This window comes from Leucoraja erinacea, chromosome 26, assembly GCF_028641065.1.
Source record: "Leucoraja erinacea ecotype New England chromosome 26, Leri_hhj_1, whole genome shotgun sequence".
Taxonomy (NCBI): domain Eukaryota; kingdom Metazoa; phylum Chordata; class Chondrichthyes; order Rajiformes; family Rajidae; genus Leucoraja; species Leucoraja erinaceus.
In genome coordinates, this window is record NC_073402.1 from 25,812,113 (window position 1) to 26,100,470 (window position 288,358).

Consider the following 288,358-nt stretch of genomic DNA (forward strand, 5'->3'; position numbering starts at 1 on the left):
ATCTACAGTTCCTCCCCACACATCTTGTCCCTCCTCCCAATGCCTGTTTGGTGCGCGCTTCACATTCCTCAATGCAAATGTTCCACATCTCCTCACCAACGCTCTCAGTGTAGGGAGGAAAACATCTCAGAACAAACTCTGTTTTATATAACAAGATTCGGATCACCTACAAAATCCTGATCCTCACCTACAAAGCCCTCCACCATCAGGCCCCCCCATATCTCACTGACCTCCTCTCCCCCTACCAACCCTCACGGTCCCTCAGATCCACATCAGCCGGTCTCCTCTCCATCCACAAATCCAACCTCCGCAGTTTTGGGGACAGAGCCTTCTCCAGGGCAGCTCCCAGGCTCTGGAACTCCCTCCCCCAACTGATCCGCAATTCTGAGTCCCTCACCATCTTCCAGTCCCGCCTCAAGACCCATCTCTTCACCTCTGCCTATCCTTAGCCCCACGTCCCCCTCCCTTTTCATCTGTGCTTGAATTGTTGCTCATTTTTTGGTTTGTTTTGTTTTGTTTTTGTTTTTGTTTTTGTTTTTTTGCCTTGCCTTGTAAAGCGACTTTGAGTCCCTGAAAAGCGCTATATAAATTCAATTTATTATTATTATTATTCTTCAATGATTTCCAGTCAAAACTGAAGCCCAGAAGACCTGAAAGAACCACAAAGATGCTTCCATTTCCAAAGGGATGACATTAGCAACTGGCATCTCTGGAGTTAAAATATGTACACATGATCACTAAAACACTGAATGCAACAATCACACATGTATGCAAGCAGCAGAGAGTTAACTTACACTGAATGAAACAGGTACAGGGTGATCACAGTGGGACCCATTTTCAAGGGCTAAAAAATTCGGCCCCAATCAAGGAATAGTCCCTGTAATCTTCAGTCCTTCAGAAGCCGGTGTTAGAAAGTTAAGAGAGAGGACTCTTAAAAGTAAAGAGCTGGACCTTTTAAAAAATGCACAGGAGGAGACGTGAATTTAAAGGAGGGTTCAGATCTATGGTTCAAAGGAAAGGACACTTGAAACAGAAATGCCAGTCAATGCAGGCACTTGAGAGATGTCACAAAGATGAACTCAAAAGCATTCAAAGCAAGATGAGTCTCTTCATGACTTTCTCTGTTCTCTGTACAAAGCACAGTAACTGCAATCATCTGAGAGTTTGTCTCGGGAATGCTAGTAGGTTTAACTCAATCATTTTGAACTGCTAAATAGACTTTAATTAAATACTAAAATACTTTAAACAGTTTAGCTGGAAGAATGCTAGTTAGTCCATTGGCATTAATTCTTAACATATATATTTATTTATGCTATATAATAAAATATATGCCCATATGCATTTCTTGGCAGTAAAACTTTACTTCCTGTTTAGTTTAGTTTGGTTTGGAGATACAGCATGGAAACAGGCCCTTCGGCCCACCGTATCCATGCCGACCAGCAATCCCCCGTTCACTAGCACTATTAACCTACGTGCTGTAATATCTCTACCAAATATTTGTCTCAAATTGGAAGTTGGTCTAAAATAGGGCAAAAGTTTAATAGCACAAAGTAAGATAAAGAAGAAGTTCTGTCTCCTTTTTATTGTTAAAATAAAAATTAAGAAGAAGCTGTACATTAATTGTAACATGCCAATATATACTAGGTACCTATGGTACCATGTTATTGTACTTACTTTGAATAAAAATATTAATAAATAAATAAATAAATAAATAAATAAATAAATAAATAGATAGATAGATAGATAAATAAATAGATAAAAGAAGAAGGTCCATAATACATCTGAAAAATAAATAGTTATATTTCTGGCTAGACCTAAACCAGATAAAACATGTAAATAAATTGCATGCGCAGATGTAATGTCCCAAATAAAGAAAAAGAAGTCCAGTGTTTTGACCTTTTGCTACATCCCGGTGTGGAAAAATAAATTGAGTTCATATTTCTGGCTGGAGACCTTTTACCAGACAGAACATGTACAGAAATTGCGTGCGCAGATGTAATGTCCCACTGTGAATTTCTCATTATAATTGGATCTTCTTTTTCGGAATTCTGTATGGCGTGCACAGCCTAAAGTTGGAAGACAACTTGTTCTGCTTGCTCTTCTGTTTGCGCACGCTAGGTTGATTGCATTCATTGAAACAAGGTGGACCACGTGAAGGTTACAATCTCCCACCCCAATTACAATTGAATATGTCTATGTAAACATGACACTGTGGCCATACACTTGCCCCCGTAGTGGCTTAGAACAACTCCAACTGTTTGTTTCTGTTCAGTGCTTGGCAGAAATGTTCCTCTGCTCCAATTCATTCTCCCTCTTAAATATAGCCAATGAACTGGCCTCAACTACCTTCTGTGGCAGAGAATTCCAGAGATTCACCACTCTCTGTGTAAAAAATGTTTTTCTCATATCGGTCCTAAAAGACTTCGCCCTTATCCTTAAAACTGTGGCCCCTTGTTCTGGACTTCCGTAACATCGGGAATAATCTTCCTGCATCTAGCCTGTCCAACCCCTTAAGAATTTGGTACGTTTCTATAAGATCCCCCCTAAATCTTCTAAATTCTAGCGAGTACAAGCCGAGTCTATCCAGTCTTTCTTCATATGAAAGTCCTGCCATCCCAGGAATCAGTCTGGTGAACCTTCTCTGTACTCCCTCTATGGCAACTTGTCTATTTCCCAAATCCCATGCTTCGTTATATGACTGATGTAAGATTAAAATATGAATATATATCAATATATATATATATATATATATCAATATATTGATATAATTCCATGCATTTTTTACCCAAATATTATCTGATTCCATTTTTGAAAAGAGAGAACCTTCGGGTTTGAACATCTGTCTGTGAGATACAGGATCCAGCTGTTGTGGCTGTCAATGTTTCAAGTTGAGAAGATGTAGTGTATTATAGTGTCATAGAGTCATACAGCATGGAAACGAGCCCTTCAGCTCAACTTGCCCATGCAGATCCAGATGTCCCATCAACACGAGTCCCATCTGCCCACATTTGGTCGATATCCCTTTAAACATTTCCTATCCGGGTACCTGTCCAAATGCCTTTTAAACATAGTTATAGTATCTGCCTCAACTACTGTCCCTCTTCTGCCAGTTTGTTCCATATATCCAACACCCTCTGTGTGAAAAAAGTACCCTTCAGGCTCCTATTGAATCTTTCCGCTCTCACTTTAAACATATGTCCCCTGGTTCTTGATTCCCCTACTCTGGGTAAAAGACTCTGTGCATTATCACTATCTATCTCATGATTGTATATACCTCTATAAGATCACCCCTCATCCTCCTGCATTCCAAGGAATAATGTACTGGCCTGCCTAACTCTCCCCATAGTTCAGGCCCTCAAGTCTTGGTGACATCCTCATGGATCTTCTCTACAATAGGGTGACAAAAACTGAACACAATACCCCAAATGCAGCCTCACCAGCACCATCTTGAACTGTAACATAAAATGTTCTGAAGTTTAATCCAACACATCTTTCAGCATCATACCAGCATTTATCCAGAATAAAGATTAAATCAATATTTAATTACAGGGTAAATCAATCTATAGGTTTTTTTAAGGGGGTTGTTATCTTATAGCTATTAAATAATGCTTTAAAGAGAGAAACACAAACTGCAGATGCCAGAATCTTGAGCATAGAACAAACTGTTGGAGGAACTCAGTGGGCCAAGCAGCATCTGTGGAGGAAATTGACAGAAGACATTTCAGGTCGCAACCGTTCATCAAATTGAACTGCCTGGAGAGTGGTCCCGACCTGAAACATGGTCTGTCCATTCTCTCCACAGATGCTGCCTGACCCACTGAGCACTTTGTCTTTTACCAAATACTTGAACCATGTGAAATCGTGCCCCAACCAGCAGACCAATCATTCAGCAGGCATTAAAATGTGATCACAATAATGCCATATTGTAACGATAAAAAACAGAGCCTGGACTTTGAATCAAAATAAGATCTACGGCATTTGGAAACAACTTGACACATGAGAGGCCGGCAAAGAGAAATGGTAAGAACTGTTCAAAATTTCCACCCATCAATTGAAATAGAGAAGGAGGACAGTGAGTATATGGAATGTGCTGCCAGAGGGGGTAGTTAGTACACACTATAACAACATTTAAAAGACATTTGGACAGAAACATTGATGGAAAAGATTTAGAGGGATGTGGGCCAAAAGCAGACAGGTGGGATAAATGCAGATGGGGCACCTTGGTCAGCATGGGCAAGCTGTGCCGAAGGGCCTGTTGCTGAGCAGTACGACTATGACTAAAGATTGAAACCACTTTTTCCTGACTAGCATATCTTCTCCAACCAACCCTGGAGATCAATTACTATTGGCTGATTTGATCCATGTCTGGTTTGTACAGTTGTACACCTGATCCATAATCCAGTTTGGGTTTTCCACTACATCATCTAGTGTGCCAGTTCGGCTATTCTCCAGCTTCATCTAGGAGCTTGGACTTACAACAGTTGTGTGTATTCACCCTATGTGTTCTGCTAATAAAGAACTTGTATACAAAGCTGAACGAGTCAGTGTTTATACATCTTTGTACAAACCCCTCCCTTGGTAATCAGCCCCCTCCCTGCAAAATTGCATCTGTTTCTGTTTCCAAACCATGAACATATATTTGCCATATATAATCTCATGAGGAAGTGCGCTGGAAACCTCGTTACCCATAGAATGGTTCAGCCATAGAATTGAATCTCACAGGGAGTTACTGAGGCAGATAGCATAAATACATTTAAGGGGAAGTGAAGCAAATAAGATATTATCTGCTTTAACAGAGTTATATGCAGCTCCACACAGTCTTCCCGTTGTCACAGCCACTGAGATTGGAGCCTCTGAACTTGTCTCACTGCCAACACAATTTTTTGTCTTCTGCTCAAAAAGAGGCATTGTTTCTCCTCCTGGCCATCCTGTCATCCTGACTCCAATCTTTCTGCCCACAATTGTCTTCCTTCCTAAGACAGGGCTGGTTTTGCTGCTAGAAATGAGGGAGCTCACCCAAAAAGTCAGAACAAAACACTCAAGAGAAACCTATGGGCATGTGCCTCAAAATTCTGAGTCGGGATTTGCTCGGCGTTTCAGAATTGGACATCAAGTCTTCACCAGTGGCCACTTCCAGGTCAACGCTGCACACCGAAGTTCAACCCATCCTTGTCCCACCTCACGTGACAGTGATGTCCGTGGAGCTGGAGATTACATCAGGATGTTGGAGTCAGGCCACACGCAAACTGGAGGAACAGCACTTCATATTGTGCTTGGGGAGCTCACAACCCAAACTGCAGGAACAGCACTTCATCACAATGATGTTCAACTCACCCTCGTCCCATCTAACGTCATTTTGATTTCCATGCCCCCCCCCCCCCCCCACAGTGCATACCCCCTTCTTCCCCTAGCTTTCCCCCCTCACACTCCCTTTCCTTTTCCACCACAATCCCTCCCTCAGGCTTTACATTTCACTCCCTTTTGTAGCACCGAACCAGGTCATTCGGGCCAACTGGTCACTGCCAGTCTTAATGCTCCATGCGTCACTTCTCCCAGTAAACTTTACTCCACTCCATCAGAAAAGCAAAGCTTCCGTTCGCATAGGGTCAAGAAAGTCCCATAACACTCCCACAAGCAAAGGGACCCGTTTGCAGTGCGGTCACTCCTGTACTACAGAGGGTGTATAGCTAACTTGAGCACAGCAAGTTCCTATATCAGGACACCTTCTATCCCTTTGCCCTGAAGCACCAAGATAAGATTGCATCAATATTATCTACCCGAGTTCAGTTTTAGACAATGCAAAACCAGGCCCTTCGGCCCACCATCCACGCCGACCCAACGAGGGGGGGGGGGGAGGAGAGGAGGGGGAGGGGGGGGGGGGGAGGGGGAGGAGGGGGGGGGGGGAAATAGAGGGGGGGGGGGGGGGAGGGAGGGGGGGGGGGGGGGGGGGGGAGGAGGGGGGGGGGGGGGGGGGGGGGGGGGGGGGGGAGGGGGGGGGGGGGGGGGAGAGGAGGGAGGGGGGTGGGAAGAGAGAGAGTGCCTTTTTACTTCAACCCAAACCCACACAACTATTTGCAGGCAGTGCTTTTTTACCTCTAACCATATTTTCATTTTCAAACCAAATTAAGGGTACTCACAGTGCTGTAGACATTTGTCAGTGTCATTCAAAGCTCTGATTGAGGCACACCACATGCAGAGACTGATTGAGGCACACCACTTCCTGGTTTTATAGTCCCTCCCCCTCCCTCCAGCAGGGGCAGCAGAGAGAATGGGGAATGTTGTAAAAAGATTAATATCTCTGTCAATTTTCATCGACGGGAAAAATCCTCGGCACACACGCGGCGGAGGGGGGCTCTGAGCGAGGTGGCCAAAAATGACGGCCGTAGGTGGCGGCGTACTCTCGGAAACCGCAGCACAGAAAGCCAAAACCGGTCAAGAACAGTTTTAGTAATATATAGATTTTGTTTATTGCATATTGTCTGTACATTCCGCATTTGCAGATCAGTTATGCTGCTGCGAGTGAGAATTTTCACTGTTCCATTGTTGGTACACGGGACAATTAACCACTCTTGACACTTTCCATTCATTTGCTGCCCCTTACCCTCCTTGGAGGTGGAGGTTGAGAGTTAGGTAAATGTTGTCGGGGCAAACAGAACACAAAGTGCTTCACTTATCAGCCAGTCAGTCAGTGGAAAAGACAAAGAAACAATGGCAGGGAAACGGAATATAAAAGCAGCAAAATCACAGAATGACTTCTTGATCTGTGTGAGATTTGAAAGCTCTATTGATTCTAAGTGCTTTAGATTACAAACACTTTTAAATACATGTATTCAGTAACGGTTTTCAGTTAAAAGTGTAGGATGCAATTAACTTTCAGAGCCATAAATTGTAACTGTTTTGCAATAATCCATTAACCGATAACCCTGCTTTGTTGCCATGGATTGGAGGTGGTCTCCAATACAGCAGCTGCCTGCAAAGCAGGGCTTCAGTAATAAAGGACATAGTGCTGAAGTAACTCAGCGGGTCAGACAGCATCTCTGGAGAACATAGATGGGTGACGTTTGGGGTCGAGACCCTTCTTTAGACTCAGAAGTGTCTCAACCCAAATCGTCACCTAGACATGAGAAGGGTCTCGACCTGAAACGTCACCTATCCATGTTCTCCAGAGAGGCTGCCTGACATGCTCTGTTACTGCAGCACTTTATATCCTTTTGTGTCTTAACCAGCATCTGCAGTTCCCTCTTTCTGCCATACCAAATGATCAATAGTGAAATCTTGGATAGACACAAAAAACTGGAGTAACTCAGCGGGTCAGACAGCATCTCTGGAGAAAAGGGATAGGTAGGTGACTCTGCAGGTCGAGACCCTTCTTCAGGCTGAGAGTCAGGGGAGAGGGAAACAAGAGATACAGATGGAGATATGTTTCAGTGAAATCTTTCTGTATATAAAATATGTACAAATAACAAACAGTTTGATCTCCAGTATATTACTGAATGAATGTTACTTGAATAGAGAAGTCATTAGATTAGTTTAGAGATACAGCATGGAAACAGGCCATTCGGCCCACTGAGTCCAAGCCAGCCATCGATCACATTAGTTCATTTATCCAACTTTCTACGCACTATGGGCAATTTACAGAGGCCAAATTAACCTACAAACCTGCACATCTTTGAAATGTGGAAGTGTGTCTGAGCTGCATATAAAATACCTACATTTCATTTCAAAGGAATTTAAGTGGCTTGCCTTGGACGGTTTTAACCTTTCAAAAAACATCAGTGAAAAAAAACAAATTATCAGTTCAGTCATAATGCTACTTGCCAGGTTTTAATGTGCTTCAAAATCATGTTTGCTTAGAAACCATTTCCAGCCTGTAATACTGAACATTTTGTGTGGTAACAGGGAATAACGTGCAGAGACAGAGTATAGACACCAACATAGTGATGGAGCACATTATGCAATTCCAGGGATGGGTTTCTAGAATAATAACATTTCCAATATTGTAGCAAAGACCATTCTTCTGAAACACATCATTTATTTAAAAAAATCTAAATAAGTTTATTCAGAATAAAAAATATATGATACAAGAAGACATGATAAAAGGAGAAATTCTGTTAGTCAGAGGGTGGTGAATCTGTGGAATGCTTTGCCACAGTTGGCTGCGGAGGACGTCAGTAGATATTTTTAAGGCAGAGATAGATAGATTCTTCTGCAGACTACTTCTACTACTTCGTCTGATGAAAGGTCTCGACCCGAAACATCACCCATTCCTTCTCTCCAGAGCTGCCTGTCCCGCTGAGTTACTCCACCATTTTGTGTCTACCTTCGACTTAAACCAGCATTTGCAGTTCTTTCCTACACTAGATAGATTCTTGATTAGTACAGGTGTCAGAGGTCATGGCGAGAAGGCAGGAGAATGGGGTTAGGAAGGAGAAACAGATCAGCCATGATTGAAAGGTGGAGTAGACTTCATGGGTTGAATGGCCTAATTCTACTATTCCTAATGACCTGTCCTTGTTTGAGGGGTGTCTCCACCATACCCTCCCCCCCCCCCCCCCCCCCCCCCCCCCCCCCCCCCACCCCCCCCCCCCCCCCCCCCCCCACGGTGTTGGCTGCACCATTACATGTAAAGCACTTGAACATGTACTGAGGCTGTGAATGTTGCCACATAGAGTAACTCTTCCTCTTAAACCTTTACAAAGTCTAGATAATTGCAATAAAAGAGGATGCTAGATGCAAGAGTAGTTAGATAACCTAAACACTAATTGCTTCTGTGACGGCGTGACTTTTTAAAAGATTGCTGCCCAGAAGCTGCAGCTTAGACAAAAGGAATGGTCCACAGACAAGAGCTCCCAGGAGACATCTCTTCATCTGTGCAGTGCCAATTGTGGGACATACCTCAGAAATGCAACAGATTCCGTGTCAGAGATGTACTCCACATGAAATGTGTTGTCTCAGAGTGAGGCCCAAAGCAAATTGGAGGAACAGCATTTCATAACTCGCTTGGGCAGCTTACAAACCAGCGGTATAAATCTAGACTTCTCCAACATTCAAGTAATCCTTGCTTTCCCTCTCTCACCATCCCTCCCCCACCCTACTGTTCCCGCTAGTTTGATTGTCCTTCTGATTAAATTTTACCTTGTATGCCTCGTTGCCAGCTTTCCCGGGCTAACAATGATCTATTCTACATTTTCCTTGAGCTTTGTCCCCTTTGATGTCTCTTTTTCACACTTCACCCTTCCATATCTCTCTGTTCCCTCCTCCCTGACTCTCGGTCTGAAGAAGGGTCTCAACCCGAAACGTCACCCAATCCTTCTCTCCAGAGATGCTGCCTGTCCTGTTTAGTTACTCCAGCATTTTGTGTCTATTAACACACATGAAAGTCCCACTTCCTTGTTATGTGACTCCATAATTCTGAAAGTACTTATGCGTTTCAAAGTAATTTGTCATTAGTCAATTCACTTTATCACTGCTGTTATCTCCAATTCTCCCTTTATCACATAGCACCACACTATTGATTGTTTATCAAGCTTGTTCATCGAGCTATTGTGGACATCATATTGCCGCGTAAACTCCCAGCTCTGCTCAGTATGCCTCTGCTAACAGTTTTCTTCCAGTGTAAAGTACAAATCATTTGTCAGCCACTGCCAAAAATATACCGATTAAAATATTGGTAGTGCTGGAAAGATTGCAGAATTAGCTAAAAGCACACAAAAAATCCCAATAGGTTGTTAGGCTAAACGGAGGAGCAAGGGGTGAGGTCACAGAAGGAATGAAAAACACGAGTGTTAATTTTAAAACGTGTAGTCGCTGCTATGTTTCGTGCCAGTGTAGGTCATTGAGGCAGAAACAACAGGCACACAAAAGACTCCTCATGAAAAAATTTTTTTCTAGAACTCTTCCTAAAAAGTTACCCTTTCTTTTACCTTTCAGACACCAGTGTGACTCTGATGCTCTCAATAACATTAACCTATACTGTACATTTCTGCCTCAATTTCAAAGGAACCAATGGCTACATCACTCTCTGACAATCGAGGAATCGAGACGGCACCTTACAAGTGGGGTGGCAACAGCCTGCGTTGATCCTCAGTATCATGTGGTGACGCAAACTCAGCAAGGAGATCTAATGATGCAAAGATTAGGACATATAGCACCCATTGTGGAATTGAAGAATCATCACCACAGCCGACTGTGGAGGCCAAGTCAATGGATATTTTTCAGGCAGAGATAGATAGATTCTTGATTAGTATGTATGTCAGGGGATATGAGGAGAAGGCAGGAAAATGGGGTTAAGAGGGAAAGATAGATCAGCCATGATTGAATGGCAGAGTTGACATGATGGGTCAAATGGCCTAATTCTGCTCCTAGAATATAAACCTATGAACATTGTTTTACTAAATGAGTACTGACATCCACATCATGAATTCCTCAAGTGGCTCCACACAACACCAGCAGCACAGGCTATCTTTTTGGCAAATCTTAATTCACGAAATGACTGATGTTACTGCCACTGTAGTAGCAGGGAACATCTCTTCTTAAGCAAAGTACCTGACCTCAAATAATAGATCTCTTCTTATCAAGCAAAGTTAAGCAAGTAGTGCTATGATACCACAAGCACGTGGCATCCAGCTCCTTGTCCATTCTTCCCAGATGAGGTCCTTAACGGTAATCGGGATGTGAAAACAGCCAGGCTGGGATAAGGATTTGCAAAGGAGGTTGAGCCATTTTTGAAAACCTTCTCAGAATCCATTTTTAATGTCCATCTCCCCTGTCTTGGCTTGGTATCCAATCCTTACATCTGCAAAGCATCTTAAAGCTTTAAGAGCTGTGTGCAAATTCAATGAGTTATTTGCAAAAGGATTCATAATATCACTGAATTACAAAAGAGTGAAAATGAGAATAGAAGAAGGGTCTCGACCCAAAACGTCACCCGTTCCTTCTCTCCAGAGATGCTGCCTGAGTTCCTCCAGTATTTTGTGTCCACATTTGATTTAAACCAGCATCCGCAGTTCGTTCCTACACAAAAGTAGGATCTTCCTGGGTACTACACAAGCTAAAGACACGATGACTGATAATTATTAATTGACGACTGCAAATTACCCCTAGTGTGTGTGTGTAGGTGGTCGAAATATTGGGGTGAACTTGAAGGGCATGTGAAGTAACAGAGGAGATGAGATTACTACAAGAGCTAGCATAGACTCGTCAGCTGAATGGCCCCATGCTATGTGGTAAGAAAGATGAGAAACAATACTGCTTATCGATAGAAACTTGGACTTAAGCAACTGATAATTTGAAATGTTTATTTAAGATCAATTGCAACTAAAATGTAATTAAATGTTTATTTAAGATCAATTGGAACTAAACTGGAGATGAAATAATAATTCAGTTATTTGGATTAGCAAAAGGCAAACTAAACAAACCATTCATAAATCGTAAGATCATAAGTGATAGGAGCAGAATTAGGCCATTCAGCCCATCTACCATTAAATCATAGCTGCTCAATCTCTCACTTCTCACCCCATCCTTCTCCCCATAACCACTGACCCCCATACTAATCAATAATCTATCTATCTCCACCTTAAATATATCCACTGACTTGGAGTCCACAACCTACTGGGGCAAAGAATTCCACAGATTCACCACCCTCTGACTAAAGAAATTCCTCCTTATCTCCTTCCTAAAAGAACACCCTTTTATTCTGAGGCTGTGACCTCTAGTCCTAGACTCTCCCACAAGTGGAAACATCCTCTCCACATCCACTCTATCCAAGCATTCATCCCAGTTTCACCTAAGGTGCATATCAGTGTTAATACCAACTTGATTTTGACTCATCTGATTACGTCTGAAGAAACTCGTACCCATGGGCAGGGTTCTCACAGTATAAATGAAACAGATTTTTTGAATAATTTGCAATTTTGCAAAAGGCCTCAGTGCATCGAAGTCTGAACACTGCAATTTGTTTTCAATTTAATTTAAGAAACATTTTTTTTTCCACGAGGGGCATGTGAAATGTAAGACACTTCCAACCAGTTTTGAATGCAGTTTAATATTCACGGACCAAGGCAAAACAAAATTGAATAGTTCTGTGAGTGGAATGGAAATCTAGCAATAATCTTCAGAACGTGATTAGAATCAGCCGTAACAATCTCTAAGAATTTGATTTGAGTGATTAATTGAATGATGCAGCATGGAAGCAGCCACTGAACCATGCCGACTATTGATCACTGGTGGAAACACTGTTATCCCACTTTCATATCCACTCCATTCACACTACAGGCAATTTACAGAGGCCAATATCTCTGGAATTCTCTGCCACAGAAGGTAGTTGAGGCCAGTTCATTGGCTATATTTAAGAGGGAGTTAGATGTGGCCCTTGTGGCTAAAGGAATCAGGGGGTATGGAGAGAAGGCAGGTACGGGATACTGAGTTGGATGATCAGCCATGATCATATTGAATGGCGGTGCAGGCTCGAAGGGCCGAATGGCCTCTACTCCTGCACCTATTTTCTATGTTTCTAATTAACAGACAAACTCGCACAGCTTTGGGTTGTGTGAGGAGACCAAAGCACTCAGAGGAAATCCACAGAGACGATGTGCTTGCTCCATCCAGACAGCGGCAGAGGTCAGGATTGAACACAAGTCTCCGGTGCTGTGAGACAGCCGAGTCATAGTCATACAGCGTGGAAACAGGCCTTTTGGGCCAATTTGCCAATGCACGACCAACATGGCCCATCTACCCTGCTTTACATCACCCTAGACCCGGGTTCTGTCCTGACTGCGGGTGATGCCTATACGGAGTTTTGTACGTTCTCCTCGTGGGTTTTCTCCGGGCACTCCGATTTCCTCCCACAAGGTTAATTGGCTTGGTAACATTGGACATTGGCCCTGGTGCGTGTAGGATTCATGTGTGTAGTATTGCGGGGAGCGTTTTGTAGTAAATGCCAGCGAAGAAAGCAGGTCCTGTACAGGGACCGAAGGGCCACTGTTTGAACTTGCGCATGTACCTGTCTAAATGTTTCTTAAACAAGCGAAGTACTTGCCCAACACCCTTGGTTACAGAAATGGTGAAATGGAAGGTGATGTTATCTGACAATTGTGAAGGTCTAAATGATTCACGGCTGCTCTAAAGAAATAAACCAGTCAATGGTAGACCAACTTGGTCGGCTCTTCACGGACCCCAAAGTGATCCAGTAAGTTATTTATTCATTTAAGAAGGAACTGCAGATGCTGGAAAATCAAAGGTACACAAAAATGATTGAAGCAGCACATGTTCGAAGGAAATTTCTTCAGTTTAGTTTGAACAAAAGATCTCAGCCCAAAACAGGCCCTTTTCGGTTGCCCATCGAGTCCGCGCCGACCAGCGATCACCCCGTACACCAACACACTAGGGACAATTTACAGTTTTATCGAGAAAAATCCTACACACCTGGACGTCTTTTGTGTGTGGGGGGAAAACCGTAGCACCCGGAGAAAACCCACGCGGTCACGGGGAGAATGGACAAACACCGTACAGACAGCACCCGTAGTCAGCATCGTGCCCGGGTCTCTGGCGCTGTGAGGCAGCAACTAAACACGGTTTGTATGTTGGCGCAGCTGCTCCCCTAGACCCCGGTTCTGTCCTGACTGCCGCGCTGTCTAATTGGCTTGGTAGCATTGGACATTGGCCCTGGTGCGTGTAGGATCGTGTTAGTGTGCGGGGAGCGTTGGCCGGCGAAACTTGCTTCAATATAGGAAGCTAAAACAACCCGTTTGGAAAAACAATATAGACCATTCTAACTGAGAAACTCTCCACCCCTCTCCCTCCCTGCGCCCCTGGATCAGTTCTACAATACATGAGCCGACTACCCTGTTCGGGCTTGGCAAACGGCCCATGAATTTCCAACACCAACTACAAGCAAATGTGGAAAATAAAGTTTTCATTTGTACAGTGTAACTCTGATGCCCCTTACTGGAAACCATATAGAAACCAACGCGAGTATCTCGGTGTGTGTGTGTGTGTGTGTGTGTGTGTGTGTGACACCAACTACAGCAAATGTGGAAAATAGATTTGTACAGTGAGAGAGAGAGAGATAGAAACCAACGCGAGTATCTCGGTGTGTGTGTGTGTGTGGAGTGAGTGTGAGGGAGAGGGAGAGAGAGGGAGAGGGAGAGGAGGGGAGAGGGAGAGGGAGAGGGAGAGGGAGAGGGAGAGGGGGGGGAGGGGGAGGGGGGAGGGAGAGGGAGGGAGGAGGGGAGGAGGGAGAGGGAGAGGGAGAAAAAGAGGAGAGAGAGAGAGAGAGAGGAGGGAGAAAAATCTTTGTGTGGCTTTGAATGATGGAACGATGTTGATTCACTTTCCCCAATCTACCTGGAAAGCAAATTTCTGGATAGACGAGTAATATTGCAAGTTACATATCATTAAAAAATAATGTGAATGAAAATAACTTGAATAAATCTCTGTGGAAAATTGTAATCGCGTTCAGTTTCCTTTGTAGCCCTTGCACCGGCTTGACCAAAGATCTCTGGGCTTGACTGTGTCGGTGTGAACCCTTCTGACTGAGCTCGAGAGCGTTGATCGGGAGAGTCCGCACCTCTGGTGTAAAGTGAGCGTCGGGTGACAATTCCCTCTGTAGGTTCGGTCAGCGTCCACCCGGGGGTGTACAAGACAATACTCGAATTCGCCCCTTCTATAGCATGGTGCGATCTATAGGCTTTGTAGATCTGGTCTCATTTATAGAATTTATAGTTGACGCTATTTAGATGACATTTTCCAAAAGTTTTGAGACTTGGATCCTAGGATTTAAACTTGTTTTAAAAACTTTCTAGGTAGGAGAGAGGGGGGGGGGGGGGGGGGGGGGGGGTGCTTAAAGTATATTTGCATTTATATATAGATCTCTTCACAATCACAAGGTGTCCTATAGTCTTCGACAGCGGTGAAATAGTTTCCGAGAAATGTATTCATGTTGGAAACACCGCGGCCAGCGCAAACACAGCAACCCCCCAGAGACAACAATGAACAGGTCTCAATGTTATGTCGTCAACTAGGGAAAGTTAAGATGGACGAGGACACTAGGGATAACTTCTCTGCATTTCTTCAAAGACCAGAGACCAAACGTTGTGTGTAGGAAGGAACTGCAGATGCTGGTTTACACCGAAAATAGACACAAAAATGCTGGAGTAACTCAGCGGGACAGGCAGCATCTCCGGAGAGAAGGAATGGGTGACGTTTCGGGTCGAGATCCCTCTAATCTTTGACTAACGCTTCATCTGCTGGACGACACCGCCAAGCAGAGCGACAACCCTGCAGGTTTTCACTGGAATCAGTCCGAATTCTTCTCCCTGAAGTGAGACTCGAGCCACCTCAGAGACGAGAATAAAGTCTGCAACCGCTGAAGCTAACATGTTGAAAATATTTGTCTGTACAAAGTGTCCTTAATAAACCAGGAATACTGGTTCGTTCTTGGGACCGGTCTTTTAAGAGTTAAACCGCCATTTGAGGACAACATTATGCCATTCATTATTTATGTCCAGTGCACAACTATTTAGGAAGTGATAAATTAAATCCACTTAAATCCTCCATCTCTTTATTTTTTTGGATAGGATTATACTTGCATCCTCTAATTCCGCAGCTAGACACAAAATGCTGGAGTAACTCAGCGGGACAGGCAGCATCTCCGGAGAGAACCTTTTCTCCAGAGATGCTGCCTGTCCCGCTGAGTTACTCCAGCATTTTGTGTCCATCCTCGACATAAACCAGCATCTGCTGGTTCCTCCCTACAATTCCGCCCTGGTCTAACATTTCGGATCATGCCGCATTTCAGAGACTTTATGCTGACTCTTTCTAGACAATGAATTTGGAGCCACAGAGAGAATGGTGTATTTTTGATTGCAATTTAGCGGACTGTAAAGAGTTGGTTAATTTTTGCATCCTTGATTGACAACCGGGTCTTGGCTAGCACGTGGGCTTGACGTCGATGGAGGTGTTACATTTTATAAGAAATCATCAGAGCTGCGAATCCCTGATCTCGATCCCAACGCCACGAAGCCACTTCGCCTTATTCCACTGCAATCATCGGGGTGCATCGCTGGTGAAACGGCCGGGGTAGCAGAAATCAGAAACCGCAGGCGCAAAGTGCGGGGTCCCGTTATCCAAGGGGCAAAACGACCACTCTGAGCTTGGTCGCTCGGCAGCAAGAAGCGATGGAGCTGTCCACGGTACCTAACACGGAGCGGGAGCTGTTCACAGACTATAGTGCTGAAGTCTACTGGGGTCTGGCGCTCAACGCGACCTGGGAGGGTTTGCAGAACGGCTTTGGAAACAATACCAGCGTGGATAACAGCACAAGTTTGAACCCAACCAAGGGATCCGCTACCTCGGTCTACGCTATCGCCATCACGGCACTTTATTCGGTGGTGTGTGTGGTTGGGCTGGTTGGCAATTTCCTGGTCATGTATGTCATTGTCAGGTAAGGATCCATTCCGTTGTGTGAAAGTAAGGGGTCGGTTATTTTCTGCTGTTTAACCGGTTGATTTCCCCCTCAACCTCACAACACGGCGGCGAAGGTTGTGACCGAGTTACAGAGGAAGATCCCATCGCGGCTGTACCAAGGAGCCCCTGGAAATGCAACATAAAAATTAAAAAAAATCTACACTGCTGGAAATCCGAAAGTTGAGGAAGTATCAATGGTCCAAGGCTGGAATGTATAGTTCTAGGGTGAGAGGGGTAACGTTTAAAGGACATGTGCAGGGGAAGTCTTTTTTTTTAAAAATCAGGTTTTATTAGCTTGAAACCCATTGCCAGAGGTGGGGGTGGCGGTGGAGGCAGGCGTGCAGGCACCATAATGGCATTTTAAGATGCTTTTAAATGGACACATGGGTGTGCAGGTAATGGAGTGATATGGGTCATGTGCAGGTAGAGGAGAATATTGTAACCTGGCTTCATGTTCTGCACGGACGTTGTGGGCCGAAGGGCCTGTTCCTGTGCTGTACTGTTCTCTGTTCTTATGTTCTAACTGAGTTTCTCTCTCCGCTGATGCCACTAGACGCTCAGAACCTCCTACGCTGTCGATTTTATTTCAATTAAAAGAAAGCCCTCTAATTAAAGGAAACGGGGTGTACTGAGTGTGGACAAAGCAAGAGGGGTGGGCATAAGTCCCGCCGGAGAGTAGAGGCATGTCCTGAACATCAATTGTCAGTTCATTCAACAAGTAAATCGAAATCGCCCCAAAAAACTGCAGGTGCTGAAAATCTAAAATAAGATCGGAAAAAGCTGGGAAACCCAGCTGGGTCGGCAGCATCTGTGAAGAGGGAGGCAGACCAAATGTTTTTAGCTTGAAGGGTTAACTTTGTCCTGATTCACACGGGTGCAGCCAGCATGTACTGATGTCCATGCACTGAGTTCCAGCATGTACTCGTTTTATGGCAGATTTCCAGAATTTACAGGGTTAATTTGTTTAGGGAGGAACTGCAGATAGATGCTGGTTTACACAGAAGATAGACACAAAAAGCTGGAGTAATGTCAGCATCCCTGGAGAAAATGAATATGTGATGGTGGAAGGGTCTCGACCCGAAACATCTCCTATTCCTTTTTTTCTCCAGTGATGTTGCCTGACCCGCTGAGTTACTCCAGCTTCCTGTAAGTTTATTTCGCAGCCGTCTGGCTAATCTCCCATTTCACGCACCGTTCCTCCCTCCCAGCCACCCTGTATCGCCCACCCCTACACTCCCCCAGCCCCACTTCTACCACTTTATGCGGTCCCTGGAAACGCGGACTGCTGAGTGCAGGAGTTCTTGTGTGTTCAAGGCAATTCATTTGAACTAACGCGACAAATTCTCGATGTTCAGAGAACAATAGGCTGGAGAAACACAGCGGGTCACTCGGCATCTGTGGAGGGAACAGTCTCTGACTCGCCGAGTTCATGCAGCCTTTTGTATTTAGCTCGAGGTTCCAGTACAGAATTTGTGGCATCTTCTGTCCCCAATTCTCCCCGTTGCCCGAGGTGCTCGCGGTCTGTCATTGAAGTTGAAACAAACTGTCCTGAACCAGGAAATTAAAAAAATGTGCACATTTTGTAAATTGTTTGATAATGAACGCGCGCGGGAATTAACACCATTCTGGGGGGAAAACAGAGTTTATTAAAGAAAGGAATTTCAAACAATTGCCCTTCAAATGCAGATCATGTCCGCAATTCTACACAAGATCAAGGAGCCACCTTCTAACTTACTTCATACAGGGAGTCCGCTAACAATGTAACGTAGGTACACTAAAATGCTGGAGAAACTCAGCGGGTGCAGCAGCATCTATGGAGCGAAGGAAATAGGCGACGTTTCGGGCCGAAACCCTTCTTCAGTCCTGCCTGGCCCGCTGAGTTACTCCAGCATTTTTGTGTACCTTCGCTCTTCCAGCATCTGCAGTTCCTTCTTGAACACAACAATGTAACGTTCTCCGTTTCTTTGATCACCGTCCTCTTTGACGTGTTTTCACACCTTTCCCTTCCATATCTCTATATCTCCCACTCCCCCTGACCCTCAGTCTGAAGAAGGGTCTCGACCCGAAGGGGCACCCATTCCTTTTCTCCAGAGATGCTGCCTGTCCCGCTGAGTTACTCTAGCATTTTGTGCCTCTCTTCGGTGTAAAACCAGCATCTGCAGTTCCTTCCCGCCCACAAACCTACTCAATGGAATGGTCACAAATGCCGATTCAAATGTTACGGGAAAGCGTGCATTATTATTGAAGTGCCTTCATTTCAGCAGTTTACCGGTCCCTTTAACACCAGCACGATATTGGGTCCAGGTGTTTAGTTGCTGTCTCGCTGCAAATCTGGTCCGGACATTTAGGTGTAGAATAATGCCCACGCTGAGAGAGTCTGGTCACAGCAAATGCCAGTGTTGTCAAACAAGGGCCACCGGCGTAACGCCCACCATCACAACACAGCTAAAAGCCCAGCGTGTTTACAGAGTTAATAGCCTGTAATACATCCTAGGTGAACACATTGAAATCGGTTCTGGTCCCGACCCGAAATATCACCCATCCATGTTCATCCATGCTGCCCGACAGTTACTCCAGCACTTTGTGTCTTTTTTTTTATAAACCAGCATCAGCAGTTCCTTGCGCCCCCCTATAACTGAGACTCTTTTTTTTTTTTTACGATAGCCCCCCACCCCCCCTTAACATAAATAATCCAAGGCCAGATATTTTACGAATAAGAAATTGTTTCAGAATATAGAAATAACATGACATGGGGCAAGTTAACATTTGAAATCAGACCATGAATATAATCGTAAATATCTACTAATCTTGGGGGCGAAACAAGAAGCGGCCGGGTACACAATGCGCCTACACCCTGACCCCTCCGCCCAGGCAATCTCACCCACCCACACCAAGTCTCTCTCTCTCACACACACACACACACACACACACGCGTACATATAATCACCACCGCAGCCATTCGATGCGTAAAACATTCAGGCAAATGTACCTGCACAAGGACAAACACAAACACACGCACATAACCATGCCCTCGGGAAGGCAATCACACACACACACCTACACGCACACACAGCGATCGCACCCACACACACACACACTCATAATCACACACAGTCACAACAGGAGACAGACGCTGACGCCCACACAATACACCCAGACCAACATCATTACACTCACATAACTATAACCCGCACAAGCGGACCTGCAACAAACACACACACGCGCACTATAGGCTTTCGCACAGAACCACAAATGATCACATTAACACGACATACAGAACATACCATAAATATAAAACTTGTAAACCGAGTCGCCTGCACAAGTCATGTCTCTACAAACAAAATACATGCAATAATAAATAACAAGGCATGTTGGAAGGAACTGCAGATGCTGGCTTACACCGAAGAGAGACACAAAATGCTGGAGTAACTCAGCGGGCCAGGTAACATCCCTGGAGAACATGGACAGGTGACGTTTCGGATCGGGACCCTTCTTCAGACTTATTGTGGGGGGAGGGGGGGGGGGGGGGATAAGCCTCTTTCCAGGAATACTGAAATCATTGCAAGACAATATTTTGATATTTCACTTTGGGTATTATGAAATATTAGTTTGTGCAAAACAGTCTCTAATGTATCTTTACCCGGGATAAGCACATCAACTTCGCGTCGAAGTCAGACCGATTTGTTTGATGGATGTCGGGTTTACAAGTGTTGTAATGATCCACCACAGTCTAGACATCAGCATGTCGCTGCCCGCCCACGTGTCATTTGAATCGATCAGGATCGGACAGGATCAGCAGTAAGTCTAAATCGGAATCGCCATTTCTAACATCGACAAGAATGTCGGGCTTTGCAATACACCTCGCAATAAATATCATGACAGCTCCGCGTTTTATCTTTATTAAATGTGCAGGAACTTTGCAAATGGAGGGAATGTGCAGACGTGGAAATGGCACCGTCTAGCGCTCAGAGCAGCAACTGCAAACAGGAATCCCTCTCACTGTCGATACGATACACAATGCTGGAGCAACTCGGCGGGCGGGACAGGTAGCATCTCTCGATAGAAAGAATGGGCGAGGTTTCGGGTCGAGGGTCAGGGTAGGGGCACGCACAGAGATAAGGAAGTGTAAGGTGTGAAAACGAGACATCAAAAGAGATGGGGTCCAAGGAAAACGTATCATTGTTAGCTTGGGGGATGTGACAACGGAGCAAACAGGGATACAAATTTAATCAGGGGGGGCAGTCAGACTGGTCGGAGAACTACGAAGGGGGAGCGATGGAGAGAGACGGGAAAGCAAGGTTTACTTGAAGTTAGAGAAGTAAACGTCACCTATTACCGCTGAGTTACTCCAGCATTTTGCATCTATCTTCGGTGTAAACCAGCATCTGCAGTTCCTTCTTGCACAATGAGATACTACTATTCTTAGTGATAAACATTGAGAGAGAAAAACAACAACATTGAGAGAAACAAAAGGAATATCATTTATTTAGTGAGTCTCTTGCTGAAACTAAGATCCATCAGAACTTCTCAATAGCTTTGGAAATTATTCCATTGTACTGGGCAGGGAGGTGACTTTATAGCCCTGCTTTCCAGCCAATTGCATCACCGTGCTTTCCTTTGTGTTGTGACCGAGTCTGATCAAGATTTGAGCACTGACCTTGGATAGACACAAAAAGCTGGAGTAACTCAGCGGGACAGGCAGCATCTCTGGAGAGAAGGAATGGGTGACGTTTCGGGTTGAGACCCTTCTTCAGACTGAAAGGCATGGGAAAGGGCAACGAGAGATATAGAACAATGAATGAAAGATATGCAAAAAAAGTAATGATGATCAAGGAAACAGGCTGTTAGCTGTTTGTTGGGCGAAAACGAGAAGCTGGTGCAACGTGGGTGGGGGAGGAATAGAGAAAGAGGGAATACCAGGGTTACTTGAAGTTAGAGAAATCAATATTCATACCACTGGGTTATAAGCTGCCGAAGAGAAACATGAGATGCTGTTCCTCCAGTTTGTGTTTAGCCTCACAATGGAATGAGGCTAAAGGATATAGCTAGGACAGGGTAAATAGCCTAGGACAGAAAGGTCAGTGTAGGAATGGGAAGGGGTGTTAAAGTGTTTGGCAACCAGGAGATCAAGTGGGTCCTGGCAGACGGAGCGAAGGTGTGCAGTGAAACGATCGGCCAATCTACGTTTGGTCTCGTTGATGTATAAGAGTCCACGTCGTGAACAATGGATACAGTAGATGAGGTCGGAGGAGGAGCCACATCTTGAACAATGGATACAGTAGATTGATGGGTTTTGGCCTTTGTTAATTGAGTCATTCAAATCAAACACAGCATTTTGTTATAAAAGATAACAGGCCAGCTGAACATCAAGTTCCCATCTTCCACAAATGAGTCCAATGACCGTCATAGATAATAAAAACACTAAAATTGTTGGAAATATTCAGCTGATTCAGATTCAGATTCAATTTTAATTGTCATTGTCAGTGTACAGTACAGAGACAACGAAATGCATTTCGTGTAGGTGTCAGGTAGTCGTGTCGTTGTCAGGTAGCACCCATAAAGAGCGAAACTGATTTAATATTGTACGTTGCCCATTCATTAAAACAATTCTGAAGAAAGGTCTTTAACCAGAAACATGAATTCTATTTTCATAAAGATGTTGCTGCACCCAGCGAGTTCTCCCAGCATTTTCTGATTTCATTGCCAGCCTCTTCAGCATTTAGTTTTTACATCGACTACCAACTTATTGATTTTCGGCAGTGCTGATCGAGGAAGAAATATGGACCCAGATTCCATTAAAACCTCTTTACTTTCTGTCTTGTGCCATGGCATTTATTTTTTAAGTCATCAGGAAAAATAAATCAGAGCTTTCATTCAATATCTCACTCACTTGAGTTATAGAGAGAGGTTTGGATGGGCTGAGCGTTCCTTTAGTTGGAGCTCAGGAGGTTGAGATGATCTAATTGAGGTGTACAAGGTCACGAGGAGCATGGAAAAAGCGAATGCTCACAACCTTTTCCCCCAGGGTAGAAGATTTTAAAACTACAGGCCCTAGACTTAAGGTGAGAGGGGGTAGATTTAAGACAAACCTCTTCATTCAGAGGGTCATCCACATCTGGAATGGGTTGCCAGAAGACATTATGGAAGATGATATAATTGTGACTTTTGTAAGATATTTTTACAGGTACAGGTATATGGATAGGAAGGTTTTAATGGACAATGGGCCAAATGCAAGCCAATGAGACTAATCCAATATGCCAATTTGGTCAACATGAACAAGATGGCCAAAGGGCCCGTTTCCCTGCTGTACAACTCAATGACTCTTTGAATGACAGTGCATCACCCCCTTAACAATCCAATAAAATGTAAACTCCTGGAATGTGGTGAAGCTGATCTGGATCAGATAACCACTGCATGTGCAAAACAAGAATCTGCCAGACCAACTCAGTGGGTCGGGCAATGTCTGAAGAGGGAACTGGACAGTTGCCATTTTAGGCCAGAACCCTTCTTGAAGACTCCCGACCTGAGAGGTGTTTCATTTCATTTACTCCCTCGTGAAAAAGAACACTGAATGACGAAAATAGCCATGAGCTTAAACCTTTGCTATTTCAGTAGAATGATCCATGGTGATACAAGGATGGACCATAATACATGCAAGTAGGATCAATAAATATTTGACCCTAATCAATTACACAGCAAAGAGGTGACAAGTGTTCAAGATGAAATGGACATTAAAATCGTCTGGCATCATCTGAGCTGGTCAAAGTGGTTAACCGTGCAGGAAGGAGCTGCAGATGGTGGTTTACACTGAAGATAGACACTCAACAGCTCAGGCAACATCGCCCGAGAAAGAAATAGGTGACGTTTCGGGTCGAGACCCTTCTTCAGACTGAGAGACTGAAACGTCATCTATTCCTTTTCTCCAGAGATGCTGCCTGACCCGCTGAGTAACTCCAGCATTTTGTGTCTGCAACTGACCCTAACTCTGTCCTGATCTGACCTCTGCCTTTCTGCCCTTGAAAAGTGCAGTCAATGGGACACAACCACGACAGCTTTAGCCCAGGGGGGGGCTACTGACACGGTGCTGAAGAAACAGCAGACTAACCCAGAGACAGCCAGGTGTCAGTTTGGTTAAAAAAAAACACCCTGGAAGATTCACTGTTAAACCGGGCATTATATTCCCTCAAAGATAAACACAAAATGCTGGAGTAACTCAGCGGTATAGGCAGCATCTCTAGATAGAAGGAAAGGGTGACATTTCAGGTCAAGATCCTTCTTCAGACTGAGAATCAGGAGAGAGGGAAATGAGTGATACAACCCAGCGGTATGAATATTGACTAACTTCTAGAAACCCTTGCTTTCCCTCTCTCTCCCCATCCCTCCCCCATCCTAGTGCTCCGACCAGTCTGACTGTCTTTCTGATTACATTTTACATTGAATGCCTCCTTGTCACCTTCCCTTGAGCCAGCAATGATCTAATCCAGTGGTTCCCAACCTATTTTAGCTTATGGCCCCCTTGGGCTCTTTAATGTTTCTGTGGCCCCCTCTGACATTATTAGCGGAAAAAAAGGTGGCCCCCTTCATTGAACCTGTGGCCCCCTAAATCCCCAACATTTTCTGTGGCCCCCCTGAGATTTGCCATGGCCCCAGGTTGGGAATCCACAATTTTTCCTTGAGCATTTTCCCCTTTGATCTCTCATTTTCACACCTTACCCTTCCATATCTCTCATTTCCCTCCCCCCCGACTCTCAGTCTGAAGAAGGGTCTGGACCCGAAACATCACCCTTTCCGTCTCTCCAGAGGTGCCGCCTGTCCCGCTGATTTCCCCTGGCAATTTGTGTCTATCTTCACAGCGAAAGGAAAATCGAGCTGGAGTGGTTTAGTTCTGTTTGTTTTGTCCGTGTCATTGTGCATTCAGGCAAACAGCAACAGCCCATCATAAATGAGTCTGCTGGGAAAAAAAAGTAATAGAAGCAATTCAGGCAGCTTCTCCACTGCAGCAAGAAATATTTACATAACACCTTTTTATAATCCAAGCACATCTCAAAGCAATTTGACGTACAGGGCACTCAGCGAGTAGAACTCGGAAGGTGTGATGTCGAACCAGTGAGGTGAAATGCAATAAAAGCAGCTTTCATCTACTGCAATTGAAACATCAAAGAAACTCAGACAAAATAAATAATTGATTCAGGACAAAAGGAAGAGGTAATCATGCACCGTAGAACCTGAACTTTCTAAACGACTTTTCATCCACTCCTCTGCTTTTGCTATTAACAGATGTACATATTGATGAGGTGATTGGGATTAGACTCACGAGGCACGACAGGGTAACAACTGTCCAGTTTTTGCCATCGCAGTGGATAACAGCACTGATCCATCTGTATTTAATCAGCTGCTGCAAAAGCAATCTGTCTACACCAATTATTCCAGGAAATATTGGCTTAACCCAGTCTTGTTTACAATCACCTGTTTAAAATTTGAATCGTATTCCTCATCCAGTCAACACTTCAATAACCAGAAAGCCAAGGGGCAAGATAAACAAATTCCCTTAGAAGATAAGGTGAAAGCAAATCTGAAATAAATCCAGAATGGTGCCGGAACTAGGGTGCATTAGTTAAAGGGGGAGGTTGGACAGGCTTGCATTGGTTCCTCCAGAATGTTACGGTGAGACTTGATCGAAGAATATATATAATTATGAGAGGCATAGATAGGGTAGACAGTCAGAATTTTTTTCACAGGGTGGAAAAAATATTAGAGGGCATGACTTTAAGGTGAGAGGGGCAAAGTTTAAAGGAGTTGTGCAGGGCAAGTTTTTATTTTTAACACAGAGAGTGGTGCTGGTAGGCGTTGCCAGGGGTGGTGGTTGAAGCAGATATGTTAGTGCATTTACAATACTTTTGGGTAGGTATATGGATATGCAGGGAATGGAAGCATATGGTTAAAAAAACACACAAAAGGGCACAAAGTAACTCAGCAGGTCAGGCAGGATCTCTAGAGCACATGGATAGGTGACATTTCAGATCAAGATACTTCTTCAGAATTATGTGCAGGTAGATAAACGATGGTCTTGGCAACATGTTCGACAGGACATTGAGGGCCGAGTGGCCTTTTCTTGTGCTGTACTGTTTTAGGATCGATGTAAAAGCAAAGGGGGAAGAGTGGTGGTGCAGCTGCGGAGTTGCTGCCTTACAGCGCCAGAGACCCAGGTTCGATCCTGACTCCGGCTGCTGTCTGTACGGAGTTTGTACGTTCTCCTCATGACTGCGTGTGTTTTCTCCGGGTGCTCTAGTTTCCTCCCACATTGCAAAGGCAAAACTTCAATTAAGGTCCAGTGGAACTCGATTCACAATACAGTCATACTAAAAAAAAAAGCAGGGATGACCACCGCATGAGATGCACAAAGTGAAATGTGAATGGATGCACAAACGAACAAGTTCATGAGTCAGAGGAGCAGAATTGGGCCATTCAGCCCATCGAGTCTGCTCCGCCATTCAATCATGACTGATCGATCTTGAGAATTTTCAACTTTCAAAATGTTCTGTGCCACGAAACAACGAGTGTTAATAGGTCAGGTCAAGGAGACGGGAGGAGAGTTTCTCAAATGAAAGCAGAAAATGTTAAGAGGCATTTGTGGGGGAAAGAAATAGGGGTCAATGTTTCAGATGGATGGTTTCTGATCGAGCCTTTCAATCTGGACATCAAGCTGAAACAGTAAATTAGTTTCTCCCTTCTGTGGATGTTGCCAAACCTTCTGAGTGTTTGCAGCATCTGCTGCTTTCAGTTTAGATTTCCACCATCTGCAATATTTTGCTCTCGTGGCATAATGACTGATAGTGCACTTGCTCACAGAAGAGTATATGAGCTGCTCCTTCAAATGGAGAATTCCAGAGAGGTTTTATCATCGACATTAGTGGTAAACTTTGCTTCAGAGACAAGTGTTTACAGTAAAAAGCATAGATGTGCACACAAGGGGATAAAGCTTTAAAAGTGCAGGAAGGAACTGCAGATGCTGGTTTAAACCCAAGGTAGACACAAAAAGCTGGAGTAACTCAGTGGGTCAGGCAGCATCTCTGGAGGAAAGGAATAGGTGACATTTTGGGTCGAGACTCTTCTCCAGCTTTTTTGAGTCATCTTCATTTTATTTTAATTTGGTGCCCCAGATAACACTCCGATCAAAAGCAGGAACTGGGCTGATCTAAAATGTGAAGCTATACTGAGCCATGGTACAGATGTTGAAGACAGGCACAAAATGCTGGGAGAACTCAGCGGGTCAGGCAGCATCTCTGGGGGAAAGAAATAGGTGACGTTTCGGGTCGAGACCCTCGAGTTCCATCCTACTAAAATAAAATGTTCTCCAAAGCAAAATATATTCTACTTGTGAGAGGAGGAGGAGGAGGGAGGGAAGTTTACTGAACTATTTGCACTGACACTGTTTTAATGAAAACAATCGAGATAATTATATTGAACCGTCTGTCGCGAGAATTGTGCTAACCTCAGATGCAGCATGAGGAAGTTATAAGATTGATTGTGTAGGACATCTAAATCTTGCTTCATTGCGCACTCTTTGAAGCACGACATATTAATTAATCTATCTCTGGAATCGGAATTGCAGCATTTTCTAGGACAACTTTTTCGACTGAAAATTAACCTTTTCAGGACCGTGATACGATGGGCACTAAACCGTTGCAATTATCCCACCAACGCAATTTACAACACCTTTTACAACCCATTTACAACACCTTTTACAACACCATCTGTTCATATACTCAAAATTCATACCACCCCCCCCCCCCCCCCACCAAAGTATGATTACAAGGCAGTTTCACCAGACATTGAGAGGAAGGACACAAAATACTGGAGTACCTCGGCGGGACAGGCAGCATCTCCGGAGAAAAGAAATAGGTGACGTTTCGGGTCGAGACCCTTCTTCGGACTGAGAGTCAAGAGATTTAGACGGTGATGTAGAGAGATATAGAACAAATGAATGAAAGATATGCAAAAAAGTAACGCTGTTAAAGGAAACCGGCCATTGTTAGCTGTGGGTCTAGGTGAAAATGAGTTACAGACAATGAGACTCAACAAGACGACTTTCCAACTAATACAACGGTTTAAACCAGCATCTGCAGTTCCTTCGTACACATTGAGAGGAAGGATACCTATTTTTAAGGGAGACAATGGGAGAGAGAATGGATAGGCAATGTTGCAGGTCGGGACCCTTCTTCAGTCTGAGGAAGTGTCCCGAACCGAAATATCACCTAGCCATGTTCTCCAGAGATGATGCCTGATCGGTCGAGTTACTCCAGCATTTTATGGTCTCTTTTACATGGAAGAGGCCAAACATAGATTGGATTCAGTTTGCAGTGGAATCCAGTCTGCGGTTGGCTTCTCTCCACTGTACCTTGATACACCGTCGTGGCAATAAACTAAACTGAACCAGAAGAGACTGCATTGACTGAGCTTCATTTGGCTGTATCTCTGCTTGTGCATCCCACTCCTGCACTGACCTATCAGTCTGTAAGGACCAGCACCATGGCAATGATGCCCAATGCAAGTCGGAGGAAGAGCAACCAGCCACATTGTAACCTTCTGGATTCAAGATCAAATTCGGCAATCGTATACAAGTCACTTTCTCTGTTTGTATCAGAATCGGCCACTCCTCCAATAATGGTAGTTAATCCCACTCCAGTTCAGTTTAGTTTATTGTACGGTGACTTTAAACGAAGATGGGCTATTCATCGTCCACCATCGGCTCTGACCTTCCTTCCATCGAGGGGATTTATCGCAGTCGCTGCCTCAAAAAGGCTGGCAGTATCATCAAAGACCCACACCATCCTGGCCACACACTCATCTCCCTGCTACCTTCAGGTAGAAGGTACAGGAGCCTGAAGACTGCAACAACCAGGTTCAGGAATAGCTACTTCCCCACAGCCATCAGGCTATTAAACCTGGCTCGGACAAAACTCTGATTATCAATAACCAATTATCTGTTATTTGCACTTTATCATTTTATTTATTCATGTGTGCATATATTTATATTATAGTATATGGACACACTGATCTGTTTTGTAGTCAATGCCTACTATGTTCTGTTGTGCTGAAGCAAAGCAAGAATTTCATTGTCCTATCAGGGACACATGACAATAAATCCACTTGAACTTGAACACTCTAATTGTTCAGATGTGCTGGGTCAGAGTCAGAGTCAATTTAATTGTCATTTGGACCCCTGGAGGTCCAAACGAAATGCCGTTTCTGCAGCCATACATTACACACAAATAGACCCCAGACACAACATAATTACATTTTACATAAACATCCATCACATAGCTGTGATGGAAGGCCAAAAAAAACTTATCTCTCCACTGCACTCTCCCCCCCCCGATGTCAAAGTCAAAGCCCCCAGCTGGCGATGGCGATTGTCCCGCGGCCATTGAAGCCACGCCGGGTGGTGCGAGGTCGCACATCGGGTCTTGGTGTTAGAGCCCCCGGTGTGCGCTCGTAAAGTCCCGCGGCCATTCCAGCCGCGCGGGGCGGTGTAGTGAGGCCCCGCTCCAGGAGCTCTTCGACCCCGCAACTCGTGCGGGAGAATTCGCCGTTGCAGGAGCCCCGAAAAGCGGTCTCCCTCCAGGGAGCCGCGGGCTCCCGGTGCCGTCGTCCGCAGACCCGCAGCAGCAGCCTCCGACTCAGCAGCGGCATCGGTAGCAGCAGCAGCAGCGCTCCTCCACCGCTCCGGACTCGGCCAGCCCCACGACGGCGACGGTGAGTAGCACCAGAGTCCCCGGCTTCTTCCTGTTGGAGGCCGCTCCTCGTTGCGGCCCCAACGACAACGGAAACCCGACGAGAAAAGGTCGGGTCTCCAGTGCAGGGAGAGATTTAAAAAGTTTCCCCCCCCCTCCCACCCCCCCCCCACCCCCCCACACACACACACCCAAACAAAAAATAACAAAAAACTACATTAAAACACAGACAGAAAATAATAAAAACGCGGACAGACTGCAGAGGCCGCTGCTGGCCAGAGCCGCGCCGCCTACCGGATAAATGAATAGATGAACAGTGGAGCGATAAGCAGAGGACACAGATTTTAAATCGATTGCCAAAAGATCTAAAAGAGAAATGAGAATATTTTCCGATCAGAGTGGGATCTGGAGCACTATTCAGGAAAATATGTTAATTCAATAAGCACTCTCAAACCCCGAGTAGAACATTCATGATTATAGATATAAATATGAGCCCCATTCAAATTGGATTGAAAATCCTCACCCAAAGATGAGATGAAAGATCAGAGCCCTGTTTCAGCAACACTTATTTGGAAATCTAATGTAGCATCATTTTTTTGGGGGAAATTAAATTTAATTTGGTTTGTTTTTAAGTGTAATTAGCACATTGTTTACTGCAAAGGTGGTACATAAAACTAACTAGAATTTGGCATTTTCATTGTTCTGCTGCAGTTCTATATGCAAATTGTGCTGAAGTAATCTAACCGAGGTATTTAAAACCTTTAACAGTTTTGCCTTAGATTGGATTGCAAAGTAAGAGATACGCATTCAAAATTAATCTAGACTGCTCAGGAATTAAACAAGAAACACCTTTATTCCCTCGCATAGTGGAGGTTTGCAATCCTCTTCCATAAAAGCATTGATATTGGGGTGAATTGATTTATTCGTTGTCTGACCTCATTAAATGTTACTTTGTATGCCTCGTCGTCCAATTCCATTTGCTAACAATGATCTATTTTACATTTTCCTTGAACATCGTTTCCTTTGATCTCTCCTTTTCACACTTTACCCTTCCATATCTCTCGTATCCCTCACCCTTGACTCCCAGTCTGAAGAAGGGTCTCGACCCGAAACGTCACCCATCCCTTCTGTCCAGAGATGCTGCCTACGCCCACCGAGTTACTCCAACATTTAGTGTCTGTCTTTGGAGTGAATTGATACATGTTTTAATATTGACAGATGCTGGGGGAATATTGAGGTAGGAATATTGAGCAAGGTGGGTCAGAGGTGAGTCAAGTAAATTGAAATTATGATCAAGTACAATCTGATAGACTGGCAGAACAAGTTCAAGACCTTATCTAGTCCCTTTATCATTATGATTCTTAGTGCTTTTTATACTCAGGATAAAAGATAGATGATATTCAACTGTTGGAGCAACATAGTCTAGTTTCAATCCACAATTGCACAGACCAGATCAATCAGAGTGCTGTTCAACATGGGAGAATGTTTTCTATATTCTCCATTTAGTTTAGTTTAGTTTAGAGATACAGCGCGGAAACAGGCCCTTCGGCCCATCTAGCACGCCGACCAGCGATCCCCGCACACTTACACTATGCTGTACACACTAGGGATAATTTACAATTATACCAAGCGAATTAAAGGGCCTGTCTGGGCGTCATTTGCTCGCCACGCACGTCACTACCTAAGCCACCACGTCTCACCACGCGCCATGTGCACGTAATGTACGCCTTGCGTAAATGTTGTCGCGTAAATGACGCGCAAATAACGCCCAAGTGGGACAGGCCCTTAACCTACAAACCTGTACAACTTTAGAGTGTGGGAGGAAACCAGAAATCCCAGAGAAAGCCCACACAGGTAACAGAAAGAACGTACAAACTCCGTACAGACAATACCCGTAGTCAGGATCGAACCAAGGTCTCTGGTGCTGTAAGGCAGCAACTCCACCACTGTGCCACATTGCTGCCTTTCTTCTCCAAAAGACATCATAAGGCCATAAGACATAAGACTAGAATTAGGTCATTAAGCCCGTCCAGTCTACTCTGTCATCAGTCATGGCTGATATATCTTTCCCCTCTCAACATCAGAAGAGATTCTGCTCTGCCATGGAACAATGCCAGCACAGTCCTCTGCTGGACTTTGTGAGTGAAATGGGAATCATTTTCATTCCATTAACAATTCACAGAAAAAAAAATGTGGAATCTTGGGCTGACTTTAGAACACAGCGCAGTGCAGCATAGGTTGAGGCCCTTCAGCCCACAATGTCTGTGCCAGCCTGTACTGACTTTGACCCCAAAACCTAGAAATAAACGGCCAGCATTAAAATCCTGCCATCATCTATTGTGTGGTGTTAATTATGCATTGTTAGTGACTTGTGGAATCTGATTTTACAAAGGCAGAAGAAGTAAGCCGACTACTTTAGTTTAGTCACAGTTTAGAGTCACAGCATTAAAATTATGATGTCCTTATTCACTGGAATTTATAAGGATGCGAGAGTATCTTATAGAAACATATAACATTTTTAAGAGATTGGACAGGCTAGATGCAGGAAAAATGTTCCCCATGCTGGGGGAGTCCAGAACCAGGAGTCACAGTTTAATAATAAGGGGTAGGCCATTTAACACTGAGATGAGGAAAAACGTTTTCACCCAGAGAGTTGTGAATCTGTGGAATTCTCAGCCAAAGAAGGCAGTGGATGTTTTCAAGATAGCATTAGATACAGCTCTTAGGGCTAACGGAATCAAGGGATATGGGGAACATACACTCATAGTTGCCATTCTCCAACGCTGCACGTTATTGTTTGAATTGCAAACTGTTGGCTAGTTTTCAAGAGAGTTAGATTTAGCTCTTGGGGCTAAAGTACGTCTTTGGAGTGTGGGGAGGATATCGAAGCAATGGAGCAAACCTAAGCAGGTCACTGGGAAAACGTGCAAACTCCATACCGACAGCACCTGGAGTCAGGATCGAACATGTAATTTTCTGTACTGCTGGATGACTTGGGCATGCATGAGTTGAGATGCATATTATTTGTAGATTTAGCTCTTAGGGCTGAAGGAATCAAGGGATATGGGGAAAAAGCAAGAATGGGGTACTGATTTTAGATGATCAGCCATGATCATATTGATACAAAGGGCTGAATGGCCTACTCCTGCACCTATTTTTCTATATTTCTATGAAGTGTTTGTTTTTGTGCTGTATACAGTAGCTCTTCCCAACTGTCCCTTGGTTCCCCGCAGTAGTTTATCACTACTGTTTCAAGTTGCATTTTCCAGATATCCACTTCATTTTCCATTGACATTCTCCTTTCTAGCTCATGCTGTTGGTCACCAACTCATCAATCTTGCAGCGTCTAAGGCTTTGAATGGTGTTTTGCATGCATTAGTGCTAATGGCCCTTCACCTTGAGGGGATTGAGTGGGGTGGTATGGGAGGTGAATGATTGAATATATATTAGCAGCAAACAAGCTTGGAAATCTGTCAGCAGTGGTATGTTTGAGGAAGATTGGACCCTGTTAACCTCCCTTCACTGCCAAGAAACGATTTGAAAATTGCATTACAGTTTATCTCTGTCAATAAGAGCAGTAAATATAGTCAAAGTGTGGAAACAGGCCCTTCGTGCCAACTTGCGCAATACTGCCAACATGCCCATCTACACTAGTCCCAGCTACATGCGTTTGGCCCATATCCATCTAAACCTGTCATATCCATGTACCTGTCTAAATGTTTCTGATATTACCTGCCTCAACTACCTCCTCTGGCATCTTGTTCCATACACCCACCACCATTTGCTTGAATTTAATTTTTTTTTTAAATTGTTACTCTTTTTCGCCTTATGTGCTAAAAAAACCTCTTGGTATTATCCTTGGTATTATCCTTAATGCTATCTGCCAGAGCTATCTCCTATCCCCTTTTTGCCCTTTGACATCCTTTTCTCCCTTGCTCCTTAGTTCCTGAAACTCGATACACTTGGGTAGAAAGAGGACGGGGGTGGTTGTTTGAGGTTAACCTAAGATTGGATACCATTGTGTCCTTTTGCATAAACCGGCATCTTTAGACTTCACTTTAGAGATAGGGCCCAGAAACAGGCCCTTCGGCCCACCGAGTCCATGCCGACTAGCCCATACACTAGCACTATCCTACACACTGGGGACAATTTAGTATTTTACCAAAGCCAATTAACCTACAAACCTGTACGTCCTTGGAGTGTGGGAGCAAACCGGAGCATCCAGAGAAAATCCATGCAGTCATGGGGAGAACGTACAGCTCTGTACAAAGAGTCAGATCCAACCCGTGTCTCTGGCGCTGTAATACTACTGCTGCGCCACCGTGCCGCATTCAATTCATTGTTTCTACTTAACTTAATGAGGTTTTTTTTACATATCACTATTGCATGGCAGAAACATGGCAGCTAATGTTTACGCAGTAAGTTTCCATGTACACCTATGTGATGATTACCAGAGTATCTATTCTATTGGACACTGAGGAGAACTCCACTGTTGTCCTTCAAATAGCGCAATGGAAAGTTTTACATTCACGAATGTTCAGATGGGGTTTCAAATTTGACATCTTCGGAAAACTAAGACTCCAACATGGCAGCAGTCTCTTAATATGGTGTGGAGATGCCTCCTTGGATATTTGGATCTCTGAAGTAGGTATTAGCAGGGGCGGAAAACACGGGGGGGGGGGGGGGCCCCCAGAGGGGACACGTTCCCCCCCCATGTTTTGAGAGGTGGGCGACATCCCCGCCAGGTTAACCTGCCTGGACTTGCAGGAAATATGGCCAGCGCGGAGAAGCAGCGCTAGTATCCCGTCAGTCCAGACAGGGCTGTTAGTTAACCCGGTGAGACAGGCAGTTGAGCTGCATTTAGCGCTGGATTGAGCCTCCGAAGCTTCGCGCGCGTGTGTGAGTGTGCGCATTAGCACGCGGCCGCCAAAAAATGGTGTCTCGTCCCCTCCATGTTTTGATAGTGAGTTCCGTTCTTGGGTATTAGAACCTGCTGATTTCAGGCTCAGAGCTGAGCAAGTGGGACACTGATCCACACTGATTTGAATCGGTTGTTTTGTCTTGTTTGGAGACATACTCTGCGATCACACAAATAATTGTCAGTAACGCTGTTGGAAAGACGTACAGGGGCAGCACACGATAGCACCAGTGACCAGGGTTTGATTCTAACAATGGGTGCTGTCTGTACGAAGTTTGCACGTTTTCCCCGTGGTCGCATGGGTTTCCTCCGGGTGCTCCGGTTTCCTGCTACACTCCAAAGGTGTGCAGGGTTGTAGGTTCATTGGCTCCTGTAAATTGTCGCTAGGATAGAACTAGTGTATCTTGTTCTGTGATCGCCAATCGGTGCGGGCTCAGTAAACCACAGGGCCTATTTCCATAGAAACAGAAAAAATAGGTGCAGGAGTAGACTATTCGACCCTTTGAGCGTGCACCGCCATTCAATATGTTTAGAGATACAGCACAGAAACAGGCCCTTCGGCCCACCAAATCCACACCGACCAACGATCCCCGCACAATAACGCTATCCTACACACAGTACGGACCATTTACACTCATATCAAGCCAATTAACCTACAAACCTGGACGTCTTTGGAGTGTTGGAGGAAACCGAAGATCTCGGAGGAAACCCACGCGGTCACCGGGAGAACATTCAAACTCCAGACGGACCGAGTCGGGATTGAACCCGGGTCTCCAGCGCTGAAAGGCAACGACTCTACCACTGCGCCACTGTGCCACGCCATCATTACAACGCAAACATGAAAATATGCACTGTTAATCCACGCAAGCTGCTTATAACTGGCTAATTGCTATACTTGTTTCTACAGTTGGTTTAACATTTTTATTACTGTAATTTGACAAAGGAAAGATAATTTTAAAACTGTTCCATACATGCCAGGTTAACAGAGCTAGTTTACAGATACAGCGTTGAAACAGGACCTTTGGTCCACCAGGTCTACGCCGACTATCGATCATCCATTCATACTAGCTTTTTTATCCCACTTCCCCCATCTCCTCCCTACACACTAGGGCATGTCTTTGGAATGTGGGAGGAATCCGGAGCATCTGGAAACCCACATGGACACAGAGGGAACGTGCAAATTTCACAGAGACACCACCCGAGTTCAGGATCAAACCTAGGTCTCTGGAGCCGTGAGGCAGCAGCTCTACCACTGTACAACCTCAATGCTTTGCCTGGAGATGAAATATCTACGCAGCATAAATTATTTCAGTTGTACAGGGTCTTGGTGAGACCACACCTGGAGTATTGCGTACAGTTTTGGTCTCCCAATCCGAGGAAAGACATTCTTGCCATAGAGGGAGTACAGAGAAGGTTCACCAGACTGATTCCTGGGATGGCAGGACTTTCATATGAAGAAAGACTGGATAGACTCGGCTTGTACTCGCTAGAATTCAGATGATTGAGGGGGGATCTTATAGAAACTTACAAAATTCTTAAGGGGTTGGACAGGCTAGATGCAGGAAGATTATTCCCGATGTTGGGGAAGTCCAGAACAAGGGGTCACAGTTTAAGGATAAGAGGGAAGTCTTTTAGGTCCAAGATGAGCAAATCATTTTTTACACAGAGAGTGGTGAATCTGTGGAATTCTCTGCCACAGAAGGTAGTTGAGGCCACAGTTCATTGGCTATATTTAAGAGGGAGTTAGATGTAGCCCTTGTGGCTAAAGGGATCAGGGGGTATGGAGAGAAGGCAGGGATGGGATACTGAGTTGGATGATCAGCCATGATCATATCGAATGGTGGTGCAGGCTCGAAGGGCCGAATGGCCTACTGCTGCACCTATTTTCTAAGACATCATAGAGATTCCATTCTCGTCACATGTAACCTACAACCTCACTGTTATCACAGTAGATAACATTCTTGTCACATTTAATAAGTCTCTAATTAATAATATATATTGACACAGAGTTTTTTTAGTTTAGTTTAGAGATATAACGTGGAACACCAAGTCCACACCGACCAGCGATCCCTGCACATTAACGCTGTCCTACACACACTAGGGACAATTTACAATTATACCAAGCCAATTAACCTACAAACCTGTACGTCTTTGGAGTTTGGGAGGAAACTGAAGATCTCGGAGAAAACCCACGCGGTCTCAGGGAGAACGTACAAACTCCGTACAGACAGCACCCGTTGTCAGGATCGAACCCGGTTCTCTGGCGCTGTAAGGCAGCAACTCTACCGCTGCATCACCGTGCTGCTTAGTCAAGATCCACGTTTCAATACATTGCAGGATGAGATCATTCTTCCCATCGAATCAATGCCAGGTGACAGAACAATCCCACTCCCCCACTGACCTTCCCTGCAACTCATTCTCTCCAGATTCCCATCATTGCCACCCTCCACCTGCTCTAGGCAGCCAATTAATCTCGCAACCTACACAGGTTTTTAAGGTGAAGGGGGAGAGATTTTATAGGAATCCGAGGGATAGCTTTTTCACACAAAGGGTGGAGGGTGTATGGAAGGAGCTGCTGGAGGGGGGTAGTTGAGTTAAGGAGCAATTAGACAGGAGAGGCTGAGAAGGATATGTGCCAAAAGCAGGCAGGTGTGACTCGTGTAGATGGGACATGTTGGTCGGAGTGGGCAAGTTGGGCCAAAGGGCCTGATCCCATTCGGTATGATTCCATGACTTTTGGGATGTGCAGGAGGGCAGCAGAGTGCCCAGAGGAAAAAAGAAGAACATGCAAACTCCACACAAACAGTACCGGTGTCAGGGTTAAACCCAGGCAGCTGGAGCTGTGAGGCAGCAGCTCTGCCATCTGTGCAGTGCAGCACCTACCTGCCAACTTGTAAATTACATTTGTGTGGGGGTTCCCCCCACACACACAATTACCGCATCGTGCCATTTCTCTCATGACCAGGATGTTGCAAATTGCTTTTGAACCAACAAAGTACTTTTTGTGAAAGGTACTCACTGTTGTATTGCAGTAGTTCCAGCAGTTAGTTCACACATTAACTCCCACACACAGCTAATTGATAATGATTAGGTCACCACTGATTTTATTGATGCTGATTAAGCCATACATATCTCCCAGGATACACAAAAAAGCTGGAGAAACTCAGCGGGTGCAGCAGCATCTATGGAGCGAAGGAAATAGGCCACAATGAGAATTGGCCCTTTGGAAGTAATTCAGTTAAACTTCTATGGGTCAGATATCAAGGTGAGGGAATGAACAGGTTTAAGGTGAAGGGTTGATGATTTAATAGGAATCTGAGGGGTAACGTTTTCACACAAAGAGTGGTGGGTGTATGGAGGAGGTGGTTGAGGCAGGGACTATCCCAACATTTACGAAACAGTTAGACAGGTGCATGGATAGGACAGCTTTGGAGGGATATGGACCAAATGCAGGCAGGTGGGAATAGTGTAGCTGGGACATTTGCACTGGTTTGAGCAAGTTGGGCCGAAGGGCCTGTTTCCACACTGTATCACTTTATGACTCAATCAATGAGTAATAGAGACTTGCTCTAAACTGTGGTTTGAATTGGGTTAACTCATCTCAGCCCGTGTGTCATCACCGTATGATTGTATTTTGACCTTGAGGGCGAGAGGGAAGGAAAATGTGTGGCCAGTTTTCTTGTAGGAACAAGAAACTGCAGATGCTGGTTAATACACAAAAGAACACAAAGTGTGGGGGTGACTCAGCAGTCAGGCAGCATCTCTGGAGAAAGGGAAGGGATGATGCATCCCTTTGCCGAATTCCACAGGTGACTTCCACAGATGCGGGAGGAGTCTTGACCCGCTAAATTACTCCAGCATTTTGTGTCTATCCGCAGAGGCACACATTTTAGTCTCTGCGGGGACAGGATGCAATTATTCCACCAAAGATCGCAACTGTAATCATTGATTTTGTCACTTTCTCTTTTTCGCAGGTACACGAAAATGAAAACGGCCACCAATATTTACATCTTCAACCTTGCTCTGGCTGATGCCTTAGCCACGAGCACGCTGCCGTTCCAGAGCGCTAAATACCTGATGCATACCTGGCCCTTTGGGGAGGTGTTGTGCAAGATCATTATATCAATTGATTACTACAATATGTTCACCAGCATCTTCACCCTGACTATGATGAGCGTCGACCGCTACATCGCCGTCTGCCACCCCGTGAAGGCGTTGGATTTCCGCACGCCCACCAACGCCAAGATCGTCAACGTCTGCATGTGGCTGCTGTCGTCAGCCATCGGGGTGCCAGTCATGGTCATGGCTATCACCAGGCCTGATGGCAAGGGTAAGTGCAACCACACACCAGAACATGGTGGTCAGCTCAGCACCCAGATGGTGAAGAGGAGGTTTCATCTATCAAAATCATATAGGCTTTTGATAGATCAAGTAAGGAAAAAATATCTCCACTGGAAGGGGAGGCGCTAAACTTAGAAACGTAGAAAATAGGTGCAGGAGTAGGCCATTCGGCCCTTCGAGCCAGCACCGTTATTGAACATGATCATGGCTGATCATCCAATATCAGTACCCCATTCCTCCTGTCACCCCATATCCCTTGATTCCGTTAGCCTTAAGAGCTATATCTAACTCTCTCTAGAACAAAGCCACATAGATTTAACGGTCCACTATTACAAAGTAGGTACAGTGAAAAGCTTTTGTTGTGTGCTAACCAGTCAGCGGAAAGACAATACATGATTACAATCAGGTCATTCGGGGTGTACAGATACATGAAAAAGGGAATAACGTTTAGTGCTGGATAGAGCCAGTAACGATCAAAGATAATCCGATGGTCTCCAAAGAGGGGTAGATAGTAGTTCGGGACTGCTCTCTGGTTGTTGGTAGGATGGTTCAGTTGCCTTATAACAGCTGGGAAGAAGCTGTCCCTGAATCTGGAGGTGTGCGTTTTCACACTTCTGTGCCTTTTGCGCGAAGGGAGAGGGGGGAAGAGGGAGTGACGAGGGTGCATGTAGTCCTTCACCAGAAGAACAAATCAATTCAACAAGGCTGTTTGTCATTAGCTTCTCCAGGGTAATTAGGGATGGCCAATAAACATTTGTATTGTCAGCACCACACTGATTCCAGTTAATGAATAAATTAAAAAAAAGAATTGTAAAGAAAAGTTGAAGAAGCCCCTTGACAAGGAGAGTCCATTTCCAAGAATCAACCCTGTTCCGTGCATTTTCATGCTCTCAGCTGCCCTGGTCCCTGCACACTTGTCATTTAAAGTGTTTTGATAGGGAAAATTAGAACACAACACCTTCACTGCAACAATGCGATCAATGGCAAAACTAGCAGTCAGATTATTTACCATCTTTGTAATGGTCTCACCATTCCCATATTGGTCAAGGTCTTTTGTACGATAGATTCATAGTTATACAGCACAGAAACAGGCCCTTCAGCCTATTTCATCCATGCCGCCCCAAGATGCCCATGGCTGAAGCTTTCCCTGTTTCAAGTGGGAGATTGCTTTTAAGATACATAGGAAATAGGTGCAGGAGTAGGCCATTCAGCCCTTCGAGCAAGCACCGCCATTCAATATGATCATGGCTGATCACCCCAAATCAGCACCCCGTTCCTGCTTTTCCCCCCATATCCCTTGATTCCGTTAGCCCTAACTCCCTCTTGAAATACACATTGAGGTATTACATTTTACCTCTTTCCTTCACCAGTCTAACATTTTATTCATGGGTTGTAAATGCCATTGCTATATCTTGGGCTCATTAAAAGGTAATCTAAATCTAAATCTATCCCCATTCCATTTTGAATATCCTTAACTTTTAATAAAAGTCCTCTGGGAAAACCTTCACAACATGATCTGCAATGGTTTCAAGAAATAAGAAGCCCATATCATATTCCCAAGGGCATTGAAGAATAAGCAATATTCTTTAGGTATTCTTTAGAAATTCTTCGATTTTCCAGCATCTGCAGTTCCTTCTTAAACAAAAGCAATATTCTTTGCCTGTAATACCACATTCTCATGGAGTGAGTGCATTGAATAACATTTTTTCATGTGCATTTATCTTTCTTCACTTCTAGGCAGTGTGATGTGTCTCGTTCAATTCCCAGAGCCCAAAACCTACTGGGAAAACGTGACCAAAATTTGCGTCTTCATATTTGCCTTTGTCATACCGGTGTTGGTGATCACCATCTGCTACAGCCTGATGATTCTACGTCTGAGAAGCGTCCGCCTCCTCTCGGGCTCCAAAGAGAAGGACAGGAACCTGCGGAGGATCACCCGGATGGTCCTCATCGTGGTGGCCATCTTCATCATCTGCTGGACGCCCATTCACATCTTTGTCATGGTCAAGGCCCTGGTGAAAGTCAGCGATAGTCCCCTGATGTCCGTCAGCTGGCACTTCTGCATTGCTCTCGGCTACACCAACAGCTGCCTCAACCCCGTGCTCTACGCCTTCCTGGACGAGAACTTCAAGCGCTACTTCCGTGACTTCTGCCTGCCCCTGCGGGCCAGGTTGGAGGAGAACAGCTTCACTCGAGCCAGGAAGACCACCAGGGAATCGGTTTGTGCCTGCACTCCTTCTGACATCGCCAACAAGCCGGTATGACTAGGCGTGAGCAAGCCCGCAAAGGGCTTGTACTCTCGGAGACAACAGGACCTGAATTCCGAAGTCACGCAAATTACAACTGAGTTTTAATTATTAATATTTCAAATAAAGTCTGATTGATTGTAATTTAAATCTTTATGATAGAAAACAAAAAGCATTGACTTATTTTCCTCAGTTTACCAGGGAGTTTAGATCACACTGTAATCTTGTTAAATTTTCATTTAAACAGTTTAAGTGATTGCTTGTAACAAGGAAAAATAACAGCAATTATTTTTACATAGGAAGCTTATATGTATATATATATATATATAAACACTATACATATAGCCTTTGGCACAAAGGTATACTTTTTTGAAGAAGTTGCCTTGTTTCAATGTGTCGGGGTTGTTGACTTGATGTTAAAGTTTTCTAACTTTTGTTGGAAAAATGGAATGAAACATCATTTACTTGCAATTATTACAATTACACAAGTTACGTTAGACTTCTCATTAAAAGTTGATTAAATGTATCTCCCTGCATTGAATTATGTATATGTTTTCATGCAGTCTCTGCAGAGATTCGATTATCTTCTTAAAGGAATGTCGGCAGATCTGATATCTCTATTGCTGCTGAGGACCCTTTTATGAAACAATGGCCTTGTTTCCTTGGAACCATTCCCAAACATAAAAGGACAGGAAAGTGCATCACTGTACGGCAAAGACTAAAAATGAGTTGCTATCTATCTCTCTGTAGTAATATTTTGATGCAACCATGGGACATTGAAATTCAGCAGCTGGACTGATGTCAAGGAGAAATTTATTTGTTAATATTTTATAATGCTATAAATGTGGCTGAAGTTATTGCTGTAAAAAACGAGTTGAGATATGTATCTTATTTCTGGCATTGTAAACACATTGATTAAAGAGTTGATCACATTCTCTCCTGCCAAGTTTTATTCCTCTCCAGTAACACATCATCCTGGCCTGTGATGTTCGGCCATAGGTCCCACGCTACAACAGTGTGCTTTGATTATGGACATGAGTTCTTTGCTTAGCGCTATCTTGCAGAGTGCTGTTGTGCAGCTCTTGTCCATATAACCATATAACCATATAACAATTACAGCACGGAAACAGGCCATCTCGGCCCTACAAGTCCGTGCCGAACAAATTTTTTTTCCCCTTAGTCCCACCTGCCTGCACTCATACCATAACCCTCCATTCCCTTCTCATCCATATGCCTATCCAATTATTTTTAAATGATACCAATGAACCTGCCTCCACCACTTCCACTGGAAGCTCATTCCACACCGCTACCACTCTCCCATGGGAAAAATATTTGAAAACAAAAGCACGAGTTTCCAGATGACAAGATTTAGTATAGAGATACAGCGTGGAAATGGGCTCTTCGGCCCATCGAATCCACGCCCACCATCAATCACTCATATACTAGTTCTAAGTCATCACACTTTTGGATCCTACGCACTAGGGGCAATTTATAGAAGTCAATCAACCTACAAGCCTGTACGTCTTTGGAATGTGGGATGGAAACTGGAGCACCCGGAGAAAACCCACGCAGTCACATGGAGAACGTATAAACTCCGCACAGGCAGCACCAGTAGTCAGGGTCGTTCCCTGGTCTCTGGTGCTGTGAGGCAGCAGCAAGACTGTCCCTGCAAATGTAAGCAAGGTTGTCAAACGTAAACATGCTGTTTACATGTGTTTGACGAATGAGAATCAATGTCAATGCTAGTGCTCGGTCAATGAGAACACAGTGTATTATGCAGTCTGAAGAAATCTCACCCACCTTTCCCTCCAGAGATGCTGCCTGTCCCGCTGAGTTACTCCAGCGCTTTGTGTCTATCTTCGGTGTACACCAGCACCTGCAGTTCCCTTCTACATACGATGGCCACGTTTGGAGCTGAACCCGGTCTGTGCTCTGATTCCCGGACAGTGAAACATATTCCAGGATCTCTCATGTTTATTTTAACAAAATAAATTTGATACCAAAGAAAGGCAATCAAATATTTGGTCATTAAAATACATTGTAAGCAGCATCATCAAAGCCAGCAGCCAAGTCAGACAGTGGTACAAACATCAACAGACCGCAGATGCCAAAAATCTGAAATAAAATCAGAACAATGCTGGAAATAGCCAACAGTCCGGGCAGCATCTGAGGAAAAGGAGACTGTTTATGCCTCAATGGGACTCTTTGTTAGAACTAGCAGAGAAAAAGGGCGGCATGGTGGTGCAGCGGTAGAGTTGCTGCCTTACAGCGCTCACAGTGCCAGAGACCCGGGTTAGGTCCAGGCTATGGGTGCTGTCTGTAAGGAGTTTGTACCTTCTCCCTGTGACTGCGTGGGTTTTCTTAGAGATCTTCGGATTCGCCTCTCACTCCAAAAGACGTACAGGGGTTCGTAGGTTAATTGGCTTGGTATAAATGTAAATATATTGTCCCTCGTGTGTGTATAGGATAGTGTTAATGTGCGGGGATGGCTGGTCGGTACAGACTCAGTGGGCCGAAGGGCCTGTTTCCAAAAATAATTTAGTTTTCAGAAGAGGAGAAGATGGTGGGGGGTTGAATATAACAGAAGGGAACAACTCTGATAGAGTGAGTCCCAATGGGGTTATGACAGCATTAGAAGTGGGAGTTAGAAGTATATGACATTATTATTGTGTGCCTGTGAATTATTGTAATAGTGAGGCTCTGGGACATGCCCAATCAGGAGAAATAAAAGCCGAGCCAAAATGAAGACAGCTGATGCACACAGAGCTGTCTAAAGTTGAAGAGTTCAACCCAGAGTCCAGAAGGTTACATCGTACCCTGACGGAAGATGCCCTTCGTTGTATCTGCATTGGAGACAACCGACATGTTAGAGTGGAGTGGATGGTGAAATGTAGAGGGGGGGGGACATAGTTATACGCATTAAACTTCAATCTCACTCAGTTAAAGCAAACTTTGACAAGGGAATTACACAGTCACCTCAATTCTGCCTGGCTAGTGTTACTAGGTACAGCTTTTTTTGAAATGTGGTCACTTCCATTGAAAGAAGCATTAGAGTCATATAGTTATACAGCATAGAAACAGGCCCTTCGGCAAACTTGCCCATGCCGACCGAGATGCCCCATCCACAGTAGTCCCACTGCCCACATTTGGCCCACATCCCTTTAAACCTTTTCCTTTCCATGTTCCTGTCCAAAAGTCTTTTAAATATTGTTATAGTACCTGCCTCAACCACTTCCTCTGGCAGCTTGTTCCATATGCCCACCACCCTCTGTGACAAAAATGTGACCCGTAGATTCTTGTTAAATCTTTCCCCTCTCACCATAAACCGATGTCCTCTGGTGCTTGAAAAGTGTTTCCTCGTCTCCGTTCTAAATGGCTTGCCTCTTATTCTTAAACTGTGGCCCCTACTTCTGGCCCCTGTCATTAATTCATTATTAAGGATGTCAATTCTGGGATAAGTAGTTGCCAGTGGCCTGGGGAGTGATCCCGTGCAATTCTTCCTTGTGCATTATTTAATCATACAACATTGCAGCTGGAACTGTTGTTCGTCCAGAGACCTCCCCGTGCATGGCTAGAACGTAGCAAACGCAATGGCCTAAGTTTGAAACTGAGTGCCCCGAGGATCTGTGTCCCGGTTAGAATGTGACGGTGAGGGGTGAACCAACCTCAGGAGCCAAAAGGTAATTGAAGGGGTGTGTTGGCTGCCGTGATCAGTGATTGTCCCCAACTGGAGATATGTTTCTTGAAAGAATGAGGCGACCGTCCCTGTCATCATTTGGGGCGGTTCAGTGGCCCAGCGGTGGAGTAGCTGCCTCGCAGCGGCAGATGCTGACTGCGGGTGCCGTCTGTGCGCAGCTTGTTCGTTCTCCCCAGGACCACGTGGGATATCCCCGGGTTTCAAGGCAGAGTTAGATACAGCTCTGAGGGCTAACGGAATCAAGGGATATGGGGAGAAAGCAGGAACGGGGTACTGATTTTGGATGATCAGCCATGATCTTATTGAATGGCGGTATTGTCTCGAAGGGCCGAATGGCCTACTACTGCACCTATTTTCTATTTTAATAAAATATGAAAACTGATAGTATCTCTGAAGCACACAGATCCCCGAAGCTGAATCAAGCTGCTATATTTTACCCACCAGGCAGGAGCAGCAAAACCATAATGAGTATGCTGTTGAGCTCCTAAGCCTTCACTAAGCTGCTAAACTCACTAGCATTATTCTTCAGATGAGGAGCAATGTGGCTGTTATATGGATCTTTTCAGCACATTGGTTCTGGATTCAAGTTTCATTCCACAGAAAATAACTTAATCTAGGCTGACACGTACATTACTGAAGGAGCGCTGAACCATCACAGTTAATAACTTATGAATGATACATTAAATGGTGGTGTGTTAGCTCTCTCAGGCAAATGCGAGGGCTCTCATGACACAATTCCAAAGATCAGTCAAGTTTTCCTGTATTATATCTATGCCTCAACCAACGCTAAGAACAGTCATTACTGCTTCTGTGAGCGTGCACTGTGCAACAGACAGCGACCTTTCCTACACTCAGCGATGATTTTAAGGCCAATATAGATAGATTCTTGATTAGACAATAGGTGCAGGAGTAGGCCATTCGGCCCTTCGAGCCAGCACCGCCATTCAATGTGATTAGTACGGGGGTTAAGGGTTATGGGGAGAAGGCAGGAGAATGGGGTTCGGAGGGAAAGATATATCAACCATGATTGAATGGCGGAGTAGACTTGACGGACCGAATGGCCTAATTCTGCTCCTAACACTTATGAACCAAACCTGTACTTAAAAATGTTTTTAATTCCCCCCAATGCACCTTAACCATGATGAGACCGAGAAAACCATCTATAAATGTAAGCTACCATCGTTACTTCAATGGAACTTTCCTGTTTTTGTACATCTTCACACGGAGTGACCAAAATGATCAGATACCATGGTCATAGAGTGGAAACAGGCCTTTGGCCCAACATGTCCCAGCTACACTCGTCCCACCTGCCAGCATTTGGTCCATATTCCTCCAAACCATTCCTTTCCATGTATGAGATCAATCATGATCTCTCTATTATCAATCTGCCTTATGCAGCATTAGGTATATTGGCTAAAGAAATTCGTGAACTGTCAAATGAGGTCAAGGAAAGACCTCATTTGTTCACGTTGCGGCCCTGTGTCCACTAATCTTTCCACCACCACGCACAAGAAGCGCAAGACAGACACCATTGTATGCAGATGCCGAGAAGTGTGTTCAACTCTGGCTGAACAACATCGAATCTTGAGTGTGGACTCAAGAAGAATTGACAAATGCCAGAGTCTCGCTATTCATTGAATGAGTCACTGTGCTGTGCATTTATGAATCAAATGTAGTGCACAAGTTGGGAAAGGATTGATGGAGAGATAACTCCTCCTCGACAATAAGCCAATTACAACCCTAGGGCAGTTCTAACTCAGGAGTTAGACAGATTGCACTAAATGCAGTTTAGTAATTGTTGCTTAGCCTGACCTCAAAACTAATGGGAGAAATACAGGGAGGTTATTTTGCACCTGTGCCTCCTGCCAATGTAGGGGTCCGCATTGTTGAGTGGTACTGAGCCATATAGGCTGTGCCGCTTACAAGGAACAAGCCAAGTAACTACCAGCAGGGCTTGAATTCTTGCATTCCCCTTCAACTCTACAACACTACACTCATGTTGATCAACCTGAACGGATATTCTCTAACTACAGTATGTACCGGCGACACTCTTACACCCACCCATGTATAAAGCAATTCCTACGTAGGAAATGACCAAATCAGATGGGATTGTTGTCCAGTTACAGATGCCTTTGCTGCTGCAAGTAAGAAATTAATGGTTTCATTTTCAGCGCATATGACAACAAAACATCAATGATTCTTGATGCTGGAATCTTCGGCAAGAAACTCAGCAGGTCAGACAGCATACGTGAAGGGAACAGACAATGTTTCAGGTTGGGGCCCTTCTTCAGAGTCCTGCTGAAAACATACTGTCCATGCATTACCTATGGAGAGTGAAAGTGTTGATATTTAAGCTTGATGGTGACAAAAGTCTCCTGGTGCAATATCATCACCCCGAGGCATTTAATTTATTTTCTTGCTACTTATACAGCTTGACGGCTTTTACGGCATTTTGTTTTCTTTAAAAATTACCAACTGTTTCTTGATTCTGAACAGACATTATATGTGCTCCTGCCTGTATTAATTCTGACAGCAGATGGCAATATTTAGGTTATTATAAAGATTTATTTCAAAACTGATGCAGGATCACCATCTCCTGGTGGTAGATGGTAGTGTAGCAACAATGTAGAAAACCTGGACAAGCCAATTTCAAGTCAAGAGTGTTTAATTGTCATATGATCCGGCAACAGAACAATGAAATTCTTATTTGCCGCAGGTTTGCAAGCCCATCAATGAAATATAATAATCAAGAATACAATGAATAAGTAATTAATGGTGTTTTAGAAGGAACTGCAGATGCTGGAGAATCGAAGGTACACAAAAAAGCTGGAGAAACTCAGCAGGTGCAGCAGCATCTATGGAGCGAAGGAAGTAGGCAACGTTTTGGCCCGAAACGTTGCCTATTTCCTTCGCTCCATAGATGCTGCTGCACCCGCTGAGTTTCTCCAGCTTTTTTGTGTACCAAGTAATTAATGGTACTGGGTAACCAGACCATAAGTGATAAACCGAAGTACATAGTGCAATCAAAGTCCATGGTAGATCTTTGCTGAGGCAGGGCTGTGCAGTGTGGTTCAAAAGCTTGTGCATTGCAAGGAAGCATCTGTTCTTGAACCTGGATGTCATGGTTCTCTGGCTCTGGTGCCTTCTTCCTGGAGGTAGCAGCAAGATGATAGCGTCGCCAGGGTTGTGTGGGTCTTTGATATTAACCCCTCCGGTAAATCCCTTTGAAGGCTGGAAGGTCAATACTCATCACGGACCAGGTAATGCCTGCTGCTTCCTGGAGCCTCTTCATTCTTGGGCATTCGAGGAAGTGAACCAGGTGATGACGCAACCACTCAGTAGGCTCTCTACTCTACGCCAGATATTTGGCGATGTGCCAAATCTCCTCAATCATTCCAAGGAAGGAGAGATATCGATGAGCCATCTTTGTGAGTGCATCAATATGCTGGGCCCAGGACAGATCTTCAGAGATATGCACATCCAGGAAGTTGAGCTTAAAGCTGTAGGCTCTCTCCATCGTCGTTCCGCTGAAGAAACATTCACGGATCCTCAGATTTCCCTTCCTGAAGAATTTCAATTTAGTTTAGAGATACAGCGCAGAAACAGGCCCTTTTGGCCCACACCGACCAGCGATTCCCACACATTAACTGCACACACTAGGGACAATTTTACATTTATATCAAGCCAATTAACATACAAACCTGTACGTCTTTGGAGTTTGGGAGAAAATCGAAGATCTCAGAAAACTCACGCAGGTCACAGGGAGAACATACAAACTCCGTCCACACAAGCACCCATAGTCTGGTTCGAGCCCAGGTCTCTGGCCCTGTAAAGCAGTAGCTCCACCGCTACTGTACCACCCACAATCTTGCTCCCAATAGTTTGCTAATACTGCGAGCCAGATATTTGTTGACAGCAAAATTGACATTGTTGTCAATCTCCCTCCGGTACTCTGACTCATCATTACCTGTTATTAGTCCAACGGTGTGATTGTCAACAAATTTAAAGATGGCTTTGGGTATAGAGTGAGTGGAGCAAAGGACTGAGCGCACAGCGTTGAGGTGTGCCTGTGCTGATGGTCATTGCAGAAAAAGTGCTGTTGCCAATTCATACTGATTGAGGTTTGAAGGATATCTCAGCACTCGGGTATGGGAATGGGAATTAAATGGTTAGCAACAGGGAGCCTCTGGCTGGCCCTGGCAGACAGGGCACAATTGTTCAGCAAAGCAATTGCCTTGTCTACTCTGAGTAGGAAGCCACATCAAGTCAGCGCCTGAAAGCAATTTATTTGCGAAGTAGCGAAACTTTGACAATCCACCATGCAAATGTTCAAGATTACCGATGGCTCAGCATTTGGCTCATAGGCTGCTGCTTCACGTGCTTCCTTCAATAGAGGCCCTAGTTCCAATAGGTCTTTTAAGCACAATGGGTTCATTCTTACCATTGCATAACAGCCAGAAAAAAATAAATTAAATGCGTGTTAAATGTCTTAATTGGAAAAACATCTAATATGCTAGAGAATCCCCCACATCAGCACCTCCCAAAGCGTGCCAGATTAATGAGGTTTACCGGTAATGGGAGAAACGGTCGTTTTTTTCCCAGAGATACAGCGTGGAAACAGGCCCTTCAGCCCACTGGGTCCGCGCCGACCAGTGATCCCCGCACATCAGCACTATCCCGCACCGTATAGTAGAGACGATAGCAACACAACCTCCTCTGGTTATTTCCCTCTTCATTTCACACTAACATGCTCACATCGGGCAAAACTACTTCACATAAACTGTGGGATCTGGGCATTAATGAGTATCCTGCAGATTCTCCTCCTCGTATTTTATAGATTGAATGATACTTTATTATGGACAATCGTTATGTGGACAAGCTTTTCCCTTTGAGAATAGGGAAGATTCAAACAAGAGGACATGACTTCAGAATTAAGGGACAGAAGTTTAGGGGTAACATGAGGGGGAACTTCTTTACTCAGAGAGTGGTAGCGGTGTGGAATGAGCTTCCAGTGGAAGTGGTGGCGGCAGGTTCGTTGGTATCAGTTAAAAATAAATTGGATAGGCATATGGATGAGAAGAGAATGGAGGGTTATGGTATGAGTGCAGGCAGGTGGGACTAAGGGAAAAAAGTTGTTCGGCACGGACTTGTAGGGCCGAGATGGCCTGTTTCCGTGCTGTAATTGTTATATGGTTATTATCAGTGAAATTTTTGGTTTGCACACCATACACAAAGTGTGCGAAGAGTCACCATGTACAGGGCCCCAAAGTTACAAGGCAGTGCACAATGGGCCCGCAGCTTCCCCTCACCAGGTCCCCCTTTGTTCTCTCGGGGGCTGCCCTACGTCAGGTCACGCGACGGCGCGTCCTCAACCGACCTCCGGCACCTCCATCCTCAGACGGCGTGTCTTCTGTTGAATGACTCCGCGACGCTCGCCCTGGAGCATCCGACGGCCCACCTTGCCCTGCTCACTCTTGCTACCTGTTGATGTCCATGGTGGGCTCGCTGGACATACTGAAGGCCGTGGCCCCAGAACAATCTCAGCCGCACTGCTCACTGCAAATGTGACACCAGGAAAGATAGAACATCTGGAATCCACATACTATCTCAGCCATGGAGGCAATTCTGTCGCTAGTTCATTTCTGTTTTCACTGCCGCTGCATTACAATCACTAACTTTTCATCCAGTTTCTGTTTGAACGTTATAACTAAATCTGCTTGTGCGTTTTATATGTTCTTTCATACAACCAGCCTCTTTTGGATAGGATCTAAAATGTGCCCTTTCTGGTTTGACCCCTGCTACTGGAAAATTCATCTTACTACCAACTGAGCACCTTGAGCAAAGCTGCGACAAATGAGAACACAATTGTGGCATCCTAACTAAAGGGGCCACACGCGATGCACCGCACACATTCAAACCACCAACATTTGTCAGATTACAAAAGGATCAGAAATACAAAAATCTTATAGAAAACTATCACAAAAAGATTTATTAGATTTTAAAAGAATATTTTTCTTTCCTTTTCTACTTGCCTGCCCAGCCATTCCCACCCAAAAACCTATAGAGATTTAACATAAAATAATGGCTCTCACATAATGAAATCCAATTCATATCAAAGCGAACACTTCTTGTTCTTGCTTCAATAAAAAAACAGGAACAATACAATAAAATGACACAGCAGAGTACACAGGTTCCAGGTCTGGATGAGACGTGTACTCCGTGGGGGTTATAGAAAACAAACAAATGAACAAGATAAAATCAATTCCTGTAATAACAAAACATTGCATTCAGGGTTGTGGGGAAAGTGCAGGGCTCAGTCTTTACAAAGGTCGAGGTTTGTTTCAGCAGTAGGTTTTAGTGTGGAGCGGCCGGCCGAATGCATCAACTCTCTCCATTGTCTGCTGCAAGTAACGCAGTGTGCTGGCCTCCACTGGAGGCGGAGAGGACTGTTCTGTTCTCCAGCTGCTGACCCGTCATCTGGAAGGGGCTCCACACATCCTCCTCGTTGCCTGTGCTCAGCTGAAAATTTGTCCCCATGCCCCAGGCGAAGGCTCGACCTAGAACCGGGAAAAGCCAAAATGCATCAGGGCCAAAGGTGAACTCAATTCTAGCATTTGTGCAGCAAGTTTCATGAACGGAGGATGCTCATGCATTTCACGGTTAATGAAGCAGACACTGTATGTAATATTAAAAGAATTTCCGCAGCCATACTTAAATATTGCAGCAAAAGACAATGTGCAGGAGGAACTCATTGGGTCAGGCAGCATCTGTGGAGGAAAGTGATCCCCAATTTCCTACCCTGATTCTGCCTGACCCACTCAGTTCCTACAGCTACATGTTTTTGCTTAACATTCCTGCAGCTGCAAGTCTCTTGTGTCTCTATATATAATGTAGGTTGAATTAAAGTCAGGAAACTCTCATTGGGTTATAAATTGTCAACCAGCGTTGACACAATTGATGTTAAGCCTGCACCGACCAGCAACCCCCACACATTAACACTATTCTACACTAGGGACAATTTACTTTTATAAAATATTTTTTTGGATCCATTTTTTTGCCGACGTACGTCTTTGGAGTGAGGGAGGAAACTGAAGTTCCCGGAGAAAACCCATGCAGGTCATGGGGAGAAAGTACAAACTCCATACAGACAAGTATTAACAAAAACCGGACCACTCTAACCGTGATGGTACTCTGGCCAAATGGTTCACAGTCAGATCTCAAAATCTGTTCTTGTGCATCTTAATTCATCTGCAAGTCATCTGTTAATTCCAATTTGATTCATTACATTAAAGTGGGGAGAAAACATGACAATTAAGAGGAAAGATAAACACTTACCATCCTTGCTGATGGCATAGCTAACAGAAGCTCCACAAGCCACTTCAGCGATAGCAGGGAGTCCTTGAATGGCAGTAGGCGTACTCTTCTCTGTGGCACGTTCTCCCAGCCCTAGGCGTCCATACTCCGCACGGCCCAAGCTGTATACTTTGCCTTTAACATAAAAAAAGGCAAGTTAGAAATTAAAGATGACAAGAGGGAAAACACCACATGTACAACTCAGTATAATAAAAGCCAGGGTCCAAGGAGCAATTGTGAAACTTCGCCACCCATGCCAACTATTGGAAAGGTTTCGAGAAAGGACAGTACAAAGTTGCTGCCTCACAGCGCCAGAGACTTTGGTTCAATCCCGACTACAGGTGCTGAATGTAGAGGGTGCACATTCTAACTGTGACCACGTGGGTTTTCTGTGGGTGCTCCGGTTTCCTCCCATGTCCCAAAGACGTGCAGGTTAACTGGCTTCTGTAAATTCCCCCTATTGTGCAGGTTGCAAAACTGGGATAACATACATCTAGTGCATGGGTGATCGATGGTGGACACTGACTCAGTGGGCTGAAGGCCGTTATCATCACACTCTATCTAAAAACTAAACTGAAATGGAAACCGATGCCCATTGCAAGCCCTCTTTCCCCCTCTGCTGTGATACCTACCATCAGAGTCCAAGCACAAGGTATGATGTTGTCCGCCAGAGAATTTGGTCCAAGACTTGCCCGAGTTCTTGAATGCGCTCAGTTTATGTGCCGAGTAACAGGAGGATGTGCCTGGTGTTCCTGTGGTAGAAACAAGACAGCACAGCTTACATATACCTTCCATTCTCTCTACATCTCGCAAAATTCCCTCTGTATGTACTAGTGGCCTATCTCCCCTGAAAGCAGACACTCCTGGATGGTTCGATCCACCAATTTCCGGAATATCATCCAATCTGCCATTCTAGAAATATAGCCTTAATAATGAGCATCAACAAAACCATTCAACAACTACAATTAGCTCTTGTGAGCCGAGTTTATGCTTGACTTGTTGACCACACACAAATACCTTCCGAAGGCAGGTCTATTTACCTTGCTGAAATACAGTAACAACACTGGTAAAGATGTTGGAATATTAAACATGATGCCCTTGCATATTCAACTTTCAATAATCACAACAGTTTAAATCAGAATATTGTATCTAATTCTGGTCATATTTTGGAAAGGACATTAAGATCTTCAGTGTACAAAGGAGGAATGATACTATGGGTGACATTTCGGTCACGGGAAGAAGCTGGGATCATTTTCCTTACGGTAGACAAAACGATTTGTTACATGACAGAGTTCATTTATTTATTTAAATCCCGTACCATTTACGAGAAACTGCTCCCTCGCACGGAAGGCCCATCAACCAGTTCAAGGATTCAAAGTGATCCAGACAAAGAACCATTAGTACCATGGAGGAAGCACCCTTGCATACAGCGAATTATTTGGATGCAAGATACAATTCTGAGAGTTGCAACAGCATTTTTCGGCAGAGGACAAACAGTACAAACTGGAAAAGGCACGATCTGCTGGACTAATGTGGAAGAGCAGGAGAATGGAGAGCTCTTTCAAAGTGGCTTCCTGTGGAAAGGTTTACACTAAAGGAGACCATTTAGCTCAATATAAACACAGGAGCAGTAAGAGCTGTAGAGATTAACCCCACTTCACAGTTCTTTTCCTGAAGTTAGGGGTAATTGTACATCAAACACCTTCCAGGTCACCAAGTACAAAGAGCAATTTGATCCGCTTCAGACGAGCACATGGATTTCACTGCTCTTACGGGACCTTGCACTGTGTACATAGTAAATACAGGCACCGTTGTACCTACATAAAGGAGGAGTGCAAGATCAGCAGCACGGTCACGTAGGAAAAGAGCTGCTGAATACCACGACAAATGCTGAGACATGTCTACGGAGAAACCATCGCTGATTAAACTGTCCAAGGTTGGGTGAGTGGACAGATGCATGGCAGATGCAGTTTAATGTGAGGTTATCCACTTTGGTGGCAAGAAAAGGCAGATTATTATCTGAATGGTGTCAAGTTGGGAAATAGGGGAAGTCTAAGATCTGAAAGTAAGCATAGAAGGACAGCAGGCAGTGAAGAAGGCAAATGGCTTGTTGGCTTTCATAGCAAGAGGCGTTGAGTATAGGAGCAGAGGTCCTTCTGCAGTTGTACAGGACCCTAGTGAGACCACACCTGGAATATTGTGTGCAGTTTTGGTCTCCAAATTTGAGGAAGGACATTCTTGCTATTGAGGGAGTGCAGCGTAGGTTCACAAGGTTAATTCCCGGAAAGACGGGACTGTCATATGTCAATAGTACGGAGCGGCTGGGTATGTATACTCTGAAATTGAGAAGGATGGATTGAAACATATAAGATTATTAAGGATTTGGACACGCTAGAGGCTGGAAAAATATTCCCGACGTTGGGGGAGTTCAGAACTAGGGGCCACAGTAAGGGGTAAGCCATTTAGAACGGAGATGAGGAAAATCTTTTTCATACAGAGGGTTGTGAATCTGTGGAATTATCTGCCTCACAAGGCAGTGGTGGCCAATTCTCTGGATGCTTTCAAGAGAGAGTTCTCAGAATTCATACTCAGCAGGGCAAGTGGACATGTGGTGAATGACAACTTGGGCTTTTCACGAGTGAATCATGAACTTTCCCACCATTTCACGTTCACCCATTATTGTTTTGTTCACTGACCAATGTTGCCCCCCTGCCCTTTTAAAATTTTTTTTTTTATTTTATACAAAGTCCACATCCCTGCAACCTCCAATAGACATCCAAATCACTTCAACCCTCCAATCCCACCTCTTATGAATTCTTGATTTTAAAAATCACTCCACTGCAGGCAGCCGAGTCTTCCAGGACAAGGTCTTAAACTCAAACTTCCTCCTCAGTCACCTCTGCCTCTCCTTAAAACGACCTCATCCCCAAGCCTTTAGTCACCTTTTCCACTTTACTGTGCCGCAAAGTTATTTTTGGATGACAATTCTCCTGTGAAACTCCTGCCGACATTTTACTCTATTAAAGTTTTGACAAGCCTTTGATGCCAAAGGCAGAGTTCTTCCCCTGCCTGGAATGTCAAGAATAAGGACTCACATTCTCAAAATAAACAGTCTGCTACTTAGGAGAGCAACGAGAAGATATTTCTTCAGCCAGTGGGTATAGAACCGTTGACATTATTCAAGAGGTTTGTGGAGGCCAGGTTACAGATTGTATTCAAGGGAGAGATAGAAAGGATTTTAGATTTTAAAAGAAATACTGACCAAAAAAACAAAAACATCGTTGGTTGAATTTAGTTGTAGAGCTGACACAGGAACCAGATTCTAAGACACTACATAAATGCTAATTCCTAGTGATATTTAGGCAGAAAGGATAACAATGTTCTGGTTTGCGTTGGTGCACATCTAAATAATGAGTGGTAAATGCTTTTCAATTCCACTCACCTAGCTGATGGTAGTTGGAGAGTCCAAAACCATAGATGTGGCCTTCCTTCGAAATTGCAAATGTGCAATAGGCACCACTGAAAACATCAGTAAATTTCACCTTCCCACTCCCTTTGGATCGGAGGCGAACGTTCTTGGGAATCAGCAGTCGTTCTGAACAAAATGAAGCAAAAATAGATGTTGTAAAATACTATGGCACACGAGACAGCTATTTGGGCCATCATGACACGTCGGTCACAACAGGTTAATCCTTATTTTCCACCTGCACCTCCACTGCCCACAAGTTGCAGCTTGTTGACCGTTCACCCAGGTATTTTGTAAATGAGTGTCTTCACCACTCTTTCACACAGTGAGCTCCAGACTCTCACCACTTATGGTAGAAAACACCGTCTCTGCTCTTCATATTCTAGCAATTAACTTTATGCCTCCTTGTTACTGGCCTCTTGGCCTGTTTATCCTGTCTGGTGTCTTCTTACACCTTAATTTAATCTTCCCTGTCTCCCTCCCCCCCCCCCCTTTTAACCATAACAATTTCAACAATTAACCTTAAAAGGGGGACTACCAAATAATTTGGTTACAGATTATGTACTGTTAACAATCAAATGTGTTCCAATATCCAAGAATACACATGACCTCTTTCTGACATATCCCTATTGTAACTTAGAATTTGTATTTACCTAGACCTCGCCGTCCTCCTCGGTTTGTGAAACATTCTGCCAGTCTTCCTAGTTGTCCCTGCTCACCACAGCCAGAAGTGAAAATCTCACCGTCAAGAGACAGCATTGCCAAGTGATCATTCCCTAAAAGGAACAAAAATATATTTTTCATTCACCAAGATGAGCAAAGGGCTCGCTTTGAGCAAGTATTCATGTGGACATTTCTAGACTTTCACAACCCTAATACAGTTGCCTCATTCAAAGGTTCAAAGGTTATTTTAGTGGTCACATACACCTAGGTGTAGTGAAATGCTTCTTGCCAATGCAGCACATAAAGAAAGAATACAAACGTAACAGTAATAAAGAAATGTAAACATAAAAACATCCCCCCACAATGGTTCCCATTATGAGGGAAGGCACAAAGTCCAGTCCCCATCCCATGTCCACCCATAGTCGGGCCTATTGAGGCCTCATTAGAGAGGTGTGCATTCATATAACACCTTAGACATCCCAAAACCTGCTGACCCAATATAGTTAATGTTGCAATTTAGTATATGGCAGGCTCTAAACGTAGCTAAAGCCCAGAAGATGTGTCATCGTTTAATTTTGTTGGTTGATATTTATACACTGACAGTACCTAAAAAACTTGTTTGTTTTTTTAATGCGTGCTATTAGATCTATTGGATTTACCCCACAGGATATATGGCATATCAGATAGTGGGGTACATCTTCAAAAGTGAACTGGAGTGTTGGCTGTTAAGTTTTTAGACAGGGAGTACAACTCTCAGGCTTCCCATTTATAATTTGGCTGGAAAGTAGTTGCTGAGACTTGATTCGTGCAGTAAGGCAACTGAGATCTGTCATGTGGTAGGTTTAGTTATCAAGAGCACTATTTATTTGCTAAGGGAGAGATTCTAATGTTAACATGCTACTGGGTCTGTGCATTTTGCTGCTGCCAACAGGTTATTCTGGGCAGTGACTTCAAATGCATCAATGCAGATGGATGACCCATAGACAGCAGCACACATAATACCACGTTCAAACTCCTTATTGGGACAAAAAAAATGCAATGCAGTGTGATGCATTTAGCAACCCTGCAGATGTAGCCCCACTAGAAATACCCGAGCTAAAACAAATTGGCCAATCCAGTTCAAAAGAGATTTATTTAATATCCAAGGAACTGTTCAATGCAGCATTTATGACTATTACCTCCTTCTAACTAGATGCAACTAGTAGCGTGGATAGGGGAGAACCAGAGGATGTGGTGTATCTAGACTTCCAGAAGGCTTTCGACAAGGTCCCACATAAGAGATTAGTATACAAACTTAAAGCACACAGCATTGGGGGTTCAGTATTGATGTGGATAGAGAACTGGCTGGCAAACAGGAAGCAAAGAGTTAGAGTAAACGGGTCCTTTTCACAATGGCGGGCAGTGACTAGTAGGGTACCGCAAAGCTCAGTGCTGGGATCCCAGCTATTTACAATATATATTAATGATCTGGATGAGGGATTTGAAGGCAATATCTCCAAGTTTGCGGATGACGCTAAGCTGGGGGGCAGTGTTAGCTGTGAGGAGGATGCTAGGAGACTGCAAGGCGACTTGGATAGGCTGGGTGAGTGGGCAAATGTTTGGCAGATGCAGTATAATGTGGATAAATGTGAGGTTATCCATTTTGGTGGCAAAACCAGGAAAGCAGACTTATATCTAAATGGTGGCCGATTAGGAAAAGGGGAGATGCAGCGAGACCTGGGTGTCATGGTACACCAGTCATTGAAAGTAGGCAGTGAAGAAAGCGAATGGTATGTTAGCTTTCATAGTAAAAGGATTTTAGTATAGGAGCAGGGAGGTTCTACTGCAGTTGTACAGGGTCTTGGTGAGACCACACCTGGAGTATTGCGTACAGTTTTGGTCTCCAAATCTGAGGAAGGACATTATTGCCATAGAGGGAGTGCAGAGAAGGTTCACCAGACTGATTACTGGGATGTCAGGACTGTCTTATGAAGAAAGACTGGATAGACTTGGTTTATACTCTCTAGAATTTAGGAGATTGAGAGGGGATCTTATAGAAACTTACAAAATTCTTAAGGGTTTAAGAGGGAACTGCAGATGCTGGAGAATCGAAGGTTACACAAAAAAAAGCTGGAGAAACTCAGCGGGTGCAGCAGCATCTATGGAGCGAAGGAAATAGGCAACGTTTCGAGCCGAAACCTTCTTCAGACTGATCGGAGGCGGGGGTGGGTAGGGACAAGAAAGGGAAAAGGAGGAGTAGCCAGAAGGCTGGGGGATGGGAGGAGACAGCAGGGGGGCTGAGGAAGGGGAGGAGACAGCAAGGACTAACAAAATTGGGAGAATTCGATGTTCATGCCCCCGGGGTGCAGACTCCCCAAACGGAATATGAGGTGCTGTTCCTCCAATTTCCGGTGCTGCTCGCTGTGGCCATGGAGGAGACCCAGGACAGAGAGGTCGGAGACGGAGTGGGAGGGGGAGCACTTCAACTCCCCCTCCCACTCCGTCTCCGACCTCTCTGTCCTGGGTCTCCTCCATGGCCACAGCGAGCAGCACCGGAAATTGGAGGAACAGCACCTCATATTCCGTTTGGGGAGTCTGCACCCCGGGGGCATGAACATCGAATTCTCCCAATTTTGTTAGTCCTTGCTGTCTCCTCCCCTTCCTCAGCCCCCCTGCTGTCTCCTCCCATCCCCCAGCCTTCTGGCTACTCCTCCTTTTCCCTTTCTTGTCCCCACCCACCCCCGCCCCCGATCAGTCTGAAGAAGGGTTTCGGCCCGAAATGTTGCCTATTTCCTTCGCTCCATAGATGCTGCTGCACCCGCTGAGTTTCTCCAGCTTTTTTGTGTAACCCAAAATTCTTAAGGGGTTGGACAGGCTAGACGCAGGAAGATTGCTCCCGATGTTGGGGAAGTCCAGGACAAGGGGTCACAGCTTAAGGATAAGGGGGAAATCCTTTAAAACCGAGATGAGAAAAACTTTTTTCACACAGTGGTGAATCTCTCGAACTCTCTGCCACAGAGGGTAGTTGAGGCCAGTTCATTGGCTATATTTAAGTGGGAGTTAGATGGGGCCCTTGCGGCTAGGGGGATCAGAGGGTATGGAGAGAAGGCAGGTACGGGATACTGAGTTGGATGATCAGCCATGATCATATTTAATTGCGGTGCAGGCTCGAATGGCCGAATGGCCTACTCCTGCACCCAATTTCTATGTTTCTTGGTGACTAATTTCCAGAAAGACTTGAGGGTTGCCAGTGGGATAGGGAAAGTTGTGCTCATTATATCAGAAACAGAAGGGTCATGTGGACCTGAATTAACTAGACTCTCTCTCTCTCTCACCTGAGACAATTTTAACAATTGGATCATCAATGGGCACCCGCTGTGGTGTAAGGCTGGTCTTCATGGGTTCTAATAGTCCAATAACTCCATTGTTATCCTGCAAAATTTCAAATTTAAACACATCAAGTACACTCAAAATCATGCAAGTTGTTGTAAATGTACAGGGCCTCAAGGAGAGAATACTTTCAAGGAAGGATGAAAAATTACAATTAGGAGGAAAGGTTTAAATAAAGAATAAATAATGAAGAATAAAAGAATGTCAATTTTGGCTCGGTCTACAGCATTTTCATCCAAATACGAGAGGGTTCAACCTTATCTTAGAGGCTGGGGCACATCTGCCTTGCATAGCACTAAAGTAGTGCAAAACATTTGAGGTGCCATCTTCCCAATGAAAAGCCTCACAGGCAGACCATAAATACTCGGTGGCAATATGCTGAGAGGAAACAGGGGAACCCTGCAAGTAACAACATTTCTGGCTAATAAATGGTCGTGTTGTTTCCTCCAGTTTACTGCGTGGAAATCTACTGATTAAAACCATCACTATATTTGAAAAGTACTTAATTTTCAGCAGTCTTTACCAACAGCCTGATGTTATGAAAAGGACTGTATTTAAGTATTCATTTATTTCTAAGACAGTGAATCCCAGGTAGTTTGGACAGAGTACACATTCCAATTGACAACACACCCCTAGGGTTAACAATGAGTCTGACCGGTGTGACATACCAGGCAGCAATTGGATGGCATTTGTATTCATTGCTTCTGGTTCTCAAGCCCGATCTCATCATTCAGTTTGATTATAGTTACAACTTAACTTTTATTTGTCGAGTAAGGAAAGCAAGGTAAAAGAGAGAACTAAGTCTTGAAAGTTGTTACTGATCCACAGAGTGTCAAAAGGGAGCTGAAGGATTTGAGAGAATAAATTGAAGGGCTATAGGGGATTAAGTAAACAAGATTGCTGTTTTAGGAGACAGACTGAGGGCTTTCTGCAGCATAAAAGTTAAGCACATGGCCACAGTACTTTTCTTGTTTGGGGAAAGAGGGAGGGTGAAGCAAGAGTAAGCAGGTGTAAAAGAAATGAACATTTCCGCGTTGTACTGTCCTTTGTGTGAACAAAACATTCAGTGACTCAATCTGAACAAATGTGCGAAGCAGCTGGCTGTCACCCTTCCAATAACCGCTCCTTAAGATTGACAGGCACTGGTGCCTAACATAAGACTCAATGCCTGTGTACTCAATGCCTAAAAGTGAACTAGAATATCAAAGCACAGAAGTAAGTAAGCCATTCAGCCCATAGAATCTAGGATTGATTTTTGAAAAACATTGTTAAAAGTAGAAAATTGAAGAAATATTCTGGTCAGGCATCAACTACGGAGAGTAAAATAATCAGTATGTCAAATCATCGCCTGAGACTATGAGGTGGATGGAAATACAAAACTTTTAAATGACAAAGAACTTCAGAAATGTCACAGATGTGAAGAAAATGAACCAAGACGAGAACTAGAGTCCAGATAGGAAGAACTGAATTCTGGAGATCAAAACCTCAGGCAGGTGGATCTAGTGTAGATGGAGCATGCTGGTCAGCATGGGCAAGTTGGACCGAACTCTAACAGACGGAGACAATATGTCTAACAAAATGATCCTACAATGTCAACAGGTGCTGGCTGACCCATTGACAGTTGCACTCAGAAGAGATATACAATTATTCCCAGGGTTTTGTAAATTATGCAAAATGTATTTATACAACTTGCATTTGAAAATGACTAAAAGATTCAATGTATAAGTTTCCCTATTTTGGAAGTTTCAATGCGAATAAAACATCCTGAGTTTAAAATATATTTGGCTTTTCCAGTGTGCTCTTCAGGCCAACATAACTTTAAAAAGATCAATTCAAATTTTCAAACCTATCTGCTTCCATTGATAATGTGTTGCTATGCGTTACAATTTCACTATTTTCATTATAAACATCAATAAGCAATATCTTGTGAAATAAACAGCATTCTATCAAGCCCAATTTTATTGGACAAATAGTTCTTTGGAAACTGTTCACATTGTTCTGATCCTAATGACTGCTTATATATTTTCTAAAGTACCCAACACTGGCTATTCATCGTGCCTAAACTTATATATTTTGGTTACAAACCTACCTTTTCAGCAGTCTCAAAATTGAACAAAATTTTAGATTACTTCAACAAATGTTTGGGCGGCACAGTGGCGCAGCATTAGAGTTGCTGCCTTACAGTGCCAGAGACCCGGGTTCGATCCCGACTACAGGCGCTGTCTGTACGGAGTTTGTGTGTTTTCTCCGAGATCTTCGGTTTTCTCCCACACTCCAAAGACGTATGGGTTTGTTGGTCAATTGGCTTGGTATTAGTGTAAATTGTCCCCAGTGTGTGTAGGATAGTGTTAATGTGCGAGGTCAGCGCGGACTCAGTGAGCCTGTTTCCACGCTGTATCTCTAAACTAAACAAAACTATATCTCCCATTTACTCTTCCCACAACTCACCCTGAAGGAGCCCCATATGAAGACTTGGCCTCTTTCAGTCAGAGCCGCAGTGTGGCTGTCACCAGCAGAAACCTGGACCACGTGTTCATCAAGCTGAACCTGGACAGGAACCATGTCGGACCCATCCTGCACCGTGTCGCGCCCTAGCGCACCCTCATCATTGCAGCCAAACGTGTAAACCTGGAGATTAAAAAAAAGGTCAGTCGAGTCATTCCAGTCTGCTAGAGCTGTAGTTATGGATAATATTTAGCACTTATTTGGCCAACTATTTCTCCACTGTTTGTGGAAGTTGAACAGTGAATATCCAATGTTACATCAGGAACAGTTTGGATAAAGATTATTGAGCTGCATTATTAACTGTTTCACTCTCCACAAATGCTGCCCAGGTACTTCCAGAATTTTAAGCCTTTAATTAAGATTTTCAGTAATTGAGGCGTGTTGCATTTGTTTCTCAAAAGAACTTCATTGATTATTAAGGTACTTCAACACATCCTGTGATGGTAAAAAAAAGGCACAAAGTCATCTGACACAGAACAAAACACTTTGTTCAATCCTGACAAATCACACAGCTTTTCAAACAAGCCCTTCGGCCCTATTTGTCCACGCCAACCAACATGCCCCATCTAAACTAACCCCATCCTTTGAAGTTCATGCTTGTTCAACTCTTCTCTAATCCTTTTACCAGTCAATAATATTAAGCTAAATATAATTATCTCTGTTCAGGGCAAAAAGTTCTCCCCATTCACCATGTCTAAGCCAATCAAAATTTTAATGTAACTCAATTAAATCTCGTCTTAGCCTCACCTACGCCAAATGAAATTTATCAGCTTTCCCATCTCAGCTCAAACAAAATTCTCTGGCTCAACAACATCCAATAGTTTTCCTCTGCTCCCTATACTAGTGCTCTCTCAATCTTCCAAGTTGTGTATTGACAAGAACTGTGCACATTTCTACAATCGTACAAGACCCCCACCTCTTGTATACTGATATGGGTGCAGGAGTGTCAGTTAGCAAATCTGCTGCAGTATAACAATGGGTAACACAGGTGATGAGATGTATGCCATTGTATAATGCTCAAGCAAAATAACAGTAGCACAGTACCATTCCACTATATGGCAACAGAGTAATTTACTGGTGTATGTTGGTGTCTCACTAGCATCAACTGCAATTTCAAAGAGCGCCGTTAAAGAGCTGATATTGGCACAAGGGGCTGCAAGTTCCCCGTCCAGTCTGACCATTCTCTCCTGTAGATTTGAATTTTATTAAAGAGATGTACATGTACACAAGTCCCAGAGAAATTAGATACTGCAAATCACAGAGATTAATTTTTGAGTGTAGGCAGAAAGGAAATGTGCCTTGGGGGTAGTGGTTAAGGAGAGAAAGGAGTACCCAGCTAGCTTTTATATATAGCTTGTGTTGCCTTTAGAGCTTAGCTCTGAATAGAGAGTTTCTCACCTCAAGGACTCCACGAGGACCCAGTGTGTGTTGGGCGACTTTGTATTAGTTCATTCAAATAAAACAAATATTCCTCCTCACAAGTCAGAAGGGGCTTAAAGAAAGAGCCTGAGAAATGTTGAAAATAAAATACTGATGTTCCATGGATGAGACAACAAATATGAAGAGAGAAATATTTTTGCTAAGATCCGTAGCCAAAATGTTTAATTTGTTTTTCACTCCACGAATGCAGCCTTTTGTTGTTGGTATTTCAAGAATTGTTCCTTGTATCAGAGATATATAACACTTGAAGATGTAAACTTAGGGTAAGGAGCAAGATATTTAGATGGGATATCAGGACGACCATCGTTCATGCAGAGAATTGCTAGATGTTGAAAATGGCCCATTTATCCCAATTTTCTCATTTATGTTACGGACCTGCACTCTATCCACTCCAATATATTACCACTGACGCACCAGTCCTTCAATGTAACCTTTTACTGTGTGGGCTATTCCTCTAGTGCCTGTTGTTCACTTATACTTTAGACTACAAATGCATAACATTAATCAAGAAAGCCAGAATTACATTTCAAACTGTTTCTAGGGAGCACTTTTGAGAAACATGTTTTATTTTAACTGGCTAAATCTAGGTATCAATCACCATTCAGTTCGCCAAGCTGTGCAGACCAGTGGGCACCCACCTGTATGAATCCCACAATGCAGTACCTGCCCCATAGCCCCAAGAACGAGTCGCACTCCGGCCACTGCCTCTTCTCCCCTCTCCCATCGGGGAAAACGCACACCGCCAGATTCAGGGACAGTTTTTTCCCAGCTGCTATCAGGCAACTGAACCACCCTACCAACAACTAGTGAGCAGTTCTGAGCTGTTATCTACCTCATTGGAAACCCTCAGACTATGTTTGATTGGACTTTATCTTGCACTAAATGTTATTCGTGTTATTCCCTTTTATCATGCATCTGTACACTGTGGATGGCTCGATATGATGGGGAAAGAATAGTGTCTATTCAGGGTGTTAATTTCAAATATCATCGAATGATTACTAATTCAATCTGAAGAAGGCTCTCAACCCGAAACATCACCTATTCCTTCTCTCCATAGATGCTGCCATACCCGCTGAGTTTCTCCAGCAGGCTACACAAAAAAGCTGGAGAAACTCAGCGGGTGCAGCAGCATCTATGGAGCGAAGGAAATAGGCAATGTTTCGGGCCGAAACCCTTCTTCGAGTTTCTCCAGCACTTTTGTCTACCTACAGTAAATGATTCACTCAGATTCCCAATGGTGTTCCTTTCAAATAATGCATTTAAAAAAAAACTAAACTGATACAATTTCACACATATCGCTGCTCTGAAATTTCTCACCAACTCAAGTCAACAGTAAATTTAAATCAGTATTGTCCAACTGAACTGGATTTAAATACTTCTATTGCATTTGAAAGAAAGTAATTAACAGCTGTTATGAAGTAGAACTGTTACATATTAACAAGCCTAACTCATTATGTGGAAGTTTTAACAACAAAAGCCACTTTTCAGACACCAATGAGTTGCTTCTAAAGTCACTGATTTGTATTCCCTCAAACTTCACATTGAGAAAATTACGACGCTTGCATCCACCTCACCAGGTACTGAGGTTACATGAACATGGTTTCAAAAGGTTTGGGCTTCAGGTATCCCAAATTGATTGTGTAAAGAAGCTATTTATCTGGCACTAGACACCACAGCAAAGGGGACACAATTGTTAACACTGAATCTTTAGGAGTGTAATCAGAAAAAATAAATTCCACAGCCGAAACTGAGATGTTCCCTCTTGAACCTGTCAGCACTGGTCCAAGAAACAGTGTTACAGATATATGTGGGAAGGGAATGGACCAAAGAAAGAATGGAGTCATGCCAGAATGGAGATATCCAGTTGGGTAATAACAGGGTGAAATAATGAGTGTGCATAGACAGTCCTGATTATGGACCTTGTGCAAAAGGTATCAGTAAGCTGTATGAGGCTGGGCATGACTAGGCTGGTAATTGTGAAAGGGAGATCGCTTGAGGAAACAAGGCCTGTGATGTGCGGAGATATCAGCCTGATGTTCGATAATGGAGTCATGGTCCAGAAGGAGGTTCAATGGTGTGACGAAACAGAGCAGTGCAGCACGGGAACAGCCTACTCGGCCCACAATGCCCATGTCAAACAAGAAGCATCACCCATGGAGTTGACATATAAATGCAAGCCCTTGCTTCCTGTACTTACATTTCCTGACAGTGCAAGGCACACAGTGTGCATTCCACCAGCCTCCACCTGCACAATCTTCTCTGGTAGTCCCTTGACCAAAGCAGGTTTCTTCCTCTCCATGATGTTTTCACCAAGACCAAGTTGGCCAACATCACCCTGACCCAGCGTCAGGACGATTCCAGGGGTTGCCCCGTGGGAAGAATGAGAAACTATGGAGAAAGAAAGGCAGATTAGGCTTCCAGCAGAACCCTTAGGCTAAGCTTGTTTTGGTCGAGCATAGAAGGGAGGTTTATTCAAGAGATTTGCAGACTAAAATGTAAATTTTCAAGACCAACACTACCTATTTAACAAAGTATATTAAGCTGCAGTCTTTCATATAAAATGCAAAGCTATAGCTTCAACACTCTTCTGAACTGAATATTAAAGATCCCACAGCTGTAGTTTCATCAGGAACTCTAGAACAGGAGTTTTCTCTGAAGTCCTCAGTGACATTTGCCCTTAGCTAAAAGGTAGACAAAAATGTTGGAGAAACTCAGTGGGTGAGGCAGCATCTATGGAGCGAAGGAATAGGTAACGTTTCAGGTAGAGACCCTTCTTCAGACTCATGTGGGGGGTTGGGGGGACAGGAAGAAAGGAAGAGGCAGAGACAGTGGGCTGTGGGAGAGCTGGAAAGGGAGAAAGCAAGGACTACCTGAAATTGGAGAAGTCAATGTTCATACTGCTGGGGTGTAAACTACCCAAGCAAAATATGAGGTGCTGCTCCTCCAATTTACGGTGGGACTCGCTCTGACCATGGAGGAGGCCCAGGACAGAAAGGTCGGATTCGGAATGGGAGAAGGAGTTGAAGTGCTGAGCCACCAGGAGATCAGGTTGGTTATTGCAAACTAAGTGGAGTGTTGGGCGAAGCGATCGCCAAGCCTGCACTTGGTCTCACCGATGTAGAGCAGTTGACACCTAAATCAGCGGATGCAATAGATAAGGTTGGAGGAGGTGCAGGTGAACCTCTGCCTCACCTGGAAAGACTGCTTAGGTCCTTGGATGGAGTCAAGGGGGGAGGTAAAGCAACAAGTGTAGCATTTCCTGTGGTTGCAAGGGAAAGTACCAGGGGAGGGGGTGGTTTGGGTGGGAACGGACAAATTGACCAGAGTTACAGAGGGAGCGGTCTCTGTGAAAAGCCGAAAGGGGAAGAGACTTGAAGATGTGGCCAGTGGTGGGATCCCGTTGGAGGTGGCAAAAATGTCGGAGGATTATCTGTTGTATGTGACGGCTGGTAGGATGGAAGGTGAGGACTAGGGGGACTCTGCCCTTGTTACGAGTGGGGGGAGATGGGAAGTGAGAGCAGAGCTATGGGATATAGCAGAGACCCTGGTGAAAACCTCATCTATAGTCGCGAGGAGAACCTTCATTCCCTAAAGAATGAGGACAGGACATCTCTGATACCCTGGTTTGGAACACCTCATCCTGGGTGCAGATGCGGCGTAGACGGAGGGATTGGTAGGGAGTAGATTCCTAACAGGAAGCAGGGTGGGAAGAAGTGTAGTCCAGATAGCCATGGGAGTCAGTGGGTTTGTAGTACTTTCGATTTTTCCAGCATCTGCAGTTCTTTCTTAAACTTTACCCTTAACTAATGTCACACAACTTACAAAAACACTAATTACAATGATGTGGCGGCTCCAAACTTTACATCCAAACTTTTTCTAATTCGTGAAACTTGAGGAAATATTGCATTTCCAAATATCGAACTTGCAAATGACAGCAAGATAAACATACACAGCAGCACATCATGGAGCCATTTACAGTGCCCTCCATAATACTGCCACAGGTTTCTTTAGAGATAGGTGTGTGATATTTTGGCCAGGCACAATTAAAATCCATTAAAAACCATTATCAGCCATGATCATATTAAATCGCGATGCTGGCTCGAAGGGCCGAATGGCCTACTCCTGCACCTATTTTCTACATTTCTTTGTTATCCAGCTCTTTCTGCACAAGATGTCTGGAGAAAGGACTTATGCCTTAGATTGAAATGTATTTCCTCCAAATGTAATGTAAAGTGAAATGTAAGACCTCTAAAGCACTCTAAAGGGCCCTGAAGCTTAATTAACTTAATTCAAAACTTATGATTTATATGTTGTGGAACTGGGGGGCCTTTACTCACTTTGATGCTAAATTTGTTTTATTACTTACTCTTCTGAGATTTGTACTCTTTGACAAAGATGCAGTTACTTCCCAGTTCATGGCGCCAACAGATACAACAAGGTGCAAGTACAACATGAAACAATCTTTCAAGCCCTCGGGGCCACCACTTAAAACTGAGATTTTTACTCAAGTGCGTGTAACCCAAGGACATAGGGAGGCCTCCACAACAGGACAAGACACAGAAATGATTCCCATTGGCAGTCAGCACGCAACAGACAATATCATCTGCCAGCAAGACTGACACCAAGGGAAAATAGCTGTGATGTCACAACTACCGTTAAAAGAGAAAAAAAAGGATCAAAGTACCGCACCACCTCTCGAGCCCCGCATATGTTCACAACACAATAATGCAGGAGCACAATCACTTAGTGTGATGCATAGAGACAGGAAACATTTACAAAACAAAAACAGTAGACCTCATCAATCGAGTCTGCAGACATCATAAAGCCAGATAGTGATGTGGAGTCAGTTTAAACAGCCTTCAACAAATGCCTTTATTTTTACTTGCAGTTAGCAGAGGCGTCATGGAAGTTTCTCAGTATCAACTTCTTTGGCACCCTTTTCTCGGTGGAATGATCCCTGCCATCTAAGGAACTGATGCACAATTGATTGTCTAGTGCAATGTAAAAGTGTCCAAGGAGCTATTAAATTATATCAATTGTCAATTAACCATGAGGAATTGCAAGCAGTTTACTATCCTCACATTCTGTTATCCAGCAAACAAATGCAATTGTACCAGCAGCTGTCAGTGAAATTTTTGCCAATTTTTATAGTTAAGTACAGCCCAGCCAACTTTGAAAAGCAGTAGATCAAACCTAGAAAAGAGAAGCGAAATACACAACCGACAGACCACTGACATAGAACAGTCAGGGCCAGTTAATTCACCACTACTGCTACTCTGGGCCAGAAGTACTGGTATCAGAAAGATTTGAGGGCAAGGATGTCTGTTTCTTTCAAAGCAAAATGACCCATTCTCCAAGTTTGACAAATTTGCAAGAAACCAATTCCCTCCTCAAATTGCACCTTAAAACCTGTATTTTGTTGATAGCGGAGGGTTGCCTACAATACAATGTTGATGATACAAGCACTGAATATAATTGGAGTTTAAGTAAGAATGTAAGAACAAATAGACAGCTTATAACTTCTCCAGCCTGTCCTAATGCTTCATTAGGATCAAGGTTGACCCTTTGGCTCAGGATCACCTTCAAAAAGAGATTTCAGTTTGCTTTGGTATCTGGTATCTTATGCAAATGTACAGTCCAAGAGGCTCAGTATAACATTGTACTCTGAGCAATGATTCAGAGCTAGATTCTACCTTACTTTGAACTTCCTAGTCTGTCATATTTACAAACTTTCACACATTTACAACTGAAAAAAACTGTTTAGATTCCTGACCTATTCTTTAGTTGATTGCCATATAGTCGCTAAATGGATAAATCCATTTAACCAAACCTTGGAAGCCAAGGTGCATGCCATCAAGAATCAAGATCCAATAAACATCAGAGACATACAGGGAACTACTGAAGGGCTACTAACCAAACGTCAGCTAACCCAGTAACTTCCCTGACCCTTGATTACTCAGAGGCGCACGTCTATTGAAACATTGCCGTTTATATATCAGATAAGGATATCGCTGGCATATAACTATCACTAAACGGAGAAGGCAGTTAAAAATTAGCCAGACCAGGCGAGGATTGTAGAGTGACAAGAAACATTGGAGTAACAAAGCGAGGCAGGCAGCATCTCCGGAGAGTAGAAATGGGTGACGTCTCAGGTCGAGAAGAGTCTCGGCCCAAAACGTCACCCATACCTTCTCTCAAGATGCTGCCTGTCCCGTTGAGTTACTCCAGTATTTTGTGTCTATCCTCATTTTAAACTTGTATTCACAGTTCCTTCCTGCACAAGGATTGTAGACTTCCTCCCCTTAACTTTAATAAACCAAATTGATTTTTAGAACAATCTAATTGCTTGTTGATCATCATAATAGATTTTTACAAAATATATTCAGATCTAGTTTTAGTAAGATTATTTTTTCCAAATTTAATTACTTGAACTTGAACAAGTCGGGGTTCAAAACCATGTCTTTCAGCAATAGTCCTGTTCTTTATTAACTATCCTGGTAACGGTACCTCTCCACACCAGTGTTCTCAAACCATGAATAGAAAATAAATCCCATTTCCCAGAACCTGGTTCCAACATCCCATTAATCCATGAGCTGCCAAATATGCCATACAAACTTCATGCTGGCTGTCTACTTACATTGATCTATGTGGTTCTGGTATAAAGCAGAACTGCTCCTGCAGATAGGATAGTTTGGCTCTGAATGTGTAACACCAGGCCTCTAACAACAAGCCACAAAAAGTCATACTTAACACAACTTAATTCAAGAATCCAAGCTCTTACCAAGCAAGATGGAGACACGAGGAACTGCAGTTGCGGGTTTCCAAAAAAAGACAAGTTCAGGGTTAACTGAGCAAGTCACGCAGCATCTCTGAAGACCATGGATAAGTGACTTTTTGCCTCTGAAGACCCCTGACCTCAAACTTCACCAATCCATGTTCTCTAGAGATGCTGTCTGACCCGCTCAGTTACTCCAGCACTTTATGTCCTTGTTTCTCCAACAAGCACTGACAACACTGGTAGATTATCAATTGACATACATTTGATAATCAAGCACAACAAAGAAAGGAAAATAAATGATGAATATTTTACAGGTTACAGTGCGACAATAATTAAAATATATTAACAAAATATAATTATGGCATTTTACAATTAGTAATTGACAGGCTGAATAAATATACTCACTCTTTATCTTTTTACTTTCTTCAGCTCGCTTTTTCTCAACATCATCTTTTGATAATGAAGACCTCTTCACTGGTTTTTTTTTTTCCTGCCATTGTATTCTGAATTTCCTGATAAGCAATATTAAGCAGTTTAAGTGACTAAATAGAGACAATAATACATATGCATGACTTGATAGCATAAGACTTATCTGCATCAGTATCAGAGATTCTTCAGTTTAAAATATCCCATCTTGCCTGAAGGGTTCCAACCCCAAACATCACCTATCCATTCCCTCCACAGATGCTGCCTAACCCGCTGAATTTCTCCAGCATTTTATACTTTGCTCCCATCTTTAGAAACCCTTTGTGAAATAAACCATTTATTTATGAGTAGAAACAATGAACTGCAGTCTGGTTTATAAAAAATAGAATTTTCTGAAGAAGGTTCCTGACCCGAAACATCACCTATCTGTGCTCTCCAGGGATGCTGTCTGACCCACTGAGTTACTCCAACACTTTGTGTCATCTATTTATGATAACTGTTGCTTTTATTGCGAACGCTGAATAGGCCCAGATTTGAACGCTGAATAGGTCCATATTAATGACAGATTCATTCTAAGCTGACTTCTTGATTAAAATCCGCTATTGCACTAAATCATTAGAACAATTTCTCATTAAGACACTGACTGCAAACACAGCAGGCTATAGGGGGGTTGCACGAAAGGTCACTGGGTCAGAGGGCTCGACGCACGGAGCCGCTAAATCCATCTGGAGGACATCCGTCACTTCCAGTATATGTTATTAATGCTAAAAACATGTACTTTCCTACCTGTTAAAAACCCCCAAAATGTTGAATTTTTGTGCTGAAAAAAATTGTGGTAGTCGGGGTAAGTGTGAGAGACATGTACCCAACTTTAGAATTCCAAAAGTGAAGTGAAATTAAGGTAAAGAGAAGCAAGAACTGAAGGGACAACAGCAGCTAAAGTGCTTGATAAACATTGGCTGTGCAGATATCGGAATTGAAAATACTGGGGATTATCGCGTTAGTTCACTGCATTTCATCAAGTAAGACATTATTTGTGTTTTTTCTTGATTCCTTTGGTATCTAAAAATTCTCAGAATTGATAAATCTGGCTGTAAATATTCTTCAGATGCGTTTTCATTTTGTATGTAAAAACCCACGGGAACTATGGGCGATTTAAAAAAAATTACAGCCAGATTTATCACTTCTGAAACTTTTTAGATGCCAAAGGAATCAAGAAAAAACACCTTAGTTGATGAAATGCAGTGAGCAAACGGCCAATGTTCGCTAAGCACTCTGTCTGTTGTTGTCCCTTCAGCTTTCGCTTCTATCTGCCGTCATTTCTCCTCACTTTTGGAATTATGAAGTAGGCTAAATGTCTCACACGCTTATCCCGATTTCCATAATTATTTACAGCGCAAAAATTGACAATTTCAGCGGGTTTTAACGGGCCCGCTACGCTGGAAACAATGGTAAGTGCCTACCTGCAGTACATCGCGTGAAATCCATTTGGAGTAGCGTAGCAACAGTACGGGTCATGGGTCGTGACCCGACTGCCGTGAAACCTCCCTAAATTTTAAAACACGTCTAGACTTTAGTAACATTGGGCTGACTTTTGGCCATCGTGCCAATGCAGCTCTTTCATAACAATTCATTCCCTCAATTCTCTTTTCCCCATAATCTCGATTTATTTACTTCCCCTCAAGATTACTTTCAAATCCATTTTCAAAGCGAAAGAACACAATTCCAATGAATTGAAAAACACATCGTTTCCTCGGCAAAGATTAAAAAAAATAAACCAACTGGCCACAATTTTCAATTACGTCCCTTATCAATTTTGCCACAAACACTCGATATCCAAATGACACTCCACCGGAGGGAAACTAAAGTTCTAAGAAAGCTCAAATGTTTGCTGTCATCTCCACGCACTCGCCCACACTGCGTAACTCTGATTCTTATATGAAAACTACTTCTAAAATGTGGAGATCGCTGACAATTAGGCTAGACCGTCACCGATACTGCGCTCCAAGGCACAGACACAGGAAGGAGAGGGGACCGAGCCCGGCCAGTGAGGAGGGAGGAAGGGACAGAGACCGGGGCTTGGAGCTCAGGCCCACCTCTTTTAAACTTCCCGCCTGCCACAAATGCGGCCGCCTGTTCGAGCAAAGAAAAACTTCCATAACAGGCGAGCGATGAGCTGCCCGGGGCGAGGGAGGAGGGAGACATGCGGAAGGGAGATGCATATGGGGAAGGCACGGGAGTGAGTGAAGGGCACATGAAGGGTGTGGGGGGACACATGGGGTGGGTGGGGGAGAGTGACACATGAGGGGGGGGAGAGAGGACACATGAGGGGGTGGGGGGGGGAGAGGGGGGAGAGAGGGACACAGAGGGGGGGAGAGAGGGACACATGAGGGGGGGGAGAGAGGGACACATGAGGGGGGGGAGGGAGGGACACAGGGGGGGGGAGGGAGGGGGGAGAGGGGGGGGGGGAGAGAGGGACACATGGGGGGGGGGGAGAGGGACACATGAGGGGGGGGGGGAAGAGGGACACATGAGGGGGGGGGGGAGAGAGGGGACACATGAGGGGGGGGGGACATGAGGGGGGGGAGAGGGACACATGTGGGGGGGGGAGAGGGAGGGACACATGGGGGGGGGGGGGACAGGGACCATGAGGGGGGAGGAGAGGGACACATGAGGGGGAGGGGGACAGGGGGACAGGGGGGGGGGGGTCAGGCGCGAGAGAGAGGGAGGGAGACACCGGGAGAGTGGGACACGCGGGAGGGAAGGAGAGAGGGAGACATGGGGGAAGGAAGGGAGATGAGAGAAGGGGGACACAGATTATGGAAGGGGAGAAGGTGACGGGTGAAGGAAGGGAATGGGGAGGTGGGACAGCGGGAGCGTGCAGGCTCTGGGCCGGTAGAGGGAGGGGGTGGAGATCGAGGCCGCAGCGAGCGGGAGGTCAACAGCTGCTTCTGCCGCCCGGGCTCTAATCCAGGCCGGGCCCTGACGGGGAGAGATGGGGATGGGGGGGGACGGGACACCCCCGGCAGCAGCGACGGGAGGTTATATTTTACCCGCTCTCTTGTCTCGTCTTCACTTCACTTCACTTCACTTCTCTCAACGATCCGCCCGCTTGCCGCAGACCGGTCTCTTTCTGCCTGCCAATCGCGCACGCGCACACCACACGGACCCTGGCCGACCCGCCGCGCGTGCGCACAGCGAGGGTGGAGGGTGGGGGCGCGAGGACGCGCACACGATGACGGTCCCGCCGCGCGTGCGCACTGCGGTGGAGTGGATGGGGTCGAGAACGCGCAATTGCTGCCGCTGCTGCTGCTGCTGCCGCGCGTGCGCACTGCGAGGAAGGGGCGAGAACGCGCGCACTGCTTCTGGCCGCCTGCTTGCGCGTGCGCACTGCGGGTGTGTGTAGAATGAAAGAACGAGCGAGCGCACGCCCCCCCCCCTGGTCCGACCCGCCGCGCGTGCGCACCGCCGGGAGATGGAAGAGAGCGCACCCTTTGGAATGGACCAGCGGACGCGGCAGAAGCTAGCTCCGACTATCGACACAAAATGCTGGAGTAACTCAGCGGGATAGGCAACATCAAAGATCTTTGGGCAACATCTCTGGAGAGAAGGAATTGATGACTTTCGGGTCGAGACGCAGTCGGGGAGGGAGAGACTAGAGATACGTGTGGGTAACGTGTGAAAACGACAGATCAAAGTGGAAGGTACACAAAAATGCTGGAGAAACTCAGCGGGTGCAGCAGCATCTATGGAGCGAAGGGAATAGGCAACGTTTCGGGCCGAAACCCTTCTTCAAAGTGGACGCTGTAAGGAATTGTAGTGGTTCATTGTACACAGATGACACAAAGCTGGGTGGCAGTGTGAACTGCGAGGATGCTTTGAGAATGCAGGGTGACTTGGACAGGTTGGGAGAGTGGGCAGATGAAGTTTAATGCGGATAAATGAGAGGTTATCCACTTTGGTAGCAAAAACGAAGGCAGATTACTATCTAAATGGCGTCAAGTTGGGAAAAGGGGAAGTACAACAGGATCTGGGGGTCCTTGTACATCAGTCTATAAAAGTAAGCATGCAGGTACGGCAGTGAAGAAAGCGAATGGCATGTTGGCCTTTATAACAAAATGAATCAAATATAGGAGCAAAGAGGTCCTTCTGCAGTTGTACAGAGCCCTAGTGGGACCACACCTGGAGAATTGTGTGCAGTTTTGGTCCACTAATTTGAGGAAGGACATTCTTGCTATTGAGGGAGTGCAGAGGTTTACAAGGTTAATTCCCGGGATGGCGGGACTGTCATATGCTGAGAGAATGGAGCAGCTGGGCTTGTAGGATGAGAGGGATTCTCATTGAAAAATATAAGATTGTCAAGGGCTTGGACACGCTAGAGGCAGGAAACATGTTCCCAATGTTGGGGGAGTCCAGAACCAGGGGCCACAGTTTAAGAATAAGGAGCAAGCCATTTAAAACAGAGACGAGGAAACACTTTTTGTCAGAGTGGCGAGTCTGTGGAATTCTCTGCCTTAATGGAGACAGGTTCTCTGGATGCTTTCAAGAGCTAGATAGGGCTCTTAAAAACAGCAGTCAGGGACTATGGGGAGAAGGCAGGAATGGGGTATTGATTGGGGATGATCAGCCATGATCACATGGAATGGTGGTGCTGGCTCGAGGGTCCAAATGGCCTACTCCTGCACCTATTGTCTATTGTCATTGTTAGCGGAGGTGATATCAGTAAAATTAATCTGAGAGCTAGGATGAGGGAAATCAATAAAAGTCAGCTCCGGTTTTATCTCGTCTCATCTTGCCCTTTCTTCATGGTTACCTACCACCAGGTGGCACCGTCAGTGATGGCACCCTCACCAACGGTCTGCCTTTTTAGTGTTTTAAAAATGTTAACGTTCTCTGGTTTGTTTTACATGAGAGGTTGAAGAGGGCCACGGGAATTTTTATTTTCAATCTCTTGCCTTGCCAGAGATGCGATTGTTTTCCGGATCGTATCTCCGGTCGCTCTGTGGCCTATCATCATGGAGCTGGCTGCCTTGCTCGAGATGTGAGCCCCACCACGGGGCCGTGGACTTGCCATCGCAGCTGATCCTTTGGCTGCGATTTCACCATCGAGGAGCTCGCAGTCTCGGGCAGAGACTGATGTCAGGAAGATCCAGTCGCAAAAGGTTCGACCAGCCCCGATCTTGGGTAAATCGCCCGGCAAAGGGCAGCTGACATCCTCCCAATCACCTGAGCTCGATCACTGACCGCTGGCTGCAGGAGCCAAGATCCTCCCGACAACTTATTAAAACTAAAATAGTACAACTCCTTCAAATCAGATATGGTGAAGGCGATTGATGTTATTTAGCCAAATCAGTAAATCCTCTTATCTCAGTACTCTTCCACCCTCAATAAACATTTAAAAACTACTCAATCAGTCCAGGATTATGCAAAACCGTTTCTAAACAAATGAGCAATGCTCATCTCCATTTTGTGTTCACATTCCCTTGGGCCAATCTACACAAAAACTGAGATATAGCATTGCTGGGGAAAGTACCTGGGGAGGGGGTTGTTTAGGTAGGAAGGGATGAGTTAACCAGGGAGTTGCAATGGGAACGGCCTGCAGAAGGCGTGGAGATGTGAAAATGTGGCTAGTGGTGGGATTCTGTTGAAGGTGATGGAAATTTCAGAGGATTGGGTGTTGTGATTTAAGAGTAATGTGGAGCCAGGAGCAAACCCAAGAATGGCATCAAATTGAAGGCAAAAATATTGCTAAGATCAGAACCTAGGACAGGATACCAGAGAAACATGCCAAACTAAACTGCATATGACCCTTATACCATCAACCCCTGCATTTTGCAGCGCCTTGCAAAAATCGTCATAAATGGCACTAGCATTTAACTTACTGCCACCACCTCCCCAGCAGCAGATTCCAGGCACCTTTCACTGCCCGCTGCAAAATATCTGTTCCACATCTCATTTAAACTTTGCTTTGGTACATGTGACAATAATAAACTAAAGGCATTAGGAAAATGCTTGAATATAGTTAAATAATTTTGAAAAAACAAGTACACTTTTAAAATAAGAAATGGGATTTAGCCATATTGAACACTTACAAGATGCAGTAAGGAACCAATAGTTGCATTGTAATGAACTTGTGAAAAGGGTGTGTGAAAATGCAACACGCTCGCTGCACAAGCATCAGATTGGCCTTTAATACAATGCACATGGGAGTATAAGATTTCTGATAATTACCCATGGTCATCCAAGTTTATAAAGCCAGTCCTGTCCCTTTAAGGCATTGTTAAGATGCATTTGCAAAATGATTTTATCTGCACTTTAACACAAACTTTTATTGAAGGTGCAATACAAAAAGAAAAACAAGTACATATCAAATTAAAAATTTCAAAACAATTGTGTCCCTCCTCTTGAAACCAAATGTTGGCAGTTCCAGGGGATAAAGGGCATTAAAACCCAATGGGATTCCATCTGTCGATCAAGTGAAACATCTGAAGGGTTTCGGTCCGAAACGTTGCCCATCTCCTTCCCTCCATAGATGCTGCTGCACCCGCGGAGTTTCTCCAGCATTTTTGTGTACCTTCGATTTTCCAGCATCTGCAGTTCCTTCTTGATCAGTCAGGATCCACCCTAGGTTTGAGTTTATGCAAGGTTTAGGCCATTGGGCTCTTTCGTCTGTAGCACTTCAAACCATCGCCTCTCTGCTCTCTTCCGTCTCCCTATTGTCCAATTTATGTTTGTTTCCAGGCCCATGATCTCTAGGGACTGGATCCCATGTTGCTGGAAGTGTCTGCTAATGGGTATGGATTGGTCCCCCCTTGTGATGTTGCTGAGGTGTCCTGTCAGTCTGACTCTGATGCTGTTACCAGTTTCGCCTATGTACAGTAAGTTGCACTCTTTACAACTAATTGCATACACCACATTCTTTTGCTCACAGGTTATCCTCTGCGCTGTCTGGCCTCTCTTCCCTGTTACACTGTTCTGTATATTTTTTCTATTACTAAGTGGGTGCAGGCTCCACACCATCTCTGCCCACAGTCTGTGGCTGTGTGTAGACTTGTACTGACCAGGATGTCCTTCAGATTTTTGTATGCTGACATTACCTTGTACCCCTTTAGTGTGGCAAATCCCCTTTGGAATTGTTCAAACCGGCCCTTGACTATTTTGTGAGCCTGGACAGCCATGTTGCCATATCTTGTTATTAGTGGCAAGTTCAATGTCGTCCCCAGCCTAGGTCTGGGCGCTTGTTTGCTTTTTAGAAAATCTGACTTAATGTGTCTTAATTTACGTTTGCAGTAACCCCTCTGTCTGAGGGCGGTGAAAAGGGTGCTTGTGGCCTGGTTGAAATCCTCCTCCCTAGTACATATACGGTGGAACGTCTTGTTGGCCTTCTTGCTGGTGTACCAGGGAACCTGAAATAAACCAGAATCGTTGCAATTGGCAAATAAGCATAGTTCTTAACTATTATTAGAAATATCAAAATCTCTCCCAATATACATTGGGATGCAGAGGAAATCATAGAGCACCCAGAGAAAACCCACACGGTCAGAGAGAACATACAATCTCCGTACAGACAGCACCTGTAGTTGGTATCGAACCGGTTCTCTGGTGCTGTAAGGCAGCAACTCTACCATTGCACCACTGGTTTAATACAGAGCTGCCAAGTTGTCAAGAGCATTTCAGCATTCTAATACCTGAAAATCAGTATTTTCCAGTATTTTGGAAATTAGTGTTTTTACACGGTGCCATTTTGCCGGAAAAGAATTGGGTTTTTTTAAAATGTGCGATCATACCCATGTGCGATCATACTACACACCTTACTTGACTGTGCATTCATTGCCATCACGTTGTATACTGCCGTTTGAATGGCTGCTTCCTGCTTTCAGCACCAGATTATGCTATTTTGGAAGGCTCCCTCCCTCCCCTTGAGCCCACCACTCTGTAAAATCAAGGCCAATCCCAATATCCCACTGGTAACCAGCATTCTACCATTCCCTGAAAAATAATCAAAGGCTCAACCTCCAGAGAAAGAGAATGCCAAAGGCTCATTGTTATACGATAATTTTCCTGAACAGTCTGTGACCCATAGCGCTGTGGCCTTAGCGCCATGTTTAAAGCCCATAGCACTGCAGCCGACAGTTTGTTTAAATTTCCACGCGTTAAACCGACAGCGCTATTTAAACCTGGAGCTGGACAGGCAGCGACTCTGGAGAGAAGGAATGGGTGACGTTTCTTGTCAAGACCCTTCTGATTTAACTGAACTGTATTTAAAATCCGTATTTACCAACACAAAATCGCACATCAGTATTCTTATCGCATTTCCGTACAAAATACCGAAAATCCATACTACTTGGCAGCTCTGATAGTATTGAGGGCAGCTTGATGCCCAGGGAAATTGCAAGCGCAAGTCTAACACTGCCCAATTTGTTGCGTGATCTCAATCAATGGTTTGATAGTTTCTGGTTTGCAAGGTTATTGTACCGCGCATGGTTTATCTTCCCAACCACTGTAGACTGAGAAGGTCTAGGAATATACACGATGCAGTCCTCATCAGCTTAAAAGCTGGGGGACGCTTGCTCTCCAACGTCATGGAATGGGACTGTACGTCACAGACCAAAGGTCTACGCTCCCACATGCCACACGGACAGAGCCAGACAAGAATAAACTTGCTGGATGTCCACGTTGGGTTTCTTTAGTTTAGAGATACTCTTATACTAAGGAATAAACATTTCAACAAATAATCACCTCTTTGCACTGCATCGCCCTGCATTCCTGGCTTTCAGCCGATTCCCCAGTTGAAGATGGACACATCTTTGGTACTGTGCAACACTAAAGCAAAGCAGATCAACAAAGTCACCAATCAACCAAAATCAATACCATTCACTCATCTGTATTCCAGACTCAAGGAAGCAATTGTATCCTGCATGGTTTATCTCCTCAGACACTGCAAAGACTGAGAAGGTCTAGGAATATACAGGGTGCTGCCCTCACCAGCCCAGTGACTGGGGACATGCTTTCTCTCCAATGTCATGGAACAGGACTATACATCATAGACTACAAGTCTATGCTCCTACACGCCATACAGACAGAGCCAGGCAAGAGTAACCTCGCTGGATGCCCACATTGGAACATTAATGGAGGTGCCAAATCCACTACTGGCCATATTTGCAAGACCATGGCTTTACAAAGAGTAGTTTGCAAATTGGCACAGCATACAATTACAAATATAATTGGGACCATGTACAAATAAATGTGTAATATTCTACTTGGATCTTAAATTTGGTGCAGCAACTAATACTCACCATAAGATCTCGGCTACCTTTGCCAAATTTTCCCTCCTGCAAACAAAAGGCATAATTTAATTTGGCGTTCTCCACATCACTCTTACTGAAAAAGCTACAAGCAAAACCACGTTTAACTTATTGGCCTGGTTTCTTCAATTATATTCAACTCAACCTTAAATTCTTGTATTCAAAGACCATAAAGATTTCATGCTCATCAATATTGAATGAGAATCCCAAAGAAACTAGTAGAAAATTTAGTTTAATAGTAATTAGCCATGAAATTAGTTGACGTTATTTTTGATGACCGTACCCAATGATGCACATTATGGGATACTTTTGAGAGGGCTAAAGCCCCAAAATGCAGTGGATAATCTCAAAATTCTTCCATCCAACCAGTAAAACAAGACACTATTTTTACTTCCACAAAAGTCACCACGGCATCAATAAAGTGACAATAATAAAGCTTTTTTTTTCAACTGCCCACTCAATAATACAGGTTCACATTAGCCAAAGTAATGGTATGCTTGGTTTCGAAATCTGATATCATGACACGCACACACACACACATAGGAGAACAGCACCTGGTCATCACAGCAGTAAACATTAGATGTTAAAAATTGAACCTCATCAACATCATTTAACCAAGCCACTTGTTGACAATCACATCAAAACAGGTAAGAACCAATAATGTTAGTTCAAAGGGCATGACCTGAAACATCACCTATTCATGTGTAGGAAAGAATTGCAGATGTCCGAAGAAGGGTTTTGACCCGAAACATTGCCATTTCCTTCGCTCCATAAATGCTGCCTCACTCGCTGAGTTTCTCCAGCATTTTTGTCTACCTTCAATTTTCCAGCATCTGCAGTTTCTTCTTAAACAAAGAACTGCAGATGCTGGCTTAAATAAAAGATAGACACAAAATGTTGGAGTAACTCAGCAGGAGAGAAAGCATCTAAGGAGAGAAGAAATGGGCGAGGTTTTGGGTCGAGACCCTTCTTCAGACATCACCTATTTATGTTCTCCACAGATGCTGCCAGATCAGTTACTTCAGCACTATCTTTTCACCCCCCCCCATCGATATCTGTTCAAGAGCAGTCTCTTTTAAGATACATATACAATTGTAGAAAACTACAACATAATCCATCAAGATCTTTGAAAAGAGATTGCCCATTGTTGACCATGCTGATTTGAAATGAAATGAAATGATTCAATTTATTGTCATTGTCAGTGTACAGTACAGAGACAACGAAATGCATTTTTAGCATCTCCCTTGAAAGGGAGACACAGGGCGTCGCGGTGTGCCCGCGCCTGCCCTGTGATTTAATCACTACCCAATGTTTGAGACTAACAAAATATGTAACACTACAGTTGCAAAAGTAGGATCTGAAAGCAAAAAGCTGCAGATGCTAAAAATCAAAACAGAAAATGCCCAAAGCACTTGACATCCTGATCAAAGGTCATCAGGCTAAAATGCCAAATGATTCATCAGATGTTATAGGCATGTACCCTGTATGGTTTATCTTCCCAGTCACAGCAGACAGGGGAGGTCTAGGAATATACAGGATGCAGTCCTCACCAGCTCAAAGCCAGGGACATGGTTGCTCTCCAACGACATGGAACGGGACTGTACGTCATAGACCAAAGTCTACGCTCCCATACACCACACGGACAGTGCCAAACAGGGGCTGCTGGATGTCCACGTTGGGGGGGGGGGGGGGGCTTCATTATTTATTTATTTTTTTAAATAAAGAGATTCGTCAGCTTACCTCACCTGAAATATGTCTGTTCTCAGTCGCGACTTGCAATCTTCATCCACATTGGACATGTATAGAATTCAGTCTCCCTGGAGAAGAAACGCATTAAAACAAATCAGAATAAGCCATCAACCTTCCTGGAGTATTAGCATTTTCCACCCCATCCTCAATCTCACCCACAAATTTTCAATCATTTCCCCCAATCAAGTAGACCACAGAAGGTTCACCTTCTTGGTCACTGCAGATACTATGGTGCCTCAGGAATATCTAGGGTGCTACCCATACCAGTCGAAGTCAACTCTCATTTCCCAAAGCATACACAGATGATGCAAGGTACACAAAAATGCTGGAGAAACTCATCAGGTGCAGCAGCATCTATGGAGCGAAGGAGATGGGCTTTCTGCCCGAAAACGTTGCCCATCTCCTTCGCTCCATAGATGCTGCTGCATCTGATGAGTTTCTCCAGCATTTTTGTGTATCTTCGATTTTCCAGCATCTGCAGTTCCTTCTTAAAACACAGATGATGTAACTTCATTTCACAGAAAACTGACGCAGTTCATGTTGCAAGGACACAACAACACAGGGGTCACCTGTACTAAGCTTGTCTTGCACAAAGTAAAGAAAATAGTGCAGGCACTTCACAACAAAGACTGCTAGAATGTGCACAGTTACTTTTATAAATAACTAAGTGTTCACTTTTCTTAATTCACATCAAATATCAGAACCAATTACCTTAAGACATTCAGCGACATTTATCCAGTTATTCATGTAGCCCCATCTGATATGTATCCAATGGATAGTTATGAACATCATGGAACTTTCACCTGTTAATGAAAATCTATACATAAATCAAATAAATTTGTTACGTTGAAAAAGCATTAAATTGATAAAAATTAAACATTTACCTCCATAAGTACTGCAGCTCGTCTCAGGAATCGATTCCCATGACCACTAGATGATGCCATTGTACTGTGGAAAGTAACAAGTGCAGTTGAATAATTTACAATATTACCATTTCGCCATCAGCCCCAGTATGTTTTAATTTAAACAGTCTCAAACACAGCATTTTAGCCAATGCAAAAACTTAATATTTACTGCATCAGAAAGACCATTGCACATGTCCACAGGTCACATCATAACTCTTAACCCAAGTATCTTTTGATTATGCACCGCATCTCATTCTGTATCTACTCCTTGCATGTACAACTACCTGAACAGATCCCAAGCCATATTCGAAAACTAATAAGGCTATCCAAAATATTAATATAGTCCCACTTGCAGACTTAACCTCCATTATGATCCAAATTAAATTTGCCTCTTTAATGACACATGCAGTGGTTCCTCTCAGGAAAAGAAAAGCAAGATGTGCTATAGATAATATACATTATATCTCAAAGTTCATGATGCAATAAATGCAGGGAATACATCCTGGTCCCATTGATGATGGGAAAGGACATAAAACAAGCATTAGAAATACGAGTTAAAAGGCAGCCATTCAGGCTGGAAAACAAGGATTGGAAACGCGTGGTCAGGAGCTAGATGGAAACAAATAACTTAAATCACAGGAAACAAATTGCCAGGGTCCATATTTTAGTCGTGATCATATAATGAGAGGCAAGACCTTTGTACACCAGACCATGCTCTCCATTAAACACGTTTACACTAATTGCCTGTATCCCCATCCTCTCCCACATCCCCCGCTCTTCACACACGTGGAGTGATTTACGACGACAAATTACAGGTCAGTGTGGGGGTTTGCTCAGTGAGTTGTTCGTATCAGAGGCCGGATGAAGCCGCACACTGACCTCCCGGGGAGACGGTCCCTAGAGCCCCACGGCAACCGGTAAACCCCACCCCGCCGGACCCTACCCGCAACGCTGGCGCTCGTAACCCGAGGGAGAGCCATAATCTGTCGGCCGGGCACGGGAGAAAGAAACTCCCCCAATCACAAGAATAATAACTCCAAACCCGAGATCTATTACTTCATCCACTCACTTTAGAACCAGGGACAATTTACGGTCAATTAGCGTAAACAAATCCGCTGTTCCTCATGCAAAATTAACGTCTTTTGCAGTGTGGGATGGAACGGGAGAAATCCAACAGGTCACGGGGAGAACGTACAAACTCCGGACAGACAGTACCCGTGGTCGGGATCGAACCCGGGTCCCTGGCGCTGAGAATTCCACAAATTCACAATGAAAACGTTTTTCCTCATCTCAGTTCTGAATGGGCTACACGGTATTCCTAATCCCGTAATAATTGTATATGTTTCTATTAGATCCCCTCTTATCCGTTAAAATTCCAGTGAATAGAAGTTCATCCACACACCGCTGCTCCCGGGGCCTACACACACACACGCCCGCCTACACACACACACACCGCTGCTCCCGGGCCTCCACACACACGCCGCTACTCCCGGGGCCTCCACACACACCGCCGCTCACACCGCTGCTCCCGGGGCCTACACACACACCGCCGCTCCCACACACCGCCGCTCACGGGGCCTACACACACACACGCCGCTGCTCCCGGGGCCTCCACACACACACACCACCGCCGCTCCCGGGGCCTACACACACACCGCTACTCCCGGGGCCTACACACACACACCGCCTACTCCCGGGGCCTACACACACACACCGCCGCTCCCCGGGGGCCTACACACACCCCTCCGCTCCGGGGGCTCCACACACACCGCCGGTCCCGGGGCCTACACGCACGCCCCGCTCCCCGGGGCCTACACACACACACACACCGCCGCTCCCGGGGCCTCCACACACACCGCCGCTACCCGGGGCCTCCACACACACCGGGGCCTCCACACACACACACGACCGCTACTACCCCGGGGCCTCACACACACCGCCGCCGGTCCCGGGGCCTACACACACGCCGCTACTCCGGGGGGCCTCCACACACACGCCACTACTCTCGGGGCCTCCACACACGCCGCCGCTACTCCCCGGGGCCTACACACACACACCCCGCTACTCCCGGGGCCCTCCACACACACCGCCGCTCCCGGGGCCTACACACACACACACACCGCTGCTCCCGGGGCCTACACACACGCCGCTGCTCCCGGGGCCTCCACACACACCTCCGCTCTCCGGGGCCTACACACACACCTCTGCTCCCGGGGCCTACACACACACGCCGCCGCTCCCGGGCCTACACACACGCCGCTGCTCCCCGGGGCCTACACACACGCCGCTGCTCCCGGGGCCTACACACACGCCGCTGCTCCCGGGGCCTACACACACACACACACCGCCGCTCCCGGGGCCTACACACACGCGCCGCCGCTCCCGGGCCCTCCACACACACACACCGCCGCTCCCGGGGCCTACACACACACACGCCGCCGCTCCCGGGGCCTACACACACACACACCGCCGCTTGCGGGGCCCACACACACATCGCTACTCCCCGGGGCCTACACACACATCGCTACTCCCGGGGCCTACACACACGCCGCTGCTCCCGGGGCCTACACACACACACACACGCCGCCGCAGGGGCCTACACACACACCGCCGCTCCCGGGGCCTCCACACACATCGCTACTACCGGGGCCCCACACACCGCCGCTGCTCCCGGGGCCTACACACACACACACACCGCCGCTCCCGGGGCCTACACACACGCCGCCGCCTCCCGGGGCCTACACACACGCCGCTACTCCCGGGGCCTACACACACACGCTACTCCCGGGGCCTACACACACACACACACGCCGCCGCTCCCGGGGCCTACACACACGCCGCCGCTCCCGGGGCCTCCCACACACACACACCGCCGCTCCCGGGGCCTACACACACACACACACCGCCGCTCCCGGGGCCGACACACACACCGCCGCTCCCGGGGCCTACACACACAGGCCTCCACACACGCCGCTGCTCCCGGGGCCTGCACACACACACCGCCGCTCCCGGGGCCTACACACACACACCGCCGCCGGGGCCTACACACACACACCGCTACTCCCGGGGCCTACACACACACACACCGCCGCTGCCCGGGGCCTACACACACACCGCCGCTCCCGGAGCCTACACACACGCCGCTACTCCCCGGGGCCTACACACACGCCACTGCTCCCAGGCCGCGTTGAGGGCCTCCTCACGCCGCTACTCCCGGGGCCTACACGCACACACACACCGCTACTCCCGGGGCCTACACGCGCCGCTGCTCACCTGCCCGATGACTTTTTTCCCCCCAATGTATCGGGCCACTGTTTAATGAACTAAGTTCATAGGGGAACAGAATACATACAACATAACAGAATTAAATGTCCGATAGTAATATTTCACACTGTATCTTGTATCATGTACAATCACATCAAATGAAGGTCTGGAAACCGTCAAAGTATAATATTATAATTTGTCTAGACCTATCTCCTCTGGGGTGGGAATTCCGAGTTCGGTTAGCGTGGGCCTGGGTTCTTGAATAACGTACGGATAGATCTCTTTGTGAGGTCCGGCTTTATCCTTCACTGCTGCGAGGATGCCTCACCTGCTGGATGACGCTTCACTCCCTCCTTCCCTCCCTCACTCGGCGGCTGCAAGAGACCGCGCACTCCCCTTACACGCCCTTTTATAGGGCAGCCGCCGACGAGCGCTCCCTCCCCCCGCGGAGAGAGAGAGAGACCCACCCACCGCCTCCTCCCGCTGCAGTGCCGCGGACAGGCCGAGAGACGCAACGCTTCACAAACCCGAGTTAGACACAAATTGCTGGAGTAAGTCAGCGGGTCAGGCAGCATCTCTGGAGTTAAGGAATGGGTGACGTTTCGGGTCGAGAGACACCATCCTGGCGACACACTCAAGTCAAGTTTATTAGTCAAGTCAAGTTTATTTGTCACATACACATACGAGATGTGCAGTGAAATGAAAGTGGCAATGCTCCCGGACTTTTGTACAAAAGACAAACAACAAAACAACCAAACAAATTATAAACACAATCATAAGACAGATATTAGTGAACAGAATAGGAGATAATTATTTAAGGTCTTGACGTTCTGTAGTCCAGTTGAAAGTCCCTTTTGAGAAAGGCGTGTTTACAGTCCGAATTGCCTCTGGGAAGAAACTCCTTCAAGACCTCTCCGTTCTCACTCCATGGCAACGGAGGCGTTTGCCTGATTTCGTAGTGGCGGGTCCAACAGTCCACATTTTAAGCGTTGGTATTGATGTAGCATCTCTGGAGTTAAGGAATGGGTGACGTTTCGGGTCGAGAGACACCATCCTGGCCACACACTCATCTCCCTGCTACCTTCAGGTAGAAGGTACAGGAGCCTGAAGACTGCAACAACCAGGTTCAGGAATAGCTACTTCCCCACAGCCATCAGGCTATTAAAACTGGTTCGGACAAAACTCTGATTATTAATAACAATTTTCTGTTATTTGCACTTTATCAGTTTATGTATTCATAATAATAATAATACATTTTATTTATGGGCGCCCTTCAAGAGTCTCAAGGGCACCTTACAAAAATTTAGCAGGTAGAGGAAAAACATGTAAGGGGAAGTTGTGTATATATTTATATCATGGTATATGGACATACTGATCTGTTTTGTAGTAAATGCCTACTAAGTTCTGTGTGCTGAAGCAAAGCAAGAATTTCATTGTCCTATCAGGGACACATGACAATAAACTCACTTGAACTTGAACTTGAACTTCAGACTAAGAGTTCTTGGTTTCTTGGTCCTCCAAAATATTCCAAATGGAATTTAAACTGGAGGTGGTGAAGGGAGTGCTTAAGCCAGAAAGGGTTATTGGGGAGAAAGAGTTACTTTAAATTTAGTTGCATCTGGTTGGGTAACTATAGTAGGGTGGAGATTATTCCATGCTTTAATTGTGCGGGGGAAGAACGAATTGCTGTACACATCTGTCTTTGTAGCTGGGATCACAAATTGGATCGAATGCCCTCGTCTGCTCCTAATTGGTTTGGGGTTGGTGTAGGTCTTGTAATCTATGTCGAGCTGACCATTTAACATTTTGTCAGGGGACATTGGATGGTGACTGCTGGATCTCAGAGAGAATCTGGTGCCTTAAATGTCATAAAGTCATTGAGTCATAAAGCATGGAAACAGGCCCTTCGGCCCAACTTGTCCACACAGGCCACCATGTCCCATCTACACCAGTCTCACCTGCCTTGCGCTTAGCTCTTATATCGCTCTAGACCTGTCCTACCCATATACCTGTTTAATTGTTTAAACGTTTGCGATATCTGCTTCCACTACCTCCTCCGGCAGTTCGTCCCATACACTCAACACCCTTTCTGTGAATAATGTACCCCTCAGATTTCTATTAAATCTTTTCTCCATCACTTTAAACCTGTGTTCTCTGGTCCTTGATTCCCTTACTCTGGGCTAGAAGCTGTGCATCTCCTCGATCTATTCCTCTCATGATTGTGTACACCTTCCGCTCCAAGGAATATAGCCTTAGCGTACTCAACCTCTCTATAGCTCATACCCTCGGGTCCTGGCAACCCATGTAAGGTGTCCCATCCTTATTCATAAAGGCAAATGGAGATTATTCCATCACATCTGTTAAAAGGGCTTGGGATATTTGGAGGTTCGCCACAGGATATCCAGTCTCTGAACTTCTCTTAGCGGTGGGAGATTACAACCTTCACGTGGTCCGCCCTGTTTCAACGAATGCAATCAACCTGGTGTGCACAATCAAATAGAACAAGTTGTCCCACAACTTTAGGCTGTGCACGCCATACACAAGAAGAACTTCTCTTCATCTGTCTGTGGAATTCTCTGCCTCAGAGGGCAGTGGAGGCAGGTTCACTGGATGCTTTCAAGAGAGCTAGATAGGGCTCTTAAAAATAGCAGAGTTAGGGGATATGGGGAAAAGGCAGGAACAGGGTACTGATTGGGGATGATCAGCCATGATCACATTGAATGGCTCGAAGGGCCAAATGGCCTACTCCTGCACCCATTGTCTATTTGGCTAGTCCATATGAGTTTTGGATGTTGAAACTGGTGATTCTAAAGCCATTGAATTCAAGCATGTGTGAATAGACACTCTGCTGGAGGTAGAAACATAGACATAGAAACATCGAAAATAGGTGCAGGAGTAGGCCATTCGGCCCGTCGAGCCTGCACCACCATTCAATATGATCATGGCTGATCATCCAACTCAGTATCCTGTACCTGCCTTCTCTCCATACCCCCTGATTCCTTTAGCCACAAGGGCCACATCTAACTCCCTCTTAAATATAGCCAATGAACTGGCATCAAGTACCTTCTGTGGCAGAGAATTCCAGAGATTCACCACTCTCTGTGTGAAAAATGTTTTCCTCATCTCGGTCCTAAAAGATTTCCCCCTTATCCTTAAACTGTGACTCCTTGTTCTGGACTTCCCCAACATCGGGAACAATCTTCCTGCATCTAGCCTGCCCAACCCCTTAAGAATTTTGTAATTTTCTATAAGATCCCCCCTCAATCTTCTAAATTCTAGCGAGTACAAACCGAGTCTATCCAGTCTTTCCTCATATGAAAGTCCTGACATCCCAGGAATCAGTCTGGTGAACCTTCTCTGTACTCCCTCTATAGCAGGAATGTCTTTCCTCAGATTAGGAGACCAAAACTGTGCGCAATACTCCAGGTGTGGTCTCACCAAGACCCTGTACAACTGCAGTAGAACCTCCCTGCTCCTATACTCAAATCCTTTTGCTATGAATGCTAACATACCATTCGCCTTCTTCACTGCCTGCTGCACCTGCATGCCTACTTTTAATGACTGGTGTATCATGACACCCAGGACTCGTTGCATCTCCCCCTTTCCTAATCGGCCTCCGAATCAGTAGTCATTACACTGGCACCTATTTGATGTGAACGTTGCTATTGCCACCTATTGGCACATGATGAATGTTGCCTGAGCCTTGCAGCATGCAGGCATAGGCTACTTCATTTGCCAAGGTGTTGCAAAGGGACACAAAATGCTGGAGTGACTCAGCAGATCAGGCAGCATCTCTGGTGCAAAGGAAAAGTTGATGTTTTGTGTCGAGAGTCGGGGGGGGGGGGTGAACTGAACATTATGCAATCAATAGCAAACACCTCAGATTCTGACCTTACAATGTAAGGAAAGCAACTGATGGTTTATCCAAGGCCACCACCCTGAAGATTTATTGTTGTGATGTCCCAGGGCTGCAATTATTGACTCCCCAACAACAATAATCATTTACCTCAATGCAAGGTACATCTTCAGCCATGGGAGTGGTTTTTCCTTGATGTGCATTCAATTTTACCAGGGCTCTTTGATGGCACGCTTGGTCAAACTTTATCTTGATGTTAAACCCAGCCTCACCTTTGGAACTTAGCTTTTTGGATCAAAATGGTGATTAATTCTGGAACTGGGTGATCCTGGAGTGAACCAGACTGTGCAATGATGAACAAGTGCTGCTTGATATACCAATGACAGCTTCCTTCGTTTTGTCGATTATTATGTGGAAACCAATTGGGTGATAAGAGTCAGATTTGATTTATTTTACTTTTTGAGAACAGGACACACTTGGGTAATTTACTTTATTGTTAGGTAGATTTCAATGTGGGAACTAAACTGGAACTTGTGGGTGTATGGAACATGGTGCCAGAGGAGGTACTTGAGATAGGAGCTATTTCAATGTTTAAGAAGCAATTGGACAGGGACATGGATAGGACAGGCTTGGAGGGATATGGGCCAAACACAGACAAATGGGACTAGTGGAAATGGAACATATTGGTTTGTGTGGAAAAGTTTGGCTTTAGGGCCTGTTTCCACACTGTATGACACTAACTTGGCTAGAACCATGTTTAAGAAGGAACTGCAGATGCTGGAAAAATCAAAGGTAGATAAAAATGCTGGAGAAACTCAACGGGTGAGGCAGCATCTATTGAGCGAAGGAATAGGTGACGTTTCGTGTCGAGACCCTTCTTCAGACCATAAATGCTGCCTCACCCACTGAGTAGTAAATGCCTACTATGTTCTGTGTGCTGAAGCAAAGCAATAATTTCATTGTCCTATCAGGGACACATGACAAAAAACTCACTTGAACTTGAATTTGAGTTTCTCCAGCATTTTTATCTACCTCTGGATAGAACCACAGGTAATTCTGGACCCGAGGATATTTGGGACCTCGGATGTTGGAATATGGAGCAACAATCTGTTGGAGGAATTCAGTGGTATGAAGGTCCATCAGTCTCAGTTCATCAGTTTAGTTTATTGTCATGTGTACCAAGGTGATGAAAAGTGTTTCACTGACCCAAAATGAAGACTGTCCATTTCCATATACAGAATCTGCTCATCTCGCTGAGTTCCTCCAATCAAATAAAAGTTGGGTTGTTGCCCAATTCCACAGATTTTGCTCTTTCCAATGCACCCAGCCATTTCTTGATGTCACATGGAGTGAACTAAACTGGTTAAGTGATCTCAGGAGAAAGGCACAGTGAATCATCTACTCTGCATTTCTGTTTGAACAGCTTTGTCTTAGCACTCAATCTGGGCCCTGCCACTGTTGAGGTTGTGGGTGGACTTGAAACCACCTTCTTTCATTAACTGCATTTAGAAAAAGATTCCACTACCAAATCATCATTACATAAAGTAGGACTGCAGACCTTTGATTACAAGATTCCACCAGTAGATGGAACACCATGACTGCAGAGTGTACTTAACTGCGCAATGTGCAGTAGATGTGCACTCAATTGCATAGCTGAGAAAGTTTGGCATGACCCAAACAACTTACACCAACTTCTATAGCTGTAGAAAGCATTTTATCCTGATGCATCTGGTTTGGGAACTTGTGTAAAAAAGAACTGCAGATGCAGGTTTAAATCGAAGGTAGACACAAAATGCTGGAGTAACTCAGCGGGCGAGGCAGCATCTCTGGAGAGAAGCAATGGGCGACGTTTCGGGTTGAGACCCTTCTTCAGATTGATATCAGGGGAGGGAGCGGGACAATGATAGAATGTAGTCGGAGACAGTAAGACTGGCAGAGAAGAGGGGATGACCAGTCTCAATGGTCCATGTTTTCCCCAGCCTGCATGTTGTAGAAGAAGTCGATAAAACGGGCTACATCAACAACTCTGTCATTTCTGCTGAGTTTGTTGTGACATACAACATAATAAGGATGTTCTCAGTGCAAATGTGTAGGAAGGAACTGCAGATGATGGTTTAAACCATAGACACAAAAAGCTGGAGTGACTCACTGTCTGAAGGGTCTCGACCCGAAACACCACCTATTCCTTTTCTCCAGAGATGCTGTCTGACCCAGAGTTACTACAGCTTTTTATGTTATCAGTGCAAAGGTGGAAGTCTGTCTCTACATAGATTATATGATGGTCACTTCTACACATTTTATTGTAAATGGTGCATCCACCATAGGGAGTTTAGTGAGTACAAGGCCGTTGGTTTATCCATTGTTGGTGCATTACCTTCCTGAGACAGTCCGGAGGCCACCACCTTCAGGACTTCAGCTTGGTTGTGGGGTGGAAGATTGCAAGCTTCACGTGGTCCACCCTGTTTCGACTAGTGCAATCATCTCGACGTGCACAAACGGAAGATCAAATAGAACAAGTTGTCCGACAACTTTAGGCTGTGCACGCCACACAAAAGACGAAGCTTGGTTGTTGGCGGTGTTAACCAACCTTTCTTGGTGATGGATATTGAAGGTCCCAGCCAGAGTACATTTTGTGCCCTAGAAACTTTCCATGCTCTTTATAAGTGTTTGACATGGAGGAGCATGGATTCATCTGGTGAGGAAGGAGGTTTCCTAGTCTATATTTGACCTGATGCCACAAGACATAAGGATTTCCAGCACTATCCTCCCTAGACTCATCTGTCTGTATGTCCTGTTTCTGCACTGGTTGGTTTTCAACTTGGTCTTTTAACCTTCCTTCCAGTACAATATTTCATAATTGAGGAGCAACTGTGTGTCTTTATCTGTGCTGGAATGGTGTTAAAAACTCCTTTTCCTCAATTATTTACCTTCTACATCGGTGCCAGACTGTGAGGTTGCCAAGTTTGCTGACGTTGTGAAAATAGGTAGGAGTGTATGTAGTGATAAGGATATTTATAATAGATCAGAAAATAGATTGGATTTGTGATCAGGCAAAGACTTGTCAAATGTGCTCAATGGGGAAAAGTGCAAGATCATAGAACTCAGTAGAAGTAATTACAAGGTACACAAAAATGCTGGAGAAACTCAGCGGGTGCCGCAGCATCTATGGAGCGAAGGAGATGGGTAACGTTTCGGGCCAAAACCCTTCTTCAGACAAGAAGTAATTACAAGGCAGGTCCTCTAATTGGTGAAGATTGCAAGTGAGGAGAGTAAGATGGGGTCTACATATTCTTATGCACAAAACACACCAAAATTGGCAAGTCATCATCAATTAACAGCAAGTAAGTATGCAAATGGTAAATTGGCCTTCATTGATCGGTGGTTGAAGTTTAAAAATGGGGAAGTAATGTTAAAATTGTATGGTGTTTAAGAAGGAATTGCAGATGCTGGAAAATCGAAGGTAGACAAAAATGCTGGAGAAACTCAGCGGGTGCAGCAGCATCTATGGAGCGAAGGAAATAGGCAACGTTTCGGGCAGAAACCCTTCTTCAGACTGTTTCCTTTGCTCCATAAATGCTGCTGCACCCGCTGAGTTTTTCCAGCACTTTTGTCTACCTTAGAATTGTATGGCATGGCCACACCTGAACTACTGTGTTTCCTTGATCTAAAGACATACCAGTAAAAAGGATTCGATAGGACAGTCCCTGGAATGAAAGAACTATCTTGTCACAAAAACTAAATAAACTAGTTGTTTTTTAAATTCTTTCAAGATTAACAGAACAAAGGGTGATCTTATTTAACAATGATGATGTTGAGGTTCCCCCTCAGTGGGAGAGTATTTAATGAGCGGACAAGACTTGAGAGAGCAATCATTTAAAACAGAGGGTGGTAAAACCTTTGGCATTCAATACCTGAACTTTGTGAAGACTAGATCGCTGGAGATATTAATAGTATATATAGTTTTGACAGTGAATTGGGGGCTATGTGGAATTGACACAGAGGAGTTGAGACACAAGGAACTGTGGATGCAGAGTCGAGGGACGGAACCATGGAGGACCCGGCGTTGCGGGACTGCCGGCAGGGAGGGGGAAGAATAACGGGGACCCAGCTTTGGAGTAGATGGGGGGGGGGGGGGGGGGGGGGGTGAGGGAGGGGGAAGAACAATGGGGGACCCGGCGTGGAGGGACTACCATGAGGGGTGGGTGGGGGAGGGGAAGATCAAAAGGGGGACCTGGCACAGATACTGTGTATACTTTGTAACTTTGGGCCCTTATGTGGCGATTATTTGCCTACCGTGGGTACGCAAGCAAAGAATTTCAATGCGATTTGTGACAATAAAGCATTCACTCATGCTGGAATCTTGCATAGAATCTTCAGAATGCAAAGTGCCGGAGTAACTCAGTGGGTAAGGCACTATCTCTGGAGGACATGGATGGACAATGTTTCTGGTCAGGACCCTTCTTCAGTTTTATTTGCACAAATCAGGACAGAGTCTTGTGTCACCCCAAAACAGCCAGCAGTTTAGATTCAAGATTCAAGAGAGTTTATTGTCATGTGTCCCAGATAGGACAATGAGATTCTTGCTTTGCTTCAGCACAACAGAATATAGTAGGCATGAATACAGAACAGATCAGCGTGTCCATATACCATTATGGTTCCTGTTAACCCTAACCAGGCAACTCCTTTCACATTATGTGCATCCAGATTGCGTGGGAATTTCCACTCTGCTTGCACTGCAAAGCTTACTGAAATAGCTTCGATATAAGATGGACATTATAAAAACGGATTCTCAACTAATAGGAATCTATTTTTTAATAAAAGAAAGCAGCATTGAATGAGAACAAAATACACCAAAAAAAAAACAATTTATAAGAGCAACAATAATTGTTCAATTATTTACAACTCATATGAAAATGTACATACGACAACTATACAGACTGCAAAAAAATTTGCTTGTCTTTGTTTAAAATTTCTGATGGGAGAGGCTGGATTTCAATTTGGTCTTTTGACCTTCCTCCCCCAGCCCAGCTGCATTTCATAATCGAGGAACAACTACAGACAAAGGTTGAGAGTCAATTTTAAATCCTGGATCCCCTCAAACACAAAAACACCATGATGTGCGTTCAATTCATAAACTCATTAGCTGTATCGGGGAGAAGAGGTACAAGGAAGACCATTTTGAGATATCCAACGCTTTACAAAAAGGAATTGTATTAACATTAACATATCTTGCTAAAAATATTACATACATGTGCAATAATTCAATTCCAAAGAGAGGAGGGCATTGTTAACCCTGCAACATTGTATGTACTGGCTTAATAAAAATACTAATATTTAATATTTAGCAGTGTAGCAGGCCCATTAGGCTCCAGTGTGTCACAGCGCTCCTAGTTTCCCACCTTCCGTCTCATGGTCACAGACCAGAGGAGTGCAGCCCTGGAAACCCTCGAGTACTTGCCCCATGTGGCTATTCCTCAAGTGCAACTTGGCTCTTCAATAACCCACCACATCGTGTCCTGCATGTGGGCTTCCCACCCAGGAATTAACAGATCAGGAGCGGGGACCCCGAGTTGTCTTTCCTCCTCAGCCCAAAGGCCCCACCCACGTGGATAATTACAGTGCCTAGACTGCTAAACGCGAGCTTCAAGTTAGCACATAAGGAGTTCAGAACAGGGACCTTTGAGCTGCACAACAAGTGACTATCTATTGCATTAATTAACCAACCATTCTATAACCCTGTCATCTGTCAGGCAGAGATTTCACTGTATTATTGACCCCATCAAACAATAGTCGAGCGTGGCACCGATGTGGTTCAAATGCCCCTCGTCACAATGACCTGAATAGTGAATTAAACTAAATGAAAGTGTGATTTTAAAGCTTCTTCTTATTAAAGAGCCCTCCATATTCTTACCAACTTTAAATGCACAAAGATAGATGAGGAACAGAAGAGAAACAAAATAACAATGCACATCAGCTGTCATGATTGAAACTGACGATGTGTATGTAGCATTGCAGTGAAACTGACACTAATACGATGGTTGCTCAGCGATCTCCTGGTTTTAACCGCAATGCTGCTGCAAATATTTTGTTAGCATTATGGCCTATTACTGAAGCCCATCAACTCAATCAGCAAATGCACATCACCTGTTTAGATATGATTTTATGGAGAATCCTGCTGCCAGGGTCTACACCAAAGTTTTACTTCAAGATGTACTTTGACCGTTCCACTCCTCTGTCAACAAACAAGAATCTTGAACTTTAAATGATATGACTGAAAATGTTGCAAATGAAATCCATCAAGTGCTTCACAAGTTCCCAAGAAAAACCAAAACACTCAGCAAGTTCAGTAGATCATTTCCACCCATTATTCGCATTCCACTGCGAAAAAGGATTGGAATTAACTGAGCCGCTCACTTAGCTGAAGATCGAATATAACGCACGTAAGATGATTGAGTTACAGGAGTTGAAAAACAAATTGCATTCTTCACTGCCGATCTGTCTATGCTATCGTCTGCCAGAGAGCGAGACTGGGAAAATTAATTTGTCATAAATTACAAGGCAATTTAAAATGTCAAAGAGCTAACACATGTCATACTAGAATGGAAATGTTCGACAGTTTGGTTGTGAAGGAATTCAGTATAGTGTTTTAAATGGATTCTGATTTTTTTTAAAGTTACAATTATACTTTTATTCAATATTTAAATATGAAGACAACTGTGTACATATTCACTCTAAATGAAATAGGGAGGTGCATCTTTTTCATTGAGGCACGATTTAACATTCAATGCAAACCAGTCACTGCCTATGTACAAAGGTTTATAATTTCCCAGCCCAAAACCAGACCCTTCCCCACTTCCGTGGTGTCTTGGGATGAAAGGCACCTGATGCTATAATACATTCCTTTCAAAAGAGACCTGCTTCAGTGAAATCAGCACTTGTTGATTTTTGTTTTTAAAAAAAAGGAGAGTGGCTACAACAAGAAATTGGTCGCCACAAAACCCTCCAGTCATTCCACGTTTTTGTTGTATTCCAAGAGTCCGTTTTGCTCCTGGAGACACCAGCAACTAAAAGGCCATGGAACTGATGGTGGTTGTGAGGATAATGCAGTAACGTAAGGCCTGATAGCCTGGGGTCCAGGGTGATTCGGCAATGGGTGACGCATAGTCTCCAAATGGCTTTCCTTGAGACGTCAAAACATGTGCAAATATAAAATCAAAAGGGATAATATGTCTTGAGAAGGTAATAGGGAGATGGTGATCACAGTCTATACAAAGACCTACTCTTCATTCATTTCTGGTTTTAAAAAAAAGGAAAAACAGTCATTTCCCCAGCACACCATCCCAGCAACTGTTAGCAAGTGCTGTGATTTTGAAGCAACTAGTATATTGTATAAATCTGGAGGCGCAGAAACAGATATGATCAAGGGAAACCTCAACTTCGAGGATGTATGAACTGATTTACGTATATGTTTATCAGGCTTTGATATCTTTTCCCATGGCACCAGGTTCACTGAATTTGTACTGAATACATTGTACACCATTGTCAATACAACATGGCTTCAGGTACAGCTCTCGTGCCTCATCCCCATCTCTGCACAGATTCCATATAGCTAGATTTCTGTTTACTCTGTACACATTCTTAAGGCCGATGGAACCTAAGGAGAGAAAACATAATTAATAACAGAGTGTGCAACTATCTTAATTCATACAAGCCCTTTTTATTGTTTTGTTTCTCCTCCTAATCTTGTCTCAATTGGATTGTTGTTTCCAAGTCAGAAGGTTGTGGGATTATGCACAATTCTGAATATTTCTAATGCTTTCACTTTGTGGCACTGAGGGAACATTGCCACGTTAGAGATGCCACCTTTTAGGAGTGATCTTAAATTAAGTCTCTCTCTCTCTCTCTCTCTCTTCCAAAGAAGCTTTGAAACATTTTAGAGGTGTACTTCAATGAACAGCAAAAGCATTTTCTCTGTGGCCTGATGATGTTTTTTATCTATTATTAAAATCAGGTTATTTGGTCTTGTTCCTGACTTTGGAACTTCTGTGTGCATATTACAACATAATCCCAGATCAAAAGTGATTTATTAACTGTGTATCTGGGAAGTCAAGAGAACACGAAAAGCTTTTCCCTGCACTTCAATGGCTTAATAGGTTAATGCATCATCCAAATTGATTCTGAGACACAATGGGCAACAGAGTGTAACAGCGAGAAGAGTTGAGTTTAGTGTTGTTTCAAGATACTGCGCACAAATAGGCACTTTAGCCCACCGAGTCAGCGCCGACCAGTGATCCCCTGCACACTAACACTATCCTATGCACACTACGGACAATTTACAATTACACCAAGCCAATTAACCTACACACCTGTACGTCTTTGGAGAGTAGGAGGAAACCCGAAAATCTCGGATAAAACCCATGCGGTCACGGGGAGAACGTACAAATTCCGTACAGACAGCACCCCTAGTCTGAATCGATCCTGGGTCTCTGGCACTGCAAGTGCTGTAAGGCAGCAACTCTACTGCTGTGCCACTGTGCCGCCCTTGCTGGTTCATATTTCCAGTGACTTGTTTCCAAAGTTGCTGTCTGTGTAGAATTTTTATATTCTCTCCGTGATTGCATACATTTTCTTCAGGTGCTCCAGTTTCTCTTTAAATCCCAAAGATGTGTGGGTTAAAGGTTAATTGGCCACTGTAAATTATCTCTCCTGTGTACTAAGTTTTAGAATCTGGGGAGTGTTGATGGGTGAATTAAAAAAAACAGGTGGTGTTCACTGCCCTTGAATATTGATCATGCATTCATGAAGGGCTTCATGATCCCATATTATAATAAAAGCACATTATACATGTTCACAAGGGTATTAAGAATTACAGATCGACAGTGATCAGAACATCAGCCAAGATCTTAACTTGGTGAAATAAACTCCAGAGGCTGATGGACCCACTGCGTGCTCCTACAAATTCAAGCTAGGTTACCCAGGGACAAAATCCCAGGGACCCTAAGGAGAGGATTGATTCCACTTAGCGTCAGAGGAATCTTGTGCACTCTGTCCCAAAGACTATGAGTATTGAGTAAGCAAACTACTCCTGCACCTTTTGTCATCGTGGAAGCATGAGAGTGGACCACTCCTGCCTTTTGCTGAAGTTACACACAGCACCTGTGCACAGGGTAGGGAGTTGTGGCACTAGTTAAAGGTCAACGTTCAGAAGGAGTGGAGTTAGCTGATTTCCCCATTTAATGCCTCAGAAGAACAAAGGCAGATTACAGCACACTAGTAGAAACAAGGAAGTGCAGATGCTGGTTTATACCAACGATAGATACAAAGTGGTGGACACCAAATCTGTGTGTCCATCTTTACAGCACATTGGTGGCTGATGTAGAGGACACCAAATCAGAAATGATTCCGACCTGAAAGGCTGAACACTGCTTGGGCAACGGAGTCATTCTCCAAACTAAGGGTATGCTATTTAGAAAGATAACTGATATTTCCTCCATGTTATTTTGAGACCCAAGAGAATGAATTTACCTTGTATACATCCTGCTTTCTTCATGCACCTCCATCTCTTGACTTTTGAATTCATTTAGTTCTTTGCGTATTGCTGCCTGTAAGGGTGCAATCATGAGAAAAGGCTTAGTGAGGTAAATCTTTATTTTTATTCCAAGTAATTGCATCTGTCAAAAATATCTTCTGTACCGTGCTAGAATCTCTCATGTAATGTCTAATGAAGAACACCTTCAGGTTAACAGCTGATTTTGAAATGGAATGATTACTTGCCGTGGAAGATTGCTTTTGTTTGTTTTTGAGGGAGAGGGATTATCTATACACAGGCGTTTAGACCTATTTAACGAATAATTTCCGGACTCAAAACAAAACATGGAAGCAAGCCTCTTCATTACAAACAAATCCCTTCATCTTGTTGTGTAAATGTTTCCACTTGTAGGGAGATAAAATCTAGTGGCCATGAATATATTTTTTAAAGTTATTGATAATTCAAAGGATTTAGAAGGCATTCATTCAGCATGACCTGTGACTAATGGTATGCCTCAGAGTACGGTGATGGACCCGTCACTGTTTGTCATCTATCTCAATGATTTGGATAAGAACATACACGGCAGGATTAGCAAGTTTGCAGATGATACAAAACTGGGCGGTTTTGCAGATAGTGAAGATGGTTGTGAAAAATTGCAGCAGGATCTGGATCAATTGGCCAAGTGGGCTGAGGAATGGTTGATGGAATTTAATGCAGAAAAATGGGAGGTGTTGCATTTTGGAAAGTCTAACATGGACAGGACCTACAGTGAATGGTAGTCTGGGTAATATTGTGGACCAGAGGGATCTAGGAGTGCAAGTGCATAGCTCCCTGAAGATGGAGTCGCAGGTAGATCATGTGGTCAAAAAGGCTTTTGGCACATTGGCCTTCATCAGCCAGAGTATTGAGTATAGTAGTTGGGAGGTCATATTGCAGTTGTATAGGACGTTGGTGAGGCCCCATTTAGAGTATCGTATTCAGTTCAGGGCACCGTGTTATAGGAAAGGTGTTGTCAAGCTGGAAAGGGTACAGAGAGGATTTACGAGGATGTTGTCAGGAATAGAGGGTTTGAACTATAGGCAGAGGTTGGGTAGGCTGGGACTCTATTCCTTTGAGCGCAGGAGAATGAGGAGTGATCTTACAGAGGTGTATAAGATCATGAGAGGAGTAGATTGGGTAGATGCACAGAGTATCTTGCCCAGAGTAGGTGAATTGAGGACGAGAGAGCATAGGTGTAAGGTGAAGGTGAAAAGATTTAATAGGAATCGGAGGGCTAACAAAGGGTGGTGGATGTATGGAACAAGCTGCCAGAGGAGGTGGTTGAAGCAGGGACTATCCCAACATTTAAGAAGCAGTTAGACAGGCACATGAATAGGACAAGTTTGGAGGGATATGGACCAAATGCTGGCAGGTGAGACTTGTGTAGCTGGGACATGTTGGCCGATGTGGGCAAATTGGGCCTAAGGGCCTATTTCCACACTGTATCACTCTATGACAGATTAGAATGTTGAACTTGCAACAAGATTGCAACTTGCAACAGTTGAAACAATCAGCATAGGTTAAATTAAAACAAAGTTGAATTAACATGTGGAAGAAAAGATTTAAAGTATTTCTGGCCAGGCCAAGATCAAGAGGGACGAGTGGACGCTTACAAACAATTTGTATGCTGACCAGAATGTTTCTTTAAATTTTAGGTAGCTACAGATTGCTCATGCTCTTGTGAGATTTTCAGAATCCCTCACAGAACACTGACGATTAGACTCTTCTCGTGCAGGAAGGAACTGCAGATGCTGGCTTACACCGAAGCTAGTTACAAAATGCTGGAGTAACTCAGTGGGTCAGGCAGCATCTTTGGAGAGAAAGAATAGGTGACGTTTCAGTTCGGGACCCTTCTTGTGACTTACAAGTCAGAAAGATCTACAAGTCTGAAGAACTACAAGTCTGAAGACTGGTCTTGACCCACAATGTCACCTATTCCATTTCTCCAGAGATGCTGCCTGACCGCTGAGTTACTCCGGCATTTTGTGTCTATCTTGGACGCTTCTCACTCTGCTTGAGAAAACGAAGTGGTAGTGATGTTAATGAACACTTGTCAGATGCTCTTAACTCAACTGCCATCCAAGCTCATGTTGTATGAAAGCAGTCCATTTTACAGTCAGTTAATGACAACGTTACAGTTAACTATAAAGTCCTCAGTACCTTATCTGCTGGTGTTAATTTCGTCCAAGGCTTCTCTGCACGTCGATCATAGTCGTGAGCATCAGTCACTTCAACATACTCGTGGAACCGTAGGATTTTTCTTGCCTGGAGTTCTGCCACTGTGGGTCTTTCACTGAGCTGGTTATCAGAGATCACAGTCACAAAACAGTGAAGGCTCACAATAGTAATTTCAAAAAGCTTTCCTATCATGCAGCATTTGCCAATGATCACAGTAGAATTTTCCAATTGTGAAAAAAAGATCAAACAAATCATTTTGGAAATGCAGACAAAGGGAATGGGAAGAGTCACCTGTCGTCCTTTTTATTTGGAGATTAATGGAGCAGCACAAGAAAAATATGAATAGGGTTATGCCATTTGACCCGTTGAACCTGCTCTTTCATTCAATGATAATGGCTGAGCTTCAAGGTCAACAGCACTTTCTATCCCTATATCTACAACCCTTTCTTCTCTAATATCCAGCAATTAGACCACAGAACATAGGAGCAAAATTAGGTCCTTCAGTCCATTGAGTCTACTCTGCAATTCAGTCATGGCTGATTTATTTTCCCTTCTCGACCCCATTCTCCTGCTATCTCCCCATAATCACTCAAGCCCTTCCTCATCAAGAAAAATCTAATCTCTGCTTTGAATGTTCTTAATGATGAATCTCTACTGCCGTCAGGGATGCAATTTTCAAAATTTACCACCTCTTGAGTGAAGAAATGTCTAATTTCAGTCCCAATACCCTACCCGTAATGTTCAGACTTGATCCTTAGTTCTAAACTCCTCAGCCAGGGAAAGTACTGTTCCTACATTTGCCCCATGTACCCTGGGAAAACTGTTCAGTGAGGCCACCTCCCAATCTTCGAAACTACAATGAACAGGTCAAGTTTATTGAACGTCTCCTCACAATAGACACACTATCTTGGGAATTAATCAGGTAAATCTTTGCTGCACTCCCTCTATACCTACATGGTACACAATGCTCCAAGCTCTTCAAGGCTATATAAAAAACTATTAGAAGACATCCATATTGCTAAAAGATTTGAGTAGAAGAGCAAAGATCAACACACTATTTGCTTATATCGCTGTCAGCTTTAAAAAAAATTTACAATGACAGCAGTTCCCTTTGAATGTCAACATTTCTTAATCTCTCTCCATTTAAAAAAATCTCACAATATCTAGTTTTTCTACCAAAGTGGATAACTTAATTTTTTTTCTATCTTTTACCCCCTTCTGCCGCGTTTTTGCTCACTCGATCTATAGTCTCTGCATCTTTTCCCCGATTCACATTGACACTTAGTTTCGTGTCATCAGCAAACTTGGAAATGCTACATCCGACTCTAGATCAAATGAGCAAAAATGCGGCAGGAGTACAAGATAGGAAAAAAATTAAGTTATCCACTTTGGTAGAAAATTAGAAATGGTGAGATTTTTTTTAATGGAGAGAGATTGTCAAATTGTTGAAATGGACTGAGTGTAGTTGGGACCAAAGCATTGATTCCACATTACCTCACCAGTCACATCTTCCAAGCCTCAGAAGGTCACATCTATTTCTTTCCTTTGTTAACCAACTCTTAATCCACGTTAGTTGGCATAATATCCCAAATATCACGTGCTCTAATTTGTTCAGCAACCTCCTTAAGTGGACCTTACAACACATTAATCTAACATGAATTATCTTTCATAAATCTAATGCTGATTTTTTTTGGCATCTTGATATCACACATCCTTTACTGTATAATTTCATAAGTTCTCGGAGCAGAATTAGGCCATTCGGACCATCAAGTCTACTTTGCCATTCAATCATGGACGATCTATGTTTCCCTGTCAACCCCATTCTCCTGCCTTCTCCTCATAACCCCCGACACCCGCACTAATCAGGAATCTGCCAATCTCCACCTTAAAAATATACATTGACTTTTATCCATTTATTACAGATTAAAGCTTTTTTGCTATAGGATTTTGAAACATAACCAGATCATTCATTATCTCCACATCTGTGTCTTTCAAAACGCTATGGAAATTTGACCGTTCCCATTCCCAGTCTCACGTTGATTCCAAGGCCTGTTTTGGAAGCACTCATACAAAAAAGGTTTGGTTTTCTCAACTAATTTTAGGTGTATAAAGACCACAAACTCAAGCTGAGGAGTTAATGTACCAATCTAATTGCTGCACATTAGTTCTTAATGTAGACCTTAATCTAACCACCATCTGCCCACTTTATACTGTGGTACCTTTCTAGTGAGCCGCCTCTTGATTTCCCGTTTTTCTGCCTGGTGTTGTTCTTCATCTTTATCTGTAGAGGTAAAAGGGCAGTTATTTCATCTGTGCCATTACTCGGGCCGAGATCAGTAAAGTTGCCATTGTATTCAGTGCTGGTTACTCAATGAACATTGTTTTGTTATTTTGAACATTACATTGTTTTCACGAACATTTTATCCCAAGGGTTGCCTCGTGGTGTTTAACCAGGTTTAATCATGATTGTCATCTTCATCAAGTCTCCCTCCCAACTGCATTACCTTTCTGATGACTTCCGAGAACCAACCTTTCGTCCTCAATCAAACTTTATGAACCCAAACTGAACTCTTCCCATTCTATGTTCAATGCCGTTATATCCCTTTCCTCAGCGGTGCAATACTCATCGAGACCTTATTAACACAGATAGCCGAGCACGTGATGGACCATTCGTTTTACTGACTGGACCATTGTATGCTTGTACCCAGTTCAATAAAACGCGAGTACAAGAAGGTGATAAGATGGTGGATCTTCCTTACCAAATCAATACACAGAAAATTATTTGAGTGATTGCTGAATAACAATCTGCGTGAAAAATAACAGAAACTCTGCAACAATCAAAAGCTGAAAGCATGCCTCTGATGCAGGAATATATTTGAAATTGGTTTTGTGAAGAGGATGGGGTTTATGCTGGCCCTGACTATGAGGAGCATTTACAAGACCATACCCAGGGATATCATTTTGATTGTTGTAACTTTCAATCATAATACCAGACAAGTAATCTGTACTGCAATTTCATAGATTGTATCTATTATTTATCCCAATTATTCCACAAGCATGAAGATTCTTAAAGAGTTAAATAATAACCAGTAATAATCAAAACCACAACAACAGTTTGAACTAGAATTAGCATCTGGAGATGAAAAATGTACTCACTTTTAAGGATATTCCTTTGCTCCAATTCTTCTGCAGTTGGCCTTTGACTCAGACGCCTGATGGAATGGAAGATAAATTACTACGGTCAGCTTCGTCTGAAGTACTTACAGTTTTAAAAAGCATGAGCAGCACCTTACACTTCATGTCACACCAAGTGGAACAAATGCTCAATTTGATCCTCTTTTTAAAACTGTGTCAAGGCACCCGATAATGAAATGTTTAGTTTAATAGATACAGCCTGGAAACAGGCCCTTCGGCCCACCGGGTCTGTACCAACCAGTGATCCCCGCACTGTCTCCCTCCCACACACACACACACACACTGGACAATTTACAATTTACACTTATACCGGCCAATTAACCTACAAACCCGTACGTCTTTGGAGTGTGGGAGGAAACTGAACATCTCGGAGAAAACCCACGCAGTCACGGGCGAACGTACAAACTCCGTACAGACAGCGCCCGTAATGGGGATCAAACCCTGGTCTCCGGCGCTGCAAGCGTTGTAAGGCAGCAAGTCTACGGCTGCGTTAACGACAACCGACCAACTAGAGAGAGGTCCTGAGCTACTATCTACCTCATTGAAGACCCTCAGACTATCTTTAATCATACTTAACTGGACTTATCTTGGATTAAACATTATTCTTTACATTGTATCTGTTCACTGTGGAAGGTTGGATTGTAATCATGTATGGTCTTTCCACTGAATGGATAACATGCCACAAAAAGCTTCACTGTACCTTGGTACACGTGACAATAAATTAAATTAAACTAAACATTACGCAGAGTGGCGGGTGCCTGGAATTTGCTGCCAGGGATGGTCGGCGGAAGTAAATACAATATTTCAGATACTTTTGCAAAGCACATAGTTGGGGAATGGAAGGATATGGATCACTGCAGGCGGAGGATAAAGCAGTTTTTTGTGCCTATGAACATCCTAATTCACTTTATATTTTACCTTAGTGAAACAGTGCAGTACTTTGGAGTGCCAATGCTTGGATATCGAGAGTTATTCAGAATCCATATTTAAAAAATAAAACTTGAATAATAGAGCAGTTTTTTTGTGCCTAAGGACATCCTAACGCACTTTATACATTACAACTTTAACATCTCTGGAGGGAAATAGCCAAAGAAGTACACGGAAATTCAGCCACTGTTTCTACGCAAGAAAATACAATGGCCTATTTATTTGCAGAAAGCTCCTGCAAAGACCACCCTGATAATTCATAAGCTATTTACTTTTAGTGCAGTTGGTTAAGATATAAATATTGGCCAAAAAAAAAAGACTCAGCTGTTTTTTGAGCATCTCTGGGAGGATTTACACGTATCTAAGAGAACAGGGCTTTTAATCTGATTTAGATCATAAAACATGACAGAATTAGGCCATTCGGCCCCTCGTGTCTGCTCTGCCATTCGACCATAGCTGATCTATTATTCCCCCGCAACCCCATTCTCCTGCCCTCTCCCCATAACCTTTGATACCCTTACTTATCAAGAACCTATCAACCTCCACTTTAACAATACCCAATGTCATGGCTTCCACAGCTATGGGCCCAACACTGATTTTCTGTCACCCTTGGTTCCAAAGAATCCGAGGAGGACAAAACAGTGTTCTCTACAGGATGGAGTTGCCGTTTCCTGGATGGGTGAAGCTGCCAGACAAGGTGGTTGAAGCAAGTACTACACCAGCATTTAAAAGAAACTTGGACAGCAAAGATTTGGAAGGATATGGGCCAAATGCGGGTAAATGGGACTAGCTTAGAAGGGGCATTTTGGTTTGGTATGGACGATTTGGGCCAAAGGTCCCGTTTCCGTACGGACAACATAGGAAATTGTTTTGCTGCACCCGGATCCAGAACTTGGGACGTGACACAAGGGTCATGAAAAATGGACAGATCCATCACTGGAGAAACACCATGCATGCCACTATCCATCCCATTCATACGATTCCCCACCTGATGAGAGCTGTTCCAATCTTCTGTCGAATCTCGAGCCTCTCCCGATCAGACTGGCGAGGTAGTATGTTCTTCTCGATAAGTTCCTGCTTTGTAGGTCTGTTGCTCAGTTTAAGAGCCAAAGTATCTTTTCGCTTTACTTTATTGGCCAACGAACCTGCACACAATTTTAATAAAGAATGTGTAAAAACCGGTGTCCAAACTACAACTGATGAAAATTACTTTGTGGCAACAAAAGTTACTTTGTGGCTACAACCCGATATTTATAAAATATCCAGGTCATTATTTCAGGCAAGGCAATTAAATCTGCAAAAGGGCATATTTTACTCATTAGGCTGGGGTTATGGGAAAGGTTTCAATACTAATATGACATTTCCAACCTTTCATTGGTTGCTCATGTTGGTTTTAAGTTGGTGTGGTATGGTTTTACACAAATTGTTTGCATGTACATTGGTTGAAGGTAGTGAAATAAATACGTACTGGGCTGATCATCTTCCTCATCCTCATCATTGTCATCCCTGTACAATACTGGACCATCATCATCAGAGTCACTTGTATCTTCATCCTGTCTCACGAGCTCCGGAATGATAATGACTGTTGAAACTAATGTTGGATCATCAGCTTTGTCGAACCTCTGTTCTCCCTGTTCCTCCTCCTCTTCGTCCTCGGTGTTTTCATCATCAGAGGGACTGGTGATCAGGTTACAATGCACAAGGTTAGCTATGTAATGAAAGTATTGACCAGTGCCTTCCATGCAAAATGGCCACATGACTGTAATCATGTATAGTCGTTTCGCTGACTGGATAGCACAACAAAAAAACTTTTCACTGTACACATTCCAGTTGCAAACTATACCGGACTTTAAAAACACCTCAATATCAACAGAATTAACCATACAAGTGACATTAGGACAACAGAAGGATGAGCAGATTGACCAGAGAAATTAATTGTTACAAACACATTGTATTGAAGCAGCCAACTGGCCCAACCGTTCAATGCAAGTGTTGTACTCCCTATCCTCCTTACACCTCTTCCTCTAATCCCATCATTTTGCTTCTGGGTAGCCTTCCTTTTTAATCTGAATATATTTTAAATGCATATTTCTATAGTTTCTTATGATATAGGAGGCAGATATTCAACCTATTGAGTCAGTGCCAAGCAATCTCCCTCCATTACTACTTCTTCCCTGCAATGTATTCTCTGATCAACTCTCCACAAGATTCCTATTATCACGTTAAGGACAAATTAGAATGGCACATTAACCTTGCAGCCCATGCACCATGCGAGATGTGCGAATTAAATATAGAAGGCATTGAAGCATTGTGGGTGTACAAGCTGCCAGACAATGTGGTTGAAGCAAATACTACACCAGAATGTAAAAGAAACAGATAGTAAAAGTTTGGAAGTATATGGGCCAAGTGCAGGCAAATGGGACAAGGTTAGATGACGCATCTTGGTCGGCGTGGACCATTTGGGCTGAAAGGCCTGTTCTGTGATGTATGACTATAACACAAAGCATTAGAGTTGTGGAAGAACATAGAAAATTGTTTTGCTGCATCCAACAGATCCAGAACTTGGGACGTGACACTAGCATCATGAAAAATGAACAGTTCCATCAGTGGAGCAACACCAGAAAGACACACAACGTGCTGGATAAACGCAGCGGGTCAGGCAGCATCTCTGGAGGGCAGCAATAGGTGATATTTCAGGTCGGGAGCCTTTTTTAGACTGAAACTAGATCCCAAAGCCAGTCTGAAGAAGAGTCCCGACCCAAAAAAATGCCTATCCATATTCCCCAGAGATGCTGCCTGACTCGCTGAGCTACTTTGGCATGTTGTCTCTTTTTCTGGTGTTGCTCTAGTGATGGGACTGTCCATTTTTCATGAACCTAGTGTCACGTCTCAAGCAACTCTAGGGTCCAAAACTAACCTGCAGTTTCTTGTGTCTACTTTGCACTTTGAGAACAGAAAATGAAAATTGAGAACACTTATTGAATGAAAATCCACACTCACCATTTTAACTTCTCCAAGGTGACTTGCAACCCTTTGTTCTTACTAGCATCATCAAGGGCAATATCAAAAAGCAGCGACTTTGCTGTATTCGAACCATCGGCTGCAGTGATGACTGGTCGAGGGCTGCAGAGTGCTTGCTGTATCATTATGTGCAGTGGAACTTGAGACTGCCGATTCGGGAGGATCTCGGCGTCAGACTGATGGTCAGACAAAGAATGAGGCCGCTGATCTGGTTCTTTCTCACGTTGTACAATGGTGTGAGAGAATGTCAACGTGGGTGGAATAGGTTTGACCAGTCTGGGTGTGAAGGACTGCCGAGGAGCGGGTTCCGGGGCGGAAGGTGTGCGTGAAGGCAATGTCGGTGACGACGCGGTTGCGTGCACTGATGACGGTACTTTCGACGGTAGCTGTACTCTCTCCTTGCTCTCGAATGCATTTTGGGTAGTGTTGTTTGGCTCAGATACAGGTGGGTTGAAGCTTATCCTCTTTTGTGGCACTGGTGGCGAATTCTTACCTGGCAAATTCAAGCCAGGGGTCATGACGTGACTTAGCTCCGCTGAAAAATAATTTTACAAATGGAGTTGGTGTTCCAAAACTCGCCAGCTTTAAACAATGCAGCACTATTCATTGCTTAGAAACATAAGGTTTTTTTTCCTGATCAGAGAATCATGAGACCTTGTGTGTGAAACAAACAGCAAGGCAATAGCTTAACTGGACAAAATAAAATATCCTATTGCAGACAATGGTGAACAGTGTATGAAAATATTAAATAGGATCATTCTGCTTAAGGTTGAACTTTCCTCTTAAATTTCCTACATTTGAGACTCTGTCTTGCAAGAACACAGATTAGAAACATAGAAAAATAGGTGCAGGAGTAGGCCATTCGGCCCTTCAAGCCAGCACCAGCATTCAATATGATCATGGCTGATCTAAAATCAGTACCCCATTCCTGCTTCTTCCCCCCCCCCCCATATCTCTTGATTATTTTAGCCCTAAGAGCTAAATCTAACTCCCCCTTGAAAACTTTAAAAAGTTAAACTTAATTTATACATACCTTCATGTCTCAAGCTCTTGCACCAACCAGAGACATGCGCAGACATCAGATTTATGACATCAGAGAGACAACAAATTAGTAATACTGCATCAAGATTGCAACATCGAGTGATGCTGCTATATGTGGACACTGTGACAGGGAGAGGCTGCTACACAAACTCAGGCATGTTTGTTACAATATTAGCTCCCCTGAACGCAAGAAACCAAGATTGGAGGGGACCACATTTCAATTCACTCACTCTTAACCTTCACTCAATTAGAATGAAATGGAAATACCTTTTAACTCCCCAACTCCCTCCATCACAATCCTGACTATTTGAACTAATTTCATACTTAAAATTTAATTTTCATTTTTCTAAGTCAAATATTCTCCGTACTTAAACTTTCACCTAGCAGCTACAAAGTTTGGACAATAAAACTGTGACACCTTCACTTGGCTAATATCCAAAATACCAAGTTCACAAGATGGATAACACATTTGTTACCCTTACATCTTGTAAATATATACAATCACAACAAAATTATCATGGAGTGGTGCCTGGAGATTTTCATCTACATCAATCAGCATACCAAATCCATTGGAGTTCTGCCTTTTTAAAAAAGAATTAATCCTTGTTTGCTCATCTCAATCTTTCAGAAAACCTGTCTACTGTTCTCTGTGACAATTAAGCAGCTTGCAGTCAAAGCTTCAACAAAGTGAATGCAGTGATCCAATTTCATTCAAAAGGGGAAAAAAACTATCCAATGACTCATCTTCAGTGATCAGCAACGGGTACGATTCAGGCAAATTGATCACAAATATATCCACCAGTAAATATCTGACAAATTAGTTTCTTACATTTGTAAATCACTAATGAGGTCAATTACATTTCATATAACTTTTCATTTCAGTGTAAAATTCTACCGACTTTTAACGCAAGTTGTGTTATGCACAGTTGCATGCCTTGACTCACCGTATAAAGGATTGCTATTCCGGTTGGGTTTTGGAGGTGGGATGGGAGGTTGCTTAACAGGGGCCGTGGTGGTCGAGGTGATAGCTGTACTTGAAACAGTAGTGATCGCATTTGTAGTGGTAGCCAAAGATTGTGTGGTACTGGAGGTAGTGATAGAACAGGAAGTTGAAAAGGTGGAGATAATGGGAGAGACATCCTTGGCATCAGTCACATTGGCTCCAGAATCTTCCACCTGCTCCTCGCCTGTCTCCAGAGTGGGAGCTGAAATGGGTCTTTTGGGAGGAAGCAAAGCCCGTCTCTGGTCACGCATGGGCTCCATTTCCGACAGTGGACGTCTTTCCAAAGCCTCTGCTGGAGAATAATATTGAAAGTAGACATATATCAAGCAGAGAAAGCATTAAACTAGCAAAGCAAGGACAAATGAGAAAAACAAGCATAAAATACAAAACTAAACACCACTAGTTTGGTCGCGCATTGACAATGTATGTGGAAAAGAATGGCTTTCACTAAAAAAAACAGACATGGAAATGTAAAGGATGCGGTACCACTTTCCTCTTAATCTTTTGAATTCCAACAATGGAACAAAAAATTGATTGACAAAGTCACTATAATGTTCCTTTTAGGACTACGCATAGATTATACTGGATAATAATCTTGTTTGCCATTTCTCTTTTATTTAGGGTGGGAGGGAATGGGTGGCGTTGACTTATTTTAAAATCAATTTATTTTTAAATTAAGCCAATATCCAGGCAGAAACCTGGGTGCTAGGTAACAGTTTGAAAGGGACACCAAGTTGATCAGAAACCAAGATCTTGAGGACCATAGTAAATATACAGAACTTGCTGAGTTCAAGACCAACATTTTCAGTTTGATAAATTGACCTAAAGGGTTTGGTAAATAGTACAAAATGATTGAGGAAGTTGTTTTTTGTATGTTCAAGTCAAGGAGGATCTACGTTAAACGGATTGAAGAATCTGGAAATATATATCAGGAGAAAACAACGATCTATCTGGAATGGTTTTCAGATTTCTAAATCAGATACAACTGCTGTTGTCCATCTATGCAGCTGAGTAGACCAAGCACTGGACCAAGCTCAAAAAGTATTTACCCAGTTCCTAGTTTATAGTTTTGAAATTTGGAAAAAGGTCTGTGGGTGAGAATAGGTCAGTACCCTGCCACTATAAGCTGTTTTACTAGTGTAAGGCTGGCTGCTTTTTAAAAATAAGTTTCAAGTGCCAAATGTAAAATATCATTTATTCCGTGAACACATATGACACAATTTCTCTCTTGGTCATCTTCCTTTACAATCATAAAACAATAACGAGGAAGGTTTTTGTAAATGTTCAAAATAGATAAAAGCAATGTCTTGCAATTAAAACATGATCTCTTTGCATGGTTTTGATTTCTTACCTTTCGTTTTTTTAAATTCTGCAGCAGAGTTAATAATTTTTTCCTCTTTTTCCTGTGGAGGTTTCGAAACACTTGGTCTTTTCTCAGCTGCAGCTGGTACTTCTGGCTCCTTTGAGGTGGACAATTCGCCCACAGGGACTGTGTGTCCATTCTTTAGTGTACTGTTCTGGTCAGGTTTGCTGTTAATTTCCCCATCTGCAATAAGGGAAAACGAGAACCCTATTTTTGACAGATATATCGAGATGTTTTATGCAGATAGGGGAGGGAAGATGTCAGAAATAGTCAAAGTGAATGAGGGCAAGGTGGAAGTTGGTAAAGTTGATAAAATCAACAAGATCTGCACAGGTGCGGGAGTCAGAACTTGAAAGGTAGGTTTGAAGCTCCAGAACTAGTTACGCTGGCAACTTTAGTGGAATCAGGTTCTATTTTCCATTGCAAAGATGCAAGCTCGAGGCAAAAAAAAAATTGGTAGCTTTCAAGTTCCAATTACACACTTTATAACACAGGATGTAGGTGTTTGCTTCAGTGCATTAGCGATGACTCTGATAGAAAAATCCAATTAATCCCACTCTCCTGCTCTTTCTCAGGATATTAAATAGTTTCCTTTTGCAGTATACATCAAATTTCCTTCTGAAAATGACTACCGAGCACCTATTATCATCACACTGTCAGGCAGTTCATCCCAAATTATAATGTGAGCAAATAGGACTCGCTGAGATGGGCATCTTGGTTGGCATGGATGAGTTGGGCAGAAGAGCCTGTGACTCAACGACACCAGCAGCTGTGTAAAAAAAAATCTGTTCCATTTACTTCTTTGATCCCTTGCATCTAACACTCATACTGAGGAAACAATTTGTCCCATACATTCATGCTCACACAGTCACCTGAAGATTGCTTCAAAGTATATACCAATTAATTGCTCAAACGGATCACCGAAAAGCTTATTTTGCATACAATTAACTTTCCCGGTATGCTTGGCCAATTTTGTGCAAAGCTTTACTTCATAATTTTGGTTCCCGACACAATTTTTCTTTTCAGAAAAGATTAATATTCTCTGGTGTGGCTACATTAGAGAGAAATATGACAGATATTGTTACTGTATTTAAATTCACATTTAGTAAATGTCATGTGTTAGGTTGGTGGGTTGATACATTTTGCTTATTAAGAAACTACTCGGAATCAGAGCCGTCTCAGAAATCTCATTAAAAGTGGAAAATTATGTCAAAACTAATGAAAATGTCTCGTGAGGAAGAATCTCAGCTTGGAGCACTAATACCCTGTCCAAGATTATTTTTACTGCTAACAATTATTTTGTGGACTGCAATACAAGAACTAGCATCATCTAGACATCAGCACCATAGATTATTGCAAGCCTCTTAAACGTGAAATAGTTCTTCATTCCAGAATCTATCAATGTAGATTTATATGAGGTACAGAGGCAAAGCTGGTCAAAGAATAATAAAACAAAAGAGTCAGCATGAGACTTCAGTAGAGGCAACGTGCAAGACTGCATGTGTAGGAAGGAAGTGCAGATGCTGACTTACACCGAAGATGAGACACAAAAAGCTGGAGTACCTCAGCAGGTCAGACAGCATTCATGGAGAAAAAGAATAGATGGAGATCCAGTATGCGTTTGGCTTCGATCCGATAATGGAGGAATCCCAGGACAGAAAGGCCAGTGTGGGAATGGGAAGGGCAACTGAAGTGTTTGGCAACCGGGAGATAAGGTAGGTCTGGGCGGACTGAGCAAAGGTGTTCGCTCACCAGCGGCCAAACGCAAATTGGAGGAACAGCACCTCATATTTTGCTTGGGCTGCTTACAACGCAGTGGTATGAATATTGATTTCTCTAACCAAGTAGCCCTTGCATCCCCTCTCTCTCTCTCTCCATCCATTCCCCACCCAAGTCGTACTAGCTTCAAAGTTGTCCTGTTGAGTCTCATTGTCTGTAACTTGTATAAGTGCATCCTGCACATGTGTTCCACTGAAGAAGCAGGAACTGTTCTCTTTGTGCAGATTATTTATTGTCTTCGGCATGCGCAGTTCCTCGTTTTACTATTCCTATGTACCTTTACAGTGGAGATGGCGGAATTTCTTTAGTCAGAGGGTGAAAATGTGTGGAATTCATTGCCTCAGACGGCTGAGAAGCCAAGTCATTGGGTATTTTTAAACCAGAGATTGATCGGTTCTTGATTAGGAAGGGCGGCAAAGGTTTATGGGGAGAAGGTAAGAGAATGGGTTTGAGAGGGAACAATAGATCAGCCATGATTGAATGGCAAGGCAGACCTGATGGGCAAAACAGCCTAATTCTGCTCCTCTGTCTCATGATCTTATTTAAATCTTCACAAGCGGACGGACAGCAGTTAATTCATGGCCAAGAAAACAACTCCTCGGATGTACCTACGAGCCTCACCTCAATCCCGAGCCTCAGCTTCACAAGATGACATTGACTCATTAGCAAAAAAATACAGCAAGCTGGTAAACTTTAAAGAAGTCTCCCGTCACATTTAGTATTTTTTTCACCGTCATGTACAGACATAGCTCTTTCTTAAACATATCATATCAGACACTTCAACTACTTCTTGTAGTAGTAACTTCCATTTTCAAGTATTGGCCGGTGTGGACAAGTTGGGACGAAGGGCCTGCTTCCACGCTGTAAGACTCCATGACTGACTATATTCCTTAGCATACTGGATTCCACAAATAGAGACCATATTTATCAAACACCATCATAATTTTCAAGACTTCTGTTCAATAATTAGTACTTTCAACAGTCACTTTCCTTTTTAATACAAGGATATTGACCTTTATGGCCGTAAATATGCAACCAGAAAGTGTCAAAATGCAATGCTGGATGGGATATAACTTTCAGGAAAGCAGCTGCCATTTGGCCATTTTTGCTTGTATTGGTTCTTTCAAAAAATCCAAAGCACAAAGTGCTGGAGTAACTCAGCGGGTCAGGCAGCATCTGTGGAGGAAATATACAGGTGACCTTTCGGGTTGGGAGCTTTCTTCAGAATGAAGTCACAACCCGAAATGTTCCTCTATCCATTCCCTCCATGGATGCTGGCTGACCCGCTGAGTTACTCCAGCACTTTGTGATTTGCTCAAGATTCTGGCATCTGCAGCTCCCTGTATCTCTTTCAAACAACTGTTCAATTTATGACTAACAAGCCCTGAAAATGAATCATCCTGAAGTAGGGGCAATTCTTAAAGAATGCTTCATTTTTTTTGATGTAGAGGATTACATATGTAACGGGAAAAAAATTCAGAGGTTTTCTCTGAATTTTCCCATAAAGGAGACATGAGCTGTCTGAAAGAGAGATCTATTGGTTACACACCTATTCTTCCCTGCTATTCAAGCAAATGTTTGTTTCAAGTGGACATCGAATTCCCTTTTGAAAGTTACAAATTAATCTATTTCTCCCCACTCATTTAGACAGTGCTTTCCAAATGATAAAAAGTACAGAATCTACAGCAACCAACAGTGCCATTCCGTCCAATTGTTTCCCATTAAACAAAGAAGATTGAAAGATCTAATAGAATTATCCAGTGTTGAGGTTATTTTATGGAGCAAGTTGTTATGTACAATGTAAAGCTACTTTCACCCTACTTCAGTGTTGGCATAATGTATAAATCTATCCACCCTCAAATATTTATAGAAATTGGCCTTGATTGGATCCATGCTGTTTATCTCAACTATACCAAGTTCCGCATTCAAATCACTCCACTGAGAAAGTAATTTCTCCCGCATTTCTTATAACCATGTTGACACTTCAAGGAAAGAACACATCACACTAAACCATTAGCTTTAGCTTCATTTGGTTTAAACTATTAGCTGATTTGCAGCAATCATGCTGAGTTGCAAGCTTGAATTGTGGAAGCATCAACAGGCTCGCAAAAGGAATTACAACTATTGTTGTCACCAGGCACTAGCGTAGTCGGTAACAAACCGTACATATTTTCCATGTATTAATTTCATATGAAAATTCACTGAACTGTTGAATTTCATTTACTGCCCAAAATTGTTGGCTGTCAGTGACCAGTTCAACATGTTGGTGCTACAAAGCTCAAAATACTTTGTCCATTTTCATCTGTGAAAATGTTTCCCAGTTAACTCTACATTGGACTGGGTACTTTATACTGATTAGGTGGGAATGGTAAGGACACTTTCTCAAGCTCAAAGTTGTACCTTAATGAAATTGTACCTGGTGACAACACTAGATCACTGTGCAAAGATCACGACATCAAGGCATTTCTCAAAATGTTTAATAGGGAGAAGGGATCCAACTTAATCATTCGGTTTGGCTGTTTAATGAAATCTCTCTTCATTCTACACACATCATACTTGCCTTGTTCAGGAATCTCTTTCAATACTCCCTTCTTAACCAGTTCAGCTCTGCTCTGTCTCACAGATAATTTCCTGTCCAAAACTGGAATTATAAAAACATGACCGTCAACAGGCTATCGAATAAATTATTCTCCACGAGCTCCCTCATGAAGCAAGATCATAGCTCCTGTCACAAATAAAAGAATTAAGTCAAAAGCTGGCAAAATTTATCTATATGAGTATCTTAGGTCTCGAAACATTCTACCATTGTCCAGAAGATATGATGGAAATAGTGTCCAGCACATACTGAAACATACTCTGAACATTACTATTCATCAGGAAGTATTAGCCAAGGATTAAGTGGATTTGGTCTATCAGTGAGCACGCTGGGTCAAGAGAACGTTGCCATCTTAAATCATATGGATCTACCTTACTGAAGAGTTCTGAGCAGTTTTAATGGAACAAGTTATTCAGGCTTTTGAAGCCCATACTACTGGATTGATGTCGGTAACATATAAAAAAAATATCCTCTGAAGAAAATTATAATTTTAGCCATTGAAATATTTCACGACAAAACCACGGATTATCTGCACAATTCAGTTTCTACTCGTAATGATAAAGCTTTCAATGAGTCTCTATGGGCTATAGGCGACAGATAGCACAATGGGCTAAGAGTTCGGCTGGCGACCGGGAGGTAGCCGGTTCAAATCCCGCTTGGAGTGCATACTGTCGTTGTGTCCTTGGGCAAGACACTTCACCCACCTTTGCCTGTGTGTAATGGAATGTAATTACGGCGGCAGGCGCGGGCACACCGCGACGCCCTGTGTCTCCCTTTCAAGGGAGATGCTAAAAATGCATTTCGTTGTCTCTGTACTGTACACTGACAATGACAATTAATTGAATCATTTCATTTCATTTCATAATCTACAAGTTGTAAAGAGCTTAGAGCAGTAATGTACTAGGCATGGTTAGCAAGTTTTGCAGATGACACCAAAGTAGGTGGTATATTAGATAGCTAAGATGGTTACCAAAAATTGCAGCAGGATCTTAATCAGTTGGGCACCTTCAAAGTGAATGGCGGGGCTATGAGGTGCGAGTAGTGCAGAGGGATCTAGGAATGTCGGCACACTGTTCCTTGAAAGTGGTGTTACTGGTAGATAGGGTGGGCATGAAGGCTTTCGGCACATTGGCATTCATTAATCAGGGTACTGAGTATAAAAGTTGGGATGTTATGTTACAGTTGTACCAGACGCTGGTGAGGCCACATTTAAAGTACTGTGTTTGGTTTTGGTCACCCTACTAAAGGAAAGATGTTGGTAAGTTGGAAGGGCCTGAGCTAAAGGGAGATGTTGGCATGCTAGGACTATTCCTTGAAGCACAGGAGAATGAGGGGTGATTTTATAGAGGCAAATAAGATCATGAGGAGAATACATAGGGTAGATGCACATAGTCCTTTACTCAGAGCAGGGGAATCAAGAACCTGGGACATGGGTTTAAGGTGAGAGGGGAAAGATAATAGGAACCGGAAGGGAAACTTTTTTACACTGAGGTTTGTGGGTATATGGAACAAGCTGGCAGAGGAGGTAATTGAGGCAGGTACTATAATATATTTCAAAGACATTTCAATAAATTCATGGATTGGTTTAGAAGGATATGGGCCAAAGGCTGGCAGGTGGGACTGGTGTCAACGGGGCATCTTGGTCAGCATGGGCAAGCTGGGCCGAAGGGCCTGGTTCCATATTGTACGACTGTGACTATGTAAAGTGGTGTGCCTTTCTCTTTTCATGTATGTTTTGGTTGAAGCCCAAGAAAAAACTAGTTTAGAGTTTCTGCAGAGTGAGGAAATTGAGCTTTCAGTTGTAGATATTGTATCACAAATGCTTGGCCCATACAGGGCATCATTATATCTTAAATAGAGTACCCAATGCTAATGAGCTGCTTTTATCAGTCAGCATTAAACTGTTTTATTCACTATTTATTTCAGAAAATTCCATCTTCACCTTTCTTACTAGGTCAATTCAAAATGTAATTGTTTTAGTTGCAGAGCGAGCTTTCCAAGCCAATTTACCCAACTTAAGCCCTTAATTGCCTATTTTGAAACAATACATTAACTAACATGTTTTTTTGTAATACACATTGCACAAAGATGCATTTGAACAGCTGCATCAATGGCTTATCTGAGAAAATGAGAATGTAAAACCATTTACATTTGCAGATTACCCTTCCTTCACCGTATGTTATTGGGAATCGCAGATTAGCCAGCTCAATTAAGCCCAAATATTATTTTAAATCATAGGACTAGCTCTAATGGAGAACTGCAGAAATAGTGTAGCCCTGAACAATACTGTGAATTTAGCTACCTTATCTCTGCCAAAGATGATAGCTTCCTAAATTCATAAATTATCGGAGCAGAATTAGGGCATTCGGCTTATCAGGTCTACTCTGCCATTCAATCATGACTGATCTATCTTTCGCTCTCAATGCCATTCTCATGCCTTCTCCCCATAACCCTGACACCCGTACTAGCTCTGCCTCCAAGCCCCATGAGGAAATTGTAGCAAGAATGTAGAGCAAATATCAGGTAAAAACAAAAAATTGTTGGTATGGTCATTCAATCACACAGAGCTCAATACTAGCCACTTATAGTGTTGCAGGCTGTTTTACATTAGTTGGAAATGCACATGTAGAATGGTCACATATACAAAATGCCAGGACATCTGAACACCCAGGCAAACAGTATTTCAGGAAAAGTGTCACCTTGAGTAGAAGAATAAAACAAAACTCGTACAACTCAGTTCAGTTATTATTGAGAACACTAATATCAGTTATGCCGACTGTGAAATTATTGAATTATTGCAAAAGAAAATCCTACCTAGTTCACCAATCTCCCCACATCTGGGCTCCACATGACTCCAGGCCTACCACTGTGATTGATCCTTACCTTCCTTCAGAACTCACCTAGCAATCTGCTCAGCTCAAAGTAATTTGGCACAGGTAATAAAAAGATCCTTGAATGAATAAATGACCTTCTTCTTTGAGAAGGTGTCAAACCTCACAAAAACATTTATATCAGACAGATTTTATGCTTTAGGTGGGTGTGAAGTGACTTGCTTTTGTACAGTGTTGAAACTTTGCCACTGTAAAATGATTGCCTCCCAAAGTTATGCCTGGGGTCTCAGAAATCACACTCACTGTATTTTGCTTTCTCTTGTGGTAGAGCACCCCAAAAAAAATGTCCACATATAGGGGGAATCCAGAACCAGGGGTCACAGTTTAAGAATAACTGTCTATTTAGGACTGAGATGAGGAAATACTTTTTCACCCAGAGAGCTGTGAATCTGTGGAATTCTCTGCCACATAAGACAGTGGAGGTCTATTCACTGGATGTTTTCATGAGAGGGTTAGATATAGCTCTTAGGGCTAACGGAATCAAGGGATATAGGCAAAATGCAGGAATGGGGTACTGATGTTGGATGATCAGCCATGATCATATTAAAGGGCTGAATGACCTACTCTGGCCTACTATTTTCTATGTTTCAAAGCGAATGCCAGATAAAGTACCAAGGTCAAGCAGGGCAGAGGATGATGGGGGAAATTGGAATAACGGAGGAGATTAACTAGGTTACATTTAATGTATTTTAAATGCATAATTAGCATCAATCTCTCTGATCTCAATTAGCTTGGTGGAACCTCAAAATGTAAATAGTAAATACATTATACTACATCTTTGTATGTTTCACTTCACTAAACTCAACTCTGGCGAATTTAAAATATGTCATCACCTCCACCTCTTGAAATTGAAAGTTGATATAAAATACAATTAAAACTCAATCATGGGATAATATTAAAGGCAAAGAGATTAGTGCAAACTCTTAACGTTGAGGTAGGCGGGTAATTATCCTCTGCACATGAGAAGGTTACAAAACCAAGAGCTGGTGTATTGGTGAATTGTGCAGGGTTACATTAATTTGAGCAATTCCCATTCTCCCCTATTTCATCAATGGGAACAAGGACAGAAGGGTCAAGCATTCCTATTTTTATTTAGTGACGTTTGGAGATCAATTTAATTCTTGGCTGTGATGCATAGTTACAGGACTATAAAGCTACATAGCAAAAATATTCAAGAGGCAATGTTACAAGCTTCTCAATTTTGCTATTCACAAGGGATAGAATGTAGGAAACAACACCATGAAGCCAGCTGTTTTCTTTTAAGAGCTATTATATAAAATGATAGGAATTGGAGCACATCATCCTTACTACCATACACAGGAGACTCAGAGGTTTGGAAGCAAGTAAATTACAAAGTCCTTCTCAGTGGAAATGCAGATTTAGAATTAATTTTAGTGCAAAAAACTAACCAAACAAATTAAAAGCAACAGTACCCTCTTGACTGACGTGCCATCTATAACATTTAAAAAAACCCTCCTTGCTCTGTCAGCATACTTTGACTGCAATGTGTAGCTCCAAGCAAAAAACTAATTTTAGGGGTTTTTAACACTACCTGCACACTCACTGCACATCTCGTATGTGTATGTGACAAATAAACTTGACTTGACTTGACTACCTCTCAGGTCTGCAATTTCTACCACCTAGAAGGAAATGGACATGAGGTGGCACAGCAACATCAAATTACATCCCCAAGCAACACATTAACTTAACTTGGAAAAGTGTCACTGTTCCTTCAACACCATTTAATTTAAATCCTGAACCTTTCGGCTCACAGCACAGTAGAGTACACAACAAGGATACAGTGGTTCATTGGGGTAACCCTTCGCAATGTTTACAAGGATAATTATGATGGGTCATGAAGGCTGGCCCTACCGATGACACCCACGCCAATGAATGACAACAGTAACACAGACTGACAAGCGCTCCAATATTCCCTATGCCCATCTGACAATGAAACCTCATGTATCACATTCTGTCACTACAACCAAAGCTAGTCTGAGGAGAGGCATGAAGCACTAAAGGACCTCACAGCTAATTTAAACATTCTAAAACTAAACTCTCAATTTCCTGAGGCAATGAAAATAACCATCTGAGACAATCCATAGACAGACTAGCTAAAGGAAGAAATAAAGTACTGTTACAATTATACAGGCAACTCTGCACCTGAAGTAACATGGCTCATTTTGATACTGTTATTCGTAACGAGCATTTGTGGTTCATAATAATAATAATAATAATAATAATAATATCTTTTAATGTTCATGAGCATTGAGCGAGATTCATTAATCAATTCCTTACAAAAAGGTTTTCCTATGATGGATGATGAAAATGTTAGATATGCATTCTCTGAAGATTACAAGAATAAGAGGCGATTTTACTGAAACATTTAAATTTACAAGGAAACACAACATGATAGATGTTGAGATGCTTCCACCAGCGGGAGAATCTTGATCGAGGGGACACAGTTACAAGATAGGAGGCTGATCATTTAAAACGGGCTGTATAAAAATTTCTTCTCATGGAGAGTGGCGAATCTCTGGAATTCTCCACCCTGGAGGAGAATCATGGAGGTATCTAAAACCAAGGTAGCTAGCGTATTGAAAGGTTAGATAATTGAGGCCGATGGGGAAATGGCACAGAGCAATTGAGGCCTGGATCATGCTGAATTGTGGGGTAGTTTTGAGTAACCAGGTGGTCTGCTCCTGTTACTGTTTTCTTGTGTGCTTGTATGACTACAACTAACCAAAGTTGCATAAACTTACCTTTCCTAACCATTACAAAGCTGGTCGCACCCTACACCTTGCAAGCAATCTTTTGGATGTTAGTTCCGTCTCTTAAGATGGCATGGTTATCTTGGAGGCGAGACATTTAAGTTCCAATCTAATGACTTGAGTACATAACTGAAGCTTTCAATCCCAACATGGGCCTAGTAAACAAATTAAACCATGATCTAATTTTCCCTTGCTCTCATGGCACTAATGTGAATGGCAAAGTTCTCCCCATTCCGCAATTATCAGTTATGCCAACTAGTAAATTACTTAAGATAGACACAAAGTGCTTGGGTAACTCAGCGGCTCAGGCAGCATCTCTGGAGAAAATGGATTGTGACGTTTGAGGCTGGGATCCTTTTTCAACCGGAGAATTCTGGGCATGATTCTTTAATAATAATAATAATAATAATTTTATTTATAGAGCACTTTAAAAACAAACATAGCTGCAACAAAGTGCTGTACATCACTAATCATTGACAAAAAAGTTAATACACACCAAAAATAACAATCAAACGAAATAGTAGGAAAAGACATAAAATAAAGAAACTCAGAAGCAAAGCCTCAGGCATCAGCATCTCTGGAGAGACGGATTTGAAGATGGATGACGTGTTGATGTGCGTATCGAGAGCAACCTATCTTCTGAGCCTCACACTTTACTTTCCTTGAGGGACCGGGCAGAGTGTATGGTTTCGCGGAGGTGATTCAGAGTCGCAATTGCATGAATAAAAGTGCACCGGGAGAGTGTAGGGAGGCTGGGCGTTGTGCTCTATTGGAGCAGCAGGAGGAACTAACTGGACGAGCCAGAAGTTCAAAACCAAAATTTACAAATCCAGTTTTAACAGGAGTCTCAAAATGCAATCGAAATGGGCTTCACGGCCATCAGGTGTAGCAGGCGCAGGGATGATGAGGGCAGATTTGAACCTTGACAATGCTTGGCAGCAGAACAAGAAAATCACCTGATAAGAGGCAACATTTCTTTACACTGAGAATGGCACTGCCCAGCAGGTAAGCGGAAGCAGACTCATTTTACAGTTGCTTTCAACAGAGAAAGCTGAAACAGTAAGGAGATAGTTTCTAAGGGGAACCCAGAGGAAGTATAAAGGGCTCCAGGAAAAAACCCTGTGGAACCCCATATGACAGGGGACTGGGATTAGTTGAAGAAGTCCAATGAAGGACCGAAACCATCCCAACTGTCGCAAACTGCCCTCAGTATAGCAGATAATTCTCTACAAGTCTAAGGCGATTAATGATGCAGGACAAGAATCCCCAGGGTTTTCCTTCTTTATCATTAAAAACTTAGCATTGCTGATTCCGTGCTGTGCTTTTTAAATCCAGACTGAAGATCTCCCGAATATCTGTCCTCCAGGAATAGTTTTAGCTGAGCATAAACCCTCTCTGGTGCCTTTCGAGATGGGTCTAAAATTCCAGCAGATTGATCCAGGCCAGGTTTCTTAAGTAGTGGTTGCACTACCGCAAAAACATGGGGACAACCCCAAGGCTGTAAGTCAAACCGACTGCCCTAATAGAGAAAACCTCCTTAAAAAGATGTGGAGGGACCGCATCACAAGGAGAACCCGATGGCTTAATATGGGAAACCACATCCTTTAAATACGATATAGTCACAGGCTCAAACTTGTTGAATACCACCAGGCAAGGGACCGAAACAGAAGGGTCAGAGGCAGGTGCTGAAATGTTAGCCCTTAAGGAAACAACCTTATCAACAAAAAAGTGCAGGAAGGGCTTTCCAACTATGGTAGGTAGACACAAAATATTGGAGTAACTCAGCGGGACATCAGCATCTCTGGAGAGACGGAATGGATGACGTTTCGTATCGAGACCCTTCTTCACACTTTACTTTCCTTTACAAGAATGGTGTCGCGGATGAAGAGTCGCAATTACATGAATAATGCGGAGAAGCTGGGGTTGTTCTATTGGAGCAGAGGAGGTACGATGAAGTTCAAAATTTACAAATAGTTTTAACAGAGTAAACAATAAAGAACGGCATCATGTAGCAGGAGGGTGATGAGGGCAGATTTGAAGCGCTTGGCAGCAGAACAAGAACTGATAAGAGGCAACTTTTCTTTACACTGAGAACGGCACTGCCCAGCAGGTAAGCGGAAGCAGACTCATTTGTTGCTTTCAACAGAGAACTGAATAAATAGTTGAAGGGGAAGAAAATAAAAGGGCTCCAGGAAAAAAACTTAGGGGACTGGGATTAGTTGAAGAAGTCCAATGAAGTGAAAGAATAAAAATGCCCTCAGTAGAGCAATAATTCTCTACAAGTCTAAGTGATTAATGATGCTACTCAGAATGGGTTTCCTTCTTTTCATTATCCACTCCATTTTATTTCTTCTTTTACTGAAGATGTGCACTGTGACTTCGATGCAACACCCTTGGTGCCTTCTATCTCTTCCAGCTTCTCCCCAGCAGCATCTCAGAAGGCTTAAGTCAAACAATGAATGGAACAAATGAACTTGAATCTTTTTACATCCCAGATCTTTTCATTCGGTGTCCGGGGGGGGGGGGGGGGGGGGGGGGGGAGTAGGTCCTATGAAAAATTCAGTTTCAATGACTTTTAAATTTTACAATATTCTGTGGACAGGCTGAACGGGTTAAAATAGGAGAACATTTTACATTTCAAACTCTGAAAGCAGTGTCCTCGGGGAGGGGGGGGGGGGGCACTAGTTTCTTACCTGCAGAGGTTTCCTTGAACTTTTCACTGCTTTTCTTTTTCCTCCATTTCCACGGTTTGAATATTTTGCCAAATCCTGGGAATTTCCCCTTCCTCCGTGCCGTGGGAGTATTCGACCCGGAGACGTCATTTCCTGAGCTCACTGGCAGATGAGGCTCCTCTTCCTCAGCTGAAAACATGAATTAGAGGAGACACAGTTCAGTTAAATTCAGAGGTGCCAATTGGGAATTGAATGCTGAGCAGGACTACGTAGAGAGGATACAATCCTTAATCACTTGAAGAGATTACTTTCACATGCTTTGATAGAGTGGATGTGGAGAGAATATTTCCACCAGTGGGAGAGTCTAGCTCCAGTGGTCATAGCCTCAGAATTAAAGGACATTCCTTTAGGAAGGAGATGAGGAGGAATATCTTTAGAGGGTGGTGAATCTGTGGAATTCATTGCCACAGAGGCTGTGGAGGCCAAGTCAATGGACATTTTTACGACAGATAGAAATATTCTTGATTAGTACTGATGTCAGGGGTAAAGGGAGAGAATGCAGGGGAATGAGGTTAGGAGGGAGAGATAGATCAGCCATGATTAAATGCAGAGTAGACTTGATGGGCAGGATGGCCTAATTCTGCTCCTATCACAAACTTATGAAGTCATTCTCAATATCAGTCAGCACATGAAAGCATTTTTCTCCAATGTTTAATAAAGAAAATAGTTTTGCAAAATGATACTGAAATATGTACAAAATAACACAGACCTATGGATATGATAGGTTTAGAATGGATAGGATAGGGTTAGAATATAATGGGCCAAATGCAGGCGAGTGCGACAAGTGTAAATGGGGCACGTTGGTCGGCATGGGCAGGCTGGGCCAAACGGCTTGTTTCCACGCTACATGACCCTATGACCTTGTTGATAAAAGTCATTTTGTCCAACTAAATCTCTTCAAAGAAATGTGTTCCTAAAGAACAGTAGTTAAAGCCCTCCTGGGATATGCATAGTGATGCTTCAAAAAACGTTATGAATGAAATCCCTTTTGTTTTATTTCAGTACAACATTCTCATTTTTGTAATGTTAGTTTTCAATTGAATAACAAGTTATTGGGTACTTTAAACCGGTGACTAGAGATTTCAGCGTCAAGGAAACGCAATTATGTTGCCATTATCCTGAAGAATTAAATTGCAGATTGCACGTTGCCTCTTATGCACATATTGCATTTCCGATTTTTTTCCATTGTAAATAAAAGGCACATAAATGACTCATATTTATCTATATTTGCTTGAAAACCACACTTTTCAACCTGCCAAACACTAAACCAAAGGCAAAAATCTGTCACAGCATTGAACCCAATAGCAAAGATTTAGAGACGCATTGATTCGTACAAGGTTAGAGCAGATTCTTTTAAAAGCTTAAGCAGATTATAGTAGACAGAACTGACAACTGGATATAGATGTTGCATAAGGGTGTTCAGGAGCATTTCATACTTCCTACTGCCTTATCAAGAAACCTTCATTAAGCAAGCAAGAGATGTTTTCTTTACATAGCACTCCGACTATGATATGATGACAAATGGACTTATTTACCCTTTAGTTCAGGTTTTCCATCTGGCAAAGAGCGGTAGTTCACGACTGAATTGATGGAAAATATCTGTTCATGTTTCCATTGTGTAAACGGTCACCAAAGAAAGAAATCACCTGTCTGCTATCAGTAGCTAGCTATTTTCAGAGCTACATGTTAACACCTGGACATCATACACTCTTGGTATTAGGTAGCTCTAAAACCAAATTAATTCTGAATGCTGTGATTAATCCAAGAGAAAGAAGTGAAAAGGGGAGAATAGAGTAATCGTTAAACCATTAAGAAAGCTATGGCAGATGGTTTTCCAATAAAGGTAAAATTAGGGTGGCACAGTGGTAGAGTTTCTGCCTTACAGCACCAGAGACCCAGGTTTGATCCTGACAATGGGTGCTGTCTATACCGAGCTTGTACGTTTGCCCTGTGGGTTTTTCTACATGGGTTTTCTATGGGTTTCTACGGTTTCCTCATACACTCCAAAGACTACAGGCTTGTAGGTTAATTGACTTCTGTAAATTATACATTGTCCCTAAAGTGTAGGATAGTGCTGGTGTACGGGGCGATTACTGGTCGGCACGGACTCAATCGGTGGGCCGATGGGCCTGTTTCCGCACTGTATCTCTAAAGTCTAAAGAATAGGTCTCCAATAGGAGAATAACAATCTTTTATACAGTTAGAGTGTTGGTACCCAGTTGCAACATTCTGGAGCCATATTCACAAACGAGAACTCTAAACCCATCAGATCCAAGAAAATGGTGCATGGGAATGAAGTTTAATGTTCTTTAATCCTAACAACGGTTATTCACCAGCCCACTTTGCTCCATACATTTACTCACTCATAGACACAAAAAGCTCGAGTAACTCAGCAGGTCAGACAACATCTCTGGAGTGAAGGAACAGGTGACGTTTTGGGTAGAGACCCATCTTCAGACATTACTCCAGCTTTTTGTGTTTATCTTCAGTTTAAATTAGCATCTGCCATTCCTTCCTACTTTTCTCACTCTTCCCTGAATTAAAAGCTTTTCAAATCTCACTAATAGGGGCATTTGAAATCATTACATCAAAATATCCAAGCTAAAAGACAAGACAAACTACTGCTTACAATTCACTAGAATGTGCAGTGGCTGACATGAATGCTTTCCAGCAAGGTTAATACTCCAGCATCTCTCCAGAACAATCGATTGCAGTGAGAATACAAACCCAAAACATAATAAACCCCGGAATAGTATTTTCAAAATATTTCATTAAATTTGCCTTAAACCATTCTTTCAGTAATTTTTATCCAGAAGTGATTGTTTTATTGCAATGTTAGGTGGTGCCTATTATTTAAAAATCCCTAATGAAAACTAATAAAACGGATGCGCAAAGAGACAACCAGCTGTAATGCCAGGCGGACAAAGACTAACTTTAAGTACAAGAAAGGGGCAGCGGCGAGGGTAAGAGGGGGTAGGGGGATATGGTTATGAAAGGCAGGGCAAGGGAAGGTGGGGTCAGTGGGGGAGTGGGGATTAAAGGGGAGAGGGTTTTGGAGGGTGGTTCGAGGGTTTGGTTAGAGATGAGAACGGGGGGGGGTTAGATGAAGGAGGACTGGGATCGGTGAAGGAGCAAGGCGAGAGGGCAAGGGGGAGGTGGCGGGACGGGAGGAGGGCGGGACGAGGGTACGGCAAGAGAAGGAGGGTGTGGGAATCTGCCAAAAATAAGTTTGAGCAAATGAAAATCAGTGAAAGTATGAGCATCATGCATTGGAGAAATAAAATATGTCGGGAAGAAAGTGTAGGATTTTCTATCAGTCGAGAGAAGATGCGGAATATTCTTCCATCTTAAACGTGTGGCTGTGGCTTGTTTTCACTGACAGATAATGGTCGCTTTCATTAAAAAGAATTTGACACATTTTGTCTCATTTACAAGGTTCCTGGAACGCCCAATCCCTGTATACATGAAGGTACAACTTACACAAGGCCTACAGGTCTCTTTCTTAGCTAACACACCATGGTGTGAAATTTGAGCTGCAGCAGCCTTTTGGAGTCCTCAAATTCCTATCATCTCATCAGTTCACCTGCGCCAGAATGCAGTAACACCATCCAACAAACCGAACGCTCGCGACATCGCACAATACTTACCATAAACGTCTGCCTCACGCACCTTAGAAAAGGAAGCGTGCCCCATTCCAAATCTTCTTCCTGTGCTATTTATTTTAACAATCATGCAGTCCCAGGAACACTAACAATGTGGAAAATTTCAGTTGGACATAACAAGTCAGTATCAGGTAAGAGGCGTGCCCAGCGATTTGATGTGTTCTCCTTCTATTCTCAAGAGGTGTCCCTGGGTTCATAAATAAGATAATCTTACGACTTCCCGTCTCACCCGAATGCCGATCATTCCTCATTGCAGATTACGTGAAGCCAGAGGTTAGAGCAGGAGGAGCTTAGATCCACAAATCCAAAGAGAGAGGTGTGTGTATGTGCCTGCCTGTGTGTGCGTGTGTTTGTGTGTCTCTGCCTGTGTGCGAGTCTGTGTGTCTGTCTGTGTCTCTACATTCCCAGGTAAACATTTTAGTGGAACCCCAATTCTGCAATGCATACAATAAATTGTAAACTGACGTAGACAAAGACACCAGTTGAGAGCTCAGGTAAACCTTGTTGTTTGTGATTGCCATTCATTATTTTCCTTCACGCCCCATCCTGAAGCACTCTGTGCTTTGGGTTATGTGGTTGCAGGGGTGGGTGGGGAGGAGTGATGGGGTGGGGAAGTTAATGCTGTCAAAGCAACCAGAGTATTAAAAAAAAGTGCCTCATGGTAACTGCAACTGCACTCGAGATTGTCAAAGAATAAGGATACTTGCAAAAATGGAGTGCGGTGCAGATTGCAGAGTGACTCATGCGAGGGGAGTTTGATTATGCCAAATCTCAATTATCTAAACTATGGAAGAATGAGAAGGATTGGTATTAGTAGAAACAGAAAAGTGCAGGTGCTGCTTTAGACACAGGGACACAAAGTGCTGGAGTAACACAGCAGGTCAGGCTGCAACATTGCTATTAGTTTATTATTGTCACGTGTATCGAGATACAGTGAAATGCTTTGTTTATATGATATCCAGTCAAATTATACTATACACGAATACAATCAAGCCATACGCATGTCTAATAGGGTAATGCAGAGAGAAAAATACTAGGATGCAGAATATAGTGTTATCATGTTATAATTGTAGAGGAAAAATGTGTGAGGTCAGTAATGAGGAAGGTTGGGAGATCGGCATATGGGAGGACCATTCGCTAGTCTGATAACTCTCTGTCTCTCAGAAGAGGGAATGACCAGGGTGAAAATGATCCTTGACTAGGTCGGTTGCTTTCCTGAGGCAGCATGAAGTGTACACGGAATTGATGGCAGGAAGGCTATTTGTGTGAATGGATTGGGCTACATTTCTTGCGATCTTGGGCAACCTCAACGAAATGTTAAAAAAGATTCTTAGAGGGCTCTGTAGGGTAGATGGGGTGGGGGGAGCACACACCCTTTAGCTAAAGGGTGAGTTTCTTAATAAGTAATCTGCTGATTAGGACAGTGCTTGGAGGGTGGGGAAGGTTTGGAAGTTTCTACCCTGGAGGGCAGTGCTTGCTCAGTCATCAATTATATTCAACACAGCTCAATAGATGTCTAGAAGTTAAAGGAATTGCAATTGGATGCGAAAACAATGATGCAAAACAGATCAGCCATAATCTAGTTGAACAATGAAGTAGGCTCAATGGCTGCACAACATCATTCTGCTCCTAATTTCTATTCCTAAAGAAACTGAACAACAATTTAATTGTCTTTACATTTCCTAAATAAACTTTATTCAGAATTAAAAATATATACATAAATAAAAACTGTGCAAAAACTCTTCATAAGTCTAATGATCTAACTCATTCTGGAAGTGGCGGCGCTGCCTTGCAGCTGCGGCTCGCCTGTAGTCCGTTTGTCTTTTCTGTTTTTTGTTTTCTCTTGTCCCGTTTTTACAGTTTATTTTGGTTTATTTAGTTGTGTATGTGTGGGGGGGGGTGTGGTAACATGTTTTATGACTTCCTTCGGGGGGGGATGCGACCTTTCCTGCCGTATCCCCCGTCTCCATGTCCGTCTGCGCTGAGGCCTATCACGGAGCTGGCGGCCTCCAACTGCGACCAACCTCGAGGCTGCGGAGGCAGAGCCAGGACTTACCAACGAGGCTGGCCAACTTCGGGGCTGTGGTTGCGGTGCCACCCAACTTCCAACCCGACTTTGGAGCCTCGGAGGCTCGGCCGCGGGCCAGTGGACGACATCGTCGGGAGCTCGAGTTCTGTTTTCCGGAGCTCCCGCAACTACAGCTGCATCCGCTGGACTGGAGGGCGGCAGCTTCGGCAGCTTCGACCGCCCCGGGCTGCGGAGTTTGAACCGGCCCGCTTGCGGAGCACGGATTCAGCCGCGGGACTTACTTACCATTACCCTGCGGGGTCACAACATCGGAGGCTTGGATTGCCTCAGCGCAGAGGGAGAGCAAGGAGGGAAGAGACAATGACTTTGGGACTTAAACTGTGTTGAGTGTTTGTTATTTATTCTATGTTATGACTGCAGGCTAAACCATTTCGTTGCACTGAAAAGTGCAATGACAATAAATTGAATCAAATCAAATCAAATCAAGTTCTCAGTGTCTACACATCCAATAGAGGCAAGCTCAGCAGTGTTTGCACCCATCTTTAAACAAAACACACTTGCCACTCATGTTGCCCCCTTCCCTTGTATAAGGGGTGTCCACACAGGATTGTACTCTACAATGTTCAGCAGCGGAAGGATCCCAGACTGTGGTCCTCCCCTCAGAGCCTTGACGTTGGCTGCACCAAGCCTCAGTACGTACTCCTGCAGTCTACAATGGGCTAGTCACCAACGTTCCCTGAAGGACATCTCACCACGCTGGAAGACCAACCAGTTTCAGGCAGACCAAAGAGTGTCTTTCACCAAGTTGATGGTCTTCCAGCAACATCTGATGTCCGCCTCCAAATGAGTCCCAGGGAACAGCCCATAAATCAGAAGTCCTCTGTTACGGAACTGTTCGGGATGAATCGTGACAAGAACGATTGCAACCTTCTCCAGTCCCTGTCACCAATCCATACCCTGTGAAGAGGCGGGCATCTGTCTCTTCTCCTTAGCCGCCGTTTTGAGGGAGATAAGCATGCCTCCAGTTGGCAATGTACTGTTCCAATCTCTCCAGGACTCACATATCCCCTCCAGTAACCCTCTCCCATTAATGTAGTAGACAGTCATTCAGTGATAACATCCTCCTTTAGCTGATCGATCCTTGCGGCTGCTGAGGAAGTGTCTTAAATTCCAACAGAGCCACTCCAAAAGGATTAAATATGTTTCTGTCATAAATTCAGTGGTCTGTTAGGCATTTACAATTTTTTCTGCTTTTTATTTCAATATTCAAGAATTGGAGACAATTTCCTTCCAGTTATTCTGTGAATCTGGTATCTTGAGAAAAGCTACTATAAGTCAGCCACCATGAGAGGGCAGCCTAAGACAACAATAATTTAACGGAAATTGGCTACATCATAACAGGATAAGGCAGCTTTATTTTTATTTATCATTCGGTGGCACAGCGGTAGAGTTGCTGCCTTCCTGCACCAGGGACCCAGGTTCGATCTTGACTACGGGTGATGTCTGTACAGAGTTTGTACGTTCTCCCCGTGACCTGGTTGGGGTTTCTCCAGGATCTCTGGTTTCCTCCCACACACCAGAGACGTACAGGTTTGGAGGTTAATTGACTTGGTTAAATTGTCCCGTGTAGGATAGTGTTAGCGTGCGGGGATCGCTGGTCGGTATGGCATCGACGGGCCGAAGGGCCTGTTTCCGCACTGTATCTCTGAACTAAACAATGGATGTGGACATTGCAGGTGATCCAGCATTTCCTCATCTTTAACTGTCCTTAAATCAAGTCACCAGTTAAAATTCAACCACAATGATGGCACAAGACTCGTATAACCATATAACAATTACAGCACGGAAAAAGGCCATCTCGGCCCTACAAGTCCGTGCCGAACAATTATTTTCCCTTAGTCCCACCTGCCTGCACTCATACCATAACCCTCCATTCCCTTCACATCCATATGCCTATCCAATTTATTTTTAAATGATACCAACGAACCTGCCTCCACCACTTCCACTGGAAGCTCATTCCACACCGTTACCACTCTCTGAGTAAAGAGGTTCCCCCTCATGTTACCCCTAAACTTTTGTCCCTTAATTCTGAAGTCATGTCCTCTTGTTTGAATCTTCCCTATTCTCAAAGGGAAAAGCTTGTCCACATCAACTGTGTCTATCCCTTTCATCGTTTTAAAGACCTCTATCAAGTCCCCCCTTAACCTTCTGCGCTCCAGAGAATAAAGAATCTCAGATAGAGGCAAGGATGGCAGATTGCATTCCCCAAAGGACAATGGTGATCTAGACAGATTTTCACAACGATTCAGTAGCTTTGTGCTTCTGGCTAATGAAACCCAGATTGAACTGCGTGAATTTATTTTCCCATGAGTTTTAAACTAAGAGTTTCTGATTCAGTGGTCCAGAACTCTGGCTGATAATCCAGTAATTTAACCAGTGCACCACCACATCAATAATTTAACCCATATTATGCTCTCACCTTATTTCACAACTTTATTTGAGTATCCTTGCATGCTATCATATCTCCTTATCTTAAAACATCTCCTCATTGGGGCTGGAGTCCATACAATTCTGGCCTTATTTCCCGTGGCCATTTAATATCATCAACTGGTTGCATTTCATGCTTTCAACATCAGAAACATCGCAAGGGAGAGTACAAGGCATCATTTAGCGCCAAATCATAAATTAGTACACAAGAAAATGGAGTAGTCGGTCATTCAGCCCTTTGAGCTTGGCCCTGATCAGTAAAAACACGGCTACGCTACTTTTTGGCTTTAACTTAATTTTTTTGCCCAATCATCATTACCTTCTAAACTCCAGAAATTCAACATTCTCATTCTTGAATATACTTAAATGCCTCAGCATTCATAGCTTACTAGGAATAGAAAATTCCAAGGGAGGGGACTGTTTATTTTAGGATGAAGTGGCTGATCCCCGTGGGACTTTGTCCCTCAGTTCTTTAATGCACCAACAGGGCAAATGTCCTCATTGCATACCCACTTACATGCCTCAGTACAATTACCTCTCATTCTGTAAATCCGTAAGAAAACAATATCATTCTGCTCAACTGGGATTGAAGGTATAAATTAAGAGAGAGGGGCCAACGGGTTTAGAAAAGCAAATCTGGAGGCCCAGATGGACTGATTCACAACTTCAAACGGTGGCGTGAAGGAAATCTCGGATGTGGAAATGGAGTAGCATAGAGAAAAGGCATTTCAAGTTTACACAGCTCGGCAGGGGTGAGGCTGTCTACAGCATAATCTCCTGTGCACTGATCCTGCTCTGCAGCTTGTGCAATCACTAAACAACAACAAAATAAAAATGATCTTTGTCACGTGGATTATGCGGTTACAGCACATGACTCGTGACCGAGTCTCTTCCTTTACCCAGTGCTTCCCATTTACCCTATTGGGTGGGGAAGGAGGAGCAGCGAGTGTGAAACAAGTGTCTTGTACACCACTCACACAGAAGCTGATCCTGCTGCAAGTCCCTTGAGAAACATTTTATACATGTCAGGGATTATGGAAAGATGGCAGGAGAATGGGGTTTGGAGGGAGAGATAGATCAGCTATGATTGAATGGTGGAATAGACTTGATGGGCTGAACAGCCTAATTCTGCTCCATTCACTTATCGCCTTATGACATTACTATCCATTGAGAAAAGAATAATGTGACTGATCAATAATCGCAGAACTACGTTATAATAGATTTGAAATTAGTGATCCAATAATTGTGAAAATTACTCTAATTATAGACAATGATAATGATTTAAATTTACTTCTTGTATAGATGTTTTTAATGCAGCAATACATCATAAAATTTGTCACCAAGTGACAAGGAAAAATGTAGAAACAACGAACTCCAGATACTGGTTTCTAAAAATAGACACAAATTGCTGGGGTAACTCAGCGGGTCAGGCAGCATCGCTGGAGAACTTGGGTAGATGACATTTCGGGTCTGAAGAAGGGTCCCAGGCCGAAATGTCATCTATCAATGTTCTGCAGAGATGCTGCCTGACCTGCTGAATTACTGGAACACTTTTTGCCTTTTTTTTTGACTGAAGAGGATATAAGGAGGTTTTAAGTACCTACTTAAATCAGAAGGGGAGAGAGGCAGAAAGCTTAGAGAAGAAATTCCATGGGTAGGGCCAAGACAGGTAAATGTAAAACATTCTGTGGTAGGTCAGAGGCACATGTATTGAACAAAATTTAAATGACAAATAAGGACTGATGACTGGCTTTAAACTGTAATCTGGGGTGTTAGGAAAGGGGAAATTAGAGCTGACTTGGGGTGGAAGATTGCGACCATCACGTGGTCCGCCCTGTTTCGACTAATGCAATCAACTCGACGTGCACAAATGGAAGATCAAATAGAACAAGTTGTCCAACAACTTTAGGCTGTGCATGCCACACGAAAGAAGAAGAGAGCTGACTTGCACCCCTGTCCCGCCTGCAACTGGTCTAAAACGCCGCAGCGAGACTCCTGACGGGCACCCGAAAAAGGGACCACATCACCCCGATCCTGGCCTCTCTCCACTAGCTCCCTGTGCGGTTCCGTATACATTTCAAGACCCTCCTCTATGTCTACAAAGCCCGCAATGGGCTTGCCCCATCCTACATTAAAAGTCTACACACCCACCACTCCACCTCCAGGTCCCTCAGATCGGCCGATTTGGGGCTGCTGAATATCCCGCGGTCTAGGCATAAGCTTAGGGGTGACCGCGCCTTTGAGGTTGCAGCTCCTAGACTGTGGAACAGCATCCCCCTTTCCCATCAGAACTGCCCCCTCCAGCGACTCCTTTAAGTCAAGACTAAAATCTTATCTATACTCCCAAGCCTTTCCTGACGTCCACTGAGCGAGGGCTATATGTATATATGTATGTAGTTTGTTTGCTTATACTATTCTTATAACAAATGTAAAGCACTTTGGCCAACGAGAGTTGTTTTTTTAAATGTGCTATACAAATAAATGTGACTTGACTTGACTTGATAGGTTGCCTTTAACAGGTGGCAAGGCAAGGCAAAGATGGGGTGGGAGTGGCAGTGAACAGGGAAGTCCTTTTGAGAGAAAAAACAACAAATAAGGCAAAGGAAAATAATGGAAGATGCACGTTTTGGACATCATAATAATCTGCACGTTAGATACTAAATATTCATGAAGAAAGATTCGAATAAGGATCCAAAGTGAAATAAATGGCAGCTCAGCTCTTGCTCACTCGTGATTGCAAGACTTAGTGATGGCGTTAATAGTATTTCAAGTATCGGATTTCAAAATCCTCACTGAGTGCACCAGAAAAACAGGTTCTACTAGAAAAGGTGATCTAATGCAATATGAACGTTCTATTCCAAGTATGCAGTGGAGCGCAACATAGAGAAGGGCGGCACAAAATGCTGGAGTAACTCAGTGGGTGAGGCAGCATCTGTGGAGAGAAGGAATGGGTGACGTTTCGGGTCGAGAACCTTTTTCAGACTGATGTCTGAAGGGCAGTCAGACCCTCATGCTTGTGCATCATTTAGCAAGATCAGGTGAGTTTATAACTCACCATCACTTTTCTAGACCCACCCCTTATCCATTGATCCCACTAATGTTTGCCTTGAATATACCAGTGCTTAGTTTAGTTAGTAGATATAGCAGGGTAACATGTCCACGGAGTAGACCATCGATCATCAGTTGACACTATTCTATGATATCCCACTTGCTCACCACCCTCTGCACACTAGGGCAATTTACAGAGGTTAGACATACAAACCCACATGCGTTTGGGATGTGGGAGGAAACGGGAGCATCCAAAGGAAACCCAGGGCCACTTGTGCTGTGAGACAGCAGCTCGACCAGCTGAGCCCGTGTGTCGCCCATTCCTGGATTTTGCACAAGTTACACTGGTAGACAACATGAGAGCTTTACTCTGCACTGAAACTTGGACATAACCAGGAGAGTGCTCAGTTTGGTGTCCAAATTGCCAGAAATTCATTCACAGAGTAACATTTCTCACACCTGGTTAAACCCAAGAAGAGTATCAAAATAAATTGACAGAAAACACAAGCTGAACATGGCAGGAACTGGGGAAAATGGAGAGCACCAAGTCAGGCTCCAAGCTGCTCTACAGTATTTAAATTTGAGGAGGCCTCACAAAGGATTAACCCATACAACAAGTGGGCAGCCACAGGGACCTTGCAACAATCAATTGCCCGTTTAAATCACCAGCATGGCGGTCGTGCCATCCCAAGGAAGGTTATGGCTTGGGTAACAGTGGAGGAGAGAATAGAGGGGAAAAAGCCCACTATTTTGGAGAACTCTACACAATAAATTTAAGATTGAAAATGTAGATTATTTTTGTCACAAATTAGCATTGCACACTCAAAAGGTGTTCACAGCTGCCAGTCAGAAAATAAAGCAAACCCATCTTTGAGGTAACCATTATATTTGTAAATTGCTGGACTGTGTGTTCAACATTAAATCAAAATGTAAACAGCAGCCACAGTACTTCCAGGGTGAGAAAGAACATACCATCTCCAAACCATAACAGCATGACTACAGCCAAGGGCTGTTGTCCAGCTACACCCATGCTATATGTCACTAGGCTGCACGTATTGTTTGAGAAACATGCAAGTATTTACCCAAACATTTTGGGATTCTGCCAGTCACAGTGACAGGGAACTGGTGTCGATCTTGGTGTCAATATACAGACTGGAATATTTCCTAATTCTATTCAGCAATCCATTTCCCCCACAATCACACGAGAAAGGGCCCAAATAGCTGTGGAGGGTGCAGAGAGACAGAGAGGTGCAGAGGACTTTAAAGACAAAGTGCTGGAGTAACCACACACCGCCCCCCTCCCCACCACCAATCTGAAGAAGGGTCTCAACCCAAAATGTCACCTATCCATCTTCTCCAATTATGCTGCCTGACTTGCTGAGATACTCTAGCACTTTGCATCCCTTTGTGTATTAACCTGAACCTCTTTGTTTCTATACCATGTGAGGACATTGCTTGGGCTGGAATAGTTGGACTGTAGTTCTTTTTTTTGTGACAGTAGAGACAGTGAGGAGATTTGAAGTACATTAAAAATGGGAAGTCCAGACAAGGTGAACAGGAAGATCCTATTGCATCTAAGATTTAAGGTACACAGACAGAACAATTAGAGTGAAGTTGAATGAAGATGTTTTCACTCAAAGAATGGTAGGGGTCTAGAATCCACTGCCTGAAGGGTGCCTGAAGTAAAAAGAAAACTGGTGAAAATTGAAAAAGAAGTCTGAAGAAGGGTCTCGACCTGAAACGTCACCCATTCCTTCTCTCCAGAGATGCTGCCTGTCCTGCTGAGATACTCCAGCTTTTTATGTCTATCTTCAAAAAGAAAACTTAACTGATTTGGAATGTCTCTGTTGCAACCTACAAAGCAAAAAAAAAAAAAAGCCGGGGAGTGGCATTAGTGACAACGGTTATTTTTGGCTTGGTAAGGACATAATGAGACAAACTATCTCCTTCACTGCCATGGTATTCAATAATTGCGGTAAGACCCTTCCTTTGGAGTGTTTGTTGGAAAGTGCCAGCCAGATTCAGTTAGTAACTCTCCTATTTCTTAGTCAGAAGATCTAGGTGGGTAAGACCTATCTGGTTGCAAAGCTTTGGAATTCGCTCCTTAAACTTTCCTCCACTAAAAAAAAACTCCTTAAAACCTATGCTCATAATATCTCCTCACGTGGGCGGGTGGGTGCCAAATGTTGTTTGGTGTCAATCTTACAAAGTGTCGTGAATGGTTTACTGCAGGAAAGCAATGTATAACTGAAAGTTGCTCTTCACACCCTGGTGACAGAGCAGTGCAATTTGTAAACAAGCAACCCTCTCCAATACCATCAATGTGCTGTACTGAGAAGTTACATTCCAGACCACCAGGTGGTGCCGAACGATGGCTGCCTCGTCTTGTCTTCATCCTTCTTTGTGTTTTTAGGCTGTTGTAAAATGTATGTTTTAGTTTATCTTTAGTCTTATATTATGTGGAGGGTGGTGGGGTAAACATTTTCTTTTTTAATCTCTTTCCTCGACGGAGATACGCCTTTTCCGTGTCATATCTCTGTCCGCACTGCGGCCTAACATCATGGAGCTGGCGGCCTCATGCTGGGGATTGACCTTGAGAGCAACCGGTACTGCAGATTAACATCGTGGAGCTGGCTGTCCCTGTCTGGAATCAACCTCAGGAACTCCAACCGCGGGATCCTGCGGACTTTAACATCGTGGAGCTCGCGGTCCCTGGCTAGGGACCGGCTTTGGGAGCTCCAAGCAGCAGGTGCTTTACCCCCCTGATCATGGAAGCTTCGATCGCCCCGCCACGGGAGCTTCGATCACTGACTGCGGATGGTTCAACTACCCCGACTGCTGGAGAAAAGGGGGAAAGAAGATAAGACTTTATTGCCTTCCATCACATTGGGGAATGTGGAGGAGCCACTGTGGTGGATGTTTATGTCCAATTTTTATGTAATTGTGTCTCTTGGTGCTTTTTTTTGGTATCCTCATATATATCAAAATATACTTGGCTAATAAATTATGATTATAGGCATCCATGTACTATTGGGAGTGAATGGAAAGAATCTTGCAGTACTATTTAAAGAAAACAAAATCCGCTCTGTTTTCTGACCAATCCTTAAGCTTCAGCCACTATCACTGAAATATATAATTGCTACTTGTAGACGTTTGCTGCATGGAAGTTGGCAGGTGCTTTATCTGCATTAGAATGGAAAATACACGTTAAATTACTTCATTGATTGCACAGTATTGTACTTTGTGATGTCCTCAGGTCACAAAAGCTTAAGTCACTGGTGTTGAAACCACAAGCTTCCGAATGAGAAGGGATGTCAGTGAATTATGAATTAGTTACTATAATAACGGTCCTCAGGAAACATTGGTCTATAATTAATGATAGTTATTATCCGGCCTTCCAGGAGACTTACTGTATGATAAAACCCCTTACAGAAGACTGTCAGCGGGAGTTGAACCTCAACAAAACCAAAAATGAATTATTGATCTTGTTAAGAAGTTGGCTGAGAGGCAGGAGATAGTATAGGAAAATCAAGGCGGTTCTCCAATTTGCAGAATGAGTCAGTACTTCCATCACACTGTCTTTCGATATATTCATCTTTTTATTAATAGCTTAATTGACAGTTTTAAAACAGCAACACTAGATTGCCTTTCTAGGCAGTGTCATGGATGAAAGGATGAAATTGTGCATTGGTTAATCGGGAAAGTCCAAACTTTGCCATGGATTTCAATGTAGACAGCAGACTAAAATAGGACAGAATTATTGAAATCATGAGAAGCTACAAACTACAGAGTTTATGGATCAATATTAAAATGACAAAAAAAAAAACCAGAAAGATGTGCAAATATTCAGCAGATCAGATAATGTCTACAGGAAGTGAAAAATAAAATTAACATTTTAAGTGCTACCTCAAATGCAGCCAAAGCTTAGCTTTTTCAGCATGTTCTATTTTACTTCAGATTTCCAGCATCTTTATAATTATGGCTGGGGCAGTGAATATAGAAAAGGATATGAAGTAATCAAATAGTGTGATGAAGCACTGGCCTTTAGATATTAAGGAATAAACTACATGGGGTAAACAACGTGTAGAAGTTACTCTGCAACTATGCCAAGCATTGGTTGACCACATCTTACTCCTACGTACACACACCGCAGGTGTATGGTGGAGAGCATTTTGACTGGTTGCATCGTTGGCAACTCGAGCACCCAGGAATGAAGGAGACTTCAAAGTGGTGAACGCTGCCCTGTCTGTTGCGGGTACTAACTTCCCCACCATTGCAAGGATCTAAAAGAGGCGTTCTCAAAAAAGGCAGCCAGCACAATCAAAGTCCCACGCCACACACTCATTTTACGCTTGCAACTGTGAAGATACAGGGATCTGAAAACTGTAACATCCAGGTGCAGGAACAACTTCTTCCCAACAACCATCATGTGAAAAGTTGAGCTCATCAGATGGACAAGATGTAAATTGATGTTTCGAGTTAATCCTGCATCAGGATTATTTTCACTTAATGGTTCCACAGGTTCTCAATCTCTCCATTATTCTTCCCTATTTTTTCAAGAGAGATTTACTCTCACCAATAAACTCAGAAATACGGCACTTCTAGTCTAAAATATTGCTCAACTATAAAGGTTAGCTATTCCTGACACTGAACCCTGCCCCCGGTGCAGATGGAAGTCAATGCTCTGGCAATTATCCTGTTTTTGGAAATAAATCTGCCCACTATTGAACCGACGTAGTTCAAAACAAAGTGCCGGAGGAACTCAGCATGTCAGGCAGCATTTGGGGAGGGAACGGACAGATGAATCGAAATGCCGGTGGATCATTCCCTCAGCAGATGCTGCCTGCTGCTGAATTCCACTTGCACTGTGTGTTTTGCTCTGGATGCCAGCATCTCTGTCGTCCTGACTTACATCAAAGTTCAGTTAAAAACTTGTCTCCAACCATGCTTCCATTCCCTATTCTATCCACATCTGCACATCACCCCCCCCCGATAAACAAAGCTGCCAGATCTGAGCAAACGGCTTCTAACGTTGTCCAAGGGCAACTAGTGCGTAGCAAAGGGGAAAGAAGGACTATTCAAAGCGAGTTTGTTTTGTGTACTCATTTTCTATAGATACAGAATATTAGAATTTGATGCCATGCTTATCACATTCTCAGGAATGTCAAGGCTTCTTTTGAACCAATGCCCTAGTTTTGAGGAGTATTATCCACTGCAGCTGCATCTGCATAAGTGAACAAGGAAGTACCAACATAACAGCATAACATCCCCGCAGTAGTATAAACAATTGATTACTCTGGTGGTACAACACGACAGCATCAGAGATTTTCTTCCAAAACTACCACGGGATCCTTTTAATATGAATACAGGAATACAAGTTGTTTAGGCTGAGTGTTTAAAGCTACTGGGCACAAGGCAATTTTACAAAGATAGACACAAAGTAACTCAGCTGGAGTAACTCAGTGGGTCAGGCAACATCTCTGGAGAAAAAGGATGGTTGACGTTTCAGGTTGGGATCCTACAATTTAACATAGGTTGGTTCCATTGATGCATACATCATTTAATTGATGCAAACATCAATTTAAAACATGACTGAACCATACTTGTCCGGTAGGTATGAGCTACCTGATCTCATGTGACACAGGGATCGTGCAACGGAGTGGGGCAGGAACGTGGAGGAGGGGAGGAGTTTGCTTCCTCGAGTTCAGCAAACAAATTCCTGCTGGCAAGCGCAAGCTGAGGTTTGACCATCCTTGATGAATCAGCCTTTCGACACTGACAAACCCTACAGGTTTACATAAGATGAGTGGGATGAGGTTCTGTATGGCAAGTGGTGCCTAAGGAATTGCACTCAGCAGGGAGTCACAATCTTGCTCAGCTGATTGTTAACGGCAACAAGAAATGATCTATCCTTCTGCAGTAACGTCCCCATTTTAAGCTCCCGTGAAATTGGTTTATAGTGAGATCGGTCTGGGTGAGCCTCTTCCTGGAGAGAGACAGGACACCAGGAAAAGGCGACGACATTAGGAGCAGAGGCGTCATAGCACACTGACCACAAATGCAACACAGATTCGTGACAGAGAATGAGGAAACAGAGGAAATTACAGAGAGAACTCTTCATAAAATTAGCATGGATAACATTTGGAACATCATAAATGATAAATGTTGCAACAACAGAGAATCTGCTGCACCAAAAAACATTTGCTTACTTATTAAGACACAGGAGGTCATTTAGCCCATCAAATTCATTTCAACTCCTAGCCCGGCAATCCCATCAATCCGGTTCTCCTTCTCCACATTTTCCCTGCAGTCCTTCAACTTAGTGTTTTTCACATGCCCATCAACTCTCTCTAAATCTTCGTAAAGATGTCCTTTTTTCTTTCCGCACTAAGGGGTAATCAGTTTATGTACCAGCACACCTTTAGGATGTGGGACGAAACCAAAGCATCCTGGAGAAACCATGTTGTCACAGATTCCATACAGACAGCATCCAAAGTCAGGAGTGAACCCTGGTCTGTGGATCTATGAGACATCAGCACAAATGCTGCACCACCAAGCTAACACAGTTATGAACACCAATCTATTTCGTAAAGCATTTAATTACAATAATCATCTGCAATTATTTAGCAACTATATTAAAGAGACACAGAGCTGTACAGAAAAGAAAAAGCCCTTTCGGCCCACCTTCCCAAGAGGGCAGTGACAGAATTATCAGACAATATTTCTATATCAAATGACAAAAGGAGAAGATTAGGATGATGAATCAAAGTTTGGTCAAAAGTAGATTTGCACGTCCCTATTTCCATGCCCCTGAGAATTTCCAGGGGTGGAAGAGGTTAGAGACAGGAAAGAGATGGAAGAATTTTACAAACATTATTAATCCAGCACTAGGCGCAAAAACAAAATATTTTTTTCTGGACAAAGTTAGTGCCTAATGATTGTACTCCTTCATCTCAGTGTATAATTTAATCAATAATGAAGTACATACCAGAATATAGCTGAAATAGAATTAAACAGCTGAATCCAGAGTACTGTTACCATCTCGCACTGATTATTTAATTATTTAACAGAGTTTTGCAAAGAAGGAAAATATTTCAAGACTGTGCATCATTTTCCATGTTAGAGAAAAACACTCACGATAATCAGACCCAGTTAAACCAATATTCCAACTAAGGATAGTGTTTGCTATGGGCCAAACAAAGCCAAGAACACCTTCAAATTCACCAAACATCTTTTAAAAGCCACCAAATTAACTGCCAGCATTTAATGCCTGTAAAACACAGAGTGGGGAACAAAAATATTCAAACTTGATGGCACACCTTTAAACACATTCTAGATGTCGAGCAAGAGAATCAAGGGAAGAAAGGTAAAGCGAAATTGGGTGTGAAAGTGGCAACCACATATCAAAAAATGGAACTCAAAATAAACTTACTTTCATTCTGAGACACCAGCTTTGTCACACAAGATGTACAAAACATGTAAACAGCAGGGACAGTGCTCCAGTAATCAGCTGTCTTTCTTTGGCTCCCGTGTCAAGCCTGCTGCCGTTGTAGCTTGTGTGAAACTGAGGTGGGCGTAGGTTTGTTTCAGTGGTGAATTACGTAGAGAAGGAGGAGGAGGAAATGTCTAGCTCACTGATTAACACAGAGTTTGAGAGTAGGAGGAGCAGAGCTGCTGTGTTTACAATTAAAGTGTCATGACAGCCAAGTTAAAAAACCCTTCAAAGTCTTCCTTTCCCCACCCAAGAGAACATGGTGTGTAGAAAACAATGGGATTAGGACAAACAGCCATGGGTGTGATCCAAATGGAACAAAGTATCGGAAATACAATGACTGTAAGTCCTAGCTACAGTATGACAACTCAGAACACTTTTTAACATACAGAGGAAGACACAAAGCACTGGAGTAGCTCTGCGGAATCAGGCAGCATCTCAGGAGAACATGGATAGGGAACATTCCAGGTCAGGACCACTCTTCAGACTCCGATGTTTCAGGCCGGGGCCTATTTTCAAACTATGGGTCTGACGAAGGGTCACAACCCAAAATATCGCCCTATTGATGTTCTCCTGAGATGCTGCCTGATCCACTGAGCGACTCCAGCACTCTGTGTCTCCTATTGTGAACCTGCATCTTGCATCGACTTTTCCCTCATATTTTGAGGAACAAAATTCCATAATCTGTGCAAACTAGCGCCTTGACTGATGAATTGTTGAAAGTGGCTAAAGTTGGCTTCAACTGCCACTTAGGTCCAATAGGGATAGATATCATTCTCACCACCTAAAGCAAAGCTGCCAGCTTCAGGAAGAAGTGTCTTGGAGAATCACACCATGTACTGGTGCAAGCTCTGGACTGCATAAAGGAGCACTTCAACAAATTTCTGCCTAGACACCACTCTAGAATCTTCAGTTTTAGTAATTATCATAAATTGTACACCATCTATGGAGACCTCCTAGTATTTCTGAGCAAAGGACAATATGGACGTAGAAAGGAACTGCAGAAACTGATTTACATCAAAGATAAAGACAAAATGCTGGAGAAACTCAGGTCAGACAGAATTTCTGGAGAAAATGAAGAGGTGATGTTTCGGGTCGACACCTTCAGAGCCCAGATGGGATTCTTCGGATGGTAAAGCAGGAATTCTTTGCCATTTAAACTCCTCAAATTGATTAAGATTTATTTTTAAATGTCACTTTGTTGCACCATTGATGATCATGCCTCCAGCAACACGGTAACAAGCACTGGAATTCTTAAAATCTACCGCTCAAACTTTTCAAATCCTGGATACTACTTTCACATTCCCTATTACCTTTTGAGTCAGGTGTTTACCTGGTGACATTAAAGGGTTATATAAGCATCCTTGTTTACATGCAAGAACTATTTACAACAAAACAAAAAAGGTAATGGGTCTTTTGTCTGGCAAATTATGTGATTTCTCTCCAAACCCTTTCACTCAACAGTCACGTTGAATATTGTATCCCACTGTTCATTTTGTTTTTGAGTTAAACCCCAACAAAACCTAAGTTTCAAAGGTTCAAAAACCTCAGCTTCAAAGGCACTTCAACCCATTCCAATTATTCAACAAACTTAAAAGCTCTACTTGTTTTGAGTGGGGGTATCTGGGACAAAAAGCTTGCATATCTCGTATTTTAATATGCTTGTATATATTAATTTAGAATCACTTTGAAGCACACTTTCCACAGTAGCCAGAAAGATATCGTTATAAAGTCACAGGGAGATACAAAATGGAATCATCCTCTTCAGCTCATCAGGTGGTCATTTTACACTAATCCTACCATAACCCATTTATTCTACTCACATTCTCCACGTTCAGTCCTGAAGGAGAGGCGAGAATGCCGAGACACAGGTTGGCTTTTAAAAAATATCAATTTTTAAATATGAGCTACCTATTTGGAGTTTACATGTTCTCCTCCAACAGGCACTTTGGCCCATCGAGTCCACGCTGACCAGAGATACCCGGGCACCAGCACTTTCCTACAATTTACAATTTTCCCCCAAAGCCAATTAACCTACTACCTGTACATCTGGAGAAAATCCATGGGGTTACTGGGAGAAAATACAAACTCTGTACAGACACCACCTGCACAGGATCGAACCCAGGTCTCTGGTGACATAAGGTTCAACTCTACACTCTCCTGCTGCGCCACCATGTTGCCCCAATTATGTGCGTCTTGTTTCTATCCACATCCAAAAAATGTGCAGGTTAATGCAAGTTAATTTGTGAGTGATAAATGTCCTGCCCGAGTATGTAGAGTTTTAGAATGGGGAGAATAAAATGGGTTAGGGTAGGATAAGTGCAAAAATAAGCGCTTGATGGTCAGTAAGGAGTCAGTGGGCTGCAGGACCTGTTTCTATGATGTCTCTCTCAATGACTCTATGATTATTCCCCTGTTATGCTACGTTGTTACATCTGCCTATTAAGAATAAACATTTAATTTGGAGTTTGAACACCCCCAGTATCTTAGCAGTGACAACAAAATGCAGCACCTGGTGTTTACATCGTCCTCTGTCGGCAGAGGATACTAGGTTAACTTGACATCATATTTAGCATGGACATTGTGGGCCAAATGGCCTGTTTCTGTCCAGTGGTGCTGAAGGAAAGAACTGCAGATGCTGGTTTAAAATCGAAGGTAGACACAAAATGCTGGAGTAACTCAGCAGGACAGGCAGCATCTCTGGAGAGGAGGAGTGACGTTTTGGGTCGAGAAGGTATTCAAACCCAAAACGTCACCCATTCCTGCTCTCCAGAGATGCTACCTGTCCTGCTGAGTTACTCCAGCATTTTGTGTCTACCTGTGGTGCACTATGTTCCATGTTCTAAATGTGTTTATCATGAAGTACAAATTTAAGAATTTAAGAAATTAGGAGCTGAAAATACATACGGTACACGATCGAAAAAGATGTAAACTGTTCAGCCATGATCATATTGAATGGCGGTGCAGGCTCGAAGGGCCGTATGGCCTACTCCTGCATCTAATTTCTATGTTTCTATGTTCTTGCATCAGTTTTTCATGAGGACCATAAATGTGTTCCTTTTAGCCATTCACTTCTTTGAAATGTAAAGTAATGCCTACAAATTACTCTCCATCCTGGCCGCACTACTTGCTACAAGCGAATATAAAAAAAGGAAGCTCTTTCTATTTCTAGAATCAAAAATTTTCAATTTTGATCACATTGATCACTAGATCAATTAATAGAGCAATACAGCATGGAAACAGATAGTTTGAACACCGGTCCACGACAAGCATCCAACACTGCCATACATTTGTCAACACACCCAACGTCATCAACACCTACACCCAAGCCCCCCCTCCCCCCCAGCATTGCATCATCTGCAAAGTTGGAAATGTTACATTAATGCACTAATCCAAATCAGCCCACACACTGAACTTTGCAGTTCTCCAGTGTCACTGCCTGCCAACTGGAGGAAGGCCTGCTCCTTCCTGCTCTCTGTCTGTTTACCAAGTCTCAATCAGGCCTGTACAATATCCCAATCGCATGTGCTTCAATTTTGAACACTAACCTCCTGTTTGACTTCATCGAACGCCTTTTGGAATTCCAAGTACATCATTTCCCACTGGTTTCTCCTCATCTATTTTACCAGTAACATCCGCAAAATAACCTCCTGTAGATTTGTTGTGCAGGATATCCTTTTCATAAACTGATCTCATTAATGCTTCCCAGATTATTTATTATTTCATCTTTTATAATAGATTCTAGTATTTCCCAGCTACTAAAACCCTGCCCTACTGAACCTATGCAATTTCATTTAATTTGCCTTCAAATGCTTCAAACGTTTACTACCATGTCATTATCAGAATCTCCTCACTTGAATCATTGACTGTTTAGCATTTTGACAGAGTAAGTGATAGTTGGTAGCTCTTCTTAAGTTGTCCCGTAGAATTTATGATCATAAGGTCATAAGTGAGAGGAGTAGAATTAGGCCATTGGGCCCCACCAAGTCTACTACGTCTTTGAATGATTGCTGATCTATCTCTCCCTTTTAACCCCATTCCCCTTCCTTCTCTCCATAACCTCTGACACCTGTACTAATCAAGAATCTATCTATCTCTGCCGTAAAAAAATATCCCGATGATGACTTTGTCCTAATGTGGTTTCCTTGGACAAACCGCAAACCTACCACTTGGCTAGCGACAGACCAAAGTGAAGCATGCACAATTCAACGAAAGACCCTTTCTATACAATTGGAGGCCAATCTACAATTGGGAATCCGAACACTCCAGGTAACTCCCGCATCATTGCCATTTGGGTTATGGAAATTCGCCCTTACAGAATTCAAGATTCACGATTCAATTTAATTGTCACATGTAATTAAAGTACAGTGAAATTTGAGTTCACAAATCACTGTCCAAAAATTTGAGACACTGAATAAAATTTGCTCTCACAGAATTGATGTGAAAGTAAATAGATCAACACAATTTTGTTTTCAACTGCATCTCTTGATACAACATGGTCCGTGAGCAAGGAAGGCACCCCCCTTGATAACATGGCAGTCATCCGCATGTTGACTATGTTGGCAAGTGGTATTGCCACTGTTTGGGTATGACACTAATCAAAAGTTGCTATTAAAAAAACACCATTTTGGACAAAGGGACAGAAAGTGCTAGAGTAACTCTGTGTCAGGCCGCATCTAAGGAGAAGTGTGAAGAAAGAAAGCTTGATGAGAAGAGACATAGGACAAAGTGTGGTAGGTACTATGTGGACGCAGGCGAGGAAGGGAGTTTTGAAAGGCAGATGGTTGGAACAAAGGCTGGAGATTAACGCAGGAGGTGTGAGACACAGATGGATTGAAGATTGCAAATTCAGCAGCCGGAAGGAGGAAGGTCAGTGGAGGGGGAGGTGAAAAATAGGTACGAGTCCAGGTGGGGGTCCGTTTGAGGACAACTCAAAATGACTCATAGTTTTTGTAATATGGGAAATATAGCAACTAATTTGGGCATGGCCAAGTCCCACAAACAACAACTTGAAAAGTAACCTATTGTATCACTGATCCTGGTTTAGGAAAGTATTAAGCAAACATTTCTGCCCTAATATTAAATACGAGCCATATTAAATATTTCATCTAGAAGATAACACTGCCAACAGCACTCATTCAATCGTGCATTGGGAATATTAACTTAAAACTTTCTTCTTAGGTAACTGCAGTCAGTCTTGAACCTCACACATTCACAAGTTCAAAAGTGATAGGAGAAGAATGAGGCCATTCGGCCCATCAAGTCTCCTCCACCATTCAATCATAGCTGATCTATCTTTCCCACTTGGCCCCATTCTCCTCCCTTCTCCCCATAACCTCTGGCAGCCGTACAAACCAAGAATCTATCAATCTCTGATTTAAAAATAGCCATTGACTTGACCTCCAAAGCCTTCTGTGGTAATGAATTCCACAGATTCACCACTCTGACTAAAGAAATTCCTTCTCATCTCCTTCCTAAAGGTATGTCCTTTTATTCTGAGGCTATGGCCTCTGGTCATATACTCTCCCACTAGTGGAAACATCCTCTCCAGGTTCACTCTATCCAGGCCTTTCCCTAGTCACCCTAGCCACGCTTTCACTTGGAATTCACTGACTCGGAGGCGCTCTGAGAAATGCTTGCCTAGTCTTGCCAATGTAGGATATTTTGCCTTAGTTTGATGCCTAGATTAGCAGCTCTCAGTTATCATTCAACACCCAGCAATCTGGTCTTTTAGCATTTTAATGTGAACTTGCTTGGTGCAAGCAGCATATGTGAATTAAACAATCAGATTATAACAAATTGGTGTTTTCCACATTTTCAGAATGTCCAAAATATTTGCAATGTAGGAAATACCACAACCAAATTGCAATGTGCAGGGCTGATTATCCTTGACAAGATAAGTAATTTCATAATATTTTATGGTTGAGAGGTAAATATTCAAAAGGACACTGGCAGACATCCTCCAGTCTTTAAAACAGTGCCATCAAATCCTTTTTTTAACCAAACAAAATTAGTTGAAACTTCCATTTAGCATCTCCTCTGAAATTAACTATTTTTGAAGCTTTGTCAAAATGTTGACTACATGGGCTTATTTGATTCTGTACTTGGCATTAGGGAGGGGAAATCATTTTTTTTTTTTTAAACGAATGTCTCGAATTTCTTACTGTCCCCGACGAAAAGACTTGAGTAAACATAAACTGATAAGATATCAGGAATGGTCTTCCTCTAAAGTTACCTGCCAACAATTACAATATCGGAGAAAGAACTGAAGCCCCCTATTCACTGAGAAAGGCTGAACAGAACAGGTGCAGTGTCCTTGTATCCCCAATAAACTCACTGAACAGTGCAGAGATTCTGTAGTTCTATTAGAGATTAGACATTTATTTGATTATGTGAGAAATTGGAGAAATAAACCAGCGAGTTAAATCAGTAGATTTCCTATATCAGAATAACTTCCATATTATATTCTCCATTAAGTTAAATACTAAAGAAATCTATTTTGATCTGAAATTGTCTCCGTCCATTTCCACCACAGATGCTGTCTGACCCGCTGAGTTCCTCCAGCACTTCATATTTTGTGCAAAATCATTTATTAATTGGAGTGCAACAAATGGATAGGATAGGTTTAGAGGGATATGGGCCAAATGCAGGCAGGTGGGACTAGTGTAGATGGGGGCATGTTGGTCAGCGTGACAAAGTTGGGCCGAAGGGCCTGTTTCCACACTGTCTAAATATATTAATTATGTACTTCCAATGGCAAAGGATGCCATTCAACCAGTTTATTTTATGCCTGTTTCCAACAGAATAATCCTTTTATTCTTCTGAAGCCCTGCACCTAATCTACACCAAGTAGTAATTTACCATCGCTAATCGTCCCATTAGTACGTCTTTTGAGATGTGGGAGGAAACCGGAGCAGTCACAGGTAAAATTAACAAACTCAGCACAGAGGTTAGAATGAAACTAGGGTCTGTAAAACCAAGTGTCTTTGTGTGTAAGAAACATAATTGTATGGAATCCTCAGATAAGCAGGCAGCAAACAGAAAGTGGCAAATTGATTAAAAAAAAACACTATGTATGCCCGATAAAAGAGGATGCAGCTGTCAATTTATACCAACGTTTCTTCTCGGCTACATTTTAAATCGCCAATTAGTCGTCATCAGTCCCAAGTAAAAAGCAGTCTGGTATTCAAATTTTGAAAATGAGGACTGACTTCAATCAGACATCACATGAAAGACTGCCTGCCCATCAGTACTTTATCCTTTAACCATTTTACAGATCAGACGGAACTGTTGCCAAAACAAATGTGTGAATTAGATGAGAAATTTTCCTTTCCACCCAGCTTGTGGCAGTGCATAGTTTACCCAAATATAATGACAGTTGCACTGGGGGGGAAAATAAATTAATCAAAAGGATTAAATGACATCCTTTTCTCATAAGCATTCAGGTTGGCTTGTCCTGTGATCAGTCAAAACTCTCAAAGGTAAACATGGTTACTGAAATAAAATATTTTTTCATATGAAATAAATCGTGACTGCTCAGAACTAGACACTAGATCTGCCTGGTTCTCATTCCTCATGGTAGTTTTAAGTTAAACGCCCCTTTGGAATGTAGTCAAAATTCTGTGTTACCGGAAAGGCTCTCCGCCCTAAACAATCCAGACACAATGTTATCGCTCGTCCACATGGTCACTATTTCAGGAAGCCCAAAACATGCACTACACAGAGTGACTGAAGCCATTAGTGTATCGGGTAAAGGAACAGGAAGTAATGAAAGATGTACACAAAAAGCTGGAATAACTCAGCGGGTCAGACAGCATCTCTGGAGAAAAGAAATAGGTGACATTTCGGGTCGAGACCCTTCTTCAGAAACCCAAAACGTGACCCAAAACGTCGCCTATTCCTTTTCTCCAGAGATCTGTCTGACCTGCTGATACTCCAGCTTTTTGTGTCTATCTTCGGTTTAAACCAGAATCCGCAGTCCCGTCCTACACCGGAAGTAAAGGGAGTTCACTGTTATTCTGAAATCACCACTGCTCAGTTTTTTTACTGACTATACTGACCGGCAAACATACCCACAAACAATGCGTTGAGTAAACAATTAAAAAGCAGTTGCTTATTCTCCTTACTTTGGGGTTTGGCTTGTGTAAAATTCACAGATGACAGAGGAGAATGCAAATCCTGTGCAATTGTGAAGCATTTGTTCCAAACCATATGGAGCTCCCACACTGCTTTTACCAGCGACTCTTGATTTAACATCAATCATTAATAGTACAGCACTTTCTCAGTATGAATTTGGACTTAGCAGCCAAGGGCAAGGGAGGGTGGGCTGTTGGGACATATGGAGAGGCTCAGACTAAGGCTGGGGGCAAGGAGGTAGGGAAAAATGCCAATGCGGCAGTGTGGTGGTTAAAAGAAAGACCAGGGCCAATGCAGGGTGAGGTATAAGCTGAGGCAGAATGTTGAGGGTAGAGGGGAAAATAGGGCAGAGTTCAATTGTGATTTTTTTAATAATGCTATATTATCTTGAGTTATTTAATATGATGACACCTAATTGCACTGATGGCATATCATACAGATTCATGCCAAAATCTCAGCTCAAAATAGTTTTATTTCTGCAGCCCTCTTACTCCAAATATTCCTCCCTCTTCACCCAAAAGTGTTATAACACAGACAATATCAAAGAACTTTACTGGTCAAGAATTTCAAATATGCTAATTCAGATCATGTGACAGATTTAGTGTCAATACACTCTAGTATAGGATGGAAGATGTAAATGTTCCAGTTACAAGATGCCATTAATCCAGGTGTATTGCAGGCAGCGACAACAACAGTTGCAGGTGGGCAGAGGCTTCTAAGGGGGCTGCCCCACGGGCGACCTAATTGGCGAGTTTAGAAGAGTTTGAAAAAACGACATGTTGAAGACCTCCTTCGACTATGTAGAAGACCTCCTTCCACTATGTTGAAGACCAGCTTCGACTAACTTCGGAAAAATTGGACCGAATCGTGGAGAGAGAAGCCAAACTCCTTTGATCTCCTTCGACCTCCGACTATATACGACTACCTTCGACTACCCTTGAATACCTACGACTAACATTCCGACCTACTACGACTAAACCCACGAGTAAAAAGTATCGATATTTTCCATGGCGACCTTTTTTTACTCGCTGGCATTTTCTAACATATTGAAGAAACTGCCGCGACCTAGCTGAGGCCTCAAGTACGCGGAGACCACTCTCGAGCATTAAGGAGCGTTACGAAGACCTCCTACGACTTTGTGTCGACCATGCTGCGAGTACGAGTCGAGGGCAAACTCGCCAGAACTCGTGGATTAGGTCGCCCAAGTGGGACAGGCCCTTAAGATCATCAAGCTCAGGAACTCAGATCCCACCACAAACTGTCTTGTCCTCTCATTCCCAATCATTATCTCATAATTACCAACTTCAAAAAAAATCATTACCATCACTTACTCTCAACCTCTCAACTAACCGGTTAGATCTTGATCTAATTTACTAAAGTCCATTGGAAATTGTGCAGTGGAACTTACGCTAGAAATTTGCAGAACAGGAAATGGCATTAGACACTTACCAACACGATTTTCCATTCCTAGCTACACGTCTCTGTAACCGCACTGCAAAAGAGAGAATAGTTATTATACAGCAGGCCTGTTATAGTTCACTATTACACAATGCCAACCTAGGTATTTTGCTTGATAAACAAATTGTGGGTCCAGTCCAAAGTGCTACACTGCACATTACTTATACTTACCAGCTGTATCTAATCCAAACCAAACAGAAAGTTTAATACTTTAATGCTCTTCTAACTTCTCAGTGTAGATTTCAACAACAGAACACTGTTAAAATTATGTGAAGAGTTTAACTTAACCAGTCATTATTTAATGCTTTTAGCCAAGGAAGGGAACCTTGTCTTGGGCTACCTTTAGTAACACCGTGAGGAGCCATCACAGCATATTTTTTTACAACTGTTGTCATTGAATTGATAAAACTTTAGCAAGTCTTAACATCAATCTTCTTCCTCTGCTAAAAGTTCAATGTATTAAGCCCCATCTACAGGAATGAACAAGGACTTCCATTTGACCCACTGATCCTGGGGTGATTCTTTTAGAGTTATGTACATTATCTGCTGTTGCATGCACCCCTGCAAATGTTCACCTTCAAGACTTAATTTAATTCCATTTTAAATAATGGTCGGAACCTCTTGACATTTGTACGCAAATACTCTTGCTGGATCTGCATGTTGACCTTCATCGATTCATGTACAAGGACACCTCAGGTCGCTTTGAACTTCGTACAAACTACCATGTGGAATCAAAACCCCAGTTTTCTATTTTCATACGAAAGTTAATAGATATTTTGTTTATCAATCTCCTTCTTGGATTTATTCAATATCAGACCCACCACAACTTTCACGTTATATTCCACACACAAACCCATTCATTTAACTTCTTTGCCTCCCTTTACAATGCACATTGCCACCCACCTTTGTATCACTGGCACACCTGGAATCATTGATAAAATGCTACGTTCAGCAGTGCCCTACATCAATTTCTGGCATTAGCTCGTGAATCACAGGCTCCTAACTGAAGAAAATGACCCATTTATGCCCAGATTCATACAACACAAAAACAGTTCCTTTAGCCCACGTGGTCCAGGCGATCCATCAAGTACTAATCCATTTTGTTTTTTAAATTTTTTTAAATACTCTCTTGTATTCTCATTCACCCTCCTATCATCTTATTCACCTGCCACCTACCTACACTTGCAATTTACAGAAAGCATTAGCCGATCAACCTGGACATCTTTGGCATGTGATGGGAAACCTGATTATGAAGCTCACTGGGTCACTGGGAAAACAAGAAGCAAGATGGCGCTGGGTCATGGCAGCTCTGTGTGCTCTTTCCGGAGAAGGATCTACTACCATCTGGTACAATTGCTCTGCTCTTCCAAATCCCTTTTCTACCTGTAACCATAGCAGCATTTCTAAATATTTTAATGATATTTTCTTTAATATTCTTGGCAGGTCCATCAATTCTACCCCCCTTTGCTCTCTCTATTGTATTTTGAACCAATTGTGTCCATGTATGGGATATCTGAACTGTTTGGATAGCATGCAGACCGACACTTTTCACTGTACATGTGACAATAATAAACTTAACCCTAAAGACTCCACTAGACAACATTAAACCAAGATCTTAAAAATTCCTCTTGACCAATAGATGACAACCTATTGAATTCATTCTTTCCACAGATAACTGTTAACATTTTGGGATGCAGGTAATCAGGTCTGTTTGGCCTTGTGCTTGAAGGAAGGTCATTTGGGGTGAAATTCTGGAAAAGTTTCAAAATATTCTGAAATCAAGTAGAAATCTTGCAAAGCATTACTCACCATTTTCTAGACCTAATGCAAATAGTTAATTGCTGTTAACCGATTCATTACACAGTGATTTTGGTTTAAAAAAAACACACAGAAAGACAATTTTTTCCATGCTATTTCAAGCTAAATACACAGAATTCCAACTATACATGAACGGAATATGTCTGACGTATTCACCGATCATCCATTTTGGTCAATTTAAAAGGTTGGTCTCTACTACATTGGAGAAACCAAACACAGACTGCATTTGGTTTTTATAGAAAATGCCATTCAGTCTGCAGGATTAATCCTGAACTTCCAGTTGCCTATTATTTTAATTCTTCATTCCATTCCCATTCCGACCTCTTTGCCTACGGCCTCCTGCACTTTCCAATGCAGCACAACCCAATCTCTCATCTTCTGATTCACTACATTATAGCACACAGAACTCACAAGAACTCAAGCACAGAATAATAAGATAAATAGGTCACTCGGACCCCTCGATGCTGGCCTTTCTGCCAATTCCCCATAATCTTCAATCTTTCAAATACCTATCTGTTCAGTTTAGTTTAGTTTATTGTCACGTGTACTGAGGTACAGTGAAAAGCTTTTGTTGCGTGCTAACCAGTCAGTAGAATGTCAATACATGATTACAATCAATCCATTTATTGTGTATAGATACACAAGAGAGTAACGTTTAGTGCAAGGTAAAGCCAGCAAAGTCCAATCAAGGATAGTCAGAGGGTCACCAAAGAATTAGATAGTAGTTCAGCACTGCTCTCTGGTTGTGATAGGATAATTCAGTTACCCAATAACAGTTGGGAAGAAGCTGTCCCTGAATCTGGCTGTGTGCGTTTTCACACTTCTATACCTTTTGCCTGATAGGAGAGAGAAGAGGGGAGTGGCCAGTGTGTGACTCGTCCTCGATTATGCTGCTGGCCTTGTCGACGCAGCACAAAGTATAAACGTCTACCATAATGTGGCCTCCACCACTATCAGGGGCAGAGAATTTCAGAGAGTCACTCCCATCAGAGAAGAACGTTCTCAATTTGTTAATTTAGTACACTGAGATTGTATGAGAAAAAGTGCAAAAATTGCATTCCTGTGTTGAAATCAATCATTTAGTTACTCAGCTAGACATGGAGAAACCTCTCTTTCTCCCACCATATGCACTGATTTTAAGGCAAAAAATAAATTAAAAATCCATTGCTGCTAGTGGAGGCAGCACCTATGCAGTATGTAATTTCTTGAGCTTCTGGAAAAAACATACATGGAGTCTTATGAAATATAATTCAGTTGCTCAACTGATTGGATTATAGATCTTGGGTCAGCAGCAGAACAGGATGAAAATACAAAATATCAGCAAACATTAGATTACACAATAGAAAATCAAATCAACAGTATTTCAAGTAAACACATGATTGGATTACGATGGTCAGAAGAATATTTAATTGCTTATTTTTTAATTCGATTCCAGAAATAGAGTATTTCAATCCATTTCGGTTTATTTTGTTGTTTTTTAATCATTCATGCTAAATCTTGCAAAATACTATTCGACTATATATATTCGACTATATATATTCGACTATATATATTCGACTAAATCCTGCAAAATACTATTCATAACTCATGAGAAAGTTTTGATGTTTACTGGAAGATCTGGTGCATCTGAAGAATTATACCACATATCTGACATTACTGTAAAGCCTTTAAAAGCTCCTCCAAGACAGAAAGGTTACAACTTGGGAAGCTATTATGTACTGGCTATCTATTGTCCAAACCGAAACGCTATCTATTCATGTCCTCCTGAGAACTGTCAGTCTGAAGAAGGGTTTTGGCCCGAAACGTTGCCCATTTCCTTTGCTCCATAGATGCTGCTGCACCCGCTGAGTTTCTCCAGCATTTTTGTGTACCGTCAATTTTCCAGCATCTGCAGTTCCTTCTTAAACAAACTGCCTGACCCGCTGAGTTACTCAAGCACTTTGTGTCTGTGTTCGGCTTTGGGTACTTCATTATAGAAAGAAGCCATGAAATGGAGATTTAGTGGAATGATAAAGAGGATGGGATGATTGAGTTTTGGGAGAATTGAGATACGGAAAATGCAGTGATTGGAGGCAGTCTTAGCTTGTTGGGCGATTCTGTTGTTGCGAGTAGAATTAATGGGGAGGGGGTGAAGAAGGATTGAAAAGGAGAGAAGCAGGGCAAAGTGCAACGGGTAATAGGTGTCCGCTGTCTGCGGAGGGCGCTCAGCATCGCCAAGGACTGCTCTCACCCCAACCATGGACTGTTTACCCTCCTACCATCCGGGAGGTGCTACAGGTCTCTCCGTTGCCGAACCAGCAGGTCGAGGAACAGCTTCTTTCGGCCGCTGTCACTCTACTAAACAACAACGTACCTCGGTGACTGCCAATCACCCCCCCCCCCCCCCCCCCCCCACTTATTATTTATTTTTTTTTTTATTCAAAATCGTTTGCTATGTCGCTCTTCAAAGGAGTGCTAAATGCATTTCGTTGTCTCTGTACTGTACACTGACAATGACAATTAAAATTGAATCTGAATCTGAATCTGAGGTGGACATGGTCGGGGGGGGGGGGGGGGGGGGGGGGAGGGGTTTGATAGGCAGACGATCATAAGGTCATAAGTAATAATGGCCCATCGACCCATCAATTCTACTCCGCCATCTACCTCTCCATCCAAACCCCATTCTCCTGCCTTCTCCACATTACCCTTGACACCCGTACTAATCAAGAGTCTATCTATCTCTGCCTTCAAAGTATCCAGTGACGTGACCTCCACAGCCTTCTGTGGCAAAGAACTCCGCAGATTCATCACCTTCGACTAAAGACATTCCTCTTCATCTCCTTCCTAAAGGAACATCCATTAATTCTGAGGCTATGGCTTAGACTGTCCCACTAGCACAAACACCCACTCTATCCAAGCCTTTCACTATTTGGGAAGTTTCAATGAGGATCCCCCCATCCTTCTAAACTCCAGCGAGTACAGGCTCATTCCTGGGGTCATTCTCGTAAACCTCTCCAGAGCCATCTCATCCTTCCTCAGATATAGTGCCCAAAAATGGTTGTGAATCATGCTGGGAAATTATATTGGATAGGGTGGATAGCAGTAAAACTTCCCCATAGCAGAGTACCATAACCAGAAAACATAGGTTTTGGGTGAATATTATGAAGTTTAGAAGTGATCCGAAGGTTTATTTATTTTTCCACCCAAAGGTTGGTTAGAGTGTGGAATGCACCATCGAAGTGAGCGGATGAAGCAAGGACACTCAAAACATTAAGTATCTGAATGAAGACTTGGATTGCCGAGGAACAGAAAACAACAGGCTAATTGCTGGTAAATAGGATGAGTATAGATGGGTAATTCATAATCAGCATGGACATGGTCGGCCAAAATAATACATGTTTCTATAGCAGTTTTTTTTTAATCTGAACTCCATGATCAGGGTTGATTACTTTGTTTTGTGGTTCGAAGTTACACTGTGGCGTTTTCTATGGACTGTACACACCATTGAAATATCTAGAAAACAACCATTCAACACAAAATGCATAATGGTCACCATATCCCAGTAAAACTGGAGCATAGGAAACTGTTCAGAACCTCACCCATTTCCTTTTCATTTAACATCATCTGGAGCAGAACAAGCTACAATAGTTTTGCATAATATTTCCATAAAGGGAATTTTTTTTTCTTACAATGAGTAACTAATTTCAGCATTACTGGAGTCAAATTTGCAATTGGAGGCTAGTTTGTATCAGCGAGATTAGGATCTGCTGAACCTTTTCCACACACCTATGTGCAAGTATTAAAAAAAATCAGATTCCTATTAAATCTTTCCCCTCTCATCTTAAAACTATGATCTAGGTATTAGGATGACATGGTCTGCTCTCTTGATCATTACACAGCAACATACCCTGCCTCCCACTACCACCACTTCCACTACCTTCAGTATTTTACTGTGCCTTCTAATAGTGTTTGAGTGCCAGCTACAAGCCAATTTATAAAAAATCCTCAACCTCAGTTTCAAATTACACAAATGGAATTAACCCTTTCTGGAACTTTTTTTTTCAAAAATCCAACAATCTTTGTAACCCCAGCAAGTCTGAATTATTGCATGACTGATCTTTCAACAGTCCATCATTAGCACCTAGTGTGGGAGTGGGGTACAAAAACATTCTTCGCAAATGACGTGCAAAAGTTCATCAATGTTTACGCATGCATTTGTCATCCCTTTTAAAATATTTTCACTTGGATTCTCAGGATCAGCAGCTTGTTAATTAACAAATCAAAAAATAAATAATAACTGGGTGGGTGACACATTGCTTCTTGTGGCGTTTGACGCCATTGTTGTGCCTCACTGCACACACTTTTACATCTACTCCCTTAATTCTATTCCTGTTAAACTGCTGAGCGTCCAACATCCCTTCCAGGGCCCTATATTGGTTGATATTGTTAATGAAAATCTAATTTCAGACGCTGCCCAATACTCCTTCATCAAACGCCACAAAAAAATCCCCCACCATTTGAAACTGTTGCCCCATGTTTTAATTAGATACAGCGGAAACAGGCACTTCGCCCACTAAGTTTGTGCCGACCAGCGATATCCTATGCTACACACTATGGGCAGCTTGCATGAAGCCAATTAACCTAAAAACCTATCCGTCTTTGGAGTATGGGAGGAAATTGGAGCACTTGGGGAAAACCACGCGGTTATGGGGAGAACGTACAAACTGCGTAGATACAACATCCTTAGTCAGGATTGAACCCGGGTCTCTGACACTGTAAGGCAGCAACTCTGCTGCCGCGCCACCGTGACGACCCAAATGCGTCTCAATTGAGAGTCAAAAAGTTTAAAGGATCAAAACAAAAAGTCACATAGTGGTCGGATCTGAAGAAGGATCCCAACCCGAAACATCACCTATCCATGTCCTCCAGAGATGCTGCCTGCCCCTCTGCTGAATTACTCCAGCACTCTGTGTTCTACGCAAAATTCCAGGACCTGTAGTTCCTCATGTCTAGAGTGGTTGATGTTGTTCTCACCATTTCACTTGCAAGATTATTTCCATGAGTCAGGGGCTTTTCAGCACAGAAAAATATGCACATCTCCAGCACACATCCTACCAACTACCTGCTATTAATTAATACGTTTTCTATTGGTCTTGTGTTCTGAGCCGCCTGCTGAGCCAGTTATTTTCCTTTTAAGTGTGATGGAGTTACAAATTCAAGAACATCTTTTATTTCTAGTTAATTTGGTCCAGGATCTCCTGGTTAATTTTGAAACAGTCCTAGCAGTTTTGCAAAGGAAGCCAAGAGTTTCTTCACAAACTAATAGTGGTGGAATTCACTGCAGTCCAAAGTCTATGGACACACTGCGGCTCCTGCAGTTTGGGGAGTCATCTGGTATGGCTGCAAAGTCTGAGGAGAGCTATCTCCGTGGAGACCTTTCAACAGCAAATTTGATTGTGGCTTAATTTCCACTTCCTTTAACTGTTTTGGAGAGAATGATTATCTTTATCCATCATGGTGTATGTTATGAGGGGCAGCTTTGTCATCTCTTGCTTATGACAAACTTACAAGTGCCAGTGGTCTCGGTCTGATATCTTGTGCTGGTTTATTAATGAAACGTGTTGTTGGTTATTGTAAGATAATGCTCCAAATATTTTTGCTTGGAGGATAGCTCTATTTCAGTTAATAGTTCCACTTCCTCCTTGCCAATCATACCTTTCCAGATGAGTGTTTTTGGAAATTGATAGGGGAATCAGTATGGGATGCTGGCCAGGGAATTTTCAAAGTTGGAGTAGAACTTTGAAAATGAAGATCAAAACAAGAACGAGGGCGGCACAATGGTGCAGCAGTAACATAGAAACATAGAAATTAGGTGCAGGAGTAGGCCATTCGGTCCTTCGAGCCTGCACCGCCATTCAATATGATCATCCAACTCAGTATCCTGTACCTGCCTTCTCTCCACATCCTCTGATCCCCTTAGCCACAAGGGCCACATCTAACTCCCTTTTAAATATAGCCAATGAACTGGCCTCAACTACCCTCTGTGGCAGAGATTTCCAGAGATTCACCACTCTGTGTGAAAAAAGTTTTTCTCATCTCGGTTTTAAAGGATTTCCCCCTTATCCTTAAGCTGTGACCCCTTGTCCTGGACTTCCCCAACATCGGGAACAATCTTCCTGCATCTAGCCTGTCCAACCCCTCAAGAATTTTGTAAGTTTCTATAAGATCCCCTCTCAATCTCCTAAATTCTAGAGAGTATAAACCAAATCTATCCAGTCTTTCTTCATAAGACAGTCCTGACATCCCAGGAATCAGTCTGGTGAACCTTCTCTGCACTCCCTCTATGGCAATAATGTCCTTCCTCAGATTTGGAGACCAAAACTGTATGCAATACTCCAGGTGTGGTCTCACCAATACCCTGTACAACTGCAGTAGAACCTCCCTGCTCCTATACTCAAATCCTTTTGCTATGAAAGCTAACATACCATTCGCTTTCTTCACTGCCTGCTGCACCTGCATGCCTACTTTCCCGCGAGCGGGGGGATGGGAGGAGACAGCTTAACCCTCGAGCTGTCTCCTCCCATCCCCCCGCCCTCGGGCTCCTCCTCCTCCCCCTTTTCCTTCCTTCTCCCCTCCCACGCCCCCATCAGTCTGAAGAAGGGGTTCGGCCCAAAACGTCGCCTATTTTCTTAGCTCCATAGATGCTGCTGCACCCGCTGAGTTTCTCCAGCAATTTTGTGTACCCGCCTACTTTCAATGACTGGTGTACCATGACACCCAGGTCTAGCTGCATCTCCCCTTTTCCTAATCGGCCACCAGTAGAGTTGCCGCTTTACATCGCCAGAGACCCGGGTTCGATCCCGACTACAGGTGCTTGTCTCTTTGGAGTTTGTACCTATTTTGATCAGTGATCTGCGTGGGTTTTCTCTTGAAATCTTCCGTTTCCTCCCACACTCCAAAGACGTACAGGTTCGTAGATTAATTGGCTTGGTATAAATGTAAATTATCCCTGGGGTGTAGGATGACGTTAATGTCTGGGGATCGCTGGTCGCTGCGGACTCGGTAGGCTGAAGGGCCTCTTTCTGCACTGTACCTCTAAACTAAACAGCAGACTGTAAATCTGAAGTAAAAGCAGAAAATGCCATACAGTTTTTGTGAAAATAGGTCAAGACGTAATGTTTCAGGTCAATCACCTTTCAATAGGTCAAAACCTGGAACAGTTCAACTCTCCAACCAGAAATGTTAATCCATTTGTCTTCCCACAGACGCTGCTCAGCCTGCTCAGTGTTCCCAAGTATTTTCCATTTTGATTTGCGGATTCCAGTGTTGAGTCCAAATGCACCGATGAGCACAGCATGCAGGCTCAACGTCAAATTTAGTGAAATGTTCATTTTAATCATGTGTTGGTCGCAAGGATACTTATTCAATTGTTAATATTGCAGCTGAACACATTCTTGATAGCAAAACTCACACTACGAAGAAAATACTCCTGTTCTGTTTGTCAGAAGATGCATTGAATTCTTTGTTCCTGGAACTATGTCTTTCCAGTCTGACATGTTTCACTCAGGATAGAAACATAGAAAATAGGCGCAGGAGAAGGCCATTCGGCCCTTTGAGCCAGCACCGCCATTCATTGTGATCATGGCTGATCGTCCCCTATCAATAACCCATGCCTGCCTTCTCCCCATATCCCTTGACTCCACAATGGTCACGTGGAGTCAAGGGATATGGGGACATGATGGTCAATGTCAAAGCATTTGGGATCCTGAGACTATAAAGGTAATGACAGTTATGACCATTGTTATTGAACCTGTCAGCTTGGATCCTGGATATTCTAGTCCAGTGGAGGGGGAAAGCAGAAGTGGAAGAAGTTACCACTGCATAACTTTTTTAAAAGTGAGATATAATTTGTACACCAGCTACCACTTCACAACGCATACAGTTGATCATTAAGAATTAGAGTGGAAAAAGTACAAAAAGAATATTTCACTCTGGTGTGCATTTCAAAAGGCATAGAAGAATATATTCTTCACTATTTTCAGCCTCAGTTTATCACCATTACAAAGATTGACAGCTATGGCTCAGCGGGTATAATAAGGGTGTGAATTCATCACAGATTTGAGCACAAAAGCTGTTGCAGATAATGCATTACGGAAGGAATGCTACACAGTGAGAGGTACTTTCAGATGAAATGCTGAAGTGTCCACATTCTCACCAAATAAAAGTCAAGCAAAATAAAAATCCCATAACATTATTTTGAGTTAGCTGTGTGGTGACATGGACATAATTTGTGATTGAATTGCTATTTAAAAAAAACTAGATCTAATTATCATCATCGCATTTCAGTTTGCAAGACCTCCCCACGCACAAATTAACTATAAGCAGCATTGACCTTTCTCAAAAATACTTGACCGTCTGCAAAATACTTTGGGATTTTGAAAAGCATTATATTAATTACAGGTCATACAAACAATTGTGCTTCTGAGAAGCAGCGGATGAGGCAACCTATTAATGCAATGCTTCAAAAATAAAGATTCAAATAAATTATGGAAGAGACAGCAGGGATGACTAAAATCATGCATTTTTAGTTTAAAAAAAAAATATACTCATGAACTCTAGATTGAGGTAAGATGAAGACTCAGAGATGGTGCTGATGCTGGATTATGGAGCAAAAAAAAGGAGATCTACGGAGAGAACTCAAGCGGGTCATGCAGCATCTGTACAGGAAGCCCTTCACAGATGATGCATGACCTATTAGGTTCCTCCCATAACAACCTTTTTTTTGCATAAGGCAAGATGAAAACTATCTGAGGGTGGACAGCATCATAAACTATCAGCTGAGACTTAAAGTCGCAAGAGGCAAAAGCAGCATGCTGGGAAGAAACTACTGCGAAGTATGTTTCAACATAGGCATTCGTTGGTGTCGGAGATAAAGAGGTCACACTCCAAGCCAGCTGATGTGTGGCTTATACCAACACTGTTCTCCCCAAAAAAGAGACTGCGTTCCATTTCTCAGCATCAACAACCCATATCAACACAAGCAAAGAAACTAAACACAAAAATTAAATATACAGCCCCGTGTACCAGCCATACTGTCGCATGGGATGCTCCGATTCATTTTTCTGGGGTGGTACATACACATCTACTCGCTGGAGTTTAGAAGGATGAGGGGGACCCTCATTGAAACTTAACGAATAGTGAAAGGCTTGGATAGAGTGGATGTGAAGAGGATGTTTCCATCAGTCAAAGAGTCTAGGACTAGAGGTCATAGCCTCAGAATTAAAGGACGTTCCTTTAAGAAGGAGATGAGGAGGAATTTATTTCGTAAATGGGTGGTGAATCTGTGGAATTCAAGGTCACAGAAAGCTGTGGAGGCCAAGTCAATGCATATTTTGAAGGCAGAGATAACTAGATTCTTGATTAGTATAGGTGTCAGGGGTTATGGGGAGAAGGCAGGAGAATGGGGTTAGGAGGGAGAGATAGATCAGCCATGATTGAATGGAGGAGGAGACCTCATGGGCCGAATGGTCTAATTCTACTCCTATCACTAAGGACTGACTCTATGATCTAATTGATGATTGCCAACACGAGTCCAATTATACTCATAAAATGCCAGTATACTTATTAGTCTTTCACTGTGCATTTACAGACAAGACAGTCTCTGACAACAAAAACACTGCAAATTAAAACAGCTTTCAAACAGCTTCATTGCTGAGCTAGAGAATCAACCTCGACCTTTCACAATCAATTCATCTTTACAACATCATGCATTTATTCACAACAGGCCCGACATTTTCCATGTCGATCTGACATGTATAAAAGCAGCTCTGTTCATAGATCTCGACTGCAGGGTATAATTGAGCTTCACATTAGCAGAAGTTTGAGAGTTTAAAACAGGTCAGATTAAATAAGCCTTCAAAAGGAGAAATTATTTACCCGTTATACACTAGATGACATCAAATGTGCCACCTGCAACAAAAAAAATTCAGCCAATCTTGTTTTTAAACTTTCCTTTTTTCCAATTTTATTTACATCTTCTTTAGTGCCACCAGGCAGAGTTAAGATAGCCTTCATATTTCAAGAAACCGAACCAGTCACATAACCTAAACCCAAATCAATATTTCCAAAGTACATAGATTCAGGATTGTGAAAGTGCAGCAAGTTCTTCTTATTAGAGCAAAAAAGATAAGGCCGGAGGAAAGCAGAATTGTGGGACAGAGGAGACATAGGTAAGGGCTCCATCCACAATGGCAGCGGGGAAGCCACGTTTAAAAAGCAAGAGAGCATCGTGGATATCCCAGAGTGAAAAACCTCATCTTGCGAGCTAGATGAGGTGAATATGGAGAAATTGAGAGCCAGTTTGGTCTTTGAAATGCACCCCCACCACCCTCCTCTTTCCACCTCCATGTGCACATTCTCCCACCACCCTAGTCACCCTGCTTATTTCCCTTTCATCATATGTTCATCTCCTACCCCTCAGTGCCATATTTCCTTGTTATCCTGCTTCTTCTTCACCTTCCATCCTTATCTCTCTGTATGGCTTTACATTTCACTCCTTCATCTTTCCTTATCTGACACCTTTGTGTCTCCTTTTTACAACTAACATGTCACTTAGTCCAGCAATCTGCCAATCGCTTACCAGGCTTTGATACACCCTACTTTTCCAGTTTTCTCCCGACTGCTCCATCAGTCCGAAGAAGGGTCCCAACCCGAAATATCATCTGACAATTCCTTCTGCAGATGCTGCCCGAGTTGCCAAGTTACTCCATCACTTTGTTTTTCCGTAAGATTCAAGCATCTGCAGTCTCTTCTGTCATCTTTACAAGAGTTAAAATTAGGTTGCTAAAATGCTAATGGAAATAGGACACATCATTCCAGTGCCGAAGAAAAGCAAGACCTCATGCCTAAACAATTACCATCCAGTAGCCTTGACATCCACCCATTTTGACAGGTTAGTTTTGGATCGCGTTAAATCCAGTCTACCCAGCGGCCTTGACCCACTGCAGTTTGCCTCCCGCAACAGGTCCACAGACGATGGCATTACCCTAGCCCTACACTCATCCCTAGAACACCTAGATAAGAGAGACACCTACGTCAGACTCCTATTCGTAGACAACAACTCTGCCTTGAATACTATTATACCATCCAAGCCTATCATCAAACTCACAGGGCTTGTGTCAGCACTCATATTTGCAACTGGATCCTCGACTTCCTGATCAGCAGACCCTAATCAGTAAGGATAGGGGATAAATCATCCTCTATGATAATCTTCAACATGGGGGCTCTGCAAGGAAGCATTTTCAGCCCCCCTTCTTTACTCCTTGTACACCCACAACTGTGCAGCCATGTACAAATCCATTTCAATTTTCAAATTCGCAGACAGCATCACCATTGTGGGCCAGATATGAAATAATGAGACAGAGTATACAGAGGCGATCGAGAACCTCGCGTCGAGACAACAACTTTTCTCTCAATATCAGCAAGACAAAGGAGATAGTGATCGACTCCAGGAAGTGAAGTCCCCATACCCCAGTTTGCATTGACGGTGCCGAAGTAGAGATGGTTGAAAACTTTAAATTCGTAGGAGTCAATATCACCAACCACTTCTCTTGAAACACCCAGACTGAAACAACGACCAAGAAAGCACACCACGCCTCAACTTCCTTAGAAGCCTTAGGAAGTTCGGCATGTCCCCTACAACTATCACCAACTTCTACAGATGTCCCATAGAAAGCATTTTATCAGAATGCATCACAGCTTGGTTTGGGAACAACTCCACCCAAGACCTCAAGAAATTGCAACAAATTGTGGACAAATAGCCCAGACCATCGCCCAAACAAACTTCCCTTCTATAGATTCCATTTATACCTCATGCTGCCTCCGCAAGGCTAGCAACATAATCAAGGACAAGTCGCACCCTGGCCACTCCCTCTTCTCCCCTCTCCCATCGGGCGAAAGGTTTAGAGATGTGAAAATGCACAACTCCAGATTCAGGGACAGTTTCTTCCCAGCAGTTATCAGGCAACTGAATCTTACCACCCCAACCGGAGAGCAGTGCTGAACTACCATCTACCTGTTTGGTGGCCCTCGGATTATCCTTGATTATCCTTATTTTCCACTAAAGGGCCATTCTTTGGAAAGTGAACCAAAACGTCACAAACATGACCAGATGTCATCACAGAATAATACATTAAAAGATTCTGGTAAGAGATTAATCTTATTCATTGCTATTTTCCTACCTACAGAACTATAATGCTTAAGAATGTTTCGAAAGACCACATTTGAGATTTGGATAATCAGACACAAGGAACTATAATGCTTGTCTGCTAGAGATATGAACATTCTATCTTTTTAAAATTCAGTTTGTAAGATAAAACCGAGTTATGACAAAATGCTCTGTGCGAGGTCACATACGTGACCAGTCATATTTGACCTCTGACTCTAAACAAACATTGATATAGATATAGATATGCCATTTATTGTCACTATACATGTACAGTGAAACTGAAAGCTGCTCGTACTCAGTGCATACATACAATTTTACACAAAAAACAAGAAACAGAAAACAAAACAGAAGGGAGATGGGGGGGGGAATAGGTGCACAAATTCTACGGCGCTACATACATATATACATATATACAGATGGAAGTCCGTGTTGGGCGGTGTAGTCAGTGAATGTGTGGATTTGAATTCATGGTAGATATAATTCTCGGGAAGCAGCTATTCCTGAGTCTGTTTGTCCTGGATTTGATGCACCTATAGCGCCTTCCAGAGGGCAGCAGGTCGAACAGTCTTCATTGTCAGCATAACATAACAATTTAACTTGATAAACTTAAAAAAAAGAGAATCATATATACAGTATGAAACAATATACCTGTAATATTTTCAGAATTAGAAATGTATTCCACAAATTTCATATTTTTAGTCACACCTGTGACTAAGAATGGGCCTAAACGTCATTCCCTTATCATGTATCTATACACTGTAAGTGGCTCGATTATAACCATGTATTGTTTTTCTGCTGACTGGACAGCATGCAACAAAAGCTTTTCACTGTACCTAAGTACACGTGACACTGAACTAAACTGAACTATGAAGTCATAACAGAAAAACTACAAATTTTATGGGGTGTTAAGTAGATAACATCAAACCATTCAAATAGCAGTCATTTGAGATTTGGATAATCAGACACAAGGAACTGCAGATACACAAAAATGCTGGAGAAACTCAGCGGGTGCAGCAGCATCTATGGAGCGGAGGAAATAGGCAACGTTTCGGGCCGAAATCCTTCTTCAGACCGACGGGGGGGTGGCTGGGAGAAGAAAGGAAAGAGGGAGGAGGAGGAGCCCGAGGGCTGAGGGATGGGAGGAAACAGCCCGAGGGCTGAGGAAGAGGAGGAGACAGCAAGAGCTAACAAAATTGGGAGAATTCAATGTTCATGCCGGCAGGATGCAGACTCCCCAAGTGGAATATGAGGTGCTGTTCCTCCAATTTCCGGTGTTGCTCACTCTGGCCATGGAGGAGACCCAGGACAGAGAGGTCAGACGGGGAATGGGAGGAGGTTGAAGTGCTGAGCCACCAGGAGGGTCAGGTAGGTTCTTGCGGACTGAGCAGAGGTGTTCGGCGAAACGGTCACCCAGCCTCCGCTTAGTCTCCCCGATGTAGATCAGCTGACAAGGAACTGCAGATGCTGATTTTACAATAAAAAATGCAAGAGTAACTCAGAGACTCAAGTTCCAACTGAGTTACGCCGAAATATAGTTTTTTATTCAAATCAATATATATGCTTGGTACAGCTTTACAATAGTCTTTGTACAAGCCTTTACTGATCACTGCAAAGGTTATCTGGGTAAGCCTAATGTGTTTAACCACGAATCAGACAATGCAGTAAAACGGTTCAGTGAACAAATCATCATGATCATATAATATTGCTGCTTGATCCTTCAGTCCAGAATGCATAACTATAATAGTAAGGTTCTTACAGTTGCCATTGCTCAAATTAAATAACATAGCACAATAACATAATGCGTCTTGGGAATTTAGGCTCATCATTCTAATATCCTGGAGTCTTCTTTCACAACAGTCTTTCTTGAACACTACCTCACTGCCCAATTTATCCTACTACGGAGTGGTTCAGTGGAACCCAAGTGGTTCAATCTGAATTTTAATTCATCATGACTGTGCAGACCCATGGGACATTTTGCTGTTAATAGTTGCTGCTATTCCCAATTAAGTATTTTAGTCTACATAAATTTCTATTGTACTCTATTTTATAACCAAGGGTGCACAAAATTATTTTAGGTAACTTCTAGAAACGCTCCCCATCCCTTGCTTCCCTACTTGTCCTCCTTCCTCCACTAAAACTCGGTTAACTAATTCCACAGTCCGCAACGATGTATCCCTCTTTGGATCACGCCATCCCTAGCCAACAATGTACCTATCAGGGAATCACCCTGCCTAAGGTCATCTGTTGGCAGCCCTGATATATCAGTTTGAAGAAGGGTTTCGGCCCAAAACGTTGCCTATTTCCTTCACTCCATAGATGCTGCCTCACCCGCTGGGTTTCTGCAACATTTTTGTCTACCCTGATATGTGCTAGTCTTTTCTTGTTTCCAGATTCCTGACCCCATCTACAATCAGTCTGAAGAAGGTTCCCGACCCAAAAACATCACCTATCCCTTTTTTCCCCCGAGATGCTGAGTTACTCCAGTATTTTATGTCTCCCTTTAACAAAAATATAATTGTATATTCTCTCAGGTTTTATTTGGAATGAGTTCTTGTTTAGGATAATGTTCCCTTTCAAAAATTTACTGATCCTAGTCATTTTTGAATATCATTACTGGATGCCGTTCCTTTTCAGGCAGCTGAAAATGCTATGACCACAACCCCAATAGTAGCTGGACCAAACATTTGCCCCATTTTGGCATTGAAAAGAATATGAAACTGGTCTGAGTTTCTCAGTGAAGGGATGAGAAAGGGAGCGGTGGAAGAAAAGTTAATCGCTGGGCTAATTAATCTTCAATCTTCCATCATCACAGCCTGTTCCGCCTCAGAATAGGATTGAAGCTTTGCACAAGAAAGAAAATACAACACAACTTTGAGCTACACAAGAAATTTTTTGATCAGTGGTCGAGAATGGAGCATCACTCAGCAAGCTCAGTAAGGATGTTTTTCCCTCATTTTTAACTAAAAAAAAAGCAAGGGAGATACAATAGGGAAAATGACATTTGGTTAATGTGATGCAAGAGTTAACAATGAGATTGAAGGACAGATTCAGAAAAAAGAATGATAGAAAGGAAAGCAGAAGTAGAATCAATCAGATACACAGAATAGAAAAGTAAGATTACATTAAGAGACAGGATGGAGATGCAAGAGACCATAATATTTTTTAACTTCTGTGCAAAATCAAATTGTATATTTTAAATTGCTTGTTTTGGAGCTGGGAAGTGTGCTGACATCATATTAATAATCAACTCATTAATAATGCCCAAAGGTAATACACAAAATAACAGGAAGTTTAAAGAGCCACTGTGCAAATCCAATAACTTTAAAAAAAATAAAAATAAGGCCACGAGTGGAATTCAACATGTGCAAAGCAAATTATGGAACAGCTCAAAGTAATTACCAAGCAGTCGAGATTATAACTGACAATATACATCTTATTTGCCCAACAAACGCATGTGCTGGTTTGATGTTTGGTGTGACTTAATCGTAATTTGCTTGAATGTTATTGTTCTAACATTTAAGTGACAGGTGATAACTTCCTTGTAGAAATAGAGAATTATAAATCTGATCAGCACGTGCAAGCACACGTTGGCAAGGTGTCTTCAGATGCCAAGCGACAAAAACAAAATGTATCTCTCATTTCCAAGATACTCTTTCCAGATGCATAACTTGGTTTTCGAAGCCAAGGGTATCTGAAAACTATGCCAGAGATCTAACAGGAAACCATTGCATTCTGTGACTATAGGATAGTAAACCACTAGGGGAGCCTGCTCACCACCTATTAAAGCTGTGATTTGGTTCTCTATGTTGACACAATTCAGCGGGTCAGGCAACACCAACGCTGCCTGACCCGCTGTGATCCCGCAGCACGTATTGTTTTGGTTCCATGTGTTCACACATTTGCCAGTTTAATATAGTTTCCTGACAAACCATGCTGAAGCAAAGACTTCTGCTGAAAGTTCACCAACCTGAAATGTTAACCCAGTACACCAGCCCAGTGATGCCATCTATCCTTCGTATTTTCAACATATTCTGTTTTTAATTTAAAGTCAAAGACCGATTTGATCCCTTTGTGCAGTATTTGAAAATAAATGAGACTCAAGTTATTTTACATGGGATGTTTCTCTCTTGGAGATTTTTGTTTAAATCCCTCAAACACGAAGCGCTGTCCAATTTCCTTTTACGATTAGTTTGCGAGGTCAGCACATTTTTACAAGCAATATTCCACATCTCTACAACAGGAATGAAATGTAATCTCTCCAGAAATGTTACCAATGATTGAATGTACGAGTCCAATTGTCCCACTTTTAAATAGAATAATCCTTTCCCGTCTACTCCCCCTCCATGTTTTATTGAAGGATTCAAGCCATATCAGCATTATGACTGGAATATCAAACTAAGACCTGCTCGTTCAGCCGTCACAATTTTTCTCCCACTGTCCATCATTGCACCAGTTTAATCTTCAAAAAAATGGTGTACTTATCACACCCCCTGGTGGAACATCTTGCAGGTTGTGTAGCTCATCTTGATCATCCAAAAGATTGGGCACAGACGCCGTTGCTGATTTAATTTTCCCAGTCAGTGCTGCATTCCAGCAATCTAATTAGTATTTGATCAGTCTGAAGAAGGGTTTTGGCCCGAAATGTCGCCTATTTCCTTCGCTCCATAGATCGTGGCTATTTAACTGATTTGAAAATTAAAAACAACTACACATGCTGGAAATGCGACACAAGAATAGAAAATGCTCAACACGCACAACAGGTCAGGCTGTATCTGTGGAACCTTGTTAACTGTTTTCATTTCAGCTCCTGCTGCTCATCCGCTGAGCATTTCCAGAAATTTCTAAACAAAAACAAACTCGTGGAAGAATTCAGCAGGCAGTATCTATGGAGGGAAATGAACCAACTATATTTCTGTAAACCAGCACCTGCGGCTCCAGGGTAGACACAAAATGCTGGAGCAACTCAGCGGGGCAGGCAGCATCTCTGGAGAGAAGGAATGGGTGACGTTTCGGGTAGGGTCAGCGGTTCCAGGTTTCTACAACAATATTTCAGGTTGGAATCTTTCTTCAAGAATTCTGGACAGGTCCAGTTTCAAAACGTCATTTGTCCATTTTGCTCCACAGATGCTGCCTGACCTGCTGAGTTGTTGTTCCAATAGTTCACTTTATTCTCCAGATTTCAGCATCTGTAGGGTCACCCATTCCTTCTCTCCAGAGATGCTGCTTGTCCCGCTGAGTGGCTCCAGTATTTTGTGTCTATCTCTGCAGTTTCTTATTCAGACTTCAGAGGTAAACCACAGAAACAGGCCCTTCAGCCCACCGAGATCGCGCCGATCAGCGATCATCCCGTACACTAACACTATCCTACACACAAGAGACAATTTAACTGATGTCAAGAAACTGGCTCCTCCGGAGAAAACCCACAGGGAGAACATACAAGCTCCGTACAGACAGCATCCATGGTCAGGATCGAAGCTGTGTCTCTGGTGCTGTAAGGTACAACTCTACCACTGCGCCATTGCAGCAGCATTTTCTGCTTTTGTCGTGTTGTTGGTTTGATGTAAATTAGACAGTGGACTTTGTCTGTGCTCTCACTTGACATTTATTTCTTAGTTTGGCAGTCAACCCTTCTCCCAGCTTCCACGACAGGAACTAGGTTTCATCTTTTGGGGATCGACCTTCGGGACAACTCAGATCTCTGCCAGCTGAGGGGTGCTTCACAACCCAAGTCAGAAGATTGGAATTCTGAGTTTCACCTTAGACTCGTACACATATTTCAAGGACTGGCTCACTATCAGGTGCAATAATTTGTATGAATCATTAAGCAGAGGCCTTGACCACTCTTCAATGTGACATGAAAGACACCATGCTACTGTTTTGGCAGATCACCACATTGCTAGTTTTTGGGGGTTTTCTGCGAATTAGCCACATTTTAAGTAATTATATTTCAAGATTATTTGGTGGATGCCTAATGTTTTCAGATGTGAAAATTGCCATTTTTAAGCAATTCATTTTCATGTCTCTTGCCTCGTTTCTGCTCTTCAGATTGAAGGGGATGGACCGTCCTTAACACTCATGGTCTGAAGAAGGGGTCTGACCTGCAACTTCACCCAATCTTTTTCTCCAGATATACTGCCTGACCCGCTGAGTTAGTACTTTGGGTCTACTCTCATGCATCTACTGGCCTCCATGCCTGAAAGCATTGCTGCAGGCAAATAACATTTCCAGGTCCATCAGTAAGTTCATCTTTAGTGTCAGTAAACTACTTTACTTTGAGAGGCATTATCAGTACAGACCCTGAACCTCACCAGTGCAGACAACCAAAATCAAGGGCCAATTATAAAACGTCAGCCGATGTTCTGGCAGCAATTTGTTCAGAAAATCAAGTCCTGGGACGTTGCTGTTTTTTTTTGTGGCTCTGTAAGTCACCATAAATGTACATCTAGCCACTGAGTTGTCACAATGCATCAGCCTTTGTTATTTTACAAACTCATAATGCACAATAGGATCACTGTGTTCCTGACTGCAAAAGCTCAGACATTTAGTGAATGGGCAGAGACTATTGGATCGCTGAACCTCAATGCTTACTGCTGACACAGAGGCCAGTTGATGAATTCAATGCAGAGGCAGGGAGATATTTCAGTAGCGGGCAGGTTATTGTGACATTTTGAGTCATTTGACAGCCTACAGGAATTACAAGCAGTGACTTGATGCACTCAAAAACAGTTTGAGTTGAAGTCTTTGCCCTGTAAATGAAAGGTTTGTGATGCTCAATTAATTCTACTAGAGAATTGTTCAGAATATTGGCCCCTTACCAGACAAGGGCAGAAAGCAAACCCATAACAGCAATGGAGGATCAGCATGGTCATATTTAAAGAGATGGCAAATGTGAATCTTCCCCAATCTTGATCCACATCTCTTAAACATCCACGAAACAAAGATCAGAGTGGGTGACTCTTATCGTAGATAGGCAGTCAAAGCATATATCTCTCTTAAACACAAGCAGGAGAGAAAAAATACTTGCATTTGCACATTACCTTTATACATGGCCTTTAAACAGCCAGTAAATATCTTTGATCTAGTCACTGTTATAATGAGGATACATGGGATACAAGTTTCACACAGTGAGGTCCCACAAACAGTAATGTGAAAAGACAAGCTATTTTCCTCGAGGGATAAATCTGATCAAAATAATAATGTGCCTCTTTGCAGTGGCGCGATGAAAGCAGAGGACTGCCATTTAATGCCTTACCTGCAAAGTTGGAATTAAAAACATCGCTACATTTATACCTGAAGGATGGTAATTTCATCTAAATGCATCACATACAACACTTATAGAACAAGTGACCTTCAGACAGCCGAACCCATATGCAACAAATGAGGCAATCCAGTATCAGATGTCACTGAGGAGAGGGGGTATAACACCACTGGATCTTTTATATCCACACCAGTTGCGCTGTTTCAAATTTAGTTTTCTTGCCCCTTCAAAAGTCAGGTGGTCTGTAAAGATCCAGTGGTGCTATGCCTCCCTCCCCTCAGTGACATCTGGTACTACACCAGGCTTCCTCTCAAATTTTAGCCACAAGGATTCAGGGACATATTAGTGGTGCAGCAGGATAATAGGTACGAGGGTGCCTGGCATTAATGTCAAATCTCTACTCCTATCCCTGGCACCTTACTTACCACAGACCCTAGGAAACTCTTCCTATTGTGGCATTAGCAAATTGTGAGCAGTTTTGGGCACCGTATCCGACGAAAGATGTGCTGGCTCTGGAGAGGGTCCAGTGGTGGTTTACCAGAATTATCCCAGTAATGAGGAGGTTAACATATGATAAGCATTTGGCAGCTCTGGGCCATGGGCTGGAGTTTAGAAGAATGAAAGGGGACCTCATTGAAATGTACAGGATAGTGAAAGGCTTGGATGTGGAGAGGATGTTTCCACGTGGCAGAGTCTAGCTCTAGGACGAGATGTCAGTGCCTCAGATTTAATGGATGTTCTTTTAGGAAGATGAAGAGGAATTTCTTTAGAGGGTGGTGAATCTGAGGATTTTTTGCTACAAAAGGCTGTGCAGGCAAAGTTAGTGGATATAATTAAGGCAGAGATAGATAGATAGTGTCAGAGGTTATGGGAAAAAGGCAGGAGAATGGGGCTAGGAGGGAGAGATTGATCAGCCATGATTGAATAGTGGAATAGACTTGATGGGACAAATGGCCTAATTCTACTCCTATCACTTATCAGAATCAGATTTTATTTGCTATGTATGTTTTGCAACAAACGAGGAATTTCACTGGCCAGGTCAGTCATACAATTAAAAGCAATTATAATCTTATGATTATCATGAACATATACTTTTTCAAATACACCATATGAACATCACTACCATCGTCATTAATATAATGCAGGGCACAGTAAGTACCAATTCAGGATTTTGTGTTGTTAGTTTTTATTACGCACTGTCGAAATTAGTGATAAGTACCAGCCCACGTCGGAGGCAACACAGCACAGCTGCCTGAAACACTGCCAAAATTCCAATCTGATCCATTTTATCAGGGTGTGAAAAGCAAATAAAATGTTTTATTAAAAATTGAGCACAAATGATTTATACAATGAAACTGCCCTATACCCCACATTCACCATCAGTTTTCACAGGTTTATTTGCAAGTTTGACAAAAATTGTCGTTGGAAATAGATAAGGGTCAGGAAGCATAACAGCCAAGGGCCTCAGAAGACTGGTATAATCAACACCTCAAATCATCGCATAAAATGTATGGTGCCAAACAGGGCATTTAGATCAAATGGTTCACGCTTCATTTGTGCCTCGTCCTCCAGATTTTTCTTCTAAGCCCTTCAGAGTTTCCTATTAATCATTCCTTCGTCATAACACCTTAAGCCACAAAATGCTGGAATAACTCAGAGGATCAGGCAGCATCTCTGGAGAACATGGATAGGTGCCAATTCAGGTTGGGACCCTTCTTCAGACTGGGACTAATTTACTGGGGCTATCTCTGATACCTCTCTCCCCTTTCTTGATCTCTCCATCTCCATCACAAGGGAAAGTCTATCGGCTGAATCTATCTTTTTACCCGTAAGGATCCGACTCGAAACATCACCTTTTCATGTTCTCCAGCAAGACTGCCTGACCCACTGTGCTACTCCACACATTATTTTATAAACCAGCATCTGCAGTTCCTTGCGTCTTCATAACATCTTATTTCCCTTCATAAACATGCTTTAACTCAATTAACCTTTGATTTTGCTACACATTGGTTAGAGGAGTTGATGCTGAATTCCTTCTTCTATCTGTAAGTGATAAATGTAAACGTTATATGCATGGCCTTTAGTTTTACACTCTTCCTCCTATTCTACTCGCTCTCCCCTCACAAGTGAAACACCTTCTCTCACATCCAGCCTCTGCTTAAAAGACCACACCCCTCAGCCTTCTGTTTGGTTAGGAAAAGACACTACCTCTCTCAACAGCGCCATCTTTCATATATAATCTAATTTTTGCAAAACTTATTTTATACCTTCTCTAGTATCCTGTATGCATTTGGGAATGTGGTATACATTAATCCAAATCAATGAGAAACAAAATCCAAATTAAAAATCTATCCAGGTTACAATTTAAGCTAATGGTATCAATATTCACTGTATTACTTAAATGCACTAAGTACTAAATTACTAAAAGCACTGGGCGAGAGGGAAAACATAAAACATTATCCATTCTGCAGCAAGTTTCTGCTTGCCATACAAACAAATGATTCTGTAGATAAATCCACTGCTTTGAATTCCTGCCTTTCTTGCAGCTTCATGTTTTAACATGTTTCGGAGACAAGAAACCATGTAAAGCTTGAAAGCAATAACCAACAGCCAAATGTCTCCTCTTATCTCACAGTAACCAAGTTAATACAAGATCATGCTGTAGGCATCCAGAGCCCCAATCAACCGTACAAAATGTGATCAGAAATGTTCCACCAAAAAAAACAAAAAACGCTTGGAAACATCTTAAATCAAAACAAGGTAACTTTACTCCAAATTAATATAATTGGTTTGGTGATAGAGGTATATGTTCAATGTTGCATCAATCATCATAATTAACAAAAGCAAATGACTAATCACATCCCATTAAAAATTGAACAGCTAACCATGTTCTAGGTAAGTGTCTTTTCGGTTACCACGTCTACCCAAGATTGAGCAGGCACCTTGCCAGATAATACATGGAATTGGGAACTGCAACTTTGGCAGTGTGGAAGTGCAACTCTTCTGAAGCTACGTCTGGAGATGGAAAGCATCATCAAGAATAACTATGGTCAAGCCACCAGGAAGCCTGCACCTAAACTGAGAAGGGGCCCAAAGCAACTTATCAGTCAACATCATGACCAACACAAAACTGACTCTGAGGACAAATTGAAAAATACTCTGGACTCTGCTACACATGTTAAAAAAACACACTCCAGGTTCATCTCCCCCCTGGTGTGCTAGATAGCATTGGTTGGAATGTGTGCGAGGGATCCAACCAGGGGCTAGAAAAAGGAAAATTGACAACCGAGGCTTTGCTTTTGCTAGAAATTGCAGGAAAGTTAACCAAGGGCAAATTTAGGCGCCACTAAAGATGGGACAAAGAAAGCTCATGCATGGGAACACCTCAGAGATACATGTCAAAGTCATCTATCACTAACTTGGAAACACATCACATGTCTTCATTACTGCTTGATCAAAACCTCCCTACTTTGATGAAACAGTGGGATTGCCATAACAACTCCAAGAGGCAGCTCACAACCAACGTTTGTGTGTAATTAAGGATGGTCAGTAAATTTTAATTTTGGCAGTGAAGCCAACATTCCATGAATGACTAACTTTGAATTAATTTAAATATTATATCCTTAAGCAGTTAAGGCAGGAGAACAGTGTAGGAAGGAACTGCAGATGCTGGTTTACACCAAAGATAGGCACAAAATGCTGGAATAACTCAGCGGGACAGGCAGCATCTCTGGATAGAAAGAATGTGTGACTTCTTCAGACTGAGAGTCAGGGGAGAGGAGACCCAGAGATATGGAAGGATAATGTGTGAAAACGATATATCAAAAGAGGTGGTGATTGAGGAAATATTGTAGAAAAGATCATTGTTAGCTAGGAGAAGGTGACAACGAAGCAAACAGAGATAACATTTTGCTTTAATTGATATGGTTGTTAAGATTCTAGGAACAGGGAGTTGCCCTTTCTTGGATCTGCTCAATGCAAGTCTTACGGTTGATCTCTACGGAAACCTCTACTGACATCAGGGAAGATTCAGTCAGAAATTTAAAGTCAGGTCAACCAAACAAGAATCACTTTTATAAACAAACACACTGCAAGACAATGTACAGTATGTGACTTTTCTGATGCCCTATTCTGTTCTTTGTATAAATTGTCCATTAGCAATTCTTCAGCCACAACTCACGCCGTTATGAACCCCCATACTTCTATCCCTCCCAACAATGTACACCCTTGCTCCATTACAATAGATTCAAAACAGTTTCTCCTACTTTTAAACTTTCCCATTGGCCTTGGCCCATTTTACTTTGAGCTAAGTCATAGCCTGCACCCTGCACATGCAACATGCTCCTGGAATACACATCATCTTCCTCGCACTAAGCTACAAACAGTGGCCATCTTTCTTTAATTGTGTTCCTCCAGTTCCCATCGCCCTACCTGCTTTCAGAAACCTCTTCGACCGTGCCCTCAGTCCCCCATCCAAGACGTTCAGTTTCCTCCTGCTTGGAAACATGCAGCATCTGTAGAGTCAGAAAGACATTTCCTACTTTAGGCTGAGTTTTTTAATCATGTTTGGCATAAAACTGCTTGCCACAGATGCTAGCCCACCCGCTGAGTAATTCCAGCAATTGTGTGTATCTGTTTTAGACTTCCAGCGTCTGGACATTTTGGTTTTGTACACTTTGAAATTGTTTCATGACTGTGTGAAGAAAAGCACAAACCTGCATATTGCATTTCCAAACTCAGGCAAAACATTTTACTTGAATTGTGTTATAGTTGCAAATGCAGGTTTATTTAAATACTAATTGCAATCACTCCTTCATAAGATAGCCCCAGTTGCCCACTTCACCGTGCATCAATACTACCAATAGTATGGCAGCACAGTGACACAGCGGTAGAGTTGTTGCCTTACGGCACATGAGATCAGGGTTTGAACCCAACTATGGGGATTGTCTGTACACAGTTTGCACGCTCACCTAGTGACCGCGTGGGTTTTCTCCGGTTTCCTCCCACACTGCAAAGATGTACAAGTTTGTAGGTTAATTGGCTTATGTAAATTGTAAATTGTTCCTAATGTGCAGGATCGTGCCAGTGTACGGAGTGATCGCTGGTCGGCGCGGACCCGGTGGGCCTGTTTCCGGGCCGGTTCCATGCTGTATCTCCATTAAGTCTGAAGCATAAGGAAACAGTCCATGGAATTTTACATGAGATGAAGTAATTAACACGGGGGTCATTCAAGCCATTACAGATTTTTGGGTTTTAAAGGAAGCAAACACTCTGGGTGAATCGGGCAGGAAACTGGACAAGTTGTAGGATCAATGACACAGGCTCATATAGATTCCATCTGTTCCAATTTATCCAGAACAAGGGATCATAGTTTAAGGATAAGGAGGAAATCTTTTAGGACCGAGATGAGGAAAACTTTTTTCACAGAGAGTGGTGAATCTCTGAAATTCTCTGCCGCAGAAGGTAGTTGAGGCCAGTTCATTGGCTATATGCTTGCAAGCATCAATTGAAACCACATTGAATCAGTGGAATCAAAAATGGCTTTATTTTCTATTTTGTTTCTATGCTTGCAAACAAAATTGAAACCACATGAAAGTGGTCAAAACTTTATATTTTGTTAAGATTTGGCTTCATCAGTAAATATTATCATTTTAATCAGAGTTGCTGTTCATCAATGCTTCCCTAACAATTCATGGTATACACCTTAGCCTCATAAGTACCCCCAAAATGCAGCATCTTACAGTTATCTGGATCGATTTCCATCTGCCGTTTAACAGCCCACTTCACCAACATACCCAAACCACTCCATTGCTCCATTAAGGGCACTCTCTACACAAACCACAACACCATCAATCTTCATGTAGTACTCACAACAGGCATCCAATCTCTAAAACATCCAGTCTCCTATGGTCGTTAATTTTGGATCCAGTTTATCACATCTCCCCAGATCCCATGGGCCCCCGAACCTTATTGACCACTCCCATGTGGGAGGATCTTGATCCCATGTTAGGAGCATCAAAAATAAGGCAGCATATTTTTGAGACGAGAGTTCCTTCAGAGGGGATTTGAGGAGAAAGCTTTATTGTAAGCAGAGAGTGGATGATTTCTAGAAGGCGCTGACACAGGAGGTGGAATCAGATACAATCACGACATTTAAGCTACATTTGATCAGGCATGTGATCGCGCATGAAAAGTTCCATACTTAAAATGCAGGTAAATGGGATTTGGATAGTTCAGCAATAAGTTCGGCAGGAGAAGGTGGGCCTAAGGACCCATTTTCTCCACTGTACAACTCCATGACTATGACTGATGAACATTTATGTAGGGTAACAGGGATGAAGCCACTTGAACCATTGTTCCTTTCCCAACCATTATGGAAGAAGTGCGTTTTGAACAGGAAGCAATTAAAGACACGTCACTCATGCAATCAGTGTCAGTTTGACTTTAACACACTACCATTTTTGAATAAGTCAGACTTGTGTTATTTCCTGTTTACAGAAACATTAATTCCAATTTCAACTTGAAAACGATCCAGGAATATTTCCACAGGAACTTTATCAGAATGCACATAGTTTTGTTTTTAAATACTAGCGTCAATTTAAAAAAAAAACTACTTGAGGGAGTCATGAGGCACGGGAGCATCTGTGGAGGGAAATGGACTTGCGACGTTTTAAGTTGGTGAACATTTGAAGAATGGAGTTTAGAAATATGGGGGGGGGGGGGGGGGGGGGACCTAATTGAAGCTTACAGAATTGTGAAAGGCCTGGATAGAGTGAATGTGGAGAGGATGTTTCTATGATCAGAGCCCATAGCCTCAGATTAAAAGGTCGTACCTTTAGAAAGGAGATGAGGAGAGATTTCTGAGGCAGAGGGTGGTGAATCTGTGGGATTCATTGCCACAGACAACAATGAATGGAGGCCAAGTCAATGGATATTTTTAAGGAAGAGATTGACAGATTCTTGATTGGTAAGGTTTCAGAGCTTATGGCACCAGGGCACCAGGACACCACCTGCCTTATACTACCTGGAAAGCCCTAAACCGTCTCCGCACTAGAGTGGGACGTTGCGGACTCAACCTGAAGAAGTGGGGCTCTCAAACTCTGACAACTGCGGAGAGGTACAATGGCCCACCTACTGACTTGCGGTGGAGAGGCATGCACTGTGGACGATCTCTGCAGAGGCACAGACGTGGCACTGGCTGTGGCAAAGCGATGGCAGAACGTCGTCTGTCATGAGCGAGCAAGCGAGGGCTTATGAGGAAAAAGCAGGAGAATGAAATTGAGAGGTAAAGAGATCAGCCATGATTGAATTCTGCTCCTAGAACAGAACTTATGACTCTTCTTCAATAATATTGAAGGGCCAAAAACCTAAACGCTTAGAGGTAGTGTTAATTCTACAATGTTACAGAAATTATTTTTGATAACCAAAACTGTGGTAATCAAAGCTCTTGATCCCCATTCAATAACCTCCTTTGGAAAGTCTACACCCAAGGATATAAGTTTATCTGCAAGAAGCATTGATTCCCAGGTAATAGTTCTGATGATAAGTCATGTAACTCAGAAGCACCCAATGGTTCCTCATGGCTTCTTACTTCAATGAACCCATGGTACACATTTTCAAACTGCAGATCATCAATCCCGAAGCACGAGGAGGTATCAAAATGTGAGAGCAAATGGGAACCCATCGTATGATCCAACCAAAAGAATGACAGTCTGAGCAAAGAGAATTTTCCCAATGAAAACTGCATGGTTTGCTGCTTTCAAGGGATGAGTGATGGAAAAAAAGAGAAGAACAACTATTCCAACTACAACCCAATTACATACCACTGTTTAATGGAAAGGTCTTCAGTGGGAATGTCACCTTGAAACCTAAATAAGGGATGAAGTGTTCAATTTAATTCAGCAGTGAGTCATGCAGACTAGCTTGAGGTTCTGCAGTGATACATATGAAGAAACAAAAACACATTTAAGTTCTGCTGAGCAGAAGCCATTGGTGTGTTGAGAGAACAAGTAAGCTGTCCGTACAAATACATCTGTAGTCTGTGGCATTCAATTGAGCATTACAGTGACAGACTATTTCCATCCCGCATCTTAATTCCTAGCAAATGGAGAAAAATCACAGATAGACACAAAACGCTGGAGTAACTCAGCAGGACAGGCAGCACCTCTGGAATGGGTGACGTTTCAGGCCAAACCCTTCACATGTGGTTACTGTGCCTACCTCAGACTAATTGCGTAATGGCCCGTTTTAGACCACACAAAGTGGCAGTAACAATGCAATGGCTGGAATGCAAGTTTTGGATTAGACATTTCTTTGTCTTCAGTTAAAGCATGAAGTGAAAACGTTGCAATGTCTATTATTTTGCAGAGGAAACAAAAGATCAGAATATACCATGTGCAGGCTTTGCTTTTACAGCCTTCTCTTCCTTTGACATTGATCGTGCATGTTAATTAATGCCAAATGTCACCATTCCTCATACATAAACCTAATTATGATTCTTTACGGCAAAGCTATCCCAAACCTGAGGCCAAACTCTCCCTTAATTTTTACATTGACATTATTCCTCCAAAGATAGCTTGCTAGATTGTGATTTGGAGAGTGAAGCCTAGTTGATTTAGCCAAAGGACAAATGTTGTGTTGCAGCTGAAATCTAGAACTTCACTGGAGGCCAGGAATAAAACCTGGGCATTCAGTCTGACCAAGATAGACACAAAAAGCTGGAGTAACTCAGCGGGCAGGCAGCATCTGGAAAGAAGGAATAGGTGTGTTTTTGGGTCAAGACCCTTCTTCAGACTAAATCCAAGTCAATTAGTCAATTAGTCAATTCAGTATCTGAAGAGAGATGGGAAGTTGGCAACCCATTGTCATGCAAACTGTGAAAGCAGAAGCTGGGTACTTTCTTTCCTGCAATAAAAGCTTATTTTGAGGTGATGTATGGCTCACAGGCTCTTCCACAACACAGCCAGAGGCTTGGTGTATGACAGAGGAAGTCAGGAGGGTGAAAATAAAGTTTGCTTATCTATGTCTGGCTTTCCAACAGATTTCCTAATTCTGCTCTTTGGTCAGATCAATGATTATTGACCACTGCTGCTTGTAGAATATATAACGTAGCTTTAAAGGCGCTGGCTAAAAGGATTTAAAAAAAAGTCTTCAATTTTAATTCTAATTTTAATGCACTTAAGCAACATATCCCTCCCCCACACTGTTTCACTGTCCTCCCGATTAATTTTACTGATTGTCATTTTCGCCTCAGCTTACAACAAACCATTCTACATTTCCTTGATCATCGTCTGCGTTGATTTACCCTTCCAAATCTCTAGTCCCCCACTACCCGACTCTCAGTCTAAAGAAGGGTCTCGACACAAAACACCATCCATTCCTTCGCTCCAGAGATGCTGCCTATCCCGTTGAGTTATTCCAGCATTTTGTGTATATCTATATTGCAGGAGCACAAACAATACCATATTGAATTTCAGCACAATCTCTCAAGTGAAGATTGATTCAACTTGTATTAGCTGAGGCAAAGGTTTGTCGGATCAGAGGCTCAATGACCTCCCTTATCTTTTGGGTAGCTTGCTAAAACATCTTCGATTGTATAAACAAAAATAACTCAACTTGCCACCTTCTTTTACACAGTAATGGATTTACCATGTCTTCCCAGCATTTGTGCGTTTTTATTTTTAACTTGCAACTGCACTGTACTTCCTGTGTCGACTCCTCCTCACAGATGTCTATGTAAATATACAGGCTTCTTCAGAATGAAGTTAGTGGAATTATTTTTCAGTGGAAAGTGTTCAGATTCTGCAATTCAATGCTCTTCTCTCCAGAGGGGCTGAGAACAGTGTACACTCTTCTGGAAGAGAAATTCAGAATCTAATGTTTTTATAATTAAGCATCATAAAGTATTTTAAATGAAGTGAATAAAATGAGAAAGGAGAGAGAGACAAGCAAGAAAGAAGACAGAAAGAGAAGGGAGAAATAATGGAATGGGAGAACAAGGGGTGAAAAGAAAGGAAGGTGAAAAAAGAAAGGAAGGAGAAAAGTTGTGTGCCTGAGAACAAATGCAGAGACGAGGAAATGAGAAGAGAGGGGAACAATATTGAGAAGGGACAAGAAGGATAAACAGATTCAGAAACTTAATTATTGTTAATAACAAGCTCCAAGCAGAGCGAGATGTTTGAAATTACCCGACTCTCTGGTGAACAAGGATAGGTGACATTTTGGGTTGAGACCTTCTTCAGACTGCTTGTACTGCACAGGAGGGAAGGGTGTGGGGGGTGAAGGCAGGACATAGCGCAGCAGGTTATAAGTGGATACAGGCGTGGGTGTATTGAGAGGCACATGCATGGAACAAAGGCCAAAGGTAAAAGCAGGTAGTGCGAGACAGAAATGAAGAGATCAATGTGTGCTAGTAAGGAGGAATGTAGCAATGGGGGGGGATTAGAAGAAATAGGTGGGAGTCCAAATGGGGCACAGGGGAGGGGTTAGTTAGAGCTTGAGGTAACCTAAATTTGGAGAATTCAATGTTCATACCATTGGGCTGAAGGCTACAAATAACAAAATACTATCAGTCTGGCTCTACAGCACAAGTACTCTCGAGGTACTGTCAAGCCTAATATGTCGTAGAACTAATGTTTTATTTTAAGGGAAAGGTAATGTAAGAAATACAAGCAGGTACAGGCCAAACATTCCCTTGAATCAAAGTTAGACACATCATGCTGGAATAACTCAGCAGGATAGGCAGCATTTCTGGAGAAAAGGAATGGATGATGTTTTAGGTTGAGACCCTTCTTCAGACTAAGAGTCAGGGGAAAGAGAAATGAGAGATATAGACGGTGATGTAGAGATGAAGAACAAATTATTGAAAGATATGCAAAAAAGTAACAATGATAAAGGAAACAGGTCATTGTTAGCAGTTTGCATTCAAGCATTTTGCGTCTATCTTCGGTTTCAACTAGCATCCAAGCAGCTTGCACAGAGAATGGGGCTAATGCACGTGCTTTCTAAATATTCTTTAACAGCGGTAATAAACAATCGGAAACCTAACTTTCACTGCATTAAATCTGCTCAGTTGATGGCTTTCAATCAGAAACATTATTTTAAGAATCTGAAGAAGTCTCAACCTGAAACGTCACCCATTCCTTCTCTCCAGATATGCTGCCTGGCCCGCTAAGTTACGCCAGCATTTTGTGTCTCTGTCTTCTCTTTTATTTTAAGGCTGAGGGTTTAATTCAGACAAACGTCAGGAAAAGTCACCCCCATAATCCTTCAACTGAAATGCCCTTCATCTGTCAGGTATACAAATGGACATTGAAGATAGAAATAGAGAATTGCATTTCTGGAGCAATTTAAATGACCTCAGCATGTCACCGAGTGTGACATATCCAATTTAAAACTTCTCTTTAATGTAGGCATTGCAGTAACATAAGCAGACAGGAGTGTTAAATCCCATAAACACCAATGTGATAGATGACATGTATAAACAAAGAACTACAGATGCTGGTTTATACCAAAGATAGACACAGTGCTGGAGTAGCTCAGCGGATCAGGCAGCAACTCTGGAGAAAAAGAATGGGTGACGTTTTGGGTCAGGGCACCTTCAACATAAATCTGTTTATAACTAAAACTGGTTCAGGAAGAAATCCTGCCCAAGAGATACTGTTCTCAGTTCGTTCCAAGTAGAACCATAGGACTTAAGCTCATCTGAACAGTGAAGCATTACCTCAGTACCTTTCTAAACATCATGATGGGGCCAAACCCCTGAATGCCCAAGTTCTCAACTCAAGTGAAAGTAGTTCCCCCATGTGCCAATATCACATTGAAGGATTCCCAATGTTAATTGTCTCCAAGGCACATACACTCGCACAATGTTTCTAAATTTCATCTGCAAAGTAATTAAAATACCAGTACTGTAAGAATTTTCTGAGACACAATATTGTGGTGGGCATCAGTGCGGTACAGCTGCTCCAACACAATACTACACAGCAGGTTCAGCACTGATCTCAATTGCTGTCGGAGTGGAGTCTTCAAGTTCTCCCTGTAACTGGGTGGTTTTCCTCCTGATTCCCTGGTTTCTTCCAATATCCCAAAGACTTGCGTGTAGGTTGGTATATTAAATTGGTCATGGTAAATTTTCCCAAGAGTGTATAAAGTAGTAGAATCTGTGGGTAGTTGATGAGAATGTTTAGAGATACAGCATGGAAACAGGCCCTTCGGCACACCAAGTCCTCGCCGACCATCGATCGCCAGTTCACACACTAGTTCTCCTATCACACTTTCTCATCCACTCCCTACACATTATGAGCAATTTACAAAGTCAGATTAACCCACAAACCTGCACGTCTTTGGGATATGGGATGAGACCGGAGCACCTGGAGGAAACCCACCGCAGAGGGAACAAGCAAACTCTACACAGTCGAGGTCAGGATCGAACCCGGATCTCTGGCACCATGAGGTAGTAGCTCTACCAGCTGTGCCGTCCATTACTCAACTATGAGAATGTGAAGAGAATAAAAATGGGCTTAATGAAGGATTAGTATAAAAGGGTGGTTGATGATCAGAGCAGACTCTGTGGGCAGAAGGGTCTGTTTCTGTTCTTTATGCCTGTAAATACTAATACTTTCTTTCAAGAGCAGCAATTGGGATCCAGCCCATCCAATGAAAACCAGAGTGTATGAGACAATACGAGATTCGCTGAACATTTAAAAATTATTGGATATACCACAGGTTGGCCATCTCTTTTATAGATGTCATGGTCTGAAAGATGGTGCAGAGAAGATTCAGCATGGTGTAACAAGGATGAGGAACCTCAGTTACAAAATTGATTACAGAAATTGGGATCATTGTTAAAAGCATTGTTACAATGGTTAAGCAAGTTTGCTTACAGCGGGTATGAGAGTTGCTAATCAGAGTTTTGGGATCTGGTAAAATAACCAAACATCAAGGAAAAGAATACACAGCAGACTATGAATAACTGGAATCAGTGATTTGTGGTGGTGAGAGGAGCAGGTTTAATTGAAATTTTCAAAAGGGGCATTAAAGTTTACACTGTTCATCTTTGAGGTGAGAGTAAGGGATTGAGATTAGCGAATAGATCTATCAAAAGGGTCGTCACAGATATGACATGCAAAAATGGCCTATTCCCCTGTTGCCTCGTCCTGTAATGATTCTAGTCGAGATGTAAAGAAAAAAAATAAATGGCTGGTAAGATTATCCTTTATAAACAGAACACCTGCAGTGATCATTTAGAAGAAACTACAGCAAGTTACATTCTAAATATGTAAAGCCACATGATTTAAAGAGGTCATGAGCATATTTGCGAAATATTTTCAGCCACAATTTTTCTTTCCTTACAGGATCTGCTTGAAAGGCAACGAGGTCAGTGATTTACGAAGACACAGTTTTGTGTAAACAGCAGGGTTTTTAATAAATTGAAAAAAAAAAGTTAAACTCTGTGCAAGGCTGAAGACAGGAGTACAACTCTGCACAAATAAGTCCAGCAACACGAATACAAAATGGCAGTCAATCATAAAGGAATCAAAAGACTTTGTTCAATGGCGCACCATTGTACAACCCGATTCTTGATCAAAATCAAGGAGCGTGGAATTAAATTAATACTTGGTTTGGGAGGGGGAAGAATGAATAATATCAGATTGGTATAACATGGAAAAAACATAAGTTTTCAGATATCTAGTCACATGACAAACCAGAAAGCCAAATATTCTATCTAAATATCATATTTTACGTAACCGGGAGTTCCCCAGAGAATGTGATGATGCAACTGAGTTTCTTGCTCAGCCATTCAAGAGGCTAAATTAAGAATTATATACATTGGTAGTGGAGTCACAGGTGTGAGACTGAGCATAGAGGCAGAGCTTCCTTCCCAAAATAGACATTAATGCACCAAATGGGTCTTTATTCCATTCATACATCGTCAGTTTTGCTTGGAAGAGCTTTCCATTACTGAAAATGCAATGGTAGAAATTGATTTGCATTTGTGAAATGATTAGTTCTGCCCCTAAATGGGCATGTAAAGAGAGATACAGCAAGGAAACAGACCCTACGGCCTGACTAGTCCATACCGACCAAGATGCCTCTACCCAAGTGGTTCAATTGGCCAGATGGCCCACATCCTTTTAAACCATTCCTATACATGTTCCTGTCCAGGTGTCTTTTAAATACTGTTATAGTACCTGCCTCAACTACCTCGTCAGGCAGCTCATTCTATATACTCCTGAATGAAAATTTTGCCCCTCAGTATTTTCTGACTTGCGCGGGGGGGGGGGGGGGGGGGGGGGGGAGAATCCCATGGACACCTGCAGAAACAGATCCCATTTGTTACCCGGAAATTGCCTATACTCAATTATCACCAGAACAATGAAGAAGTTAGAACTCTTTCCTTAACCTAGAAAAAAAAAATTATGTATATCATTTGAGCGAATTGGTTGACTGCATGGAAAGCAAGCAAGTCTTCCATTCTGCTGAAACTTAAGATTTTTGTGAAGCTCGGTTTAACTTCTACCCTGTACAGTTACTACTACACTGAAGTCAACTGACATACAGTAGCTCTGCATGGACAAGATCAAGTGTAACTGCGACATGCCAATCAACTTCAGTAGGTCAGGGTTTTCCCAAATGACTCACTCCAGGTCAGTGCAAGGAACACCTTGACTACTCAATTGCAAATCATAACGGGCACCAACTGGCTGCATGATGAATTTCCCAAGCACCTTAAACGGTGCACTTTTAAAAAATATGTAGAGCCTTCATATCAGAACCAGTATCATTGGGAGTGGTTCTTAGTACATAATCTGGATATTTTGTGTTGATTCACTCCCCATCCTTTCAGCTCCAGGTTATATTCAGCTTAATTGCTGTAGATTTGAACACTAGCTACCAGATTTTACATCAATGCGATATTTAAATTAGCAGATAGACAACAGATTCAGCCCAGCCAGTCAGCCCACGGTGCTATGATACACACAAGCCTTTTTCAACCCGACTTCCTTCGTCTTTGACAGCATATTCTGTTGTGCCATCTCCAAGCAATTTCCATAAATACATCGACATTAATCATCTCAAACACGGTTGCAGCCAGAAAGCTCCACATTCTAACCAATATTAGAATCAAAGTTTTTCCTGGATTGTCTGGTGAATCTATTGTAGATAACAGTCAGTCTTACAGCATGGAAACAAGCCTTTCAGCCAAACTTGCCCACAGCGATCAACATGTCCCAGCTACACTGGTCCTATCTGCCTGTTTGGCCCATATCCCTCCAAACTTGTCCTATCCATGTACGTCTAATTATTTCTGAACGTTGCAATTGTCCCTGCCTCAACTATGTCCTCTGGCAGCTCGTTCCTTACACCTGCCACCATTTGTGTGGTATTTATCTTACATTTATTATCCCCTATCTTTATTCGCTCTGAAGTGGAAGTTTTCTACCTTATTAAATAATTTAGTAATCCCACACACCTTCATCAGGACAGCCCTCAATCCTACAGCTATAAATGTTATTTTGTTATTGCATGCTAAAAATACTAAACTTTGTATGTAACACTCTTTAATAGAGTATCACTGCACAAGTGTCAATAGAAGTGATTGTTCAAACTAGCAACCATGTGTTCAAGAGACAATAGTATCCAATTATTGCAGAAAGGTTGCATGGAAACCATAATTTTTTACCCAAACTGTTTTTCGCCCAAGACAGCTTTTTTTTCCCCCCATTTGCCAATTTCCAAAGTAGTTTTGAGATAGTTCTCCAGCTTCCGATCAAAATTGAGTTATAACCAATTCAGCCCACGCACGACAAATAATGTTTCCCAAGTCATCAATCATGTTATATTCAATTAGTTCAATGGAAGCACGCATATAGCAATACTACCTGTGCTTTTTGATGGCATTCAGTGCATTGTAGAAGCTTTAAGGTTTCAGAAATGGGCAAATAACATTGAGCTTGGTTATTTACTGTAATCTTTGTAGGGTACAGGCGGATAATTTGTGAATCAGAACTTAGTAAAGAAAGAAGGTACACAAAAAAGCTGGAGAAACTGGAGGAAATAGGCAACGTTTCAGGCCGAAACCCTTCTTCAGACGGGTTCTTCAGTCTGAAGAAGAGTTTCGGCCCGAAACGTTGCCTATTTCCTTCGCTCCATAGATGCTGCTGCACCCGCTGAGTTTCTCCAGCTTTTCTGTGTACCTTCGATTTTCCAGCATCTGCAGTTCCTTCTTAAACACTTAGTAAAGAAAGATGTGCTTATCGAAGGGAAGCAAATGAAAAACTGGCAGACAAAGGGGGGGAAGCATAATTGATTCAAAACTAGGCCATTGCTTCAAAGGGATTTTTATTTATGTCTCAAAGGGGAGGGTTATTACCTGGTATATTAATCAAGAGCTTCCATACTGAACAGTGCCAGAGTACAAATATAGAAGCACTCTTTGATCCCTGCCTCTTCACAGCCACCTACAAATTCACACTCAGAAATAACACTGGAAACCTGCTCATTTTCCAAGAATCACTGATAGCATTCATCTATGTCGTGCTCGGAAGATAGACACAAAATGCTGGAGTAACTCAGCAGGACAGGCAACATCTCTGGAGAAGGAATGGATGACAATAGACAATAGGTGCAGGAGTAGGTCATTCGGCCCTTCGAGCCAGCACCGCCATTCACTGTGATCATGGCTGATCATCCACAATCAGTACCCCGTTCCTGCCTACTCCCCATATCCTTTGACTCTGCTATCTTTAAGAGCTCTATCTACCTCTCTCTTGAAAGCATCCAGAGAATTGGCCTCCACTTCCTTCTGAGACAGAGAATTCCACAGATTCACAACTCTCTGGGTGAAAAGGGTTTTCCTCGTCTCTGTTCTAAATGACCTACCCCTTATTGTAAAAATGTGACATTTCTGGTCAAGACCCTTCTTCAGATTTAAAAAGTGTCTCGACCCGAAACATCACTCGTTCCTTCTCTCCAGAGATGCGGCCTGTCCCGCTGAGTTACTCCAACATTTTGCGTCTATAGGGTGTAAACCAACATCTGCAGTTCCTTCCTATACATACAATGTAGTGCTCTGTCTTCTCACAGCCACATAGAAACAATCCTAAAGCTAAATAGATGCTGCGACATCGCAAACTAAACACCATCAGCAGAATTATAAACAGAAGCTATCTATAATAATTTCTACCATTTGGTTTAATTTTCAAAAAGAAAATAATCTTTCACTCCAAATTGGATGATTCTTCAAACAGACATTGAGTGTAGTTCAAAGTGTTCATCTACTATTTGCCCTCAGGAGTCACTTACAGCACTGTCGAGGAAATGAGCTAGTTATATAAGACTGATGCAATCCTGGATGGTTGGCAAAAGGTAGTGATGGTGTTAAGACATGGTTGGATAGAACAGACAATATATAATGCACATGAAGTCAAAAGGAATCAGACAATGGCCTCTTCTTGAATCATTGGTGATGATTTTTAGTGTATTTATGGGCTCCAACGTTTTAGAAAACTCTCTATGAGAGGAAGGAATTCTGGACAAAATGTTAAATCCCTGAAACAAAACAAAACCAAAAGATTTACTTTTTCCATTGGATCAAGCACTAGAAGTTTAATTTTAATGGGGAAATAAAACAAAGTTGCAAATGGACTGCTATAATCTATCAAGTGAACAATCAGCACAACAGAATGAATGGCCTCCTGTGCTCTATATTCCATTTTTCCTTACACGAATAAAAAACTTTGGAATTCTGAACCTAAACGACTGTCTGCTCTATTGTGCAGTAATAGTAGAGGACAAAATAAGCAATTTGTGCACCGGAGCATCATGGATTATAGCGATATAGCTATGTGTGAACCTGTTCACAAGGTTATAGTGTGACGGCGCCTATTGGCAGCAGCTCGACTACAGTCCGTCTGTCTTATAAAAATGTTTTTGTCTTGTTAAATGTATGTCTTGAGTCTAGTTTTTATTATTTCTTTAGCTGAGTATATGTGGGGGGTGGGGGCTGTGGGAAAAACCGTTAATCTCTTCCCTGTACGGGGACCCAACTTTTTCCCTGTCGGGTCTCCGATGTCGTTGGGCCTAACATCGAGGAGCTGGCGGCTCCTGTAATGTAAAACTGTAGAAAATGCAATTTCGTTCAAACCAAGTAGTTTGAATGACAATAAAAGGCATTCTATTCTAAGGCATTCTATTCCATTCTAAGGTATGGCCAGCCCATTTAACCAGGAGAGTTATGAATTCTGCACTTCATCTGTAACTTTCCTGCTGGACACACTGTGAATGGATAAAACCACAAATGAAGATGGTACAAGCAAATGTGGCTGCCCAAGTATTGGACCAAAGGACAAGAGAAAAATCATATATACATGATATGGGTAAGAAGTAAATGCAGATGCTGGTTTACACCAAAGAATGCTGGAGTAACTCAGCGGGACAGGCAGCATCTCTAGATAGAAGGAATGGGTGACGTCTCGAGTTAAGACCCTTCTTCAGACTGGTATGGACTAGATGGTATGGAATGATTTTACAACCGACTGCTGGAAACATTGACAGACACATGCATTCCTTTCATTCAAAAGAAATTTCACAATCATAATATTGTTTACTAATGTCTCATTTGAACCCAATCTCACTTCTACAGTATTTAGCCATTTGAATTATATTTTATTAAAGAACCTCATAACAATACACACTCTTTCACCACTGGACGTAGAAGGTAAATGCCTCTCTTGCCTCTGATGTTTGAGAGTCAGAGAAGTCTGACGTCAAAACGTTCACTCCCAATGATCAATTAGACTTTAGAGTAGAGGCTTCAGAGAGATACAGCGCGGAAACAGGCCAAACAGAGTTCCTGCGGACCAGCGACCACCACGTATATTAAGCTACTAGATACATTAGCGACAATTTTACAACTTACCAAAGCCAATTAGCCTACAAGCCTGCACTTCTTTGGAGTGTGGGAGGCAATCAGTGTACCCAGAGAAAATTAACATTGCATATTCCGAAAAAGAACAGAGCAATTTAACAAAAGTTTAATCCCACATTTGGTCATTTTCGATATGAATTTCTTCATGTACCACATCTGGACATTGATGAAAATGAGAGCACCCATCTGATCTTTCTTGTTCACTTTCCCACAAATGAGACTGACCTCTTGTACACTATCTGCATGCAACAAACTTTTTCCTTTAAATAGCAGGGAGCAGAGTGAAGGAAACTTCCTGTTTTAACAAGAGACGTTCACCAAACACGCAGCACCTACTAAAAGTTGCTCACTTTGGTTATAGAGCCCCTCAAGTTCATTCCCAGGCTCAAGCAAATTGCACACAATCCTGCTGAACATTCAAGAAACCTTTAAGTTCCCACAGCAGCAAACATATCTGTCTGCCCATGCCAACATCTTCTATTATCGTACATTTTATACATTTTTATTTTAAAATATTATGAAAAACCTCAGGGTCACCAGGGAGATTAAAAAATATGAGAGTTTATTCACTTATCCAATGAAAGCAGTGGTGGCCAATTTACTGGATGTTTTCAAGAGAGAGTTAGATATAGCTCTTAGGGCTAACGGAATCAAGGGATATGGGGAGAAAGCAGGAACAGGGCACTGATTTTGGATGATCAGACATGATCATATTGAATGGCGGTGATGGCTCGAAGGGCCAAATTCAGGAAAAAGTAAACCAGTTTTCAAGTTCCAAAGTATTTTGGACTTGCTACTTGGGTACTTCTTGGCCAATTTTCTTCCTCAACCAGAGATAGTTATAATTAGAGGAAACAATGTTGGAATAACATAAGCAGGTCCCATTAAATGATCAATGCATTAGTACTGTTGCACATAATGCATTCAGAACAAATGCATGTAAAACAAAATACAAGAATGCTAGCTGCAGATTTTGCGACACTGGCAGAATTTGTCCTAAATTATTTTACCATGCACATGTGTACAAACTTTATGTTGTATAACACACATCATAATATCAAGGGCAAAACTTAGCAGGAAAACAAAATTGCTAATTCCTAGTTCAAGGATACAGAGACAAGCCATAACTTACCATACAAAAAAAATTGAGCAAAGATATGGATTATTTTCCATTCTTGTCAACGTGAGGAATGTTTGTGGTTGTGAATAGAACAGCTTTCCGCCCTGGGCCCTTTTCAACATCAAACACTTGACGGCTTGTTAGTAGTATCCTCTATTTTTCTTTTGGAAACCCTATCATACATCTATTATTGTGCCACTGTAACTTTTTTCCATTTTCCAGACCTCTCCTTTGTCTAGTCTTTGCAATGACTGACATAATTGTCAAGTTCCCAAAGCGACAAAAAAACAATAAAGCAGGCTTGATGTCCAGCAGCATTACTAGAGACAAGTCAATTTGCACATAGCAAGTCCCACAAACAGCAATTAGATCAAAGCAAAATAATCATCAGACAATTTGTTTTACAGTCCTCTGGTTTCAACAAGTTACTAGCAAAACCAATAGTTTACCATGATCTGCTTTTGTTACAATCAAAATGATAATTGGACTATAATCTCCCGTATACATTTAGCTCCAGGGCCATCATAAACATAATTCATACCATAAACCTGGGCAACATTTGAAGTTATATATTATGTATTCATCTTCTTATTCACACAATCTTCACATTTCACATACTACTAAAGTGAAATCAAGTTCCCACAAAGTTAAATTATGGTTTCCCATGTGGGTGAAGTGTGCATAGGGAATATGGAACTGCAAGTGAATGACAAATGGAAATTTGGCATCTTGTCATCTAATATTAATAACATTCAGCATTACCTTGTTTAAAAAAAACTAATCCAAGGTAAAGAAACACAAAAACTTAGAACATCATCATCACTCTACAATCTGCATCCGTCATATTCCATCCTGACTTTATCATTTGTTTACCCTGCATTATCACTGGGTCAATGTCCAAGATTTCCAAACACATCACCTTCATGACGCACCACTGGAAAAGACAAAAGTTCACTAAACGGTCCACAATTTTCTCCACAAGTTAATGCAGGATGGACACTAAAAACCAGATTTGCCAGTGTCATTCATTTGAAAACTTAAATAGGAATAAGCAAAATGCCCTCGGAGCCTGTTTTCTCAAAAATTAGGCAACTCTGTAAATCTTTTTACAATTGAAACCCATCTTTCTTATTTGATTAATTTAAAGTGCCAGTTTTATATTAGAGAGAAAATAGAATTGATCTGTTTGTAAGCAAATCAATATCACATTCGTATAAGAAATCTATGATCTCATGCAGAAAATTTGAAATGTTAAAACACACAATTCAGCAATACTTTCCAGTAAGAATCAGAAAAAGAGCCCAGGGAAAATATGAAAGATGCCAACAATATCAAGCCATTCAAAAAACACATATTGGTTGCATAGCATTTGTGAAGGAACGGTTTAAACCTCCAAAGAATTGGACCTCACTGGACTTGCATTAGCACTCAAACAAAGAGATAGAAACCCCGAGACGTATAATATACATTACAGCATGAACATGTTGAGGAAATGCTAAAATGGCAATCTTACAATTTAAAGTCCATCCGATTAATGTGACATTTCACTTTTGTGGTTAATGGTACCTTGTTTAACATCATAGAGTTGTCTATAATTTTCTAAATAAATCTGTAAATGTACAGTGCCCTCCATAATGTTTGGGACAAAGACCCGTCATTTATTTATTTGCCTCTGTACTCCACAACTGGAGATTTGTAATCGAAAAAAAATCACATGTGGTTAAAATGCACATTGTCAGATTTTAATGAAGGCCATTTTTATACAATTTGGTTTCACCATGTAGAAATTACAGCTGTGTTTATACATAGCACCCCCCATTTCAGGGCACCATAATGTTTAGGACACATGGCTCCACAGGTGTTTGTAATTGCTCAGGTGTGTTTAATTGCCTCCTTAATGTAGGTATAAGAGAGCTCTCAGCACCTAGTCACACCTGGTGATGAGGCATTAAGTCAGACAAACTGGACAGTCTGCTCAAGGAACCGTGCCACAGGATCCATCGAGATCTTGACCTGCAGGATATTCTGTGCTGACCACTGCCATATGGATTTTTGGTCAAAGTTGTTGACCTGAAAGAACTTTTCCAAAAGGACAGGCGATGCGGTAATGTCCAGCTGACTATCACATTGCACAGTAACGGTGTCGGACCCATATAAATTAATATGTTAGTTAAAGGTTATGTGGCTCCAAATATTACGACAAAAGCACTCACGGCTCCTACAACCCATTCGTTTCCATCTGTCATTTCAGCCATGGAGAAAAGGAAGGACGATTTGGTCAACTTGTTTTAATCGAAAGTGTTGCTGAGAGCCATTAGTCATAACTGTAGGTCAATCCAACCGCAAATGAAGTGGAAGTAGTTGATGAAGTGGAAGTAGTTGATGGAACACCATAAATGTGGAAGTATAGACTGTGTGTAACAGTACTTAGCTTTGGATAAATGTGTCCATCAGTTTAAAAACCCTTACAATTAGTGCAGCTCAAGTTTTTCAGAAGCAAGGATGTGACCAAATTAAAACAACAGTTCAACTAGGAATCTCCAGTGTGGAAGCTAGTCATGTCGACTTGCATTCCTCAGGTATGCAAGGAGTCGGCCAGTAAAGTGGGCGAGAGGGTTCACACTTAGGTGCAGGGAATCAGAGAGGGTTGTCTTTATCCATCAATTCCTGCAGAAAAAGTACACAATGCAGCCAAGAACAGGATTAGACTCCTACTACCTCCTTATCATGGTACAAGGTAGCTGAAACATTGAATTTTACAGCATGGGAGGCACTCATAGCTCTACCGATTTAGTCCAACTCTGACACTCATTCTCCAGAGCCGAACAAATGTATTGCTTTTGCATTCATCTTGTTCCATACAAAACATTCCAATTGCATCTTCGTCTCTCGGTTGTGCACTGGAGATCATTACTATGCAAGAAAACATTTCTTAGTTTCAATTTTACTCTGGACCGTTGGCTAGTTATCCTATCACTTGTCTTTTGGCTATATCCTGCTTCACTATACTGATCAAAACCCCTCTAAACATTTATTAAAAAGTTTTAATACTCTCTTAAAAGTTTCGATTGTATCCTGCTTACTCAAAGGAAACAGATTATAGAATTGCTACTTTCTCAAAGTTACCCAGACTCCTCATCCTTTTAAATCACGATCCCTTACCAGCTTGAATCAGCTTCATGTTAATTAACAAACAAGATGCTTTCAGGCTACTCAAATGTGGGAACCACGGGTTCCAAGAAGCCACGGCAAAAGATCTCTCCAAGGTTAAAAAAAACAAATCATTTTTTCCTAGTATCACTCAAAGATGTTACCTCTTATGATGTTACAAAGATATTACCTCTTACTCAAGGGTGGACCATTTTCAGGTGAAGGGCACGTTGCAGTGAAATTCTGTTTGCTTTGTGATTAATCCGAGAACTATAAACATCACAGCGAGATGGAGGACAGAGCTTTTCACTTGCCAAGTTCACACCTGAAACTTCTTGACCCAGAAAACATTTTCACAGCTCTATACTACTAATGGAAAGAGCTCACACACAAGACCAAACTGCTTGGCCTTCTTTCGTCTTCCACACAAAAACCTTGGAAGTCACAAGACCCCAAGCACACACCCATATGGCCAGCCCCTACAATCATTGAGCATACAAGAATACTCTTCTCAGCACAGCTTTATCCCTTTCAATGAACATTTAAGAACAAGCTTTCTGAATATACAATTTAAAACGGCTATATAATTCAAAAGCGGATATAATTATTATTTTAAAGTTATTTGGCCATATATATGGATAGAAAGGGTTTCGATGACTATATGCCAAATGCGGGCAAATGAGACGTCCAATATGCTAACTTGGTCGGTATAGACAAGATGGGCTGAATAGCCTATTTCTATGCTGCATAAGGTCTATGACTGTGTGCAGTATCATAGCTGAGCCAGATCTGAACTCTGCTTTTAAAATTGTTCACAAATGTATGTGTAGGAAGGAACTGCAGATGCTGGTTAAAACCAAAGATAGACACAAAAAGCTGGAGTACCTCAGCAGGTCAAGCAGCATCTCTGGAGAAAAGGAATAGGTGACGTTTTGGGTTTAGAGTCTCGACCTGAAAGGTCACAAATGTAAAGTCAGATATGTGATTTTACTTATTGAAAACAGCAGTATTAGCCTTAGTGCCAACATAATGTAACGACTTTACAGATACCTGGGAAAGTGTACATGGGACCATGCAATAGTGTGATAGTACACAAAGGATAACCTGTGCATACCGGAACACTATAGAAGGTAGCACATGATGGCAGAAAGTAGGACAGATCCAAAATGCTACAATTTTAAAAGTGAAAAGAGCTTTCAATTTTCACCAGCTGCCTCAGCAATTATCACATCCTAAGGTGACAAGTGTAATTAGATCAGCTGCTCCCAAAAAGTGGTCATCAACATAAAGCAGGCGATAAACTGGATCTCTGCAGAATAGCAGCCTGTGAGCTCTACACACCACATCCTTACGACCCAAATCCAAGCCCATTCAAAGTTAGACACAAAAAGCTGAAGATACAAACCAATGGTTAGCTGCAAAAATAGTATGGCCAGGTTACAGTTTGCCAAGAAGTACTTAAAAGAGCAACCACAGTTCTGGAAAAAGGTCTTGTGGACAGATGAGACGAAGATTAACTTATATCAGAGTGAAGGCAAGAGCAAAGTATGGAGGAGAGAAGGAACTGCCCAAGATCCAAAGCATACCACCTCATCTGTGAAACATGGTGGTGGGGGTGTTATGGCCTGGGCATGTATGGCTGCTGAAGGTACTGGCTCACCTATTTTCATTGAAGTTACAACTGCTGATGGTAGTAGCATAATGAATTCTGAAGTGTATAGACACATCCTATTTGCTCAAGTTCAAACAAATGCTTCAAAACTCATTGGCAGGCAGCTCATTCTACAGCAAGGCAATGATCCCAAACATACTGCTAAAGCAACAAATAAGTTTTTCAAAGCTAATAAATGGTCAATTCTTGAGTGGCCAAATCAATCACCCGATCTGAACCCAATTGAGCATGCCTTTTATATGCTGAAGAGAAAACTGAAGGGGACTAGGCCCCAAAACAGGCACAAGCTAAATATGGCTGCAATACAGGCCTGGCAGAGCATTACCAGAGAAGACTCCCAGCAACATGACTACTTTCATTTGCAATACATTGCTCTGTTCCAAACATTGCTTTTAGATTCAACTCCCTTTCAAAAGCTGTGGACAAATCTGCCCCCAAGCAAGCAGCGCAGTCAAGATCAGAGATTTTTGTGTAAAATGAATTAACTTTTGATTAAGTTGCACCTTTCACAACTTCAGGATGCTCCAAAATACTCAGCGGATCAGATAGCATTTCTTAAGAAAAGGAATGGGTGACGTTTCGGGTCTGAAGAAGGGTCTTGAGCTGAAACGTCACCCGTTCCCTTTCTTCAGAGATGTTGTCTGACTGCTGTTTCTCCAGCTTTGTGTCTATCTTCAGTTTAAACCAGCATCTGCGGGTCCTTCCTATACATGCTCCAAAGTACTCTAAGGGTTACTGTAAAGTTTAACTCTCGTCAACCAATTCAAGCAAAGCCAATTTGTGCACACACAGCAAATGTAAAACTGGTGACATAATTTGTTCTCGTAAAGCTGGTGAAAGGAAAAAAATATTTTTAGAACACCGATAATATCTCCCCTACTTATTTCTAAGCAGTAGAATTAGGTAGTCTACATCCAGCTGGGAGGACAGATGCTGTTCTTGGTTGCATGTTGAAGACCCTTCATCTCCTCCACCAATCTGCATGGTTCACGCTCTCAGTGCAGCACATCGCTCTGTTACACAACCTAGTTAAATTCTGACCGTCCATCAATCACCAACAAAATACGTTCTTAAGGCACTGGGATTCATATCAGTAACACTCCAATCAGCTCAGTATATCAAATGGTAAAACAAAAATACATAAAAAGCTTAATAGTGAAACGAGAATGTTATCTTTTGATTTTCAATCTAAGACACAACTCTCTGAAAGTTATTGATTGTCTTCTAAATATTTCATTGGGTTTGAAGCTGCAGGCTATTGAAAGGGTTTGTCATTGTGTATCTGGGTCCAATGTGCACAGCTGTGACAGTGACAATGAGAACGGGAGCACGCTGCTTAATATACAATAAGCAATCTGCAGGTTGAAGGTGACCTGGCACTTGACCTCGAGTATGTTTTTTATTACTTAATGCTGGTCTTAAATGCAGCACAATGGAGACAGAAGAAAATCCAGATGCTGGAATCTTGAGCCAAATACAGTAGGACCATGGAGGAACTCAGCAGGTCAGGCAGCATATGTGGAGGCGATGTGCAGGTGACGTTTTGGCTATGGAAGACTGAAGGATCCAGCTCCAAATCATCACCTGTCCATTACCTCCACAGATGTTGCCCGACTCGCTGAGTTCGTCCAGCACGTGTTAAATGCAGCACAGTTTGGTTTACTATCTAGACAATTAACGCTGATTATTCAAAGTTTTACGCTGACACTTGAATAGCAAACAATTAGTGCCTTGATGTCATCAGGAAACACGACACAAGATTGGCTCATCTTCAAGGGCCCATTGATCCCACCAACATGCCTCTGCAAACAAGGACAATTGATTTCCTACGTTACTGTAGCCAGATCAGATGTGAAACCCGTTCTGATCTTAGCAAAGTATGGAACTCGAGAATGCTGTCGCAAAAATTAACTTTCTTACTGCATGCCAGCTCTTTTTGACCCATCATTATCATCTTATCTCTTTTAATTGACAATAAAATTAGTCACATTATGCAGCTCTTTCCCCATAACCATCAATTTCCTTTATAAGCACCCAATAACCTTTTACAAGATGATACTAAATCTACCATCACATGCGGTGCATCTCAGATTAGAACAATTCTGTGCATAAACGATATCTCAACTCACTCCTGCTTAACTTTGCCAATATTTTGAATGATTTCGCGTTTTGTCTTGTTGTGAATCAGATACTGCTACTGCTAATTGCAATTTGATTCATAAACAGATAATTCCTTTGAGGCACTGGCTGGATTTTTATCGCTCAAGTTATGTGCAATCCAAGGAGAAATGTTCCTAAAAAATTATAGATACAATAGGAACATTTTGTAATTGGATTCTTAGTCAAGCCCGACAAGACGAAGTGTGGTACACTTTCAGTAAATTTTCAGCCACCAATCTACTGATGTAAACTGGGCAAGCTGTTAATACTTTTCAATCTTTGCAGACAGAAAAATGACCTAGATTAAAATCTTGGATTTTACTAAAAATGTGCTCCACTGAATTTGAGTGAATTTAACGCTTTCCCTTCCGCAACTCAATCAGGTTTGATCTGTTAGATGGTACCTGGCAGAATTTTTGTAGGATGTTCTTCAGATTGGAAAAATGTAAATTTATGTACTTTCAGGAGCCACAATAACATAAAACTAAAGTATGCAACGTATCATCAGTTCTCAACCTGCCTGGTCCAGAAAATACTCTCCAATATACCATTTGCCTTCACAACTCGTACTCCATATCAAACCTTCTCTACCTTCCCCAGCTAATTTCTCCACTCAATGGTGCTGGATATCTTAATTGCTGATAGTCCTCAATACTAAACTTTGTTGCAAATCAAGCAATTGTGCTCAGATCTGGTTATCTTTCCTTTTGCAGATAAACCCAGATATTCCATCTCCAGCTGATAAGGTTCTGGGCCCTCCGAAGTTCCTCTAATGCCCAAAACACCCGAGGCTGGCCCTGAGCAACCTCGTACACGAATCCTCCCCGTAAATAAAAGCTGCTCATCTCCCATGCCAGTTCCAGTCGTTATCAGTGCAAGCTCCAAAGCAAGTCGCTGAATAGAATAAAATGTTGGAATAACTCAGCGGGACAGGCAGCCATTCCTTCTATCCAGAGAAGCTGCCTGGCCCGCTGAGTTACTCCAGAATTTTGTGTCTATCTTTGGTGTAAACTATTATCTGCACTTCCTTCCAACAGACCGAGTAGAATAGTTGCAATTTAGTGATCAAAATAAGAATTCTCCATGACCCACTTAAAAACATTACATTTCATTGCAAGACATCACATTTTAAAACCAGGTTGAGCAACAATTTGGAAGCAAATTCCTCCCTTCACACCACCACCACCACCACCACAATCCTATAACAAGATATCAATTATCAAACAGGATAATTGAATACTAGTTAACATACAATAAGCAATCTGATGGTTGGTGATCCGGACGGCAACGGCTGGCCTGACATTTCACCACAAGTTGCTTTTGTTTTAATACTGTTCTTAAAAGCAACACAATGGAGACACAAGAAACTGCAAATTCTGGAATCTTGAGCAAAAACACGAGTTCTGGAGGAACTCAGCAGGCCAGGCATCTGTGAGGGATGACATTTTAGGTTTGGGCCCTACTTCAGACTGATGAAGACAATAATAATTGCCACAACAGTCCCAGAGAATTAATGTTAAACGTGCATGGAAAAGGGATAATCAATCAGTGGCCGTAATGCTCCACTCAAGACGACTACCATCTTTCCTCATTTTAATATGTCAACATCATCCTCTGTTCCCCTTTCTTTCATACTTTGTCCAAGCACCTCTCAACTGCATCTATATTGTTGGCTCTAATCTGAAATATTGATGTGTTTCACTCCTCTCACTGATCCCCCACCCCCCTCTCCTCCCTGATCCTCACCCCACCTCTCCCAGATAGCCACCCCCTCCATTCCCTGATCTCCACTCCCTTCCACTATCCCTGATCCTGCTCCTCTCCCCTGATCCCCACCCCTCTCCTCCCTGATCCTCGCCCCACAGCTCCCAGAGAGCCACCCCCTCCATTCCCTGATCTCCACTCCCCTCCACTATCTCTGATCCTGCTCCTCTCCCCGGATCCCCACTCTCCCTCCATTCCTCTATTCTCATGGCCATTCGGCCCTTCGAGCCAGCACCACCATTCAATGTGATCATGGCTGATCATCCCCAATCAGTGCCCCGTTCCTGCCTTCTCCCCATATCCCTTGATTCCGCTATCCCTAAGAGTTCTATCTAATTCTCTTTCGAATGCATCCAGTAAATCCTGTGGCAGAGAATTGAACAAAATTCACAACTCTCTGGATGAAAAAGTTTTTCCTCATCCCAGTTCGAAATGGCTTCCCCCTTATTCTTAAACTGTGGCCCTTCTGGTTCTGGACTCCCCACCCATCGATCGAGAACATGTTTTCCTGCCTCTAGCTTGTCCAATAAAGAAGTTTCGGCCCCTTAATAATTCCTCTCACGATCGCCACCCGCTGACCTTCCTCCAGCATTTCTGATGTAACCCCCCATGCCGTACTCGCCCCCAAATCCCCCGTCTCTTCTCCCCAACCCTCTCCTCTCCACTATCCCTAACCCTCTCTAATTCTCCCCGAACCCTAAATCCTCTCCCCACAACCTCTGGATGAAAAAGTTTTTCTCCTCCCAGTCCTGGCTCCCCCCTTATTCTTAACCCTCTCCTCTCCTCCAAACTCTCTCCTTGTCCAATCCCTTAATAACCCCTCTCGATCGCCACTCACCTTCCTCTCCTCTCCCCCCAACAACCCTCTCCTCTCCCCAAACTCTCTCCTCTCCCCTCCCTCTCCTCTCCCCAACCCTCTCCTCTCCTCTCCCCAACCCTCTCCTCTCCCCAACCCTCTCCTCTCCCTAACCCACTCCTATCCCCTCTACTCTCCTCTCCTCTCCCCTCTCCTCCTCTCCTCTCCTCTCCTACCTCCTCTCTCCCTCTCTCCTATCCCCTCTCTCCCTCTCCTCCCCCCTCTCCCCAACCCGCTCCTTCCCCCCCCCTCCTCTCCTCTCCTATAACCCTCCTTTCCTCTCCCCTCAACCCTCCCCTCTCCCCAACCCGCTCCTCTCCCCATTCTTCTCTCTGATCCCCCACTCCTATCCCTCCTCACCCTTCCCGGTCCGCAGTTCCCGCTCCCTTTCACCACAGTCCCCATTCCCACCTTGTTGTCTCCACTCCCTGTGAACTCTCCCCCACTCCCTGGCCAGAGCGACCCTCCCTCCCTCTCCCTCCCCAGCCCCACACACAGCAGCCCAAGCCCCGGCTACCTACCTGTCTGTGGGCGTCGCGGCGTGTTGTGCCCGCCCTGCCTGCCGAGTGCCGTCCGTCCGTCCGCTCGCCCGCTCGCTCGCGCTGCTGAAGCCCAGCGCCCGCCACCCGCCCGCCGCCCGCCGCCTCACCTCCACCGGCAGAGCGGAAACCCACCCGCCCGCTGGCCGCCTCACGGGGACTGTAGTCCGCGACCTCAGCACCTGCGCAAAGCGTGGGGGGCAGCTGCACTACAACCCCCGGCATGCCCCGCGCCTCACCCTTCTCCGCCTCTGTATCCCTCCGCCCATGCGGAAGTTGTGCCTGGGCGCACGAGAGTCGCTCAAGGAGTGAATGGGCCTGACCGTCAATCTTTTGTTTCACAGAAATTATTCTGACAACAAAGTGGTTAAGGGAGGCTCGCTGTTAAACACGTGAAACTTGCAATTGCAGTGGATTTTCATATTGCATCTTCGTACTTTCAAGAGGGGTTTTCAAACCAACATATTTTTCAAATGTCATCAACTAAATGTTTTTTTTGTTAGTCATTGACAGTATCTTGTGTTTACTGGCAATGCCAGTATTTTGTGAACCATTCGTAATTAACTTTGTGAAGGTGTTGGTGAGTCACCTCGTCGAACCATTGCAGTGTTTCTGGTGAAGATACTCCCAAGATTGGTCTGAAGAAAGGTCACGGTCTGAAACGTCACCTATCCTTTCCTTCCACAAATATTACTTGATTTGTAGGGTGTAGTTTAGTTTAGTTTAGTTTAGTTTGGTTTAGAGACACAGCATGGAAACAGGCACTGGGTACATGTCGGCCAGTGATCCTATACACTAGTTCTATCCTACAGTCTATGGACAATTTACAGAAGCCAATTAACCTACACATCTTTAGAGTGTTGGAGAAAACTGGAGCATCCGGGGAAAACCCACGCGGTCACAGGGAGAAACTGTACAGACAGCACCGGTAGTCGGGTTCAAAACCGAATCTCTGGCGCTGTAAGGCAGCAACTCAACCGCAAACCTCAGGAATATCCTTGGATCTTCTTCTAACTATCAGGTAATCTCTTCCCTTATAAAATATGATAGTGTCTCAGTGTGAAAGTCAAAGCCTGGGGAGCAGATGGTATAGTTTCTAAATCTCAGCGGCGAGGAGGCTCAGTCAAGAACCAACAAGCTCATCGTTCACATTTGGAAAGCAGAGCATACAGTATGCCAAGTTGTTCACGCAGATACAGTAATCACTGGTCATCTTCAAGAAAGGAGTCAAATTGGATTGCAGTAACCACACTGTCTGCCACAGGGAAAGTCATCATGAGAGACCTCAAACACTGCCTCACAGTGAATCAAGAGTTGCTCTCTGAACAGCCAACCATCCAGAACCACACTGGACATGATGTTTAACTAAACAAAAAGCCCACAAAGTACTGGGGTAACTCAGTGTGTCTGGCAGCATCTCTGGAGAACATGGATGGGTGATATTTCGGGTCTCGACCCTTTCTCCGATTTCCTTAGTCAAAGGAATAGTCCCAACCTGAAACACCACCTATCCATGTTCTCCAGAGATGCTGCTACTCCAGCACTTGACGTCTTTCTTTGAACGTACAGATAATATTTGCATTGGCACACAGATAGTGACAGAACTCCAAATTATTGTTGATTCAGTCTCGTCACCAAAGTACGAGACTGATTGGGCCCTGCATTTGGCATCCACAAGACAAATATCATTCATCGCTATTGTGTAATTAGATTTTACACATACCAACATAGGTGGGTTATATCTGGCAAGGAGATATGTTCATATATTTCATTCATTGGATGTGTGCGTTATTGGCAATGCTAGAATTTATGTCCATCCATAAATTTTCCCAGAGACGATATTCATGCATGGTTATAATCTTGTTCTGAAGGTGGTCATTTCACAGTGTTAGGATAACCCAGGGCCAAAGAAGAAATGTAGGGAGAAACTGCAGATGCTGGTTTAAACCAAAGATAGACACAAAATGCTGGAGTAACTCAGAGGACAGGCAGCAGCTCTGGAGAGAAGGAATGGGTGACGTTTCGGGTCTGAAGAACCCGAAATGTCACCCATTCCTTTTATCCAGAGATGCTGCCTGTCCCGCTGAGTTATTCCAGCATTTTGTGTCTAGCCAAAGAAGAAATGACAGGAGATTTCCGTCAAGTTTGTACAGGACACAAAAGAGAAGTTATAGGTGGTGATGAGCCCATGTACCTGGCATTATCCTTTTGGAAATACTGTCAAAGAAGCCTTAAATGAGTAATATCAGAGTGCCTTGATTACACACAATACGGCATGTGAGGGTGGAAGAAGAAAATGTTTAGAGTGGTGAATGAGGGACCAATTAAACGTCTCTACTCATTTGGGTGTAGTCAAACCTGACTAATGCAAACAAGTGAAACTGAGCTGGTGTGTGTGTTGAGGTGGAAATCACCACAGATTATAAAGTTGAGTCATTCACCACAGATTATAAATTTTCTGACCCACTCTTATATTTCACAAAGAGTGTCACTACCGCTCCCACGAATAAAACCATCACAAACGTCCCTTATTGGTCCAACAACATCCCAAGTCACTTCAGGGAAGTGTTACCAAAGCAAAATTAACACTGAGTTAAAAAACAATTTAATATAGACAATCTAAAGCTTGGTCAAAGAGGTAGGTTTCAACCATGGCCTGGGGTGGGAGATTGCAACCTTCACGTGGTCCACCCTGTTTCGACTAATGCAATCAACCCGACGTGCACAACCAAAAGATCAAATAGAACAAGTTGACTTACAACTTTAGGCTGTGCACGCCATACGCAAGAAGAAGAAGCACAGCCTGAGAGGAAGAAGGAGAAAGAGAGACAAATGGATTCGGGAAGAAATGCAAGTGCAGCTAAAGGTACTATCACCAGTGACTTACCCCGTACACTTACACTACCCTATACACCAGGGGCAATTTAGAATTTACCAAAGCCAATAAGCGAGTTTGGTATTCCGAAAAACGTAAGGAATCATGGGATTTGTCAAAGGTCATTTGAGGAAAATTAAAGTGAACGTGGGTGTCGGGTAGTGGGAGAGTGGAGGGTAACAGTGAGCGAGAGGGGGCAGATTCGAGTGGGGGGCTGGGGGAGAGAGTGGACTGGCAGAGAGAAGGTGAGAGATGGAGGTGAGAGAAAGGGGGTGAAATTTTGCAGCATTTTGTGTGTATCCCCGTTGATGACTGGTGCTCGTCTTTCGGCGGCACCAATGGGGTTAACCGACAACCACTGGATAAGGCGAGAGGTGCAGCTGACGGTCCCCGGCCCGTCGGGGATTACGTTCCTCAGGGGTTGAGCTGGAGTTAGCGCTTCTTCTCCACGCTGGCTGTAAGCCTTGGGCCGCCACTGCTCCGGGCCGGTGTCCCGTCAGTCCAGGGTCACCCGGGAAATTCCCGGCCGCCCCCGGACAGGGATGGGACACTCGGGAGGGGACGCGGAGGGTAGTGAGACTCGGCTCACAAATCTGCCTCCTAGGGTTATGCAGGAGAGGAGTGAGTGGTTCGCCACTGTATAATAACCCTGTATAACCTGGGAGGGCAGCCAGAGTGAGAATGGAACCCATACACCCAGGCTGAGGGGGACCGGACCGTGATTCATTAGATTGTCACTGCTGAGATTTCCACATGGATCAGTGGAGAAGGAAGAACTAGTGTCACTAACTCCAGTAGCAATTCAACAGCGCTTGCAGCGCCGGAGACCAAGTTTGATCCTGATGAAACGCAGGTCTGTATACACGCAGCAGCTCAGCTGCCCAGAATGTTTGTCTGCAGTGACCTATGGCCTGGGCATGCGCAGTCGAAATACCGAACTCGTTTACTAACCAAAAAACCTGTATGTCTTTGTAGTGTGGGAGGAAACTGAAGCACTCAGAGATAACCCTCGCAGCCACAGGGAGAACATACAAATTCCACACAGACAGCACCCGTACTCAAGATTGAACCCGGGTCTCTGGCGCTGTGCTACCAGACTAGAGAAATTTGAAGGGGGTAAGGCTAAGAAAGAATTTATAAGACTGATGAGAATTTTAATATTGATATGCTCTAATATTCAAAATTACTTACATAGAGATCTATGTACATCGTCAACCATGGAGAGGAAATCGGTGCACAGAATGGTGAGAGATTTGAACGATAGTTCAGAAAATATAACATGAGAGGACAGCTTTCATTGCATAGAATTCATCGGTAATTGGTAACAATGGTAACAATGGCAAGGAAACGTGTTTTTAGCAGCAGATAAGCTGAGGCAATGTTCCAGCAGTGTAAACAGGTGATCAGATGGATGTCTAAAACAATTGAGAGCCAAACAGACATTGAGATTCGGCTTCAGAGCGATGCCAGCGATTGGGAATGGATTTTGTCCAAAATTATGATCATCCAATACACAGCCAAGCCAATAGTGTGACAATTTCGAGACAAACAGATTATGCAAGAGACCGGGATTGAAACCAGACTGCTGGAGCCCTGTGGCTGCTGCCCAACCAGATAAACCACTGAGCTTCCCACAGTGGTATAGTTTCCTAACACATTCAGTGTCATTACCAACACTGAGCTCTTCAAACATCAGCAACATGGAAAGAAAAGGCTCAAAGTGCTGGAGTAATTCAGCGGGTCATGCAACATCTCCGGAGAACATGCGTAGGCAATATTTTGGGTTGGGACCCTTCTCGAGTCTGAAGAAGGTTCCTGTCCTGAAACGTCACCTATCCATGTTCTCCAGGGAAGCTGCCTGATCCTCTGAGTTACCCCAGCATTTTGTGTCTTTCCTTGGCAAACCAGCATCTGCAGTTCCTTGTTTCTATACTATAAAAAATGAGTTGTGTTCATAAAAGAACTCACATCTAGCAGGATTTTTAATGTCATGCTGTGCCCAAGGTTTTACAAATAATGAGTTGTTCACTTTGCATATTATATTTGCATGTTTTTAATGCGGTCAGAAAATCATTTGTATGCCATAATGGAATGTAAAAGAGAATACCACTTAACTTACTTTAGCTCAACTATCCCAAAAATAATCTATAGTTTCTCCCATTATAGTGCGGTGTCCATGAAATACTATAGCTCTGGAGGAAACTATTCAGCTGCCCTTGATAGTGCTTCCCATTTAGCACCACTCTGTTGCTCTATCTTCACGCCTGCAAAGTTTTGCCATTATTTTATTCAATTGCTTCTTAAATAAGGTGCTGTGTTCTTCATTATCTTTCTCTGTTCTCCTTCCTCCGCACTGACCATCAACACAGGGCTGTGTGCTCAACCCTCTGCTCCACTCACTTTACATTCACAAAACTTCACACCCACTCACAGCATGACCTCAGTCTGCAAAGACTGGGCCTTTCTACACCCACCCCCCTCCAATCACCACTTCACACCCAATCACCCACACCCTCTGTGCTGCGCAACATAACTTATCCAACATCAACAATAATAATAGAGGAGGTGGAGAGGCTTTTCAGAGGAGAGCCGGAAATCTCCAGGACCTGACAATGTTTCCCCCTCTACTCTTAAGCTCTGTGCCAAACAGCTGGCACCGGTCTATACAGACAGTTTTAACCAGTCCCTGCAAACATGTACAGTCCCTGCCTGCTTCAAAGTCTCCACTATTGTTCCTGTACCCAAAAAGGCAAGGATTACTTGTCTTAATGACTACAGGCCTGTCACACTGACCTCTGTAGTCATGAAGACACTCGGAAGGCTTGTGCTGGCCAAGCTGAAAAATATCATAAACTCCCTGCTGGACCCTCTGCAGTTTGCATATCGGGCCAATAACTCCGTGGAAGATGCAGTCAACCTGGGCCTGCACTTCATCCTACAGCACCTAGACCGCCAGGGGACCCATGCGAGGATCCTGTTTGTTGATTTTAGCTCTGCATTCAACACCATTGTGCCAGAGCTACTACACTCCAAACTTTCCGAGTTGACTGTGCCTGAACCCCTCTGTCAGTGGATCACCAACTTCCTGACAGACAGGAAGCAGCATGTGAGGCTGGGAAAGCACATCTCGGACCCGCAAACGTTCAGCATAGGAGCACCGCAAGGCTGCGTACTCTCTCCTCCCCTCTACTCTCTCTACACCAACGACTGCACCTCCACAGACACCTCTGTCAAGCTTCTCAAGTTTGCGGACGACACAACCCTGATTGGACTGATCCAGGATGGGGAGAAATCTGCCTACAGACAGGAAGTGTCACAGCTGGCGTCCTGGTGCCATAGCAACAACCTAGAGCTCAATGCTCTTAAGACAGTAGAATTGATTGTAGACTTTAGGAGAGCTCCCCCTCCCCTCCCCTCCCCCCACTCACCATCAACAACACCACAGTCACATCTGTGGAGTCTTTTAAGTTCCTGGGAACCATCATCTCCAAGGACCTTAAGTGGGGCGCTACCATCGAATCCACAGTCAAAAAGGCACAACAGAGCATGTACTTCCTGCGGCAGCTGAGGAAGCACAATCTGCCACAGGCAATGATGGTCCAATTCTACATGGCCATCGTAGAGTCTGTTCTCACCTTCTCCATCATGGTCTGGTTTGGCTCAGCCACCAAGCACGACACCTGGAGGCTGCAGCGAATCGTCCGATCAGCAGAGAAGATTATTGGCTGCAACCTTCCCTCCATTGATGAACTGTACACCTCAAGGGCCAGGAAGCGAGCGGGCAAGATCATCTCTGACCCCTCTCACCCTGGCCACAAACACTTTGAATCACTTCCCTCTGGAAGGTGACATAAGGAAGCAAGACATAAAAACTGTTTTGATCCACGAGTAGTTGCTCTACTCAACAGCCAAAAATCTGTAGCCTCCCTTTGATCTGGTATTTTGTTTGTTCAAATGCTTGATCAATGGTGTTTTATCATTAATGTCTTATTATTATTAATGTTTAGTGTTTGCTGAGTCATTTGTAACTGTCACTGTATGTCATGTTGTTACTTGTGGGCGGAGCACCAAGGCAAATTCCTTGTATGTGAATACTTGGCCAATAAACGTACTTACTTACTTACAACTGTTGACATGATGGCGCAGAGGTAGAGTTGCTGCCTTACAGCCCCAGACACCCAGGTTCAATCTTGACTATGGGTGTAGTCTGTATGGAGTTTGTACGCTCTCCCTGTGACCTGTGTGGGTTTTCTTTGGGATGTCCGGTTTCCTCCCACACTCCAAAGACGTACAGGTTTGTAGGTTAATTGGGTTGGTAAAATTGTAAATCGTCCCTAGTGTGTATAAGATAGTGCTGGAATGCGGGGATCACTGCTCGGCACAGACGCGGGTGGGCCAAGCAGCGATCTTTAAACTAAACTAAACTAAACTGGACTGTGTGGCTAAGCAGTTCCAATGTCATCTACAAATGTTACTGCCGACACCACTGAAGTCGACCGAATCACAGGTGGTGATGGGTCAGCCTACCGGAGTGAACTAGAACGCCTGGTCAAGTGGAGTGGCGATACCAACCAATTGCTCAACGTCAGCAAAACCAAGGATATAATCATCGACTTCAGAAAGGAGAGGTGGCAAGACCAGGCAGCAGTTTTCACTCTCAAGATGCGGTCCGCTCCGTAACATGGAGATGCTGCCTGACCCAGTATTCTTTGGTGGGTTGACAGTGGAGAGGGTTAATTGGTGGTATGATTGATCACCCATTCACCCCCCCCCCCCCCCCCCCCCCCCCCGTTCTATCTTATCCCACTTTCTCATCCACTCCCCACATACTAGGGGGCAATATACAGAGGCCAATTAACTTACAAACCCACACGTCTTTGGGATGTGGGGGGGAAACTGGAGCACTTGGAGGAAACCCATGCGGCCTCAGGGGGAACATGCAAACTCCAGACAGACAGCACCCGATGTCGGGTCTCTGTCACTATGAGGCAGCAGGTCTACCAGCAGTGCCACTGGGCCAAAATTCTTCTTCACCGCCCTGCATATCTGAGTTAGCACTTTTAGCGAACTATATACTCTTGGCCCTCTGTTCTACAACACTCTCCAGGGCCCTGCAATGCAATGCTGTCATCTTGTTTGTCAGTCAACACTAGGCCAATGAAATAACATGATAAGGACTTTACCCCCACACAATCTCCACCCAAATCTCTTATGATTTCCTTCACCATCTTCCTGTGGTAACATTATGAAGACTGGCTACTACATTTTTCTCACCACAAATTTTATATATAACTATTGCACTGATAGAGTTGGAGCTTTTATACTAAAACCAAACCTTTAAAAACCTTTAAAAACTAAGACCTTTGATCTTCAGTCCAACCATTTCCAAACAACATACGATGTCAGGGTATTGACTTGGTCAAACTGCCACAGGAACCAGAGACCTTGGACTACTGTTTACATGAAGCTGCCAAGCAGGAGACAGTGAAAACTTGGCAATGTAATCCAGTGGCAAAGGGCCATGTCAATGCTAAACATTGTTCTTGCTGTTCAATCCATGTTATTCTCATTGACCACCTCAATTAAATCTAGCTGTTTGAAGTTTTTAATTTCATGTCCCTTTGAGAACAGTGCTCAGGAATGCGTGCAATGGTTTATTCTGAGGTGGGAAGATCTCCTTCATTGCCTGTACTCCATTCCAGGATTTGGAAATGGTCCTCAGCATTTAATACCAATCTGGATGACTGAGTCATCAATCAAAAGCAATTAAAATAAAAATGCGCCCTTTTTAATACTGCACGAAAACAGTTAACTCCAACTGAGTGAAACTGTGTCAAATCAACTCGCACTGTGTCTCTGTGTACATTATGTTCTCTAATCCCTCCTGTGTCTACCAGTCACAGAAACCTTTAACAGCACAAACAGGCACTCAGCAGTCCCTCTCAAGGCCTGACCTATGGTCCATGACGTATTGTAAACAAGCAGGAAGCTAACATTTGTCCTCCATGCAGCAGAAAGAACGCATGTCAAGAACTTCTAAATAGGCTCTTGGGAATCTCAATAGAAGGTCCTTATAGAACATAGAGCAGGACTGTACTACCTGTTGAGATGCTACCTGTCCCGCTGAGTTACTCCAGCTTTTCTGTATAGAGCTTTTTGTCTATAGAGCAGCACAGCACAGGAACAGGTCCATCAGCCCAAAATGTCTGCCGAACATGTTGCAAGACCAATTTTTTTCCTTCTCTGCATCTTGCTTGGCTTATGGTGAGAAGAGCCCTCACTTGGAAACAGGCCCATCTGCCCAACTTGCCCATACTGACCACCACGTCCCATCTACACTAGTCCCACCTGCCTGCATTTGGTCCATATCCCTCTAAACCTATCCTATCCATATACCTGTCCTTCTTCAGACTGAGTGTTTAAGAAGGAACTGCAGATGCTGGAAAATCAAAGGTAGCCTGAAGAAGGGTTTCGGCCCGAAACGTTGCCTATTTCCTTCGCTCCATAGGTGCTGCTGCACCTGCTGAATTTCTCCGGCACTTTTGTCTACCTTCTTCAGACTGATGTCAGGGGAGAGGGAGATACATACTGTTGATAAGGAAGTGTAAGGTGTGAAAACAGATCAAAGGGAAGTCTGAAGAAGGGTCTCCACCCAGAAACATCACCCATTCCTTCTATCCAGAGATGCTGCCTGTCCCGCCGAGTTACTCCAGCATTTTGTGTCTCTCTTCGGTTTAAACGAGCATCTGCAGTTCCTTCCTACACTATCATTTGTGAATTATATTCAGGATCCTCCGTGGAATATCTCAACATGGATCAGCAAAGCTGAAGAAGGGAAGTCCAGTTGAAGGGGGTGCGTATAGATGAAGCCCATAGGTTTTGGAAATTATTATTGAGAAACCACAGGATAAAGAAGGAACAAGTGCAAATTTAATTTTAGCTCAGAATTCAGCTGAGACCAGGTTACCTTAAGGTAATGTATTTACATATTCTCCACCCACTAGAATTAGTTTCATGTGAACGCTGTATGGGTGGTTTTGTTGTGTTTTCCACGTTGCCAGGACATCAAGTAACTTCAAAATATTTTAGTAATGTCACAGACACACTCAGCATTACCTGCACTTAGGGCTTTCTAGATTACTGCTGGCATCGTTTTAATCAGTAATTCATTACATGATTGCTTCTACTTTTGTTGATGTGGAACAGTCACAGACTGTTGCTGACATAACAACAGCCATCACACCTCTCAAATTTCTTTAGAAAATCACAAAGAAGAGTTGACACAATAAAGTGCTTTATAATGTCAAACTGTTGGAAATTACTGGCATATTCAGTCAAGTAATATTAGGGTTATAAAAGCATGTGGAATGGAAGGGAGGCCAATTAATGCATAGTGTCTGCGGCAAATCCATGCAGTAACAATTATAGAGTCATAGAGCCATACAACATGGAGACAGGCCCTTCGGCCAAAGTACCACATCTGCACTAGTCCCACCTGCCTGCGTTTGGCCCATTTTCAAGTATTTATCCAATTTCCTTTTGAAAGTCACACCAGAATCTGCTTCGAAACACCCTTCAGGCAAGGAATTGCAAGCCACGAAAACATTAAAGTTGACCAGAAATGTTAACTCCGTTTCTCTCTCCACAGATGCTGCTTGGCATGTTGAATATTCACAAGAAGATGGACATAAAAATGCTGGAGTAATTCAACGGGACAGGCAGCATCTCTGGTGAGAAGGAATGGGTGATGTTTCAGGTCGAGACTCTTCTTCAGAGTCAGAGTCAGGGGAACTAGAGATAAGGAAGGGTGCAAAGAGCATGCAAGATGTAAAAAGGACAGATCAAAGCAGACACTGATCAAGGGAATGTACAATAGTTCATCATTGGTTGAGGAGAACATGAGAAACATAGAAACATAGGTTTACAAACAATAAAATTCATCAGGAGGACAGTTTTCTTTCCTGTTTTGGATATCCAGAAATGGCAGTGATTTGCTTTAGGAAATTTCCTTCCAAATCATAATATCTCACTGGGAAAGAAAGTAATTTTCTTTTGTTTCTCTCTCTCCGGTTCCAATCTGTTGGCTGGTTACTCACCCTACAGACCTGGGAAACAATTTTCAAAATCCTTATTATTATGAGCAAGAAAAATCTATGTGAAATACATGAACAGGTTCTACAGGAGAGTAAGGCAGAATGAAACTATTCACGTGACAAATTGTTTAATTGAGCTTACTATTTTTAGTTCATCATGATAATTGGGACATCCTCATTATTCATAAAGGCCCCTCACGATTTATAGTCAATGGGCAAACTCTTCTAAACTCAGAGAGAGAGTTCCACCTACTGTGCATCCACCCCTAAGGAATTATTTAAACCTTCGCTGCTATCTACACCTACAAATGGACCCAGAACTGTACACGTATCTTTGGGTCTCATGTGGGTACAGCTGCAGCAAACCTCCGTGTTTTTATACTCAATCCCCCTAGCAATAAACCCACATGGCCTTCCTGGCTTGCTGAATGCATACAAACTCTGCAGTATTCATGATAGCATCCAAGACAGCAGCACTACCAGCTGATACCTGAAGAATAATTTAACAGTGTGATGGATGTGCTACTGTGAGTTATGGTATTCTCAGAAAAGCAAACATGGTGAATCACCTACCCAAATCATACTTCCAGCACCGACCCTGCGGAACCCCGCTGTGACCCTACTATCAGTTTTTTTTTTCCTGACTTCAACATTTATTTAGTATCCCGCAATTTATCTACTCAGACTCATTCTTGATTAGGAATCAATAGTTGTATAGAGTAGGAGCAATGCAGCAAATTAGACAGAATCCCAGTGCTTCTGAAGTCTCCAACAGAGGGCTAGAAGGAGGGATTGAAGGTACAGAACAAAACATAAGGCAGTGATATAAAAATCTGAGAGGCTATAACTATCTGGAAGGACTGAAGGGGCAGGAAATCTTTTCGCTGGAAAAGGGAAAACCAGGGAATAAATGAACGGAAATTAAAAAAATTATAACTATGTCAGATCTGGAAAAGATGCTTCACTTATTGAGGATAAAATAAAACAAAGATCATAAATATAACCCCAATAATTATTGCATGTTAAAAGTTATTTTTGTAGAAAGCGGTTCAAAATATTGGCTTAATAGCATAATTAGTAGTTGAGGCAGGTAACATGGGTGCACTTAAGTGAAGATAGACACAAAATGCTGGAGTAACTCAGCGGGACAGGCAGCATCTCTGGAGAGAAGGAATGGGTGACGTTTCGGATTGGAAGAAGGATCTCAACCTGAAACATCACCCATTCCTTCTCGCCACAGATACTATCCTACACACACTAGGAACAATGTATACTTTTACCAAGCCAATTAGCCTACAAACCTTTGGCGAGTTGGAGGAAATGGGAGATCCCAGTGGAGAAAACCAGGGCAGTAGGACATTGAAGGTACAGAACATAACATAAGGCAGTGATATACAGACAGCAGGCTATAACTATCTGGAAGGATTGAATCTGGGAAATCTTTTCGCTGTAAAAGGGAAAACCAGCAACTCAACGATTCAGAAAAAATTTCACTATTCAGATTTGGAAAAGATGTCATTGTTGAGTGTAAAGTACAGAGACAACGAAATGCAATAATTAGCATCTCCCTGGAAGTTATTTTTGTAGAAAGCGGTTCAAAACGATTGGAATAGCATAAATAGTAGTGAGGCAGGGGGGGGCACATAAGTGAAGATAGACACAAAATGCTGGAGCAACTCACCGAGGTGCAGCATGTTGAGAGAGAGGGTGACAGCCACCGGAAAGAAGCTGTTCCTGGACCTGCTGGTTCGGCAACGGAGAGACCTGTAGCGCCTCCCGGATGGTAGGAGGGTAAACAGTCCATGGTTGGGGTGAGAGCAGTCCTTGGCGATGCTGAGCGCCCTCCGCAGACAGCGCTTGCTTTGGACAGACTCAATGGAGGGGAGCGAGGAACCGTTGAACCGGCAGCAATTCCACTGCTGCGCCTGCATAGAATTGATTAATTTGGCTAAATGGCCCGCCTTTTGTTCCGTGCAGTACATGTTGTGAGATACATGTTTGGGAGAAGGCAGGCACGAGTTATTGTTTGGGAACGATCAGCCATGATCACAATGAATTGCGGTGCTGGCTCGAAGGGCTGAATGGCCTCCTCCTGCACCTATTTTCTATGTTTCTATACAAGAAAGACTCAGCACATAAGAAAGGTTATAAACTTGATATAAAAGATCGGCTGGAAGTAGCTATGAGAAAAAGTAAAACAAAAAATGTGATTTTTAAATGTGAATTCTCCTTCCCAGTTAAGGAAGGTTCTCACCATTAATAGCATGTTTCAAACTGGGCAATGTTCCAATCCAGAGGCTGTCACATGCCACAATCATTGAAGTCATACAGCCTAAAGCAGTAATATAATTAACAACCGGTATCACATGTGACTCGTATATTACAGTTTCTTTCTACTTTGCACCAGTTTCAGCAATTCATCGGCTATGAGGCACTTTAGATGTTTGGATAACTGCAATTTCAATTTGTCTTTTTCTTACACGTCATAATAAGCAGTATATTAAAGGATGTATCTTTGACATATCCTCGGCCTATCTTTGATCTGACTTTACTAGCTTTATCCTGCAACATACATTATTCAGGTTATTCCTTTTATAGTGTATCTGAACGCTGTGGATGGCTCAGTTGTAATTGTATTGTCTTTCCGCTGACTGGTTAGCACGAAACAATAGCTTTTCACTGTACCTCAGTACACGTGTCAATAAGCTCAGCTCAAACTCCAAACTGCAAATTATCCAATTAGTTCTAACCTTTCCAAACATGCATGATGCTCAAACTGTGAGCTTTTTGACCAGAGAATCAACATGTTTATTCAAAGGTTTTTACAATGGGATTTATATGAGTGGTAAATGCTGCCTTATACTTCAGCACGATTAATTAAGCGACAGATTTATTGAAACAAATAAGGTGAGGACATACAATAATAAACTATGTCTCTTTGTCAAGCAAGCTCTATAACAACAGCTTAGGTAGACAAAAATGCTGGAGAAACTCAGCGGCTGCGGCAGCATCTGTGGAGCGAAGGAAATAGGCAACGTTTTGGCCCGAAACACTTCTTCAGACTCCACTATAATAACAGCTTAATCTTTGTTTAGATATTTAAATCCATAATCTATTTATTTTGGATATTCTCAACCGTTTATGGAGAATTTACAGCGCAGAATCAAATCAATTTGTCCAGGCCAGTTATTTACGTTCCAAATCCTCCATATCTTCTAAGCACAACTCTCGTGTCACTATTAGTTATAAACTGCTTGAGCACCTCAGGGGGTCAGGCAGCATCTGTGGAGGGAAATGGCAGGTGAAGTTTCGGGGCGGGACCCTTCTTCAGATCAGACTATCCATTTCCCTCCGTGGATGCTGCCTGGCACGCTGTGTTCCTCCAGTAGTATGTGTCGTAATTAAAGTTCCAGCATCCGCTGTCTTTTATGTCTCCCATGAGTCCCTATTCCTTTGTTTTGAGTTTTAAGAATGTGTGGGAACTCGGCACCAGGGAAAAAAAATATTTGAATAGAATTATACATTCTTACCGCCCCCAGAAGCAAAATTAGAAAGTTTCAGCTGAAATGTTATATTTAACCTTTCCTAATGATTCACCACTCTCCGTTCATTGAAGTCAGCTGTCCTCAGTCTCAGTTCCACCCACACACACATACAAACAGGGCAGGGCCATTGGAACAACAAGCCTTTTGATTCTGATAAAAATAATTTCATGGAGAATCTTTTTAAAAGCATACAAAATGCTGGAGTAACTCAGCAAGTCAGACAGCATCACTAGAGAACGTGGATGGGTGACGTTTCTAGTTGGGACCCTTCTTCAGACTGACTGTAGTAAGGGGCAGAAAGATGGAAAGGAGATGGGGCAGGACAAAGCTTGGCAAGTGATCGGTGGATACAGGCAAGGGGGGGGGGGGGGGGGGGGGTTCGAATGGCAGACGGATGGAAAAAGGCAGAGATGGAAAGAGAGGAATGAAGAGGAGTGAAATATGAAGCAAGAGGGAGAGGTATCAGTGGAAGGAGGGGGCATAGGAAACAGGGTTTAAAATTGCAAAATTCAATGTTCATATCATTGTGTTCTAAGCTAACCTGGGAAGAACATAATGTGCTTTTTAATGCATTACTGCTAGTGTTACTGACAGCTACACCAGAACTCATCCCAGTGCTGAAACACCTGTTATGTTAGAGCAAGTTCTAACAGCTTAATTGTTGCCTACAAAGGATTGATGGCAAGCCATGAATATCATTACTAATCTGTCTCCTATGTATCCTTCCTACACCCGGAAAACCAGTTTTCTCAACTACATTCCGTAACTTACATGAAATTATAGAATGGTTACAGCACAGAAGGAGGTCATCTGGTCCAATATACCTGCACTGGTTCAAAACAGCTTGATAAAGTTTAAACCCGCGCCATTATTTATTACAGTCGGGGTGCACACATAAATTTAAAATTGACTGCTTTCAGAGAGCCAGAATGAGTATTTATGCATAAATATATTTATATGTATATAATATGTGTGTGTGTGCGTATGGGTGTTGATGTGTGTGGGTGTGTGTTTGTGCGCACGCCCATTCGAAATTTCCCCTTATACTTCTGAGATTCATTACAGTTCCATACTCTCTGAACCCTTGTCGTTCTGGCTTCTTCTGGGCCACTGAATCTCTTTGCTCCAGTATTGATAAGAGTCATACTCACACAACACAGTAACAGCCTCTTTGGCCCAATTCATCCGTGCCAACCAAGATGCCCCATCAAAGCTAGCCCCATTTGCCTGCATTTGGTCCATATCCCTCCAAGCCTTTCCTATCCACGTATCTGTCCAAGGTTGCATATGCTTTCCTTGGACAAAGCGCTCAGCTCTTCTTCACTTTTCTTCACTTTCATCAACTGTCTACCAATCTCCTCCTCATTAAAACCTCTCTTTCCCAAAAACAATCTTTTTCATCAAATCTTTGGCCACAGGTACAAATCTCTCTGAATATTGCCTATTGTCAAATGATACTGAGTGCGACGATTCTTCTAGATGGCGAGTTACTAAGTTAAAAATAATCAGAGAATAGAAAAAAACATAAAATGCTGGAGATGCTCAGCAGGGTAGATCGTGTTCAAGGCAAGAGAAAGAAAATTTCAGGTCAATGACTTTGAATCAGAACATCTGAGTATTTTAAGCATATATTATTTCAACATCTGCTGTGTTTCGTGTAAGAATTACTTTATAATTACAACATTGTTGTAAATGCAGGAAATAAATAAACTGTTTCAATGTACATTGGCATCCAATCTTTGTCATTAGCTGGTAGTGTTGCTGTCTTCGAGCTCCAGAAACCTGGGTCTGATCCAAACTTTTTGTCTTCTCACTGTGTTTCTCCTGGAAGGCCCAGAGTTCTCCCACATCCACATACGTGTTGGTTGACAGATTAATTAGCTGTGGTAAATTATCCCTGTGAAAATGGGAGGTGGGAGAACCTTTGCGATGGGCATCTGAGTTCAGTTTAGTTTAGAGATACAGCGTGGACACAGGCCCTTCGGCCCACCAAGTGCACCACGACTATCAATCACCCGTGCACTAGATCTATCCTACACATCAGGGAGGAAACCAAGGAAACTGAGCTCTATCTACCATATTTCGAAGACCTGCAGGTTATTTGACTCATGTAAATTGCCCTTGGTGTGTAAGATGTGAAAGTGGGTTCATGTAGAATTAGGGTACAGCTGATCGCTGGTCGGTGTGGACTTGGTGTGCTGTTGGGCCTGTTTCCACGCTGTATCTCTAAACTAAACTAAAATGGGCCTCATTAGTCATCAGAGAACATACTGCAAAATGATATTCCATGTGCATTCTACGATATTATAGAGCAGATGACAATGGGGAAAGCAAATACTTGAATTTGGAAGGAAATGGATAAACTTCATTTTCAGATAAAGTCCCTTTTGAAGAAGGGTCTCAACCCAAAACATCATCTGTCCATTTCCCTCCACAGGTGCTGCCTGACCTGCTGAGTTCTTCCAGCTCTTGATTTTGTGCCTCAAGATCCCAGCATCTGCGGTCTCTTGTGTCTCCAGAATGCTTGAATTTGTTGGCTTCATTATAACTACAACACAGAAGGAGGCCATTCAACATTGGCAGCACAGTGACACAGCCACACAGAAGTGCTGCCTGGAAATGCCAGAGACACCGGTTCGATCTTGTCTACGAGTGCTGTCTGTACGGAGTTTGTACGTTCTCCCCGCGTGGGTTTTCGCCAGGTGCTCCAGTTCCCCCCACACACTCCATAGACGTACAGGTTAGTAAGCTGATTGGCTTGATCAAATTGTAAATTGTCCTGAGTGTGTGTAGAATACTGCTAGTGTACGGGGATTGTTGGTTGGCGTGGACTCGGTGGGCCGAAGGGCCTGCTTCCAAGCTGTATCACTAAACTAAACTAAGCACGCATGATAAAATTGGTTACAGCTAAAAATACAGCACATCCTGATAGGAATGCGAAAATCAGAAAATAAAAACCTAAAATACTCCCATGTCAGATAGCTTTGCAAATGTTTCTAGTTGACAGCCTTTTATCAGAACAGGGAAGAGTTGAGAGAAGGAAGTAATGGGAAGTAGTAAGGTCGGAAGATAGGAGTCTATAAATGATACTGTTGGTGCAAGGCAAAAGGGGGTCATGATGGGACTGTAAAAGGGAACCAAAAGTGGATGTGTACGTGCTGAAGATGAGAAATAATGGAAGTAAACTAGATCTTTAGTTATTTTATTTTAGAGATACAGTGTGGAAACAGACCCTTTGGCCCATCGAGTTCGCACCGACCAGCGATCCACTGACGTTATCCTACACACTAAGAACAATTTACAATTTACAGAAGCCATTTAACCTACAAACCTGTACGTCTTTGGAGTATGGGAAGAAAATGGAGTACCTGGTGAAAACCCATGTGATCACAGGGAGAACGTGCACACTCCATACAGACAGCACCCATAGTCAGGATTGAACCCGGGTCTCTGGCACTGTAAGGAAACAACTCTACTGCTGCGCCTTGCCGCCTCCCCTAATCCTCCAAAAACAGAATTGGATTGGTATAGAGAGAAAATAACTTGGACTCTGGTAGGAACAGAATGGGAAAATAGGACAAATTCGATGGCTTTACAAGGGACTAGTATGGTGATGAGGATTGCTTTAAATCTGCATATACTATACACATTAAACCATATAAATACATTGGACATGCTGAATCAACATTACTGGGCAGAGATAGTATAATCAGTACAATACTGGGCAGAGAGCAGTCTGAAGAAGGGTCTCGACCCAAAACGTCACCTGTACTTTTTCTCCAGAGATGCAGCTGAGTTACTCCAGCGGTTTGTGTCTATCTTTGGTATAATCCAGCATCTGCAGTTCCTTCCTCACAAGGGCAGTACAATGTTGCCCCTTTCCCCGTGCTTGCTACATGTCCCTGGTGATAAAATCAAACAGAAATTTCAGAGGCCTTCTTTATCCAGAGAATGGTTAGGATATTGAATTAGCTACTGGCAGTGGAGATAATTGGCACACATATCCTCTCACAGAGGCTTGGTGCAGTAGGTGCGAGTGAGAAAGGATTTGAAAGAATCTATTAGCAGAGTGAGAGAGTAAGGTGGGAGATGGTTGAAAAGGCTCTCGAGGAAAATAAGCACCAGCATAAATCGATTGCATTGAATGGTCTCTCTCTATGCCGTGAATTTGTGATAGGACCCATTTTAATAATAGCAAATCCATTTTGGTGTCACAATTGCAGAATATCTAATGGAATTTCTCGCTGCGCCACGTGTAACCATGGCAATGGAACGCTACTACACCATCTAATTGCGTTTGAAGGCGTGAAAACAGTCACTGCCGCGAATGGAACTTCTCCATTTCACGCATATCCACCATTGAGTGGAACTAAAAGCAGACGAAAGTGCAGGAGGAACTCAGCGGGTCAGGCAGCACGTTCTCCAGAGCTGCAACCTGACCCGCCGAGTTCCTCCAGCACTTTTGTTTCTTTTACTGCACCGATGCAGAAAAAGCAGATGCAGCTTCTTGTTTCTGCACTGTAGAATGAGCATGTTAGAAAACAGTGGCGCTGGCCTGCACCATCATGAGAAGAGAGAATTACCTTCTGTGCAAGTGATATGTTGTTGTTTTGTCTGTTTGATTCCTTCCGCTCTTGGCACAGGTCTACCTGTGAGAGGGACCCAAACTTACAGGGAGATGAAATCTGCTTTTCTGTGAAGACTGACTGAATGAAGCTCAACAACTCAAGGTGCTTGCAACAGAAAAGGCAAAATAAATTGTTTTCAATGGGCACTGCTTCAGGAACAGCTTCTTCCCCACAGCCATCAGGCTATTTAACTCGGCAACAAACAGACTCTGCACTGTAACAGCCTATTGCACTTTATCTGCTTATTTATGTGTATATTGAACTGAACTGTTCTGTATTTTTACTGCTCTGAATGTTTTACAATATTCTGTTGTGATGCAGCAAGCAAGTATTTCATTGTCCTATCTGGGACACATGACAATAAACTCTCTTGACTTGACTTGCAATGGCACTAATAATGTATCCCTCTTCACAAAGCTTGTGCACTCTCTCAGCCACCAGAGAAATAATAGCAAGCTATGGGTGGCATGGTGGCATGGTGGCACAGTGGTAGAGTTGCTGCCTCACAGCTCCAGAGACCCGGGTTCGATCCTTACCACAGGTGCTGTCTGTACATTGTTTGTACATTTTCCTCCCACACCCCAAAGGCGTACAGGTTTGTAGATTAATTGGCTTCAATAAAAATTGTAAATTGTCCCTAGTGTGTAGGATATTGCTAATGTAGGGGGTTCACTGGTCGGCACAGACTCGGTGGGCCGAAGGGCCTGTTTCCACACTATATCTCTAAACTAAACTAAACTAAAGCATATGGCTGAAATTATATTTTCACTGAGATACAATTATGAAAAAGAAAAGATAATAAGCTACAGGGATTGGGGAGCTATGCACAACAACATGACCTTACAGGTGAGTTTAGTTTGATGCCACGTGTGTACCGAGCTACAGTGAAAAGCTTTATGTTGCATGCTAACCAGTCAGCGGAAAACTATGCATGATTACAATCGAGCCACCCACATTGTACATATACATGAGGATTGTTAAAGTAAGAAATGCTGCAGTTGGAGTAGTGGTTTAATAGAGTGCAGCGATTGTAATGCTTGATTGCAAGTCCACTTCTGGTAGTGGCTAGAACACTAAGGAAAACTGCAGTGATACCTGGAAGAAAAATGGTGGGGGAAGCAGAATATATCTTCTTGTCTTCACAAAGCTCTGGCTAATCTGCCTCTTTTCTTTTGGACCGCGTCCCTAATCCTAATCCTTGCCCTGGATCTGAGTCTCTGTCGTTCACCTTTGATTGTTTTCATTACACTAGAAGAACCGGATCTTTGTATGATTCAATGGTATTTTATCATCACATGTATCTAGATCCAGTGAAATTCTTTGTTTTTGCATACAATCCGGTAAACTCATACAGCAGACTTCACCTCAAAAAGTCGCCACGTTGCTGGACCAAGCTTCAAAAGTTCTTAGTAGGGTCTTACCTTCTCGCAGCGGCAAATGATCGTCAGTCTGATCTTCCTGTTACCGTTTCCTTTCCCTTCCCTTGCAGTTGGGGATCTGACATCTCTGCTCGCCCTGATGATAAAATTCCGTTGTTGGGTAGACCAATGATTTGTTTGCAAATGAAATAAACATTTTACAGATGCTCCAAATGCAGATGTACTCATGAGACGTGGCATATAACCCAAGTCACCCATTTGAAAGACTTGTGTGCTATCCAATGTGGCACCAAATCCTTGCCAGTGTAATGTCCAAATTTGCACCACAGGTTGTCCTTGTCTGGGAGTAATTGGATTGCATTACACACTGGATTGCACTACACTGGGTAACATGTGATCCAATGCTAGCATTTATTTTGAGAGGGCTTGTATACAAAAACAGGGATGTAATGCCAAGGCTCCATAAGGCACTGGTCAGGCCGCATTTGGAGTATTGTGAGCAGTTTTGGGCACCATATCCTTGGATGGATGTGCAGCCTCCATAGAGAGTCCAGAGGAGGTTTACAAGAATGATCCCAGGAATGAGTAGGTTAACATATGATGAGCGTTTGACGGCACTGGGCCTGTACTCGCTGGAGTTTAGAAGAATGAGGGGGGACCTTATTGAAACATACAGAATAGTGAAAGGCTTAGATGGAGTGGATGTGGAGAGGATGTTTCCACAAGTGGGACAGTCTAGGACTAGAGGTTATAGCTTCAGAATTAAAGGATGTTCTTTCAGGAAGGAGCTGAGGAGGAATTTCTTAAGTCAGAGGGTGGTGAATCTGTGGAATTCTTTACCACAGAAGGCTGTGGATGCCAAGGCAAAGATAGATAGATTCTTGATTAGTACCAGTGTGTCAGAGGTTATGGGGAGAAGGCAGGGGAATCGGGTTTGATGGGAGAGGTAGATCAGTCAAAATTGAATGGCGGAGTAGACTCGATGGGCCGAATGGCCTAATTCTGCTCCTATCACATGATCTTATGATGTAGCATTTGATTTGATTTAGTTCAGAGATACAAATTGGAAAAGAGCCCTTCAGATCATGCCGACCATCAAGCACCCATTCGCACTAGTTCTATGTCATCCCACGTTTGCCTCAGCTCCCTGCACACTAGCGGCAATTTAAGGGCCTGACCCACTTTCATAACCCAATTCACGACCTCTGCCTAGTTTGCCCTTGACTCATACTCGCAGCATGGTCGTCAGGAGGTCCTAGGAGGTCGTAGGTAGGTTGTGATGCTAGTCGTAGGTACTCGTGGCATCAAGTAGGTCGGGGCGTTTTTCTAGCCTGATGAAAAATGGTTGTGAATTAGGTCGTGAAAGTGGAACAAGCCCTTTACAGAGGTCCAATCAACCTACAAACCCGCACGTCTTTGGGATGTGGGAGGAATCCGGAGCACCCGGAGGAAACTCTTGCGGTCACAGGGAGAACGTGCAAACTCCACACTGACAGAACCCAAGGTTGGGGATTGAACTCTGCTCTATGGCGTTGTGAGGCAGCAGCTCTACCCGCTGCATCACTTTGATGCACAGTTTTAGCAGACATCGGATAGACCTTGCTCTTGTATGATGACTTGTATGATAATTGGGTCAGCTTCCTCATTTATTTGTGCTGGTTTTCAGTCAGCGTAGCAAAAACAGATTGACTCTGGTGTTAGATGGCAGATTGAAGTGACTCAGAGCTTAACATATGTCATGTCTGAAGTTCGATATTTTCAGCAGTAATATCCAGGAAATGCATCTGAGATTGTAATATGTTTAACCACCAATTTGTTGCCAGGATTGGTGATGCTAGTCAGCAGATGCTTTATCTACATGCACGTACATAATTGGCAGAGAAGTGGGTTACGATTTCCTGAGAGAGTTTGCTCCAATGAGAGGAAACGGCTTTACACTGTTTCTGTGCAGCCTTATGCGAGAATGAACTAACTAGTGACGCATAGATGAGCTGCCGAATCTTGGCAGGAACCTAAACTCACATTCAGTTGCAGGATGGGAACTCTTCACTATTAAGATAGATGAATCCCGAGAGGCTGATCAAATGTACTCAAGAACGCAGTCACAGGGTCAAATGCACAGAAACAGGCCCTTTGGCCCAACTCATCCATGCCCAGCAAGGTGCCTCATCTAACCTGGTCCCAATTGCAAAGGGGAGTAAGGCAAGAAATCGTGTAATCCTTTTCCGCTGACTGGATAGCAGGCAACAAAAGCTTTTCACTGTACCTCAGTACACGTGACAATAAACTAAACTGTAGCTAAACTGTATATTTCAGGGGTCCTCCAGAGATATTTGTATTTTACTACAACCGCAAGTTACCTACCAGAAGACTGGAGGAAGGCTCATGTTATGCCTTTTGTAGGAAGGACATTATTGCCATAGAGGGAGTTCAGAGAAGGTTCACCAGACTGATTCCTGGGATGTCAGGACTGTCTTATGAAGAAAGACTGGATAGACTTGGTTTATACTCTCTAGAATTTAGGAGATTGAGAGGGGATCTTATAGAAACTTACAAAATTCTTAAGGGGTTGGACAGGCTAGATGCAGGAAGATTGTTCCGATGTTGGGGAAGTCCAGGACAAGGGGTCACAGCTTAAGGATATGGGGGAAATCCTTTAAAACCGAGATGAGGATAACTTTTTTCACACAGAGAGTGGTGAATCTCTGGAACTCTCTGCCACAGAGGGTAGTTGAGGCCAGTTCATTGGCTATATTTAAGAGGGAGTTAGATGTGGCGAAGGGGATCAGAGGGTATGGAGAGAAGGCAGGTACGGGATACTGAGTTGGATGATCAGCCATGATCATATTGAATGGCGGTGCAGGCTAGAAGGGCCGAATGGCCTACTCCTGCACCTAATTTCTATGTTTCTATGTACAAGAAGCGCTCTGCGTTTATTATTGTCAAGTCTACCGAGGTACAGCGGAAAGCTTTTTGTCACGTGCTATCCAGTCAGCGAAAAGACGGTACATAATTACAATCAAGGCACCCACATTGTACAGATACAGGATATAGGGTATAACGTTTAGTGCGAGATAAAGTCCGCTAATGCCTGAGGAGAATTGGAAGAATATTTGATAGGAATTTAAAAGGAATGCTGTGTGGGAATGAACAGGAATGTTATGGGATGATATTTCCCAAAAGCCAGCAGAGACACGATGAGCTGAATGATCAGTTTGTGCTGTGAATCTATGATGCTATTATCAGGTTCATATTGGACTCCAGTCACAAATTAACACGGCTAACTTCATTTACATCAAACCACTCATCAACATTAGTTTGGAGATACAGCTTGGAAGCAGGCCCTTTGGCCACCGAGTCTGCAGCGGCCAGCCACCCCCATATACAGAGCCCTTTGGCCTTGGAACCCGTTATGAAAGTAAATTCTGGATGATGGTCAAATGAAGACAGTTTTTCCCAGTATCAAAAGTATGTCCAATAATTTGGTGATGTCATTGTGTCTGTAACTCGTTCTCACCGTGCCCACAGCTAACAATGGCCTCTTTCCTTTATCATCGTTACTATTTTTGCATATCTTTCATTCATTTGTTCTATATCCCTCCATATCACCGTCTATGTCTCTCGTTTCCCATTTCCCCTGACTCTCGGTCTGAAGAAGGGTCTCGACCGGAAACGTCACCGATTCCTATTCTCTAGTGATGCTGTCTGACCCGCTGAGATACTCCAACTTTTGTGTCTAACAGAGGAGATGGGTCTGGTGTTGCTGAGCCTGGTGGTGTGTGTTTGACTCAGTGATGTAGATAAACAGTCATTGAACAGAAGGAGGAAGGGGCTATGGAATTGCAGCAGCAGCAGGGATCAACTTCACACAACACAGCCTTGCTACAGATTCACACCTCTGGTGCCAACAGTGGCCCACTCACAGTGCAGAATAAGAACCGTGCCTTGGGGAAATCCACTCAGTGGAAGAATATTTATTGCAGAAATTGAGAAAGTGCCAAAATAGGACAGATTCCCAGCCCAAACCAAACGCTGTGGAGAATCCCACTGTTGTTTTCATGCTCCCGAAATGGATTAGATATTCCATACATAAATATAATCCAATCTAACTCAAGTACAATGGATAGAGCAATGGGGAAGGTACAGAGTGCGGGATATAGTGGGAAGAGCAAGCAAAGAGCGAGGAGGGCCTTCGGGAGTGAGGAGGGCCGGCAAACGTTACCCAAGAAGGGGATATCTCTCTCCCTCCCCTCTTCCCTCTCCCTCCCCCCCTTCTCTAACCTCCTCTCTCTTCCCCTCTCTCCTTCCCTCTCTCCCTCATCTCTCCCCCTCATCTCTCCCCCCACCTTCTTTCCCCCCTCGTCTCTCATCCCCCCCCCCCCCCTCCTCCATCTCTCCCCTCCTGACCCCCTCTCTCTCCCCCATCTCGACGAGAACAGAGCGTGAACGTTTGCTGATGACACAGAAACAGGTGGGAGGCCACAGTACGATGAGAAGATTTGGCTCAGCTACACCAGAAAGATCGATCGAGAAAGCGGGCACAAAACTGGCGAATCGTGTTCAATGCAGAAAATTGCAAGATCGATCACCTCTATTCTTTAAAATTAGATGCATATGAATCAAAAGACAGACTATTATTAAATGGAGAGAGACTGCGTGAATGGGCCACAAAAGGGTCTAGGTATTATAGTGCATGAAATACAAAACAAATGAAACATAGAAACATGGAAAATAGGTGCAGGAGCAGGCCATTTGGCCCTTCGAGCCTGCACCGCCATTCAATATGATCATGGCTGATCATATTGCAGGCATGAACGTGCAGATGCAACAAGTGGGCAGGGGATGGGCCAAATGGCCTAATTCTGCTCCTATCATTTATGAACTTAGTGAATGGCGTCATGACCCTTGTTGCAATGAGTATAGAAATAGAGAAGGTCGTGTTGTACTTGTACTGGATGCTAGGATAGGTCAAACCTGAAGTACCATTTGCATTTTGACACCACTTATTTAAGAAAGATTATGCTAGCATTGGAGACGTCCCAGAAAAGATTCACTCGGCTAATTCCTGGGGTGAGAGGTTGTTCTCATTTACAAACAGCCAAAAAAAAAAGTTAGAATGAACTGAATATGTTACTCAGGGCAGCACAGTGGCACAGCGGTAGAGGGTCTGTGCTACAGGTAGAGGTTGAGCAGGCTAGGATTTTATTCCTTAGGGCACAGGAGGATGAGGGGTGATCTTGTAGAGGTGTACACAATCATGAGAGGAATAGATTGGGTCTTTTGCCCAGAGAAGGGGAATCGAGAACCAGATGCCATAGGTTTAGGTGTCTATGTCGATACCGAACTTGATGCCAAAAATTAATCTCCGACCCGTGAGGCTCCGGCCTCGGTTTCTCTGCGGCTTGCCGGGAGGTGTCTGCCGGAGACCTCAAGCGCACCAACTTCAGCGTGGCTCAAATCATTGTGACTCTAATTACATTCCCCCGGCTCTCAATAGCAGGATATTTCAAATAGCTGATACCAGACCCATGAACCTAACACTGAACGCTAACACTGCAAGACATCACCAGGTGGGTAGGGGACAAGATTCAACTGGAATGGAAACTAGTCATCCTCGACCCCAAGGGACAGTCTAAGAAGGGGAGCAATGCCACCTAATGTTAGATTGAATATTTGTAGCGTTTGGCTTCAGAATAAGTGGCATGGTGTACCATCTGGTGGTCATTTTGGCAAAGTACATATCTGAAACAAGGAAAAACAACAACAGTAAAAAAAAATGTTCTCCCTCTTAATTGGCCAAGGAGGATTGTAAACTTGTAACTAAAGCGTAATCCAAAATTTGGTAGAGTTGTGGTCAAGACAAATAAATTACAGAAAAGTTACATTTACTTCAGTTCATTGAAGTAAATGTTCAGCTTGTGGAAATGTTAATTTCGAAGGGAAACTGGCTTGAACTCTGCAAATATTTGTTCTACCTTTTCAAAACCTAAGAGCATACAGTTAAGCCCCCGTCCTACGATGCGAGTTCACCCAAGAGCTCTCCCGAGTTAAAAAAAAATCAAACTCGTGGTTTGAATCAACTGCAAAAAATCAACTGCATTAGTTGATTCAGTGTCCTTGCATACTATTAAAATATAATACAATGGTTGCTTGATAAAATGTTATATGGTAAGTATATTTTCATTGGGAGTTATTAATATCTGGATCATGCTGCCAGATGAGGTGGTGGAAATCAGATATAATTATGTCATTAAGAGGCAGTTACGCAGATACTTAAATAGTCCAGGCATAGCAGGAAATGGAATATAGTGTAGGTGGGCGAAAAGGTTACCATGAACATGGTGGGGTGAAGGACCGGTTCTGTGCTGTTCACCTCGATAATGCCATGGTGGCTCAGCAGTAGAGTTGCTGCCTTCCAGCGTCTGAGACCTGAGTTCGATCCTGACCACAGGTGCTGTCTGCATGGAGTTTGTACGTTCTCCCCGCGACCTGCGTGGGCTTTCTCCTGGTGCTCTGGTTTCCTCCCACACTCCAAAAACGTACAGGTTTACCGGTTAATTGGCTTCAGTATAATTTTATATTGCCCCTTGTGTATGTAGGAGAGTGTAAGTGTGCGGGGATCACTGGTCGGCGCGGAATCGGTGGGACTTGGGGCCTGTTTCCGCACGGTATCTCTAAACTAAACTAAACTCTATGAGTCAATGAAGTGATGTGAGAAACATGCAGGATACCAACAACTCTAAAAACCAAGAACTACGGATGCTGGTTAATACACAAAAGAACACAAAGTGCTGGAGTAATGCAGCAGGTCAGGCAGCATCTCTGCGGAACATGGACAGGCAAAGTTTCGGGTCAAGACCCTCAGATTTAAGCATTCTAAATGTGGGAAAAACATACGTTTTCAAGGGAAGTTTTGGCATTGTAACGTTCTGCATCTCCATTATAAACAAGCAAAATAATTAAAAGGATTCCCTGATCACTGTTCTGTTGCTAGTTGTTTTTGTACTAGCCCTGTAAATATAACCGTGGTGTGTTTAACTATATTTTATATGATATGATACGATACGATAAAGCTTAATTTATCCCAGGGGGGAAATTGATCTGCCAACAGTCATAAAACACAAAAATATACGAAACATGAAATTGATGTGAAAAGGATTGTGGATGAGCAAAGATTGGGGGGGGGGGTCAGTCTACACCACGACCGTAGGGGGAGGAGTTGTACAGTTTGATAGCCACAGGGAAGAAGGATCTCCTGTGGCGTTCTGTGCTGCATCTTGGTAGAACCAGTCTGCTGCTGAAGGTGCTCCTCAGGTTGACCAGTGTGTCATGGAGGGGGTGAGCTGTATTGTCCAAAATGCTCCGCAGTTCGGGGAGCATCCTCCCCTCCTTATAAATGATACAATAAATTATATGGCATATCACAACACTGGAAATATAACAACATAAAGTCCCCCCCTCTTTCTAACAGCACATTAAAGTGAAGCCATACTTTAAATCATTTCTCTATTAGTTATGGAGTTATAAATAGGTCAGCTTATACAAGAGCTCAACATGTTTAGATATACTGTATCAAGTAATAATGTCCTTAAGCATTATACTGGAACTGTTAAACTGCAATGTCGAGAACTATATTCTGCACTCTGTATCTTTCCCTTTGCTCAACGTATTTGATTTGAGTTCAGCTTGAATCTATCAATGTGTATGAAGGAACTGCAGATGTTGGTTTACACTGAAGATAGACACAAAATGCTGGAGTAACTCCTGTACAGTATTATCTAATTTGATTGGATAGCATGTGCAATAAAGCTGTTCACCATGACAATAATAAACTTACACCTCAGCCCACAATGACTGCAATTTACACCAGGAAGCTGTTGTTCCATGAATAGCAATTCCCTTCTCTGGAATTCCCAAGGGCAGAGGGAGGTGGATGCAGAATCACTGAGAAACATAAACAAGAGATTGGTAGATATTTGGACACGAGGGAATTAAAGAATATGAGAAGATGGAGACAAAGTGTTGGAGTAACTCAGCGGGACAGGCAGCATCTCTGGGTAGAAGGAATAGGTGACTTTTCAGGTCGAGACCCTTCTTCTGAGAGTTAGGGGAGAGGGAGACATAGAGATAAGGAAGGGTAAGGTGTGAAAACAAGACATCAAAAGAGATGAGGTCCAAGGAAAATGTAGAATAGATCACTGTTAGCCAGGAGAAGGTGACAACGAACCAAAGCAAATATGAGGATAGGGTCTTTTTAAAACTTCATAAGTGATAGGAGCAGAATTAGGCCATTTGGCCCCTCAGGTTTACTCTGCCATTCAATCACGGCTGATCTATCACTCCCTCCTGACCCCATTCTCCTGCCTTCTTCCCATAACCCCTGACACCTGTATTTATCAGTTTTCGTTCCCCCTTGATTGCTTATGTTCATACCACGTGACTCTTGCCCAGAGTGGGGGGGGAATCGAGAACCAGTGGGCATAGGTTTAAGGTGAAGGGGGAAAGATTTTATAGGGATCTAAGGGATAACTTTTTCACGCAAAGGGTGGTGGGTATATGGAACAAGCTGTCAGAGGAGGTAGTTGAGACAGGGACTATCACAACATTTAATTAGGCAATTAGACAGATACATGAAGAGACATAAAATGCTGGAGTAACTGAGCGTAACTTCTGAAGAAGGGTCTTTACCCAAAATGTCACCCATCCCTTCTAACCAGCGCTGCTGCCTGTCGCGCTGAGTTACTCCAGCATTTAGTGTCTATCTTTAGTGTAAACCAGCATCTGCAGTTCCTTCCTACACGGTGCGTGGATAGGACAGGTTGGGCCAAACGCAGGCAGGTGGGACGAGTGCAAATGGGACATGTTGGTCAGGTGTGGGCAAGTTAGGCCGGTTTCCACACTGTATCACCCTATGACTCTATGACATTGGAGGGACATGGCTTATTTTGTTTATTATCAAGTACAGAAGTAATTACATCAGGAAATAAAACAATAGGTGTCACTGTTGTTCTTTCCTTCTTCTTATCGAGTCCACACACAAGATTAGATGTTGTTCAGCCAGAGCTGAACATATTTCTCGGCATCTGCAGACAATGGTGTCTGTCTTGTCGCTTCTTGTGCGTGGTGGTGGAAGGTGCCCCCAGACGTGAACGCTCTTTCCTACTAAAAAATGGTTATACCTGTACCATTTTCTGCAGTCTTTCTTGTCAAACTGTCAAATGCATTAAAAAAAAAAGGATAAAAACTCAGCTATTTTTTTTGTTGTTTGTTTTTTGTTGAACCTAATACTTGAACCTATCTCTCAAACATTTCTCCCAATGACATGCTTCAAGACTTGCTTACTTGGTTCCCTGTTCATGAGCTTCGACTGTTAAGGCACCATGAGGAAAGGATGGAGAGATCTTTGCTGCTTCCTTGCATCTGCACATCACACAGATAGCGTGTGGAAACAGGCCCTTCGGCCCACCAAGCCAAGCCCACGATCATCTATACACTAGCACTATCCTACACACTAGAGACAATTTACAATCATTACCAAAGCCAATTAACCTAGGCATGAACCCATGTCTTTGGAGTGTGGGAGCATACAGAGGAAACTGGAGCGTGTGGAGGAAATCCACGTTTGTCGCAGGGAGAACGTGCAAACTCTGTACAGACAGAGCCTGTAGTCAGGATCGAACCCGGTCTCTGGCACTGTAAGGCAGCAACTCTACCGCTTTGCCACCATGCTGCCCCAAGTGAAATTGTCCCAAAACAGAACAATGAAATTATTTCTTGCAGGCAGCAGCAGCAGCAGCAGCAGCAGCAGCGGCAGCAGCAGCAGCAGCAGTAGCAGTAGCAGCACAACAGGTATGTAAACACAATACTTAATACAAAGAAAAAAAAAGGTCAATAATTTTTTTTAATAGAGCAATATAGTGCAAAAATAAAACAAATTACAGAATCCCTATTGCAACCTAGAAAGTTTGTAGTTTAGCTGGTGTTTGTAGTGTTCATGATGGTTGTTGGGAATAAGCTGTTCCTGAACCTGGATGTTCCAGTTTTCACACTCATACCTTCTACCTGTCAGCAAGAGTGAAATGAGTGTTGTCCAGGGTAGTTGATCAGGATCCTTGATGATATTGGCTGCCTTTTTGAGTCAGTGCCTCTTATAGAGATCCCTTTGCTAGTGGGTGAGGTCAGTATCCATGATGGGCCAGGCAGTGTTCACCATCTCCTTCGTTCCTGGGCGATCGAGTTGCTGAACCAGGCCATGATGCAACCAGTCTTTGGTGCGTTAATATATATTTGGTGTTACACGAGATATTGAGGAACACAGCCGCTATTTCGGCCTACTCATCTGGTTAACTTTATGTTTGCAGGAATGCAACTTGGTATTGGTATCCAGCAGTTATGGGGCTGTCCCACTGTTCGAGCTAATTTACAAGAGCTCTCCCGAGTTTAAAAAAAAAATCAAACTCGTGGTAAGCATGGAGAATGTACGTAGCGGGTACGTCGGAGCTCGGGACGTCTCTTAGCGACTCGTAGCGCTAACGGCAGGTACTCGGGAAACGCGGTAAGCTCGTGAAACTCGTGAAGATTTTTCAACATGTTGTAAGCCCCGAGTACCTACGAGCGGCTATTACCGTAATTCTCCGAGTTCGAATCGGGGGAAACTCGGGAGAACTCTTGAATTAGCTCGTACAGTGGGACAGCCCCATTACTGATCCTATTGGATTCAGAGAGAGACTGAGGTGATCTTAAGCTTACATCAAGTGGGAGATGAGAGAATGTCCTGGAGAGTAATGGGTTAGTTATGTCTCGAGGTAACAAAGCAGAGGTAAGCATTTCAGTCGCCGATGTACTAAGACTGAGGACTTTAGCAATGTAACTGAGGCAATATATGTTGTCATGGCAATGAGCTGAATAACTTGTTTCAGGGTATTAAGGTAACCACACTATAAATAGCAGTCAGATCTCATGGGTCAGCGCGGTGGCGCAGTGGTAGAGTTGCTGCCTTACAGCATCAGGGACTCGGGTTCGATCCTGACTATGGGAGCTATCTATATGGAGTTTGTACATTCTCCCTGTGACCTGCGTGGGTTTTCTTCTGTATCTCCGATATATCCGGTTTCCGCCCACACTCCAAAGACGTACAGGTTTATTGGTTTATTGGCTTGGGATTGGCTTGATAAAATTGTAAATTGTCCCCAGTTTGTGTGGGATAGTCTTAGTATGTGGGGATCGTTGGTCGGTGCAGACTCGGTGGGCTGAAGGGCCTGTTTCTGTGCTGCATCTCTAAACCAAAATTAAACTCAATGGATTGTAGTGGTGGTGGCTGCCAGAGTTAATGAAGGTGACATTGAGGAGGATTGTTTAATCCACGGAGATGCACTCCAGCCCAACTTTCCTGCTTTAAGAGAGAAGGGAGTCAAAAGACTTCAACACAAAAATAATCTTTTCCTTTTTAACTCCCAATAACCTTGCTTTCAAATTTGCTGCATACACAAAGCAAAGTCCACAAACAGAGATAACAAATATACACAGATCTGGATTACTGTAATTTCAACAACCCACCCCACAAAGTTAATTTACAAGGTAAGCATGAAACTTCTTGCAGTCAACACAAAGAATAGCATCGTATCAGTTTATCTTTACAGCACTGTTAAATGCTTTTCTTTGCCATGTAAGTATGTTGCCTGCAAGATTTGTTGAGAGTTGCACCTTTCAGAATGACTTGCAGACCTGCAACAATCTTAATTTTCAAATCCTTAGTGTTTTTCTCAATCCCCCCATTGCTTTCCTTCCAACATCCAAACTCCCCCACATCTTACTATGAAACCCCTTCTTGCCCACTATCCTTCCAATATCTATGGGCTCCTCGAGTACTGGCCTTTATTGCTTCCCTGATTTCCATTACTGCATCGTTGGCCATCGACAAAACTTATCAACCCCAGTTCAAAAATGATTAACTGAGCGAGCACCCATTGTGTTTTGTGTGGGAGAATTCCACTCATAAATCTTCCATATCCCAGTAAATAAAAGTCATGATAATAACATTTAACCATTCACTCCCTGTAGACATTCTGACAAAGCTGCTCTGTACTCACTTTTGCTGACATGCAGTGCTCAAAATGTTAGGTTTTCCAAATGGTTACTTACAATAAAGCTTACATAGAAAATAGGTGCAGGAGTAGGCCATTCGGCCCTTCGAGCCTGCACCGCCATTCAATATGATCATGGCTGATCATCCAACTCAGTATCCTGTACCTGCCTTCTCTCCATACCCTCTGATCCCCTTAGCCACAAGGGCCACATCTAAAAAAAACTCCCTCTTAAATATAGCCAATGAACTGGCCTCAACTACCTTCTGTGGCAGAGAATTCCACAGATTCACCACTCTCTGTGTGAAAAAATGTTTTTCGCATCTCCGTCCTAAAAGATTTCCCCCTTTTCCTTAAACTGTGACCCCTTGTTCTGGAAAGAATCATGGAAAATTGACAGGTAAACATTCATAGTCATAAAGTTGTACAGTGTGGAAACAGGCCCTTCAACCCAACTTGCCCACACCGATGAACTTGCCCCATCTACACTAGTTCCAACGGTCCACGCGTGGCCCTTATCTCTCTAAACCTATACTATCCATGAGTCTGTCCAAATATCTCTTAAACATTATGATAGTACATGCCTCAACCATCTTCTCCAGCAGCTTGTTCCATGCACCCACCACCCTTTCTGTGAAAAAGGAACCTCCCAGGTTCCTATTAAATCTTTCCCCACTCACCTCAAACCCTATGTCCTCTGATTCTCGATTCCCCTACTCTGGGCAAAAGAGTAAGTGCATTTATCCGATCTATTCCTCTCGTGATCTTGTGCACCTTCCACTTCCACCAACCTTAACATACGGAGTGACTGCAAGGGAGAGCTGGCAGAGGGTGTCCTTGGAGACCAGCTTTGGGGTGAAGCTATTCCCTTCTGGTGTGTGAGAGACAATTGCCTCTCACAGTGAAAAGAAAGACTGCCAAGCTCTCTGCTTGGGATGGTCAAGATCTTTGCTTACCCAGGCTATGAGTAGCCTGAACAGCCTCAAGTTCTCCCTCACGAATCAACTGGCGTAGTGAGGTGTCAGAATCAGTCATCCCTTGTTGATTATTTTGAAAAGAATCCACCCATACAATATAAATGAAGATTTTTGCTTTTTGCTTACAATCCAATTTTTTTTTTTATTAATCAAAAATAAACTTCATTCAGAATTTAAAATATATACCGTGCTTTGCCAAATATAAATTGCAATTATTATTTCTTCACCATTTCGCCAATGGAAAGGTCTATGACTATGACCATTTCGCCTATGGATTTAGGCACAAAATGTTGGAGTCACTCAACGGGACAGGCAGCATCTCTGGATAGAAGAAATGGGTGACGTTTCGACAGCCTGAAGAAGGGTCTCGTCACCCATTCCTTCTATCCAGAGATGCTGCCTCTCCTGCTGAGTTACTCCAGCATTTTGTGCCTATCTTCAGTGTAAACCAGCATCTGCAGTTCCTTCCTGCACATTTCGCCTATGGAGAGGTCAAGCCACCATGTCAATGACCTAATTCATGGAAGGGAAATGGGTTCCCGTCATGGATTCCTGTGCTTCAACCCTTGTTCATTTGCTCATGGCAATAGTATTCGTCCAATTTCATGCATGCAAAACCTGCAATACATTAATTCCTGTGGTTTGCAGACTGCTTGTAAAATTTGTTTCCGCATCCATTGAAAGAGGTCATGAAGGAACAATTGTCCGATGCCTTCTGAACGAACTAAGACATGTCTCTTTTGAAATTCCCTAACATTGCGTATTGATTATCCAAATTCTATGGCAGATAATGAAAGAGTAGGTATTCCTGACCTTACCATGAAGACAATCATGCAATGGCCATATTTCCTGCAACAAAATCACTTTCACAATTTCAAAATTACTTAACAAAATTTGGGCTTTGAGGAAAAGGTAGAAAAAGTGTTAAGGAAGTGCAAGACTTTTTTTACGAGTGTGACCTGTGGGGTAAAAAGCTAAGTGTTTATTATTAAGCTCCTCATTATGTTGGTCATTGATTATGGATTTTGTGAATCATTAACTAAGATAACTGAGATAATAGGAAATGATCCATGGAAACAAAATAGGGGTTCAATATATGCCAACTTTTCTGGCCAGAGGGCAACTAGCATTACTGTCGAGATGGAGTCACGGGGACTGAGGGAAAGCATTTTGCTTGCGAGAAGGTTCCACAAGCAACCATGGGATCATCATGTTCATATGTTCTGGGAGCAGAATAAGGCCATTCAGCCTATCAATGATGGCTGATCTATCTTTTCCTCTCAACCCCATAATGACCATTTACTTTGTTTTCTGTAAATTTGGGAATAAATATTAGGTAGAAACCTGGAACATTCATATGTTCTTGGGGCTGTCGGCCCATCAAGTCTACTCCGCCATTCAATCATGGCTGATCTATCTCTCCCTCTCAACTCCTTTCGCCTGCCATCGCCCCATAACCCCTGACACTCTTACTAATCAAGAATCCATCAATCTCCACCTTGAAAATATCCATTGACTTTGACCATTGACATAGCCATCTCCGCTTCAAAAGAAAAAAGTTTGGAGATTAGAGATACAGCGTGGATACGCCCATCAGCCCGCTGAGTCCACGTTAACCATCAATTACTCATACACCAATTCTATGTTATCCCTCTTTCGTATCCAACACACTAGGGGCAATTTACAGAAGACAATTAACCTACAAACATGCACATCTTCGGAATGTGGGAGTAAACTTGTAGGATCTTATAGAAACTTACACAATTCTTAAGGGGTTGGACAGGCTAGATGCAGGAAGATTGTTCCCGATGTTGGTGAAGTCCAGAACAAGGGGTCGCAGTTTAAGGATGAAGGGGTAATATTTTAGGACGGAGATGAGGAAAACATTTTTTCACACAGAGAGTGGTGAATCTCTGGAATTCTCTGCCACAGAAGGTAGTTGAGGCCAGTTCATTGGCTATATTTAAGAGGGAGTTAGATGTGGCCCTTGTGGCTAAAGGGATCAGGGGGTATGGAGAGAAGGCAGGTACGGGATACTGAGTTGGATGATCAGCCATGAATGGCGGTGCAGGCTCGAAGGGCCGAATGGCCTACTCCAACACCTATTTTCTATTTTCTATGAAACCAGAACTGCTGGAGACAACCTCTGCTGTCACGGGGAGAACGTGCAAATTCCCCGCAGACAGCAGGCTCCAACCCCGTGAAGCAGCCACTGTGCCACTGTGTTGGCCCTTGGTGGTTTTTTACAACCACATGATAAGCTTACAGTTTAATCCAAAGCATCACCAGCTGTGCAAAACTCATTCATTACTCACTAGACAATCAATCTAGATTTCTGCAGGTCAGTCACTAGGTGGGAATTTGGATTTGCCATCTTCTTCTTCTTCTTCTTGTGTATGGCGTGCACAGCCTAGAGGTGTAGGACAACTTGTTCTATTTGATCTTATTTGATTGTGCACGCCGGGTTGATTGCATTTGTCGAAACAGGGCGGACCACGTGAAGGTTGCAATCTTCCACCCCTGCCATCTTCTGACTCAGCAGGTGAGCCACACCATAAATGTTTATGTCAACAATGAAGTGTAATGTGTGAACCATTACATGGAAGTTCAATTTCAGTCATTGAGTCATGCAGCACGGAAACAGGCCCTTCGGCCCAACCAGTCCATGCCAACCAAGATGCTGCATCTAAACTTAATTCCATTATTCTGCGTTCGGCCCAATATCCCTATAAACCTTTTCTACTCATATATCTGTTCAAGTGTCTTTTAAATGCTGTTATAGTGTCTGCTTCAACTATCCCCTTGGGCAGCTCCTTCCATGGACCGACCACCCTCTGTGAGCAAAGATTGCCCCACAGCGTATTAAATCCTGTCCCTCTCACCTTATACACGGTACAACATGGTGGAGCAGCGGTAGAGTTGCTGCCTTACAGTGCCAGGGACCCGGGTTCGATCCTGACTATGGGTGTTTGTCTGTGCCGAGTTTTGTGTTATCCCCGTGACCTGAGTGGGTTTTCTCTGGGATCTCTGGTTTCCTCCCACATTCCACAGACATACAGGTTTGTAGGTTAATTGACTTGGTAGAATTGTAAATGGTCCCTAGTGTGTGTTAATGTGCGGGGATCTCTGGTCGGCACGGACTCGGTGGGCCAAAGGGCCTGGTCCCCGCTGTATCTCTAAACTAAATTAAAAATTGTCTGTAATTCATTTTCACTCAGTCCACAGCTAACAAAGGCCTGTTTCCTTTATTATTATTACTTTTTTGCATATCATTGAATTGTTCTATATCTCTCTATATCACCATCCATAACTCTCATTTCACTTTCCCCAGACGCTCAGTCAATAGAGGGGTCTTGACACGAAACATCACCTATTCCTTTTCTCTAGAGATGCTGCCTGACTCACTAAGTTACTCCAGTATTTTGTGTCTATAAACTAAACAAAACATGTTCTCTTGTTTTTGATTCCCCTAATCCTGGGTAAAAGATTCTGGGTGCAATCTATTCCCCTCAATTCTTGAGTCACACATTTGCAACCAATATGTGGTATATTATGGTATTCACAGCACCAAAGGTTGGGCAGCCTGTATTGATTTAACTTACTGTAAATAAGCCTTTATGACAATAAGCAATCGAGCTGTCATGCTGAATCGCTCGCATGTTGTATCCCACTCCCTGCATAAAGCAAAGTAACAAGAGACAGAGTGAAACAATGAGAGATTGTTTCCCAGAAATTCAATTAACAGTGATTATGCCATGTAAATAAAGCTTCACATAATCACCAGCAGAGTTTCGGCCCGAAACGTTGCCTATTTCCTTCACTCCATAGATGCTGCCTCACCCGCTGAGTTTCTCCAGCACTTTTGTCTACCTTCGATTTTCCAGCATCTGCAGTTCCTTCCTAAAAACAACGTAGCCATTTCTGTTCTGTCGTGGGGTAGACTCAGATTGACTCCCCAACCCCCCCCCACACTCCACACTGTTCCCTCCTCAATCTTTGCACATCCCTAACCCTTTCCACTTGTCACTTTAATTTCATGTTTCATGTATTTTGTGTTTTTTTATGACTGTTGGCAGATCAATATCCATATAACCATATAACCATATAACAATTACAGCACGGAAACAGGCCATCTCGGCCCTACAAGTCCGTGCCGAACAACTTTTTTCCCTTAGTCCCACCTGCCTGCACTCATACCATAACCCTCCATTCCCTTCTCATCCATATGCCTATCCAATTTATTTTTTAAATGATACCAACGAACCTGCCTCCACCACTTCCACTGGAAGCTCATTCCACACTGCTACCACTCTCTGAGTAAAGAAGTTCCCCCTCATGTTACCCCTAAACTTCTGTCCCTTAATTCTGAAGCCATGTCCTTTGTTTGAATCTTCCCTATTCTCAAAGGGAAAAGCTTGTCCACGTCAACTCTGTCTATCCCTCTCATCATTTTAAAGACCTCTATCAAGTCCCCCCTTAACCTTCTGCGCTCCAGAGAATAAAGACCTAACTTATTCAACCTATCTCTGTAACTTAGTTGTTGAAACCCTGGCAACATTCTAGTAAATCTCCTCTGTACTCTCACTATTTTGTTAACATCCTTCCTATAATTGGGCGACCAAAATTGTACACCATACTCCAGATTTGGTCTCACCAATGCCTTGTACAATTTTAACATTACATCCCAGCTTCTATACTCAATGCTCTGATTTATAAAGGCTAGCATACCAAAAGCTTTCTTTACCACACTATCTATATGAGATTCCACCTTCAAGGAACTATGCACGGTTATTCCCAGATCCCTCTGTTCAACTGTATTCTTCAATTCCCTACCTGGGATAAATAAAGTTCTATCGTATCGGATCGCATCGATTCGTATGTACATTTCATATTATGTGTGTAGTGCGTGAAAGTGAATACTTTGCCCCAGCAGTGGGACTCCATGCTTCTCTTTTTTTTAATTATTGTGTTTTTGGACAACCACGTGTCAAAGATGCTCTTTTTTTTTAATTTTAGAATTAGATTCCTTTATTGTCATTCAGACCTTTCGGTCTGAACGAAATTATGTTGCCTGCAGTCATACGCAGAATCAATAATAACAAAACATACAATAAACACAAATTAAACATCCACCATAGTGAGTTCACCAAGCACATCCTCACTGTGATGGAGGCAAAGTCTTAGTCTTAGTCTTATGATGCCGTTCATGAGTTCCAAGGTTTTGACCCAGTGTCTTTGAGATATAGAGTCATACAGCACAGAATCAGGCCCTTCAGCTCAACGTGCCCGTGCCCCAATTGATGCAGGAGTAATTTAGGCAGGGTGCATGCCCTTGTAAGGAATAAGCTAGATATAAAAGGGAGAATCACGAAGGGAAGGGTTTGTGCCAAGCACAGTCAACATAGCTTTCAACCTGCAATGAAACTACAGGGAGAGCATAGAACAGGACAGCACAAGATGTTTGTTCCGAACACGATGCCAAGACCATCGCTAATCAACCTGTATCCCCTCATTCCTTGCATGTCCATATGCCTATCCAAAGGTCTTTTAGATGCTGCCAATGTACAGCATCTACTTCAACCACCACCCCTGCCATTGCGTTCCAGACACTCACCATGCTCTGTATTAAAAATAACTTTCCCCGGACATATCATTCAAACTTTTCCCCTCTCACCTTAAAACTATGCCCTCTAATATTTGATTTTTCCATCCTGGGAAAAAGATTTTGACTGTCTACCCTATCTATGCCTCTCACAATTTTATTATCCTTCTATCAGGTCTCCCCGCAACATGGCTCGGTTAGGCCAGAAATGTTCAGGTGAGTAGTGTTTAGAATTGAGTTACAATTGATTAAAGGGAAATGAAGTAACAGTAAAGAGTTAACATTCTGTAAGATCATTAAAGCTGCAGCAGTGCATCGGATTTTATTATGTGTAGCTTTTTTTTATTCATATAATCTTATATTGCGTAGATCATTCGCACTTTGTCTTATCAAAAGTTATATGTTGCATTACATCTGTTGTAGTGTTAATTGCTTTTGATAAATGTTTAAAAAGGGGTTCTTGGTCTATGAATCTTGCTGAGTTTTACATCAGTTTTACATCAGCAAGCCAGATTCAAGACCAAACATCCTTGTCCCTTCATCCATGTTCTTCTCAATAGTAGAAGTCACCTGTATGGGAGTCAAGAGTAGAAGGATATACATGACACTAAATCGGATGATCTGCTGAGGTTTGGGGAGATGCGATTCATGTCATGATAGCATTTTTCCCACAGCCATCAGACTTTTAAACTCAACTCAAACAAAAATCTGAACTTTAATAGCCTATTGCACTTTATATGCTTATTTATGTGTGTATATATATATTCAATGGTTTATGGACACACTGATCTGTTCTGTATTTATCTATGCCCACAATATTCTGTTGTGCTGAAGCAAAGCAAGAATGTCATTGTCCTATCTGGGACACATGACAATAAACTCTCTTGAAGAACATTTGACCAAGTGAGGCATCACAGAACCTTTAAAACACACATTGATTGATTGATCGATTGATTGATTGATCAGTCGATCAGTACTTTGTTATTACATGTGACATGTCATCTTTGTTTTGCATACCATACACAAGGTAACAATTGGTAACTTTGATTCACCATTGGTCAGCCTAAGAACTGCAAGGATAATACTCAGATGCTGACAACTCTTACTTCACAAGTCTCAGGCAATGATTATATCCAAAATGACATGGTATAAATATCTATCCTTGATGTTCAGCGGTATCAACATCTTTGAGTACCTGCACTATCAACATCCTTGAGGCCACAATAATCCAGAATGTGCGATGGACCAATCTTCCTATCTTTAAGGCAAATGCAAATCAGCCACAATCAAATGGCGAAGCAGACTCGATGGGCCAAATGGCCTAATTCTGCTCCTATGTCTATGGTCTAACCAGCTAAATCCTATAGGTACAAGAGCAAACCTCCACAATGGAAACTATGAAGATATGTGGTGTGAGTTGGTAGTGGGTGGTTGACAAACCGCAGGTAGTTATGGCAGTAAATGAGCAATAGCTAACGTCTAAGCAATACAATGTGCAGTTTACAACAAATAAAAATAACATACTGTATGCAGAAGGGCTCCAACCCAAAACGTCACATATTCCTTTTCTCCAGCGATGCTTCCTGACCCGTTGTGTTACTACAGCATCTTGTGTCACTCTTCGTTAACCAGCATCTGTAGTTCCTTCCAACACGGAGAAAGTGCTTTTATCTTTGAATATTCACAGTAGTTTAGAAGAGTCTTCTTGGGATAGTTGCTATTTTTTGAGAAAAATAATTGTATTCAGGAACGCAACCTAGAATAATAGCTGTATATATTTCTCCATTGACTCTCTGGGTAGTCATACTTTTTATTGCAATATCATTAGAAACATAGAAAATAGGTGCAGGAGTAGGCCATTCGGCCCTTCGAGCCTGCACCGCCATTCGATATGATCATGGCTGATCATCCAACTCAGTATCCAATCCCTGCCTTCTCTCCATACCCCCTGATCCCTTTAGCCACAAGGGCCACATCTAACTCCCTCTTAAATATAGCCAATGAACTGGCCTCAACTACCTTCTGTGGCAGAGAATTCCACAGATTCACCACTCTCTGTGTAAAAAATGATTTTCTCATCTTGGTCCTAAAAGACTTCCCTCTTATCCTTAAACTGTGACCCCTAGTTCTGGACTTCCCCAACATCGGGAATAATCTTCCTGCATCTAGCCTGTCCAACCCCTTAAGAATTTTGTAAGTTTCTATAAGATCCCCCCTCAATCTTCTGAATTCTAGCGTGTACAAGCCGAGTCTATCCAGTCTAATTAGGTCAATCATATCAGACCATTGACAATAATGACAAGCAGTCACTGTGTGAAATAAGTTGGGCTGATGGAGAGGTTACTGAAGTTCATGTGAATTTTACGGTTGAAGCGGAGTTTTAAAAAAAAGTTAAACGCAGTGTGGAAAACTACCAGCAGGACAAAAGGCAACTATTGCTGTATAATAAAATATATTATCTACAAACAATGCTCCTGAAGATTGGAGTGCATGATGTCTAATCAGGCGATATGTAGAAATCTATACCAGCAATTTTAATGTTGACCTATCAAAGGCTTTCGATACTGTGGATCATGCCTTATTGTTACAAAGACTATGCAGCATAGGTTTGTCTGATCAAGCTGTCTGTTGGTTTACAAAACTATCTATCAGGCAGATCCCAGAGTGAGCGAGCAGAAGGTATTACTTCTAGCTCTCTTAATGTATCCAAGGGTGTGCCACAGGGATCGGTTTTAGGACCTTTATTATTTACTATTTATATTAATAATCTAGATCATAAAGCTCCGAATGCAAATTTTCACTTTTATACTGACGACACAGTGATATATTGCTCTGCGTCTACCCCAAATCAGGCTCTCTGTCAGCTCCAAACTGCTTTTAACACTGTGCAACGTAACCTGTGTGATTTAAAACTTGTTTTAAATGCTGACAAGACAAAGCTCATGCTGTTCACTAAAGCTAAATCAAAGCCCTCGGATCTCCCTCCTATCACCACTTTGCAGGGCTCTGTGATTGAATCTGTGTCTCAATATAAATATCTGGGAATTATAATTGACGATTCTCTCTCTTTTAAACCTCATATCCAGCAACTTGTGAAAAAAACTAAAGATAAAATTAGGTTTTTACTTTAGAAACAAGTCTTGTTTTTCTTTTGAAGCCAAAAACAGACTTGTTGCTGCAACGTTTATGTCTGTGTTGGACTATGGTGATGTTTTATATATGAATGCATCTTCAAAATGCCTACAGTCTTTGGACACGGTCCACCATGGAGCACTGAGATTTGTTACAAATTTTAAAACCCTCACGCACCACTGCTCTTTGTATGCTCAAGTTGGATGGTTTGCCCTGTCCACCCGCAGACTCCATCATTGGCATATCCTTATTTATAAGACTATCCTCGGTGTTCTTCCTTCATACCTGCAGAAGTATGTAATTCGAAAAAGCACAGGAACTTATCAGCTCCGCTCTGAGGACTTGTTCTTACTAACTGTACCTAAAGTCCATACTGAACTGGGGAAAAGGGCATTTAGTTATGTTGCTCCCTTTGCATGGAACCAGCTGCAGAATGAACTGAAACTTAAGGAGCTGGTTTTTATAAACAGATTTAAATCCCTTCTTAATGATGTTGAAGCTGGCTCTTTTGTCTGTACATGCTTTGTTTGATGATCTGACTGTGACTCTATTTATATGTTCTCTGATGTTTTTAAATTATTGTCTGTAACAGTGGAACTGTGCTGCTGCCTGTCTTGGCCAGGACTCTCTTGTAAAAGAGATTTTTAATCTCAATGAGACTTCTCCTGGTTAAATAAAGGTTAAATAAAAAATAAATAAAATGTCACCTGCAAATTTACAAACAATGCTTTCACCCAAATCGTTAATGTAAACATAGAAACATAGAAATTAGGTGCAGGAGTAGGCCATTCGGCCCTTCGAGCCTGCACCGACATTCAATGTGATCATGGCTGATCATCCAACTCAGTATCCCGTACCTGCCTTCTCTCCATACCCTCTGATCCCTTTAGCCACAAGGGCCATATCTAACTCCCTCTTAAATATAGCCAATGAACTGGCATCGACTACCCTCTGTGGCAGAGAGTTCCAGAGATTCACCACTCCTGTGTTAAAAAAGTATCTCGGTTTTAAGGATTTCCCCCTTATCCTTAAAAATGGAATCGGGAACAATCTTCCTGCATCTAGCCTTTCCAAACCCCTTAAGAATTTTGTACCCAAATCTATAAGATCCCCTCTCATCAAAATTCAACAGAGTATAAACCAAGCTATCCAGTCTTTCTTCATAAGTATCCCAGGAATCAGTCTGGTGAACCTTCTCTGCACTCCCTTATGGCAATAATGTCCTTCCCTCAGATTTGGAGACAAACCTCCATAAAAAGGTGTGGTCTCACCAAGTGTACAACTGCAGTAGAACACCCTGCTCCTATACTCAAATCCTTTTGCTATGAAAGCTACAACCATTCGTTTCTTCATTTATAACAGAGTATCCTACATCAGCCACAGTCTTTAGTTATCAAACAACAGTGAGGCACCAATCTGTGGTCCATTGGTCCCATGCATCTCCATCAGCCACCATATTAGATAATGTAGTTATCAAACAACAGTGAACTCAGCACCAATCTGTGTGCCACTCCATTGGTCATTGGCCTCCAACTCCATAAAAACAGTCATACACAATGTTGAAGTATTTGTAACAAAGTATCCTACATCCAACAGTCTTTTGAGGCCTCCACACCAACTAGCCTTTGAATCCTTCCCCGAAGCCAATTTTGATTCCAATCAGCTACCTTACCTTGGATTCCATGTGATTTCACTTTCCATCCAGCCTACCATGCAGGACCTTATCAAAGGCCGTACTAAAGCCCAAAATGTCAGTCATTCCTTCTCTCCGGAGATGCTGCCTGTCCCGTTGAGTTACTCCAGCATTTTGTGCCCATCTTTCCATATAAATAAATAACATTTACTGCCATGCCCTTATCTACCCTTTTTGTGACTTCTTCGGATCAGATTCACAAGACACAATTTCCCACACTCAAAGCCATGCTTACTATCTCTAATTAATCTGAGTCTATCCAAATGCTGGTTGATCCTGTCCCTAATGGGCCAGTCCCACTAATTCGACTTTTTCAGCGACTGCCAGCCGAAAATGTTCAAAATGTTGAAAATCCAGCGGCGACCAGAAAGACGCTATGACTCTTTGGGCGACTGAGGAGACGACTCACGACCATACAGACGACACCCTGGCGACCATGTGTAGTGCGAGGCCTATATGGTCGTGAGTAGTCGCCCAAAGAGTCGTACCTTGTTCTGGTTGCCGCTGGATTTTAAATATGCTGAAAATGTTCGGCCATCTGCAACGACCTATGACAGGTGCCAGCAGTCGCCAAAAAAGTCGCCTAAGTGGGACAGGCCCATAGGAATCCCGTCCGACAACTTTCCCACCACTGACGTCAGGCACACCGGCCTGTAGCTTCCTTGCTTCCCATCTTAGGTAACGGTACAACATTAGTTTGCCGTTCATTTCCTGCAAGTTCTGGGCTACTTTATCAAGAACAAAAATGACAATTAAATCTGATAATAATTGTTGCAGAGCATCCAAGTGAAAATGGAAATTGCCATGGTTACAATCGTTGTTCCAGACAACAAGAGCCACAGCCTTTCAATAGACACACTGGCAACAAGTAGAAATCTCTTTGAGGCAATTACATACGGTGCAAACACGCAGGGTGACACATGCCATGAAAATGCAAGCGCCAACAGGATCAGATTGCATTCTTGCATGTGAAAAGGTTGCACAACAGGTATTTAGGGACAACTTCACCTCCACCAGCTGCAACCTGTGGAGGTGAAGTTTAGATTAAGAATTAACTGCAGTTGAACTGAATTAAAAATAAATAAAATGGAGAAACAAAGAACTGCAGATGCTGGTTACTACACACAAGGGCACAGAGTGCTGTAGTAACTCACAGGGTCAGGCAGCATCTCTGGAGAACATGGAGGCATAGTGGCACAGTGGTGGAGTTGCTGCTTTACACCACGAGAGGCCTAGGTTCGATCCTGACTATAGGTGCTGTCTGTACGGAGTTTGTACTTTCTCCCCGTGGCAGTATGGGTTTCCTCCTCCCACACTCCAAAGATGTCCAGGTTTGTAGGATAATGGGCTTCGGGAAAGATTATAAATTGTCCCAAGTATGTAGGATAGTGCTCATGTACCGATCGCTATTCGGCGTGGACTCAGTGGTCCTGTGTCCATGCTGTATCTCTAAACTATACGTAAACTAAACATGGATAGGTGACATTTCTGGTCAAGCCCCTTCTCCAGAGTCTTATGTCTTAGCTCTTAGGTCTGGTGAAGTGTCTCGATCTGTGTTCTCCAGAGGTGCTGCCTGACCTGTTGAGTTATTCCAGCACTTTGTGTCCTTTTGTAAAATGTAAATGGTTTTGATGAAGAAGGCTTCAGTAAAGGAATGGAAGTGAGAATTTTCTTACATTGACATTGTTCGCCAGAGTTACACACCAGCACCCTGCAGAGCTAATTTGTTGTTGACCAGGGTGACTTGGCATCTCGAGGGCATGACATTTATGTTGTCCACTCACTCACCTGCCCACAGCAGCTGGAGGTCCAAGTTATTTTGTTATTTAGAATCGTACTGGTATTTGGCCAAGAATCTCGTGAACCTTTAGGTATGTGGCTAATTGCACAATTGAGCACAAGAAAAACGTGGCTAATTTGATGATCACCACACCCAAGATTCTCTGCATGCTCGGGAGTGTACAGAATGTTGTTAAAGGGAAATTTGTTGGGTGTTCTAAACAGGGAATTGCAATTACGCAACTAAATAATATAGCCGTATTACAAACAAGTGAAGATCCAGTTGAGAAGGCGCTGGAAATCATTGCGGTTCCTGCAGAAAACACTCGGCCTCGACTCGCTGGAGTTTAGAAGGTTGAGGGGGGTTCTCATAGAAACCTACAGGATAATGAAAGGCATAAATAGAACGGTGGGAGAGTCTAGGTCCAGAGGTCAAGGTCTCAGAATTAAAGGGCACGCTTTTCGAAAGGAGGCAAGGAGGAATTAGTCAGAGGGTAGTTAATCTGTGGAGGAGAGGGAGGAGAGAGAGAAAGGGAAAGAAAGAGTAAGAAAAAGAGAGAAATGAAGAGAAATAAAGAAGAAGACAGAGGCAAAGACAGTAAGAGACAGAGACAGAGTGAGAGACATTGAGAACAGCTGGGCATCACATATGCTGATGGTGCCATGAGTGGAGGCGGTGGGAGGCATGTTTTTGAAGCCAATCTCTTTGTGCTGCGATGAGTTGTTTATTTTTCGTGTGTCTGTGAAACACTTGGAGCAGCAGAGATGGATAGATAGTGGTTCACTGCGGAACCGACTGCTGTTTTTGCAGAATTTTTCTCTCCGGAGCTTAAATCTTCTTCTTGCGTATGGCGTGCACAGCCTAAAGTTGGTGGTCAACTTGTTCTATTTGATCTTGTTTGTGTACGTGGGTTGATTGCATGAGTCAAAACAGGGTGGACCACGGGAAGGTTGCAATCTCCCACCCCGGAGCTTAAATAGATTGAGCAGAGACAATGATAATGGATTGCACAAAGTCTGGGGCATCAGTATAAACCCAATGACCTTTTCTCATCCCACTCTTTAGTTTACTTCATTGTTAAAGTCTGTCTGTCACCTGGTGTGAGCTATCTTCACTTCCTGTGAGTTTTGAACAGAAGAATCCCAAAAGGAAATCTTTGACTGAATCTTGCAGTTGTTAGTCAACAGAGAAATCATAGCTACAGTACATTGGTCTTAACATGCAGAGCGACCTGCAGATGCTGGTTTACACATGAGATGCTGGATAACTCAGCGGGACAGGCAGCATCTCAGGATGGAAGGAATGAGTGATGTTTCACGTCTGAAGAGGGTCTCAACCCAAAATATCACCCATTGCTTCTATCCAGAGATGCTGCCTGTCCTGCTGAGCTACTCCAGCATTTTGTGTCTATCTTTGGTCATAACAAGGTTTGATTTAGTTTAGTTTCGAGATACAGAGCGGGAACAAGCCCTTCAACCCACCCAGTCCACACCAACCAGCGATCCCCGCACACTAACGCTATCCTACACACATTAGGCACAATTTGCAATTACACCAAGCCAATTAACCTACAAACCTGTACGTCATTTGGCGTGTGGGAGGAAACCGGAGGTCCAGGAGCAACTACGCAGGTCATGGGGAGAATGGACAAACTCTGTACAGACACCACCCTTAGTCAGGATCAAACCCGGGTCTCCAGCGTTGTAAGGCAGCAACTCTTCCGCTGCGACACCATGCCGCCCTTCATCATGAACTTTTCACAATTACGCAGTATGGCCCGATACTGATATATGTACCCTGGTCAAGCAGAAGGAGATAAGAAACCCAAATAGCATAGGGATGAGACGAGAATAGAGTCATAGATGTGAGACCATGGAGAACAGGAAATGAGTCACCTAGACAATGCTTATTTCTCTTCTACTCCGACTTGTCATCTAAAACCAGTCGAACTGTTGCAAACATCCACTCAAAAGATAAGTAAAATATAATGGTATTTTCAGGCAGCAGGAAGAAACATCATGTGTTGGTCAGGAGATGGAAAGTAGTAGTGGTCCATAATGCTCAGCAGAAATGTATCTCAATCCTCAATCATCAGAAAGAAGGATTCCATGAGAAAGAGGTCAGATAGGAAGTCAAGGATAATGCTGACTTGAAAAGTACAGCACACAAAAAGGCAAGAGCATGTGATGAGTCAAAGACCAAACAGTTTAGAAGGCAAACAGGGTTGAAGATTAAGAATACAGTTGTGTGGGGTATTGGTGAGGTCTCCACTTGGAATACTATGCACAATGTTGGTCTCATTACCTAAAGAAGATCTCTGGAACTCTCTGCCACATAGGGTAGTTGAGGCCAGTTCATTGGCTATATTTAAGAGGGAGTTAGATGTGGCCCTTGTGTCTAAGGGGATTAGGGGGTATGGAGAGAAGGCAGGTACGGGATACTGAGTTGGATGATCAGCCATGATCATATTGAATGGCGGTGCAGGCTCGAAGGGCCAAATGGCCTACTCCTGCACCTAATTTCTATGTTTCTATGTTTCTAAGAATGTAGTGGCATTAGAGGCTAATTCCTGGAGTAAGATTATCCTAACAAGTGAAGACCGTTTGCGTAGGAAGGAACTGGAGACGCTGGTTTACAATGGAGATAGACACAAAATGCTGGAGTAACTCCGCAGGACAGGCAACTTCTCTGGAGAGAAGGAATGGGCGACATATCGGGTAGAGGCCCTTCTCCAGACAGAGACAGTTTGTGTCAACTCTATGCTCTATCTAAAGCCTTGATCATGTGTATGCACCATCTACAATGCACAGCAGTTACTTGGCTGGGCTGCTCCAACAAGAAATCTGAAATTTCACCTTGTCTTTTGTGACATCAAGTTTCTTTCCCTTCTGATGGGCTGTGAAGCCAGTGTTGCCTCTTCATCAAAAGATGCTCCTTTGTTGTTCGAGAGGTGACATTGACCCAATTGAACATGGAAGGTTTATTCCATTCCATTGCATTTATTCTGCATTCTTGCACTTAACGTCACGCTGTTTAAACTTTGCTCTTTCTTTCAAACAATAAAAACCCTGATTTAACCAAGTAAACTAATCCAGTTATCTACAAATTGGATTGAGAGGAGACTCTCCCTTTGGGAAGGACCCTGTTTTTAAATGTACACAAGATCCTAAACTGTAATGTTGTTTACAGAACTTTAAGATTTCAAGATGACAATAAAGATTAAACATATTTATGCTGTTAGGTAACAAATAAAGTACTTCCTCATTTGGATATATTCAGTTGAAATCGTACTGGGTTAATGGTTTAAAAGAAAATATATTGATATTGATTTATTATTGTGTACTGAGATACAGCAAAAAGCTTAGCCTTGCATGCTATCCAAATCATACCGTACCTGAGTACGATCAAACTATACATGAGATTATCAGGTAGTGCAAACAGAGAAAGGGAACACAGTGCTGAATATGGTGTTGCAGCTGCAGAGAAAGTGCAGATGAAAAAAAGTGCAAGAATCACAACAGGTGGATTCAGAGACAGGGAATAGTGTTTAGTGTTTTGTCACGTGTACGGAAATAGAGTGAAAAGCGTTTTGTTCCGGCTATCCAGTCAGAGGAACGGCTATATACGATTACAATCGAGCCATCCACAGTGTGCAGATGCAGGATGAAGGGAATGCATTGAGAGCAAGTCCAGTAAAGTCCGATTAGAAAGAGTCGGCTGGTCTCCAATGAGGCGGATGGTAGCTCAGGACCGCTGCCTAGTTGGAGATAGGATGGTTCAGTTGCCTGATAACAGCTGGGAAAGCCTGTCCCCCGAATCTGGAGGTGTGCGTTTTCACACTTCTGTAACCTCTTGCCTGATATGAGAGAGGAGAAGAGGGAGTGACTGGAGTGAGACTTGACCTTGATTATGCTGATGGTTTTGCCGAGGCAGCGTGACGTGTAGATGGAGTCAATGGAAGTGAGGTTGGTTCCCAAATCCTCGGCAATTTCCTGCAGTCTTGGATGGAGCTCATGAGAGGTCCTCTCGAGTCTGATAACATCGGTCAAGATGCTGTCCTTGAATCTAAGACTAAGGCTGAGTCATTTGTTCATGATCTGAAGGTGAGAATATTTTTTTTCTCAAAGTGAGAATCCTTACTTTTTTCTTTAGTTGTAATAAAAAAGGCATCTAGAATCACATCACACATAGAGCCCGACATGTCAATACTGGCATGTTAGTCCTCACCTATTTCATCCAAACCGATCAACATTTCTCTCAATTCAACCCCCCCACCCCCCCAACCCCCACCGATGCTTATGCACTTAAAGCATCAATACAGTTAATCTCGACCAGAAATTAAAATTTAATGTCCATATGAAAAAGTGTTTGTTTTTATAGTTTACAGTAATTTATCTAAGGTGCAATGCTGTGGAAATAGTTAGCAAAACCAAATCAATCCAAATCTTTGAGTGTAGAAGTTAGGAGGTCATGTTGCACTTATTGGTGACATTGGTGAGGCCACAATTTGAGTAATGTGTTCAATTCTTGGCACCACATTATTGGAAAGATGTTATCAAGCTGGAAAGGATAACAGAGAAGATTTACGAGGAGTTAAAGAAGGAACTGCAGATGCTGGAGAATCGAAGGTACACAAAAAAGCTGGAGAAACTCAGCGGGTGCAGCAGCATCTATGGAGCGAAGGAAATAGGCAACGTTTCGGGCCGAAACGTTGCCTATTTCCTTCGCTCCATAGATGCTGCTGCACCCGCTGAGTTTCTCCAGGTTTTTTGTGTACCTAAGATGTACGAGGATGTTGCCAGGACTCAAGGGCCTGAGCTATAGGGAGAGGTTGAGCAGGCTAGGACTCCATCCATTGGAAAGCAGGAGGATGAGGGGTGAGCTGAGAGAGGTGTACAAAATCATGAGAGGAATTGCCCAGAGTAGGGGAATCGAGAACTGGAGGACATAGGTTTTAGGAGAATGGGAAAAGATTTAACGGGAATCTGAGTGTTAACTTTCCCACACAGAGGTTGGTGGGTGTACATGGAACAAGCTGCCGGAGGAGGTAGTTGAGGCAGGGATGATCGCAACGTTTAAGAAACATTTAGCCAGATAGATGGATAGGATAGGTTAGAGTGTAAGGGGCCAAACATAGGCAAGTGGGACGAGTGTAGATGGGACATGTTGTTCGGCGTGGGCAAGTTGGGCGGAAGGGCCTGTTTCCACGCTGTATGACTCTATCTGTTAAAAAATAAAAGGGAAAAACCTCTTCTGCTCTCTCTCTGTGAATCAAATGTCAGGAAGAAACACTTTTTTTGAAAATAATTTCTCACAGAAAATTTAAGAATAGCACCTGGCATTGAGGTTACACGAGTTAAAAATAGACCAATGTTTCGATTGAGTTTTTTTTTTTACTACAGTTGTGACGCATTTGGCAGGAAATGAACACTTTGTCTCCAATCAGCAGATTTTTCAGGTTAATTTTTATCCTCATTATACTTCATGCACCTTGATCTGCAGCCGTGGGGGACTACCTGTACTCCGATCTACCTGCTGGGGGTGTTGGTCGTGGGAGAGATTAGGGTTCTCAACGTTAATTGAATGCATATCTCTTGGATTCGAATCATGATCAAAATTCCAATTGAAGAACGGAAAAAAAGATGGAAATGTTTTTATATTTGAGTGCAGCACAGTGGTACAGCGGTAGAGTTGCTGCCTTACAGCGCCAGAGACCCAGGGTCGATCCTGACTATGGGTGCAGACTGTACATTCTCCCCGTGACCACGTGCTCCGGTTTCCTCCCGTACTCGTACAGGTTATTGATCTAATCTACATTTTCCTTGAACCTCATCCTCTTTGATGTCTCCTTCTCACACCTTACACTTTCTTATCTCTGTGTCTCCCGCTCCCTTGACTCTCAGTCTGAAGTAGGAAGAAGGGCCTTGACCCGAAATGCAGGGCCAGCCTTTAGGTTGAATGGCGGAGTAGACTTGATGGGCCGAATGGCCTAATTCTGCTCCTATCACTTATGTGCGTATGAGCAGAGAAAATTGCCAAGACAAGGATTGTTCCGACTGACAACCGAATGATAATGCAAAAGGGTGGGTGACATTTAGAGGGAATGACAAGGATAGAGAGGAATTTTGAGAGCTCGGGTCAGAGAAAGGAACAGTATGGTTGTCAATGGCAGTCATAAAAGTCAGGCAAGTGATGGAGGTCAGAATTGTAGGACTTGAGAGAACTTGGGAGACTTGTACACATGAAGATATTTGAGAGATGGAGGTGTTGCATTTAGTCAATTGAAGGATAATTATTTTATAATCAGGGGCAAGATGGTGACCATGAAAGCAAAGGGTTTACAGGGCCTGAAACAAGTTACGATCTTGGTCACAGGGGATTTGACCCAGGCCATGGAGTCCGACAGCCAGAAACAGGCCCTTCGGCCCAACTTGCCCATGCCAACAATTATGCCCCAACTCAGCTAGTCCCATCTTCCTGCATTTGACCCACATCCTGGTTGACCTTTTCTAACCGTAGGTCAGAGGAAGGTCTGATGGTGGGCGATGCAGTAGAAGCATGGACATAGTCAAGTCCAGGGGCAGCCTGGACATCACGATTTGAGCATCAGATGGAGGTCAAGATTTCAGCAGGAGATGAATTGGGAACTAGTCCACCTGGGGATGAGATAAACTGTTTGTTTGAATTTCAGTGGTTTGACAGTAGATAGTGGTGTTGTGTGTAATCTTATCTGGATCAAAAGTCATATATCTAAAGCTGCATATTTGTACACAGTGCCATGGTTGCAGCAGTTACATAATCTGAACTGCATCAGACTATTTGCCTACCCTCTTAAAAGAAGCTGGTATTCGTGGAAGGCCAGATGTTGTTCTCATCTGTAATCTTAACAAAACAACTGCCAGAAGACCCCACTTGGAGCATGTCCTCCTCATGAACAAAATACCTGAGATGTAAAGATCAGCGGATGCGTAAAAGAGATTTACATCAAATTATTTCATTCCACGTAAATCAGATCCATTGTGTATGTGAACCACACTCTTTTCAATTCCTTTAAACCAAATGATATCATAATAATCACAGATCATGCAACAATATTTAGAGCTTAGATACTGTCTGTATAGAAAAACAACATACTGTAGCCTTTATTTGAGGGATTGCATTTGCTGGTTTGGGTGAGGAATGAAAGATGAGGAATTTGGTCAATAAAAATAAATAACCTTAGCTAACAATGGCCTGTTTTCTTTATCATCGTTACTCAGTTGCATATCTTTCATGCATTGTTCTTTATCTCGCTACATCATTGTCTATATCTCTCATTTCCCTTTTCACTAACTAGTCTGAAGAAGGGTCTTGCCCCGAAACGTCACCCATTCCTTCTCTCCAGAGATGCTGCCCATCCCACTGAGTTACTCCAGCATTTTTTTGTCTATCAATGAATGGCAAACTCACTTTGTACAAGATGGACAGTGATGCAGCTGGTGGAGCTGCTGCCTCAGCGCTAGAGACTTGGGTTCAATCCTGACCTCAGCTGCTGTCTCTGTGGAGTTTGCATGTTCTCCATGTGACCGCATGGGATTCCTCCGAGTACTCCAGTTTCTTCCCACACCTAAAAGATGTATGATTTTGTAGGTTAATTGACTTCTATGAATTGCCAATAGTGTACAGGGAGAGAATGCAAATACAACATGGAAACGGGCCCTTCAGCTCAATTTGCCCACACTGGCCAACCTGCCTGCATTTGGCCCATTTCCCTCTAAACCTGTCCTTTCCACGTAACTGTTTAAATGCTTCTTAAACATTGTGATAGTCGGTGCCTCGACTACCTCCTCTGGCAGCACCCACCACCCTTGTGTGAGAAAGTTAAGGGCCTGTCCCACTTGGGCGACCTAATCTGCGAGTTCTGGCGAGTTTGCCCTCGACTCATAATCGCAGCATGGTCTGCACGAGGATGTAGGAGGTCTTCGTAACTCTCCTTCATGCTCGAGAGGTCGTAGTAGGTCGGCATGTTAGTCGTAGGTAATTGAGGGAAGTCGAAGGTAGTCGTAGATAGTCTTCATCATAAATGAAGGGAAGTTGAAGGGAGGTCGAAGGAGATTGAAGGAGGTCATCTTCACTCTCCACTATTCAGTGTGCAATTTTCCTGAAGTTAGTCGCAGCTAGTCTTCAACATAGTCAAAGCAGGTCGAAGGAGGTCTTCTGCATAGTCGAAGGAGGTCTTCAACATGTCATTTTTTCAAACTCTTCTAAACTCGCCAATTAGGTCTCCTAAGTGGGACAGCCCCTTTACCCATCACCTTTCCCCTTCACCTTAAACCTGTCCTCTGGTCCTCGATTACTCTACTCTGGGCAAGAGACTGTGCATCAACTCGATCTATTCCTCTCATTATTTTATACACCTCTATAAGATCAACTCTCATCCTCCAATAGATTCCCAGCCTACTCAACTTTTCCCTGTAGCTCAGACCCTCGAGTTCTGGCAACATCCTCGTAAATCTTCTCTGTAGCCTTTCCAGCTTGATAATATTTTCCGTTTAACATGGTGCCCAGAACTAAACACAACACTCTAAATGTGGCCTCACCAACACCTTTTATCAGCTTGTTCTATTTAATTTCATATTTACAGCATCTGCAGTATTTTACTTTTGTTGGCTGTTGTGGGAGAGGTGCAACAGCGACCTTTAAGTTGCACAATGCCTTGTTTTGACTTGAAAACAGCACCTATCAGCCACTCCCTATGCTTGCTCGCTGTTTATATAACTTGCCAAAATACAATTGCTATTGTTGCTTTGCACTACTGTGGCAAGGTATTTTGCAAATGAACTGCAGCGGCGTTTTTTTTTCAGCAAACAAGACAAGGTTAAGGTAACAGGCAAATTATTTATTTGGATTTGTTCCTTGTAAATATTATTTCCATTCCATTTGTATTTGCGTCTGACTCACCACTTTTGGCGTTACAATGGGTTGTAAATTACAGGTGGAGGTGACCTTTGTACAGCCCAGATCACTTTACCTTTCTTGTTAAAGTCTAATCACTAGTCGTTTGCTGTTGCTAGTTTTAGTTTGGGTCTCTACCTACTCCTCTCCACAGCGCTACCTCCATTTTATGCTGCCAGTCTTTTGCAACAACGTCGGGTTGCAAGGAGGTCATTGGCCTGAAGCAATAAATTCTGATCTTCTCCCCACAGATGCTGACTGACTGCAGAACATTACAACTGCTTGTGATTATTGTGGTAGTATTGGCCTTCAAGGTTGCCAAGATGGCGCCCAAGTCAAACGACTCTCTGCGTGCTGATCCCGGAAGTGGATCACTTATAAACCATCTACTCCAACAGGAGCATTGCCCTTAGCCTGTGTCTGAACACTGTGGACGACTCGATTGTAATCATGTATAGTCTTTCTACTGACTGGATAGCATGCAACAAAAAAGCTTTTCACTGTACCTCGGTGCACGTAACAATGACCTAAACTAAATTAAATTAAAATAAACTAAATTTAAGTAACGTGGTAAAAATAGGGTTGACAACTTTCTCACTCATAAATAAGGGACGAAAGGTCAAAAAACACAGGACAAATACCCGATCGGTAATTCGTTGACTGACTGGGTGAATGATGAGTTGGCCCGGATGCTGGACTGCACACAAAGCTCAGCCGCCACGGCCTGCGCAATGTCGCATGCAAAGTCCAGCGCCCGGGCCAAAAAGCCTCAGACGGCCCGCCGGCTGGGCTTTGTGTTCTGCTGCAGGCAAAGTCCACCACACCGTCTAACTCATGAAACGAAGATCGGCCATGAGAAGGAGAGCTGGTGGTGTCGGCGGTAAGCGAAGGTCCGAAGGTCAGACAGCTGGCCGGGCTGCCGACCGACGGGGCCACGGGCGAGGCGCTGCTGCTGCTGCACTCCATGGGATGCACTACGTCGGGACGGGTGAGGCGGGACCGGACGGGGCGCTCCGACTCGACAGTCCCCTCGACCCGAGTAGTAGCAGTCAAATGCCGGACCAATTTAGCCCAATATACGGGATGTCCCGGCTAATACGGGACAATTGGCAACCCGAGGTAGAAAGACTCACACACGTGTGTTATCGAACAACATTTGACCTTGAGCTAAATGACAAAATATTCAGACATGCAAGCCTGGTGAAAGAGGCAGATTAAAATACAGAAAGTTGTTTAATTGTGGGAAGGGTTGGCTGAATTTTGAGCTTTGTTCACCAAGGAACTATTGATTAATATGCAGTGACTAAAACTGGGCCAAGTTGAGTGGGCTGGAGGGGGTATGCAAAATTAATGATGATGACAGGGCGATTTGAAGATTAATAGGAATATATTTAATTGGGGATTTGTTCAACCAGGATCCAATGCAGTAAGCACAGGAATGATTAGTCAACCGGACAAGTTGGGATAAGAGCAAAGAGTTTTGAATAATCTTTAGGGCGGTGGAGATTAGAGTTCTGCTGGGAGTGCATTGGAATGATTAACTCTTGAGATAACATTGAATATAGCCTAGTTCAGGCAACACATAGTACTGAGGAAGGGGCTCGACCCGAAACGTCACCCGTCCCTTCTCTCCAGAGATGCTGCCTGTCCCGCTGAGTTACTCCAGCTTTTTGTGTCTTCCTTCAGTTTAAACCAGCATCTGCACTTCCCTCCAACACATAGTACTGTGAATCGGTCTTTCTATGTATTGTGAAAAGGGCATGGACAGGCATAAAATCAGTGGTGCAGCGGTAGAGTTGCTGCCTTACAGCGCTTACAGTGCCAGAGACCAGGGTTCGATCCCAACTACGGATGTTGTCTGTATGGAGTTTGTACGTTCTCCCCGTGACTGTGTGGGTTTTCTCCAAGATCTTCGGTTTTCTCCCACACTCCAAAGACGTACAGGTTTGGAGGTTAGTAGACTTGATATAAATGTAGAATGATCCCTAGTGCATGTAAAATAGTGTTAATGTGCAGGGGTCGCTGGTCGGTGCGGACCCGGTGAAACTAAGGACCCATTTCTGCGCTGTATCTCTAAAACAAAACTAAATCAATGCAAACACAGTTCACAATTGCGATGCTTGGTCAGGCAGCATCTCTGAAGAAATGGAATAGGTGACGTTTCGGGTCGAGACCCTTCTTCATACCAATTGTGGATGGGTGATGTTTCAGACTGAAGAAGGTTCCCGACCAGAAAAATTACCTATCCATATTCTCCAGAGATGCTGATTTATGCACCACTTGGTGTCCGTTTAAGTGATGGGTGGATACATGTTAGGGGTGTGGTGGGTTTGGTGGTTGTCTGAATGATCTCCACTGTATATTCTGTGTAATGCTATGAAAAGCTAAATTAGTTTCACTGCTATTTAGTTTAGTTTAGAGATACAGCACGGAAACAGGCCCTTCAACCAACCGAGTCCGCACCGACCCACGATCCCTGCACATTAACATGGCCCTACACACACTGGGGACAATTTTACATTCATACCAAGCCAATTAACCTACAAAACTTTACGCCTTTGGAGTGTGGGAGGAAATCGAAGATCTCGGAGCAAACCCACACAGGTCACGGGGAGAAGGTACAAGCTTCGTACAGGCAAGTTTGTATGTTCTCAGGATTGAACCCGGATCTCTCGTGCTGTAAGGCAGTCGCTCTACTGCTACACCACTGTACCGCCCTATTGTAGGACATTAGCTGTAGGGCAATATTTACAGCCATATCATTGCGTGAGACATCTTGATCAAGAGCACAGCATATGCAAATATTACAATCTCTGAACTATTTATGGCTCAGTAGTTAATAAAGAGATTAGAGTTCTAGATTTAAGAGATTTTTATGAGTTACAAAGAAACCTTTAGGAGCAAGGATGGCTAATTTTAAATGGGGTTTCCAATTTCATGTTGAGGCATGTAAGATATAACCCAAGGCACCATGGTTGTAGCCTCAAGACAACAACACACAAATTAATGAGCAGGAATTATTTTTAATAACATGCCTGGATCTGATGGAACGGAAGGTTACGCAGAGAATGGGGTTGAGAGGGAAAGATAGATCATTCCAGGATTGAATGGTGGAGTAGACTCGATGGGCCGAATGGCCTAATTCTGCTCCTATGACCTGAACCAGGTCTCGTCTAAGAGCCGTCACTGCAAATCTCCTCATACATTTAACTTTCTATTTTTCAAGCAGCCATCTCACTTCCTTTTACCTTTTGATGAAGAAGGAAAGGCCTTGAATCTATAAAGGGCCATTAACAGGGTGGCACAGTGGTGCAGCGGTAGAGTTGCTGCCTGACAGCAACCCCAGGTCCCTGGGTTCGATCCTGACTACGGATGCTGTCTGCATGGAGTTTGCACGTTCTCCCTGTAACCCCGTGAGTTTTCTCCGGGTGCTCCCATTTCCTCCCAAACATGTACAGGTTTGTAAGTTAATTTGCTTTGATAAAATTGTAAAATTTGTCCCTGGTGTGTAGGATAGTGTTAGTTAGGGGAGATCGCTGGTTGGTGCAGACTCAGTGGGGCAAAGGACCTGTTTCCGCGCTGTATCTCTTAACTAAACTAAACTAAACTAAACCAAAGATTAATTTGAAACTACAAATGTAGATGGCGAGTGAGAGGGATACTTGAAACTTCAAACCAGATGGTGGAGCATTGGATGGAGTATAAACTGTCTGATGATTCTATAGGTGTTGATCCAAGAGATGAAGAAGTTTGTAACATTTTGGTATCATTGGTTGGTGAAGGAGAGCACTCAAGAAATGGATTCTTGCAGACAAGAATTTCTTTTGAGGTCAATATCCTTTTCCTTTATGATGTTGACATTCCTTCTATGGTTAGCATTTATTATCTATCATTAATTGCCCTGAGAAGATATGGTGGATTATCCCTAGTGTAGTTGAAAGGCCAGTTGAATGATCAGATAAAAGCCAAACACTTTAGTTTAGTTTTGGAGATACAGGGCGGAAACAGACCCTTCGGCCCACCGAGTCTGCACCGACCAGTAACATTTCAGTGCAGAATTCGATGATTTAAGTTTCAAGTTTCATGTGAGTTTATTGTCATGTCGCCCTGATAGGACAATGAAATTCTTGCTTTGCTTCAGCACAACAGAACATAGTAGGCATTGACTACAAAACAGATCAGTGTGTCCATATACCATAATATAAATATATACACACATGGATAAATAAACTGATAAAATGCAAATGACAGATAATTGGCTATTAATGTTCAGAGTTTTGTCCGAGCCAAGTTTAATAGCCTGATGGCTGTGGGGAAGTAGCTATTTGTAAACATTTGGGAGGTATTAAAATTGTTGATATATAAATTGAATTAGAAGCACACAGAATAGTCAGACTGTTGGAAGAGACTGTGAAGGTAAGATCAGGCAAAACGGTGGAGAGGATTTGAAAACCAGGATGTGAACTATTGAATGGAGGCTAACGCAAGTGCATTCCCTCCCCTGGATAATCCCTGAAGGTGTTTTTCGCTCTTTGCAACATACAGTAATACCATTCCAACTGCGGGATCAATTTCTTCGTGTAAGCTTGTGACATGAAAGGGAAAGGTAACAAGTTAATTCATCGGCGGAATGCATCATGTACACAATGAAAATGCCTGATGTGAAGGGGTGCTCGAGACGTGACTAAATGCCCTTTGTTCCAGCTGCCTGGTCCAAACACACACTCCTAGTACGACAATGTGCTTCTTGTTAGCACTTAATGAGTTTTACCTTAAACCCATCAAAAAACAAAGAAAAAAACATTCAACTCTTCACAATGTCATTATCATGTGTTAAACCAAAAATCTAGTCAATGAGGGGAATAAAGGCACAAAATACAGGAGTAACTCAGCAGATTATGCAGCACCTCATATTTCACTTGGGCAGCTTACACCCCAGTGGTATGAATCTTGATCTCTCTAACTTCAAGTAACCCTTGCTTTCCCTCTCACCCCACCTTAGTTCTTAGACTAGTTTCACTGACCTCCTGATTAATTTTACTGCTTGTGTGCCTCGTTGTCAACTTCCCCTCAGCCAACAATGAACCATTCTACATTTCCTTGGTCCATCGTGTACTATTTGTGTCAGCCTTGGGGACTCTGTATCCTCCTCTGCTCCTCTCTCGTGTGGGGTCCCACAGGGCTCAGTTCTTGGCCCTCTCCTCTTTTCACTCTATTTGCTCCCACTCGGTTCCATCCTTAGGAAGCACGGGATTTCATTCCACTTTTATGCTGATGACAGTCAGCTTTATGTGCCTCTGGGAAAGGGGGGTGTACACTCTGCCGGGCTCTTGCTTGAGTGTCTCAGTGACATAAAGGCCTGGATGTCACTGAACTTTTTTTTAATTTAATGATGACAAGACAGAGGTAATGATCTTTGGTGGCACCTCTGGGGCCCCCCCTGTTGATCTAGGCTCTTTGTCTGCATATCTCAAACCTAACATCACGAACCTGGGGATTAAAGTGGACCCTGAGCTTAGATTTGACTGTCAGGTGAGGGCTGTTGTTAAATCTGTTTTTTTCCATCTGAGGCAGCTGGCAAAAATAAAGCCGATTTTGTCAAGGCAGCACTTTGAGACGGTAATCCATGACTTTGTTACCACCCGGCTGGATTACTGCAATGCACTGTATCTGGGGGTTAGTCGGTCCTCCATCGCCCGTCTCCAGATGGTACAGAATGCAGCTGTTCGTCTCTTGACTGGCACACGAAAGCATGATCATGTTTCACACCTTCTGGCCTCTCTCCACTGGTCTCGACCTGAAACGTCACCCATTCCTTCGCTCCGGAGACGTTGCATGTCCCACTGAGTTACTACAGCATTTTGTGTCTATCTACGGGTCATACAGCATCTCATTTTGGGTGTGGATTCTTCTTCAGACTGATTGCAGTGGGGGGAGGGGGTGAGAAAGCAGGAGAACAGGTGGGGGCTGGACAAAGTCTGGCAAGTGATAGATGGATACAGGTGAGGGGAGTTTTTGATTGGCAGGAGGTTAAGAAGTATAATAAAGTTTAGCGGGCATTTAACCTACCTGTAGGTTTTCCTTGGTCCTGAAAACTCCAATGAGCCAATCAAAAGGCGAAGGAGATTGCCTACAACTGCCCTCGACTGCCTTTAACTAAATAGCGACCCCACTCCACTGCACCACGAGTCAAAAAGAACCATGCCGACCAAATTTTACTCGCGGAAAACTTTTCAACATGCTGACATTTTTTATGCGACCTAGCTGAGGCCACGAGTATTCTGGAACTTCCCTCGAGCATCAAGGAGCATTCCAGCTACCTCATAGGACCACCTAGGACCACGTGCCGACCACGCTGCGAGTTTGAAGGTCGAAGACACTCTTCTAAACTCGCAGATTAGGTCACCCAAGTGGGACAGCCCCTTTAGATTGCAATTCCGATTCCTTGTCTGCCCACTCACTCTGGTTTTACTACTTAGTTGGCAATTACAATCTGTTATGTGCGACGGTTGTGTGGATTATACTGTAATTGTTGAATGAAAGACTATTGAGTGACGAGGGAAGGTTGGCTGATCGAACTAAGCTGAAGCATTTGTTCTTGGCAACATCCATTCATAGGCCTGTTGTGTGATGGAAAGAATGTGTAGGAAGGAACTGCAGATGCTGGTTTACACCGCACAAAATGCTGGAGGAACTCAGCCGGACAGGCAGCACCTACAGATAGAAGGAATGGGTGACGTTTTGGGTCGAGACCCTTCTTCAAACTGAGATCAGGTTAAGTCTTCTACGTTCAATCAAATGGGAATATTATTAAAATTCAGTAACCACCGAGTCCTAAAAATACCACAGAAAAACTGTAATGATAAATTATCCCATCAATTCGTGGCACCTTTGGAACCTCCTCAAGTAGGTTACCCATCCCAAATATTGACAGATATTAATACTGCTCCATAAAAACCCATCTCGTCAGATGATTGGTAATCATTCCCAGAGATCCATTTTTCCATATATAACCTGTCTGAACTCAATTAGATTATGGTAGAATAATCACTTCCAGGCATTCTTTGTACTTCAAAAAAAAAATCATCAAATTACATGAAAATGGGTCTCTGCTCATTTTGATCACGTTTAGAGCCGTTCCCAAGAGGATAAGAAACCCATGATTGTAGAAGGAAAAATATGAAACATTAGCATCGACTTAAAGCTTTAAAATCACGACTTTGTACATCGATGCTGCATCGCAGAATGCCCAGGATAAGGCTGAAGAAAAATCACTAGAACTAAATCAATTCAGTTCGACAGAAGATTGATGATGAATAAGATAGATTCATTGAAGTTAACAACACAGAATGAAGCCATATGGCCCATCATGCCTCTGTCAGCCTTTTGAAGCTATTTTACTTTAGTTTAGTTTTAGTTTAGAGATACAGCATGGAAACAGGCCCTTCAGCCCACCGAGTCTGTACACTAGTTCTATGTTATCCCAGTTTTGCAGCTTTCACACTTGGGGCAATCTATAGAAGCCGTTTAACCTACAAACCTGCACGTCTTTGGAGTGTGGGAGGAAACCGGAGCGCCCAGAGAAAACCCACGTGGTCACAGAGACAATGTATAAGGAATGTAGGAAGGAGCTGCAGATGCTGGTTTACACTGAGGATCGACGCAAAATGCTGGAATGACGCATCGGGACCCAGTCTTGAGCCGTAATATCACCCATTCCTTCTATCCAGAGATGCTGCCCGTCCCGTTGAGAGGCTCCAGCATTTTGTGTCTATCTACGGGAGAACGTACAAACTCAGTACAGACAGCACCCATAGTCAGGATTGAATCCGGGACTCTGGCGCTGTAAGGCAGCAACTCTACCACTGCGCCACTGTTCCACATAATTTCTAACGCCCGACTATCCCCCAGCAGGTTTGCCACCATTAGGAGAACCAACGTCGTACGCCTCATTGGAAAATGGATGCTGCGTGCAATGAACAAGAGAACATCACCGTTGCCTGTGAAAGCGCGCAAATTTGCTCGCGTGCAGGAAGATCACATCGAATGAAGTGATCTCATTAAAATACACAGGCTGCCGTGGTATTTGAAAAATGATTTCGTGCCATTATACTATATGCCAGAAAAGAATTTCAAACCCACAGAAAAACATTCAGTGCTTGATGAAAGAATGCGCTCAGACCATCAAATATTGATTAATGGCAGAAATTTTTGTTGGCACCGAGTTTTGTGTTCAGAATATTGTATAGCTGACTGGCAGGTTTAGCTTTCACGTGTATTGTGTTTTCCTAATTCATGCATGGATTGAGCAAGCAGCAGTGTGTGTGGAAGCATACAGGTTCTTCATCATAACATGAGCTTGTTAACACATGTGGGTTATATTCCTGGCATTTAAAGCTGCAGAATATTCCATTCCTGGCTGGAAATAAAAGGAATTTGTTCCATTTGAAAATGAGTTAATCACAAACCGTTTGTGAGAAAATAGAATTAAAAATGGTAAGCCATAATTTCTTTTCCATTCAGATGTTTGGTGGAAAATTCATAGATTCCAATGCTTAAATGGCTTTGTGAGATATTTATAGAGAGAGTGAAGGAGGAGAATAATAAAACCTGAAGGACATGGGCGGCAGCAGTAGAGTTGCTGCCTTACAGCACCAGAGACCCGGGTTCGATCCTGACTATGGGTGCTGTCTGTATGGAGTTTGTACATTCTCCACGTGGCCTGCGTGGGCTTTCTCTGGTCTCTGCCCACACTCCAAAGATGCACAGTTTTGTCAGCTAATTGGCTTGGTAAAATTGTAAATTGTCCCTAGTGTGTGTAGGATAATGTTGGTGTGCAGGGATCGCTGGCCGGCACGGACTCAGTGGGCCGAAGGGCCTGTTTCCGCGCTGTATCTTTAAAGTACACTAGACTAGGGCCAAGACACATGGGAAGGGAGGCAAGGGCAACTAAAAAAAGGATGAAGTGTAAAAGCGAAGGCAATGAAAAAGAAGAAAGAGAGAAAGCTGTTGAGAAAGGAGGAATGAAGGAAAGAGAATGAGGGCAGCAGTGAGTGAGAATGGAAAAACAATTGACTGACTAATGGAAAAAATAGAAAGCTTTTTTTTTTAATAAGATTAAAGATAACTCCATATATCTGGGGACACAGGGAACTGCAGATGCTGGATTCATGAGCAAAACACAAAGTGGTGGAGGAAGGTTCCAATCAGAAACATCGCCTGTCCATTCCCTCCATATGCACTGCCTGTCCCGGCAAGTCAAGTCAAATCAAATTTATTGTCCCAAGACCAGTGAGGTACATACGGGTTCAATGAATATCATGCTTCCAGCAGCATCACTGGCACATAAACCCAGGCAACACAACAATTCTACAAAATTCTACAAGACAGTGAAAAGAAAAAGATTGTGCAAAACAGAATTGATAAACAAGTCCTTGGTAAAGCAAGAAATGGTCTGTAGCGTTTTGTTGTTGAGGTAGGATTAGAGTTGTACAGGTTGGTTCAAGGACCTGCTAGTTGAAAGAAAGTAGGAGACAAAAATGCTGGAGAAACTCAGCATGTGAGGCAGCATCTATGGAGCGAAGGAAATAGGCAACGTTTCGGGTCGAGACCCTTCTTCAGTTGGAAGAAAGTAGTCGTCTCCGAACCTGGTGATGTGGGATATCGCGCTTCAGTGCTTTCCACCCGATTCTCTCAGTGTGTGGGAGGAAACCGGAGCACCCGGAGAAAACCCACACGGTCACGGGGAGAACGTGCAAATTCCACACAGGCAGCAACTGAGGTCAGGATCAAATGTGTGTCTCAGCCGCTGTGCCACTGTGCTGCCCATTTGTTGATATGAAACAGTTTATAATCTTTGGACATCCTAAAATGCTTTACAACAACACGTGCAGCATGGAAAGGAAACTGAGATGAATGAATTCACAATTAGAAATGACATACCTACCAAAATAAAGCAATAGAAAGAGAAACTAACAACACATAACCATCAGGATATTGACGAGCCCCGTCACCACAATTTTCATTCTGAAGGAAAGTCCCGACCCGAAATATCACCCAGAGATGTTGCCTGGCCCGCTGAGTTACTCCAGCACTTTGTGTCTATCTTCGGTGTAAACCTGCATCTGCAGCTCCTCCCTACACAGGGTATTGAAGGGTCTGCCTCTGTGCCACAAATATCTGCATTCTATCAAAAGGCACAGTAATCTTTCGAAATAGATGGTGCTTTCATGGAGCCGAGGCAGTTGATTCTCCACTGAGTCCATTCAAAAGTTTAGAAAATGCTGGAGCAGCATAGCAACATAGAAAATAGGTGCAGGAGTAGACCATTCGTCCCTTCGAGCCAGCACCGCCATTTAATACGATCATGGCTGATCATCGCCAATCAGTATACCGTTCTCCCCATATCCCTTGATTTCGTTAGCCCTAATGTTCCCAACGTTGGGCGAGTCCAGAACCAGGGGCCACAGTCTTTGAATAAAGGGGAGGCCATTTAAGACTGAGGTGAGAAAAAAAAAACTTTTCTTCACCCAGAGAGTTGTGAATTTGTGGAATTCCCTGCCACAGAGGGCAGTGGAGGCCAAATCACTGGATGGATTTAAGAGAGAGTTAGATAGAACTCTAGGGGCTAGTGGAATCAAGGGATATGGGGAGAAGGCAGGCACGGGTTATTGATTGGGGACGATCAGACATGATCGCAATGAATGGCAGTGCTGGCTCGAAGAACCGAATGGCCTCCTCCTGCACCTATTTTCTATGTTTCTATGAGCTATATCTAACTCTCTCTTGAATACATCTCTTGAGTACATATTGCAGTGACCAATAATAAAATGTGCCTGTAATGGAGGACTAGTATCCCTGTAATAGTTAATCGCCTGAATCTGTCCAGAACTATGACCATGTATGGTACAAAGGACCACTTCTGGCTTAATAAGGCCACTGCCTGCAGCAATCTCTGTACTTCAAACCAAAGTCTGTCAAGCACTCCTATATGGAGCTTGCATCAATCGCTACATGATCCACATGAAAATCAAATAGATCGTTGAGAAAGGATGATAAATAGTGGTCAGTCATGAGACATGGGTATTTTGCACTGAAATGACAAGGTATGTTGGAGATTAGGAACATTGGAATTAAATATCACGCAATGTGCTGCCCTCATGAGAACAAGTCGAGCGTGTGCGTTCATTTATAGGGGAAATGTCTTTGGTTTCCTTGAAGCAGATGGTTGCTGCGGCCTGTAAGAATATGATGGAGCTTCATCAACCATGCATTGACGCCTGCCCCAAAGTCGCCCGCCTAATTTGACAGCCTTTCAGTCAGTAGGAGACAGCCTGACCTGGCATGTTTTGGATTCCTTTCCACAATTTCATTTTGCGTTATTCCAGCTTCTCACGGAACAGCTCTGCACTCAAAAATGTGGCAGCCACATAAATATCACATGAAAGCCACATCATTCGATCAATTTCGCCTCCTGGGATAAATAAAGTCCCATCCTATCGTGTCATATCATATCATATTGTGTCCTATAGTCTCGTATCATCGCCACATCCTAAAAACACTCACTCAAACAGATTCAGAGCCGTCACAAATTGCAGGAACCACATTAAAATATATCCCATGTCCAATAAGTATCGATGCTCACTCTTTTACTATGCACAATCAACTGTTTCCTAAATGTGTGAAACCATCTTGAGCAGCTCTTCCAACAACCCAACGAACGCTACTTCAACACAGATAGTCCTCGGAAAGATTCTCCAGGCTCCCAACCTTCTAATCTTTCCCCCTAACACCTGAAGATTCAACCTTCTTCCAAGAGATTCCTCCAATCCTGCCGTTCTGCTGGCCCACATCTCTTTTCACCCCATGTTTGGTAGCACCACCTCCAGCTCTCCAGATGCTAACCTCATGAACTTCCTCCTCAAAACTCTCTGCCTCCTCTCTTCCTCCAAGGTGCTACTTCAACCACCAGCTCTTTGAATAAAGCATTTGGCCATCTGTGCCAATCTCTCTAGATGGTGGTGCTGCTGTGACATATCTCCAGAGGTTTCAAGATACGGCAGACTGGTAAATGTAATACTTTAAAGTTTTATCTCAGCTATGGTTGTACTTCATATTTACTACTGTCTTCTGTTCAAATTTGTCAGCACTGGAGAATTGAAAATCAAAACTCATACGGTCACAGGGAGAACGTGCAAACTCCATACCGACAGCACCTATAGTCAGGATAGGACCAGGGTCTCTGGCGCTGTAAGGCAGCAACTCTATCGCTGCGCCACCGTGCCACCCAAGTTAAATGTACTGCCGATTCTATTTTTTATATCACTGGGTTCTTTGATTGTTGGCACCCAACTGTTTGAGACCAGGAGACTTTAGACCGAGACTTTAGGACCCCCTTAAGTGCTTTTCCTGCAAGAAAATACCTCTGAAAATAATGTAATGCTGATGGTGAATGTTTGAAATAAAACAGAAAGCATGTGAAACGAGAGAATGCCTCAGATGGAAGATAATCGACCTGAAGCATTCTTTCTCAATAAATACTTCAAGTTTAGTCACTATTGTTAGGTAAGGACAATAGGTAATTAAAGGAAGAGTTTTGACCCGAAACGTTGCCTATTTCCTTTGCTCCAAAGATGCTGCTTCACCCGCTGAGTTTCTCCAGCATTTTTCTAGATTGATTTCTACCACACTCCAAAGATGTACATGTTTGTAAGTTAATTGGTTTCAGTAAATTGTAAATTGCCTGGAGTGTGTAGGCTAGTGTTAGTGTACTAGTTGGTGTGGACCCGGTGGGGAAAAGGACCTCTTTCCATGCTGGATCTCTAAAGGGGGGGGGGGGTTGAAGCGGGGCTTGCTGTCTCTCCCTTCGGGGGAATGCGACTTTTTTGTCGTATCCCCCTTCTCTGCCTCCGTCTGCGCTGAGGCCTAATGGTGGGAGCTGGCGACCTTGAGACTCCGGAGGCAGAGCCAGTCAGGACTTGCCCTGGGCTCGCTCCTGTGAGGGCGGTCCGGCTCAGGGCTGGAACGGCGCTCCCGTGAGGGGCTGCAACGCTCCCGTGAGGGCGGCCTGGCGAGGGGCTGAGGCTCTCCCGTGAGGGGCTGTGGCGCTCCCGTCGGAGCAGCCCAGCCCGAGGGAGGTACGGCGCTCCCGTGAGGGCGACCCGGCTCGGGGCTAGAACGGTGCTCCAGTGGCTGGGACGGCGTTCTGGCGGTGGTGACCTGGGTCCGGGGTTCAGCCGCGGGGCCGGCGGCTGCGTCCGCTGGACTGGAGGGCGGCAGCTTCGACCACCCCGGGCCGCGGTGTTTGAGCCGGCCCGTTTGCGGGGTTCGGTGAGCCGCGGGACTGTTTGTACCATCGCCCGGTGGGGAATCGCCTCAGCGCAGAGGGAGAAGAGGAGGGAAGAGTCTGCAGCCTTAAGATTTTTGCCTCCAGCACAGTGAGGAGGTGCTTGGAGGACTCACTGTGGTGGATGTTAATTTGTGTTTATTGTTGTTTATTATTGTATTATTGTATGTATGACTGCAGGCACGAAATTTCGTTCAGACCGTAAGGTCTGAATGACAATAAAGGAAATTCTAATTCTAATTCTAAAGACTAAAGTAAACTTTTAAAGGAGTGTTAATCCCTGGTCTATTTACTTCTTGAGTACTAAAGTACACACTTTCAAAGGAGAGTTAATCCCTGGTCTATTTAAATGTAGAACATAGAAACATAGAAACATAGAAATGAATAGCTGATCTAAAGGTTCCCAGGGCCACACCATTTTATAGAAAACTCACCCACTAAAGGTTCACACCTCAACCAAAAGGATGTTTTCAGAAGCGTGACACAACATGCTAGCAGTAACCTGTCAGCCCTTAAGGTACAGGCAGCATCTCAAGATAGAAGGAAACCATCTATCCAGGGTCTTCATAAGTTTCGGGTCAAGTCCCTCCCTCTTCAGCTGAGTGTCAGGGGGTCTCAGAGGCAGAGAACATAGAGATATGGATGGGTAAGATGTGAAAACGAGACATCAAAAGGGACGAAGTTTGAGGAAAATGTAGAACAGATCATTGTTAGCTAGGGGAAGGTGACAACGAAGCATACAAAGACAGATGTTTGCAGGAAGGAACAGCAGATGCTGGTTTAAACCAAATATAGTCACAAACATCTGGAGTAACTCAGCAGGACAGGCGGCAGCTCTGGAGAGAAGGAATGGGTGACCTTTGGGGACTGAAGGGTCTCGACCCGAAACGTCACCCATTCCTTCCCTCCAGAGATGCTTCCTCTCCTGCTGAGTTACTCCAGCTTTTTGTGTCTAAAGACAGAAGCCTATTGTGTGCAAATTAACTACATTTCAACAAAGGACTTTAACTGTTTGCAACTCGGAAAGTTCTATAAAGATTCAAACATCCTCTTTCTTTCCCCTTTCACAATAATTTTTATCGTTATTCCCTATAATTTGTTTTGGTCAAAGTCTTTGTTCTTTGTGACAGAATTAATTTATCATTAATCACCAATTTCCTATTATCAATCCACTCTTTGATGTCAGGAGACCACGTTTTTCATTTTACTAACACAAATTTTTCAAATCGTTGTATTCAAAACCATTTTTTGTTACTATTCATTACAAATGGACTGTTTTGGTCTTTCGTCGATCGCATGGCAAGTCGGAATTCCTATTACATGTGGAAGTGATCATATCTGGACTGGCTCCAGGAAAGAAATAGACAAAACAGCGTAAATAGGAAGTGTTCTGCAACTTTAGATGCACAAGAGTCTCTTGTGGAAATAAGACTGAAGAAGGGTCCCAACCAGAAACGTCACCTGTCCAATTCCTACACAGATACTGCCGGACCCGTTGAGTTCCTCCAGCGCTTTGTGTTTTGCTCAAGATACCAGCATCTGCAGTTGCTTGTGTCTCCATGGAAACGAGTAGCTGTATCTGACAAGATCAAATTCCAGGACCTTGACACATTCATCTATGTTAGAAAATGCTCTTCTATTAAAAATGTGTTACATTTCTAGTGATTTTTACATTTTACAGCACAACTTGAGACCATTAACTACACTGTGACTGTTCTGGTTCTACAACGAAATTATCTTTGATCAAACATCTTATAGAGATGTATAAAACCCATGAGGGGAGTAGATCGGGTAGAAGCAGAGTCTCTTGCCCAGAGTAGGGAAATCGAGGACCAGAGGACATAGGTTCAAAGTGAAGGGGAAAAGATTTAATAGGAATCTGAGGAATAACTTTTTCATGCAAAGGGTGGTGGGTGTATGGAACAAGCTGCCAGAGGAAGTAGTTGAGGCAGGGACTATCCCAATATTTAAGAAAAAGTTAGACAGGTACATAGTTAGGACAGGTTTGGAGGGATATGGACCAAACACAGGCAGATGCAACTAGTGTAACTGGGACATGTTGGCTGGTGTGGGCAAGTTGGGCCGAAGGGCCTGTTTCCACGCTGTATCACCCTATGATTCTATGATTCTATTCTGGCATTTTTGGAATATTTTGCCGGAATTCCAGTGACAGGTAGAAGTTTTCTCAAGACATGGCCATGCATTTACAAGCAGTAACCAGATATCTTCAGTCTAATTTCTTCACATAGTCTTCATAGGCTGGTGAACCAGTGGAATTAATTGCCACAGAAGGCTGTGGAGGTCAAGCCAATGGATATTTTTAAAGCAGAGAAAGATAGATTCTTGATTAGTACGAGTGTCAGGGGTAAGAGGGAGAAGGCAGGAGAATGGGGTTGGGAGGGAGAGGTAGATCAGCCATGACTGAATGGCATAGTAGACATGATGGGTCGAATGGCCTAATTCTGCTCCTATCACTTATGGGCTCAACAGTGGCAGACATGTGATATTAACCAAAAAAAATTAAAAATGCTGGAAGTACTCAACAGGTCAGGCAGCATCTGTGGAGGGAATGGACAGACCACATACTGGGTCAGGATCCTTCTTCAAACGGATGGAAGTAGATGGGAGAAAGCTGCAAAAGAGAGATGTAGATGGGACAAAACAGATCTAGTGTCACCTTCAAAAGGAACTAGACATGGAAATATTTTCACATTTGTGAGGAAAAAGCAGAACAACACTCAGCGGGCAGAAGGGCCCGTTTCCACGTTGCGTCTTTAGAGTCTAATGTAAAGAATGCTGTTCTGACACCGTGAACTCATTCTTTTAGTTAATAAAATATCCTTCCTGTTTGTTTGATGTATGGTTTGCTTTCTTAGAGGGAGAGAGAGAGAGATAGATGATGGATGCAGATATGACTGTTGTTTTAAGAGACTTTCAGATAGGCACATAAATATGCAGGGAATGGAGGGATATGGATCATGAGGTAAAAGGGATTAGTTTAGTTTGGCTTCATGTTGTCAGGCTTGGGCTGAAGGCCCATTTGTGTATTGTAATGTTCTATGTTCTAGACGGAGACAGATATCACTATTAAATCTCATGTTAACATTTTCTGCTTTAAGGAAAGCAATTGGACGTTGATAATCTTTACGACCATTCAAAGACACAAGATGCCAGCGGGTCAGGCAGCATCTCTGGAGAACATGGATGGATAGGTGACATTTCAGGTTGGGACCCTTTTTCAGACTGATTGATCCCGACCCAAAACATCACCTATCCATGTTCTCCAGAGATACCTCCTTACTCCTGCACTTTGTGTCATTTTTTTTGTAAACCACCATCTGCAGTTCCACATATCCATATCTTAACGATCATTTAGCTTTAGAGATAGAGCGCGGAAACAGGCCCTTCGGCCCTCCGAGTCCATTCCGACCAGCAATCCCCGCACACTAACACTATCCTACACACATTAGGGACAATTTTATATTTTATACCAAGCCAAATAACCTAAAAACCTGTCCGACTTTGGAAGGCGGGAGGAAACCGAAGTTCTCGGAGAAAAGCCACGCAGGTCGCGAGGAGAAGGTACAAACTCCTTACAGACAAGCATCCGTAGCCAGGATCGAACCCGGGTCTCTGGCGCTGTAAGCTCTGTGAGGCAGCAACTCTACCGCTGCGCCACCGGATTCAATTGGCCCAAAACACAAAATGATCATTCTGACAGAATGCATTGAAATTTGCAAAGTGCAATGGAGTTCAAGTGCAATTTTTAAAAATATGTACTTTGAAGAGACCAGTTGTGACATTGCCATCAGGTGGCGTCTCTCTTCATCACGATCACACTCCCTTGCCTCTTTCTACCTTTGAGGTCAGTCAGAGGGCAATTGCAACCAATGGGGGACCTTATGCCTCATATTTGTGGACTGTCTCATGAAATGCTTGGCCTTTAAAAATATGCCAGCTATGCAATTGTGACAAAATGTAATATTTCAAGCATGACATGAATTGAATTATTTATCTTTCATCACAGAGGTTTCCAAAAAGTATTCTTGCTGACGTACCTGAGATAAGTCTTCAGATTAGATTCTCTTAGTTGAATAAGATGATGGTGCCAGAGAATCAAAGGGGCTAAAACAAAGGTGCTGTTTGTTAATGCACTGAATCATTTGAAGGACATGTTTAGAAAAACCTGTACTGCATTCCATGGAAGTTGGTCTTGGTTACACTAACTATTGTTAATCAGAAATAAACTCCAAAGTAAATCATTACACCCTTGAACATAGGTAATGTGTCAGATAATCTTGCATTCAATGGAAGGGGTTTAACCAGCCTTTTAGAGTCAAACAGTCGTACAACGTGGAAACAGGCCCTACGGCCCAACTTGTCCACACTGGCCAACATGTACCATCTACACTAGTCCCACCTCAGCTGAGTTACTCCAGCATTTTGTGTCTATCTTCGGTTTAAACCAGCATCTGCAGTTCCTTCTTACACATGTACCTGTCTAACTGTTTCTTAAACGTTGAGATAGTCCCTGCCTCAACTACCTCCTCTGGCACCTCGTTCCATACATCTCCCACCCTTTGTGTGAAAATGTTACCCCTCAGATTCCTATTAAATCTTTTCCGCTTCACCTTAAACCTATGTCCTTTGGTCCTCAATAGACAAAAGACAATAGGTGCAGGAGTAGGCCATTTGGCCCTTCGAGCCAACACCACCATTCAATGTGATCATGGTTGATCATCCACAATCAGTACCCCGTTCCTGCCTTCTCCCCATATCCTCGATTCCCCTACTCAGGGCAAGAAACTCTGTGATTCTACCCGATCTATTCCCCTCATGATTTTTAAACCTCTATATAATGTATTGTAGCGGTGCTTGCTGGCGCACGCAGAGATCGAACCCGGCGTTCAGAAGCCGCGGTCACGTGACTCGGGAGGGGCTGCTTGTTTCGGGCGTTAGTTCATCGCTGAGCACCGATGTGGCCAGACATGTCTAGAGAACCTGTGTACTGAAAACTGAACTTTTGAATAAAGATCTGTTGGAAACTTCATTTGTCGTTCTTCAGAGCCAAAGTATAATTTATATAAATTATAAATCATTATAATATCACTATGCTTCCCCATCCCATCTCTCCTTTAAGAAGTTATCTAATTTATGCTTCTGACTTCCATTCAGGGAGCAAATTGCTAATCAGAACAATTTGTTCATTATACTAAAGATAGACGCAAAATGCTGGAGTAACTCAGCGGGACAGGCAGCATCTCTGGAGAGGAGGGATGGGTGACGTTTCGGTTTCGAGATCCCTCTTCTGACATAATATGCTGGAGTACCTCAGCAGGCCAGGCAGAACCCTGGAGAACATGGATAAGTAACCTTTTGTATCGGGACTCTTCTTCAAAACCTACCCCATCTTTTCCAGGGACCCGCTGAGTTACCTCTGCATTTTTGTGTCTCACCTTATTCTCGTGTTAAACAGGCCAAGGAAAAGATGTCAATGCGTTGAATGTTACATTGAATGTTCGGCGTCGGCGTTCCACCAGCCCGGCGTGAGGGCCTGAACATCGGGCCAACCCGGGGCGGCGACTGCGGGTGCTCGGAAGGCCCCGACCACGGATGAACACGGAGGGGAGGCTGGCTGGACTATGGTGCCATCCTCACCTTGGTGCCATTTATGTTATGTTGTGTCGTGGACTTTCTGTGTTTGTGCTATTTTTTAATTCAATTTCAATTTTATTTTTAATATGTTTTATTATTTATTTATTATTTATTTATTTTTTGGTGATTTTTTTCATGATACTGCCTATAAGGGAAATTCATTTCGTGGTCTCAAATTGAGACAATGACAATAAATTTGAATACAATACAAAAAAATTTCAGGATATCCAGGAACCAGATCAATGATGGACATGGATGGCAATGGGCGTGCCTTGCTAGATGTTATTTCCGAGGAGACTGCTGGACCAAGTGTGTAGGATGAAATGCAGATACTAGTTTAAACCCACGATAGACACAAAAAGCTGGAGTAACTCAGTGGGTCAGATAGCATCTCTGGATAAAAGGCATAAGGTCGTCTGGGAATAGGAGTAGAATTATGCCATTTGGCCCATCAAGTATACTCTGCCATTCAATCATGGCTGATCTATCTCTCCCTGCTAACCCCATTCTCCTGCTTTCTCTGCATAACCTGTACTAATCAAGAATCTATCTACCTCTGCCTTAAAAATATCCACTGACAGATTCAACAGCCTTCTGCGGCAATGAATTCCAAAGATTCTCCACGCTCTGACTAAAGACATTTTTCTCTCATCTCCTTCCTCAAAAAACGTCCTTTAATTCTGAGGCTATGACCTCCAGTTCTAGACTCTCCCACAAATGGAAACATCCTCTCCACATCCTCTATCCAAGTCTTTCACTATTCACACATAGGTGACGTTTCTGCAGAGATGCTGTCTGAGCTGCTGAGTTACTGCAGCTTTTTGTGTCTGTCTTTGCCAGACTGTGTCCAACACCTGGGAATTGAGCAGATAAATCTACGCTTGTAGTTCGGCACGATTCTGTGTGAGTATTACAGACGACTAAACATTAAGGAGAGGTTTTATCGCCGTGTATAAACGGATGGGGAAGATGCTATTGTGCTCGGCAAGGAAGATCTTGCTTGCGTTCAAGCCATCATTTTTTTCCTCAAACAATATCTAAAATGCCTTATCTTGTTATTAACATATTGCAGCATGTGAGAAGAAGAGAATCTAAAGAAGGGTCCCAATCCATACAATACGGTACGATAGACCTTTATTTATCCCAGGAAGTAAATTGTCACCATAATGTCACCTGTCCACGTTCTCCAGGTACGCTGAGGTACTCCAGCACTTTGTCTTTCCTGCTGTATGGGGGAATTTGTTAAATGCAAATTCATTACCACATTGCCATTATAGTGATTACATTCGGAAAGTATTTAAACGACTGTTAACACTTTAAGACGCCTGGAGAAATATGAGATGCCACATAAAGCATTTACAAATAGAAACCCTGTAGTAATTAAACACCTGTCTGAGAGCAACAGAAATGACTGAATTGGTCTCTGAGGGAGAGTTGCATTCGGCTCCAAAGCCGTGCTTGAATACAAAGACTAGCAATTCCTTAAACATCGCAAAAATGTGAAGGTTTTGAAAGAGAACTGGAGCCTTAATGTTCAACCACAAGCGTTGAAATGAAATAGGGGCAAACAATAATCAGGACACAAATATGCCGAGCTCTTTAGACCAAATAAAATAATGACGCCAGCAGGAAACAGAGGTTCATTTTTTACATTTTTTCAGAAACAATGAGTTTACACAGTAATTCTGCAAACGGTTTGCACTTGTCATGAAGATCTCCGGTGGAATTTCATGTGTTAGTTTTGATCATTTAGGTTAGTTAGGTTGCAGTTGTCATTCATATCAATGCTTTGTTAGCATTGTGTCACTGGAAGGCCATTATGACAGTCTATCAAAGGTGCAAGAACATTACTCCAGAGCAGTCGGAAGTCTCGTCCTGGCTGGCAGAAATAGTACATGTTGAAAAATTACAAAACCATAGGTGGAAGATCGACTAGTGTAACCCAGCAGGATAGGCAGCATCTCTGGAGAGAAGGAATGGGTGGGTGACGTTTTGGGTCAGAAGAAGAAGGGTCTCGATCCGAAAGAAGAAGGGTCTGCCTGGCCCGCTGTTACTCCTGCATTTTGTGACTATCTTCGTTGTAAACCAGCCTCTGCAGTTCCTTCCGACACAAAACTACATGTGGATTGGTGTCAACACATCAAGAGTCAAAGCACAAACCACTTCTCATTTTGTAAACCTTGTACGTTCTGGGTCGGGACCTTCAGTGATTACTACTGCTCTCCCATTGAGAGATTGAAGAAGGGTCACACTGCATGAAATGTTGTTGGCCCGTTCCCACCACAGATGCTGCCTGGTCCTCCAGCACTTTGTGCTTTGCTCAAGTGTGAGTTACGAGTGTTCTTAAAGAAATGGGGTTGCGGAGCATCAGGGGAAGAGGTAGGAGAATGGGATTAGTGGGGGGGGGGGGGGGGGGGGGGGGGGGGGGGGGGAGGAGAAAGAGACAGATCAGCCATGATTGAATGATGGAGTAGACTTGAAGGGCCAAATGGCCTAATTCTCCTCCCATCACTTATGAACTTATGAGCATGGGGTTGTCTCAACATTCTAATGTTCTTAGGTCAACAATGTCGCAATTATTCATTTCATTTCTATTATTTCACAATTACTTCCTGACAGAAGGAATTGTGTTATTAACTCAATGGAATGTTGAGTAAAGCAATAGAATGTAAAACCAGTTAGTTTAGTTTAGTTTATTATCACATGTACTGAACTTTGATGCAAGTTTGAGTTTAGTTTATTGTCACGTGTACCGAGGTACAGTGAAAAGAGTGAACAGTTCACACAAAGGGCAGTGGGTGTATGGAACAAACTGCCAGAGGAGGTAGTTGAGGCTGGGACTATCCCAACGTTTAAGAAACAGTTAGTCAGGTACATGGATAGGACAGGTTTAGAGGTATACAATCCAAACGCAGGCAGGTAGGACTAGTGTAGCTAGGACATGTTGGCCGGTGTGGGCAAGTTGGGCCCGTTTCCACACTGTATCACTCTGACTCCAAAAGCTTTTGTTGCGTGCTGACCAGTCAATGGAAAGACTATACCTGATTTCAATCGAGCCATCCACAGCATACAGATACATGACAAAGGGAACAACATTTAGTGGAAGATAAAGTCCAGTAAAGTCCGATTAAAGATAGTATGAGGGTCTCCAATATGGTAGATAGCAGCTCAGGACTGCTCGCTGGTTGTTGATTGGATGGTTCAGATGTCTGATCACAGCTGGGAGGAAACTACTCTTGAATCTGGAGATGTGCGTTTTCACACTTCTATACCTCGTGCCTGATGGGAGAGGGGAGAATAGGGAGTGACCGGGATCACTTCATTATGCAGGTGGCCTTGATGGGGCAGCGTGAAGTGTAAATGGAGTCAGCAGAAGGGAGGTTGGTTAGTGTGATGGTCTGGGCTGCGTCCACAATTCTCTACTTCATTTCTAAAAGATCTTGAAAATGGATCACCAAGCCACAACAGATCAAATGGTGATCATCCCCTTCCCTCACTTACACATGCAAATATCCATGGTTCTTATTATCCCCCTCAAGGAAGGACCAGATAATTTACTAAGAATGTATGCTGAGAGAATTAGATATAGCTCTCAGGGCTACCAGAATCAAGGGATATGGGGAGAAAGCAGGAAGGGGGTATTGAAGGTACACAAAAAAAGCTGGAGAAACTCAGTGGGTGCAGCAGTATCTATGGAGCGAAGGAAATAGGCGACGTTTCGGGCCGATTTGGACGTTTCGATACTGACTAGGGACGTTTTTACACTGATTTTGGATGATCAGCCATGATCATATTGAATGGCGGTGCTAGCTCGAAGGGCTGAGTGGCCTACTCCTGCACCTATTTTCAATGTTTCTATGAATATGGTGTAATTTTGTGTTATCAACTTGCTTGATCCAGTGACAACGCCAATCTCATTTCACGCACATACCACACCATCAACAACAAAGCGCGACTTTCACAATAAGAGGTGTCGCCCACAGTTTTGTTATCTGAGCTGAAGTTCCTTGGTGTCAGCTCGTTGGACATTAATACGTTGCTGGGAACCAATTTGCAGTCGAGGTCAAGGTAGATTGCAACAGTAAAATTGTGCAAGAATTTAGATAAGTAAATTGCAAAGGTAATCGGAACAAATTAGAGAGAAGAGGAAATAAGAAAGTGAAATGACATAAACTTAAATGAAAATAATGTAATTTAGACATGACTAATGCATTTCCTCTGTGGAATGCACTGCCAGGAATTTTAGATCACCTAAGATATTATATTTTAGATTAATACTATATTTTGTTGCACTGTTCAATTACTGCTTAATGTCATTGAATGGGTGGCACAGCAGTAGAGTTGCTTCCTTACAGCGCCAGAGATCCGGGTTCAATCCTGACTACGGGTGCTGTCTGTACGGAGTTTGCACGTTCTTCCTGTGACCATGTGGGCTTTGTGTGTGTGCTCCGGTTTCCATCCATATTCCAAAGACGTGCAAGTTTGTAGGTTAAATGGCTTCTGTAAATTGTAAATTGTAAATTGTCCCGAGAGTGTAGGATAGTGCTAGTGTGCGGCTTTTAGTTTTAGTTCTAGAGATACAGCGTGGAAACGGGCTCTTCGGCCCACCGAGTCCGCACCGACCAAAAATCCCCGCACGTTAACCCAATCCTACACACACTAGGGACAATTTTATATTTATACAGTTCTACCAAGCCATTTAACCTGCTAACCTGTACTTCTCAGGCGTGTGGGAGGAAACCAAAGATCTCGGAGAAAATCCACGCAAGTCGCTGGGAGAACGTGCAAACTCCGTACAGACAGCACCTGCAGTTGGGATTGTCGGCGCAAAAGCGTGGCTTATTTAGCAAGAGTGCCAACTTATTACAGGGATTGAAACATCAAGTCCTATTAGCTCTACTGACTACTGCCCCAGTGAAGACTGCTACATGATGTTACTGGGTTGCAAGCAAAACAAAGCATTTCTCTGCATTTTAAAAGCTTTTCACTGTACCTCGGTACACGTGACAATAAACTGAACTGAACTGAACACCGTACCTAGGTATATGTGACAATAAAATGTAGGAAGGAACTGCAGACGCTGGTTTAAACTGAAGATTGACACAAAATACTGGAGTAACTCAGCAGGACAGGCAGCAGCATCTCTGGACAGAAGGAATGGGTGATGTTTCGGGTCAAGACTCTTCTTCAGACCATAAAGTATAATTAAATTTAATAATTGACCCTCCCATTAACATAATTAGAAACAAATTATGTCACTATTAATCCAAATGCATTTAACGCAGTCTCAATGTGTGCAAATTGGGTATTGCATATTATAAAGTACAGCAATTATCACATTTCTAAACAACTATATATTTCCTCTGAAGTAAGTTTGCATTTTTTAAACCTGACACAGTGCATTGGATACTGTCAAAAATGTATGTTCTGTGTGTTGCCTGTGTGTGTGTGTGTGTGTGTGTGTGTGTGTGTACGTGTGCGTGTACGTGTGTGTGTGTGTGTGTACGTGTATGTGTGTGTACGTGTGTGTGTGCTGCTGAGAGCAAGGTTTCCAATGTACCTCTACCACACCTACGCAAACGACAGCAAACTTGACTTGTATTTCAGTGGTGCTCTCTGTTGGAGAATAGCGAGGACTAATAATTTGTAAGTAGGGGTATGGACTGTGCTAATGTGGTGACTGGGAACCACAGACAAAGCCTAAACGTAGAGACATTGAATGCAGCAGTGACGACACCCATGTTTCAGGAACTTCATTGATTATGTTATAGTGTGCACCCATCATTATAATAGAAATATGGATCTACTGTCAACTAAATTAGACTTGTAGACAATCAGCTTATTCAGGAATCAACACCTAGTTTGTTACCTCATTAAGTCTTTCGGCGGGGTGGAAGATTGCAACCTTCACGTGGTCCGCCCGGTTTCGACTAATGCAATCAACTCGACGTGAACAAACGGCAGATCAAATAGAACAAGTTGTCCTACAACTTTAGGCTGTGCACGCCACATGAAAGAAGCCTTTCGGCAACCTCCATTCTGCAATCAGGGCCTAGTTTCGCCTTCCATCACAGTGAGGAATGTGGAGGAGTCATTGTGGTGGATGTTTATATTTTGTGTGTTCCGTTGCATTTTACTTGTATGACAGACTTGGCAAATGAAATTCCTATGTTGCAAAAGATACTCGGCTAATAAAGTAGTATTGTGTTTGTGATTGTTTTACTGTTAATCAAGTTTCTTGTTATCTGAGAATATAAAAGCTGCACCAAAGTAATGCTCAGCAGATCAGCTTTGACTGATCTCCTGGTGTGCATCAGTTTTAATAGATCACTCGTTATTTCAAACACCCAACTCCACATGGCCTTTCCATTTTCTCCTTCACTCTGCTCCCCAAAAAACCGTGCTCCAGGGCCATTGTGGTGAGTTTATGGTGACCGGTGTCCAGTCACATGTAGTTCGGGACTCGGGGATACAGATGATTTGACATTTATGATCTCTCTTCTTTAACACTGGAGTGAGGAGAATAGATGCAAGTGGATATCCGATGTATTCCAACCAAAAGTTGTCAAACTCCAAAAAGGAGATGCAGGGTCTCGCCCAAAACATCACCAATTCCTTTTCTCCAAAGATGCCGCCTAAGTTACTCCAGCACTTTGTGTCTATCTTTGGTGTAAACCAGCATCCAACACCTGCACACCTGATTAAAACCATCCTCTGTCTATTCCAGTCAGTTCTGCTCCACTCCTCTATTAAAACTGCAGTCAGCTGGCCAAGTATTTCAGACTCTGTGCTTGCTTTTTGCATTATGCGTGAGAGTATGCTGGATTCTTGAGTCTTATCACCTTTTACCATCTCAGCAGGAATTTATTCGTCTTTGCAATCGGATCGCAATTTATGCTAAAATGGTTGGTAATGAGTATGTGCCAAACTCAAGGAACTGGGATGGACATTTCAGAATCATGAGGTGATGACTACCATGGTGAAGAGAGGTGGGCCATTCAGCTGGCTCCAGCACGATTCGCTGCAGTGCAAAGGGAAATGAGTTCATTTCATGAGTCAATGCTCTTGCAATTCTGGCCCTCTCTCATGCGATGGATGTTCCAGTCCACAAACGCAACCTATCAGAGATTCCATCCTTCAGGGCATGGCTCCGTTCACTCTTCAGGATTGACAAAAAGGATTCCATAGCACAATTTAAAAACATAGATGAATTTTGCTCTTTCCATGGCCAAGGTTTAATGAACAGCACCAACATAAAAGATTATCTGGCCATTTAATTCATAGCCGTTCTGTAGAATTTTTTGTCCTGTGAATTGGCCGCTGAAATGTTTTCAACACTGCAGCAGTGAACACAGTTCAAGTCTGAAGAAAGGTTTCGGCCCAAAACGTTACCCATTTCCTTCGCTCCATAGATGCTGCTGCACCCGCTGAGTTTCTCCAGCATTTTTGTGTTCCTTCGATTTTCCAGCATCTGCAGTTCCTTCTTGAACACAGTTCAAGACTGGTTTGGCTCCTATTGGCTTTGGAAAACCCTGACATTTTTGAAAGGCAATGCATGAAGATAGGTCTCGACCCGAAATGTCACCTATCCATGTTCTCCAGAGTTGCTGCCTGACTTGCTGAGTTACTCCACCACTTTGTGTCCCTATGTGTATTAACAAGCATCTACAACTCTTTGTTTCTACTAAATGAAAAATTATTTCCTTCTTTTCCAAGAAACTGCTTAAAGAGCGAATTGTATGATGGAAGGTGTGGTCCATGTAGCCTCTGCAATGTTGTTTTATCACCCAACATGAATCAATGGAAGGATTAGCTGCTTGGAACCATTTATGCCATCCATTTTTTCTGACCCCAAAAGATTTGGTCAGTTTTAGAAACAAGTTCTTGTTGGACTAGATTTTTTTAGTCAGATGGTGGTGAACCTGTGGAATTCATTGTCACAGTCGGCTATGGAGGCCAAGTCAATTGATCTTTTAAAGGCGGAGATTGGCAGATTTGTGATTAGTACGGGTGTCAGGGGTTAGGCGGGAAGGCAGGGGAATGGGGTTGAGAGGGAATGATCAATCAGCCATAATTGAATGACTGAGTAGACTTGATGAGCCGAATGGCCCAATTCTGCTCTGAGAACTTATGATATATTTCCTGGCAGTCAGGTTAGAACAGATGCTGTTTGGTGGCTACTTTACTTGCAGAACATATAATCCACTGTAAATGTGATGCAGAGCAATAGGTACTGCATTGCCCTCCACACAATGGGACCCAATGGCTAGCACCAATTGTCAAAAGCCCAGACGCCAACACTGAAATATTTTGTCTCTGAAATACTTAATATTTAACACTTTTATTTTAAAACCGGCGTTAATTGATACCTTGCCCACATAACCTGCTCCACACTCTCCTCATTCCTGGTTTTAACCCTTATTATCATACTTTCAAATCTGTAATGGCAATTAATATCAGAACTTTTTTTATTTTTTAATGATTATGCGCTAACACAGAGCGCTCTCTGTTCTGAGCCTCCTTGTAAGCTGAAGATAAGGTAAAGCTGTAAGGTTTGATATTAATGTTCCACCGACATAAAACATAGCCGATAATTTACAAAACTATGTATCTCAAGGTGTAGCTCAGTTTGAACCCAAGTCTCTGGTGCTATACGCCACCATGCTGCCCTGCTGTCTCTAATAACTACAGACAACGGTGAACCAGATTGGCTTCTACAACAAATGAGCAGCTTCACAATCATCATCTTTGAAGCTTAATTTTAACGAGGTGCTCAATATTTTCAAATACAGTTATTCTAAAGACATTTATGGTCAATTTGGCACTTTTGGAGTGTAACGCTTACTATTCATGGAAATTTGCCTGCTGATTTGGGCAGAGCCGGGTTCCAAAAACAGCAGGGAAAAGTAACAAGGCAAACTGCATTTAATAACGGTGGTGGAGTAATAAACTTTAGCCAGGATACTTTAGGTCAATTTGTCTGCCCTCCTTCAAGCAGTGTTTAGTTTAGTTTAGTTTGGAGATACAGCGCCCTTCAGCCCACCGGGTTTGCTCCAAGCAGCGATCCTCACACATTAAATATTGTATCGTTCACACACTAGAGACAATTTACATTTACAGCAAGCCAATTAACTTACAATCCCATACATCTTGGAAAGTGGGAGGAAAGTGGAAGATCTCAGAGAAAGCCCACCCAGTCACGGGGAGAAGGTTGTGGAATCAAGAACCAGAGGGCTTACAGTTAAAGGTGGGAGGGGAAAGATTTAATCGAAACCAGAGGAGAAATGTGATTGCTCAGAGGATGGTGGATATATGAAACAAGCTGTCATTTGAAATGGTTGAGGCAGGCACAATAACAACTTTTGAAGGGCGTTTGGATAGGCACATGGATAGGAAAGAATTGGGACAAACGTGGGCAATTAGGGACCCGCTTAGATGGGCATCTTGGTTAGCTTGGAAGACTTGGGTCAAAAGGCCCGTGTCAAACTCTTTGATTCCCGAACCTTAAATATCAGCAGAGTCATCGAGCCATACAGGCCCTTTGGCCCAACTTGCCCACACTGACCAACATGTCCCAACCACACTAGTCCCACCAGCCTGCGTTTGGCCCATATTCCTCTAAGCCTATCCTATCCAATTAACCTGTAAATTGTTTCTCAGGGGTTGCAATAGTCCCTGTGATGTGACGTGCAGGAAGGAACTGCAGATGCTGGTTTACACCAAAGATAGACACAAAATGCTGGAGTAACTCTGTGGGACGGACAGCATCTCTGGAGAGAAGGAATGGTTGATGTTTCAGGTCGAGACACTTCTTCAGACTGTCACCCATTCCTTCTCCCCTGTGATGTGGAGCTCTGTAAATGCAAATCCTTTCTTTCTTTAAATACCTAAAGACGGAAAACCTTTCTGTGCTGGCGTACAAGGTGCAGCATGATCCAGTTTTAGTTTAGAGATACAGCGCGGAAACAGGCCCTTCGGTCCGCATCGACCAGCGATCCTCGCTTATTACACCCACTAGGGTCAATTTTTTACATTTACCAAGCCAATTAACCTACAAACCTGTACGTCTTTGGAGTGTGGGAGGAAACCGAAGATCTCGGAGAAAACCACGCAGGTCACGGGGAGAACGTACAAACTCCATACAGACGGCACCCATAGTCAGGATCGAACCCGGATCTCGTGGCGTTGCATTCGTTGTAAGGCAGCAACTACCGCTGCGCCACCGTGGCGCCTCTACGAGTTGCCAGGAGTTCGAGGCTATTGCAACTTTGGGTGTGGCTGGCCAAGCAGAGTTCATGAGCAGGTCTG

The 288,358-nt window shown here is 43.2% G+C and overlaps 4 protein-coding genes and 3 non-coding genes across 18 annotated transcripts; 1 reads left to right on the plus strand and 6 right to left on the minus strand.

Annotated features, from left to right (window-relative positions):
- Positions 1-15,678: 15,678 nt before the first annotated feature.
- On the plus strand, positions 15,679-41,775 carry LOC129709857 (delta-type opioid receptor-like). Its single transcript, XM_055656478.1, has 3 exons — positions 15,679-16,441; positions 38,091-38,446; positions 40,195-41,775. The coding sequence occupies exons 1-3, from the start codon at positions 16,176-16,178 to the stop codon at positions 40,719-40,721; spliced, it is 1,149 nt and encodes a 382-aa protein (XP_055512453.1). The 5' UTR covers positions 15,679-16,175; the 3' UTR covers positions 40,722-41,775.
- Positions 41,776-50,363: 8,588 nt separating this feature from the next.
- rcc1 (regulator of chromosome condensation 1) lies at positions 50,364-70,587 on the minus strand. The gene is made up of 9 exons (XM_055656479.1): positions 70,380-70,587; positions 65,394-65,584; positions 61,700-61,879; positions 59,197-59,293; positions 55,873-55,995; positions 55,196-55,348; positions 52,386-52,505; positions 51,736-51,888; positions 50,364-50,957 (listed from the first exon to the last, which is right to left on the minus strand). Exons 1-9 carry the CDS (start codon positions 70,570-70,572, stop codon positions 50,782-50,784), a joined length of 1,386 nt encoding a protein of 461 aa, XP_055512454.1. The 5' UTR covers positions 70,573-70,587; the 3' UTR covers positions 50,364-50,781.
- Positions 70,588-76,702: 6,115 nt separating this feature from the next.
- Positions 76,703-86,005, minus strand: LOC129709861 (uncharacterized). Of its 4 annotated transcripts, none has more exons than XM_055656490.1 (7): positions 85,952-86,005; positions 82,339-82,402; positions 82,166-82,257; positions 81,451-81,522; positions 79,697-79,732; positions 79,140-79,223; positions 76,703-77,806 (listed from the first exon to the last, which is right to left on the minus strand). In XM_055656490.1, the coding sequence occupies exons 4-7, from the start codon at positions 81,502-81,504 to the stop codon at positions 77,366-77,368; spliced, it is 615 nt and encodes a 204-aa protein (XP_055512465.1). In that variant the 5' UTR covers positions 81,505-81,522; positions 82,166-82,257; positions 82,339-82,402; positions 85,952-86,005; the 3' UTR covers positions 76,703-77,365. The 4 variants fall into 4 exon arrangements, with proteins under 4 accessions (XP_055512465.1, XP_055512466.1, XP_055512467.1 ...); XM_055656491.1 differs by having other exon boundaries at positions 82,166-82,271; XM_055656492.1 differs by having other exon boundaries at positions 85,895-85,979.
- Positions 78,868-79,080, minus strand: LOC129709987 (small nucleolar RNA SNORA73 family). The gene has a single exon (XR_008725616.1). It is a non-coding gene; the product is annotated as a small nucleolar RNA SNORA73 family (small nucleolar RNA).
- LOC129709986 (small nucleolar RNA SNORA73 family) lies at positions 79,306-79,521 on the minus strand. The gene has a single exon (XR_008725615.1). It is a non-coding gene; the product is annotated as a small nucleolar RNA SNORA73 family (small nucleolar RNA).
- Positions 81,178-81,384, minus strand: LOC129709988 (small nucleolar RNA SNORA73 family). The gene has a single exon (XR_008725617.1). It is a non-coding gene; the product is annotated as a small nucleolar RNA SNORA73 family (small nucleolar RNA).
- Positions 86,006-94,273: 8,268 nt separating the features above from the next.
- On the minus strand, positions 94,274-204,460 carry LOC129709859 (phosphatase and actin regulator 4-like). 9 transcript variants are annotated; one of them, XM_055656488.1, is made up of 15 exons: positions 204,440-204,460; positions 178,569-178,651; positions 152,848-152,890; positions 124,506-124,673; positions 116,115-116,195; positions 111,764-111,958; positions 110,354-110,704; positions 108,348-108,903; positions 106,816-107,024; positions 106,336-106,492; positions 104,382-104,437; positions 103,445-103,506; positions 101,208-101,345; positions 99,005-99,081; positions 94,274-97,133 (listed from the first exon to the last, which is right to left on the minus strand). In XM_055656488.1, the coding sequence occupies exons 3-15, from the start codon at positions 152,861-152,863 to the stop codon at positions 97,118-97,120; spliced, it is 2,082 nt and encodes a 693-aa protein (XP_055512463.1). In that variant the 5' UTR covers positions 152,864-152,890; positions 178,569-178,651; positions 204,440-204,460; the 3' UTR covers positions 94,274-97,117. The 9 variants fall into 9 exon arrangements, with proteins under 9 accessions (XP_055512463.1, XP_055512461.1, XP_055512458.1 ...); XM_055656486.1 differs by lacking the exon at positions 204,440-204,460 and adding an exon at positions 204,312-204,364; XM_055656483.1 differs by lacking the exons at positions 152,848-152,890; positions 204,440-204,460 and adding an exon at positions 204,312-204,415.
- Positions 204,461-288,358: the final 83,898 nt, after the last annotated feature.

Excerpts from the sequence above, each read along its gene's own strand:
- LOC129709859 (XM_055656480.1), bottom strand. The coding sequence starts at position 198,243 with ATGCTGCTTGACCTGCTGAG. Across the intron at positions 124,674-178,568 it reads GAAGAGGTTTCTGAAAGCAG|CTGAGGAAGAGGAGCCTCAT; the intron begins GTAGGGCGATGG and ends TCATGTTTTCAG. Across the intron at positions 101,346-103,444 it reads AGAGGCGGCTCACTAGAAAG|CTCAGTGAAAGACCCACAGT; the intron begins GTACCACAGTAT and ends TCTGATAACCAG.
- LOC129709861 (XM_055656490.1), bottom strand. The coding sequence starts at position 81,504 with ATGTCCAATGTGGATGAAGATTGCAAGTCGCGACTGAGAACAGACATA. Across the intron at positions 79,733-81,450 it reads TGAGAACAGACATATTTCAG|GAGGGAAAATTTGGCAAAGG; the intron begins GTGAGGTAAGCT and ends TTTTGTTTGCAG. Across the intron at positions 79,224-79,696 it reads AAGGTAGCCGAGATCTTATG|TGTTGCACAGTACCAAAGAT; the intron begins GTGAGTATTAGT and ends GCTTTGCTTTAG.
- LOC129709857 (XM_055656478.1), top strand. The coding sequence starts at position 16,176 with ATGGAGCTGTCCACGGTACCTAACACGGAGCGGGAGCTGTTCACAGAC. Across the intron at positions 16,442-38,090 it reads GTCATGTATGTCATTGTCAG|GTACACGAAAATGAAAACGG; the intron begins GTAAGGATCCAT and ends TCTTTTTCGCAG. Across the intron at positions 38,447-40,194 it reads CACCAGGCCTGATGGCAAGG|GCAGTGTGATGTGTCTCGTT; the intron begins GTAAGTGCAACC and ends CTTCACTTCTAG.
- rcc1 (XM_055656479.1), bottom strand. The coding sequence starts at position 70,572 with ATGCAGATAAGTCTTATGCTATCAAGTCATGCATATGTATTATTGTCT. Across the intron at positions 52,506-55,195 it reads CTCCAACTACCATCAGCTAG|GAACACCAGGCACATCCTCC; the intron begins GTGAGTGGAATT and ends TTTCTACCACAG. Across the intron at positions 50,958-51,735 it reads CTATGCCATCAGCAAGGATG|GTCGAGCCTTCGCCTGGGGC; the intron begins GTAAGTGTTTAT and ends TCCCGGTTCTAG.